This window comes from Enhydra lutris, unplaced genomic scaffold (assembly GCF_002288905.1).
Source record: "Enhydra lutris kenyoni isolate GAN:26980312 unplaced genomic scaffold, ASM228890v2 scaffoldscaffold11, whole genome shotgun sequence".
In the NCBI taxonomy this organism is placed as follows: Eukaryota; Metazoa; Chordata; class Mammalia; order Carnivora; family Mustelidae; genus Enhydra; species Enhydra lutris.
Window position 1 is genome coordinate 36,284,770 of NW_019154095.1, and position 288,358 is coordinate 36,573,127.

The 288,358-nt window shown below is 34.1% G+C and overlaps 3 protein-coding genes across 3 annotated transcripts in view; 2 read left to right on the forward strand and 1 right to left on the reverse strand.

The window, feature by feature from the left end:
• LOC111144594 (disintegrin and metalloproteinase domain-containing protein 18-like) overlaps positions 1-68,052 on the forward strand; it is a 99,338-nt gene extending 31,286 nt beyond the window's left edge. Inside the window, exons 7-20 of the mRNA XM_022498970.1 lie at positions 10,258-10,323; positions 22,223-22,294; positions 22,525-22,691; positions 23,759-23,840; positions 25,854-25,990; positions 36,278-36,467; positions 49,399-49,497; positions 51,119-51,314; positions 51,776-51,866; positions 52,146-52,335; positions 57,363-57,449; positions 59,365-59,479; positions 64,500-64,662; positions 68,004-68,052. Coding sequence (XP_022354678.1) covers positions 10,258-10,323; positions 22,223-22,294; positions 22,525-22,691; positions 23,759-23,840; positions 25,854-25,990; positions 36,278-36,467; positions 49,399-49,497; positions 51,119-51,314; positions 51,776-51,866; positions 52,146-52,335; positions 57,363-57,449; positions 59,365-59,479; positions 64,500-64,662; positions 68,004-68,052 — 1,704 coding nt within the window. The remainder of the gene's footprint in view (positions 1-10,257; positions 10,324-22,222; positions 22,295-22,524; positions 22,692-23,758; positions 23,841-25,853; positions 25,991-36,277; positions 36,468-49,398; positions 49,498-51,118; positions 51,315-51,775; positions 51,867-52,145; positions 52,336-57,362; positions 57,450-59,364; positions 59,480-64,499; positions 64,663-68,003) is intronic.
• A 20,485-nt stretch (positions 68,053-88,537) lies between these two features.
• LOC111144611 (ADAM metallopeptidase domain 2) lies at positions 88,538-235,684 on the forward strand. Its single transcript, XM_022498995.1, has 21 exons — positions 88,538-88,589; positions 89,087-89,163; positions 93,962-94,017; positions 104,336-104,414; positions 113,349-113,425; positions 113,844-114,012; positions 118,578-118,634; positions 140,030-140,101; positions 140,582-140,748; positions 141,782-141,863; positions 160,617-160,753; positions 181,123-181,303; positions 185,288-185,386; positions 185,500-185,695; positions 197,627-197,732; positions 204,516-204,699; positions 226,545-226,622; positions 226,878-227,013; positions 233,572-233,724; positions 235,121-235,182; positions 235,589-235,684. Exons 1-21 carry the CDS (start codon positions 88,538-88,540, stop codon positions 235,682-235,684), a joined length of 2,316 nt encoding a protein of 771 aa, XP_022354703.1.
• A 29,590-nt stretch (positions 235,685-265,274) lies between these two features.
• The window catches only part of LOC111144480 (disintegrin and metalloproteinase domain-containing protein 18-like), a 150,709-nt gene continuing 127,625 nt past the window's right edge, over positions 265,275-288,358 (reverse strand). The window contains exons 19-20 of the mRNA XM_022498782.1: positions 272,839-272,953; positions 265,275-265,438 (exon numbers count right to left, since the gene is read on the reverse strand). Coding sequence (XP_022354490.1) covers positions 265,275-265,438; positions 272,839-272,953 — 279 coding nt within the window. The remainder of the gene's footprint in view (positions 265,439-272,838; positions 272,954-288,358) is intronic.

The following is a 288,358-nucleotide window of genomic DNA, read 5'->3' on the forward strand; positions in this document are numbered from 1 at the left end:
CTTCACTTGTGTTATCTTCAATAAATTTATTCACATTGGAATTGTTACATTTGGAAAACAAATTTAAATGATATTGATTATATTAAAAACTTCTGTTACAATATATTTACTTTAAATATATTTATATGTTTAGTAATATGGTATATAGAAAATATAATAGATATAAACACATAATTAAAAAATAAAAATTCTCACATTTTCCTAATTGCAAATATGTTGATGCTCATAGACATATTTACACTGTTTTTTGAATTAACATTCTACTATTATAACATTACACAAGTTCTTGTGGCTAAAACTTGGGCTAGTACTATGTAACTTTTCTGTGTGTAATTTTCTTATTTCTAAAAAAATAAAAATAATACCTAATATACAGTTATTTCAAAGATTAACTACATTTATAAATGGAAATTACTTAGCATAGTATGAAGACAAATAAAAAAGTGATCAGTAAAAAACAGTTATCATTTGCTTACCATATCTTCTAATGTAGTGGAACAAAGTAATTGGAAGTCATTATGGAAAGTTTTGGGTACAAAACAAAATGTAATAATGAAGTAAATAGAAACAAAAACTTCAGAACCAGAGAGGAACACAGGGATGTCATTGCAGGAATGGAGATAAGTCAGTATTTGTCAATTTTATATCTTTCATGAAATAACTTGAAAATTGCTTTTCATCCTGAATTTGATAAGCTTAGATCTATAGGTTTAGTTAAGCATGTAATCACATACTTATCACGGGCATGAATAAAGGGAATGATTATCTTCAATATATCAGATTTTTAAAAAGAAGAGAAAAAAATAACAAAGACATATTTTAGGCATATTTTTACATTCATGAAATTAAACACAAAGAAACTTATAAACAAAGTGAACATTATATTCAGAGTTGAAAAGTAGAACAGAAACCAAACAAAATACAATAAAGGGCTTATCTACTGAAAGCAAATTAAACACATGCATTTATCCCTCTTGTCCTTTTAAAAACCCACTAAATGAAAGGGGATTTTTAAAATGACATAAACATACAAACAGAACAAGAGAGGAGAAAAACAATGGACATTAAATATCAGATAGCTGATTTAGCCCCCCAAAAGCAGAATCCTAAACTGATAATGTTAGGAGTTAGTTGGACAATTAGGTAGTCAGAGCCAGGGTCCCCAACAAGAAAACAGGGAGCCAGGACAGCTAAGGCAAAACTGGACTACCAACCTGTTTTATAGTTTAGACAAGTCTGCAATAGTATCCCTTTTTACACTTCTGTAAAAGTGACTTTTGCAAGACATCCTGAGATGCAAAAATTGACCATAAAACATTTGTCACTATCACAAGCTGAGGCAGTTAAGACATAAGTCTCCAGATGTCAGCCCAAAAAGACCATCAGCATATAAACATTAACCTGATAGGTAGACAGGTGCATGATAGAAACCCTGATTGTCATGACTTAGCAGCCAAAACTTACGGAGTTTTGGCTGCATAAGGGCGCACACTCTGTTTACCTAAAGTAGTTTTTCTGCAAGAGAGCTTATAAGAACCCCTTGATTTGAACACCAAAATGGCAACCCTTTTGGGTCCCCTCCCTCTTTGGGAGCTTTGTACTATCGCTCAATAAACTTTGCTTTGCTCTCTACCACTCTTTGGTCTACCTCTTCATTCTTTGAAGTGGTGTGACCAAGAATCCCAGGCACCAAAGGAAAAGAAATCATGAAATACTAATTGGAATAGGCTATGGGAAACTTGACATGTACTGCAGTAGTATTCAAGTGTTTCTAAATTGTAATAGGATGGGATTTGAAAGGTGGACTTAAGATAATTGGTTGAAATAAGTTGTGTATTTAGCAATCCTGTTTTCCTGTGCTAATGAATTGTTTCTGTTGTAGACTGAAGGTCATTGAAGGCTGTTTTCTTTGGGGAGACTGTGAAACGGGGACACCAGTAACAGATGTGCTGTTGTATTTCCCAATAGAAGGGGAATACCATATTGAAACTAGTGTGTTTAATTTAAACTTGGCACGTTGGATCCTGGGAACCAGCCTTATACATTCTAAGAAGTATATTGAAAGACCCCTCTTCCGGAAGGAATTAAACCAGCCGAAAGAATAAAAACTGTTCATGTTGACAGCCTTTTCCCAATCAACAACCCAGACACATTGTTTTCTCTGAAGATAATAGCCTGTAAATCCATATATGGTCATAGAGATGTTGAAATAAGCTGTTAAATATTCAGTTGCTGATATGAAGGGGCACTAGACATATGATGAAACAATTTAATATGGAAGATAGAGACATGAAAAAAATCAAGTTTTTAAAGTTTGAGGTGCCAAAGAATACAGAGGGTGAAGAAAACAAAATGGCAATATCCTCTGAGGAGTTAGAGAAAATATTTCATCCACAAATTTAACAATAAGGTGCTATTTAAAAAATAACACTCAACAGATAAGTAATAGTTCTAGAAATTTAAAAGTATGATAATAAAAATGAAAATAAAAAGAAAATAGGAAGTTCACAAGATAAAATTCCAGAAATCACACAAAAAGTAAAATACAATGACAAATGATGGAAGTTTGAGAGATAAGAAATTTAAATTAAATAAGAGTTTAGGTAATACAGTAGGGGTTCTCAGTATGAGTAAACAGGAAATTGAATTGAATAAATCACAAAATAATCCAAGAAAAATTCTCAGAATTATTTAAGGTGGGTTTCTGAATGGATATTTTAAAAATCTGGTTTCTTATATATGGTCAAGATGCAGAATAGCATGGAATTTCCCAACAGCAATACTGGAATTTGAAAGGGAATACCACAGTTACTTAAAGTAAGGCAAAGTAATTTCTAGTCTATAATTCTATACAAAGCCAGAACTACATAACTGAGATTTTTAAGTTTTTATAATCTCTTTATTTCCTAATGTAAAATGTTCTTGCTCCCAAATAAAAAAAAACAATTGAACAGGAAAAAAAAAGACTTTACTTTCATCCTGATTGAAGATAGTATCCAGATGCAATCACAACCAGATTCCCAAACAATAGTTGCTTGACCAACAAAATCTGGTGAACTTTCAACCAAATGAAAAGATGGAAGAACTGTATAAGCAGCTGTCCTCAATCTGTATTTTTCATGAGAATCTCTATTAGGTCAAATCCCATCAGATGTTGAAGCAAACAATTTCAACTGTCAGTGACTTAACAGGTTTATGTCTTGCTCATGAAAATACCAAAGTGGATGAAACTCTCCTGGTTGATTCCCTTTGTGGATCTGACTTGGGGACTGTAAGAGTCCCCTACTAGATTATTTGAATTTAGTTAGAATAAGAGGAAAAAGTTGTGTGCATCCCCCTCTCGATACAGTTGAGCCTGGATAGGTGTCTCACCGACATCTCTTGTCTTGAAGAAGGGTAAAAACATTCTTAGATAATTGACCATTTCTTACAGTAAAACAGAAGTGTAATAAAACTCACTAATCCCCCTCCATTGTTCAAGAATGGTTTGACTTGAAAGAACTATATATATTCTAAAATAATAGTAATTAGGAAAAAATAAATATGGAGTATATGAAATACAAATGTAAAATGTAAGAAGATCACAAAATCCAAAGTGAATGAAAAACTTGTATATATTCACGTACTACCTCATAGTTGCCTTATATTGTAAACAGAGCTTTACATATATCCTATCTTTCCAGTTTTTTTTTTTTAATAATTCTAAAAGTTAGTATGTTTGTTTCCCTTTTCAGATTAGGAAACAGATTTAGGGAATTTAAATTATCCTGGGGTACCTGGGTGGCTCAGTTGGTAAGGTGTCTGCCTTCAGCTTGGGTCATGATCCCAAGGTCCAGGGATTGAGCCCCACATTGGGCTTCCTGCTCATTGGGGAGCCTGCTTCTTCCTCTCCCTCTGCCTGCTGGTCTTCCTGCTGTGCTGCCTCTTTTCTCTCTCTCTCTCCGTGTGTTAAATGAATGGATAAAATCTTTAAAACAAACAAAGAAATAAATATCTTGGGAAATTCTCTGTTAAGATATAACATTAAAACTCATGCCCAAGGGGCACCTGGGAGGTTCAGTGGGTTAAGCCTCTGCCTTCAGCTCAGGTCATTATCTCAGGGTTGGGATCGAGCCCCCTGTTGGGCTCTCAGCTCAGCAGGGAGCCTGTTTCCCCTCTCTCTTCCTGCTTGTGATTTCTCTCTGTCAAATAAGTAGACAAAATCTTAAAAACAACAAACAACAAACTAAAGCCCAGGTAATATGATCCCAGGAGATATGTTCTGTAGCAGTCCAATGGTCTACCTTTATGTGGTCTGATAAAAGATCCTTGGAAGAGCTCAGGAAATAAATGTAGGGGAAAAAATGAAACCATTTTAAAAATAAAAGCCATTGATAAGATGCCTAATGAATAATAGAATAGACACTGTTGTAAAACCCCAATATGTGATATTATAGTCAGATTTGAGAATAGAGAGCGATTATATAAGAAAACAGTGGTAGAGAAAAACCCAAGAATGTGTGATGGTGAATTTTATGTGTCAGCTTGACTGGGACATATTGCTTAGATGATCAAATTTTGTGGGTGTTTCTGTGAGGCTGTCTTTGAACAAGATTAACATCTAAATCAATGGACTTTGAATAAAACAGAAATGTTATCCAATCAGTTGATGTCCTAAATAGGATGAAAGGATGGACCTTCCCACAGAGTTGTCCAGCCAACAGCCTTCAGATTGGAAGTGCAGCATAAGCTCTCTCTGGGTTTCCAGCCTACTGGCCCACTCTGCAGGTTTTGGACTTGCCAGCCTCTATAATTATGTGAGCCAATTCCTTATAATAAATCTAATTATAACAAATTATAATAAATGTTCTGTTTTTCTGGGGAATTCTGACTAATGGAGTATGAAAAGATTGCTAAGAGAAATTTAAGATAATTAAAATTGCCATTCATGAACAAAATAGCACCCAAAATATTCCAGGTTATTAAAGAACAAAACTTTTGAAGAAAAGTGTCCTGAATTTGAAAATTTTCTCAAGAAACCTTGGTAAAAACTGGCAACACCAAAAAAAAAAAAAATAAAAACCAAAAAACAAAACAAAACAAAAAAACTGGCAACACCAAGATATAATGTGGTTAATATGCTGGATTTCATAACTAATGAATAATTCTATAGGAATCTTGGCATCATGTAAAGTCAACCTCAAAAGTGGAAAAACTCAGACTGGCTTTAGTCTTTGCCAAAATGAAGTGCTTAAAAGATAGTCAAGAATGTCTGTCTAGAGGATGTTGAAAATGGCTTCTTTAGGGGGTATATAATACTGTTACATTTTTTTTTTTTTTTCCTAGTCCAGTTGCCATTATGGTATAAAAACATTCTTTCCTTTTTAAGAATTCTGACTATGGGATTTTGAGACATTATTACTTAAATCAGTACAAGAAAAGAGGAATTAAATAAAATAGCTCAACATGTTTATGTAGAAAACCATAAAACCTAATCAGTAGTACCAGAAATTTCATTTGACAAAATTCAATACCCAATTGTGATAAAAACTAGGAATAAGAAACTTCTTTGATCTAATTAAGAACATCTATGAGTATCTGCAACTAACATAATGAATATAAATGACTGAATGTTTTGCCCTTGTTATGGACTGAATGCTGTGTTCCCTAAATTCATATGTTAAAACTCTAACCTCCAGTAGAATTGCATAGGGGGAGGTCTTTGAAAAAATAATTAGGGTTAAATTAGGTCATTTGTGAACATAGGGCCCTCATGATGGAATTAATGCTTTTACTAAAAGGAAAAGACACAGATCTCTCTCTCTGCTTTGTTGTGTGAGCATACCAAAGGAAGATAGCCATTTGCAAACTAGGAAGAGTGCTCTCACCAGACGCCACATCTGCTGATGCCTTCATCTTGAACTTCCCAGCCTCCAGAACTATGAGAAATAAGTGTTCGTTATTTCAACCACTTAGTCTCTGGTATATTTGTTATAGCCTGAACTGACTAAAACAGACCCTAAATTAGGAATGATTCAAGGCTCTCTGCCCTCACTATTTCCAGTCAATGTTTTACTAGAGTCTATGGATAATACAATAGGAAAAAGAATAATAATAAATGGCATACATTTTTTTTAAAGTTTTGCTTTCTTTTTTTTTTTTTTTAAGATTTTATTTATTTATTTGACAGACAGAGATCACAAGTAGGCAGAGAGGCAGGCAGAGAGAGAGGAGGAAGCAGGCTCCCCGCTGAGCAGAGAGCCTGATGCGGGGCTCAATCTCAGGACCCTGGGATGACCTGAGCCGAAGGCAGAGGCTTTAAACCATTGAGCCACCCAGGCACCCCTGGCATACATTTTAAGGAAAATATAACCTTATGTTTTTAGTAACCCAAATCTGTGTGTAGATCATAAGGAAGATCTTCCAAAGCTATCAGGACTTTAAGAGTGTCTAGACAAGTCACAGGAAACAAAGATATTGACATTGCTAAGATGTTCATTTCCCCCAGTTAATCTGTAGATTTAGTGTAATCCCCACTTTGATAATTCCAGGAAACATGTTCATAGATACTGGTTCTCAAATTCATAAGGAAATGTAAAGATCTTAGAATAGTCAAACAGTTTTAAAAAGAACAAAATGGAGAACTTACATTACTTTTTTTTTTTTTAAAGGTCAGATAGTATATATTTCAGGCTTGAGAGGTAAATGATCTGTTAAAGCTACTTCACTCTAGCTTTGTAGCATGAAAGCAGCATTAACAATATATAAACAAATGGGTGTGGTTTTATTCCAGTAAGATACTATTTACAAAACAGGTGGCCATATCGTGGGTCATTGTTTGCTCACCTCTGCTCTAGATATATGTATTGTGTTATTGGTAAGTATAGACATATTGGTCTAAGTATAGACATATAGATCATATATTGGTCTAAGTATAGACATATAGATCAGTGGAACAGAATAGATCAGAAGTAGACCCACATGCTATCAGTTGATTGATTTTCCATAAAGGTGCTAGGGACTTTAAAAGGTTAAAGGATGATCTCTTCAGTAAATGTTGCTGGAAGACTGGACATCTGTAGGGAATAAAATGAATCTTGACCCTTATTCACAAAACTGTATTAGAGTGTAGACTTAAATGTCAAAGCTAAACATAAAATTTCTAGTAGGGAACTTAGGAGAAACAAAAATAATGAACATGTAAAAGCTGTTCCACATTAATCATCAGGGAATTTCAAATTAAAACCTCAGTAAGATATCAGCATAGACCAACAAGAATGGAAACAATGGAAAAGATAATACCAAATATAGGCAAAAATGCAGAGCAGTTGGCACTCATTAATTCTTGGTAACAATGCAGAACAATCAAACTATTTTAGAAAACAGTCTGGTACTTTTGTATTACTTTATACACCCACAATTATATGATTCAGGTATTCTAAATATTTCCCAGGAACAATGAATCTTAACTCCAAAAAGATCTGTACATGGATACTCATAGCAGCTTTGTTTATGATAGCTAAGATGTCTAAATAATCCAAAATATCATTGTCAACAGAAAAAAAGCTGAAATAAAACAAAAGCATTTATTGGGATCTCAGAATTACAATTCAGTGAGCACAGATTTCCGTAGCAACCCAACTGTATCCCACTAGGGAACAAAAGTGAGGGTTTTATTTTAAAGACAAAAGGGGATGCTTGCATTTTTTTTTTTTACAAAGATTTTGATAGTTGTTGGCAGAAAAGTAAACTAAGCTAAACATAATTGATTCGTAAGGCTGTCATTAAAACAAAAATTTGTTACTATAGCAAGTCACAGATAAGTTTGCACAGAGTCCTAGGAATATTAAAGTTGGGCCCTATTCACAAGTTCATGATTCTACCCAGTGATGATGTGCATATGGCCTAACTCTTTAATGGCCTCCCAGATCCATTTTAAAACCCTTTGACAAAAGTGTCCCCATTTTATTCCACCTTTCGCATCATTGACAGCTAAATGCATAAACAAAATTTGGTATATTTCTAAAATGGCATGCTACTTAGCAGTAAAAACTAATAAATTACTAATAATCACAACAACATGGGGGAATGACAAGTACAAAATGTCAGGTATAAAAGAGTATGCCCTATATGATTCCAGTTATATAAAACTCTGGAATAGATTATTCTAAGCTATGTTGAGAAAAAGCAGATCCTGCGTTGCTTTCAGCCAAGTAGGCAATGGACTTGGAAAAGCAAGATAGAAATTATCTCTCTTACTTTAGGAAATTGTCACATGGGTATTCACATTAGTACCAATTCATGTAACTGCATTTTTTAATTGTGTTATATTAGTCACCGTACAATACATCATTAGTTTTTTATATAGTGTTCCATGATCCATTGTTTGCGTATAACACCCTGTGCTCCATGCAATCCATGCCCTCCTTATGACACTTGCAAATGACAGGCTCACCCATCCCCTCACCACCCTCCCTTCTAAAACCCTCCCATTTGTTTCCAAGAGTCCATAGTCTCTCATGGTTCATCTCCCACTCCCAATTTCTCCCCTTCATTTTTCCCTTCTCCTAATGTCCTCCATTCTATTCTTTATGTTCCACAAATAAGTGAAACCATATGATAATTGACTTTCTCTATTTGACTTATTTCACTTAACATAATCTTCTCCAATCCCATCCATGTTGATGCAAAAGTTGGGTATTCATCCTTTCTGATGGCTGAGTAATATTCCATTGTGCATATGGAACACATCTTTTTTATCCATTCATCTGTTGAAGGGCATCTTGGCTCTTTCCACAGTTTGGCTATTGTGAACATTGCTGCTATGAACATTGGGGTGCATATGGCCCTTCTTTTCACTACATCTTTATCTTTGGGGTAAATACCCAGTAGTCCAATTGCAGGGTCATAGAGTAGATCTATTTTTAACTTTTTGAAGAAACTTCACACTGTTTTCCATAGTGCCTATACCAACTTACATTCCCACCAACAGTGTAAGAGAGTTCCCCTCTCTCCCCAACCTCTCCAACATTTGTTTCTTGCCTTGTCAATTTTTGCCTTTCAAACTGGTGTAAGGTTATATCTCAGTGTGGTTTTTGATTTGAATTTCCCTGATCGTTAATGATGATGAACATTTTTTCATGTGTCTGTTAGTCATTTGTATGTCTTCTTTGGATAAATGTCTGCTCATGTCTTCTGCCCATTTTTTGACTAGATTATCTGTGTTTTGGGTGTTGAGTTTGAGAAGTTCTTTATAGATCTTAGAGATCAGCCCTTTGTCTGTAGTGTCATTTGCAAATATCTTCTCCCATTCTGTGGGTTGCCTTTTTGTTTTGTTGACTGTTCCCTTTGCTATGCAGAAGTTTTTTATCTTGATGAAGTCCCAAAAGTTCATTTTTGCTTTTGTTTCCCTTGCCTTTGGGCATGTGTCTTGAAAGAATTTGCTGTGCTGATGTCAAAGAGGTTACTGCCTATGTTCTCCTCTAGGATTTTGATGGGTTCTGGTCTCACATTGAGGTCTTTCATCCATTTAGAGTTTATCTTTGTGTATGGTGTAAAAGAATTGTCAGGTTTCATTCTTCTGTGTATAGCTGTCCAACGTTCGCAGCACCAGTTATTGAATATATGTAATATTGAGGAGACTATCTTCAGGATCTTCATTGGATATCTCCATTGGATATTTTTTCCTGCTTTGTTAAAGATTAGTTGACCATAGAGTTGAGAGTCCATATCTGGGCTCTCTACTCTGTTCCATTGGTCTATGGATCTGTTTTTGTGCCAGTATCATGCTGTCTTGGTGATCACAGCTTTGTAACATATAACTGTATTTTTTAAATGGATGCATTCCATTTGGTGTAAGCCACAAGTTAATACAGACTTAAAATAATGAGAAAAAAGAGGCAACATTTGGAGGACAGTTGATGAGAGTTTATTTAGGTTGGGGGAGGGTCTTGGAAGAAGGTTTTGAGAGGAAAGAAACATGGGTTCTCCTTCTAGTAACTTTTGAGGATTCTAATTATTAGGAATATAAGTAAAATCTTCTGATTTTTTCCCCTAAAACTTGTATTTGGAATCTGCTTATTTATTCAGTGTGCATTTATTCTCTTATTATTATCTATATCTTGATGAATCTGTGTCTGTTTCTCTATGTATCTATACTTTTCTTTGGGTATGCATGTATATATGTATGTATACATATATATGTATATAATCTTGATTATTACAAACATGTAAGAATTTAAAAAATGTTTTATTTAATTCATGCTCTCTCTTTCACAGGAAAAGTCAGATGCTGCACTATTGAAAAGAGTTCTGAAAATACAAATTGTTATGGATAAAGCCTTGGTATGTATTATTGGTATATGTCATCATATATTTCTCTTGTGTTTAAGTTCAAAGGGAATATGAAAAAGAAACTTGTCTTGTTTGCACTGTAGGTATTTCACACTGTTCATAATATGTATCTCAGGATAGCAAGACAGAAGAAAAATGTCGGTTGCTTTTACATTGAAGTGCAGGGGCCAATATTTATGGTATTGATTTCCAAATCAGTATAGAATTCTAGCAATAATGTATAACTCTGTATGTATGAAAGGATCTACTACACTATGATCTATTGGATTACAATTAGCTATAGATATTTCTGATTCACTCCATATCATGGTGAACTCTTTTCCTTAAACTGATTTCCATTTTAAAACAAGCTATTTTGTTTATTACTCAATTAGAGATCCTTGTTGTTAAATATTATCTTTTATGAGATTATCTTATGCTATATAATTGCTTGAGTTCTCTAGTGGAAGTTCTATATTTCAAAAATGAGATTTATTCATGGGAATATCCATTTAGTTATGGAAATTCTTGTTTATATAGTTAGTGAGCAGTCATATGAGCAGCAAGTTAAAAAATCAGATTTGTCTATTATCACTGATATTTTTATATAAAGTGTCTCAATGAGTGCTATAATGTCATGATTTTGTTCATAAAAGGAAATGTTTTAAAAAAAAAGGGAAATACTTAGATCTTTAAATAACTAAAAAAATCAGTAACAGTAAAGAATAGGCAGACAAAAATAATAAAGAAAAAACGCACATAGTTTTATAATCGGGATAGATTTTATGCAGACATGTCCTGTTTTTAATGTATACATGTATATATTAATATACCTTTGTTTTATATATGCCATTTTGTAAATTATCTTATAATGTTTTCCCACATATTAATGGAATATATTATTTCAATTTAATTTTGAAGTTCACATAGTGTCCAATTAATATATTTAATATAATTTAATTTACTAACTAATTTACTAGCTATCTGTGTGCCTTTCTAGTCTTTGTTGCTCTTGGTCTCCCTCTCTCCCCTGAAAGAGTCCCCCTTAGTATCTCTTGCAGGGCTAGTTTAGTGGTCACGAACTCCTTTAGTTTTTATGTGACTGGGAAACTATCTTTCCTTTTCTGAATGACAGTCTTGCTGGATAAAGTATACTTGACTACATATTCTTCCCGTTAAGCACATTGAATATATCCTGCCATTCATATCTGGCCTGCCAAATGGACAAATCCGCTGTGAACCTGAGCTGTCTTCCCTTGTAGATTAAAGGACTTTTTTTCCCCCTCCTTGCTTCTTTCAGGATTCTTTCTCCATCCCTTCACTTTCAAACTGCAGGTTTCTTTAGGTTTAAAATAAGTCTCCTCTAGGCAGCATAGAAATGGGTATTGTTTTTTAGCCATTCTGACACTCTGTGTCTTTTGATTGGAGCATTTATTCCATTTACACTCAGAGTGATTATTAAATAGATATGAATTTAATGCCATTGTATTACCTGTTAAGTCATTGTTTCTGGAGATTTTCTCTGTTCCTTTCTAGTCTTTGTCACTTTTGGTCTTTTCTTTCCACTCTTAGAGTCAGCTTTAATGTTTCTTTTAGGGTGGTTTCATGGTCTTTTAGTTTTTGGTTGTCTGGGAAACTCTATTTCTTTTTCTACTCTGAATGATAGTTTTCTTCCCTGCATATTTTTCCCATTCATCACACTGAATATATTCTACCACTGTCCTCTGACTTGCTACGTTTCTGTAATAGATAGATCTATCCTTACTGGTCGTCTCCTGCAAGTTAGGAATTTATTTTTCCTTACTGTTTTTAGGATTTTTTCCCCTATCTGTATATATTTTCCCCTATCTCCATACTATAGTATTTCTTGGTGTTGGCCTGCTTTTGTTGATTTTGATAGGAGTTCTTTGTACCTCTTGGATTTGGAAATCTGTTTCCTTCCCTAATTAGGGATGTTTAGTTATTATTTCTTCAAATAAACTTTCTGCCTTTTCCCCTCTCTTCTTCTGGTACTTATATGATGTGAATGTTATTATACTTTATGAAGTCACTGAGTTCCCTACGTCTACATTCATGATCTAATATTTTTCTTACCCTCTTCTTTTTTATTTTAATTTTACTTTATTTACATCATAGATACAACCTTTATTTTTAATTCGTTCCCACTATTCTCATTCTTTTCAAATTTTTTTTAACAATCATTTTTTTTTCAGCATAACAGTATTCCTTGTTTTTGCACCACACCCAGTGCTCCATGCAATCCGTGCCCTCTCTAATACCCACCACCTGGTTCCCCCAACCTCCCACCCCCCACCACTTCAAACCCCTCAGATTGTTTTTCAGAGTCCATAGTCTCTCATGGTTCACCTCCCCTTCCAATTTCCCCCAACTCCCTTCTCCTCTCTAACTCCCCTTGTTCTCCATGCTATTTGTTATGCTCCACAAATAAGTGAAACCATATGATAATTGACTCTCTCTGCCTGACTTATTTCACTCAGCAACATTCTTAAGCAAGGTGGTCTTTAGCTTCCAGGTGTTTGAGTTCCTTCTGAACTTTTCCTTGTGATTGAGCTCCAGTTTCAAAGCATTGTGATCTGAGAATATGCAGGGAATAATCTCAATCTTTTGGTATCGGTTGAGTCCTGATTTGTGACCCAGTATGTGGTCTATTCTTGAGAAGGTTCCATGTGCACTTGAGAAGAATGACTATTCTGTTGTTTTAGGGTGGAATGTTCTTATATATCTATGAGGTCCATCTGGTCCAATGTGTCATTCAATGCTCTTGTTTCTTTATTGATTTTCTGCATCAATGATCTGTCTATTTCTGAGAGAGGTGTGTTAAGATCTCCTACTATTAATGTATTCATATCAATATGACTCTTTATCTTGATTAACAGTTTTCTTATGTAATTGGCTGCTCCCATATTGGGGGCATAGATATTTACAATTGTTAGATCATCTTGGTGGATAGTCCCTTTAAGAATTATGTAGTGTCCTAGGGGCGCCTGGGTGGCTCAGTGGGTTAAGCCTCTGCCTTTGGCTCAGGTCATGATCCCAGGGTCCTGGGATTGAGCCCTGCATCAGGCTCTCTGATCAGCAGGAAGCCTGCTTCCTCCTCTCTCTCTGCCTGCTTCTCTGCCTACTTGTGATCTCTGTCAAATAAATAAATAAAATCTTTAAAAAAAAAGAATTATGTAGTATCCTTCTGTATCTCTGACTACAGTCTTTAGTTTAAAATCTAATTTATCTGATATGAGAATTGCTACCCCGGCCTTCTTTTGAGGCCCATTGGCATGAAAGATGCTTTTCCAACCCTTCACTTTCAGTCTGGGTGTATCTTTAGGTTCAAAATGGGTCTCTTGTAGACAACATATGGATAGGTCCTATCGTTTTATCCAATCTGCAACCCTGTGCCATTTTATGGGTGCATTTAGGCCATTCACATTGAGAGTGATTATTGATAGATATGTTTTTATTGACATCGTGTTACCTTTGAAGTCTTTCTTTCTGTAGATTGTCTCTATATTTCTGTTCAATGCTATTCTTAGGATTTTTCCTCTTTTATAGAACCCCCCTTAATATTTCCTGCAGTGTTGGCTTGGTGGTTGCATAGTCTTTTAAGCCTTGCCGGTCTTGGAAACTCTTTACCTCTCCATCCATTTTGAATGTCAGTCTTGCTGGATAAAGTATTCTTGGCTGCATGTTCTTCTCATTTAGTGCCCTGAATATATCTTGCCAGCCCTTTCTGGCTTGCCAGGTCTTGGTGGACAGGTCTGACGTTATTCTGATGGGCTTTCCTCTGTAAATAAGGAGCCTCTTTGTCCTAGCGGCTTTCAAGAGATGATATCTACAATTATGATTCCTCAATTTGACTATCAGGTGCCTTGATTTTTTTCGGAATCTATAATCTTGGGTGGAGACCGTTCGGCCTCTAGTACATGAACGCTGGTTCCATTTGCGAGATTGGGAAAATTTTCATGAAGAACTTGTTCCGCTATATCTTCTAGACTTCTTTCCTTCCCCTCCCCTTCAGGGATTCCAATAAGTTTGACGTTGGAACGTTTCATGGCGTCATTTATTTCCCTGATTCTGTTTTCGTGGCTTCTAAGCTGTTTGTTCCAGGCTTCCTCCTGATCCTTTATCTCTATCTGCTTGTCCTCCAGATCACTACTTCTGTCTTCTGTCTCAGTTACCCTAGCTTTGAGGGAATTTAGATTAGATTGGAACTCATTGAGAGCATTGTGAACCTCATCCCTGGTAGCTTTTAGCTCTGCCCTAACATTGTGAACATCATCTCTGGTCGCTTTCAGTTCAGCCCTAATCAATTCCATTTGGTCATCCATGGCTTTCTCCAACCTAGCTATTGCCTGGATAATTGTTAGCCTGAATTCTCTTTCTGACATATTGTCTATGTTGATAGCCATTAGCTCTGTTGCAGAAGGTCCATCCTCTGTGTTTTCCTTCTGTTGGGCATTCCTCCTCCTAGTCATTTTGGTGAGAGATGACTGAACAGATGTAGCTGGATGTATCGACCATGGTGCAGTCAAGGTGCACCCTGGAACGCTTCTGAGCAATCAGGATTCCCCACCCAAATGAGAGAAAAAAGAAAAGAAAAAGAAAAAAAAGAGAGAGAGAGACAGGAAAGAAAGGGAAGATAAAAGAGAAGGTTCAGCCCAAATGGGCCCCAAGGTAAGATTTATGAAGTATACAAACAAAAACAGACAAACAAAAAGACTGATAAAAGTATATGACAAGAGAAAATATATATATATATGTATATATATATATATATATATATACACACATATATATATATATACACACACATATATATATATATACATATATATATATATATATATATATATATAAGCAAATAAAGGAAGAACCTTGTCAAAAAGAACCCCAAGTGTAAGATTTATATACTATCAGGACAAACACAAAAACACAGAAACACTGGTGGAAGAAAAAGATGGGAGAGTGGTTATAAATTCTCAGTGCGGGCGAGGTAGGTTGTTTTGATTCTTCCTGGATGTATCTTGATATCTTTGTTAAAGGACTCAACTTTCCTAAGATAAAGGGGGATTAAAAATTGGTTTATCTACAGGGGTCGTATTGATTGGGGAAAGGGGATTACTTTGAAGTTTAACTCTATATGAATATTAGAAAATAAAAATAAAAAAAGGAATAATCTAGACTAAACTAAACTAAAATTAAAAAAAAAGAAATTTAAAAAATAGAAATGCAAAAGAAAAACACAGGTGCATGTATCAAAAAGTTCAGGTTAGAAGGTTATTATGGAATTTGATGTACTGGACAGCTCACTGTGATGGTAAATAGGTTAAAAAATTTATCTATATAAAAAAAGAGCCAAAATAGTGGGAACAAATTAAAAATAAAAGTTGTCCTATGAAGTAGTGGTGGTTGCTCTCTTGTAGTCTTTTTTTTTTTTTTTTTTTTTTTTTTTTGTGTTTGTTTTTTTGGGGGGGGGGCCCGCCCGGGGGGTTTTTAGTCAATTATGTTCCCTGAGTTAAGTCCTCCCGCCCCCCTCAAGGGGGTGGGCTCTGAGGAAACCGGTTTTTTCAGGCTTTTGTTCTCTGGAGGTTTTTATGTTTGTTCACCTTTTTTTTTCTCTCGCCTTGACCGCTTTTGATGGTTTTTGTAGGTTTAGAGGAAAGCAAACTTTCCTCTAAAAGCACCAAAAAGCACTTTCCAAAAGCACCCTGACCTCCCTCTCAGAGAGAAGCCTCAGTCTGGCTGCAAACCCATATAAATTTCCCCTTGGCCGCTGGCAGAGCAGGTTCTGAGTCGTGGTCCCTGGGGACGCAGGATCTTCTGCTTGTACCGAAAACCACGGCAGCGGCGGCTGTCTGGGCAGCTCCAGACCACCAGAGAGGTTCCAAGCAGTGATCGCACACTGAGATTTTCCTGCTGGCCCAGGCTGGGAGTGCCTGGTCTTTCTGGGTCTAAGAGTGCCCGGCTTGCGCGCACCTCTCTCAGGGGAGGCTGTGGTTCGCGTGTGCGTCTCAGGCTCTGAGAGCGGGGTGCAGGTCCTAAAGCACCAGGCTGGGCCTTCGCGCACCTCTCTCAGGGGAGAGTTTGGGGCGCGCGTCTCAGGCTCTGAAACAATGGCACGGGTCTAAGAGCACCGGGAGGGCCTTTGTACACCTCTCTCAGGGGAGGGTGAGGGGCGCGCGTGTCTTAGGCTCTGTAGCAGGGCTCGGCATTCTGCTGTCTGGCGTGGCTCCCATCCCCTCACAGGAGCCAGACACCCCCCCCCCACCCCCGCAATCTCGGGCACGCTGGAGGCTCAGGGATCAAGACCCTGTTTCTCCGCCGCACTCTCTCTGGCTCAGTGCCAGGGGAGACTGTCCTGGGTCCGGGGACTTAAGCCCCTGTCCCTAGCCGCCCCAATTCCCACAATTCCCCCCCCCCCCGTGATCCTTTGCTCTTTTGGAGTGCTTTCAACCAGTCTCCAAGTTAATGCTGGTCCCCAGACGCAGGGCACTCTCATATTAGGGGTATTACTTTCCAATCAGTCGCCTCTGGTGGCTCCCTCCCCCTTTTGTTTATCTTCCGATATCAGTCCGATGTTCCCACTCCGCTTTACCTACCCACTGGCATCTTCTGCCCCTGTAGAGATCCAGACATGTATAATTCTGATCTCAGGCTGATTTCATGGCTGATTGGAGTTCTTTAGTAGGTAATCAGCTCACTTTAGGGTACCAGTTGAAAAGGCGCCTCCTCCTACTTCCCCGCCATCTTGTCTCCCCCTCTTTCCCTCTTCTTTTCAACTTCATAATTTTCCATTATTCTATCCTCTATATAACTTATTCATTCTTCTGATTCTTCCATCCTTGTGGTCATTACGTCCAGTTGGGTTTGCATTTAGGTTATAGCATTTTTTATTTTGGCCTGACTAGTTTTAAGATCTTTTTTCTCTGTGGAAAGGTACTCCCTGATGTCTTCTATGCTTTCCTCAAGCTCAGCTATTATCCTTATGATTGTTGCTTTAAATTCTGGGCCAGGCATATTTCTTATATCTGTTTTGATTAGATCGCACAACCTTTCCTTTTTTTTTTTCTTTTGGGATGAAATCCTCCATCTTGGTATTTTATCTAGGTTTCTGTCATTTTCTGTGTGTTAGAAAAGCCTGTTGTGCTTCCTGCTCATAGGAGTGGTGGTTTTATTAGGAAGAGGTCATATGCTGTTACTGGCCTGGTGCTTTAGGAAGTGTCTCTGGTATATGCTGTGTGCACTCTGCTGCTGTGTTTTGACTGCTCTTTCCCTCAGATTAGTCCTCTGCAGTTTCTTCTTGCCTATAAGTGGGGAATGTTTGGACCTTCTCCAGAGTGTGGCCAGTTTTAACTAGGTGTACTCTGGTCTTTCTGTTAAAAGAGACCTGATATTTCCACTAGAGCTGAAGCTGTACAGCACTATGGTCAGCAGACTTGGTGCATATGGAGGTTTTTGCTGGGGTAGGGGACAACTGTTCTCAGGCACACTTGCCCTAGTTAAGAAGCACCTACAGAATGTATGCAGGCATGGCTTGTTGTAATTGGCTCAGGCCTCCATTGTTGATGGGCTATGCTTCTCACCGAAGTCATTCTGATAGGTTTGGAAGAAAAGCAGCACTGGCCTTGTTCCTTGTCTCCAAGATGTGAGTTCACACCACTGCTGTCTAAGAAGCCCTCACAGAAGAGCAAACTCTCCTCCCATGTCAGAGGCATCCCTCAGATCCCTGCCTTCTCCCTGTCTGTATCTGGTCTGGGTTGTCTGCCTGCCAGGCAGTGCAGTGCATCTGTGTTTTATCTCAGACACACTGGATGAATTTCAGAATTCCAAACTTTAGGAACCTTTTGTGGTGTGGACCTCTGCTGGTCCTCTGGGATTGGGACTTGCTGGGCTGGGGCTTGTGTTGGTTTGTCCCAAAGGGGGAGTCACACCAATGCACAGGAGCTGGAAGTTTAGAGTAATATACAGCAAAAATCCCGAGTCCAGGTTAGCCACCCTTGGCAGGTGTCTGTGCTCCTATACTTAAGGGGCAGAGGGGAACACATGGCACCAACCAGCTCTTTTGTCTCTGACAGGCAAAGCCACCTCTCCCAGATACACTCCAAAAATGGGGAACATTTCTCCCAGTGCATCCCTGGAGATCTTCAGATCTTCAGATCACACCATCAGCCCCTGGCATCTACCTTCCTTCTCCAGAAGAGCACTGCAGCACCCACTGGGCTCCCTACCACCCACAATACAGAACTATGAAACTCCAGTCTTTGAGATTCACTGGTTGTAAACACTTAAGATAATCAGCCTCTCTTGTTTTCCCAGTCAGTGACTTTGGGGAATAGTTTTCTGTCTGTGATCCTCTGTGCACTGCTCTCTCTCCTTCTCTTTCTGTATCTCTATCTCTCTGTTTCTTCCCTCCCCTTTCCTCATGGTCAGGACTCCTTTCCCTTTTCCCATGATTCTTTTCTCCCCTAAATCATGTCCCCACACCTCTGACCTTCCATGATGTGACCTGTTCTTCCCACCCCGCCCAGTTGTGCAGTTTGTTTTGTCAGTCCTCAGATCCATTTCTTGGGTGTTTAGAACAATCCAATATTTATTTAGCTGTGTTCCAGGAATGAGGCAAACATAGGGTCCTCCTATTACTCTGCCATCTTAACTGACCCCATGGGCATTTAGATTTCGATATTTATTGTTACATGGGGAATAATACTATTTGGCCTAAAACTAAGATCACAAGTAGTGGAATTATGCTTTGCCATAGCCACTCCCATGAGGTTCCTAACATTAAATCTAGATAGCCTATTTTCCTCTCTCCACTTAGCTGGATACTTTCAAGAAACCCAAAACAATGACTAAAAACTTCAAGAGTTCCTTAAAATATGCTATGATTAGTATTTCTTCTTTTATGTTTAGTTTATCTGTCTTCACTTTTAAAGTATGGTTCTGTAAACAGAATACTATAGGTCTTTTTTCCTCTCTATTTAGTCAGATAATCTCTGCCTTTTCATTAGAACATTCAGTTGAATTATATATACACCAAAATTACTGATAACTATGGATGTAGGTTAAGTGCTGCTTTCTTGTTAGTGCTCTATTTATCCCATCAATGATTTCCTCCTCTGTTCCTCCTTTGTTTCCCTTAGATTTGTGGGCTATTTTCAGCATTTGTTTTTATACTGGTTTTTTTTTTCTGCTATACCTCTTTATCCCCCACCTCTTATCCCAGTGGTTTCTCTGGTGGTTCCAGTGAGCATTCCTAACGTTTTACAATCTAGAATTAATGTTATACCACTTCACATACAACATAAGAACCTTAAACTGTAAAGTTCCATAGAACCCCTTTGTGATGGTAGTGTAATATATTATTATTTCTTCATATGTTATAAACCATAAGATGAATTTTTAAAAATTATTCAAGTGTTTAAAGAAATTAAGGAAAGGAAAAAGCATTCATTTTTTCCCTATGTTTTAACATTTCCAAGATAAAATTTTTCATTCCATCTTGTATGTCTATGTTTCTGATATTTTTATTAGCCTGTTGATGAAATCTCTTCAGTTTTTGTTTATATGAAATTATCTTTGTTTTATATTCATTAAAAAAATATTTTATTTATTTGAGAGAGAGAGTGCACAAGCAGGGGGAGGCTCAAAGGGAGAGGTAGAAACCGACTCCCCTGCTGAGCAGGGAAGCCCGATGCTTGATCTCAGGACCCTGAGATCATGACTTGAGCTAAAGGTAGATGCTTAACCGACTGAACAACGCAGGTATTCCTTATCTTCATTTTTTTAAACAGCTTACTTAGAAATATTTTCAAGCTTTCATAAAAGTTGTAAGAATGACAATAATGAAAGCACTTTATTCTCTTTACTTGTATTTATTGTTTAACATTCTATCCCAGTATCACTTGTGCTCTCTGTATTTGAAAGTAAGTTGTAAATTGCATCATGGAACTTTTATAGTTACCCATGCAAGTAAAAATAACATCATTAAAATACTTTTCATCAAGTATTACTATAAGTATTTTTTATCAAATAACACTAAGTATTACTGTACTTGAATTGCATCATGGTTGGACAATGTGATCTGTATGATATGTTTTATAGTCAACTGTTTTATGGCCTTAATATAAGTCAATTTATGTAAAACCTCCATGTATATTTGAAAAAAAACTCATTGTTTTATGTAAGCTTTACATATACATATTATATCTAAATTTTGTTTTAACCTGAACACTCATATTTATTGTTAATTTGCTTGATCGATTAATGATTGAGAGAACTATTTAAAAATCCCTCACTATAACAGTTAATTTCTACTTATAATTTTGTTAAATTTTGTTTAAGACATTTTGTTGCTAAGCTGTTAGTTATAGTGAAGTTTAGAATGCTTCCATCTTTCTTAATAATTGAATATTTTATTAATGCACTGTGATATTATTTTTGCTTTTAAGCTTTTTTTCACATTAATGTAATTATAATGTAGTATATATTTTGTCTGTTATTTTCCTGATGTATATTTTCATGCTTTGACTCAATAACTCTATGTACTCATAATTTAGAGGTTTTTATTTTAATTTGCATATAGTGGATTTTTAAAAAAGTTTCTGTCATTAACTAGTATTTGGTCTGTTGATAATTTGTGATTATTGACATGCAAGGATTTATTTCCATAGTCATGTTTTTATATTCTTTTGTCTTGCTTTTCATGTGTTTAGTTTTGCAAAGGATCACCTTCATTCATCTCACACATGCTGCATTGTGTTGGGAAAGGTTACATACAGAGAAATAGCAAAGTATGAATAGTCTCTAAGGACTTAGGAGGATAACATCTTTTTTTGTCCAAATCAGAGAACAGTATCCATTACATTTTATTTTATGTTAGTAGTTTTCAGCAGACTTGTTGAAGATTACTGATGATACAAAGTTGTTGCTTTTTATGTTTTCTGCTAACACTTAGAAATGTGTACATACACATAATTAGAAATATTTAGAGAAAATATTATGATTTCTATTCCTTTGAATTAAGACATATTCTTGACATTACTGGCTATAATGGTCCTCAGAGCTCTGTGTTTAGAAAGTGCACTATTTATCCGGGATATATAGTCATCTTTTAGTGGGATGAAGACATATGATGGCAGCATACTATAGAAAAAAAAAAAGACTTAGGTTTTTTTTTTTTTCTTTAAAGATTTTATTTATTTATTTGATAGAGAGATCACAAGTAGGCAGAGAAGCAGGCAGAGAGAGAGGGGGAAGCAGACTCCTTGCTGAGCAGAGAGTCTGCTGTGGGGCTCGATCCCAGGACTCTGAGATTGTGACATGAGCTGAAGGAAGAGGCTTAACCCACTGAGCCACCCAGGCGCCCCAAGACTTAGTAGTTTAGTTAGTTGGGAACTTGAGGTCTTTTTTTTTTTTTAAGATTTTATTTATTTATTTGACAGACAGAGATCACAAGTAGGCAGAGAGGCAGGCAGAGAGAGAGAGAGGGCAGGGAGCAGGCTCCCTGTTGAGCAGAGAGCCCGATGCAGGGCTCTATCCCAGGACCCTGGGATCATGACCTGAGCCAAAGGCAGAGGCTTTAACCCACTGAGCCACCCAGGCACCCCATTGAGGTTCTTATCCTCAATAGTTCTGTGATCTTGTAAACTTAAATTTTGGCTTTTACTTTCTGTGTGTGTGTGTGAAGAGGAAGTTAATGACAACCTTCTTATTTTAAGATTATTGATTAATATATAGAGTCTCTAGGTTTATACCTAAAACTTACTAAGTACTTGGTAAATCTTAATTTATTTTTCTTTCACTTGAGCGCTGCATTATTTTAACATTTTATATCCATTTAAAATGTGATAATTCAGTAATTTTCACCAGTGATTAAGAAACAAAATTTGTCTTTCAGTACGATTATATGGGCTCTGAAGTGGCAGTTGCAGCTGAGAAAGTTGTCCATATCTTTGGTGTAATCAACACTGTAAGTATTTATGTTTTATTTAAGTAAGAAACATTCCTATTAATGCAATAATATTGTTGTATTAATAGCATATCCAGTTTGTAAAAACTGCAATCCTACCAACTGCTTTCATCCATCAATGAATACATTTCATCTCTAAAAAAGAGTAAATTGAATATATTTACATTATGTATAGAATGTTATATTTATGATTACCTAAAAACTATATATTATGTAACTTCTGTTTTTAGATGTTTTCCCAGCTCAACATAACTATTATACTAACTTCTTTGGAACTCTGGTCAGATCAAAATAAGATTTCACTTAGTGGGGATGCTAATGAAGTACTACAAAGATTTGTGTTATGGAAAGAACAATTTTTATTTCAAAGATCCCATGATATGGCATACTTATTAATGTAAGTGCCTTATTTGTATTGACATAAGGTTTGTCAAATTATATGTTAGCTATCAAGATTATATATATGTGTTATATGTAATGACAAGACACTTCAAAAAAGGATTATATGCACATTATGTTGACAAATTGCAAAATACAAAATTCTGAAAACAATGTAAGACACTAAGTCATAGTAAGTCGTTATTCTCCACTAGGCTTTTTTATCTATGGAAATATAAGAAACTTGAAAACTTGGAAAGCCTCGAGATAAAGAGGAGGCCTCAATGATTTAAAGATTTTCTCAGAGATAAATAATTGAAGCTATCATTTGAACTTTAAGTATAATATAAATTAGTTAACAGAATGCAATAATTGTATATAATGCTAGTTAAAATATGTCAAATTAATAATATGGTTACCATCTTGTATAGCTATACTGACCCAACTAACTTGCACTATTTTTTTCAAGAGTCTTTTTATATAGGTTTCTGTTAACACTTTGATTGTTGAGATGGAAATAATAAAAATTCTGAAGATCTGAATAATATGCAATAGATTTATAAATCTATTGGTGTTTCCTGTGGAATTTAGGGTCAGGTTTGGAGGCTCAGGAGCTACAATAACTAAGGATTGAAATGTATGAGGACATTTGCTATACTGTAGATCTTCTTTTCTTGATGAGTCTACTGAGTATTCTGTCTCTTTGTCTCCCTGCCCTCCAATCCAACATTTTTTACATGCTTTAGGGGTTCACTATGTGCAAATCATGGCAGTAAGCTATCCTGACTTGTACATTTTCAAATTATATCTATCCAGTGCCAGCAACAGTGGTGGTTAATACTTTGGGAGGATTAGGAACCACTGGGTTTTGGGTTGTGTATCATAAAATGTTAAAGTAGACTTTAGAACTTTGTAGGAACTGTGGGAGATTACCCAAATACAAAATGATTGAAAGCATGAGATGTGACATGTAATATTTTGTATTTAAAAAAAAATAGCTTTACTGAGAAATCCAATTTGTAAAATGTCATTAAGTTAGTAATAATTTAAGATGAATTTATTCAAAAGAAAAATTTTATTATTTAGTTATAGGGACCATCTTGATTATGTGGGAGCAACATATCATGGAATGGCATGCAATCCAAATTTTGCTGCAGGAATTGCTCTGGTATGCATTTTATTTCCATCTATTCAGTAAATTCTATATGTTTTAAAACATCTACTTCAAGGAACAAAATATGTATAGTATATTTGTCATGATGTTTTGACAAATTTTTCTTAGTATCCTTTTTTCTTTTAGATTTTGAAACTCAAATGTTATGATTTTAAAAGTTTTTTGCTATTGTGATAAAATGCAAATAACATAAAATTTACCATTTTTACTAGCTTTAAGTGTATAATTCAGTAGTCCCAAGTATGTTCACATTGTTGTGAAACAGATCTCCAGAAGTTTTTATCTTGCATAAATGAATATTTGTATTTATTTTTTTTTTACCAATTTGCCCCATTTTCCACACAATCTAGCCTCTGGAATCCACCATTTTATTCTGTTTCTGTGAGTATGACATTTTTAAATTCTGCATATAAGAGAGATCATATAACATTTATCTTTTTATGTCCAGCTTGTTTCACTTAACATAATTTCCACGTTCATCCATGTTGTTGCAAACGGCAGGATTTTATTCTTTTTATGGCTGAATAATGTTCATATATATGTGAATTTAATATATATGTGAATATTCATATGTGTATATATATACACACATATATGACTTTTTAATCCATTTATCTGTCAGTTCTATTTTTAATATTATGAGGAACCATCATACTTCTCAGAGTGCTTGCTCCATTTTATAATTCTACCAGCAGTTTACATTTTATATTCATCATATCTTTACTGTTATTTTCTGTTATTGTTTTTTTTAAGATTTTATTTATTTATTTGACAGACAGAGATCACAAGTAGGCAGAGAGGCAGGCAGAGAGAGAGAGAGGAGGAAGCAGACTCCCTGCAGAGCAGAGAGCCCTATGCAAGCCTTGATCCCAGGACCCTGGGATCATGACCCAAGCTGAAGGCAGAGGCTTTAACCCACTGAGCCACCCAGGTGCCCCTTATTGTTGTTTTTTTAATAGCAACTATCCTAAGTAGTATGAGGTGATATTTCATCGTGGTTTCAATGTGCACTTCTATAATTACTAGTGCTACTGAACATCTTTTCATACGCTTTTTGCTTTTTGTGTATTATCTCTGGAAAAAGTATCTATTCAAGTTCTTAGGTTTTATTTTTTCTTTAAGTATATAATCAGATAGTTGTCCTCTTCAGCATTTCCCAAATGAGTTGAATACTTATATTCACACAAAAGCCTGCATGAATGTTTATAGGAGCTATTCATAATTTACAAAGATTGGGAGCAACCAAGATGTTCTTTAACAGATGAATGGGTAAACAAACTGGAGTAAATTGATATAAAAGAATACTATCCAATGATTTTTTTTTTTAAAGTGAGGCATCAAGCCATGAAAACACATGGAAAAAACTTACGTGCATAGTGATTAGTGAGAAAAGCCAATCTGAAAAGGCTACATACTGTATGAGTGCAACTATATGACCTGAAAAAAAGGAAAACTGTGGGGATAGCAAAAAGATTATACTTCACCAGGGATTTGTGTCTTGCTGCCCTTATTACTTCCCATTTTTTTTTAATACAAAAATGCTACTTACAAAGTGTTAGTATTCTGCCTTTAAAAAAAAATTAATTTGGCTCTTTCCCTAAACTATTTCTGAAGTAAAAACTGATTGCAAATTCAACCCTTTAGAATCTTTATATTTTTTTCTAAGTGTTTCTTAAAAAATAATATAATTACTGTAACAGTGCATATTCCTCCCAAAAAACTTTTAAAGCTTATTGGAATTTAATACATAATAAAAGCATATGTTAACATTAATCTTATTTTGGTTTATGTCAGTCCCATTTGGATTAAAAATACAATAACTCAAAAATAAAAACAAAATTTACCTATTTTTTCCTTATTTTCCATATCCCTAAGAAAATAATGAGCATAGTAGTTTCTTAAATTTGTGTTTGCACTTAGGTAATATGGCCAAAAAGAAAAGATCAAAGAGGCGAAATAATTTAGGCAATAATTCTGTTTTTTTTTGTTTTGTTTTTTTGCATTTAGTATCCACAGATGATAACCTTAGATGCATTTTCAGTTGTTATGGTACAGTTGCTTGCAATTAATCTGGGATTAACATACGATGATATCTACAATTGTTACTGTCCAGGAACTACATGCATAATGAATTCTGAAGCAATGTAAGATTTTATTTTTATCAAATCTGTGTCTTCTTTTGAGAAATGTTTGTAGCAGTCACTTGTATAATATCTTGCAATACAACTTGAGTTGGAATATTTTTACTAAATAGATAATGTACTTGTTTATTTATTTTAATTTTTATTTAAATTCAATTTAGTTAACATATGCTGTGTTATTAGTTTCAAGGGTAGAATTTAGTGATTCATCAGTTGCATATAACACCCATCCTCGTTACATCAGGTGCCTGCCTTAGTGCCTCATTCCCCAACCCAGCTCCTCTCCAGCAACCCTCAGTTTGTTTCCTAGACTTAAGAGTCTGTGGTTTGCTTCCCTTTCTGTTTTTGTCTTATTTAAAGAGGAGTATTTGATATCACAGAAAATGTGCTTAATATTTCTACATTCATTGTTACAGAGAAAGTGAATGTTGATGATGACTTTCTGGGGGTTAACTAGAGTTTTCAGGTGAATTTAATTCATTCTAAAAACATGTAATAAGCATCTACTGCTTTGCAGGATTGTGTTAGTCTTATAAATGGCTAGCAAGATAGATATGTCATAAATATCTTAACCTATCAGGGTCTGAAAATTTAAAAGTAGACCTAAGAACAAAGTATAAACAGTGTATGATAGGTGCCAAGAAGGAAATAAATAGGGAATACACGGGGAGAAGAATTTTTTTTTTTAAGATTTTATTTACTTATTTGACAGATAGAAAGAGAGCACAAGTAGGCACAGCAGCAGGCAAAGGAGAGGGAGAAGCAGGCTTCCCGCTAAGCAGAGAGCCTGATGCAGGGCTCAATCCCAGGACTCTGGGACCGTGACCTGAGTTAAGGGCAGCTGCTTAACCAACTAAGCCACCTAGGTGTCCCAAGAAGAAACTTTCTGATAAAGGAAAGTTTTCTGAGGAAATAGTTATGAGAGATGTGAATTTGCTCATGTAAAGGGCTTGTTGAAAACTTGTCAAGCCAGCAAATGAAGTGATGCTTAAATAAGAAGTTTGAAAAGCTCAACAGACTAGACTAAGAATATCGAGAGAAGGATAAAAATGAAAAAAAAAATCTGGGACTATAAGGAAGAATGTTTGGACATAAGGTAAAGAAAGTAAAATGCAGTGAGGCTAAAGCATAAGTCAGGGGAAGAAGGCCAGATGATTCAGGAATGTGTATGAAAGAGTCTAATTGTGCAGTCATGAGGCAAGAGTTGGACTTTTGTGATAAATGTTAACCAAGTACATTTTAAGTTGATTCATGCAGTATGGATAGTAAAAATTATCTTAAAATGAATGTAAAATATATCAGAGGGAATAGTAAGATAGTTAATATTTTGGAGATGATTCTCATAATAATCTATAACAGTTTATTAAGATTGAGATAAAAAGGAGATGTGAAGAAGTATTTGTAGGCTTTTTGATATCATAATTATTAAAAAAGGCAAATATTTTAGGAAAGCAGAAAATTGAGGAGAAGCCTTGGGGGTAGTTTATATTAATTTGGGGATTCTGAGTCATGCATTAGAATTAAGTGCACAGTTATATAGGTCCTGACCTGAGGACAAGGAATTTAAAATGTGTGAGTTTTTATTAGTGGAAGTTAAAACCATGAACAGGTCATTTAGAAAGAAGTTGAGAGTGCTAAGTGTACTTCTCATATTTATGGGATGAATAATTGAGGAGAAACCAGTGACATACCAGGAGAAGAAACAAAAGGAAGAAAATATTAGAAACATGGACCAAGATAGTATGGAGTCTTACCTAGGGAGGTATATATTTTAAGAATAAGAGAGAGGGTGGAAATCAAATGGTAAAAGTATGAGTATTGTATTCTAGCTTCCCCTAATTCTCCCACAAAATACAGAACGAAACTAGGAAAGCAAACAAAAAAGCAAAAGCATATTTCTCAAGTTTCCCAAACTGAAATGCACCAAAAATACCAGTAGATGGGACCAATCCACTAACAAAAACCTAAGTAGCATGAAGTAAGTAGCTGTGTAGCAGGAACTAAAATAGGAGGACACTAAGAACTTTAAAATCTTACTGACCTTAGAAATAATTGGCTAAGCCATACCCTGGGAAGATGTCCCTACTGAGACTGAAATCTCAGTAAGCTGCAGGAGCCAGAACTGGGGAGGATATAGCAAACTGTAGATAAGAGCAAAGGAGCTGTGAACATTAATTAAGATGCTAGCATTGCCTTGATCTCAGCTCTTAAAAAAAATATCTAGTAACAATAGCACATATATCACCCAGATCATGTTTTAAAAATACTGTTCCTCACTAAAAAGACCTGGGGCACTTTGGAGGAATGATTGATTCCAGTTCTAAACCGAAGAAAATAAAAATGAGCTTGGAACATGTTGTATGAGAAAATTAGGAAGTATTTAAAGAATTATGGAGACTTAGCAAAGGGACACAAAAGCCAGGTCCCAATAGTCAAATATGTGGGAATCTGAATCTTATAAATCATAGTGATAGTAATGGATTATAATCCATTTAGCATGATAGGAAAACATGATTCCATATTCATATAAATATATGAATAATTAGTTGAAAACATAATAAAGGAATGGGATATTAACATAAAAGCAAAGTATTTCTCTCCAGATAATTATTAACTAATAAGAAGAGAAAATTAATTTTAGAGTGAAGACTAGCACCTTAATCAACTAATCAAAATGACTATCATCAGTAATATAACAAATTGAAATCCTGTGCTATTTGTTTGAATGTAATGAAACAGACTCAGCAACACTGCTGTGATAATGTTGCCAAGATACATAACCTCAGTTTAATTATGAGGAAACATTTTATAATCCTAAACTGAGAGACATTCTACCAAATAATCAGTCTATAATACAAAACTTTCCATGACTATGTAACCCAACAACAACAACAACAACAACAACAAAATTGTAGGTAACTAAACTTAGGAGACATGAGAATTAAATGCAATGTTTGAGGAGGAGCTAAAATGGCAGCATACCAGGAAGACCCTAGGCTTGTCAAGTAGCTGGAACACAACTAGGTAACTATCAAATCACTGTGAACACCCAAGAAGTCAACCTGACAACTGACAGAACAAACTGCACAACTGCAGGGAGAGAAGAGGCCACATGGAGGATGGTAGGAGAGACATGGATTGGGGAAGAAATGGATTCCAGGTGCTGCAGAGAGGGAGTCATGGTAGCAGATAAAGGAGGGGTAGGGAATGTGCAGGGAAACAAACAGAAAGAACACTTCCCCAAATCCACTGGCTGAAAAAACAAGAGGGGCTGATTTTTGTAAGCTTTTGCAACCAGCGGGGCTCAAAGACTGAAATTTAAAAGGATGGCCACTGTAGCTGGGATAAAGCCCTGAGGGCCTACCCTGCTTGTGGGGAAAAGGCAAGCCAGCACTCTGGCGGCAGATAGCAAATGATCAGGAGGATCATCTAAAGGTGCACATGGGAAAGATTGCTTACTCTTCCCGGAGCTCTTCTGTGAGAGGTGGTAGTCACAGAGATGACCCTCTGGGGGCAAAAGAGCTGGGAGGCACCATTTCCTGCACCAACCCCTACTCCACCTCCCCATGCTTCCATCTCCCCACCCCTGCATAGGCACAGAGACACCTCCTGGGGGAGGCTAACCCGGATGGACTCTGACTATTTAGCCTGCTTGTTCCAAATCCCATGTCCCTGAACTCTGGTGTGACTGCCCTTCTCAGTCAAAACTGCATCCATCCCAGCAGGGTCAGAGCCTCCCCCAAAAGATCAGCACAAGCCCTCACCATAGCATATCCCAAAAGTTTGGAGTTTTAAAAGTCAGTAGGCTTTACTGGGACAGAACCCAAAGGGCACTGTGCTGCTTGAGGCAGGCAAACAACCCAGAGACAGTGTGAAAATAGCAATCTGAAAAACACCTGGCATTTGAAAGGGGAGATGATTTGCTCTTCTGGGATTGCTTCCCTGAGAGCAAGCATGAAGACCCCTCTCTGGGGACAAAGGAGCTGGCTGGTGCCATTTCCCTTCCCTGCCTTACAGCATAAACCAGCTTCAATAAATAGCACAGCAATGACACTGACTGCCTAAGCTGCTTACACCAAGTCCCATCCACCTGTGTTCTGCTTTACTCAGGCAAGTGTGCCCAGTGGGCCCTTCCCCAGAAAACCAGCAGAAACCCCTGCACGCACCAAGTCTCCTGAACAGAGTTCTGCAGGGTTTTGGTCCTAGTGGAAGTAGCATCAGGTCTTAGTTAACAAGCAGACCAGAGCACACCTTGTTAAAACTCACCACACTCTGGACAAGGTTCAAACACTTCCCACTCCCACCAAGGACAGCCTCTGCAAATGAATTCCTAAAGGATAGAGCAGCCAAAACACAGAAGCAGAGTACATGCAGCCCACACCAGAGACACTCTTTGAAGCACCAGGTTCTGGACACTATATGACCTCTTCTTCATAAGGTCATTACTCTCAGGAGCAGGAAACATAACAGGCTTTCGTAATGCACAGAAGAAGAAAAGAGACTTAGACAAAATGCCAAGACAGAGGAATTCTTCTCAAAAGAGAATAAGAAAAGGTCACAACCAGATATCTAAGTGAAACAGTTGTAAGTAAAATGCCTGATGGAGAATTTAAAGAACAATTGTAAGGATACTTGCTGGCTTGAGAAAAGAATGGAAGACTTCAGGGAGGTCCTTACCACAGAGATAAAAGCATTAAAAAACAATCAGAAATGAAAAATGCCATAACCAAGACTCAAAACAAACTGGATGTAATGACCAGAAAGATGGAAGAAGCAGAGGAACGAATAAGTGATAAGGAAGAGAGAAAAATGGGGAAAAATAAAGCTGAACAAAAAGAGAGAAAGAATAATTATGGATTATGAGATAGACCTAGGGAAATCAATGACTCCACCAAGTATAGTAACATTCATATCATAGGAGTCCCAGAGAAAGAATAGACAGAAAAGGGGCCAGAAAGTTTATTTGAGGAAATAATAGCTGAAAACTTCCCTAACCTGGAATCCAAATCCAGGAGGCACAGATAACTCCCATTAAAATCAACAAAAGCAAGGCAATACTAAGACATACTGTAGTTAAATTTGCAAAATATGGTGATAAAAAATCCTAAAGCAGCAAGACAAAAGAACGCCCTAACTTACAAGGGAAGACCTTTAGGGCTAGCTGCAGATCTTTCCACAGGAATGTGGTAGAAGGAAGTGCCACAATATATTCAACAAGCTGAGTGGAAAAAATTTGCAGCCACAAATATTCTATTCAACAAGGCTATAATTCAGAATAGAAGAAGAGGAGAGTTTTCCAGAGAAACAAAAACTGAAGGAGTTCTTGACCACTAACTAGTCCTGCAAGTAGTATTAAAGGGGACTTTTTGAGTGGGAAGGAAAGACCAAAGGTGACAAAGACTAGAAAGGAACAGAGAAAATCTCCAAAAGCAATGACAAAAACAAATAATAAAATGGCACTAAATACATATCTATCAACAATACTTTGTAAATGGATTGAACACTGCAATCAAAAGGCAGGGTGTTAGAATGGATAAAAAACAAGATGCATCTATATGCTACCTACAAGAGATTCATTTTTAACCTAAAAACATCTGCAGATTGTGAGGGGATGGCAAACCATTTATCATGCCAACAGATGTTAAAAGAAATCCAGAGTAGTAAGACTTCTATCAGAAAAAAATAGTTTTTAAACTGAATCTATAACAAGAGATGAAGAAGGACAATGTATCCTAAGAAAGGGGACTATCCAACAAGAAGATCTAACAAAGGTAGATCTATATTTCTCCAACATGGGGGCGCATGAATAAGTAAAACAATAACAAACATGAAAGAAACTCATTAATAATAATACAATAACAATAGGGGACTCCAACATCCCCACCTACACCAATGAACAGATCTAAACAGAAAATCAACAAGGAAACAATGGCTTTGAATGAGACACTGGATCAGATGGACTTCAAAACATTTCATCCTAAAGCAGCAGAATACACATTCTTTTTGAGTGCGCATGAGACAGTCTCCAGGATAGATCACATACTGGGTCAGCCTTCAGCAAGCACAAAAAGATTGAGATCATACCATGCATATGTTCTGACCACAGCTCTATGAAATTTGAAGTCTACCACAAGAAAAAATTGGAAAAGACCACAAATACATGGAGGTTAAAAAACATGCTACTAAAGAATGAATAAGTTAACCAGGAAATTAAAGAAGAAATAAGAAAATGCATGAAAATGAAAGCACGATGGTCCAGAACCTTTGGGATGCAGCAAAAGTGGTCATGAGAGGGAAATATATAGCAATACAGGCCTACCTCAAGAAGCAAGAAAAATCTCAAGCAAGCAACTTAATCTTACACATACAGGAGCTGGAAAAAGAACAGCAAATGAAGCTTAAAGCTGATGGAAGAAGGGAGATTATTAAAAATTAGAGCAGAAAAAATGATATAGAAATTTAAAAAATAAACAAATGAAACTAAGAGGTATTTCCTTGAAAAGATTAATGAAATTAATAACCCCCTAGCAAGACTTACCAAGAAAAAAAGAGAAAGGACACAAATTAAAAAAAAAAATCACAAATGAAAGAGAAGAAATAACCAATACCACAACTATCCAAACAATTATAAGAGAATATTATGAAAAAGTATATGCCAATGAATTGAACAATCTGCAAAAAAATGGATAAATTCCTAGAAACATACAAACTACCCAAACTGAAACATGAAGAAATAGAAAGCTAAAACAACTAAAAGCAAGCAAAGAAATTGAACCAGTAATCAAAAATCTCCCAACAAACAAAAGTCCAGGGCCAGTTGGCTTCAAAGGTGAATTCTACCAAACATTTAAGGAAGAATTAAAACCTATTCTTTTCAAACTATACCAAAAAATAGAAATGAAACAAAAACATTCACATTTATTATATGAGGCCAGCATTACCCCGATTCCAAAACCAGACAAAGATTACACTGAAAAGGAGAACTATAGGCCAATATTCCCGATGAACATGGATGCCAAAATTCTCAACAAGATACTAGCTAATCAGATTTAACAGTGCATTAAAAGAATTATTCACCATCACCATGTGGGACCTGGGCTGCCGGGGTAGTTTGACAAGACAAAGCAATCAGTGTGACACACCACACTGATAAAAGAAAGGAGAAGAACAATATGATCCTCTCAGTAGATGCAGAAGAATCATTTGACAAAGTACAACATCCATTCTTGATAGAGAGAACATTCCTCAAAATCATAATGGCCATATACAAAAAGCCCACCACTAATTTCACCCTCAATGGGGAAAAATTAAGAGCTTTTCTTTTATGATCAAGAACACGACAGGAATGTCCTCTCTCAACAAAAAGAAATAAAAAGCATCCAAATAATAAAGGAAGAAGTCTTAACTTCCACTATTTGCAAACAGCATTATACCTCTATAAGAAAAACCAAGACCCCACCAAAAAATTGCCAGAACTGATACATATATTTAATAAAGTGGCAGGATACAAATTAATATATGGAAATCTGTTGCATTTCTATACACCAATAATGAAGCAGCAGAAAGAGAGATCAAGGAACCAATTTCATTTATAATTTCACCAGAAACCATAAGATACCTAGGAATAGACCTAACCAAAGAAGGAAAATATCTGTATTCTGAAAACTCTAAAACACTGATGAAAGAAATTGAAGATGACAAAGAATTGGAAGAACAGTCCATGCTCATGGACTGGTGTAACAAAATGCTAAAATGTCTATAACAAATGACAATTGTTCAAATGTCTATACTCTCCAAAGCAATCTACATATTTAATGTAATCCCTATGAAACACCAACAGCCTTTTTCACAAAAATAGAACAAACAGTCCTGAAATTTGTATGGAACCACAAAAGACCCTGAATAGCCAAAGCAATCCTGAAAAAGAAAAGTAAACCTGGAGGTATCTCAATTCTCAATAAACTATATTACAAAGCTGTAATCATCAGGATAGTATGGTATTGGCACAAAAACAGATAGAGAGATCAATGGAACAGAATAGAAAACCCAGAAATGGACCCACAACTATATGGTCAACTAATCTTTGACAAAGCAGGAAAGAATATTGAATGGAAAGAATTTCTTCAACAAATGGTGCTGGGAAAACTGGACAGTAATATGCAGAAGTTTGACACTGGACCACTTTGTTATACCATACACAAAAGTAAATTCAAAATGAATGAAAGACCTAAATGTGAGACCAGAAACCATCAAAATACTAGAGAACACAGGCAGAAACTTCTTTGACCTCAGCCATAGCAACTTCTTACTAGACACCTTGCCGGAGGCAAGGGAAATAAAAGCAAAAATGAACTGGGATTTCATCAAGATAAAACCTTCTGCACAGTGAAGGAAACAATCAACAAAACTAAAAGTCAGACTTCAGAATGGGCAAAGATGTTTGCAAAAGGCATATCTGATAAAAGGTTAGTGTTCAAAAATATAAAGTACCTATCAGTGAACTCAACACACAAAAAACAATCTAGTCAACGAATGGACAGAAGACATGAACAGACAATTTTCCAAAGATGACGTCCAGATGGCTAATGGACACATGAAAATATGCTCAACATCACTCATCACCAGGGAACTATAAATCAAAACAACAATTAGATATCACCTCACACCTGTCAGAATAGCTAAAATTGACAACACAAGAAAACAGGTGTTGGCAAAGATGCAGAGAATGGGGAACCCTCTTACACTGTTGATGGGAATGCAAACTGCTGCAGCCAATCTGGAGAACAGTATGGAGTTTCCTCAAAAAGTTAAAAATAAAACTACCCTTTGATCCAGCAACTGCATAATGAGTATTTACCCAAAGGATACAAAAATATTGATTTAATGGGATACATGCACTTCGAGGTTTAAATAGCAGCATTATCCACAGTGGCCAAATTATGGAGAGAGACCAATGGCCACTGACTGATGAATGGATAAAGAAGATGTGGTATATATACACAATGGGATATTACTCAGCCATTAAAAGAATGAAATATTGCCATTTGCAATGGTGTAGATGGATCTAGAGAGTATTATTCTATACCAAATAAGTCGGTCAGAAAAAGACAAATGCCATATGATTTCCTTCGCATGTAGAATTTAAGAAATAAAACAGTGAACTTAGGGGGGAAAACAGGCAAACCATAAAAGAGACTCTTAACTGTAGAAAATAAACTGAGGTTTGCTGGAGGGGAGGTTTGGGGGGGTGATGGGTTAAATGGGTGTTGAATATCAAGGAGGGCATTGTTGTGATGACCACTGGGTGTTTCATGTAAGAGATGAATCATTAAATTCTGTGCCAGAAAGCAATGTTACACTGCATGTTAACTACCTGAAATTTAAATAAAAATTTGGAGGAAAAATTTGAAAAAAAAAAAAATACAATGGTTGACTCTCAATTGGATCTTTTTGCTGTAAAGTGCCAATATTGTGATGATGGTGAAATCTGGATAACATCTGAAGATTAGATATTTGTACTGTACAAATGTTTCCCAATTTTGAAGGGTCTTTTTTGGAATTAATGTCTATGCAGTAATTATATGTTAAAATATTTAGAGTTATTAGAATCATGTTTGACAACTTATTCTTCGTTGTTTTGGGAAAAATTTATTCTTTGGTCTATTTTCATGCCATTTCTCTAAGTTTTAGATTGTTACAAAATTAAATAAAAATTCATTAAATAGTACATGTAGAAGTACAGAAATATTTCAAAAGGTAACAAAATAAAAGGAACCCTAGTTTTATATGTTTTATATAATCAATATTGAGATATTTTAATTAATTTTGTTATCAAAATGCGAACAATTCTGGTTTTTCTTGTGACACTATCAACCATTGTTATTTCTTCAGTTGGCCACATAAATTTTCTAGTGTGTTTCATTTTCTTATAATTAGTGCTTATAATAATACTTATAATTGTGATGTTGGCAATCATAATGAAAATAATTATAGGACATATTTAAAGAGAGGTATTTTTTGTGTGGCGATCATTATATGTGTTTTAATATATTTTAGCTCATGTCACCTTAACTCCCTCTACTTACTAGATGTCTTGTATTGAATTACAATAGAAATAGACCTATTGTTTTTATTTACAACTTGTATTAAAGATAAAAATCCTCTCCCTTCCTTCTTGGCTCCTCTGTAAGTGCAGTATTACAGAATTTTTGATACTTGTCAGTACTTCACAGAATGTTGCTTTAATAGTGATTTTATTCCATTTATCTGAGGAATATAATTTATTTTTAGACATTCCCATGGTGTTAAGTTTTTTAGCAGTTGCAACATGGATGAATTTAAACGTATGGCTTCACAGCCTGAATTTGAGTGTCTTCAGAATAAAACAGTTTCAGAAGTGGTTTACCAAGGCAGAGTTGTGGCAGCTTGTGGCAATGGAATTTTGGAACCTCCTGAACAATGTGATTGTGGCCTTGCAGAGGTTAGTGACAAACATTTCTAACTCATCTAAAGATTTGTTTTTCTGTTTCTCATGTAGTCTTCTCAATAGAGATGTAATACAGGAGGACTGTTGTTGAAATGCGGCTACCATTTAATTAAACATCTAAGATACAGGGATATGGGGCATGTGATAACTGTCTCATCCTGAATTTGAAGCCTTTGAAAAGTTTAAGTAAAGTGTAACTGTAGCATGGATTACAGAGGCAGATTTTCTTTACGGTGTAACCATTAATACTAATACCCACCTTCCTGTATCATAAACATTGGTAACATTAATCCTGTAATTATCACCTCAAGCATGTGAATTCCTTGAAGTGCCTGCCCTGGTTCACTATGTTATTACATGTATGTTGTTGTATACCTGCTCATCTCCTAATTTCCATCCTTGCATCTGAGGGAATGTCATTTATTTTAACTTGACTTCCCAGAATTATATTAGTAATAATCCTTGGTTTGTTATTGTTATATTTAGCTTTTTGCTGTTACTCCTTTTTTAGTTGTGCTTGGTAAGATGGCTAATCACCACATTTTTGTTGTGCTTGTTTTCATACACTTAAGCATGATATTGGGAATGTTCCATGTTCACTTGAGAAAATGCAAACTCTTGTTAGAAACAAAATTTTATACAACTTGATTACATGATAATTTTTCAGTGAATGCCTCAAATCTTCTGTATTTTTATGAATTTTATTTGCCTGAACTCTTAGTACCTGAGAGATAATATTGATACCCACAGCCATGCTGTTGGATTTGCCTAATTCTCACTATACATTATTCAGTTTTTTGCTTTGTTTTTTGAAGCTGTTTTATACAGTGGAGACTTAAAATATGATTGTTATATCTTACTAGAAATTTAACTTTAATTTTCAAATACTGCGTCTCCTTACCTCTAATGTTGCTTTCTGTTTTAAAGTCTATTTGGAAAAAAAAATAAGGTCTATTTGGTTTGACATATCTGTATATCTATGCACATACTAGCTTATCTTCATCAGTATTTCCCTGATATTTCTTCCTTCTCATTTAGTTTTTCTGTACTAGTAACTTCATGATCTACATTTACTATTCAATCTATCTTTGATTTATCAGATTATCCTCTTAAACATTATTGTGAGTAATATTTTTGCATATTTTTATTTAACCGAAGTCCATAATTTATTCAGATTTATTTTCTTTTCACCAAACAGTTTCTTTCTGTACTAGGATCTTCTCTAGGATACCTCATTACATTTAACAGTTATGACTCCTTATAGTCCTCTACATTGCATATGTTTTTAAGTTTAGTTGTCTCACAATTTTCTTATTTTCTATGTTCATTTTGCCACATTTGTTTTTTAATTGGATTTTTGTTCACTTCTTTTTGAATCTGCATGCTTTTTCTTTCTTCCACCATTTATTGCATCAATTATTGGATCTGTACTTTTTATTTTCCTGTAGTGATTATTCTTATATTCTTAGCATACATATTTAAGTTATAACCATATCTAGGCCACCTCTAAAATAATGGGATTTAACTTACATAAAATTCTTATAAATATTGCATTTCTGTCACCTCTGTGCTTTACATTAGAAAATACCCTAAAGATTTTATTCTGAAAATACTTTATTTATTTTACCTGTTCCTTTTGGTCATTAGTATTTCTTTGCATGTCACAGTACCATTCTGAAAGAATTACATTTAAATTATATTCTCTTTCTTAAAATATACTTTAGTATATTTTAGTTCTCTTGAAAGGAAGTTCTCTGCCCACTTGAACAATAAATATTTATGTCATACTTATCATTTCATTGTGATATAAAATACACAGGAAGTATATGCGTGAAAGACGAATTAAGTCTGTATGGATAGATACTTAACAAGCACCCGAATAATTTGCACTCAGGCCTCATCAAATAAGTTTGAATATGATCCCTCCTCTTCAGTTTTTAGGAAGAGTTTAGGAAAGTAAGTATTAAACCTTTTGTGAATGTTTGGAAGAATTCACCAGTGAAGTCATCTGGTCTTGGTCTTATGATTCTTGGGAGGGTTTTGATTGCTGGCAATCTATTCATATTTTCATTTCCTCATGATTCAGTTTGGGTATATTTATTTCTAGGAATTTATCCATTTCTACTAAGTTTTTCAATTGATGGTCATATAATTGTTCATAGTAATCTCTTATGAACACTTGTTTTCTTGGTATCAGTTGTAACCTCTCATTTTCCATTTCTGATTTTATTTATGAAAACTCTCATTTTCTTAGTGAGTCTAGCTGAAAGTTGGTTATATTTTTAATCTTTTGAAAGAATTGGCTTAGTTTCATTGATCTTTTCTATTGGGTTTTCAGTCTCCATTTAATTTATTTCCATTTGATTTTTAAATTTTTCTCTACTAACTCTGGTCTTCTTTTTCTACCTCCTTTGTAACTATAAAGTCAGATTGGTTTGAGATATTTTTTGTTTCTTGAGATAAGCTATAGTGCTATATATGTCCCACTTGGAATAGATTTTGCTATATCACAGACATTTTTCTGTGTTGCATTTAAATTTTCATTTCTCTCAAGGTATATTTTGATTTTTTAAAAAATTTCTTCATTGATCCATTGGTTATTCACTAACATATTGTTTTACCACCACATATTTGTAATTTTTCCAGATTTCTTCTTGCAATTGATTTCTTCTTTCATACCTTTGTCAGAAAAGATATTTGACAAGATTTTAGACTTCTTAAAACTACTGAGTCTTTTTTTGTGGACAACACATGATCTAAAATGGAAAATGTTTCATGTGCACTTGAAAAATATGTATTTTTCTGCTTTTGAAAGGAATGTTGATCTATTAAGTTCATCTGGTCAAATGTGTGTTTTTATTTTCTATTCTTAGAAAATTAAAATAGTTCCAAAATTCCAAAGTCTACATTAATATTTTGTTAAAACTGTGTGAAATTGTTTTTATTTTTTTCCTCTCCAAATTGTCCTATAAATTTCAGTTAGTTAACAGGCATTATAATATTAGTTTCAGTAGTAGAATTTAGTGATTCATCACTTACGTATAACACCCAGTGCTCATCACAAGTGCCCTCCTTAATACCTATCACCCATTTAAACCATCCCCTTCCCACCTCACCTCCATAAACCCTGTTTGTTTTCTATAGTTAAAGAGTCTCTTTTATGGTTTGCCTCTCTGTTTTTCCCCTGAGTTCACTGTTTTATTTCTTAAATTCTACATGTGAGGGAAATCATATGGTATTGTCTTTCTCTGACTGACTTCTTATAGCTTTAATACTATCTAGATCCATCCACATCATTGCAAATGGCAAGATTTATCTTTTTACATCTTTATCCATTCATCAGTCAGTGGATCCTTGGGCTCTCTCCATAATTTAGCTACTATTAATAATACTGCTATAAACCTTGGGGTGCAATGTATCCCATCAAATGAGTATTTTTGTATCCTTGGGTTATTACCCAGTATGTTACTGCTGGATCATAGGGTAGTTCTTTTTTTTAACTATTTGTCCCATTGTCACTGAAGACATCAGTGCCCAATTCTGCTTCTGCCTGCCATACCTAGCCAAATGATCTGTAGAAATCTGTGTTGTATTGACACAAAGGCATTATGACCTTATCTTTGGTTTTCAACAAAAAAGACTTATGATTATCTAGGTGGTCTTCATTATATTTATATAATGAAGTGTTTATTCATGAAGTTATTGATGAACATTTAGGTTATTTTCATTTGTAGCTATTATGAAAAATATTTCCAAAGAGTATTCATGTTCAAATCTTTGTTGACTTATGTTTTCATTTCTGTTGGGTAAATATCTAGGAGTGAGATTGATGAGTCATAATGTTAATTTACTATTAAATCTATAATAAAATGTCAAACTGCTTTCCCAAATATTGTATTATTTTACATTCCAAACATCTTGTGTATGAGTGGTAGCTATTCCTTATCCTCATCAACATTTATTATTGCCAGTCTTTTTCATTTTAGTCATTTGCATGTGTGCATTGTGGTTTTAATTTGTATTTCCTTGATGACTAATTATATTGGGCAGTGTTCCATATGATTATGGGACATTCATATTTCTCCTTTTTAAAGTGTCTGTTCAAACATTTTGCACATATTTATAGGGTTGTTTGTTTTTCTAAAATGTAGTTATAGAAATTCTTAATATAAACTATATACAAGTCTTTTGTAAAATTTTCTCCCAGTATGTGGCTTGGCTTTGTATTTTCTTGATGATATCTTTTAAAAAGTCAAAGCTTTTAATTGGGTCAAGTTCAGTTTATCATTTTTTTTTGTTTTATGCATTATGCTATTTGTGCCTTATGTATCCCAAGATTTTAAAGATTTCTCATAAGTGTTCTTCAAGAAGTTTATTGATTTTAGCTTTTATGTGTATATCTATGATCCATTTTAAGTAATATTTGTAAGTTAATTATCAGGGCATCTTTTTTCTGTATGTATTTCCAACTGTTCTAGACCCATTTGTTGAAAAATCATCTTTTTCTTGGTATCTATATTGAAAAACAGTATATCACATACTTTTTGTTCCATTATTCCATATATCTATCCTTGTACCAACACCAGATTTCCTTACCCTAATTCATAAAATCAGGTAAAATGCATCTTTATATTTTGTATTTCTTTATCAATACAGGTTTTGTGATTTTAGGTTTTTACATTTCTATGTAAAATTTAGAATCAACTTGTCTATTTCTACTTACACCCCCTAAAGAAAAAAATAATCCTCCTGAAAGTTTGATTGGGATCTTAAAAAATATAGAATTTGTGGAGAATGGACATATTCATAATTTTATGATTTTCAAACTATAAATATGACATATTGTTCCATTTATTTAGGTATCTTTAACTCTTAAAGTTAACCCTTTCATGTTTTTGAATGTTACTGTAAAGTGACTACTTGTAAAAATTTTAATTCCCAGTATCCTTTGCAGGCATATAGAGATAAAATTAAATCATGAAATTTGTTCACTCCTCCTATTAATGTTATTTTGAATGACTGATTTATATTTTGAAAAATAGTTACAAAATAGCTGAATCAGAATTATCAATAGAAATGAGTATATGAAAAACAATATGCTTCTGGAGTTTATTCCAAAAATAGAGGAACATTTCAGTATTTTTCAACATATACTATTACATTTATAAAGAGAGAAAAATTGTAAAATACTGCATATTGAAGAGAATTTGATAATGTCTTGGACAACCAGGAGAAAAGAAAATGTCCTTTTCATTCTCAGATTTCTCAATGATGAACCTTGGCTACCTAGTTTATAAAGTTTTGGCTTCCAGTCTCATGATGGAATTTTATTCCTAAAGCACAAGTGTCCTTACAAGTCAACTTCTAAGTCAGGCATTTAGTCTAGATTTATACTATTCATTGAGTATTGTGAAAACTTACTCTCTACTATAGGCTCTTCTTTGATACTAGCCTTGGAATTCCCTGTGATGTCATTGATTTTTGCTCCCCCCACATTAATATTTAGTGTGTATTTGATCCCCTATCTTCCCTAAATACTCCTGATAATTTTTCTTTAAAATATTTATATTGTGAAGCATAACATACTTTTGTTAATATTGAAATATAAAAATGAAAAAAAGAATATCATCTGACTCCTATAAATTTAAAACATGTTATATAGTAATAAAGATTTGCTATAAATTTAAAACATGTTATATAGTAATAAAGATTTGCTAATACACTTTGTATTAATGTATTGAAGACACAGTATCTAATTTTATATAAAATATTACATGATAAACCAGGTATTACAAAAGATCAGGAATATATTGTTGTTTTATAAAGGTACCTGATAAATTTATCTACTATTTTGGATGAAAGATCTCTCATTATAGCTTCTCTTACAACATACCACTCAAAACAATTCTATGTATTATAGTTTTCAGAGTACAGATTTATTCTTAGGTTTTGTTTTTCTTTTTCTTTTTCTTTTTTGGTGCAGTTATAAATGGTGTTTTTAAATTTTTCTTTCTGCTAGTTTGTTATTAGCATATAGAAACACTACTGATTTCTTGGTATTAATTTTGTATCCTGCAACTTTATTGCATTCATTTATTACTTCTAGTAGTTATTTGGTGGAATTTTTAGGATTTGGTGGTATTATGTTATCTGCAAATAGAGACAGGTGGTATGCAAATATTATGTTATCTGCTCTACTTATTTACCAATATGGATGCCTCTTATTTCTTGTCTGATTGCTGTGGCTAGAACTTCTAGCACTATATTGAATAAAATTGGTAAGAGTAGACATCCTTATCTTGTGTTTGATCTCAGAAGAAAATCTGTCAGTTTTTCCACATTGAGTATGATATTAGATGTACTGGAAGATCTATATTCTGAAAACTGAAACAACATTGATGAAAGAAATTGAAGATTACACAAACAAATGGGAAGATATTCCATGATCATAGATTGGAAAAATTCATATTGTGAAAGTTTTCATATTACCCAAAGCAATCCACAGATTTTCAGCACAATTCCTATCAAAATACAAACAACATTTTTCACAGAACTAACACAAATGACACTAAAATTTATATGGAATCACAGAAGACCCTGAATATGAGTCAATACACCAGAGAGTGATCTTAAGACTGGCAGAAAAAGCTCCACAAATAAATGTAGGGGAGAAGCCAAATCTGGGAGGTTAGAAAAGGCAGGAACAGTGGTGGGGACCTGCCTGCAGGAGGGAGTTGCAGGCATGGAAAGTGGAAAGCACCAGTAAGCATCATGGAGAAAAAGAGTCCCTGTAATGTCCGGCCTTGAAAACCAGAGGGACTGAACTCTCTGTTTGCATAACCAGGACGACTTGGAGCATAGAGCTTTGAAAGTCAGCCTGGAGGGCAAGTGAAGCTGAGTCCCCACCCTTAAAAAGACAACAGCTTGCAGAGAGGCAATATAGAATGGACAGTTTGTACAACACCTGGGACAAATGAGAGAGATATCCCTGTATAAGGATTGTAGAGCATGTTGGGGTCTTTTCTAGGAACAAAGGAGCTGGCATCTGCCATTTTCCTCCTCAACCCCTAGCATAAACACAGAGCAGAGCCACCTGTGAAGGTGGTGCTACATATACGCTTGCTACCTGATCTGCTAACACTGTGCCCCACGCACTGATGACTGGCGCAGTCCAAGATTTCTAACCTCAGAAATGGACTTTGCGTGAATTATTTTAATGCTGCACACCCTGCCTAACAGCTGCCTCCAGGCACTGCATCCCCCATGGGGTGGCCATCGCTTAGGGGACCCAGTTTAGGACTAATGGCTCAGCTCAAATTTTGCTAACTGCTTTGTGTGCCCCACCCACCTACCACAGAGCCTCAACTTCTTCCACAATTCACACCCAGCTACCGGGGACACAGACATCACATGTCCCAGGTTGTCACTACTGCAGCATGCCACCTGTAGAGGTTACTTTTAGGTAGTCTCGAGCAATGGAATATAGAAAGGGCCCACAGTGACCACCTGGCTGAAAACACAGTCCCATCAGGCGACCCACCTCAAAATATCCATAGACCCTAACTAACCAATGGGCTACTTAAAACTAGGCACAGTTACCAAAATACTACCTCACCTTTTCACTTTAAATATGGCCCCTAACCACTGCCTCATTGCAGACAGCCTCTCCTTTGCTGTGAATTCCCCCCTTCCCCATTCCCTTGCAGTGTATTCAATAAACTTCTGACTCCTTTGTTGGGTGAATCCTTTTACTGCCTGATCATTGGCTTTCACCCAATCATTGCCCCACACTTTGGAGGTCTCCATCTGATTGAGAGACATAACACACTGCATCCCCCTATCTGCTGCTGCTAACATGCACTGTGCCTCTGACTACTACCCTGCTTTGGGGGACCCAAACTAAGACTACTGATTCAGCACAAATTTCTCCAATGCTGTTAGTGCTTTATCCAGCCACCACCTTGCTCCATGCCAAGCCCCTGTGCTCACAGATGCCTCACACTGTGGCCAGCCACCGCATGATCCTGGTCACCTTGGCAGCCACACACACTGCACCCTGGCTGCTGCCACTTACATGTGCCATGCCCCTGGCCACTGCTGCACTTTGGGGGATCCAGGCTACTAGCAGCTTGCTGCAAATTTTGCTAAGATCACCACCTACTGTGAGCCTTCCTGAAGTTTTGTCCCCTGAGAGCTAGCCTACCTGGGTTTCATTAATACCACAAAGGGCACACAACAGCCCATAACAGGCGGAGGTTTAGCACAGAAGTCTAGACTGAAAGGAAAAGATACTCAGAAATAATAGCAGGACGGAAACAACACACAGGAGACTCCTCTAAAGAGCCCAGGTTCTGGTGAACAGATTTTAGTATAGTGCACTGCAGGGCACTATAGGACCTCTTCTTCATAAAGCCACTACTTTCAAAAACAAAGGATGTAGATGACTTTCCTAACACACAGAAACAGAGGTAGACAAAATGAGGTAGAGGAAGTTGTTGCAAATGAAAGAACATGGCAAAATCATAGCAGGAAATCCAAGTGAAACAGAAATAAGTAATATGCCTGGTAGAGAATTTAATGATTATAAAGATACTCACTGGACTTTAGAAGAAAGTGGAAGACATCAATAAGACCCTAGATGAAAAAATAAAATATAACATATCAGAGATGAAGAACTCAATAAATGAAATTAAAATACAATGGATGGGTTAAATAGTAGGTTACAGGGAGCAGAGGAATATATCAGTGACCTAGAGATAGAATGGAAAACAATCAAGCTGAACAAGGGAGAGATGAACAAAAGTTGAATAGTAAGAATACACCCAGAGAACTCAGTGACTCAATCAAGCATAATCATATTCACATTTTAGAGATCCCAGAAGGGGAAGAGAGGAAAAAGGGGGCTGAAAATGTACTTGAAGAAATAATAGCTGAGAACTTACCAAATCTGGGGCGGGAGACAGACATCCAGTTTCAGGAGGCACAGAGAGCCCTTGACAAATTCAACCTAAAGAGGTCTACACCAAGACACATAGAAATTAAAATGGCAAAAAATCGTGATAAAGAATTTTAAAGGTTATAAGAGAATTAAAGATAGACACATACAAAGGAAACCCCATAAGGCTATAAGGTTATTTTCCAGAAAGGAGTGGCATGAACTATCCAAAGTGTTGAGGGAAAAATCTGTATCCAAGAATACTCTATCCAGTAAGGCTATTATTCAGAATAGAAGGAGAGGTAGTATCTCAAACAATCAAAAACTAAAAGATTTAATAACCACTGAACTAGCTCTATAAGAAATATTAAAAGGGTTCCTTTCAATGGAAAGGAAAGACCATAAGTGAGAATATGAAAAATAGAAAACACAAAAGCAGTAAAAATACGTGTTTCTGTAAAAGTCAATCAAGACATTCATAAAATAAGAGGATATAAAATATACCAAATATCTAAAATGTAAAGGGGAGAGGAGTAAAGAATGAGTTCAAAATGAAGTGACCAGCAGTTTAATATAGACTGCTATATGCAGAAGATGTTATATATAAATCTAATAGTAACTGCAAATAAAAAAAAATAGGAACAGATATGCAAAAAATAGAATAAGGTATTCAAGTATATCACTAAAGAAAACCAACAAGCCATGGAAGAGATAAAGAGAATAAAAGATCAGAGAAAAGCTGCAAAAACAACCACAACTAACAAAATGGCAATAAATATGAACCTATCGATAATTATTTTGAATATAGGTGGACTAAACACTCCAAGAAACAGAGGGTGTCACAGTGGATTAAAAAAGACTCATCCACATGCTGCTTACAAGGGACTAATTTCAGACCTAAAGATACTTGTAGATTGAAAGTGAGGGGATAGAGAAACACTAACCATGCAAATGGAATGCAGAAGAAACCCAGAGTAGCAACACCTGCATCAGACAAAATGACTTTTTAAAAAAATTTAAATTCCAGTCAATACATAGTGTAATATTATTTTCAGTTGTACAAAACAATGATTCAACAATTCTATACATCACCCAGCGCTCATCAAAATAAGCATAGTCCTTAACTCCACCACATACTTAACACATCACCTTACCCACCTTCCTTCTGGTAACTGTCAGTTTATTCTCTGTAGTTAAGAGCCTGTTTCTTGGTTTGCCTCTCTCTCCCCCGCCCCCTTCCTCATTTGTTTTGTTTCTTAAATTCCACATATAAGCAAAATCTTTTATTTTTCTTTCTCTGACTGACTTGTTTCACTTAGCATAATACTCTAGATCTGTCTATATCATGAAATTGGCAAGATTAATACTTTTTTATGACTTAGCAATATTCCGTCATAAATATATGCCACACATCTTTATCTATTCATACATCAATGGACACTTGGGCTGCTTCCATAATTTGGCTATTGTAGATAACACTGCTATGAACATTGGGTGCATGAATCCCTTGGAATTAGTATTTTTGTATTGTTTGGGTAAATACCTCATAATATAATTGCCAGGTTATATATATTTATTATATATATATAATTGCTAGTTCTATTTTTAACATTTTGAAGAACCTCCATACTATTTTCCAGAGTGGCTGCACCAGTTTGCATTTTGCTTTTATCCACATCCTTGTAAACCAAGAAATAGACTCTTAACTATATAGAAAAAACACATGTTTACCAGAGGGGAGGTAGGTGGGGCATAAGTTAAATAGGTGATGGGCATTAAGGAATGCATCTGTCATGATGTGTACTGCGTGATGTATGGAATCTGAAATAATAAAACACTGTATGTTAACTACACTGGAATTAAAATAAAATAAAGAAAAAAGATTAAAAGGCAACCTATTCAATGGGACAAGATATTTGCAAATGGTATATCTGAAAATGGGTTAATATCCAAAATATATATAGAATTTATATAAACACCAAAAAAAATCTGATTTAAAGTTGAATAGACATTTTCCCAAAGAACACATCCATATGGCAAATGGACAATTAAAAAGATGCTCAACATCATTAATCATTAGGGAAATGCAAATCAAAGTTACAATGACACATTATGCCAGAAAGAATGGGTAACAATCAAAAGGACAAGAAATAACAAGTATTAGTGAGGATGTGGAGAAAAAGGTACACTTGTACGCTGTTGGTGGAAATTTAAATTGGTGCAGCCATTGTGAAATACACTGTGGAGTTTCCTCAAAAAATTGAAAATAAAAATTCATATGATCCAATAATTCCACTACTGTTATTTATCTAAACAAAACAAAAAGACTAATTCAAAAAGATACATGCACCCCTACATTTATTGCAACATTATTTACAATAGCCAATATATGGAAGCTATTTAAGTGTCCATCAATGCATGAACGGATAAGGGAAAATGGTGTACACACACACACACACACACACACACACACACAATGGGATATTATGCAGCTGTAGAAAAGGTTGAGATTCTTCCATTTGAGGCAACATGGATACACCTAGACGGTATTTTTCTAAGTGAAATCAGTCAGACTGAGAAAGACAAATGCCTTTGACTACACTCATAAGTGGAATAAAAAAATGCCAAATGTATAAACAAACAAAAAGCAAAATCAGATCTATAAATACAGAGAACAAACTGATGGTTCCCAGAGGGGTGGATGGTGAGTGGTTGGACAAAATGGGTGAAGGGGAGAGAAAGATACAGATTTCCAGTTATGGAATGAATAAGTTACAGGAATAAAAGGTATAGCATAAGGAATATAGTCAATGATTTTTTAGAATGATGTGTGAGGACTGATGGTAGCTATACTTATTTACCTAGCATAATATATAAACTTGTCAAAGCACAAAATTGTAAACCTGAAACCTGTGTAACATTCTGTGAACTATATGCAAGTAAAAAAGTTCACCGTAAAATGAAAATAAATGCATACATATATATAACACTAACATTTTACACACATACTATAAATTCACACATTTAATGGGGTTAGGTGGAGTAAAGCTTTATCCATAAACTTAAAGAACAAACCAGATAAAAAAGATTATGGTTCTCAGATTTTATGAGTTTGCAATTTCACAATATCATAATATCAAGAAGCTACCAGGAAAAACAAATTAAAAGTAAATTATCATGACAAATTTTAAAATGTAGTGATAATATGTCATTGGCTAGGAGTTAATGTTATTAATATAATGCTTATAAATAAAGAAAATATGTGTCCTACTTAATACCCACCACCAGTCTCACCTAACTCCCCATGCTTTTCCCCTCCCAGACCCTCAGTTTGTTTCTCAGAGCACTGAGTGTGGTGCATAAACAATGAATCTTGGAACACTGAAAAAATAAAATAAATTTTTTAAAAAAGAAAAAATTGTAAATAAATAAATAAAGGAAATAAATAGAAATTCATCAACAGAAATATAGACACAAAAATACAAAATAAACATAATGTGCAGATATGTAAAATTTTTAGCACATGGGTAATAAAAATAATAATATTGAAGTAAATATAAACAGTTATTTGTGCCTATCCACTTTACTAATTTTTAAATATTACTATCAGTCTTGTGAAACATCTCTCTTACTATGTAGAAAGAAGAAAGTAGTATATTAGGAGGAGTCATTACTATTTTTGTGCTCTACTATCTAATAATTTATAGAATTAATGTTTAATATAGGGGCTAAGAGTTAAAAAGATATTGACAAACTTTTTTCTTTGAAACATTATTTAGTATAATAAAATGTTATAATTTAGCATCTCTATTCTGTCATATCCATAAATTGTTATATATTCCCAAGATGATATCTTGAGGAGGTTTGGTAAAATAGAAAAGTATTACTCAAATAATTAACTTGGTGAAATATTTTGTATATTTTGACAATAAATACAATTATTTATTTGATTGAAAATTCCTATTATTTAACTCTTATATTCGTTTGTAGGAATGCAGTCATAAAAAATGTTGTAATCCTTTAGATTGTACTCTGATTGGATATGCAGAGTGTGGCAATGGACCATGCTGTGATAGAAAAACATGTCAGGTAAGCTTTCAAAATACTACATGATTTCCTTCCATAATTTTTTGTGTTCTTGTGCATTCATTTTTATAGTATTTTTTAAACTGTTTATTTTACACAACTTTCAAATATGTAACTTTATATACCTGATTCATACACTGTTGATTTCCACATTCTGAGGATGTCTTTTGACTTTTTTCAACCTCCTTAACTGTGCCTCTCACTGCACTGTTTTTAATCTACCCAGGCCCCATCCAGTTATTATTTAATATTAATTCCATATTATTTGGACAGTATGAACTCCTCTTGGTCATACCTGAATTTAGCTCTTCATGATCACACAACTTATGACAAAATTACAAATAAGCCACCCAAAACATGGTTGACATACAATGTTTGAATAAACGAACAATAATAGTAATCTCATTTTGAGAATAGCAGAAAAGAAGTTCATGTAAAATAGTTAGCAACATGTAGCATGTCTAATATCTAATACTGAAGTTTAATTTTGCAAGGACTTCTGGTCCCAGAAGTAGATTGAATCTTTGACTTCCCTTGGGAAGTTGTCCATTCAATTTTCCTTTGTAGCCACACCTGAAAGGAGACTGAGTAAGATTCGTTTTGGGGATCACTTCATTGTAGTGTCTTGTCTTTTCTGTGCCAATTTCAGGAGTCAATGACAATTATAGAAGCTGATTAATTAGAGATCTTGATTGCCAGATTTCAGATTAGCCAGGTTCTCTGTCAATGAAAGCTCTTCTAATATCATCCTACTTTGTTCTATGTGTGTTCTTTTTCATTCTATGTGCTTCTTTCACTCTGTAATTAAAGCCAATGGTCACTTGTCTTCAAGGAGTATAAATATAGAGGCAAGCCTCGAGTTTCTACCACTTAGCAATAAATCTTGTCACTCTTCCCATCACCTGAGCGCTCATCTTGGCCTTTGTCTCCAAATCAGCAGGATTGAGCAATAAGGCTTTTCTACACAGTCTCTTGCCTTTCTTTTGCACATGGAGCTGATTGCTACATTTGGTAGAGCCTTTAAAAACATTAAGGTGAAAAGGACGTTCCATAACATTTGCCACTTACAGGCGAACAATTTAGTGGCATTTACTACATTTACAATATTGTGCAACTGCCACTTCTATCTAGTTCCAAAACATGTTCCTTACTCAATCAGGAGACTCATAGACCTTGAAGCCCTTGTTCTCCTTTCTCTCTCCCCCTCAGTCCCTAGCCTCCACCAATTTGTGTTCTGTCTGGAGTAACCTATTCTGGATATTTCATAAAAGTAGAAGCATAGAATGTATGACCTTTTGTGGTGGCTTTCTTTACTTAAGATAGTGTGGAAGTTTCATCCACCTTGTAGCATATATATCAGTGCTCCTTTATATGACTGAAAATATTCCATTGTATGAATATACCATGATATGTTAATATACTCACCCATTGATGGACATTTGGGTTTTTTCCAATCTATTTTACTTAAGAGTAAATTGATAGTTTATAATTTGACCTTAAGTACTGAAAAATGTAATAATGGAAGTGACAGAAATACACTGCTCTTGTTAAAGTTTTTTTTTTTTTTTTTTACATTTTTGGTTTACTACTTTAAAAAAAAGGCTGATTTTTCTTTGTCTCACAGATAGCCGAAAGAGGACGCTTATGTAGGAAAATGACAGATCCATGTGATTTTCCAGAATATTGCAATGGATCATCTATATTTTGTGTACCTGATGTGAAATCTGCTGATTTAGAACTATGCAATAATAAGACTGCTTATTGCTTTAAAGGAGTCTGCCAAGATCCAGATATGCAATGTGAAAAATTATTTGGCAAATGTAATAGATGTATCTTTTTTTCTGGGGTTCATTTTCAAACTGTGTTTTTCTAAAGACAGTAATCTATCCAATAGCCTTCATAAGAGGTACTGTTTGTATAAATTCAAATTTGAAAATAAAATTGTGAATCAGTGTGACTTTGAACTATGTAAAGAGGTAAAATAGACCTAATAAGTATAGGAAAAAAACAAAACAAAAAGGTATTAATTAAGTTTCAGATGATTGGTGCAAAGAAGAGTAGAATATTAGGATTGTAGATAAGAGAGCAAATGACTGCTTTCTTAGTCATTTCTGCCTATCAAAATTTTCCTATTCTCAAGTGGGTAATTTTTAGTGTTTCTCCTTTTGTTTCCAGGAGATGACACTAAATATTTATAGTAGATGACACTGAAGGGCATGGCTATTGTCTAGATATCTCTATATTAATTTTTTAAAGAGTAATTTAAACTTTATATTTTCAGTCGCTAAAGTTTCTACTTATCTATGTACACAAGAAGTGAATTTTCAAGCAGATAATTTTGGAAATTGTGGAAAATCAAGTTGTAATTTTGGGTGTGTATTCAGATAACTATAATTTTTCAAATGTATGTGTGTGTGTGTGTGTGTGTGTGCATGCACGCGCAAAAATAAGTTAATGCCAATGAGAGATGGACCTAGTATATACAGATGAATTTATTTGTTATACTTCATAAGATGATATATGTTCTGAATAACTTTGATGTTATGATCTGAGAAACATTTTGAATTATTTTCATGTTTTGAACTGCTAATTACTTAATACAGGGTGTCTCTAAGTGACATATGAGCTTTTTTTCTGCCTTCTGTTGACAGGCATATCCTTTGTGGAAAGATAGTTTGTCACTGGACACATTCAGAAATAGTACCAATAAAAGCTTATGATGTACAATATACTTACCTTGGAGGCCATATCTGTTTGTCGGCATATTTAAGAAATGAAACACAAACTTCAGGTCATGATATTACTCTAATGAACAGTGGCACTATGTGTGGAGTAAATAAGGTAAATAAAAATTTTACTCAATTTCCATATATGTGTGCATCTGAGTGTCTGTGTATGTAAATATTTGTTCATGAGAGAGATAGAGAAAAAAGAGACGATAAGGTTCAAGATGTCAGTCTGGAAAAATCCTGAACTCACTTCCTCCCTGGACATACTGAATCTACATACCACTGAGATATAGAACTGTTCCTCCTGGAGAGAGAAAGAGAGAGAGACTTAAAGATTTTTTCATTTATAAATAATGTTATAAATTTTGGTTACTGTATCATGATCTTAAGATTCAAATCTCAGAATTTCTATTAGTCAAAGGAACACTTGCTAGTGGACTATCATTGTTTTATTATAAATTTTGCTATAGATATTTAAACTTGTTTTCTCACACTTGAGAATCTAAAACTCTTTGTTAGGCTAGGATCTGAACTTCAAAAAATTTGTGTAAACAAAGAACAAAAAAGAACAGATAATACACCAAAAAAGTAGGTCAGAACAACCTAATAACAACAAAAAAAAAGCAAAAAAAAGCCAAGAATTTAATCTTTCTAAAATTGACAAGGAGAATTACTTTCATTATAGTGAAACTAAAACATTTATTTGCTCATAGACCAACTTGCCTAATTCTTCCTCCAAAATCACAACATATATATGTTAAAAATTTAGCCTTTCTACAAGACACAATAATAAAAGAGTTTAAGCTTTGTTTATTTTTATCAAGTTCAATTTCTAGCCACACCACTTTTCCTACTTAGAGGTCTGTGACTGGGGCTAAAAGTTCCAACTCCTTAATCATTTGGTCTTTTTAATGACCAGCCCCACCCAAAAGCAATCTAGAAGCTCCACCCTAAGTCACCCCATAAACATAAACTCAGGTTTGGTTGGAAGCAGACTAATAACAGAAAACATTCTTATCACATGGGAAGTTCCAAGGGGATTTAGATGCTCTGTGCCAGAAACCAGGGACAAAGACCAAAGTATTTTTATGTGTTATACCACATACACACACACACACACATTGACACACACTCAAACACTATTTTGTGTATATTAATGAGTGATTAAATAAGTTAGTAAATTTATGTATTTACTCCATCATATTTACAGTAAATATTTTTCAGTTTAAATTATTTTTTAAAGGGTGACATATTAGTTTATAATGTAGTCAGTACTAGTATGTTCCTTTGCAACTTCATCATTGTTTTTATGTCAGAATAAAATTATCTCGAGTTTACTTCCATTTTTCTCTTAATTTTCATTTCTTAAAATATGATATCTTAATGATGAATCTGATACCATCAAGAATCAAACTCTCAGCAGGTTTTTACTTTTTATTTTTTTTATTTTTTTTTTTTTTGGTAGGGGTGGGATGTCCTGCTGGTGGAGATTGAAAAACTGACTTAAAGGTTTATATAAAAATGCAAAGGACAGAAGACATACAAATGGCTAACAGACACATGAAAAATGTTCATCATCTTTAGCCATCAGGGAGATTCAAATCAAAACCACATTGAGATACCAACTTACACCAGTTAGAATGGCCAAAATTAACAAGACAGTAAACAAGTGTTGGAGAGGATGTGGAGAAAGGGGAAACCTCATACACTGTTGGTGGGATTGCAAGTTGGGGCAACCACTTTGGAAAACAGTATAAAGATTCCTTAAGAAATGAAAAATAGAGTTACCCTATGACCCTGCAATTGCACTACTGGGTATTTGCCCCAAAGATACAGATGTAGTGAAAAGAGGGGCCATCTGTACCCCAATGTTTATAGCAGCAATGGCCCCAGTCATCAAACTGTGGAAAGAAGCAAGATGCCCTTCGGTGGATGAATGGATAAAGAAGATATGGTCCAGGGACACCTCGGTGGCTCAGTGGGTTAAGCCTTTGCCTTCGGCTCAGGTCATGATCTCAGAGTCCTGGGATCGAGCCCCGCATCGGGCTCTCTGCTCGGCAGGGAGCCTGCTTCCTCCCTCCTCTCTGCCTGCCTCTCTGCCTACTTGTGATCTCTGCCAAATAAATAAATAAAATCCTTAAAAAAAAAAAAAGAAGATATGGTCCATATACACTATGGAGTATTATGCCTCCATCAGAAAGGATGAATACCCAACTTATGTATCAACATAGACGGGACTGGAAGAGATTATGCTAAGTGAAATAAGACAAGGAGTGACAGAGGAAGTTAAGGGAAGGAGAGGAAAAGGGCAGGGAAAGAAAGAGAAAGGAAGGAAGGGACTGAAATATGGAGGGAGGGAGACTGGCTTTTCCTACTCAGTTCAGTAGGAGCTATAAATTGGCATGATGTTTTACTCCCACATTATTTTTAATTAAAAAAAAAAACACAAAACTGGCAGCCTTTTCCATGTGACAAGGATTTGTCAAATGACAGTCTCATTTGGGAACCAGCCATTTAGGTCGTGGTACTTCCAAAACTTTAAATGGATAGCGATTCTCCTAAAGGACAGACCACTTGCAAAGTCCAAAATCTATAGTCACCATTAATTCAATTGCTTTAGGAAACAAAATACCTTCCTTAATTTTCTTCTTTGGGATAAAATTGTTTTGCGGAATGCATTTTGTAATTGAGAGAATGGAGAGGTGAGTAGTGAATATGAGAGCTAACTGCTTCTGTGGTTTTGTGGACACTTCTTTGGATAATTCCACATTTTGGCCCTCCTGTCCAAACTGCATTTTTGGCTCTTCTTCCTTTGCTTTTCCTTATTACTCTGAGGCTGCAGATCCTCCAAGCATTGTAGGCTGGTCAACCAAGGCTCTCTCCTTGACCATTGTATGTGATGTGGTTGCTTCCTCACTTCATTTTACCCATTGGTGGCCTTCATCTTATTTTGAAATCCCAGGAAGTTCTTAAATCTCTCATCTTCTAATTGCCTTGTTCTGATTGTCCTTTACTCACATTAATTAGGAAAAGGGGAGTAATTGTGAGTGCCATGTCTGTGAATTTGAATTGAAATTATTCTGTGGTTATTTAAAAAATTCATCAAGATATACTTCATTTTCATTTGTTACTCCACGTTGTTCAGTTGATTTCAGAGTGGTTGGAAAGACTTCTTTATCTTATTATTATTAATGTGGTCCTTTATAAAAATTATCTTAACAGAAAAGAACAGAAAGAAGGAAAGAGGGGAGACCTTATATCTTATGTACAACACGATGAAAAGTATGTCTCTTATGAATCGTAATAAAATTTTAAATAAAACACATATATTTATACTGCATGGAGATAGGCATTATTCCAATAATGCAAGTTTGCCTAATACTGGATGTGACAGAAAGCTTTTTTGATTTCTTTTTTATTTATAAGACTTAGAACAGAATAGTTTATTGAAGTAATTTCTAGCTCAGGTCGGGTAGGGAAGATAACACCTCTCAGCACATTCATTTTTAACCTGAAGATGGGTATGTTTAGGACATATTTAATTGTCCAAAATTAGATAAGTTAATCACTGAATAGATAAGTAAAATTAACTGCCTTTTTCTTACTCACACCTGGGACTGTAAGAAAATATGCTTACAGAATCCAGGCATTTCTCTTTCAAGAAATATGCATTTACATATATATATATTTTTTTCCTTTGATACATGATGTAACTGCTTCTGAAACATTATTTGTGTCTCTTATTCAAAGACGGAAGTCTTGTAGATTAGTTTATATTCAAAAAATCACCCCAACCATTGCCCAGGGCTAAGTACTTTTATAATGTCTCTTGCTTTTGCTGTCATTACAAAGGAGCCAGCTACAAACTGATCTGTTTACTTGAAAATTGTATCCGAAGCATAGGTCTTAACTTTTTCTGGATTATTTTTCCCCTAAAGACAACCCAGTGAAATATGACTCATCTATTATTGCCTCATGACAATGTTTTAAAGAGAACTAGAATGAAGATGGTTTAGTGGATAGGTGCTGTTGGTTTGTCCAACATTTTGTTATTCTTGCTGGCTTCATCAGAGCACTTTCAGTTAATGAACAAGCTGATATTCTTTCCTTTATGATGATAATTGATTATGGTGATAGGAAATAATGATTTTTAAGACTATTCATCATATAGTGTATATTCTATCAGATAACCTGAGAAAAGTCAGCAGATAATCTTAGAAAATATCCCAAAGATATTCAGATTAAAATAAAATTTGGATATAGGAATAAGCACTTAAAATCTACATGAAAATGAGGTAAATAAACAATAAAATAGTATCTTGTATTAGTGAGCATTTACTATGTGCCAACATTACTTTTACTCCTTTATGTCTAACAAATTGCTTCATCCTTATACCTACATTTTTTAATAACCTATAGTTTAAAAAATTTTGGATATCAATTGCTATTCCAAATTCAAAAATGGACAAACTGAAGCATGGGAATATTAAATAATTTGTACTAAGGTCACATTGCTAATGTGAAAGATAAAAGATATTGTCATTAATATTGGAAATAAACATAAAAATGACAGATACTTAGCATTGGTCAATAAATATGTGGCTCTGTGACTAAAGTAGTTCTTGCACTGAATGTTGGGTCTGTCAGTAACTCATGCATGAACTTAAAAGAGTGCATTTATTTTTAGCAAATACAAAATGAGAATAAAAACATCTTCCTCACAAAGTCAATCTGAGTATATATTATAAAATTGTATAGAAAATAGAAAGACACATCCTAGCTCATTACAAATGATCAGTATAAGTTATCTATATTTGTTCTTACACCAGTTAGTATCAATAAACTCACAGCTGTGCTCCCTCATAAGGAAAAAATAGTATCTCGTTCTCAGAATTTTATATGTAGTAGTGTAATAACATGCCATTTAGACTCCCAACTTGTTTTTATTAAAAGGAATAAATGTCATGAAATCAACTTATCTGGTGTGTGTGTGTGTGTGTGTGTGTGTGTGTGTGTGTGTGTATGGGGGGTGTGTGTATGTGTATCTATCTTGTGCATCTAATTTTTATACCAAGTACAATTGCTCAACTCTTGAGTTTACATTTAAAATTTTTGTTGTTGGTTGTTTTAACATTTTAGTATTGCTTTCGTGGAATCTGCCAAGAAGCCAGTGACTACCCAAATAGACCAAATTGTCGGTCAGAAGTAAATTGCAGTGGACATGGAGTATGTATTATTTCCTCTATTTTTACATATAGTATTTAAAATCCATGTCAGTAACTTTTTCCAGGATAGTAATAAGGTTCAGAATTATTTGATGTGGAAATTTCTTTTAGAAATTACTGTTAAATAAGGAAAATGATTCTATTATGTATACATATACATAAGATTTATGTGTTTAGATTATTATTGGCCTCATGAACTGATAAACTTTGAACTTTGTACAAAAGTGCAGTATGCAACATATTCCAGTATGAAATTTTGGAAATGGGTTTATTGAAGATTAAGAACATAAGTTTATACATGCTTATATAAATTTTGCTTGTAATTGAATGTATGTGTACTGATATGTTTAAACACATACACTTAATATACTTATATTACACATATGACTTATAATCTAATGTTTTTATGAGAGCAGAATTTCTTATTCTTTCAGATCTCTTTTGTCCTTTAATATCTTCAATTTATTTCTATGTATGTCTCTTCTATACTATATTTGAAAACTCATTTGCCGATGGACTTTTAGATTATGTCAAATTTTTACTTAGCTAATGTAAATAATGGTATAATGGACATTGTTGTACATTCACCTTTGGACAATTACCCGATTTCTTAAATTGTTAGCAATGAAATCTGATGGGTCAAATTTATGCACCATTTAAATTTTCATAAATATTATGTTTTTTAGAAATATACCAGATTTGCTCTCACCTATCATGAACGAAAATGTGCATTTTCTCAAATTCTAGCCAGACTAGCTTCTTAGTTTTTAAAATCTCTTCTCACGGGCGCCTGGGTGGCTCAGTGGGTTGAAGCCTCTGCCTTCGGCTCAGGTCATGATCTCAGGGTCCTGGGATTGAGCCCCACATCGGGCTCTCTGCTCAGCGGGAACCTGCTTCCTCATCTCTCTCTGCCTGCCTCTCTACTTGTAATCTCTATCAATTAAATAAATAAAATCTTAAAAAAATTAAAAAATAAAATAAAATAAAATAAAATCTCTTCTCACAGCTAAATATATTGTTAATTTGCATTTAGTTAAGAAATAAAGACACAGTTCTTAAGCATGTATGTATCCTCATATTGTCATTTACATTTCTATTTGTCCATTTACATTCTATTTGTATATTGTGAAATTAGCTGCTAGGGTGTAGAAATTTTGTAAATTTTTCCAAGAGTGCATTTGGCCTTAACTTTGTGGCTAGTGTCTGCTGCCATATTGATGTTTCATATTTTAAATAATAATCCAGGAAAAAACTGACCTTCCTGCATGTTTTTGTATCAAAATTCTCTCCCAAATTGCTAACATGTCCTATCATTAGCAGTTTCTTTTCTGTTTCTTTCCTTTCTTGTTTAGTTTAAATTTAATTTCTGCATGAATCTACTTCTAGATCCTCTCTTCTGCTTCTGACCCTTTTGATTCATCCACCAGATCAGATTTATAGGTGTTTTCTAGCCTTCCTATTTCTAGCAAAATACATTTTGGTATCTATCTCTGGATAAGCAAGCTTTTTCCTTTACAATTTCCCCCCCATTTTTTGTAAAAGTTGGCTCTTATCACAGACATTTTTAAAAAATCTAGCACAATTCATAATATAAATCAGCTCTCTTAATTTCATAATTTTGAGCTTCATAATTTCTATGCCTTTTTAGAATAAGGTATTTTCATTGTATCAGTGTGTTATCTATTGTTATTTAAAAAGACAAAAGACAAATAAGAAGTATCTATGACATTGAAAAGATACTGCAAAAACATTTATTATATTTTATTGTAAAAATTATTTTCCACATTAAAATAAAAAATTAATGTATGAAGCGATCATATTTTAATAACATATATTGACTAACAGTCACAAATAAGGCATTTAATTTTTGCATTATACCTAAAATGTTCTAATTTTTTGTTTGGTTTTTGTTTTAGGTTTGTAATAATAATCTTCATTGTCACTGTGATGTTGGGTATTCTCCTCCAAATTGTGAACCAGCACCAGCATCACCAGGAGGAAGTTATGATGATGGGTTTTGGTTTGCCCATAGTTAGTATCAGTGTGCTTCAGTAGAGCTTTCTGTACTTATAGAAATGGTCTCCACTGACCATGTGGCTATCGAGCACCTGACATGTCGATAGTGCAACTAAAGGGTTAAAATTTCCTTTTTATTTTACTTTGTTTAATTTAAATTCCAGTAGCCATTTGTGGCCAGTGACAACTATATTAAACAGTACAGCTCCAGATCATACTGTCAATCAAAACTTTGCATATGCTTTTAGTTCCAATCAAGAGATGAATATGCTAATAGACCTCCCTTTAATTTTAACCATGGTTCCCAAAACATTTCTGTTTATACAGCAGAGTTTTTTAGATAAGTATGATTAAATTACAGAATAGGGGAAAGTTTTATTATATACTCTGTATATTCCGAGGATGTTAATGATTTTAACATGCTAGTCACATCTTTCAAATGACCATACTATTTAAAGGTAAAAGTAACAAAATCTATACTCAGAGCATATGGATAGTAGATGGTATGAAACACTGGTGAACATTCACGAATATTTGTTCATTTTCTTCATAGTGTATTCATTTTTTCTAAATATTACAATGTAAAAATCTCATAAGAATATAATTCCATTAATGTCTTTCCATCATTTAGGTTTCTGTAATTATGCATACATATTTATATAAACCTGATAGTACACCATTATATTTGCTTTAAACAGCCAATGGAAAGTTAAAGATTTTTTAATATAAATATTTCCATTTACCTATCAATTTACTATTTTAATATAAATATTTCCATTTACCTATCAATTTACTGTTTTCAAGGGCTTTTCGGTTCTTCCAGCACATTAAATTTCCATGTGTGTCGTTTTCTTTCTCACTGACAAACTTCCTTTACATATATCTATATCTGTATCTATCTATCTACCTACCTTGTGGTGACCAATTATTCTCAGCTTTTGTCTTTAAAATGTTTTATAAAAATGTCTCAAATTGTGAAGTGTATTTTAACTGGAAGTAGAATTCTGCATTGAGAATTTTACTTTCAGCAGTTCAAAGGTATAATTCAATTGTATCCTTAGTCTCATTTTAGGTCTTTATCTATTTTGAATTTGTTTTTGTGTATGTTCTCTGAAAGTGGTCCATATCATTCCTCTGCATGTTGCTGTCCAGTACTCCCAACACCATTTGTTGAGGAGACTGTCTTTCTTCCATTGGATATCCTTTCCTGTGTTGTTGAAGATTAGTTGACCATAGAGTTGTGGGTTCATTTCTGGGTTCTCTATTCTTTTCCACTGATGTATGTTAGTGTCTGTTTTTGTGCCAGTACCATACTTTCTTTGTACAGCTTTGTAATGTAGCTTGAAGTCTGGAATTGTGATACCTCCAGGGTTGCTTTTCTTTTCCAAGATTGCTTTGGTTGTTTGGGGTCTTTTGTGGCTCCATACAAATTTTATGGTTGGTTGTTCTAGCTCTGTGAAAAATCCTGTTGGTATTTTGATAGGGATTGCATTAAATGTATAGATTGCTTTGGGTAGTATAGAGATTTTAACAATACTTGTTATTCCAATCCATGAGTCTGGAATGGTTTTTCCCTTTGTATCCTTTTCAATTTCTTTCATCAGTGTTCTATAGTTTTCAGAGTATACAGGTCTTTCACATTTTTGTTTAGGTTTATTGCTAGGTATCTTATTGTTTTTGATGTAATTGTAAATGGGTCAGTTCCTTGATCTCTATCTGATTCTTCATTATTTTTTATAGGAATGCAATAGATTTCTGTATGTTGATTTTATATACTGCAATTTTGCTGAATTCCTGTATCAGTTCCAGGAACTTTAGGGTGGAATCTTTGGGTTTTCTTCATAGAGTATCATGTTGTCTGTAAATAGTGAAAGTATGACTTCTTCCTGGGTGATTTGGATGACTTTTGTTTCTTTTTGTTTTGTGATTTCAGAGTCTAAGACTTCTTGTACTATATTAAATAAAAATGCTAAGAGTGGACATAATTGTCTTGTTCCATTGAGAATAATATTAGCTGTATATCTGTAGTCTTTGGCCTTTATGATGTTGAGATATATTCCATCTCTGTCCATTTTGCTGAGGGTTTTTAATCAAGAATGTATGCTGTACTTTGTCAAATGCTTTTCTGAATCTATTGAGAGGATCATATGGTTCTTATCCTTTCTTTTATTAATGTGGTATCTCATGTTCATTGATTTGCAAATAATGAACCACCCCTGTAGCTCAGAAATAAATCCCACTTTATTGTGGTGAAATATTCATTTAATGTCTTGTTGAATTCGATTTGCTGGTACCTTCTTGAGAATTTTTGCCTCCATGTTCATCAGGGATATTGGCCTGTAATGTTCCCTTTTAGTGGAGTCTTTGGTTTTGAAATCAAGGTAATGTTGGCCTTATAGAGTGAATTTGAAAACTTTCCTTCCCTTTCTACTTTTTGGAATGGTTTGAGAAGTATAGGTATTAATTCTTCTTTAAATATCTGGTAGAATTCCCCTGGAAGCCATTTGGCCTTGGACTTTTGTTTGTTGGAAGATTTTTGATTACAGATTCAGTTTTTTTGCTTGCTAAGGGTGTGTTCAAATTTTCTGTTCTTTCTAGTTTTAGTTTTAGCAGTTTGTATGTTTCTAGGAATTTATCCATTATTTTTTCCAGATTGCCGTTTCTTGGCATATAACTATTTATAATATTCTCTTATAATTTTTTACATTCCTGTGGTGGTCATTATGATCTCTCTTCTCTCATTTGTGATTTATTTATTTGAGTCCTTTCTCTTTTCTTTTTGATGTGTCTGGTGAGAGGTTTATCAATTTTATTAATTATTTCAAAGAAGCAACTCTTAATTTTCATCAATCTGTTCTACTTTTTTTGTTTGTTTCTCCCTCATTTATTTTTGTTCCAATATTTATTATTTTCTTTTTACTTCTGACTTTAGGTTTCATTTGTCGTTCTTACCTGGCTCATTTAGGTGTAAGGTTAGGTTGTATATTTGAGATTTTTCTTGCTTCTTGAGGTAGGCCTGTATTGCTATATACTTCCCTCTTAGGCTACCTTTGTTGCATCCCAAAGTTTCTGGACTATGTTGTTTTCATTTTCATTTGCTTTGATGTGATTTTTAATTCTTTAATTTCCTGGTTGATCCATTGATTCTTTAGTAAGATGCTCTTTAGTCCCCACCTAGTTGAGTTCTTTCCAAATCTCCTCTTGTGATTGAGTTCAAGTTTCAAAAAATTGTGCTCTGAAAATTTTCAAGGAATAATCCTAATCTTTGGTGCCACTCAAGACCTGATTTGTGACACAGTTTGTGACCTATTCTGGAAAAAGTTCCATGTGCACTTGAGAAGAATGCGTATTCTGTAGCTTTAGGATGGAATGTGCTGAATATATATGTGAAGTCCATCTAGTCCATTATGTAATTCAATGCCCTTGTTTTCTTGTTAATCTCTGCTTAGATGGTCTGTCCTTTGCTGTGACTGGTATGTTAAAGTCCTCTACTATTATTGTATTATTATCAATGTATTTCTTTAATTTTGTTATTAATTGGTTTAAATAATTGGCTGCTCCCAACTTAAGAGTATAAATATTTACAATTGTTAGATCTTCCTGTTGGATAAACTCTTTATGTATGATATAGTGTCCCTCTTCATCTCTTGTTTCAATCTTTGTTTTAAAGTCTAATTTGCCTGATATAAGGATTGCCACCCAGATTTCTTTTGATGTCCATTAGTGTGATAAATGATTCTCCAACTCTCACTTTCAATCTGGAGGTGTCTTTGGGTCTAAAATGAATCTCTTATAGACAGCATATTGATAGGTCTTGCTATTTTTATCCAATCTGATTCCCTGTGTCTTTTGATTGGAGCATTTAGCCCATTTACATTCAGAGTAAAGTTGAAAGATAGGAATTTGGTGCCATTGTATTACATGTAAAGTTTCCGTTTCTGTATATTGTCTCTCTTTCTTTCTGTTCTATATTACTTTTGGGATCTCTTTGCTTAAAGGATCCATGCCACCTGAGTCTCCAAACCCTCCAGATTCCTGTGACACAGAGAGGGTCTCTCCATGGTTCTGCTACTTGCTGGGTCCCTGCTTGGAGAGCAGTCGCCTGATCATTCTGCAGTTCAAGGTTAATGGCAACACTGAGGTGAAAGCCCACTCATGGGCTTGCCGATTACAGCCAGCTTTCAGCTTTGATGCAGGGAACTCTGCTGCACTCAGACACCCTCATTCTCTCTGTGAACCCAGAGATCCTGAGACCATACTGTCCCACCTAAGATTGTGCCCTGCTTTGCTACCTGAGCCCCTTTCAGGCAGGATGTCCCTCACTGGTGCAGACTTCTAAAAGTTCTGATTTTGCACTCTGCTGCTATATCCCTTTCCAGCAGCCAGCTGATGGAGGCTTACCCCCACCCCCACAGTTTATCTCCCAATATATTGTCTGGGGTTCGCTTCTCTGGACCCCCTACATTGCAGAAAGTGGTCCCTTTTTCTATTTGTAGAATTACAACAATTCTTTTCTTAGAATCTCCAGATGATTCACAGGTGTTCAGAATGATTTGAAAGCTAACTAGCTGGATTCCAGGGACCAGATGAAACTAGGATCCCCTACTCCTCTGTCATCTTCCTCCCACTCTAGAGTCCCTCTTTTATACCTACTCTATTTTTAAATGAAAAATTTATTAACGAATAATATCAGTTTAATATATTTTAAGTAGAAGTTTATAAAAGGGAATATAATAAAAAATAGAACATAACACAAAGATTAAATATACATATAATGATTAAATATAAATTTATATTAATTATATATTGAATTGACAAATATATAATGCTCTTTGGGGGCATAGTCACAGAATATTGGAAAACATTTTTAATTTTTTTACATTTTTAAAAAATTTTGTTTATTTTTTGAAAATATCTTAAAACATAAATTTATTCTATCACCATATTATTTGAATCACAAGTTTTTATATTTCAACTTACTTACAAGCTTTGTATATAATTTTTGATAAGTTAAAATGTACTTTCATATTTTCAGAGGAAAGGAAAAGCTTACTTAGAAAACAATATGCTGCTCCTCAAAAAAATGGCCTCTTGATCAGTTTCTACATTTTTCTACCCATCCTTATTTTAACTGCCATCATCGCTTTTAAATGGAATAAAATAAGATTTTGGAACAGAGAGGGAACAGTAAGTGAAGAGTAAGTAAATTTATTATTTTTAAAATTAATATTAAAATTCAATTGAGGAAGAATTAAAATTTAGAATATTGCAAGAAGGTTTTAAAGTGCTGAGTTTGGATCTTGGATGAATTGGATTAATATTTAGAAATATTGAGCCTTGGCATATAGCAGTTCTTTTTTCAGATTTCATGGGGAAGTTATTTTTCTTTTTCTTATAGGTTCAGAAATAACTGAAGCTACTTAGTAAATTCACAGTGCCTTTCAAATTAAAAGCCATATTGACTACAGTTGCTTTAGTAGACTCTGTCTACCACCTAAGCAACCTCAATTTTTTTGCATTGACATTCAGTTGTATCAAGGAGATTAATAGAGATAAGGAAGTAACTTTTGTGAATAGAATATGTAGAAGGTGAGAAAAATGTAAAATATATATATATATATATATGATAGCAAAGGGTGGATACAGATAGGACAATGCCCAATTTACACTTAATATTACTCATATGTTTCATATGTTTCTAAAGCTACTTGAAATGGGGACCACAAAAAGTCTAGTTAACATCTGTCTTCATACCTAGTTACAAAATTTTATTTTCTTGTGATGAGGACTTTTAAGATCTCAAACATGCCATACTTTATTGTTAATTATAATCACCATGCTATACATTATATACACATTACTTAATTGTTTTATAACCAGAAGTTTGTACTTTTGACCTTCATTCATTCATTTCACTCACCCCATACCCCGACCTCTGGTAACCATCAGCCTATTCTCTGTATTTATGAGCTTATTTTTTGTTTTAAAAAAATTTAGAGGGATGGTTCAGTCAGTTGAGGTTCTGCCTTTGGCTCTGGTCAGGATCCCAGGGCCTTGGGATTGAGCCCCACATTGAGCTCCCTGCTTGGCAGGATGTCTGCTTCTCCCTCTGCCTGCTGCTCCACCTGCTTGTACTCTCCCTCTCTGTCAAATGAATAAATATAATCTTTAAAAAAATTTAGATCCCACACATAAGTGAGATGATATGCTAGTCATCTTTCTTCATCCAACTTACTTCACTTACATACAGCTTTTTTTTTTTTAAACCATAACACCATACAAGTCCCATTTTTGCTCAGTCAGTGGATATTTAGGGAAAAAAGAATGTGGAAGTAAGGATAAATAAGTGGGTCTCTTTTATATCCTACAGGAAAATGTTTCTTTTCTCACTCGTGCAAATAAAAATAACATAATGATACAAAACTTCCATCAAAATAAACTCGCAAGAAAATGGACTTATGAGAAACATACCTTAGCATAAAAAAGACCACATATGAAAAACCCACAGCTAACATCATATTCAAAGATGAAACTTTGAAAACTTTTCCTCTAAGATCAGGAACAAGACAAGGACGTCTGTTCTTGCCACTCTTTTCGACATAGTACTGGAAGTCCTAGGCATAGCAATTAGACAACAGAAAGAAATAAAAAGTATCCAGGTTGGTAAGGAAGAAGTAAAGCTGCCACTATTTGCAGATGACAGGATACTCTACATAGAAAAACCTAAAGACTCAACCAAAACAAATGTTTGAACTAATAAATGAATTTAGCAATGTTGACATATACAATATTAACACACAGAAATCAGTTGTCGTTCTATACACTAATAATGAAGTGTCAGAAAAAAATTAAGAAAATAATTCCATATACAATTGGAACAAAAAGAATAAAATGTCTAGGAATAAACTTAACCAGGGAAGTGAAAGACCTTTACTCTGAAAACTATACGACATTGATGAAAGAAACTGAAGAGGACACAAATGGAAAGATACTTCATGCCCATGGCTTGGAAGAATTACTATTGTTAAAATATCCATACTACCCAAAGCTGTCTACAGATTAAATACAATCTCCCTCAAACTACAAGTGGCATTTTCACAAAACTAGAACAAATAATCCTAGTTTTTATAGAACCACAAAAGACCCCAAAGAGTCAAAGCAATCCTGAAAAGGAAGAACAAAGCTAGAGGTATGATCCCAGATTTCAAGATACAACTGCAAAGCCGTATAATCAAAACTGTATGACTCTGGCACAAAAATGGACACATCAGTCAATGGATTAGACCCAGAAATGGACCCAAAACTATATGGCCAATTAATCTGTGACAAAGGAGGCAAGAATATGCAATGAGAAAACAGTCTTTTCAACAAATGGTGCTGGGGAAACTGGACACCTACACACAAAGAAAAGAATAAAACCACTTCTTTACACCATACACAAAAATAAACTCAAAATGGATGAAAGACCTAAATGTGAGACCTGAAACTGTAAAAATCCTGCAAGAAAACACAGGCAGTAATTTCTTTGACATTGGTAGTAGAAACATTAATTTCTAAGTATGTCTCCCCAGATAAAAGAGATAAAAGCAAAAATAAAATATTATGACTACACCAAAATAAGCTTATGCACAGTGAAAAAAACCATCAAGAAAACAGAAAGGAAACCTACTGAGTGTGAGAAGGGATTTGTAAATGATATATTAGATAACGGGTTAATAACTAAAGTATATAAAGAATTCATACAATTCAACACTAAAAAAGCCTCCACAAATAATCTGATTTAAATATGGGCAAACAACCTGAATAGACATTTTTCCAAAGAAGACATACAAATAGCAAACAGACACATTAAAAGATGTTTAGGGAAATGGAACTCAAAACCACAATGAGATATGATCTTATACCTGTCATAATGGTAGAATCCAAAAAAACCAAAAAAACAAAAAAACAAAAAAAAAACAAGAAATAATAAGTATTGGCAAGGATGTAGAGGAAAACAAAACAAAAATCTTGTGCACTGTTGGTGGGAATGTAAATTGGATGCAGCTATTGTGGAAACAGTATGGAGGTTTCTCAAAAATTAAAAAAAAATACCTGGAGACTTATTATGTTAAATGAAATAAGTCGGACTGAGAAAGACAAATACCACATGATACCACATAAATGGAAAAAAAATATTGAATAAACAGAAAGCAGAATTAGATATGAAAAAACAGAGAACAAATTGTTGGTTGTCAGAAGGGAGTGAGGTGGAGGGTTTGCTAAAATGGGTGAAAGGAAGAGGAAGATGTGGGCTTCTAGTAATGGAATTAAGATGAGGCAATAAAAGGCACAGCATAGAGAATACAGTGTAATGCTATAATTGGACAGATGGTAGCTATGCATGTGGTGAATATAGCATAATGCATAAACTTGTCAAATCACTAAGCAGTACACCTGAAACTAATGTCACATTTTGTGTCAACTATAGTCCAAAAAGACAGGAAAAAAAATTACAAGGTTTTCTAACCCTAAAGTAATGTCATTTCTTTTTTTACAGATCTGTATCAGGAGACAGCAGTAACAACAGCAACCAGTCATCAAGTTAAAGGTAATTTGAGGGATCAAATTAGTAAAATTGATAAAATTCATAAACTACTTTAAAAATTTTAACAATACTTGGTGTAAAAAAGCTATTATTCCATGTTCGAGCATCTTGATTTCTACTTATCAATATCACATACTAAGACAAAGACTAAAACAAAGCATTTGATAATTTTGTTTTACATTAATTTACAAATAGTTAATGTTAGTTAATATTAGCCAGAGGTTTATTTTATTTTAAAGATTTTATTTATTTATTTGACAGAGAGAGCGATCACAAGTAGGCAGAGAGGCAGGTAGAGAGAGAGAGAGGAGGAAGCAGGCTCCCTGCTGAGCAGAGAGCCCGATGTGGGACTCGATCCCAGGACCCTGGGATCATGACCTGAGCCTAAGGCAGAGGCTTAACCCACTGAGCCGCCCAGGCGCCCCTAGCCAAAGATTTATTAACCAACATATTTATGATAAGAAATGACTTTAAAGAGATTTTAAATATGCTCCTAAAATATTAATGAACCATCATGCATCCTGCTTCCACAGGTAAGTTTCTAATTTGGTAGATTTAGACAGATTGACTTACAACATTTATATTTCTTCCTCACTAAAGCTCCATGGTTCTTGTTATCCTTATTTTAGAAATGAGGAAAGAGACATAAAAAAACTTAAATAATTATGTGTATAAAATTTTAGTAAATTTTGGAGCTGAAATTTCATTTAAGACCACCAGACTCCAGGGTTTAACTCTTAAGAATTCACAATTTGACACATATAACCTGATATATGTCTGGTGATGGAAAATGGAATTGACATTTATTGAAGATCTATTAGGTGCAAGGCAAAGTGATAAATGCATTGTCCTCCAGGTTAGAAAGACAATTCTTTATTGTAAAATGGGATAAAGTTGGCGTTTGTATATATTCAACATACATATCCATAAATTGTTGGTATAAGTACATATATACGTTTGTGTACCTATATATTCAAATTTATAAGCCATATACATAAAGAAATGCTAGTTTTGACATAATGGACCTATCACTGGGAGTAAATGGAAAAATTAAAAATTCAGCTGTTAGTGAAATCAAGAGTTCATCCAATTACCTCTTTGCCATTCCTCCATATTTTACTTTGATGGAGAGTTAGGTCAATGGATCTCTGTTTCCCATCTGCTACCAGAGAAGACATTTACAAATACTACCCTACATGTAAAATGGTCTTATTTCTCAGTAAGGGTAAATGGTAGAGTTGGTGGTGAGGAAGGAGCTGGATAGAGGTTTTGAATATGATTGAAAGAGTGAGCCCTATTCAGCAAGGGATTTGTAAGCAGAGAGTTGGAGGAGGTGCAACTATTTACCCAGTTTAGATATCTGAAAGTAGGTACTTGACTTTCCAGGGTCAACTCACAGGAGGCTTTTATTTAAATGTAAAGGGTACAGTGCAGCTAAGAGAAGGCAAGTAAGCAAGCGACACCACAGAGACACCTCATGCACAAGGCCTCAGGTTTCCTTATTTTAAATTGTAAACAGCCCATTACAAATCCCACTGCCATTGTCTTGGCAAAAAGTGACACCAGGCATCCAGGCTTTCCCAGAGAGAAAGACAGAGTTTTTCCATTCCAGCTGTAAATCAACTCTTTCTGATACAGGTGTAGAGCTGGCAGAGGTATGCATGCATACATCTGGGCAGGAGCTTTCCAAGCACGTGAATGATCCAATGAAAAAATAAGTCAGGAATATTTGATGAATAAAAGTGATGTTAGTTTAGCTGGAGTAGAGTTAGCAAGCGGCTTGTGGTAACAAGTCAGACAGTAAAACTCCTGTAGACTGTGGGAAGTCTTGGTGGCCACCTGTGTTTTATTCTCAGTGAAAGGGGGAAATCACTGGAGAATGAAAGTTTCAAGCCTATGACTTCCACATTTAAAGGCTGGTTTGTAAAGGATGAATAAAATAAAAGTCTGGTTTGTTGAAAATAGTCTGTATAATGACAAGAGTAGAAGTAGAGAAACCAGTTAGTGGTGAAACTACTGCCATGATCCAGGAGGGAAGGGGCGGTACCTCTGACGAGGGATAGTAAAGATGGTTTTAGGAATAAATTTTGAAGGTGACCAACAGAATGACAGTTTGAATATAAAGTAAAAAGAAAAGTGCTTAAATAATGTTTATTGATAAAGCAACAAGATCATTGTAGTTAAATGCAAATGCAGACTTGTTTTAAAATGTGTGCTTTTAATACATTTAAAAATTTACATTAAAATTTATGAACATTATGAAAGAAACTCTGCAAAGGTAATGGTGAGCCAAGACAAGTGTCTGGTACCCCTAACAAGTAGTTTGTTTTCTCATCTGTGAGAAAGTATTTTTCCTATAAAGTGTTTTTGAAGTGGTAAGGGAATGATTCAGCACAACATGGTTTGCTTTTTACAAACATTACTGGGATAAAGTAGGGAAAAAGTCAGTCAGACTCAGTAAGAACCAGAGGCTAGTGAAACAGCTTTGAGACTAATGAAATGCAGGAGGATGCAGGATCAGGTAAGAGGAAAAGAACAGGAAAGTTTGGGGAGATATAACAGAGGTAGACTCAATTGAAGGGGTGACTGGATGGATATATTTTGGTAAAAATACAAGAGAACTGCAAAGACTTAAACATATCTGACACAATGGATGACAACACCTTTTAGTCATGACATATTGTGTAGCTAGGTCAGCACCAGTTTGTGTTGGAGTGATGACGTGGAGGTGGTGAACAATGAGTTGGTTTTGAACATGTGTATGTATGTGAGACACCTGTTAGAAATGCACAGAGGACTTCTGGAAGTACTCTTCCTCTGAAGATAAAAATAAACTAATAGTTATTATTTACTCCTTCACATATTTTTATTCTTCTTTTCCTCTGTTTCTTTGCTCATGATATCCTTTTATTCACGTGCATTGTTGAAACTGTGTAAATGAAATGCATGTGACTACCGCTTTATTGTATTTCCCTTTACTGGAGCACAAGCATAGACTGTGACACTATAAGCAGTGCTCTATATGTTAATTACTTGCCACACCTGTAGTTGCATCATAAAATTAGATAGCTTTTATTAACAACTAAAATTTAGTATTTCTTTTTTTCTATACTTGTTTCACAGCAGTGACTAAATGATGTCAAAAAGCCAAAGGTTGGAGAAAGAATGTTATCAAGATGTTCATTGTTAACAGCTTTGCTCTGAGTGTGAAAAAAAATCTGCTCTTCTCTCCTTTTGTTATGGCTTAAAGCTTTCAATTTCACAAACAAAAATAAATCCTGAGAGTGAAAATAAGTAGGCTTGTGTCTGTTGATTCTTCTACCTGCTGTGATCTTCTAGGAAAAAATAAGCAACATTGCCTCTCTTGAACCAGGGAAGCTTATACATCCCAAGCTGTAAGCATTCCATTGTTCACTGCTGCTGCCCACCCTCAGATGCCCAGGGCCATGCTCGCTGCTCCCTTCTCAGAAGACACCCACAGTCCACACCTTTCCAATAACTCATGGTTCCCTGCCTTATCCATTCCAGGCTTTGGGATATTGAGAGGAAATGATGCTAGGTAAGGCTAGCCCCAGAACCCTCGGATAGTCACTAACATCATTCTGTCTTCAGGGAATTATTTGAACTGAGTTCCTGGTCACAGATAACTGTTGTGTTTCCAGGTGATACTTCCTTGGCCTCAGATAAATTGAGATCTAGGATATATCTTTGTCCTTTGGGGGAGCCCAGACTTATTACTCATTTTTCACTAAGCTGAGCTTTTCTGGGTAGGATTTTCTTGCTTCAGTGCCCTCTGCCCCATCTTCCTCTTACTAGATGAGTGTACTTCTGCATACCTCAAGACATTGATGGGTAAGGGAACCATCACATTAGCTGTAGTCTAATGAGAACCTACAGAGTTTCCATTAATAAATAAAGATTCTTTTCTCCTGATTCGGGGTGGGGGTACCTCACCACAGAGACCAAGAGATTCCTTTTCCAAATGTCCATTAACTGATAAATGGATAAACATTGTATGAATAGTGATCTATGCATACAATGAATACTACTCAGTCATAAAAAGGAATGAAACCCTCACACCTCTATAAATTGGGTGAACCTTTGAAATCATTATGCTAAGTGAATAAAGCCAGTCACAAAACCCATATGTTATTCGTTGCTATGAAATACCCAGAATGGGGACATCTATAGAAACAAAGTTTAATGATTGTGTAGGGCTGGGGTTGTTTAGGAGGGAGTTAAAGACTTGGGGTGAGGGTTGGTGATAGCACACATCTGTGACTATATGAAAAATCCTAAAATTATTCAATTGTACACAGTGGGTGAATTGTGTGGGAAAAAGTACATATCAGGATGATTCTATCATAACTTTCCTTCATCTTCATTGCCAATAATTTATTTTAGGTCATTATGATCAGTAACCTGCCTTATTTTAATAAGAATTTCTGAGGATCCCAGGTATACTACCAACAGGTCCAAGTTTTAATCCTGACAGGAATTTGATGTTCCAACTGTTCACACAATTCATCCTTGCAAAAGGCTGTACCGGGATAAAAGAAGGTATAGATGAGAGGTGCATAGAAGTTGAGTTAGGTTTTGGGTATGTATGTTTTAAGATTTCTCTTAGAACATACAAAGACATTATCTTGTCCACTGGGGACATATTTCCTATTTGCCTCACTGCCCTTCCCACCTCTATAGCTTCCCTGCTAGTGCTTAGAGTAACTGTTAACAAAACACTTAGGTTTCCTTTCCCTTTCTTCAACTAATTACCATCTAATATGTAAGAATAAGCACACAGTTAAAGAAAAGTGCTTTTTGATTGTCTTACCCAAGATCAAGTTTAATATTCTTGATTTTTTCCTTATTTGCAAAGATAGTAAACTGTGGACTCCAAGAAACCAACTGAGGGTTTTAGAGGGGAAGGGGGTGGGTGATGGGTTGGCCCAGTGATGGGTATTAAGGAGGACACATATTACATAAAACAGTGGGTGTTATATGTAAACAATGAAACGTGGAACACTACATCAAAAACTAATGACTGTATGGTGACTAACATAACATAATAAAAATAATAATAAAAATTTATTGTACAAATTGTTAACATTTCTATTGTCTTCTCTCTCCTCCACCACAGCCAATAAAGCATCCAGAATACTATGACATAGAGAATCAAAATTACTAAGAACTTCACCAGAAAAGCAAATCATGCTCATTTGCCCCTATGTCACTATTGAAGGGTTTAATCAATGTACCCTTAGCCAGAACAAATCAGTTGTATGCAAAGGCATAAGCTTATTTCTGGTACTTTCTCTTCCTCAACCTGTGGCAGCCAGCTGGGGGCCCTAAGAGTGAGCCAGTATGAGCTGAAACAAATGCAGTCCTACTCACAGGGCTGAAGACAGTGTGGTAGAGTACCTCTACCTTCAAATCTCAGAGCTTTCCAATGGCCTTTAGCCCTGCCATGCTGGTTGTGCTCTAGCCTAGCCTAGTTCCTTCTCTTTGCACTGGTCTCTGAACTTGAAAGACAACACACTCACCTGGCAAGACTACTGGTCTCTCAACCACCTCTTTTTCTCTCCAAGCAGGCCCAGGCTCTACCTGGAGAGAAATTTCCTGTAGCTGATTCCTACCTCTCCCTTTCTAAGTCCTCTGCTGGTTCCTTCCTCTCTGTCTCCATAACCCCCAGGTCAGGACTGAGGAAGTTAGTCAAGGTATCCACTCTCTGAATCAAGGGTCAAGAGTGAAGATTGCTGGGACGATGGTGAGTGAGATGACTCCAGCCTCACCTCAGCCCACAGATACAACTAGATGGAACTAACATCAGTGTAACTCAGAAAACAACCCAAAGACTAATAGAGCAAGCTTCACAACTAAATGAAGAGAAGAGACCACGTGAAAGAGTATGTGAATTGTGTAGATGTAGTGGGAGAGCTAAGTGGCCCCAAGGGACTCTCAGTGGGAAAGGCATGGAGAAAAAGACTATCCCACTGGGGTGTCCTGATGGGCAAGACAAATCTCCAGAACATTTGGCTTTGAAACCAGAGGGGTTGAATTTCATGATTTCTTACAACTGACAGAACTTAAAACCTAGAGTTTTAAAAATCAGACTCAGCTCTGGGAGAGCCAGGAGGCAAGGGGAAACTGAACCCTTCACCTTAAACAGATAGCACAATAAATAGCCCTGCGGAGATAATAGCATAGAAGAAGCAGTGTGAAAAACACATGGGAATTACAGGAGGGAGAGTTGTTTGCTAATCTTATAGCATATCTTGAAGGAATAGAGGCATTTGGGAGACTCTTCTAGGAACAAAGGGCTGGCAAGTGCCATTTCCTGCCCTTGTCCCCCAGCATAAATACAGGGCCACCAACTAAAACCAGTGCAACTCCAACACTAATTAGCAAACTTGCTAACACTGCATGTCTTGCCCCTCTGCAATTTAGTGGATCCACCCCATAAAATATACTTTTTGCCAGAGCTCATCCAAAGTAGTATCACAAGCCTGGCAGTGGGCAGCCTGGACAGGGCCAACATTACTCCAAAGTGAACCCTTCCCCAGAATGAGGGAAAAATAACCACACACACCAGTCAGACTGCATCCTCAGCAGTGGGCCAATGGCAGACAGCTGGTCTGAATGCAGGCTCCACCCACCAGTGAAAGCTTTTCAAGAGACAATACAGAGAAAGTACCCTGAGGTTTGCTGCTGAAGCCCAAGTCAGTCCAAAATTGGCCCACTAACACCACAGAGACCAAACACTGCCCACAACTGGCAAAGAGAGCCACTACAGATGACTGGACTGAAGGAAAATGTAGCTTAGCCACAACAGCAGGGTGCATGTAACACACATAGGAGACACCCCTGAAACACCTGGTTCTAGTGAATAGTGGACATTGCACTACAGGGCATTTTATAAGACCATTGCGTTTAAGAGCAGAAAATGTAATAGACTCCTAATACAGAGAAGCAGACACAGAGAGAAAAAATAAGGAGACAGGAATATGTCCAAAATGAAAAAAAAAAAAAAAAGATAGGACAAAATCATAGCAAGAGCCCTAAGCAAAACAGAAATAATTAATATGTCTGATAGAGAATTTAAAGTGATGATCATAAAGATACTCACTGGACTTGAGAAAAGAGTGGAAGACAATAGACCCTTAAAAAAGAGATTAAAAAGAAGAACCAATCAGAGATGAAAAACACAATAGATGTGATTAAAAATATACAACATAAATAGTAGACTAGATGAAACAGGAAAACAAATCAGCAACGTGGAGGACAGAGTAATGGGAAGCGATCAATTGATAAGATGAGAGAAAAAATTATGCAAAAAGGACTCAGCAACCCCATCAAGCATAATAACATTCACATTATAGGGATCCCAGAAGAAGAAGAAAGAGAACAGGAGACAAAATATGTATTTGAAGAAATAATAACAAAACTGTCTGAATTTGAGGAAGGAAACAGAAATTCAGATCGAAAAGTCATGGAGATAACTGAACAAAATCAACCCGAAACATAGTAATATAAAAGTAGTGATGGGATGCCTGGGTGGCTCAATCAATTAAGCATCAACTCTTGATTTCAGCTTAGGTCATGATCTCAGAGTCCTGGTATCAAGCCCTGTGTTAGTCTCCAAGCTCAGCTGGGAGTCTGCTTGTGGATTCTCTCCCCCTCATTTAAAAAAAATATTACATTTATTTGAGAGAGAAAGAGATAGAGAGAGCATGTATGTGTGGGAGGGGCAAAGGGACAAGCACACTCCCTGCTGAATAGCAAACCTGATGCAGGGCCCAATCCCAGGACCCTGAGATCATGACTTGAGCTGAGGTCAGGTGCTTAACTGGCTGAGCCACCCAGGAACCCTGGTTTCTCTCTTTCTCCCTCTTCCTCTGCCCTTCCCCCAACTTATGCACACACATGCTCTCTCTCTGTAAAATAAATAAATAAAAATAAATTAAGAAGTAGAGATAAAGAGAGAATTTTTAAAGCAGCAATAGAAAAGAAGACAGTTACATACAAGGGGAAGCCCCCCACCCCACCCTATAAGGTTATTAACTGATTTTTTTCAGCAGAAACTTTGCAGGCTAAAAAAAAAGTGGCATGATACACTCAAAGTGCTGAAAAGAAAAAAATCTGGAGCCAGGAATACTTTATCTAGCCAGACTATCATCCAAATAGATGGAGAGATAAAGAGTTTCTCAGACCTGGGGTGCCTGGGTGGCTCAGTGGGTTAAAACCTCTGCCTTCAGCTCAGGTCATGATCTCAGGGTCCTGGGATTGAGCCCTGCATTGGATTCTCTGCTCAGCGGGGAGCCTGCTTCTCTTCCTCCCTGCCTCTCTGCCTACTTGTGATCTCTGTCTATCAAATAAATAAATAAAATCTTTATTAAAAAAAGAGTTTTTTGACATGTATATATATATACACACATGCACATATACATATACATATACATATATATATATACACACACACATACATACATATATAAGTAAAGAAAGTAGAAAGCATAAAAGCAGTGAAAATATGTATATCTGTGAAAATCAGTCAAGGGACTCACAAAATAAGAAGATGTAAATTGTGACAACATATACTTAAAATGTGGGGGACGAGGAGGAAAGAATTCGTTTAAATTTAAATGACAATCAACTTAACATATGTAGAAGATGCTATATAGAAACCTAATGGTAACCACAAATAAAAAACCAGTAATGAATGTAATTCAATTACAATTAAGCTACCTCTGGTGGAAAAAATTCTTTGCATAAAAGTTTATTTTCTTTTATTTATTTTTTCTGATTTGCTTCTGTTTATACATTGCCATTGGATGATCACTTTAAACTTCAAATTCTTTACATCAGATTGCTTGTCAAAAAGTATACGGCAACTATACATGACATGAAACAGTTTCATATGAAGTATTCAGAACCTGTCTACATTTTTTATATTTTATATATGGAATTACTGAAGCCGTTTTATTCTGTGATAGAGTATGTTAATGTTCTTTTTATTTCTTAGAGTTGACTGCCTTTATCTCTCTTTGTTCCTTTAATCCCTTAAATCCCATTTTGGTTTTTTTAGACATATAAAAGATTCTTTTTTCATGAACTTCCATTTTGTCATGATAACCATATATTCTAACACATATGCACACTCATACAAGCTTGATGGGATTTTTATTGAGAATGGCTCTGGATTCCTAGATGAGTTTTGTGATGCTGTGTTAAGGAAACCTAAGTAAATTGATGTGAAGATAGCCTGGAGGCAGGATTCTCATGCATGTACCATTCATCACAGCTTGTACTACCCTGCAGAAAGAAAGAATATTTCCTCTCTGTCTGACAAAAGTAGGCTGCCTTTGCCTTCAGCCAACAAGAAGCCACCACCACTTCAATGGGCTACAGCTGAATTGGTTAACTTTCTTTTTTCAAATGACATTTCAGGGTGTCAGAAGTGGGATGCAAATAAGCTGAAGCTTGGAGGAGCTAATGTACACATTTGAGTCCATTTGTGCTCTCCACTTCCATGAGTAGTCTTCTTCCTTTTGGTTTGGAAAGTATCATCTTGGATTTGAGATCCCTCTTTTTGCTTAAGCTTCCTAGTGTTATTCAGGATTTGTTTTTCTGAAAGTATTGTCCTTTTGGTAATCAATTAACTGCTTTCTGAAGTCTTGGTCATGAAGTATCAGATCCCAATCTTCTAAATTCTCTCAGGAGTGTCCTTCTAGTGAGATGTCAGCCAGTTTTATGTTAAAAAACTGTGGTCTAGAGGAGGGTGATGGCAGCAGAGTAGGAGGACCATAGGTTCTCTTCCCAGGAACACATAATTATTAAATCTTACATAATTATTAAATCTTCCTAAATATCCCAGAAAGTGACCTGAAGATTAACAGAACAAATTCCACAACCAAAGGGAGAGAAGAGGCCACATTGAAGAGGGTAGGAAGTACAGAGACATAGTTTAGGGGAGAAATGGATTATGAGTGCTGTGTAATGGGGGAGGCTATGGTTGCAGAGAAAGATGAGAGAGAAAGAGAGAAGAAGAGAGAGAGAGAAAGAAGAGCACAAGGGAGAGCAGAAAAGGAGAATGTTTCCCCAAAGCCATTGGCTTGGAATATGAGAGGGGCTTAATTTTGTGAGTTCTTATAACAGCAGTGATTAGAAACTGGAGTTTTAAAGATCAGTGAGTGTGGCTGGGATGGAGCCCAGAGTGGGCTTTCCTGCTCTTGGAGAAAAGGCAGGCAAACAGCCTGGGGGCAGAAAGCATGGAAACAGGGACTTGAAGAATGCCTGGGGCACACAGTGGGGAAGAAAACTCACTCTTCTTGGAGTGCTTTCCTGAGAGACAACATTTACAGAGATGCCTCTCTGGGGACAGAGGAACTTGTTGGTAACATATCTCTACTCCTCCACCCCTCAGCATAAACACATCTCTGGGAAGCAGCACTGTGCCAACACTGGCTGCTTAACTTGCTAACATCAAGACCCACACCCTGCGCTCTGGTGGGATTGCCTTTCTCAGTCAAACTTGCCTCAGTCCCACTGTGGCAGGACCCCCCCACCCAACCCCTGAAGACCTGCACAAACCAATGCTTCTCCCATGTCTCCCAACCAAGGAGTTCTGCAGAGCTTCAGTTTTGGTAGAGGTGGTGTCATGTCTCATTTCCCAAGTAGATGAAGGCATATCTAGTTAAAACTTATTACATTCAGACCAGGGACCAAATACTGACCATAGCAGGCAAGGAAAGCCTCTGTATATGACTGGTCTAAAGGATAGAACAGACAAAATACAACAGCAGAGTTAATGCAGCACACACCTGAGTCACTCCCTGAAGTGCCAGGTTGTAGGCCCTACATGACCTTTTTTTAAATAAGGAGCAGGAGCAGGAGACATAACTGACTTTTCTAACATAGAGAAGGCAGAGACTTAGACAAAATGCAAAAATGGAGGGATTTATCCCAAATGAAAAAACAAACAACAAGATAAGGTCATGGATAAGGTCAAGATAAGGCCAAAGATCTAAACAAAACAGATATAAGTAGCATGAATGATAGAGAATTTAAAACAACAATCATAAGGATACTCACTGGGATTGAGAAAAGAATAGAAGACATTAGTGAGACGCTTATCACTGAGAAAAAAATAATTAAAAAAAAATAAATCAGAGATGAAGAGTGAAATAAATGAGATTGGAAGCACCTAAAATGCAACAAACCATGGGCTGGAGGAAGCACACAAATGATTAGTGACCTGGAAAACAAAGTAATGGGAAATAATGAAAATGAACAAAAAAGAAGAAATATGAAACATGAGAACGGACTTAAGGAATACAGTGACTCCATCAAGCACAATACCTTCATATTATGTGAACCCCAGAGGAGAGAGAGAAAATAGAGTAGAAAATTTATTTGAAGAAATAATAGAAGAAAACTTCTTTAATCTGGTGGAAAGAAACAGACATCCAGATCCAGGAGGCACAGAAAACTCCCATCAATATCAACAAAAGCAAGCCACCATCGAGACATAATATACTTAAATTAGCAAATTATAGTAATAAAGAAAAACTCTTAAAAGCAGCAAGACAAAAGAAGTTTTTAACTTACTAGGGAAAACTTATAAGGCTACCTAGGTATTTCTCTACAGAAATTTGGCAAGCTAGAAGAAAGTGACATGATATATTCAAAGTGCTAAATGGGGAGTGCCTGGGTGGCTCAGTCAGTTAAGCATCAGCCTTTGGCTCAGGTCAAGTTCTCAGGGTCCTGGGATAGAGCCCCATATCAAGCTCCGTATTCAACAGGGAGTCTGATTCTCCCTCTCCCTTTGTCTCTCCCCAAGCTTATGCTCTCTCTCTCTCTCTCTCAAATAAATGAATGAATGAATAAATAAATAAAATCTTTTGATAGAAGTGCTAAATGGGAAAACATGCAACCAAAACCACTCTATCCAGCAAAGCTATCATTCAGAATAAAAGGGGAAATAATGAGTTTCCCAGAAAAACAAAAACTAAAGGAGTTTGTAACCACTCAACCAACCCTGAAAAAAATATTAAAGGGGACTCTTTGAGTGGAAAAACGAAACCAAAAGTGACAAAGACAAGAAAGTTCAGAGAAAACAAGTAATAAAATTGCAGTAAATACATATCTACTGATAATTAATTTGAATGTAAATGGACTATATGCTGCAGTCACAAGACATAGCGTGTCAGAATGGATAAAAAACAAGACAGTTCTATGTGCTGCTTACAAGAGATTCACTTCAAACCTAAAGAAATATGCAGATTGAAAGTGAGAAATGGAGAAACATTAAACACGCACATAGATATCAAAAGAAAGCCTGAATATCATCACTTATATCAGAAAAATTAGACTTTAGAACAAAAACTGTAACAAAAGAAAAAGGATACTATATTATAATAAAGAGAACAATCCAACAAGAAGATATAATAATTGTAAATATTTATGCACCCAACAATTACTAACAAACATATCTCATTGATAATAATACAAAATAGTAGGGGACTTTAACACCATACTTATATCAATGGACAGATAATCCAAACAGAAAACAAACAAACAAAACCAATGGCTTTAAATGACACACTGGAATATATAGATTTAACAGATATATTCAGAACATTCCATCTTAAAACAGTAGAATACACACTCTTTACAAATGCATATGGAAGAATCTCTAGGACAGGTCATGTATTAGGTCACAAATAGGCCTCAACAAATATAAACAAGATTGAAATCGGACCACACCTTCTCTGACCACAACATCATGAAGCTAGAAGTCAACCACAAGAAAAAACTTGGAAATAACCACAAGTAAATGGAAGTTAAACAACATGCTAGTAAACAATGAATGTGTCAACTAGGAATTCAAAGAAGAAAATTTTAAAAATACACAGAAACAAATGAAAATGCAATAGTCCAAAATCTATAGGATGCAGCAAAAGCAGTTCTAAATGGGAAGTAGATAGCAATATCAGCCTGCCCTAAGAAGCAAGAACAATTTCAAGTAAACAACTTATTCTTATACTTAAAGGAGCTAGAAAAAGAACAACAAATGAAGCCTAAATCCAGCAGAAGGAAGAAAATAGTAAAGATTAAAGTAGAAATGAATGATACAGTAACTACAAAATCAGTAGAACAGATCAATGAAACCAGGAGCTGGTTCTCTGAAAAAAAAAATAATGAAATTGATAAACAGCTAGCTAGGTTCATCAAAAAGAAAAGAGAAAGCAATCAAATAAATGCAATTACAAATGAGAGAGGAAAAATAACAAAGCCATATAGAAATAGAAACAATTATAAGGGAATATCATGAAAAACTATACACCAACAAATTGGACAACTTGAAAGAAATGGATAAATTCCTAGAAAAATATTAACTACCAAATTGAAACAGGAATTAGAAAACTTAAACATACCAATAACCAGCAAAGAAATTGAATTAGTATTCAAAAAGCTCAACAAACAAAAGCCCAGGACCACCATTTTGCTTCATAAGCAAATTCTACCAAACACTGAAGGAAGAGTTAATAAATATTCTTCTCAAACAATCCTAGAAAAATAGAAAATGAAAGAAATATTCCAAATTCATTCTATGAAACCAGAACTACCATGATACCAAAACCAGATAAAGATACAACTAAAAAGGAGAACTACATGCCAAAATTGCTGAAAGAATATGGATGCAATAATTCTCCATAAAATACTAGCAAGTTGAATCCAATAATACGTTAAAAAAAATTCACCATGATCCAGTGAGATTTATTGCTAGGTTCCAAGCATGGTTCAGTATTTGCAAATCAATCAACATGATATACCACATTAATAAAAGAAAGGATAAGAATCATTTTATGATTTCAGTAGATGCAGAGAAGGCATCTGACAAAGTACAACAAAAATTTGTAATAAAACTGTCAACAGAGTAGGTTTAGAGGGAATATACCTCAGCATAATCAGGCCATTTATGGAAAACCCACAGCTAATATCATCCTCAATGGGGAAAAACTGAGAACTTTTCCTCTATAATCAGGAATAAGACAAGGATATCCATTCTCACCATTGTTATTTACATAGTAGTGCAAGTCTTGGCCTCAGCAGTCATAGAACAAAAAGAAATGAGAGGCATCCAAAATGGCAAGGAAGGAGTGAAACTTCAATATTTGCAGATGATATGATAGTCTATATAGAAAACCCAAAAGACGCCAACAAAAAACTGCTAGAACAATAAACAAATTCAGTAAAGTCATGGAATACAATATCAACATACAAAAATCTACTGCATTCCTATGCACCAATAATGAAGCAGAAGAAATAGAAATTAAGGAATCAATCCCATTTACAATTGCACCAAAACTATAAGATACCTAGGAATATACCTAACCAAAAATGTGAAAGACTTGTACTCTGAAAACTGCAAGACACTGATGAAAGAGACTGAAGATGACACAAAGAAATGAAAAGATATTCTATGTTTCTGAATTGGAAAAACAAATATTGTTAAAATGTCTATACTACTCAAAGCAATCTACATTTTCAATGCAATACCTATCAAAACATCAACAGCATTTTTCACAGACATAGAACAAACAATCTTAAAATTTGTATGGAACCACAAAAGACCCCAAGCAGCCAAAGCAATCTTGAAAAAGAAAAGCAAAGCTGTTGGCATCACAATTCTGGAATTCAGGTTGTATTACAAAGCTATAGTAATCAGAACATTATGGTACTGTCACAAAAACAGACACATTGAACCATGGAACAGAATAGAAAACCCAGAAATGAACCCACAACTATATGGTCAACTAATATTTGACAAAGCAGGATAAAATATCTAATGTGAAAAAGATACTCTCTTCACCAAATAGTACCAAACAGCAAAGAAAACAATCAACAAAAGTAGAAGGCAACCTATGGAACGGGAGAAGATATTTTCAAATGGCATATCTGACAAAGGCTTAATATCCAAAATCTCATAAAACTCAACACGCCAAAAATGAAGAATCCAATTAAAAAATGGGCAGAAGACATGAATAGTATTCTTCCAAGGAAGACATACAGATGGATAATAGACATGAAAATATTCTCAATATCCTTATTGTATTCAGGAAAATACAAATCAAAAGTGCTATGGGATACCAGCTCACACTTGTGAGAATGGCTAAAATCAACAACACAAGAAATAACAGGTATCGGCTAGGATATGGCAAAAGGGGAACTTGGTGCCCTGTTGGTGGGAATGCAAACTGGTGCAGCCACTCTGGAAAATAGCATGGAATTTCCTCAAAAAATTAAAAATAGAAACTACCTGATGACTCAGATTGTACTCTTATTTACTCCAAAAGTATGAAAATATTAATTCAGAAGGACACACACACCCTCGGTATTTATAGCTGCATAATTTGCAATAGGCAAATCATGGATGTAGCCCAAGTGTCCATTGATAAATGGATAAAGAAGAGATTGTACATATACAATATAGAATATTACTGAGCCATAAAGAATAATGAAATCTTGCCATTTACAATGATGTGGGTGGAGCTGGAATGTGTTATGCTAAGAGAAATAAGTCAGTCAGAGAAACACAAATACTTTATATTTCACTCATATATGGAATCGAAGAAACAAAACAAAAGGAGCAAAGGCAGGGGGAAAGAAAGAGAGAATCTAACCAAGAAACAAACTCTAAACTATAGAGAGGAAACTGATGGTTACCGGAGGGGAGGTGACAGTGATTTTATTTTATTTTTTTAATTCTTATTTCAATTTCAGTTAGTTAACCTGCAGTGTAATATTTGTTTCAGGTATACAGTATAATGATTAAACACTTCCATACAACAACTAGTGCTCATCACAGCAACTTTTCAAAAAGGTAAACAATTTAAAGACAAGGGGCATCTGGGTGCCTCAGTCAGTTAAGCATCTGACTCTTGATTTCATGCATGCAGGGTCATGGGATCAAGCCCCACATCAGGCTCTGCACTCAGCAGGGAGTCTGCTTGAATTCTCTCTCCCTCTTTCTCTGCCCCTCCTACAACAAATAAATAAATCTTAAAAAAAAAAAAAAGAAAGAAAAGACAAAAAACAGGAAAAAATAGAAAAATTCTAGCAAGATGAGAGAAGTAAACTTAACATGTCGGTATGAACAGTAAATGAAATAGACATATTGCTTCCATTAAAGCTAAATATTGTCAATCTAGAGTTAAAAGAAAGCTATATGCTGCTTACAAATACACATATATACTTTATTTTTTAAAAAAATATTTATTTATTTATTTGACAGAGAAAGAGATCACAAGTAGGCATAGAGGCAGGCAGAGAGAGAGGGGGAAGCAGGCTCCCCGCTGAGCAGAGAGCCCAATGCGGGGCTCGATCCCAGGACCCTGGGATCATGACCTGAGCTGAAGGCAGAGGCTTTAACCCACTGAGCCACCCAGGTGCCCCGACACATATATACTTTAAAAATAAAGATACACTTTTATTACTTTTAATGTAAAATAAAACACAGATGCAGAAAACCAACATATGAATGCATTTTATGAGATGCCATCCCTGTAACCACCATCCAGATGAAAAACAGAAGTATCCCAGCCACCCAGCAGCTCCTCCCTGTGCTCCCCTCAGTCACACCCACCTCCCCCACCAAAGTGACATCCAGCAGATTTCATAACAATTATATCTATATGTCTTTATTGTTCTGTCACCCAAAAGCATCCCTGGGCATTATGATTTAATCTTGTCCTTTGTGTTTTCTACAGTTCATAATACACTAAGTTTCTTTTAAATTGCAGGTTACCCCTTCATCCCCTCTTTCCCTTATAACATTTTTTTCTTTAAAGATTTTATTTATTTATTTGACAGAGATCACAAGTACGCAGAGAGGCAGGCAGAGAGAGAGAGAAGGAATCAGGTTCCCCACTGAGCAGAGAGACCGATGTGGGGCTCAACCCCAGTACCCTGGAATCATGACCTGGATCGAAGCAGACATTTAACTGACTGAGGCACCCAGGCACCCCTCCCTTATAAATTTTTAAAAAATTTTATAATTAGAAATTTGAACCTCTTAATCCCTTTCACTTATTTTACTCCCCTTATAATTTATTTCTTCAAGACCCCAAGTGTTTGAATTGTAGTTTCTTGTAATTTCTCCTGGTCTGAATATTGCTATTTGTGTATTCACAGTGCTGTTTACCCTTCTCTGTAAATATAAGGACACACTTATAAAGTAAAAGAATTTTTAAAAATATTCTGTATAAATTCTAATCCTGAATAAACAAACCTGGGTATAGAAGTATGAGACAAAATAGAAAATGACAAGGAGTATTACAAAAGGCAAAAAGTGATATTCATAATGATAAAAGTCATTCATCAAGAAGACAAATCATCCTTAAATGGGCATATATAAAATAACATGTCTTGGAAATATAAGAACACAAGGGACTAATAGAAATATCTACTATCTTAATTGAGTATATTTAAAGAACAAGCAAGCAAAAGAATTATCAAAGTGGTAAAATATTTGAAACTCTATTATCTAACTTGACCTAATTGATATTTATAGAATAATAGAGCTCACAGATAAAAAATCCACACTCTTCTGAAGTTTACATGGAACTGTCTATCCATAATGAACCATCTAATGAACAATGAATCTTCTCTCAGTGAATTACAATGGCTTAAAATGATTCAGAGTATGATCTGTGACCACAATTGAATTAAATTAGATAATAATAAGAAAAATGTAAGTGGAACATCCTCAAACTTATGGAATTTAAATGGCACATGGGGTAAAGTGGAAACCATGATGTGAATTAGAAAATATTTTGAAGTGACTATTAATGGAAATAAAGCCCATCAACATATATTGAATATAATGCATATAAATTTGGTGATAAATTTAAAGTGACAGTGGATGAACATTTATAGTTTAAAATATACATTTTTAATTTCAATTTTAATTTTTTTTAGATTTTTATTTATTTATTTGACCGACAGAGATCATAAGTAAGCAGAGAGGCAGGCAGAGAGAGAGTGGGGAGACAGGCTCACTGCTAAGCAGAGACCCTGATGCTGGGCTTGATCTCAGGACCCTGGGATCATGACCTGAGCCGAAGGCAGAGGCTTAACCCACTGAGCCACCTGGGTGTCCCTAAATGTATATTTTAGAAAGAAGAATGGTTTAATATGAATAAGACAAACTTCCATTCTTAAAAGCTGGAAAAAGAACAAATTACACCCAAAGTAGAAAAAGGAACACAAGAGCAAAAATCAGTAAGACAGGAAACAAAAAAATAATAGGAAAAAAAAAACCAGACTTGGTTATTTTAAAAGTTAATTAAATAATAGACTCAAAGAATGAATGAAGAATGTAGAGAAAAATCACAAAATTATCAATACTGAGAATGAAAAAAAGGGTTTTGTAGAGATTCTTTACAGTTCAAAGGAGGATAAGGGAGATGTATTGTGAACAACTTTGGCCAATATATCTAACAACTCAGAAGAAATGGATAAAATTCATCAGAAACAACTTTTCTAACACAAAGAGAAAGAGAATATCCGAATATATATATATATATATATATATGTATATATATATATATATTTTAAAAATCTGATTTCATAATTTAAAAAGAAAGTCTCTCACAAATAAAATTCTAAGTCTAAATCACTCCATTTCTAAATTCCAAGAAACATGAGAAGAAGAAATGTTCACAGCATTACACTAACTCTTTCAAAGACTAGAGGAAGGAATAACATTTCCCAGTTTCTTTTATAAGGCCAGCATAAATCTGGTACAAAACCTGACAAGCTTCTTACAATGAAAGAGAATTACAGACATATATTTCTAACGACTATGGATACAAAAATGTGAAACAAAATGCTGGCAAATCAATCTAGTAAAACGTAAAAAGATAGTACATCAAATAATATGTACCCCAGCATACAATTTATTTCAACACTAGAATGTCAATAATTTTAATTCACTAAATTAACAGAAAATGAAGAAAGCTATATGATCACCTCAATTTACATAACAAGAGCTTTTTTGAAAATAGAAAGAGTTGGAGATAGCAAGGGGGGTGTAAGGGAGGGGGGATGGGGGGAAGAGTAGAAGGAAAGAGAGAGAGAATCCTAAGTAGGCTCCACACTCAGTGTGGAGTCCATCGTGAGGCTTAATATCATGACCCTGGGATCATGACCCAGATGAAAGTGAGAGTTGGGCACTCAATTGACCGAACCACCCAGGTGCCCCTATAACAAAAACTTTAGATAAAATTCACATTTGCAGTAAGACACATATGAAAATCCCAGCAAACTTGGGGGAGTAAATTTCTGAATAGGAATGTGTATGTACAAAAATCCACTGAATGTAAGCCCTAGTATAGAAGATACTTGTAAACCATGAAATCCAACAACAACAAAAATAATATCTGGAATGTGTTAATAGGTTCAACATATAATAAGAAAGGGACAAGGCCACACAATTGAAAAATAGACCAACATCTTAAACAAGCATTTACCAATAAAGACCAATAAATATATACAATTTTACTAAAGTTTATTAATAACTGTGAAAATGCAAATTAATGAATATAATGGAATAAAAAAAACCCAAACAACCCCCCCATACACTTCCGATGAAAACATAAATTAGTACAACAATCTTGGAAAACTTGGAGGTATCTATAAAACATACCCTGTGATTCAGCAACTTCACTCTAAAAATATACGTGAAGGAAATCACTACATACATTCACTAAAGAAATAAAATAGCCAAATACGATTTTTAATAGCCACCACCATAAACAAACATTAATCAACAATAAAATGTAAAAACGGTTGGCATTATATTCATTTAATGGGCGATAAACACCTATGAGGAAAAACTAAAGTTATCACTCTTCACAATATGGATGGACGGATGTAAAAGAGTACATGGTGATCGGTTCCATTTATGTAAAGTTCAAAAACAAACAAAACTATGATGGTAGCGATAATGATCGTCATGGGGCACTCTGTGGGTTTTGGTGGTTCTATGTTTTATTTCTTGATCTGAATCTAGATGTTAATTACGCTGGTTTGTTTACTTGAATATTAATTGAATAGTTAGCCTATGGTTTGTAGAATATATCTATAAAGATATATAGATATCTTCAATGAAAAGTTCTGTAAGAAGTGCGTATGAATCTTCCTGCTCATTAACTGTTTCTTCAGCCCTGTGTTATGGGAGTGCCTTTGCTCTTCTGTTAGTCCCAAAAACGGCGTCAAACTGATTCGAAGTCTTCTGCACAGACTTAGGGGCCAAGACAGCCTATGTTCAACAGTGCACAGCACCCACTCTTTCGACCCACCTCTGCTCTCACAGCCGACTGACTCTTGCTGGGTCCGTGGCCAGGAGGGCTCTCCTCGCGCTCCCAACTGCCCTCTAGGAAAGCCAACTGCCATTATTCGGGCGGGCATCTGTACATGAAGCCATGTTGTGTTTACTACTTCTCATCGGGCTCATCGGGGTCCAGACAGACAATAGTAAGTACAAAAACCTGTCTTCTGACATTTTGGGAATGTCAGTTCTCCTCTCCATTTTTTTCTGAGATGCCAGGTATCCCTGGGAAACTGCTTTCTTGTAGGGGCTCCGACTCTGTAAGCCAGACCCCACCACGACATGACCTCCCCCAAACAAAATCCACATTGGATGTGAGGGGGCTTTCCCACTCGTCTTGGTACCATATGAAATATGAGATGTGCCATGGTTTAAGTGAATGTATCAAGGTTAGAATTTCATTTATTGCTCTGCATTCTTGACCAGTAGACTCTGTAGTTGGAAAAGTCCCAAAGACCTGACTTTTTTGTACTGAATTTCTCTTTAAAGTCTTGTAATTCTAGGAAGAAGTGTGAATTGAGTGTATTTGAAAAGATAGTTTAAAAAAAGGTAGCAGGTGAAAGATTACAGATTTAGATAAGGAAATAATGGAGGAAGCTATGGAGTGATGGTGTTACTCTAATAAAACATTTGTACCTTGCAGATTCTGAAAGACTACGTGTGCAAATTACAATACCAGAGAAAATACTGTCAATATTAAGTGGAGGAGTTGAATCACATGTAATTAAGCACTAGCATTTTTCACATTCTAAAATGATGCGGATTTTTTTTTTTTGTAAGAAGTAAACTTGGCATTTTCATCCATGCAAACTTGGTGAATTTTATATTTATACCTGGTTTTCCTTAAGTGGAAAAGCTCTTTTAGAAATGAACCAAGATAAACCATGCTTCATAGAAATGTGGTATAGTGATGCTTATTATCAAAGCCCCAAGTCCCATCGTTTAAATCTGTTTTCCTCTTGAGTGTCTTTGAATAATCATTGACCTGATCCATCTAGACATTCTCTTCTTACTCACTAGGCTGTCTTTGAGGGTTTTTGTCTTTGTTAAGTAAGCCCATGGCTTCCTATATGATCATTTCATTTAATGAAGTTTATATGATCAGTTTTTCCATCTTGATTGCAAATGTGTTAGTTATTAAGACTTTTTTCATGCCATCTTAGTTCATCTTGGTTCAGGGTATTAGGTTTTGTTTTCTTTGAATTAGAAAATATCTTTTTTTTTCTTTTTACTAATTTCTGGAATCAATCCAAGAGGTGAAATGTGTTTTTTCAAATATCACACCTTAATTTTCTTTTTGGTTGAGTAGTAAATGTTCTGGTAATTTGAGTGCAAATATTTCCTTACCAACTACCCACTTGTCACCTTAACTTACAAGCTTAAATTTTTCAATATATCATTTTAAAAGGAATGCATATTTATGAAAACTTAGATTTAACCATTTAAATAGAAAAAAAGGTGAGGCATTTAACAGTATTTTGAGAGAGTTTTATTTTTCAATGCAAAAATAATATGGAATTGCTTGTTCTTATTAGAAAATATATACAGAATCAGCTTAGAAGGAAATATCTTCAACCAGGCATCACCACCTTCTATGATAGTAATTCTCATATGAGAAGTACTAAAAAATCACCTGTCCTCAACTTTCAAATTTACGAGGGAAAATGTTTGACTATTTTGTTAATGTCTCTATCCCCCATGTCTAGAATAGTGCTGAATACATAGTATTTTTTGAATTAGTGAGGCTATATTGTACTTATGGGTTTAACAGTTGCTATAAACATAACATAGTGTATGTTAATAACTTGTAATTAATAAATAAATGATATAATTTATAAGAAGATACTCTTCACTAGAAGTTCTAAAAAAACTGAACGACCTGTCTAGATGTGAAAAGTATAATGAAAGTGGGAAAAAAAAAATCAAGAATTAACAGTAGACCAGAATCAGCTAAAGAGATCAGAAAATGCAACATATGAATGACTATGGGAGAAGGAAGATAGAATTGGATGCTTAAGTATATAATAACTGATATTCCTGAAAGAGGGAGAAGAAACCTGGAGAAGAGGCTATATTAAACATATAATAACTGAGAAATTATAGAAAAAGGGAATCTTTAGATGCAAATATGACAACACAGAATAAATAGAAATCAGTACAGACAACACCCTGACACAGCGAAATCAGAATACCAGACATCTACTTGGATATTATAAAAAGGAGTAAAACAAGAACAAAGAATAAGACTCAAATATTAAAAATAAGTAGAAATGTAGAACAAAAAAAAATAAGGGAAAATACACACACACACACACACACACATATATATTTAATAATAATTTTATTGGTAAATAACATATCTTTGATGAAGGTGTGTATTGTACATGTATGTGTTTATATACATATACATATATATATATATATATATACATATACATATATATATATATGGTAAATACTTTTTAGGATATAGTCAACCTTTATTGAAAGACATTAGATTCTTTCTCTCTCCCTCTGCCCCTCTTGCTTGCCCCCTCTTTCTTTCTCTTTTTCTAACATAAATAAATAAATCTTTAAAAAAATTATACAACCACTAATAAAAGTGGAAAAATAAAAAATAAATCATGTTGGCAGTCAAGAATATGCAGTATTTTCTTGGGCTAATTTTCACCAAATCTATATAGATTGACTGCTGTTCTAATAAGAAATTTTGTGGAAATTGGCAGATTGACTCTAAAATATGTATGGAAAGGTTAAAACTAAAAAAATTATTAACTTTGAAGAACAAAACAGTGATTCACTTTGGTTTAATTTCAAAACATATTTTAAAGTTTAATTAATATAATGTGATAATTCTAAGGGACAAATAAATTAAAAAAGAGTGCCTCCTAAAGACCCACACACATACAAACTTATCAGTTCAGTGGTGGCAATGAAATCATTGGTTAAAAAATGTACTAGTTAATAAATGGTGAAGGCACAGTTGATTAATGATATGGAATAATGATAAAGTATATATCAATGCTACATTATACACCAAAATTGCTTCAAGATCATTTAAATGCATACATCTGAGAGTAAAGTACTAAAAATCTGGAAGACAAGATAAAAGACTATTTCTAGGAGCTTATAATAGAGAAGAATTATACCAGAAAGAAAAAGGAATACAAATACTTAAATGAAGGATTAAGGAATATCTAGATTCGAAGATAAAAATAAATAGATACCATAAATAAAGTGAAAAATATTCCAGACTCACAGAAGATATTTGAAATCCATATAACACAGAAAAGGTATCCAGAATATATCAAGAATTCATACAAGTCATGGGGCGCCTGCGTGGCTCAGTGGGTTAAAGCCTTTTCTTTCATCTCAGGTCATGATCCCAGGGTCCTGGGATCGAGCCCCACATTGGGTTCTTTGCTCAGCAGGGAGCACTGCTTCCCCCCTCTCTCTGCCTGCCTCTCTGCCTACTTGTGATATCTGTCTGTCAAATAAATAAATAAAATCTTCTAAAAAAAAGAATTAATACGAGTCAATAAGATAAAAAACAAAAAAAAATAGAAACGTACAAAGTTATAAATGACAAGGGTTGAACTTGAGAGGGTAATAATTATCAAACATATATACAAATCAGGATATTTATAAGGAATTGCCAAGTAAACACAATAAGTTACTATTTCACATCAGCAATGGCAAACATTAACTCTTAACAAAACAAAATGCAATTAGAGGAGATGGATAGAAAGATAATATTACTTTTTGTGAATGTCTACATTGGTACAACAAATTTGCAGATTAATTTTAAGCTTGAAGTGAAGTTGCAAAAGTACTTTTCAATAAAAGAAGTTCACTCATAGGTTTAGTTTAACATATCTAACAAAAATGCACAAAGATATATGTCTAAGATTATTTATTGGGTCATTGCTTAAAATAGTGATGAAACAAAACTAAACATCCATTGACAGCATAGATGAATAAACTGTGTTATATTCATATGGCATGCTATACCATCAATGGCATACTATACCATCAAAAAAATAAATTAGAAAGCTATATGTATTGGTGATGATGATGATAGCAATGTTTGCATAGTGCTTATTGTATGAGATAGTGTTTCAAGCAGAGATGTAATCCAGCAATGAAATACATAATTTGTAGGATTACAACTATGAAGAACAAAAATTTATGCAAAAAATTAAACATCCATAATTAGTATAAATATAAAAATATGAATGGGAATGATAAACATGAAATTCAGGATGTTGGTTAGCTGGAGTGTAAGAAAGGGAATTGATCATGGGATGAGAGAGTAGTTAAAATTGCTTTCAAATACTTGCAATGCTATTAATTTTTAACATAGACATCGGTGACAGGCATTTTATATGATTTTCTGTAATGTTTATATGTCCAAATATATAATAATTAAAAATAATAATTAATTGTGGCTTATAGAGATCAAATGCCTTTGAAAAAAAATCATGCATAAAGTTGAAATATTGAAAGGTTTTTCTCCTGAGATCAGGAAAAGGATAAGGATGTCCACTATTACCTTTTCTATTTATCCTTGCTTGGAAATATTAGCCACTGCAATAAGGAAAAAAATAACAAAAATTAAAAATAAGCATAAAAATTAGAAAATATAATGCTATCATTATTTACAGATTAAATGATTCTCTACAAAATAAAATCCAAAATAATCTAGAGAAAATTAGAAATAGCATAATAATTTACTAAATTCTTTAGAAACAAGATCAGAACACAACAAAATAAAAAGAAACAATATCAAAACAAAAATCAATTGCATTTCTATTCTGCAGAAGAAAAATATAAAATGAAACTTTTAAAAAGAAAATTTTACACTACATAAAAATAAAAATCAAAATCTAACAAAAATAAGCAAAGCCTCCTCTCTGAAGACAATAAAACAAGATGAGAAAAATTAAAGGCTTGAATAAATAGAGTATATCCCATGTTATTGGATTGGAAGGCTCAATAATGTAAAGATGTCAAAGCTACCCAAATTGATCTACAAAGACTGAATTGCCCATTTGTGAGACATCATTTCTTAATCTTACTATTAATAAAATAAATCAATGAGTTTTGGTCCAAACTTGGAATGAATTTTATAAAATCTGCAAATATGTGCTGTTAAATCTTTGTTCTACTATATAAATTTTGTGTTGAATAGTTTATACTCTTTAATTTTAAGCATAAGTTTTGCAGTGACCTCATTAAACTAATTTAATTATTGGATAAAAACCAATTTTTCAGATTCAAATGTTTTATTAGCTACATTTGAAAATTAACAAATAAGAAATAACAAATCATATTCTTCCATCATATTTATTATGAAAGCCAATATTTAAATATCAAGTTTCATTGGAATAAATTAACATTAAATTTTCCTCTTTTTACTGTATTCATGTGCTTTGAATGTAGTTAGCATTGATATAAAATGTTCCTTTCTAACATTCTTCTCACTTTTCTTTGCCTTTTTAATATACTCTTCTTCTAGGTGTCCTACAACATTATGATTGAAGGAAAAACATACACGGTGAACCTAATGCAAAAGTAGGTGTTCTATATTATTTTGTCATTTCTATTTGTTCTAATTATTATTTATAATTAATCCAGAGTCTAATTATTTTGCATTTCTAGATGTTCCTAGTTACTGGCTATTCATTTGAAAACATCTTGAATTTTAGGGTGGAAAGAATAGTGGTAACTAAAAGAAAATTACTTAACACATGATGTCAGAATGTATTTAGGACTTAGAATATAATTGTAATTAGCCAAACTCAATCCCATGCCAGCTGATGAATTAGGAAAAATAAGCACATCATACTAAGGAATAAATAAAATTCAGAATTGTAATGGACTTTTTAAATGGTAAAAATAGGAATTTCAGAACTCTAATGTGTTTTTAAAACTGTGTGAAATTGTTTTTTTTTTCTCTCCAAATTTTTATTTAAAATCCGGTTAGTTAATACATAATGTAATATTAGTTTCAGGAGTAGAATTTAGTGATTCATCACTTACATATATAACAACTAGTGGTTATCACAAGTGCCCTCCTTAATCCCTATCACCTATTTTGCACATCCCTCACTCACTTCACCTCTGGTAATCCTCAATTTGTTCTCTATAGATAAATCTCATTCTCTCTCTCTCTCTCTTTTTAAAGATTTTCTTTATTTATTTGACAGACATAGATCACAAGTAGGCAGAGAGGCAGGCAGAGAGAGAGGAGGAAGCAGACCCCCTGCTGAGAGAGAGCCCGATGGATGCGGGGCTTGATCCCAAGACCCTGGGATCATGACCAGAGCCAAAGGCAGAGGCTTTAACCCACTGAGCCACCCAGGTGCCCCTTTACAGCTAAGTCTCTTTTATGGGTTTGTCTTTCTCTCTTTTTCCCCCTATGTTAATCTGTTTGTTTCTTGAATTCCGCATATGAGGGAAATCATATAGTATTTATTTGTCTTTCTCTGACTGACTGATCTTGCTGAGCTTAATACATGCTAGCTCCATCCATGTCATTGCAAATGGCAAGATTTCATTCTTTTTTATGGATAAGTGAAATTCCATTATATAGATATACAATCTTTTCTTTATCCATTTATCAATTGATGGACATTTGGGTTGTTTCCATAATTTAGCTATAGTAGACAATGCTACTATAAATACTGGGATGCATGTGTCCCTTTGAATTTTTTGTATTCTTTGGGTAAATAGTTAGTAGTGCTATTGCTGGATTGTAGGGTAGTTCTATTTTTACCTTTTTGAGGAACCTCCATACTGCTTTCCAGAGCAGCTGCATCAATTTGCATTCCCATCAACACTGGGAGAGGGTTCCCTTTTGTCTGCATCATTGCCAACGTCTTTGTTTCCTGTGTTGTTATTTTAGCCATTCTGACAGGTGTGAGGTAATATCTCATTGTGGTTTTGATTTGTATTTCCCCGATAATGAGTAATGTTGATCATTTCATGTGTCTGCTATTTCATGTGTCTGTTAGCCATCTGTGTCATCATTAGTTGTATCGTATATTCTATATTTTTTCCTAATATTAAAAAAGTTGGCTTCTGAACAGCAGTATATTTCTTAAGCTCTGTCTTTTTTTATATTAGGAAAAAAGAGTATAGAATATACAATACAGCTGATGATGATATAATTGATGAATTGAGTATTACACACCCTACAATTAATGCTTTCCTCATGCATACAAGCAAAATACACTTAAGGAAAAACCATCACAAAGTCTTTTAAGAGTAACCATATTCTCAATGACTAGCATGAGAAAATTAGAACATAATTACAAATGTTTAATCAAAGAGGAACCAACTTTTTGGAAATTAAGTAAGAGTTACCTAGTAAGTCTTGGCTTAAAAAATTTCAAAATATTGTTGCAAAATGTCAAAAAAGTAGTCACAAATAGAACTCAACTTTTTAGATCTGATCAAAACTATACAAAGTAAAATGTAAAACTTTCTTCTCCTTTTTTTTTTTCCATTTTATATGCAACAGATGAGAATATAGTGAATAAGACTGTGGTGAAGAGGAGACAGAATAATGTGTGTCCAGGGAATCCCTGCTGGTGGAGTCACAAAGCCTTCAGTGACCACTGTCCCAGGGACTCAGGGTGTCTTGGCAGGTAGTTGGCTTCAGGCTTAGTCAACAGTTTATATACAAACAGTGATGTCACTTGCACTCTGAACAGCCTATGAAGCTTTTGGCTGTGTGCTAGCAGCAATCTGTATCTTGTCACAGAAACTTCACAATCCCCTACAGCCTTCAAACACACAAAATTAGAACACCAGTTTTATCACATTGCTCAAAGGTGTTCCTGCTAAACTCAGGAATGGTTCTAGATTAAAATATTGAGGGTAATACTACAGGCAAACCTCATCTTATTGTTCACATACTATATGTTTTACATATTAAAGGTTTTTGTGGCAACCCTATGCCAAGCAGTGGCTTCATTCCATTTAGTGGATCCATTTAGCTGGCTCCAATGTTTATATAATTCATCACCTAAGAATTTCGGCAATGATGGGGCTATTTGTAATCCATTCCACATCTGCATGAGATGTAGTTTAGGGTTTTCATTTTTGCATGTGATGCTCCTTTTGCCATTGTCAGGATTGGATAGCTTCATTTTCTCCATTGTCTATAGACAGCAGGTATTGATTTTTTTCTCCTTCTGCTTAAAAATTGTGAGGATATTTCTAGCTTTATGCCCTTTACTGGAAATCCCACAGTGTTTTCTCATGCTAGAGACCAGAGGCCATTTAACCCTCCATCCATAAGGCCACAATTCTGGTCCAGATTCTGTCCTTGTTTGCACTGTCACCTGCTCACTCTTTCAGCTGCAGCACTAGTCTTTACTTTTATTTCTTTGATCATTCTGTTTACTTTTAAAAAGATTTTATTTATTTACTTGACAGACAGAGATCACAAGTAGGCAGAGAGGCAGGTGGTGGGGGAGGGGGGAGCAGGCTCCCTGCTGAGCAGAGAGCCTGATGTGGGGCTCGATCCCAGAACCCTGGGATCATGACCTGAGCTGAAGGCAGAGGCTTTAACCCACTGAGCCACCCAGGTGCCCCATTTGATCATTCTGTTTAAAGCAAGAATCAGTACTCCTTTGGCACAGGGCAAACATTTTAGAATGGGCTCCATATGGTCTCTCTTGCAACCACTCAGTTCTGCTATTGTGAAAGCTGTCATAGGGAATATGCAGATAGATGGATATAGCTATATTCTAATTTCACTTTATATTAAAAAAAGTGGTGGGTTGGGTTTGGCCTATAGACCATACTTTGTCAACATACTTTATTGTCTAAAATGTAGTACCATATTTAAAAATGGTTAATGGTTAATTGGTTATTTCTGAATGATGAAAGTGGAAATGGAAATAGGGGATTGGATCTTCTTTCTTTCATAAAAATCACTACCAATTACCTTTATTTAATTGTTGTTTTAATATTTATTGTACAATATATTAAGTACAAGTTAAAATATATGAAATATATTTATGCAGTTAAATGAATAACTATGAAATAAACATTCCTGTACCCCCTGACATTGACTGCCCTCCAAAAGCCATACAGATAACATTTTCCATCCCTATTATTTGTAACTACTTTCTTGATCATTGTGATAACCATTTCCTTGATTTTATTTAATTATCCTAAGTAACATATTTCTATTTGTTTGCTTTGAATTCTAAATGAATCATAGCTTATTCTCCTACAACTTGTTACAGTCACTCAAAATAATATCTGTGAGATTTATCAATGTTGTTAAAAGTAATTTTGATGCTTGTTCCTTTCACCAAATTAGGGAAATTCTCTGTTATAATTTGCTCCAAAATACCTTCTGCCCCTCTCTCTTCTTCCTCTTCTTCTGGCATCCCAATTATTCTAATATTGTTTCATCTTATGGTATCACTTATCTCTTGAATTCTCCCTTCGTGGTCCAGTAGTTGTTTATCTCTCTTTTTCTCAGCTTCTTTATTATCCATCATTTGGTCTTCTATATCACTTATTCTCTCTTCTGCCTCATTTATCCTAGCAGTTAGAACCTCCATTTTTTATTGCATTTCACTGATTACAACTTGGTTAGATTTTAGTTCTTTTATTTCTCCATAAAGGGATTCTCTAGTATGTTCCATGTTCTTTTCAAGCCCAGCTAGCACCTTGATAATTGTCATTCTGAACTCTACTTCTGACATCTTACTAATGTTTGTATTAATTGGGTCCCCAGCTGTCGGTACTGCCCCTTGTTCTTTTTTTTTGAGGTGAGTTTTTCCACTTTATCATTTTATCCAGATAAGAATAGATGAATGAGAGAACAAAATATTAAAAGAGTAGCAATGCCCCCGGAAAAATATACACTAACCAAATCAGAAGAGACCTGAAACCAGCAGAGAAGAAAGGAGAAAGAAAAAGAAAAAAAAAAAAAATATATATATATATATATGATTAAACTGGTGAATAGAACAGAGCCACACACTTGATTTGGGTTTATTTTGGTCTGTTAGAAGAAACTGCCTCCAAAAAATTTAAAGAAAGAAAAACTTATATATATACAAAAATAAGGGTAAACATGATGAAGGGATGGAATGTGGCTATAAAGATGGAAATTAAAGAAGATTCTAAAAAAGGAATTGATAAGAAGTTGGTTGGAAAAAGAAAAAAAAAACAAGGAAAAGAATGTGATCAGGCTGGAGACTAGAACAAAGCTATGTGCTGATTTAGAGTATATTTTGATCTGTTAGAAGAAACTGTATCCCAGAATTTTAAAGAAAGAAAAACCTGTATGTATACAAAAAATAAGGTTAAATACCATGAAGGAATAGAATATGACTATAACAATGAAAAAGTAAGATTTTTAGAAAGGTATTGATAAGATAAAATCATTAAAAAGTTTAAAATAGGAAAGAGGAAAAATCAAAAGAATAAGAAAAGAAAATTTAAAAAAAATTTAACTTTGAAAGACTAAAGAATCATGGGGAAAAAAGCCATGAATTCCATGTTCTGTGTTCCCCTAACTTTGGAATTCCGCCGTTCTCATTGACTAGTGAACCTGATCTTGGTTGGATGTTCTTGCTGAGGGGATGTTCTTGGGGAGGGGCCTGTTGCAGTGATTCTCAAATGTCTTTGCCTGAGGCAGAATTGCACCACCCTTGCCAGGGACCAGGCTAAATAATCTGCTTGGTTTTGCTTTTGGGAGCTTTTGTTCCCTGAGTGCTTTCTGTACAGCTTTGGAGGATGGGAATGAAAATGGCGGCCTCCCAATCTCTGGCCCTGTAGTTGCTGAGAGCTCGGGGCCCCACTCCTCAGTGTGCCTTCAGAGAAAAGCAGTCAACCCCTCCTGTCTTCCTGGTCTCCAGCCAGGCTCCCTGTTTGCCCAGCCTGTGACCAAGCATTTCTATCTCTGGTGCATGGCCCAGTTTGGAGTCTCCAAACCCAGCAGATTCCTGCAACGTGTTCCTATGCCACTCCTCCCAGTGAAGGAAGGAGGTGGGTCTTCCCGGATCTGCCACTTGAGGGGTCCCTGCTCGAAGAGTGGTGGTCTGACTGTGCTTCATATCACGGTTTAAGGTAATCCCAAGTTGAGAGTCCACTGCTTGGTTCCATTTTTGCATCTGGCTTCCCTCCTCTGACACCTAGGAGCTCTGCCACACTCATGTACCCCCGGTCTTCCTGTGACCCCTTGGGTCTTGAGACCACACTGTTTTCATGAGGGCTTTACCCCCTGCTTAGCTTCTGGAGAGGCATCTCTCAATGGAGCAGACTTCTAAAAGTACTGATTTTATGCTCTGCTGCTCTACGGCTTGCCGGGAACTGGCCCCTCCCCCCTCCCAGGTCTACCTTCCCATATTTCACCTCGAATTCACTTCTCTGCACATCCTACCTTCCAGAAAGTGGTCGCTTTCCTGTTCCTAGAATTGCTGCTCCTCTTCTCTTTGATCTCCTGTTGAGTGTGTTGGTGTTCTGCATGGTTTGATAGCTGTCTAGCTGAACTCCCAGGACCTGAGAATATTTAAATCTCCCACTCCTCCACCATTGTGCTCCTAAGACATTTATACTTCCTAAAAAAGACATGTCTAATCTGACCTTTTCTTTCCTATTTTAAGGAATTCTTTTAACGTTTTGCCTAAAAGCCTAATTCATGATGTGTTTTTCAAACAACTTCTATTTTATGCCTTCTGTTTTCATATTTATGGTATTTTAGTAAAGAGAATTTTTCCTTTGTGAAAAATTTTAGTTTTATCTAGTATAAAAAATGCCCCTTTACTCCAGGTGTCCTCTACATTATATGAATTTTGTATTATTGTTTTGCTTTTAATATTTTTGTGTTTATTTTGAACTTTGTTTATAACTTCCTTAAAAGAATTCTAAGTTGATTACTCATCACCATTTTTATTTTCCAGTTTAAAGATTTAAAGCTAACTTTTTTCTCCAAATACTGCTTAGCTGTCCCTTACATCTTTGGTGTATAGAATTTTCTCTAGTTTGCCATTAGCAAACATTTTAAACTTTATATTACATTTCCTCTTTGGCCCATGAATTATTTCACTGTATCGCTAAACACCAATACATGTGGCACTTTTCTAAGAATTATTTCTAGTAATTTTTAATCACAGAATATTCTTTGATTTCAATCCTTTAAAAGTTGAGGCTAACTTTGTGATGTGATATATATTCAGTTTTTGTAAATATTCTATATGTACTAGAAAATAGCATGTTTATAATTATTTACTATAATGTTCTTTTAAAATCATATCATGGAATTCTTCCATATTCAAAAATGATTTTTCTATTTAGTAATATATGTGTTAAAATCTTCCACAGTGACTTTCAAATTGATTAATTTTTGAATTCCTTATTTTGAGATTATAAATAATTAAGTAAAATTTTTAAATATTTACCTTTTTGGTGAATGAAATGTTAACATTATGAAGTGGTTAGTAATTATTTTACATTTTATCTGATGTTTGTATAGTTACACAAACTTTCTTTTGTTTAGTATTTGTAAACTACATTTTTCCTACCATTGTCTTTCAATTTTATCCAGTCTGGATTTTTCTTTTATTGAGTGTGACATTCTTTCTTTAAATGCAGTACAAAAGATCATTTTTTACTTTGTAGTTATTATTCTTTTTGTAATTTTTAAAGAAATGATTGTCTACATACAGATATCCGTCAAAGCTATTTTCTTTTAATGTTTTTATTGTTTTCACTTTCACAGTTAGCTCTAAAATTTATCCAGAATTGATATTTATGTGTTTTGTGAGCATAAGAGTGAAGATTTAATTATTTTTTCATATTAGCATTGTATGGATTCAGCAAAAGCCATTTAGAAGAAAACACAACCTTCCTTCACTGCATTGTAATGTAATCGATGTCATAAATTGAATGACTCTGGACCCTTTTTTCTCTTCTGCTAGTTTATATATTTATTCTTGCATCTTATTGATCTATAAAATACCATACTATACTAATTACAGTGAATTTATTATAGTTCTTGATGCCCAGCCTTGTTCAACAGTTTTAAGATGTCCTTGCTTTTCTTGACTCTTTGATTTTCCATATAATTTTTGAAGTCATTTTATTATTTTTCTTTTGTGCCTTTTATTTTATATTCTTTATTATCCTCATTTTAATGAATCTGTCATTTTATATTGTATCATTTCCAATCAATTAAATTCTTTATTATATGTTCTTTTATTATTCTTTTAGTAGTTTATTTAGATTAACATGTTAATCTCTGAGTTATTGACCCTAATATGCATTATTACTTTTATCAGTTACCCTGTATTGTCAAATTATTAAATCTTTTAATTCCATTTGCCTTCTTTTATGTGTTTATTATTTTTTCAACCATTATAATCCTGATACTTTTAAACCTCAATGAGATTATTTTTATACAGCCAACATTCTTTTATATTCAACCATAAATTTACTTATTCTGGTGCTTTTTGTTTCCTTCCCCATTTCTGTTTCTATATGCAGTTAATTTATATATTTCTCTGGAATTATCCATATTTCTGTTGTGAGTCTGCTTTTCTTAAAATTATATTGGTTTGTATTCATTGTTAAATTTTTGCCTAACCTTCCTCTTAAACATTTTTTTGCTGAAATAAATTCTAGGATGACATTTTAAAAAATGATTTTAACTTTTTAAACTTGTCATTCTATTGTCTTCTAACTTTCTTCATTTTTATAGACAAAGTAGTTGTCAGTCTTATTGCTGATTCTTTGAAGGTAACATCTTTGTGTTTCCTCTTAATAATTTGAAGATTGTATTTTGGTTTTCATTAATCTTTTAAACAAATCAAATGTAACTTTGCTTTTATCATGGTTGAATCACATAGAGCTTCTTGATTCTGTATTATCAGTTTTTAAAAAAAAGTATTTGCTCTTGTTTTCAGAGAATTTAAGTTTAGCTCCTTGGCCACTCTGCACATTTTCCAACACTGGCAAAAGATTTTACAGGGAGAGAATCTATGTATTTGATGTACCTCAAACATTTATTACTTTCTCTCTAGGGGTACAGGACACCAGTGATTCAGCCTGTTTCTAGACATCCCAGCAGTTTTCTTGCCCAAACACAGACATTTGGCTTTTTCTTTCTTTTCCAAAAAACCGGTGCCTGCATATGACCAGCTAAATCTCTTTATAGGACCTTCTACTGAGAATCTGTGTTTCCTGGAGCCCCTCCCCAACTGTGGGTCATATTATTTTTTTGGTATGACAAAAATGCAAAAAAAATCTTGCTCTGTTTATCAATGTTTGGCTCTTTGACCTTTTGCTTCCAACAAATCCAGAATGCCATGATAGTCACAAATTTTTATATTATGCTTACTAGAGAAATGAAATGGGATATCTACATTTACCCTTTCTTTTTATAAAGCCATTTCAGCATATCCTTCCCATATTTACAAATAATATACTATCATGTGAATTCTCCATCTAATCTGTTGAATTCTTGTCACATTAGTTCAATATTTACTGACCATTTGCTATTTTATCAGTATTCTTCTAAGTACTTGAGATGCACTAGTAAACAAAATGGACAAGAATCTCTGTTCATATTGTTATCAAATGAAACTAATAATGATATTAATGTGGGAAACAAAGGCAAAGGAAAAATTAAATTTCCTTACCTGCCTATAGCCCAATGACAAGTCCTTGAAATAGGCAGAGTGACATTTCTCTAGAAACTCTGCTGCCTTGATGTTAAAACTTTGTTAAGGGTGAAAGGCAATCTTAGCCCAACCCCCAGGATTGTGTAAGTCTACTTTAACATATAAAAATTCCTTCAGAAACTTCCTTTATCTCTATCCCCAAAGATGTATGTCGGTAGTCATCCCACAAGCATATGACCCACTGATATACATCTGAGGGGGTCATATGTCTAAGGTTTTATTAGACAGTCATAAGTGAACTTTTCCTAACAACAGCTAGCCCCTCAAGGTCCTGGAAACCTTGCTTCTAACATTTCTTAGAGACTTACACTATCCCTAATCCCCTCCAAACTTGAAAGTATATAATTGGTGACTCCTCATGATCCCAGTTCCGCTCTCTCTGTCCACAGGTCCTCTCCTTGTGCTTTGATAAAACCACTTTTTTGTACCAAAATGTCTCAAGAATTCTTTCTTCTCTGGCTGTCAGCTTTGAATCCCAATCTCTTTCCTACACAAATATCGTAAATGAGTGGATTAGGAAGAATTTTAGAAGGTGATAAATGCTTAAGCAAAAATAAAGAGCAAAGTTAGAAGTATTGTTTGAAAATCCTATGTTTTGATAATTAGGAAAGTTGCATTTTAAAAATAAACTTACCCAGATCAGCCTCACTGAGAAGGTGATATAGAGAGTTGAAGTAAATGAGACAATGAACTATGCTAAAGAACATTCCAGGAAGGGGCAGCAACTGGTACAAATACTCTGAGGCAAACTTGTCTTTTTCTTTTCTTTTTTTTTTTTTTTAAGATTTTATTTATTTGAGGGAGAGAGTGTGGAAGAGCACAAGCACAGGGAGAGACAGAGGGAGAAGCAGACTGCTTGCTGAGCAGGGAGCCCAATTCAGGTTCAATCCCAGGACTTTGGGATCATGACCAACTGAGCCACGCAGGCACCCCTTGGTGATTATATTTTTAAAAACAGCCTAGAGGACAGTGTGATGGTAAAGTAAACGAGGAGAGGTCTAGACACCAGGATTTTTGAGTAAAATTAGAATGAAGTCCATGTTTTCAGGACTTTCTATTTCTCCCCTAACCCTGTCTTTCTACCTATCTATAATAAGTAGGATAAAATAAACACCTTTTCAAGATAGGAGCTTAGAAAACAAATTCCCCATTAAATACATTTTATCTTTATTTTACAGAGCTTTTTTACCTCATAATTTTAGAGTTTATGGTTATAATGGCACAGAAAGTATGAAGCCTCTTGAACAACAGCTTCAGGTATGACTTTTACTGTCTATTTTATCTTTATTATGTGTTTCTGTGTTCACCTTAATTAGGGTTGGCCTGTTAGAACACAAAGGGTTGGAGTTATGTTTTGTTTTAAAATGAAGTTAACCATTTACTTTTGATGATGCTGTAACTGAACTAGCATGAGTTAGCTCCTTGGTGAATTACAGATAGAGACTACACCAGGTGGTTGTCATATAAAGGAAAATTTTTACAACAAATAAGATCATAGGGCATAGCTCCAAAGCCTGAGCAAGAAGGAGCAGGTTCTTTTTATTTAGTGCTTAGGATGAAGATTCAGAAAGGAGAGCTTTGTCATCGCATATAAAGGTAGGCATGAAGTTGTGCAGGTGTCCTTAGAAAACATGCCTATACACACATTTTATGCTTGTTAATGAAGCTTGTACTCCTCATAGGGTGGAGATTTTAGCATTACAATGAAACAGAGGTAAGTGTTGGAGGGTTATGGGGATACTCAGAGAGTGTAAACTAGAGAGGATCTTGGACTCTTATCTTGAGTAAAGAATGCAGAGTCTTGCTTATTTTACTACAGATTTACTGTTTCTGATATGGTTAAGCTAGTTCCTGGCCTGATTGAGACTTAGTTTTTGTATTCCCTTTGTTCCGTTAAAATCCTTAACTACTGAGGTTTTTGCATTTCTTTGTAATTCTTTTTTTTTTAAATTTCTTCTCAACATAACAGAATTCATTGTTTTTGCCCCACACCCAGTGCTCCACGCAATACATGCCCTCTTTAATACCATTTCTTTGTAATTCTGATACCTCCTCGGAAGCTCTGCAAAAACTGTCCTTGGGCAAATAGTGTTTGTAGGGCATAGATCACAGAAAAGAGCTGGGAACCTAAAATGACTTCTCTTGTATCACAAAAGCTAGATCTCATCTTTCTTTTTCTGGGGACCCCGAGCTTTCTGCTTAAAATGTGTCTCAAGTTAGCCTTATTAAACAGATGGTTAACCAAACCAAAAACAATTGTGGTCTTTAAGCTATTATTTCACAGTGATGTACATGTATGTGCCTAAGTACATGTAGCAATAGGATTGAAAATACCATCAATTACTTAAAGCAAAAAAAAATACGATTTAAATCAGGAAAGGTAAATCTGGGAAGAAAAGGAAAATCCAAAGGCTTGTCTAACATACGTTCAAGGACCAAATAAATACAGAATTTCATGTGCATTTAAGAATATATTAAACTTTCATGTATTTGGAATGCTTGGAGCTTCATTTAATAATGTCTATAACTGGGCTTCTGGATGGCTCAGTTGGTTAAGTGACTGCCTTTGGCTCAGGTCATGATCCCAGGGTCCTGGGATCAAGTCCTGTGGTGGGTTCCCTGCTCAGCCGGGAGCCTGCTTCTCCCTCTTCCTCTGCCCCTCCCCCTGCTTGTACTCTCCCTCTCTCTCAAATAAATTTAAAAAAACTTTAAAAAATAATATCTATAATTTGTTGTAAAAATAATCGAGAAGTATGCATAGAATTGCAGGAATTGCTCTTGTCTGAAATGCTGTTCTTCTTTTGTGAGAGAGAGAGAGACAGAGTTAGCACCAGTGAGACAAAGAGATACACAGGGCTATAATATCCCATACCTGAATTTTATGTAATTCTGCCATAGTTAACACCTAACTCTGCTTCCTACTTCCCAGGAGGTATCCATGAGAGAGAAATGTATAATTTAAAAAACAAAGCAATGAATGTTTTATTGATAACCTGAATGAAGTGAGTCATTAGTGTCAGCTTCAAATGCAATCCATATATGGTGCTGTATAGATAACTTAAATTTGCTAAAGCTGCAAGCCTATTTCCAGTGCAGGAAAAATCAGGATATTTTATTAAATTAGATTAAAAGTAGGTAAATTTATTTTTAATGAAGTCTACAAATGATTTTTATCTTTCAACCTCATATTATCTTGGTAAATACACTTATTTTAGAACAAATCAGCCCGTTACACAGAAAGAATTTGTTACCAGTGCCTAGGGCTTAGAAGTATAAGCCATTCATCATTGTCATGGTCTTTACAATCTCTATAGAACAAATAAATATTCATCATGATTAAAAGGTAAAATCACCAGAACAGCATAACAACTCAAAATGTGTTTGCATATAAAAACAAACCTCAAATTGCATCAGGCAGAAATTGACAGAAATGAAAGGAGAAATAGATAAATTATTAAGATAACTGAAGATTTAAATATTCTTTTCTCAGTAATTGAAAAGAAAGAAACTCAACAAATCTTTTGGATTTTGAGTGGAACTATCAATCAACTTCATCTAATCAACAATTATAGGAGCTAACACACAGTAGCAACAGTATACACATTCTTTTCAGTGCAAAGAGAACACTGAACAAGATATAACAGAGGAAAACAGTGCAAGAAATGACAATGATTAGAACAGGAAAAACCAAAGAAAGAAATAGATTAATAATAATAGTAATAATGAGCTTTTTGACTCCTCCATGAAAATTTTCTCTTAATGCTTACTTAAAAATGATTTTTTACTTATTGATTTATAACTTTTCTAATTATTTATAATGCTGATATAACTGATTATTCCAAAGAATTAGAAATGTTATCAATCTGAGCAATAGAAACCACATTTAGAAGGAAGTAGACTAACCTGGTGGGAAGGTCCAGGTATTTTATCTTGATCTTAAAAAGTATGATTCATACAACTGAAAAGCTGCATGGGTCCCCAATAAAAAAAAATACAAAGAAATCCATTATGATGGTATGCTAATGAAATATTAAAAAAAAGACACTTTTAGTTTATGTTTAGTTAATGTAAAGAAATCATATAGTAACTTTAACAGGGAAGGTGTAATATAAAGAGTTATTAACTGTAACAGAGACTAGAATAAAAAATAAGAAGTAAAGAGAACTTTAAAAAACATAGGAATACCAGGTACAAGAAACAGCCAGCAGCCCTAGGACTGGAATGAAGAAGACAATGTTGTTATCCCAGCATTGAGGATCCAAACCTTGTTAGAAGGGACACAGCTGTGGATCTCTGAATAGTAGGAAATCACAATGGTGCTGTACCAGTAGGTATTGCCATAGAATTTCTCTTTGGAACTTCCCAGAAACCTTTTAAGGTAGTCAGGAAAGCTATTCACAAAGAGGTATCTCACAAAGTTACTCTGCTGTGAAAGGAGAGAGACTTGAATTATGGGAGGAACCTAGAGGCGGTTGGGTGCTAGTGCACATGATACACTGAAGGGTCTGTGTACTGGAGAATCACCAAGCACTGAGGGATCCTGGCGGTTCAATGAGCAGGACTCTTACAGATTTCCAAACTTGGCACACTGGAACCAGGAGACATACTCTCCTACACCCTCTACTGGCAAAACTTCAGAGCCACTTGGCAAAGGAGAAAATAATTTAGGGGCCCAGATTCATTTTCACAAAACAGGTAAAAGATTTGTTAGAGGCTGAGTGCCAAGACATCAATAATTGATAAAGTCTACAACTTTGACTTCAGCTTTGAAATGAAGTCAGCTTAAATAAAATTAGCTAAATGAAAATTCAGCTTTCATTTGCACACATTTGAACTCTGGTAAAACAGCATAATTATCTCATATTTCTATTTAACAAGATTCAGCTACCCTTTTTACAAGTGAAGAAATTCCCACCCTTCCCCTCAACTGAGGAGACACACAATCACAAGAGTCATCTTATGCATTAATTAATACTATGTTAACTAGAGACTAAATTGTGAAGTTAACTTCCAACAGCTTGTAGGAAGAAAAAAAAAGAAAAAGGTTAGCATATTAGGTATAATGGTGACAGGAGACATTCCCACTTCAACACTAAATCCTGAACCTATGTATTCTGGCTATCAGGAAACTATCATATACTGATCAGCCATAACCCCAGCCTTTCAGAGTACTAACTGGCATGGTAAATGACTATTTAGTAACCTAGTATATCTTCCAACTAGGTTAGCTGCTTTCTACTGATAGAGTTATATGGTAAAGCATATGCTAATTTCAAACACATAAACCCAATGATGTACTTTATTTTCTGAGAGATAAGTTTCTGTATCAAACACAGACTGTTATAAAGATTTGTCATTTTTGTTTATCTTTTTAAAGAGTCACATTTTGGTTTTATTGATTTATTTTTTATCCTTATTTATTTTATTTCACTCTAATCTTTGTTTCTTTTTCTGCTTGATTTTGATTTACTATCTTTTTTTTCCTGTGTCCTAGGTGGATGTTTAGATTATTAATTTAAGATTTTCTTACATATAAATTTATCTCTAATTTAGCTATCTACCATACTTTTTAGTATGGTGTGTCTTCATTTTAGTTTATTTTAAAGTATTTTTTGGGTTCATGGTTATTTCTCCTTTGACCCATATAGGTTATTTAGGATGTGATCTTTAATTTCCACATATTTTTTAGTTTTTCCAGATCTTTGTGTAAATGATTTCTAAGTTCATGCTATTGTTATCAGAAAACATACTTTTATTATTTGTATACTTTTAAATTAATTGAGGCTTCTTTTATGGCCTAGCATATGGTCTGTCCTAGAAAATATTCCATGTGTTCATAAGAAGGTATATTCTGTTGTTGTTCAGTTGAATGTTTTATAGATGTCTGTTAGGTTTCATTGGTTTATGGTATTTTCAAGCTTTATACTTTCTTGTTGATCTTCTGCCTAGTTGTTCTATCCCTTACTGAAAGTAAGATAGAAAAAGAAATCTCCAACCATAATTGTTGAATTGTCTATTTCTCCTTATATTTTTATCTTTTGTTTTGTTTTGTGCAATTTGGTGTTCTGTCATTTGGTGCATATATATTTACAAATGTTAAATCTTCCTTGTGGGTTGAAACTTTTATTATTATAAAATGTTGCTCTTTTTTTCTAGTAATAAGTTTTTGTTTTAAAGTCTATTTTGTCTGATATTAGAAATAGTCACTCTGATTTGCTTATGGTTGCTATTTGCATGATACATCTTTTCTCATTCTTTTTATTCCCCACCTATTTGCATCTTTGAATTTAAAGCATGGTACCCATTGATAGACTATAGTTGTGTCTTGTGTTTTACCTCTTCTGACAATCTCTACCTTATATTGATAGACTATTTGATATATTGTTAACATACATCTATTTTTTACATCATGGTTTACTTCAGTAATTCTTTGAATATAATTATAATGTCTGCTTGAAGTTTTTTCTGTTAAATCCAATATCTGGTCACTTTCACAAGTAGTTTCTAATGCTTGCTTTTTTCACACTAATGATATTGGGAAATAAACAAATGAAAACCAAACAAATGAGAATAAGCAAGGACTACTTACTCAGAGCTTGCCATGGTAAGAGAGTCAGCCACCATCACTTGAATTTTGCAGGCACTTAAAGGCAGGAAAAGAGTGGGAAATGTTTATATTGTAGAAAAAAGGGAAAGCCTCCGGAATGCCCTGATGGGAAGTCATTTGCATGAGAAATCTGTAGGTAGGCTAACTAGAAGTGGTGAAGCATTTTATGTTTAGGACTACATATATGATTTTCTCTGCTTGCTTCTAAGTTGGAAGGAGAGACAAAATCTAGGTAAGCTGACAGGTTTTAATCAAGTCTTGATTATTTGAGAGTGACTGTTATATAAGTTATTGTTTAGTTTTCTGGATTGTTACTAGAGATAGCGATATGACTTCCTATAGAGTCTGACATGTAGTAGGCTGGCTTTCTAGGTTATTTATGATCACAAACAGGATTGGTTTCCTGGATAGGTTACTGAAGGTTGTCTGACACACTTTTTATATTTGGTCTGGCCTTTGTCCATTTGTATATTCAGTCTTTCAATCTATAATTGTAGTTTTTCACTAAATTTAGGGCAACTTTGGCCATTATCTTTTCAACTATTTTTCTACCCATTTTTTTCTTTCCATTTATCTGAAACTCCAATTAAACCTATATTAGATAATATTGTCTCACTGATTGCTGCAACTACATTTAATTTTTAAAGCCTGCTTTTTCCCTCAACTTTCTTTCAGACGTTCTAATATCCATAGGCTCATACTCTAGGTATTTTTTAAAAACTTTCCTCTTACCTTCTCCACTGTGCAGGTAAGACCTACCCAGTATATTTAATTTAATTTTATTTTAATTTTTTTTAAAGATCTTATTTATTTATGTACGTAGGAGAGAGAGACAGACAGAGCGAGCATACAAGCAGGAGGAACAGCAGGCAGAGGGAGAAGCGGGCTCCCTGCTGAGCAAGGAACCCAATGGAGAACTTGATCCCAGGACCCTGGGATCATGACCTGAGCTGAAGGCTGACACTTATCTGACTGAGCCACTGAGGTGTCACACTATATTTCATTTTAAATACATTTTTTGTTCTAAAACTTAGAGTTGACTTTTTAAAAAGATTTTATTTATTTATTTGCCAGAGAGAGAGCACAAGCAGGGGGAGTGGCAGGCAGAGCAGGCTTTCTGCTGAGCAAGGAGCCCTATGTGGTACTTGATCCCAGGACCCTGGGGATCATGACCTGAGCTGATGGCAGATGCTTAACTGACTGAGCCACCCGGACACACCTAGAGTTGACATTTTTTATAACCTTTATTTCTCTGCTGAATTTCCTTATTGTGCTCAAATTTTCCGTTATATTCTTGATCACATTTTTAATATCTATTTTCATGCCTTTTTTTTTCTTTACTAATTCCAAAATCCTGAGTTATTTCCTGCTCAGTTCTCTTTTGGATTTTTCTCTTGACTATGGGCCATATTTTTCTTTTATTCATATATACAATATTTTAAAATCATATACTGGCCATATTCAATGACACATTGGACCATGTGACTGTTTTTATTCCCACTATTGCAGACAATTAACTTGATTGGAACCAGTTTCTAAATTCTACTCTCTTGTGTTTGGAGATAGCCAAAAATCTCTCCTTAGTTCTTCCAGTTTTTCTGGTCTTAGTTTCTGCTAAGCTAATTGAGATTTCTTTCATGTAGTCTCAGTTTAGATGTAAGAAAAGAACCTACACCTATGTTAATAGCACCCATATTTAAGCCCTAACTTTATGCCTCCTCCTTTCCTGAATATTGCATCTCAGTTTCTAGATACTCGGTAATTTTTGTTGTTGTGCTTGTTGTTTGAACATTAGCTGCTTTATGCTGCCCTGCCTTGTGGAGTGCCCTCAGTTGAAAGTCATTACAAATGCAAATCTAAGAAAATGCAGTTTTCTTCTTCCTAGTTTGGATTCCCTGACCCCTCCTTTACTTTTCATCCTTTGTAGTGATCGTTTAAAAATTATTTTTCCAGAATTTATATTTATTATCAGTGAGAGAATTGATGCATGCTACTCTGGCATTACACTCAAGTAATTCTGAAAAGAAAAAATTCTCCTTTGGATTCATTTTTTTAAACTCCAATCTTGTTTTTTAAATTTAATTTTATTTTTTCAGTGTTCTAAGATTCATTGTTTATGCACCACACCCAGTGCTCCATGCAATACATGCCTTCCTTAATATCCACCAACAGGCTCAGCTATACCCCGCCCCCCTCCCTTCCCAAACCCTCAGTTTGTTTCTCAGTGTCCACAGTCTTTCATGGTTCGCCTCCCACTCCAATTTCCCCCAATTCACTTTTTCTTTCCTTCTCCTAATGTCCTTCATGTTTTTCATTATGCTCCACAATTAAGCGAAACCATAGGATAATTGACTCTCTCTGCTTGACTTATTTCACTCAGCATAATCTCCTTCAGTCCAGTCCATGTTGATACAAAAGTTGAGTTCATCCTTTCTGATGGAGGCATAATATCCCATTGCATATATGGACCATATCTTTATCCATTTGTCTGTTGAAGGGCATCTTGGCTCTTTGCATAGTTTGGCTGTTGTCGACATTGCTGCTATGAACACTGGGGTACAGATGGCCCTTCTTTTCATTACATCTGTATCTTTGGGGGTAAATACCCAGTAGTGCAATTGCAGGGTCAAAGGGTAGCTCTATTTTTAATTTCTTAAGGAATCTCCACACTGTTTTCCAAAGTGGCTGCACCAACTTGCATTCCCCCCAGCAGTGTAAGAGGGTTCCTCTTTCTCCACATCCTCTCCAACACTTGTTATTTCTTGTCTTGTTGATTTTGGCCATTCTAACTGGTATAAGGTGGTATCTCAGTGTGGTTTTGATTTGAATCTCCCTGATGGCTAATGATGATGAACATTTTTTCATGTGTCTGTAAGCCATTTGTATATCTTCTTTGGAGAACTGTCTGTTCATGTCTTCTGCCCATTTTTTGATGTGATTATCTGTTTTTTGAGTGTTGAGTTTGAGGAGTTCTTTATAGATCTTGGATATCAGCCCTTTGTTTGTAGTGTCATTTGCGAATATCTTCTCCCATTCCATGGGTTGCCTCTTTGTTTTGTTGACTGTTTCTTTTGCTGTGCAGAAGCTTTTTATCTCAATGAAGTCCCAAAACCTCAAGCTTGCAAAATTAAGTGAAGAGAGTGGAGAAAAAAGTTTTTAATGATTTTTCTTTGATCCCAATGACTGCAAATGTCATGTTAAATTTTTAACAGGAAAAATATGAAAAGTAATTCTCTTTTTTCCTTTTTAATACTTAAAGGTTTTAATTCTCTGAATACCGAGAGGTAATATTTTATGATTGCCCTTTGAAAACAGTGTAGTTGGGAGCAATTCTGAAGTTTTCAAAATCAGTACAAACTTATTTTTGACCCTGCAGGGAAATTTTTGAAGAATTGAACCAAATCTTCATTTAATAATCTTAGAAATCTATTTTGGAAACAATGAGTATTTGACACATACACACAAATAAAATATATGTTTTAAATATTTGAAAGTAGCTCCTTTAACATGAATTATTTTAATGAATTATTGTAATAGAGGTGCATGTATTTTATCTTTATCTTTTTGTATTTTATGTTTTTCAGAATTTTTGCTACTACCAAGGGTATATTGAAGGTTATCCAAATTCTATGGTGATTGTTAGCACATGTACTGGACTCAGGTTATGTTATATCATTTTATGATTATGAAGTAGAATAGTGTTTTAGAAATTTTTAAATTTTTAAAATTACATTCAGGGGTTCTAAAGTGAGGCATGACTTATTGTGGGAAACTAAGGGGAAAAGCAGAATATGCAAATTCCTACAATGTCTCCTACCCAATCTTGAATTAAGATTTTTGATATATTTGTAGACCATAAAATATTAATTGCTAAGTGAATACCAATAATGTTACTATTCTGTGCTACTCAATAAGTATTTGGATATTCAGTAACCTTTTCCTATATTACCATCTAAGACTAAGACTCAAAATAATCTACATACTATTAAAAAACTCATTCAGTGTCATTTTTGTATTTATTGGGTTGAATTTAAAAATGCATTATCTTATTTATTTACTTATCTTTTTGAAATCTGTAGGGGCTTACTACAATTTGAAAATGTAAGTTATGGTATTGAGCCCTTGGAACCTTCAATTGGTTTTGAACACGTGATTTATCAAGTAGAACATAAGAATAAAGGTGTTTCTTTATATGCTGAGAAGGATATTGAGTCAAGAGAAATGTCTTATAAAATACAAAGTGTAGAGGTAGGTGATTGAGTAAAATATACGATTATTGATATGCAACAATATAAACAATGTATTTTTCTAATGTACAAATTATTTACATTAATATAGATTATAGATGATAGATAGATAGATAGATAGATAGATGGATGGATGGATGGATGATAGATAGATGCACCAGAAACATCATGACTTCCATTGTAAGCCTTACAACTAGTCATTCCATTTTTTAGAACTCCAAGCTGGCATTTTCTACTGTTAGTTGCATTTTTTACTTGTGATATCTAGATCTTTATTGTCTGGAGATACACTCCTTTCTCCATATTTATTATGTCAAATAATTAACACAAATTCAATTCACATAAATCTTGAAGATACATATCTAGAGTCCTGAGGAGAATCACCAGCATCTTTTAAAGCAACTGCCTCAAGACAGGTCATTACATTATCTTAAAGAAAGACAGGGTTGATCTTCACACTCAGAGATGGAGAGGTTACTTCTACTGGCAAAGAAGATTCATCAGAATTCAGTGGTTCAGTGAATCTCAGCTTTACCAGAATCTTCCCATATGTCCTTATTCAAGTTTTCAGGATCTCATTTCCTCCTAATCAATGTCCATAATTTAACAGTAGACACATGTAACATTAGAAGTTCAGCTTATGTTATAATTCGTCCATTCATACAAATGAGATTCTGAGCTTGGTTTTCAACAATCTCAGCTCAACAAATACAGTAGTTAAAGGTATCTTTCAGGGCAGAAATTTCTCCAGAGAACATAACCAAGATGCATATATATGTGTATGTATGATTGGATGAGGTTCAACTATTTTGAAGGAGATAATCTTCTTTAATCAAAGTCCCCCAATATAAATGTTTATCTGATCTAAAATCACCTTCACAGAAAAATCCAGAATAATGTTTAACTACAATTCAGAGCATTGTGGTCCAAGGAAGTTGACAGCTAAAATTAACTATCACACCAGAATTAGAAAACTCATTACTGTATTTCTTCTAAAACTTTTATTGTTTAATCTCTTTCATTTTAATATATGATCCAATTTAAGTCAATTTTTGTAAAGAGTGAGGTAGACTTCTAAATTCATCATTTTTTATTTGAAACCTGGTTTTCCCAACACCTTTTTATTGAAAAAACTATACTTTGTTCCACTGAATTTTCATAGCTTTTTTTTAACCCAAAGATCCATTATTTCTGTACTTGCAATTATGTTTCATTGATCCTTGTGTCTATTTTTATGCCAGAACCTCACTTTTTTTTTCTTAACTACTATACCTTTGAAGTATGTTTTGGAATTAGCAAGTGTAAACTCTTCAGGGATGTCCTATTATGAGACTGTTTGGATATTTGGGGTAGTATTCATTTCTAAACAAATTTTAAATTTTATTTATTTAAGTTCGCTTAAAAAGACAGATAGGATTATGTTGATTTTGTAGATTGCTTTGGGAAATTTAACATTTAACAATATTAACTCTTTATATCCATGAACATCGAATAGCCTTTTACTTTTAGGTTTTCTTTAATTTCATTTTGTAATGTTTTATATAGTTCAGTCTTCAAATTGTTGTCAAAACTTCTTTTGTGAAATTTATTTCTATATTTTTTATTTAAATATTAAGGTACATTTGGGGTGCCTGGGTGGCTCAGTGGGTTAAAGCCTCTGCCTTTGGCTCAGGTCATAATCCCAGGGTCCTGGGATCGAGCCCCTCATTGGGCTCTCTGCTCAGTGTGGAGCCTGATTCCCCCCCACCCCCTCTGCCTGCCTCTCTGCCTACTTGTGATCTCTGTCTGTCAAATAAATAAATAAAATCTTTGAAAAAAATATTAAGGTACATTTAATTTTTATTTCAAAGTTGTGTTTCTATTAGTGTTCGAAAATTATTGGTTTATATGTACAGATTTTCTTTCTTTTTTTTTTAAGATGTACTTACAGTGTATTTATTTATTTATTATGCCTTTGTTTTTTTAATTTTTATTTATTTTTTAATTTCTTTTCAGTTCCAGAATTAATTGTACTGATTTTCTATCTTGCAAGCTTGTTTAAATTATTTATTAGTTTCTTATTGAACTTTTTGTAGTTTTCTATGTATAAGATAATGTCATCTTCAATAAAGGTAGTTTATTTCTTCTTTTACAATTAAGATAACTTTCACTTATTTTTCATTGCTGAATTGCCCTGATTATCACCTCAAGTACAATGTTGAATAGGTAAGAAGAGATATCTTTGTCTTTTTCCAGTCTTAGGTGGAAAGGATTCAGTCTACTGTCATTAAGTATGTTATTGGTGAAATAAAATAAAAACCCCCTGGAATTTTTGACTCACTTTACTCTCTGATAAAACTCTCCTGTTTTTCATTCCATCCTACTTTTTCTGACTTTTTCTTACACAATCACATTCTAGACACTGATATTTCCTATTTTATGTCTCAGATTTTCATTTGTTTGTCATATATTTTTTCACGGATTTATCTACTGTGATTTACAGATCTCCCACGCTTTCTAAATTTTTTCCCGAGTTATCCCATGTTAAAATAAACAAATACATATTATCTATCTACCTATATCTGTTTATCATCTATTTGTACATGTATCTGTGTATCTATCATCTGTATATCTGAGTATCTCCTATATAATAGGTAGATATCATCTATCTATCATCATCTATCATCTATCTATGATCTATCTATATCTGTATCCTGTATCTATCATCTATCATCTATCTATCTTCTATCATGTCTACTTATCAATTATCTTTATGTCCCTTCTCACTCCCTAAATATTCCTACCCATGACTTCTACATTTTTTGAACTTTAATCTATATATGTTGCAATTGGATCATCTGATAGCATTACATGATCTTCTTGCTTGGATTCAATTCTTTAGTATTTACTTGACTAAAGCAAATTTGCCTGCAATTGGAGTCATCTTTACATAACAGATATATAAATAACTTGTCTCTGTATATAGTTACTTTCTCTTACTAAATAAAATAGTTTTAGAGGTCTTTTGAAATCAAATATCTTCTCACTTTTCCAACACACACAATTTCTCAAATTATTTTATGCACCTTTGTCTTAAGCTTTTATTTGGCTAGAATGGACTGTGTATTTTTTTCTACATAGAAGCATACTGTTCATTAAATGAATAAATAAATTGTTATTAACTAAATATTAACCAATCGTCATCTGGAAGGTCAAGAATTACTTCAGGGAATGTTCGACAACACTTATGTTCATTAAAACAGAGAAATAAATTTGAATCCCTCAGTCCACTAATATATTATTTCTCTCAATTAATTTAAATGTTTATTTTTATTGTCTAGTAAGGTAGTGTCACTTACTTGTTTAGGGACTTTAATTAAAAGATAGAGTACTATAGACAATACTATTTTGTAACTTTTGGTACTTAACTTTGGAAGAAATTATAAGAAACCAATTAGACCATAAGGGGATTTCATCAGCATTTTTATTTTTTTTATTTTTAAAATTTTTTTTAAAGATTTTATTTATTTATTTGACAGAGATCACAAGTAGGCAGAGAAGCAGGCAGAGAGAGAGGAGGAAGCGGGGTCCCCGCTGAGCAGAGAGTCCGACGTGGGACTCAATCCCAGGACCCTGGGATCATGACCTGAGCTGAAGGCAGAGGCTTTAACCCACTGAGCCACCCAGGCGCCCCTCTGCTTCCAAATATTTTCCAGTAATGTAGATGTATGCTATTTTAGTAACAAAATATTTGAAGTTTTCCCACACGTATATTGTTTAAGTGCTTACAAAGACTGTCTTATATGTTTTCTCCAGTGTCTTCCTCCTTCACCAAAAAATAATGATGAATAGAAGTAATTTTATTAATAGTATCTAACAATTATTACTTTATCCTAATTTTTTGGAAACACTCTAAGTCACATAAATGATAAGCCAGATTTCAAATAACCATTAGGCTTCACATTTGTGCCTAATTTAACCACTATAATAAGGTGGATCACATGAAATCCAGAATATACATCTTGAGATACCTATGATATGATTTAACAAAGTTTGTCATTTTGATTCTCTGTTGGATAGTGTTTTCTTTTTTCAAAAAAATTTAATTTGCTGACATTTTTCTGAGACAAATTATACAAATATTAACTTTATCTTTCAAATGAAATCCCACTCTTCTAGACACAGAGCTGTGTCTTCACTATTTTGGGGTATAGAAAAAACTATTAGGACCACATACTACAGTTCAATAGAATTTTTAAGCTAATTAAACATCATCTTGTAATGGAAAGTCAATGGAAAAATTTCCTTAGAGAAAATAATACAAATAGCCCAATACCAAAGAGAATATGGACAATGGAAGTAAAAGAAAGTTTTTTTTTTAATAAATTAAATATTTGATCAAGTGCAAAAGAAGTGACAAATGCAAAATTTCTGAAAATGATTCAGTGATGGCAAGTTTTGGTTAAGTTATCTAATTCTTTTTTATATATAAAATTGTATTTTGCAACATTGAATTCATGAAACAGTGATATATATTAAAACAAGTAATACTTCAATTTTGATATAAAATTTGTGGATTTTTTTCAGCTGCTTTCAGAGCTCTCTCAGTATATAGAAATGCATGTTGTAGTTGAAAAAAATTTGGTAAGTATATTTTCATTTGTTTATTTTATGTCCATTTATATTAACAATGAAGGGTTATAAAAAAGTTGGAATAAATTTTTAACAAATGACAATAAGTGACTATTTTTGCTTTAATGTATTTTAAATTTAAATTTAAATCAGTAGTAAATTGGAAATCAAATCTCTATAAATTTATTCTTAGCCTTATATAAATAATGTAGATTAAAACAACTGCTACGTTTAGAATGGTTTCCTAGTAAATTTTATCCTTCCCATCCTCCTAATGCTCGGGAATACTTGAACTTTTTACTGTCTCCATAGTTTTGTCTTTTTCAGAATGTCATGTAATTGAAATATACAGTATGTAGCTATTACAAACAGTTTTATTTACCTTAGTAATATGTTTTTAACTTTATTCCATGCCTTTTCATGGCTTAATAGCTCATTTCTTTTCAGCACTGAGTGAAATTACATTATCTGTATATACTACAATTTATTTATACATTTAACTACTGAAGCATATCGTGGTTGCTTCCAAGTTTGGAAAATTGTGAACCAAACTGCTAAAAACATCCATATGCAGGTTTTTGCTTGGATTTAAGTTCTGACACCTTTGGGGAGATATCAAGGAGTATTATTGCTAGATCATAATGTAAGAGTTCTTTTCATTTCATAAGAAACTTCTAGAATTTCTTCTAAAGTGACTGCATCATTCTGCATTTAGCACTTTAAATATATCATCCCATTGTCTTCTGGCCTCAGAGGTTTCTCTTTTTCTTTTTTCAATTTTTTTTTTTTTGAAATAAAGAATGGGGAAAGGGCAAATAATCTGAAGCAGACTCCACATTCAACAGAGAGTCTGATGTGGGACTCCATCTCACAATCCTGAGACCATGACCTGAGCAGAAATCAAGAGTCAGATGTTTAATTGACTGAGCCAGGTGTCCCTGAACTCTGAGGTTTCTGGTGAAAAATTGACTGATTATCTTATCATTACTTCTCTCTTGCTGCTTTCAATATTCTATATTTGTATTTAGCTTTGATAGTTTGATTATAATGCCTTTGATTTTAATGTGTCTTGGTATGGTTCTCTTTGATTTATGCTTCTTAGTGTTGTTGAGCTTCCAGGATTTATAGGTTCATGTGTTTCATCAAATTTGGGAAGGTTTTGGCCATTGTTTCTTAAAAATTCTCTCTTTATCAGGGACTTCCATAATTAATATATTTTTACACACAATAGTGTCTCATAATTCTTTTTTTTCTCTCCTCTCTCTCTGGTCCTTAGACTAAGTAATTATTTTTATTACTTTATTTTTATTTTATTTATTTATGCATTCATTCATTTAGGTATTTACTTATTTATTTATTTATTTAGTTTAGTTAGCCACTGCATAGTACATAATTAGTCCTTGATGCAGTGTTCGGGGATTCATTAGTTAAGTATAACAACCAGTGCTTATCACGGCACATGCTCTCCCCAATATCCATCACCCTATTACCCCCTACCCACCTCCCTCCTCCCCTCTGAAACCCCCAGATTGTTTCTTGGGGTCTATAGTTTTACATGGTTCATACTCAGTAATTTCAATTATTCTACCTGCTGTTTCTTTCCTATGTCTCTTCAAATCTACTGTTGAACACTTCTAATGAATTTTCAATTGACTTATTGTATAATTCCACTCCAGAATTTGTTTCATTTCTTTTTATAATTTATATGTCTGTTATTATTCTCATTTTGTTCATGTATCATATTCCTTTTCCTTAGTTCTTTCTTTTCTCTTAGCTGTTAACATATTTTATGTTATCTTTTTATGAAGCTTTTAATTAAATTCCAGTTAGTTAACAAACAGTATATTAGTTTCAGATGTAAAATATAGTGATTCAGCACTTCCATACAACACCTGGTCCTCATAACAAGTACCTTTCTTAATCCTCATCACCTATTTCACCTAACTTTCCATCTACCTCTCCTCTGGTACCATCAGTTTGTAGTTTGTTCTATAGTCTATAGTCAAGAACTTGTCTGTTTTTTAACCTTCCCCCCACCTTTGCTCATTTATTTTGTAAATTCCACACATAAGTGGCATCATATGGTATTAGCATAATGCCCTTAGCTCCATCCGTGTCACTGCAAAGGGCAAGATTTCATTCTTTTTTATGGCTAAGTAATATTCCATTTTGTATATATACCATTTCTTCTTTATCCATTCATTAGTCAATGGATATAGCTGTTTCCATATTTCAGCTATTGTAGATAATGCTGCTATGAACATTGGAGTTTATGCATCCCTTAGAATTAGTATTTTTGTGTACTTTGGGTAAATACCTACTGGTGCAGCTGCTGGTTGTAGCGTATTTTCATTTTTAACTTTTTGAGGAAACTCCATGCTGTTTTCCAGAATGATGAACTACTTTGCATTTCCACCAACAGTGCAAGAAAGTTCTCTTGTGTCCAAATCCTCACCAATAGCTATCGTTTTAGTGTTGTTGATTTTAGCCATTTTGATAGGTGTGAGGTTATATCTCATTGCAGTTTTGATTTGTATTCCCCTGATCATGAGTGATGTTGAGCATCCATGTGTGTTGACCATCTGTGCATCTTCTTGGGAAAATGTTTATGTCTTTCTCCCCTTTTTAAATTAGATTATTCATTTTTTTTGGTGTTCAGTTTTATACATTCTTTTTGTGTACTAATCTTTTCAGATATGTCATTTGCTAATATCTTTTCCTATTCTGTAGTCTGCCTTTTAGTTCTTCTAATTTTTTCCTGTGCTGTGCAGAAGCTTTTTATCTTGATGAAGTCTCAATAGTTTATTTTTCTTACCTCAGCATATTATATCTAGAAAGAAGTTGCTGTGGCCAATAGAGAGGTTACTGCCCAAAGTATTTTTATGTCTTCAGGTCTCACATTAAGATTTTTCATCCACTTTGAATTTATCTTTGTACATAGTGTGAGAAAGTGATCCAGTTTTGTTATTTGCATGTTGCTATCCTGTCTTCCCAATACGATTTGTTGAAGAGAAAATCTTTTTTCCAATTGGATATTCTTTCCTGCTTTGTCAAAGATTAATTGACCATGTAGTTGTGAGTTCATTTCTGAGTTTCCTATTCTGTTCTACTGGCCTATATGTCTATTTTTGTGCCAGTACTATACTGTTTTGATCATTACAGCTTTGTAACACAACTTGAAGTTATGATTATGATGTCTTCAGCTTTGATCTTTTTCACAATTGTTTTGGCTATTAAAGATGTATTGTGGTTCCATACAAATTTTAGGATTGTTTGTTCTATTTCTGTGAAAAATGTTATTGGCATTTTGACAGAGATTACATTACATGTGTAAATTACTTTGGGTACTATGGACATTTTAACAATATTTGTTCTTTCAATCCATGAGCATGGAACACCTTTCCATTTCTATTCAGTTTCTTTTATTAGTTATTTTAGTTATTTTATAGTTTTCAGAGTACAGGTCTTTCAACTTTTTGGTTAGGTTTATTCTTAGGTATCTTATGATTGTTGGTGCAATTGTAAATGGCACTGATTTATTAATTTCTCCTTTTTCTGTGTCATTATTGGTGTATAGGAATGCAACAAGTTTCTTTATGTTAATTTTGTATCCTGTGACTTTACTAAATTCATGGATCAGTTTTTAGCAATTTTTTGGTGGAATCTTCTAGGGTTTTCCATATAGTGTCATGTCATATGCAAATAGTGGAAGTTTGACTTCTTCCTTGCCAATATAATGAATTTTATTTCTTTTTGTTGTCTGATTGCTGTAGTTAGGACTTCTAGTACTATCTTAAATAACAGTGGACATCCCTGTTTTGTTCCTGACCATAAAGGAAAAGCTCTCAGTTTTTTCCACTGAAGATGATGTTAGCTGAGAGTTTTTCATAAATTCTCTTGATTATGATGAGGTATGTTCCTCTAAACCTACTATGTCGAGGGTTTTTATCATGAATTGATGTACTTTTCAGATACTTTTTCTGCATCTATTGAAATAATTGTATGGTTTTTATCCTTTCCTTTATTAATGTGGTATATCACATTGATTTGTCCATATTGGAGCACCCTTGCAACCCAGGAATAAATATCACTTGATTGGTGAGTGATTTTTTTTAATGTATTGTTGGATTCAGTTAGCTACAATTTTATTAAGAATTTTTGGATCCATGTTCTTCAGTGATATTGGCCTGTAGTTCTCTTTTTTTAGTGGAGCCTTTATCTGGCTTTTGTATTGGGGTAATGCTGGCCTCAGAATGACTTTGAGAGTTTGCCTTCTTCTTATATTTTTTGGAGTATTATGAGAAAAATAGGTATCAATTTTTCTTAATTTTTTATTTTTAAAATATTTTATTTATTTATTTTACACAGAGAGAGAGAGAGAGAGATCACAAGTAGGCAGAGAGAAAGGGGGAAGCAGGCTCTCTGAGTAGAGAGCCTGCTGTGCGGCTTGATCCCAGGACCCTGAGATCATGACCTGACCTGAAGGCAGAGGCTTAATCGACTGAGCCATCCAGGAGCCCCTTAACTCTTCTTTAAATGTTTGGTGGAATTCACCTGTGAAAGCTATCTGGTCCTAGACTTTTGTTTTTTTTGGGGGGGGGATATTTTGGATTACTGATTCAATTTCTTTACTGGTTATTGGCCTTTCCAAGTTTTCTATTTCTCCTGTTTCTCTTTTCATAATCTGTATGTTTCTAGGAGTTTATTCATTTCTTTCAGGTTTTCCAGTTTGTTGGCATATACTTTTTTTGGCATATACTTTTTCATAATATCTCTTATAATTGTATTTCTGTAGTGATTGTTGTTTTTCTTCTCATTTGTGAATTTATTTATTTAATTTCTCTCTCTTCCTCTCTCTCTTTTAATAAACCTGGCTAGAGGTTTATCAATTTTATTTATTTTTTCAAAGAACCAATTCCTGGTCTCATTGATCTATTCTATTGTGTTTTTGTTTTGTTTTGGTTTTGTTTTGTTTTGGGGTTTGGGTTTTTTTTTTTGTTTTTATATTTTTTATTTCTGTTCTAACCTTTACTATTTTCTTCCTTCTGGTGGATTAGTCTTCATTTGTTATACTCTCTAGCTCCTTTGAATGTAATAAGTCAGGTTTTTTATTTGAGGTTTTTCTTGTTTCTTGGAATAGGCCTGTATTTCTATATACTTCCCGCTTAGAAATGCTTTTGCTGCATCCCAAAGGTTTGGACTGTTTTGTTTTCATGTATTTTTAAAAATTTCTTATTTGATTTCTTCATTAAACCAGTCATTGTTTTAGTAGCATGGTGTTTAACCTTCATGTGCTTATGATCTTTCCAAATTTTATATTTTGATCAACTCCAAATTTCATAGCATTGTGGGCAGAAAATGTAGTATGGTATGATTTCAGTCTTGTTGTATTTTTTGAGGACTGATTTGAGATCTAATATACGATCTATTCTTGAGATTGTTCCATATGCACTTGAAAAGGATTTATATTTGGGGCACCTGGGTGGCTCAGTGGGTTAAAGCCTCTGCCTTCGGCTCAGGCCATGATCCCAGGCTCCTGGGATCGAGCCCCGCGTCGGGCTCTCTGCTCAGCAGGGAGCCTGCTTCCTCCTCTCTCTCTCTGCCTGTCTCTCAGCCTACTTGTGATCCCTGTCTATCAAATAAATGAATAAAATCTTAAAAAAAAAGGTTTTATATTCTGTTTTAGAATTAAATGTTCTGAATGTATCTGTTAAGTCTATCTGTTCCAATGTGCCATTCAAAGCCATTGTTTCTTTATTTTCTGTTTAGATGATCTGTCTATAGATATAAGTGATGTGTTAAAGTCCCATACTATTATTATTATCATTGAGTACCTTTATGTTTGTTTTTAATTCTTATGTATTTGAGTGCTCCCATGTTGGAGGCATAAATATTGTTGGATTGTCCCCTTTATAATTATATAGTATCCTTTATCTCTTGTTGCAGTCTTTGTTTTAATGTCTAGTTTGTCTTATATAAACATTACTGCTCTGGCTTTGAAAGTGTGGATTGTTTTAGGTAATATAGACATTTTAACAATATTTGTTTTTCCAATCCACGAGCATGGAATGTTTTTCCATTTCTTTTTGTCTTCTTCAACTACTTTCATAAGTGTTGTAGAGTTTTCAAAGTAATTTTACCTCTTTGGTTTAGCTTTATTCCTAGATATCTTATGGTTTTGGTGCAGTTGTGAATGGGACCAATTCTTTGATTTCTCTTTCTTCTGCCTCATTCTTAGTGTATAGAAATGCAACCGATTTTTGTGCATTGATTTTATATTTTGCCACTTCGCTGAATTCCTATGTGAGTTCCAGCAATTTTGGGATGGAGTCTTACAAGTTGTCAACACAGAGTATAATGCAAAGGGTGAAAGTTTGACTTCTTTGTTGATTTGGATGATTTTATTTCTTTTGTTCTTTGATCACTGAAGCTAGAACTTCTAGTACTATGTTGAACAAGAGTGGAGAGAGTAAATATCCCTGTTATGTTCCTGAGTTTAGGGGAGAAACTCTCAGCTTTTTCCCCATTGAGGGTGATACTTGCTGTGGGTTTTTCATATATGGCTTTTATGATATAGTTATGTTCCCTCTATCCCTACACTGCAGAGAGTTTTTATCAGAAAATGATGCTCTATTTTGTCAAATGTTCTTTCTGCATCTATTGAGATGGGGTTTATCTAGCTTATTATTTCAATGAACAAGCTCCTTGTTTTGATCTATTCTACTGTTTTTTTTTTTAAATTCTATATCATTGATTTCTGCTCTAATCTTTATTATTTCTCTTCTCCTGCTGGATGTAGGCTTTATTTGCTCTTCTTTTTTCCAGCCCCTTTAGGTGAAAGATTAGATTGTGTATTTGAGACTTTTCTTATTTCTTATAGCCTCTATTGCTATATACTTTTTTATTAGGACTGCCTTTGCTGCATCCTAAATGTTCTGAAACTTTGGGGTTTCATTTTCATTTGTTTCTATGTATTTTTTAAATTCTTCAGTTATCTGGTTAATCCACTCATTCTTTAATAGGATGGTCTTTAACCTCCATGTATTTGTTTTCCTTCCAAATTTTCTTTTGTGATTGAGTTTAAGCTTTTTAAAAAATTTTATTCATTTCCTTGACATAGAGAGAGACAGCAAGAGAGGGAACACAAGCAGGAGGAGTGGGAAAGGGAGAAGCAGACTTTCTGCCAAGCAGGGACCCCAGTGTGGGGCTTGATAGAGTACCCTGGGATCATGACCTGATCTGAAGGCAGACACTGAACGACTTAGCCATCTAGGTGCCCCTGAGTTTAAAGCATTGTAGTCTGAAAATATTCATGGAGTAATCTCACGCTTTTGGTACCAGTTGAGCCCTGATTTGTGGCCCAGTATGTGGTGCATTCTGGAGACTGTTCCATGTTTTGTCTAGAAGAATGTATATTCTGTTGCTTTAGGATGAAATCCTCTGAATATATCTGTGAAGTCCATTTGGTCCAGTGTGTTATTCAAAGCCTTTGTTTCCTTCTTGCTCTTCTGCTTAGATGATCTGTCCATTGCTGTGAGTGGGATGTTAAAATTCCCTGGTATTATTGTAGTGTTTCAAATGAATTTCTTTAAGTTTTTGTTATTAATTGCTTTATATAATTGACTGCTTCCCAGTTAGGCACATAAATATTTGCAACTGTTAGATCTTCATGTTGGCTAAACCTCTTTATTATAATATGGTGTCCTTCTTATCTCTTATTACAGTCTTTGATTTAAAATCTAGTTTGTATGATGTAAGGATTGCTACCCCAGCTTTCTTTTGATGTCTATTAACATGATAAATGGTTCTCCAACCCCTCACTTTCAATCTGGAGGTGTCTTTGGGTCCAAAATGAGTCTCTTGTAGACAGCATATCACTGGGTCTTGTTTTTTAGTCCAATATGATACTCTCTGTCTTTTGATTGGAGCATTTAGTCCATTTACATTCAGAGTAATTATTTAAAGATATGACTTTAGTGCTTTTGTATTACCTGTAAAGTCACTGTTTCTGTAGATTGTCTTTTCTCTTCTTGTCTTTGTTACTTTGCTCAAAGGATCCATTTGAATATTTCTTGGAGGGCTGGTATAGGGATCACAAATTCTTTTAGTTTCTGTGTGTCCTGAAAACTCTTTATCTCTCCTTTCATTCTGAATGACAGCCTTGCTGGATAAGGTATTCTTGGCTGCATATTTTTCCCATTTAGCACATTGAATATGTCATGCCAGTCCTTTCTGGCTGCCGGCCTTGTTTCTGCCTTGTAGGTTATGGCATTTTGTCCCAAGCTGCTTTCAGGATTTCCTCTTTGTCTCTGAACTTTGCAAGCTCTGCTATGATATGTTGAGATGCTGACCTATTTTTATTGACTTTGAGGGCATTCTCTATGCTTCCTGGACTTAAGTGCCTGCTTATGTCCACAGATCAACGATATTCTCAGCTCTAATTTGTTCAAATAAACCTCTGCCCCTTTATCTTTCTCCTCCTCTTCTGGGACCCCTATTATTCAAGTATTATTTTGTGTTATGTATCACTGATTTCTCAAAATCTACCTTCATGATCCAGTAGTTTTCTCTCTTTTTTTTCTCAGTTTCCTTATTCTCCATTATTTTGTTTTCTATATCATTGACTATCTCTTCTGCTTTCTTTATTCTAGCAGGTAGAACCTCCATTTTTTATTGCATCTCAGTAATACCATTTTGAATTTGACCTGATTAGATTTTATTTCTTCTATTTCTATAGTAGGGGATTCTTTACTGTCATCTGTGTTTTTTTTTTTTTTCCCCAAGCCCAGCTAGTATCTTTATACTCATTGTTTTGAATACTAATTCTGACATATTCATGCTGGTTAAATCCCTGGCAGTGAGGGCTGTCTCCTATTCTTTCTTTTCAGGTGAGTTTCTCGGTTTCATCATTGTGTCTAGAAAGAATAAGTGAAAGTGAGAGAAAAGACAAAAATAGCAACAACAACTCCAGAAAAATACAAACAAACCAAACTGGAAGAAAACAAAAACAAACAAAGGAAGAAAAAATAAAATCAAACAATAAGTAAAACAGGACAAAACAATAAACTAGATCCTGGGTGTATTTTGGTCTATTTGTCAAAGGAAACTATATCTTAAAATAGAAAGAAAAACATTTATATATAAAAATGCTTTTAATATATATATTATAATTATATATATAATATATAAATATATATTAATATATATAAATATATAAAATAGAAAGGAAAACATTTATATATATAAATGTTTTCCTTTCTATTTCTATTTCTATTCTATTTCTATTTCTATTTCTATTATATATAATATACACACACAAAATTAAAATAAAATACAATGGAAGAAAATCAAATATATAAATATTTATATATATAAATTAAATTAAAAATGTATACATAAAGATTTAAAAGGAATTTAAAAAAAGAATTGAAAAAATAAGAAAACACCTGGGAAAAAACCCTGAAAGACTTAAGAATAATAATAAAGGACAATAAAAATACCACAAATGCTATATAGTGTTTTCTCCAAGAGCTAAAGTTTTGTAGCTCTGTATGATTGGTTTACTTGGTGTTAGTCTGTTTTTCTTGCTGGTCTTCTGTAGGAGGGGCACTAATTTTCAGGTATCCTTGCATGGTTGGGATTGTGCCTCCCTTGCCAGGGGCTGGGCTCAGTGTAAGTGGCTCCAGATTGCACTACTTGGTGGTGTTTTGCTTCCTGAAGACTTTCAGCACCAATGGAAGGGATGAAAATGACAGCACTCCTATCTCTAGCCCTAGAGCTGAAAGTTCATGCCCCCACCTCTTTAATGAGCCCTCACAGAAAAGCAATCACTCTTGTCTCCCTGGTTTCCATCCTAATTCTGTGTTCACTTGGCCTGTGACTGAGTGTTTATATTTTAAGTACATGACCCAGTTTCCAGTCTCCAAACTTTTGGGCTCCTCCAGTGTGGCCTGGAGCCATTCCTCCTGGGGAAGGGAGTGTTCTCATCAAGTTTCTGCCTTTTTCTGGGCCCCTGCCCAGAGAAGGGTCACCCCATCATAAAGTGGTACTTGGTTTATGGCAACACTGAGCAGAAAGGTGGAACCTAGACTTGCTGCTTTCAGCTGGCTTCCTTTCTCTGATGCTTGGGAACTCTGCCACACTCAGGCACCGCCATTCTTTTTGTGACTGTGAGGATCTCAAGACCATGCTGTCCACCTGGCCCCACTTCACAACCTGAGCACCTTTGAGCCAGGGATGTTCCCAAGTTGGCAGACTTCTTAATGCTCCCATTTTGCACTCTTATGCTTATATGCTTTTAATACTTTCTGGTAGCCTGCTTAAGTGCTTCCTCCCCTCCTTGGCCCCATATTCACATCTCCTCTACACCTTCTACCTTGCAAAAAGTGTATCATATCACTTTTCTATTTGTAGAACTGCAGCAATTCTTTTCTCAGATCTCCCATTTTCTCAGATCTTCTCTCAGATCCCCACTGGAGAGCTAGTTGCACTCCAGGGACCAGATGGAATTAGGGACCCCTACTCCTCTATCATCTTAACTCCTTCCCCAGACTCTGTTTTTAGATGTGTATGTATTTATAATTTTATATCTTCTTCATGGACATGTCAGTTTTCTTCTTGTTGTTTGCATATTATTCTCTTTCAGTACTTTTATTTTCAAGTTATTTGTATCTTTGAAAATAAAATGTGTCTTCTGTAAACAATATATATTTAGTTCTTCTCTTCTTTTCCCTTTATCAAGTCTGGCAGCTTCTGATATCTTCTTGGATTATTTAATTTTTTAAAAGATTTTATTTATTTGTCAGAGAGAAAAAGAGCAAGAGAGAGTACAAGCAGAGAGAGGGGCAGGCAGAGGGAGAAGCAGGCTCTCTGCTAAGCAAGGAGCCCAATGTGGGACTCAATTCCAGCACTCTGGGATAATGAACTGAGCTTAAGGCAGCTCCTAGACTGATGAGCCATGCAAGGATCTTGGATTATTTTAATTTTTAAATATTTTTTTGTGTACGGGAGGTTATTCAAGTCAACTGAGTATTTAACTCATTCTTTTTGAGGTCTGAATAGTACTTCATGGTATGCATGTGCTGTAATGGATTCATTTACTCCCTTTTTGGTGAGTATTCACTCTATTTCCAGTTTTCTTTTTTTTTCTTTTCCTTTTCTTTTCTCTTTCTTTGTTTTGCTTTACGCCATAAATAATGCTTATGAATTATCCTTATTCATGAGCACTTCCATCTTGGGCATTTAACTCCTATGAGAAAGGTCACCAGGAATAGGGATGATGGCTCAAAAGATTTATGTTGTTTAATTTTAATGGATATCATCCATTGCTTCATAAAGATTGTAACTTTTTTCACATATCCAAGTTAAAACTGAAAATACAATGTTCCTTTCATACCTAGTAATCATCGATTTTATATTTCTCTTTAATTTTTGTTATTCAGTGCACATTAAATTTTAATCTAAATGTGATTTTAATTTCTATTTCCTTGAGAATTAATTTAAACATCAGTTAATATGTAGTGGTCACTGGTATTAACTTTTCTCTGAATTGATAATTTATGCCTTTTCTCATGTTTTATTTGTTTGCCTTGTTATAAGAAATCTTTGAATATTAAAAATATTCACATTTTTATTGTCTGAAATAAAATATTATCAAAATGCTGACTTTGGTAATTAACTTCATTTGTGGATTTTTTTGTATCACAAAACTTCGATTTTCATGTATTCAAATATGTCTTCCTATTCCTACACAATTTTCAGCTTTGCAGTTTTATTTAGGAGGTATCAATAATGTCTATACTTTTTATGTATAAATTCTAGATTTGTCTGCATTTAACTATTTAATTCACTTGAGAAATATTTTTATATATGGTATAGGATAAACTACGACCCGAGATGGTGGTCTACTTTTGTTTTCTTTCAGATGAATAGCTGGTTCTGCAAGCACTATTTCTTAAATATGAAAGTCTCACATGTGATTGGGATACATTTTGATTTCTCTATTTTGTGTCACATTAATATTTTTCCACTCATAAACTAAGATCATAGTGACAATTACAGCAGCTTTATGGTATCATAATATCTAGCAAGGCAGATCTCATCCTGTTTTTTTCGTACTTTAACATATTTTCTCTCTTGGTTCTTTTTCTTATGTATAAACCTTAAGATCATTTTCTTAATCCTCACTCCCAAAATGGAGAACTCTAATTGGGATGGCATTAAAATTTAATACTAACTTAGAGTGATTAACAAACTTAGGATAGAAAGTCTCCTTATCCAAAAATAATGTGTACTCTTGTGATTAGACTGATTTTATGCCTTTTAATAAGATTACTGTAGTTTTCTTCATATAGATATTGTCTTTTTAAAATTTATTCTTAAGTAAAATTATTTAATTTTTCAGTATTGCAAGTGAATTTTTTATATAAAATAAGAAAAATCATTAATTTTATAGATATCTCCTATATCTAGCAATCTTAACCATATTCTTATAATTGTAGTAATTTTACTGGAGTCTCATGTGTTTTCTAGTATAAAATGTATCATAAACTCAAAGATGGAGTTTTATTTCTTCTATCCAAATGTGTGCCATAGTTATTTTATTTTCCTGTGCTTTTGCATTCACAAAAATTTCCCTGACCATGTTAAATAATGAAGAGAATAATAGATAAGCTCCTCATTTTAATTGAAATAGTTTTTCCACTTAGAATGATACTTATTATTATTTTTGTTGTTGATTTTTGCCATTGTTGCTGTGTTTAGTCTTTATAACATCTGAGTGCTTTCACTTGATTCCAATGTTTTGACTTGTTATTAGGAATTGCTGGTGAATTTTACCGAATTCTTTCTCAGAATTTATTATATCAACCATGCAGGTTTTATTTGTTAGTTTGTTGATGTAATGCAATAATACATATTTTATTGATGTTGAGCATGAGTTTACAGGAAATAAACTACCTCATCTTCACATATTATTCTTATGATACATTGCTGGAATCTACTGACTAACATTTATAAAATCTGCATTCATATTAATGAGTACAGATGTTTTATATTTTATAGTTTTATTAAATAGATCAATTACCACAGAAGAAACCTGAAAGTTGATTAAAAATTCAGGAATTTATGATCTCATATCTGCATTTTATCTAAGCTTAAATAATTGATAATCACATTATAATCTAGTCATTTTCAAACTTTGGTATGAATAAGAATCACTAAGGAAACTTGGTGATAAAATCACACACCCAGATCCCGTTGTACTTCAATAAATCTAGGTCTTTGTATTCTTTACCCGTTTTCCAGGTGATTCTGACCTGCCAAAATCTGAGAGTTACTTTCTAAACTGTTTTAAAAGCTCCTAGTTCCCTAATTTCTCTTTCTGTGTCTTACATTTTTAGTATATAGGAAAGCAACTGATTCCTGTGCATTGATTTTGTATCATACCACATTACTGAATTGCTGTATGAGTTCTAGTAGTTTGGGGATGGAGTCTTTTGGGTTTTCCACATAAAGTGTCATGTCCTCTGTGAAGAGAGACAGTTTGGCTTCTTCTTTGCCAATCTGAATACCTTTCATTTCTTTGTGTTTTCTGATTGTTGTTGCTAGGACTTCTAGTACTATGTTGAACAATAGTGGTGAGAATGGACATCCTTGTGTTCCCGCTCTTAAGGGGAAGGCTCTCAGCTTTTCCCCAGTGAGAATGATATTCACTGTGAGCTTTTCATAGCTGGATTTTATGAAATTGAAGAATGTTCCCTCTATCCCTATGCTCTGAAGAGTTTTAATCAGAAAAGGGTGCTGTATTTTGTCAAATGCTTTTTCTGCACCAATTGAGAGGTCCATATGGTTCTCGTCACTTCTCTTAGCAATGTGTTTTATCACACTGATTGATTCATGAATGTTGAACCACTTTTTGTATCCCAGGGATAAATCCTACCTGGTCATGATGGATAATCCTTTTAATGTACTGTTGGATCCTATTAGCTAAGAGCTTATTAAGAGTTTTGGTCACCATAATCATCAGGAATATTGTCTGAAAAAATTCTCCTTTTTGATGGGGTCTTTGCCTGGTTTTGGGATCAAGGTAATGTTGGCTTCATAGAATGAGTTTGGTAGTTTTCCTTATGTTTTTATTTTATGAAACAGCTTCAGGAGAATAGGTATTATTTCTTCTTTGAATGTTTGGTAGAATTTTGCAGGGAATCCATCAGGCCCTGGACTCATTTTGGGGGAGGTTTTTGATCACTGCTTTAATCTCATTACTGGTTATTGGTCTATTCATGTTATCAGTTTCTTCTTGTTTCAGTCATGGTAGTTTATAGATTTCCAGGAAGGCATCCATTTCTTCCAGGTTTCTTAATTTATTGGCATATAGTTGTTGATTATAATCTTTAATAATTGTTTCTATTTCCTTGGTGTTAGTTGTGGTCTCTCCCCTTTCATTCATAATTTTGTTAATTTGGGTCCTTTCTCTTTTCTTAAGGATGTGTCTGGTTAGTAGTTTATTAATATTATTCTTTCAAAAAAACAGCTTCCAGTTTCATTGATCTGCTCTACTGTATTTCTGGTTTCTAATTCATTGATCTCTGCTCTAATCTTAATTATTTCTCTTCTTGTGCATGGTTTAGGATTAATTTGAATTGATTCCATTTACAATAGCACCAAAACCCACAAGATACCTTGGAATAAACCTAACCAAAGAAGTAAAAGATCTATACTCTAGAAACTACAGAACACTTCTGAAAGAAATTGAAGAAGACACAAAATGATGGAAAAATTCTATACTCATGGATCAGAAGAATAAACATTGTTAAAATGTCTATGCTGCCTACAGCAATCTACACTTTCAACACCATCCCAATAAAAATACCAGTGGTATTTTTCAAAGTTCTGGAACAAACAATCCTAAAATTTGTAAGGAACCAGAAAAGACTCTGAGTTGCCAAGTAAATGTTGAAAAAGAAAAACAAACCTGGGGACATCATATTGGCTGATTTCAAGCTATATTACAAATCTGTGATCACCAAGACAGTGAGGTACTAGCACAAAAACAGACACATAGATCAATTGAACAGAATAGAGACCCCAGAAATGGACCCTCAACTCTATGGTCAACTAATCTTTGACAAAGCAGGGAAGAATATCACATGGAAAAAGATAGTCTCTTCAATAAATGATGCTGGGAAAATTGGACAGCCACATGCAAAAGAATGAAACTCAACCATTCTCTTATACCATACACAAAGATAAACTCTAAATGCATGAAAGACCTCAATGTGAGAGAGGAATCCATCAGAATCCTAGAGGAGAACATAAGCAGTAACCTCTTTGACATCAGCCACAGCAACTTCTTCCATGACCCATCTCCAAAGGCAAGGGAAAGAAAAGTGAAAATGAACTTTTGGGACTTCATCAAGATAAAAAACTTCTGAACAACAAAGGAAACAGTCAATAAAAAGAGGCAACCCTCAGAATGGGAAAAGATATTTGCAAGTGACACTACAGATATAGGGCTGGTATCCAAGATATATAAAGATCTTCTCAAACTCAACATCCAAAAAACAATCAAGTTAAAAAATGGGCAGAAGAGATGAACAGACAGCTCTCCAAAGAAGACATACAAATGGCTAACAGACACATGAAAAAATGTTTAACATCATTAACTATCAAGGATGTTCAAATCAAAACCACATTGAGATACCACCTTATACCCATTTGATTGGCAAAAAATTGACAAGGCAAGAAACAACAAATGTTGGAGAGGTTGTGGAAAAAGGTAACACTCTTATACTGTTGGTGGGAATGCAAGCTGGTGCAGCCATTTTGGAAAACAGTGTGGAGGTTCCTCAAAAAGTTAAAAAAGAGCTACCCTATGACCCAGCTTTTGCACTACTAGGTATTTACCACAAAGATACAGATGTAGTGAAAAGAAGGGCCACATGTACCCCAGTGTTCATAGCAGCAATGTCCACAATAGCCAAACTGTGGAAGGAGCCAAGATGCCCTTCACCAGACGAATGGATAAAGAAGATGTGGTCCATTTATACAATGGAATATTATTCTGCCATCAGAAAGGATGAATACCCAACATTTGCATCAACATGGATGGAACTGGAGGAGATTACTAAGTGCTAAGTAAAATAAATCAAGAAGAGAAAGACAATTATCATATGGTTTCACTTATTTGTGGAACATAAGTAATAGCTTTGGGGACATTGGGAGAGGCAAGAGAAAAATGAAGGGAGGAAAAATCAGAGGGATAGATGAATCTGATGATTCTGATGATTTTAGAGGGGAATGAGGTTGGCGGGATAGGTTAGTCCAATGATGGGTATTAAGGAGGGCACATATTGAATGGAGCACTGGATGTTCTGTGCAAACAATGAATCATGGAACACTACATCAAAAACTAATGATGTGCGTGCTGTATGGTGACTAACATAATTTAAAAAGGCTCCTAATTCATTTTATATAGACAAAACCTTTAATACCCCAAATCTCATGAGGCTAGGGCCTTTTACCTTTTTAAAACATAAATCAAATTGTATCTATCCCCTGCTTAAGACTTTTGAATAGTTTTCTTTTTTTCTTTCTTTATTCATTGAGGTATGATTGACATATTATATTAGTTACAGGTGTACAACATAATGATTCAGTATTTGTATATATTGCAAAATGATCACCACCATAAGTCTAGTTAATATCCACAGCACACATAGTCACAGAATCTTATTTCCTCTGATGAGAACTTTTAAGATTTACTTTATTAGCAACTTTCAGATACTCAGTACAGTGTTGTTAGGTAGTTGCCATGCTATATATTACATCCCCATACCTTGTTTATTTTATAACTGGAAGTTTGTACCTTTTAGTTCTCTTGACTCATTTTGCCCATTCCCTTCTTCTGGCAATTTCCAATTTTTTCTTTGTGTCTATGTGCTTTTTTTTTTTTTTAAACTCCACATGTAAATGAGATCATAGATATTTGTCTTTTTCTGTTTGACTTAATTCACTTATTAATTCACTTAGCATAATGCCCTCATGCACCCCAACGTTCATAGCAAGGTCCATCCATATCACAAATGGAAAATTTTCATTTTTTATGGCCAAATAATACTCCATTGTGGGGTATATGTGTGTGTGTGTGTGTGTGTGTGTGTGTGTGTGTGTGTGTGCATGCACACGCATACACATCTCACAAGCTCTTCATTCATCCATTGATGGGCCCTTAAATTTTTACCATCTCCTAACCAGAATTTCTTATATCTTTTTGTTTTGATTGCAAGCATTCTAACAGGCGTGAGGTACTATCTCATTGTAGTTTTAATTTCTTAATAGTTTAAGTGATTTTTTCATCCATTTTTTAATGTCATTATTTATGTGTCTATATGTATGTCTGCCATTTTAATTTTTTTCTCTATTCTATAGCTATTTGTTTCTCCCCTACTATCTCCTTTTGTCATAAGCACATGTTTTCTAGTTTTTTAAAATTATCTTTTTATTAGAAATAGTCATTTACTCATATGCATTTATAAGAATATTTAAAGATTATTTTGTGTGATAAATCCATTGGCCCCAAACAAAAACTTTTATTCTGAATTTTTTACTCTTGAGTATCTCAAACCACCTTGTTCTTTCATTTAATCCTGAAAAATCTATGATATTTACCCTATCCTAGGTTTAATGCACTTTTAAATAAGTACTCAATTTCTCTGATGAACTTTCTGCCCTATCTGCCTTCCAAAAATTATGTTCTTGGTCTTCTTTATTACTTACAGATGGGTGTTATCTCAAATATTGGCATAGAGTGCTTACATTATTACATTATTGACTAATCACCTTAATTTATATCTATGTGTTTGTGGATTTGTGTGGTTTGTGTGTACACATTGTCAGTAGTGTCATTTTTTCATTTCATTTTTACTGAATAAAACGTGAATAAAATATATCAAAATAAAAGGGATATATAGAGATCCTATGTATCCTTTTTTTTCAATTTGTAACAACTTAAAATATCATAATACAGTATTACATCTAGGATATTAACAATCATAGTCAAAATGCAGAATAACTTCAAATGAGGATCTGTTGTTTGGCCTTTTCACAGCCACACCCAGTTCTCCTTCATTACCCTTTCCCTGATATCTGAAGACAACTAATCTTTTCTCCATGTCTATACTTTTTAATTTCCAAAACTTTATCTAAATGGAATCATTCAATGTATAATATCCTTGGATTGCCTTTTCTCACACAGCCATTCTGGATGTTCTCCCTGCCTTAACTGCTCTTTAACTGCTCCTTAAACAAATTTTAAAGTCAATCTGCCTGCTCTTAGTGCCAATTTCTCATACTTGAAGAAAAGCGGATAGAACCAATCTGAGTATTTTAGGGTTTTTGAGGTGGATTATATTGCTGCACTGGTCTATCATTTAAATATCTTAAATCTGCTTTATCTTTTATCACTTATCTGTTCTTCAGTTTTCAAATTTTGTGTTTGTTTTTGCTTTTATTTGTGCTCTTGAAACTTTATTTTTCTATTAACAATGTTTAATAATTTAATATTTTTAACTTTTTAAATAATATTTCACTAAGGCATGGTTTTGAAAGCATATATTCAATACATAATCTTTATTCACATTTAAATCCTACAGTTTAAACTAACATTTTCTTTCAACAATTATTATTTGATAGTAAAACTATAACTTATTTGTAGTGTCTGATTTCAAATTGAGATAAAATTTCCATGTGACATTATATTAGTTTCAAGGGTACAATATAAGGATTCAGTATTTGCAAAATATGTACTGAAAAATGATCACACATAGCTATAATTTTTTATAATGAAAATTTTTATGCTCTATTCTTTTAGCAACTTTCAAATATACAATACAGTAGTATTAATTATAGTCATGATGCTGTACATTAATTCCCAGGAATTAATTATTTTATAACTGGATCACCTCACCCATTTCTTCTATTCCCTACACCCCACCTCTGGAAACCACCAATCTTTTCTCTGTATCTATGAGTTTGGTTTTTTGTTTTGTTTTTAGATTCCAGATATAAATGAGATAATTCAGTATTTATCTTCCTCTGACTCATTTCCCTGGGAATAATGCTTTCAAGCTGCATCCATGTTGTCACAAATGGCAAGACTTTCTTCTTTTTTTGGCATAAGTCTTTTTGAATTAATGTTTTTATTTCCTCTGGACAAATACCCAGAAGTGGAATTGGTGGATCATATGGCAGCTCTATTTTTAATTTCCTGAGGAACCTCCATACTCTTTTCCAGAGTGGCTGCACCAGGTTACATTCCTACCAACAGCACTTGAGGGTTCCTTTTTCTACACATCATCACCAATACTTGCTATTTCTTTCTTTTTTTTTTTTAATAACAGCTATTCTAACAGGTGTGAGATGATCTCATTGTAGTTTTGATTAGTAGTTCCCTGTGATTAGTAATTTTGAGTGCCTTTTCATGTACCTCTTGGTCATCTGTATATTTTCTCAGAAAAATTGTCGATTCAAATCCTCTGCCCATTTTTTAATTGGATTGTTTGCTTTTTTTTTTTTTTTTTTGCTATTGAGTCATATGAGTTCTTTACATATTTTGATATTAACACATTATTGGATATATGATTTACAAATATCTTCTCCTGTTTGGTAGATTGCCTTTTCATTTTGTTCCTGTTATCTTTTGCGGTGCATAAGGTTTTTAGAGTGATATAGTCTCACTTAATTTTACTTTTGTTGCCTTTGCTTTAGGTGTCAAGTCAAAAAAGTCATTGCCACCTGATGTGAAAAAGTTTACTGTATGTTGTCCTTGAGGAGTTTTATGGTTTCAGATCTTACATTCAAGTTTTTAATTCATTATGAGTTACGTTTTGTGTAGAGTGTAAGATAGTGGTATGGTTTCATTCTTTTGTATGTTTGTTCAATTTTCTTAATACCATTTCTTGAAGAGATTATTTTTCCCTGTTGTGTATTGTTGACTCCTTTGTTACAAATTAATTGACCATAAGGTATGCATGGATTTATATCTGAGCTTTCTGTTCTAGTCCATTGTTCTATGTGTTTGTTTTTATGGCAACATCATACTGTTTTGATTACTATAGTTTTGTAATATATTTTGAAAGCAGAGAGCATGATGTCTCTAGATTTGTTCTTTTTCAAAATTTTTTGGCTATTCAGGGTCTTTTGTGGTTCCACTCAAATTTCAAGGCTCTTTGTTTTATTTCTGTGGAAAATGTCCCTGAAAATTTAATAAGCATTACCTTGAATCTATATATTACTTTAGGTAGTATGGACATTTTAACAATGCTAATTATTCTGATCCTTGGATACAGTATATATTTCTATTTTTGTGTGTTTTTAATTTCTTTTATCATTGTCTTATAGTTTTCACTGTACATATCTTTAATCTCCTTATTTAAACTTATTTCTAAGTGTTTTATTCTTTTTGATGTAAATACAAATGGAATTGTTTTAGTTTTTCTTCCTAATTGTTTGTTATAGTATACAGAAATGCAACAGATTTTTGCATATTGATTTTTTATCCTGCAACTTTAGTGAATTTTAAAAATTTGTTCTAAGTGTGTGTGTGTGTGTGTGTGTGTGTGTGTGTGTGTATCTGTAGGGTTTTCTATGTATAATATCATGTGATCTGCAAAGAGTAATAATTTACTTCTTCCTTTCCAATTTGTATAATTTCTTACCTAGTTGCTCTGGGTAGAATTTTTGATACTATATTAAATAAAAGTAGTGAGAGTGGGCATCTTTGTCTCATTCCTGATCTTAAACTAAAAGCTTTCAGGTTTTCTCAGTTGAGTATAATGTTAGTTATAGGCTTGTTATATATGGCTTTTATTATGTTGATGTACCTTCTCTCCATACCCACTTTGGTGAGAGTTTTCATTTTGAAAGGATGTTGAAGTTCATTAAAATGTTTTTTTTTCTGCATCTTCTGATGATTCTTCATCATCTGAATATGTAATTTGTATCCTTCATTTTGTTGATGTAGTGTAGCATATTGACTGATTTGCAGATGTTGAACCATTCTTACATTACTAGGAAAAAATCCCTACTGATCATAGCATATAATCCTTTTAATATGCTATTGAATTTAATTTGCCTATACTTTGTTGAGGAATTTTTGCATCTGTGTTCATTAGGAATATTGGTTTGTATTTTACTTTTGCAGTGTTTGATTTTGGTGTTAGGGTAATGGTGGCATCATAAAATGAGTTTGGAAATCTTCCCTCCTCTTATATTTGGAAGAATTTGTAGTGTCTTTTGTATTTTTAAAAATGTTTTCTTGTTTTACACTGAGTATAATATTAATTCTATAATAATAATGTTTAAAAACTAATAAATTGGTAAGTTAAACAATTTCTTACCTTTTTCAGTATAATCATATGGGTTCTGATACAATTGTTGTCACTCAAAAGATCTTCCAGTTGATTGGACTGACCAATGCTGTAAGTATTTGCTTTTTAATTCTTTTTGCATTTGCTTGTGTTACCTAAGAATTCCCATACTTTATTTATGGCACTGTCTGAATGCACATGATGTATAAAATAGGCCAAATTATGTAACTGCTTTAAGTTTCAGTTTTCTGAATAGGAATAATAATAGAACTAATAATTATTATATATTCCTAATTTTGTATACTATAATTATGTATACTATAATAATCTATACCTAATTATGCTAATTATAAAATTGATAAAGCACTTCACATAGGGCTTGCTGAAGTACAAGCATTTCAAACTTAATTATTACTTGTTTTATAAGTCATACTTATTACTTATTCATATACTTTCTAAGATCCAATCCAGACTTAGCAATTCTGTTGTTTAATATTTGTCATCAGTGTAGTGTTTATTTTTATAGATAAATCTCCAGATCTATTTAAACCTTTATATCTAAACATATTTTCTTCATGTTTTCTATTTTAGATTTTTACATCATTTAATGTTACAATAATTCTCTCTTCATTGGAACTTTGGATAGATGAAAATAAAATCTCAGTAACCGGAGATGCTAATGAATTATTATACAGATTTTTAAAATGGAAAAGATCTTATCTTGTTTTGCGTCCACATGATATAGCATTTTTACTTGTGTAAGCATATTTTGGTTTTACTAAGTCTTATACAAAGGAAACATCCATATTTGGCCTAATTTCTGAGAGTTGACAGACTGTTAGGGAACATATGCCATTTTTTTTCTACATACAACATCATGTGAATATTATTTTTCAAAACAGTTTTTATAGCAGAATTATTGGTGTCAATCATTCTATTTACTTGTTTGTAGTTAAAACTCGCCCTTTCAATATTGTTATTATATGCTCCATTACCTTAGAATGTGTACCATATCATTAAATGTCCCTAACAATACTTAAAATAATACTATCTATCTGAAGAAACACACATGATGAATGTAGTCGTTAGGACTTCTTTTTATGTTTTATTTTCATGAGATAACCAAAAAACCCCCAAGGATATGGCGACACTACTGTAAATTTAAATATCTCTAACATATTATATTTACATTGTGTTGCATTTTAAAAAATATAAGGCTTCTCTTCTATTTAATAAGTTCTTTGTTTTTCTCTTATTAATATTTAGGATCTATATATAATATATTACTATATTATATAAAATATATTTATAAAATTATAATATTTTAAATTATTTTCTGTTCCACAAGCATGCCATATATTCTCATGATCCTGGTTGTCTAATTCTATCCAATTATATAAGAAACTTCAGCCCATGAGGTGACTCTGCCCATTTTATTTATCAATTGTATTTCTTTAGCTTTCTAACTTTAAGGAATTTTATTTATTTTTATTATTTTGATATTTTAGGAATTACCTAATTTTAAAAAATACTACATAATAAAGAATGTTGTTTTCTAAAAATTCAGTACGAATATAAACTTTCTATTATTTGTTTTTTAAAAGTATTTCATTGTTTTCAAGACAAGCAGGCATATTTAGTCACTTCCAAGCTTCATTACCCTAATGTTAAGTGGAAATATTTATTAATTTATTATATAAATATGCAAATAAAATGTTATTAGGAAAATTTAATAGTAATTGTGCTTAATTTTACAAAATTATATGACTATGATCCTTTTTTAAACTTAAGTTACAGAGAAAAATCAAATTATGTTGGTGCAACCTTTCAAGGGAAGATGTGTGATAGCCATTATGGAGGAGCTGTTGCTCTGGTATGATATGTTTTAATTTATTTGGCTAAGATGTATAAATAGAATGCTATTTAGATTAATATACAGTTAAGCATTTCTTTATTTTATTATTTTTATGTACATTAAAATTTGCAAAATGATTCTGAGGATCTTTGTCCTTGCTACAGATTGGAAATGTTGGGACTTTAAAAAGATCTTATTGAACTTCATAAATATAAAATTTGTATCCTTTGGATAAATAATTAGTAATGCAACTGCTGGATCATAGGATAGTTCTATTTTTAACTTTTTGAAGAAACTTCTGTACTGTTTTCTGGAGTGGTTTCACCACTTTGCATTTTCACAAACAGTGCAAAAATTTTCCCCTTTCTCTATATCCTTGCCAACACGTATTATTTCCTGTGTTGTTAACCTTAGCCATTCTTACAGGTATGGGGTGATATATCATTGTGGTTTTGATTCCTATTTCCCTGATGATCTGTCTGTTGGCCGTTTATGTGTCTTATTTGGAAAAATGTCTGTTCATGTTTTCTTTCTGCCAATTTCTTAATTGGATTATTTGTATTTTGTTGTTGAGTTTAATAAGTTCTTTATAGATTTTGGATACTAACCGTTTATCAGATAAGTCATTGGCACATATCTTCTCCCATTCTGAAGGTTGCCTTATAGTTGACTGTTTCACTGAGCAGAAGTTCTTATCTTGATGAAGCCCTAATAGTTCATTTTTGCTTTTGCTTCCCTTGCCTCCCTTGCCATCCTTGCCTCTGGAGAAGCTGCTATGGCTGAGGTCAAAGAGGTTACTGCCTGTGTTCTCCTCAAGGATTTTGATGGTTTTCTGTTTTGCATTTAGGTCTTTCATCCATTTTGAGTTTATTTTTGTGTATGGGGTAAGAAAGTGGTCCAGTTTCGTTCTTTTGCATGTTGCTTTCCAGTTTTCCCAAGAGCATTTGTTGAAGAGACTGTCTCTTTTCCATTGGATATTCTTTCCTGCTTTGTCAAAGATTAGTTGATCATACAGTTGTGGGTCCATTTCTGGATTTTCTCTTCTGTTCCATTGATCTCTGTGCCTCTTTTGTGTCAGTATCATATTGTCTTGATGGCTACAGCTTTGTAATATAACTTGAAGTCTGGAATTGTGATGCCTCCAGATTTGCTTTTCATTTTCAGATTGCTTTGGCTAGTTGGGGTCTTTTGTGGTTCCATACAAATTTTAGGATTGTTTGTTCTAACTTAAAAACTGCTGGTGGTATTTTGATAGGGACTGCATTAAATGTGTAGGTTGCTTTGGATATTATAGACATTTTAACAATATTTTTTCTTCCAATCCATGAGCATGGAATGTTTTTCCTTTCTTTGTGTCCTCTTCCAATTTCTCTCATCAGTGTTCTTCTATAGTTTTCATAGTACAGGTCTTTTCCATCTTTAGGTTTATACCTAAGGATATTATTTTTGGTGCAAGGGCAAATAGGATCAATTTCTTGATTTCTCTGGGGTAATTTTAATGTAATGTAGAGTATTAAATGTGAAATATTAAATTCTTAGAATGAATTTGGATATTTTCCTTCCTTTTTGAAATTTTGTAATAATTTAAGAAGAATAGGAATTAACTCTTTGCCTGTGAAGCCATTGGCCCTAGACTGTTTTTTTTTTTTTTTTTTTTTTGGAGGGGGAGATTTTTGATTAATGACTTAATTTCTTTGCTGGTTATGGGGCTGTTCAAATTTTGTATTCCTTCCTGTTTCAGTTTTGGTAGATTATATGTTTCTAGGAATTTACCCATTTCTTCCAGATTGACCAGTTTGTTGGCATATACTTTTTTATTGTATTCTCTTATAATTGCTTATATTTCTGTGGTGTTGGTTCTGATCTCTCCTTTTTTTGTTATTTTATTTACTTGGGTCCTTTCTCTCTTCTTTTTGATAAGTCTGGCTAGGGGTTATTAATGTTATTAATTCTGACGAAGAACCATGTCTAGTTTCATTGATCTATTCTACTGTTCTTTTGTTGTTTGTTCCTATATCATTTATTTCTGCTGTAGTCATTATTATTTCTCTTCTCCTGGCTTTAGGCTTTATTAGGTTTTACTTTTCTAGCTCCTTTAGGTGGAAGGTTAGGTTGTGGATTTGAGACATTTCTTGCTTCTTAAGGTGGCCTGTATTACTATGTATTTCCCTCTTAGTGCTGCCTTTGCTGCATCCCAAAGGTACTGGACTGTCATATTTTCATTTTCATTTGTTTCCATATATATTTTTATTTTTTCTTTAAAGTATTGTTTAACCCAAAATAAATAAAATCTTAAAAAAAAGTATTGTTTAACCCATTCATTCTTTAGTGGGATGCTCTTTAACCTCCATATATTTGTGATCTATCCAAATTTTTCTTGTGGTCGACTTCAAGTTTCATAGCTTTGTGGTCTGAAAATATGCATAGTATGATCTCAACCTTTGTGTACTTGTTGAGGTCTGATTTGCAACCCAGTATATGATCTATTCTGTAGAATGTTCTGTGTGCAGTCAAAAAGAACGTGTATCCTGCTGCTTTAGGATGAAATGTTTTGTATATATCTGTTAAGTCCATCTGGTCCAGTGTGTCATTTAAAGCCATTGTTTCCAAGTGGATTTTCTGTTTAGATGTTGCGGTGGGATGTTGAAGTCCCCTACTATTATTGTACTATTACCAATCATTTTATTTTTGTTATTAATTGATTTATATATTTAGTTGCTCCCAAGTTGGATGCATAAATATTTACAATTGTTAGAATTTCTTGTTAGATAGACCCTTTTATTATGACATAGTGCCCTTCTTCATCTTTTATTACAGTCTGATATAAGTATGGCTACTTAGGATTTCTTTTGATATATTAGTGTGATAGATGGTTCTCCATCTCCTCAATTTAAATCTGCAGGTGACTTTTGATCTAGAGTGACTCTCTTGCAGGTAACATATAGATGGGTCATTTTTTGTTTTGTTTTTGTTTTGTTTTATCCATTTTGATATCCTATGTCTTTTGATTGGAACATTTAGTCCATTTACATTCAGAGTGATTACTGATAGATATAAATTTAGTGTCATTGTGTTATCTGTAGAGTTGGTGTTCTTGGTGATGTTTTCTGTTCCTTTCTAGTCTTCGTTGCTTTTGGTCTCCCCCCCCGCCCCATTCAGTGTTGCAGGGATGGTTTAGTGGTCATGAACTCCTTTGGTTTTTGTGTGTCTGGGAAACTCTATGTCTCTCCTTTTATGAAGGGCAGCCTTGCTGGATAATGTATTGTTGGCTCCATATTTTCTCCATTAAGCACACTGAATATATATACTACTCTCTTCAGACCTGATAAGTTTCTGTGGAGAGATCTTCTGCAAATCTGATTTGCCTTCTTTTGTAGGTTAAGGACTTTTTTCCTGCTTTCTGGACTCTTTCCTTGTCTGTGTTTTGTGAATTTGACTAAAATACGTGTTGGACAGCTTTTCCTGATTTTGATGGGAGTTCAGTATCTATTTCCTTTCCTAGATTAAGGAAGTTTTCAGCTGTAATTTTCTCAAATAAACCTACTGCCCACTTTTCCCCCTTCTATTATTCTTCTGGGACTTCTATGATATGAATGTTATTATGCTTTCTGGAGTTGCTGATTTCCTTAAATCTACATTTGTGATCCAGTATTTTTTTCTCTTCATTTCTTCATAATTTTTTCTTCTATATTACTTATTCATTCTTCTGCTTCTTTCATCCTGTGGCCATTACCTTCCCTTGTTTTCACATCTTAGTTATAGCATTTTTTATTTCAGCCTGACTAGTTTTTAGGTCTTTCATATCTGTGTTTCAGGGACTCCTGATGTCTCCTATGCTTTTCTCAAGCCCACCTAGTATCCTTAATGATTGTTGTTTAATCCTGAATCAGGCATATCTGTCTGTCTGTTTCAATTAGATCCTATATCTGTTTTGATTCGATCCCTGGCCATGACATTTTCTTGTTCTTTCTTTGGGATGGATTCCTCATCTTGGCATTTTGGCTAGGTCCCTGTCTTCTTCTTTGTGTTAGAAAAGCCTGTTATATTTCCTGCTCCTGTAAGTAATGCTTTATTAAGAAGAGGTTGTATACTGTGCAGGTCCTGTCATGTTAGGATGTGTCTCTGGTGTAAGTTGTGTACACTCTGCTGTTACATTTTGGCTGCTGTTTTCTTCCAGTCAGTCCTCTGCAGAGTTTCTCCTTGCCTGCAGTGGGGAGTGTTTGGACCTTGGCCAGAGTATGGTGAATTTTAACTAGGTGTGCTCTGGTCTGCTTGTTAAAAGAGACCTGATACTATTTCTTTTTTTTTTTTTTAATGGGGTAATTTTTTTTTTTTTTATTTGACAGAGAGAGATCACAAGTAGACAGAGAGGCAGGCAGAGAGAGAGAGAGAGAGAGAGAGGGAAGCAGGCTCCTTGCGGAGCAGAGAGCCCAATGCGGGACTCGATCCCAGGACCCTGAGATCATGACCTGAGCCAAAGGCAGCAGCTTAACCCACTGAGCCACCCAGGTGCCCCCTGATACTATTTCTACTAGCACTGAAGCTTTATAGAACTTTATGATCAGTAGATATGGTACATGCAGAGTTTGTGCTACTTATCTGGTATAGGGGTCCAATGATCTTGTTCTCTGGCACAATTGCTCTAGAAAGGCTGCATATGCAGAGTATGGGAGGGTAAGGCTTCGTGTAAGCAGTTTAGGCTGCCACTGTTGGTGCTGTGCTTACTGAAGTTAGTTTATGCTGAAGGGAAGAGGAGAAAAATGATGCAAGCCCCTTCCATCATCCTGAAGAAAAGAGAGTTTTTGCTTGCCATTGTCTGGGAAATTCTCCCAGAAGAAGGAACAATCTCCCATCACATGTTCCAGGCAGGGCTCAGTCTTTGCCTTCACACTGACTAACTGCACCCTGGAAGTACTGTGCCACCTGCATTCTATCCCAGGGAGGCTGGCTAAGTTTTTAAACTCCAAACTTTATGGACCTGGCATGGCATGAACCCATTGGTTCTCTGGTGGAGGATCTTGCCATGCTGGTGTTGATGTGGGTTTGCCCAGAAGGACAGACACACCAAGCACAGGGGGATTGATTATGGAATAAAGTGCAGGAAAAAGCCAGTGTCCAGGTGAGCAGCCCTCAGCAGTTGTCTGTGTACCTATGTTGAAGGGTGGGGAAGGGAATGGCGCCCACCAGCTCTTCTATCCTTGGAGAAACAATGCCATCTCTCCCAGATGCTCTTTATGAAGGGAAACTATCTCCCAGTGTACATCAAGAGATCCTCAGATCTCTTGGTCCGCTACTTGGCTGTTTGCTCTCCTCCACAGAAACAATGTAGCACCCACCAGGATCCACACTGATCACAATGTAGATATCTAAAACTCCAATCTTTGAGTCCCACTGGTTGTTAAAGTTCATGAAAATCAGCCCTTCTCATTTTACCATTCAGTGTCTTTGGGGAAGTGTTTTTCTTGTCTGATCTCTTTTGGGGTCCTCTCTCTCTCTCTCTCTCTCTCCCTTCCTCCCTTTTGTCTCTCTCCCTGACCTAGGTTCCCTCATTGGGATCCTTTTCTTCCCCAAATCACCTCTCCACACCTCCTACCTTCCATAATGTGGCCTCTTATTTCTCTCTCTAGTTACACAGTTTGTTGTGTTGGTCCTCAGATCAATTTCTTGGATATCCAGAATGACTTCATAGTTATCTGTCTGTGTTTGAAGGAAAAGGCAAGCCTAGGGTCCTCCTACTCCATCTTAGGTCCTCTCTGTACTCTTAAACACCCATAACCCTCCCTAGTCTACCAGATCTGTGGAATAAAATCTAAGATCTATATCCCTTCATTGCTACTTCTTAAAAGTTTATAGATAAACCACAACCCAGGTGATTTTGGATGAGTAGAAACATGTAGGAATAATTAGCAGAAGATATTTGATGTCTTGCAACTCTTTTTCCTGGGACTCATCTACTCTCTTGTTAGTCACTAATTTACTCTTTCATGAGGACTGACACAAGCTAGTTCTTGGTCTCAAGATTTTTATGCCATTACAAATTACTGGACACATTATCTCTTGACCTCAGTTCATGGAGTGTATAGATCCTGAATATTAAATGTCCTCAGAAGAAAACACAGTACACATTACATACTACTTAAAGCAGAACTATCAGTAGTTATAGAAACTTCAAATAAAATAAAGTGTAAGGAATTATAGAAAAGGACTAGTTGGAAGTATTAGGTACAAAAAAATATAATAAATTGCACACAGGCTGTTAGATTAAATTAGAATCAGAACCTCTCCCAGGAGATATCAGAAAAGTTATAGGAACAGTAAAAAAAAAAATAATAAGTTTAAGAGAAATGGATTACTAAAATAGAAATGCCAATATCTAGATATTAAAAGTAAAAGAGATTGGAGCACCTGGGTGGTTCAGTTGCTAAGATTCTGACTCTTGATTTCAGCTCATGTCATGACCTCAGGGGTGTGAGATTGAGCCACTGTGGGGCTCTGTGCTCAGCATGGAGTTTGCTTGAGGTTCTCTTCCTCTGCCCCTTGTCCCACTTGAGTGTGCTCTCTTTTTTTCTCTGTCTCCCTCAAATAAATATATAAAATCTTTTTTAAAAAGAGTAATGGAGATAATAACTAAAAAAAACTATAAGAAAACTTTTGAAGGAGAAATGAAAATAAATTTCAGCAAATTATAGCCATTATGTGATCAAAAAATCCTTATGCCAGGAAATCCCTTTTGGAGTCTCCACATAATCCCTTATCCTGAGTCATCTAGTAGGAGGGGAGAAAACTGAGTTGTCAGATGAAAAGGGCACATAAAATTTCAAAACAGAATAAAGAAAATGCACACTGACAATGAAATGAAAATATCAAATACAAAGAAATTTCTTTATCTCTTGAAAAAAGAAAATCATAATAAAAAAGAAGTTCTATAGTGGGAAAGATCACATTGAAATAAAAAAAGATAGTATTCTTAAAATAATAACATAAAAGTACTTTAAAAGCACAATTAATATCTTAAAAAAATCATTCAATATAAGACACAATAAAAACAGTCTCAGGTATATAAGTCCTCAAAAGATTTGCCAAATGAATGACTAACATTCAGAATACATTTGTAGAAATTACTTATAATATGAAAAACTACAAGGATCAGGAAACTAAAAGTGAATAAATATTGCTAAATTTTATTATTGTCTTAAAATGAAAAGAGCTGGAACTGAGCTCTGTGGAGAATGACAGGTATTTTATCAATATTAAACCAGAGCACATTCTATGATGGTGTGGTTAAGAGAGTAATAGAATTGACATGAAAGCATGTTATAGGACTTGTTTTCTTAAGAGAAAGGTATAGATAATGGTAAATTTTAGGAAGAAGTAGGGCATATGAGATGAATATTGGTCCTAAGAACAGATAGTAAGAACAAAACTTTACTATGTAATAACCTAATGAAAGAAATGAAAATACAGCCAAGAAAGAAGAAGCACAAGAACAATAATGCAAAATAGAATAGAATAGAAAATGAATAGAAAATATAAAATAAAATGGTTTAATATATTTTAATATAACAACAATTATGTGAATATAAATAGGTTAAACTCACCAACTAAGTGATAAAATCTTTGATAGATTTAAAAATTATTTAAAGGTCAAATATTTCTTTGTAAGAGATACTAGGACTAAGTGAAGGTGAATATAAAAAGATAAAATATATTCAAGTTAAATAAGAAGCAAGTAAATATGAGAGGACAGAATTTATAGAAAATATAGATAACAAATAGGCATAAATTTCATGGTACATTTTCATGTAGATATTTTGCATATATTAAATACCATATATATAGGTATTTGACCTTCTTGGCAATATTGGTGAATATTATATTTTAAATATAATATGTGTTTCTGTTATGTTGAAAAACAACATTATACACTGATTTGTATATTTCTATATTTATTTGTAGTTTTAGATTTAAATTTTCTGTATCTAATTTTGTCTTATGTGAGTAAGGAAAATTACATTCTTTTTTCCTTTCTAATACATACATCTTTTAAGGTATTTCCTCCTATTGAATTGGCTAGGATCTCAAGAATAATATTCAATTGAAATAGTTGAATTGAACAGTATTTATTTATTTATTTAAGATTTGATTTATTTATTTGACAAAGAGAGAGACTGCGAGAGAGATAACACAAGCGGGGGAAGGAGGGAAGTGGGGTGGGAGAGGGAGAAGCAGGCTTGACCCCAGGACCCTGGGACATTGACTTGTGCTGAAGGCAGATGTTTAACAACTGAGCCACCCAGGAACCCCAAATTGAACAATGTTTAATTGAATCAATTGTATTCATTCTTGTATCATTCTTGATTTCAAGGGAAAAACTCAATATTTCACTACTAGGTATTATGTTTGCTCTAGATTATTACAGATACTTTGTAACATAATAAAGATGCTCAGTTTTATTTCTAATTTTCTAAGCTTTTTAAAATGTATTGTATTTTTTTAATCCTATCTTTGTTTCTTATAAAAATTTTGTTGATATATCCTTATCATATAAAATTAAATTGTCTTTCCAATTTTATAGAAATAATGATGCAGTCCTAAGCAAAATCTCAGCAGGCTTTTTTCTTTTTTTTTGGTAAATACTGGCAAGCTGATAAAAAATTTCATATACAAATATTAAAAAGAAAATAGATAAAGCAAGTTTAGAAATTGAAGGAAAAGTAGAAGATAAAAACTTCTGAAAAACTATAGTAATTAAGATACTGTAGTGTAAATAAACGGATCAATGTAACAATATAGGAAATCTAAAAATAGACCCAGACATATATAATCAATGATTTTTGACAAGTTACCAAGGCAATTCCAGTTTTACAATAAACAAAAATGAATAATAAAACTAGAATCTACATATTCATAATAAACTTTAAATAAAAAACATTGTTGATGCTAAAATAATTGATGGTGAAACTTTAGGAGTGAAGGAGTAAAGAACAATTAAGGAAATTAGTATCTAATGAATTTTGGAGAAAATATAGCTAAAAACCAGTGAGCAAATGTGAAGAGATGGAAACAAAGTAACATTTAAGACATATAGAAGGCAGAAAATAATGAAGATAAAAGCAGAAACCAATGTAAGACAGACGAATTAGAATAGAATTATTTAAAAAAGAATATTAGGTCTCAAAAATACTAAAAACAAGCATATAGCTCACAAAATTAATTTTATAAAATAGGATAGAAATACACTAATACAATTATAAAAATAAAGAGGAAATACTATAGATGTAGATAATATTAAGATAATAGCGAGTTATAATAAATTTGCAAATGTGGACAAATAGTAATAGGTTATTGTTAATAGGAATTGTTAATAGGAATTATTAGGAATTGTTAATTGGAATTGGAATTAATAATAAGAATTGTTAATAGGAATTGTTAATAGGAATCCATCATTTACTAAAACTTACAGAAGAAGAACTAGAAATTCAGAATCATCAAATTATTAAAAGAATTATTTTTAAAATCTCATAAGGTAAATAAAACAATGCTTTTAGGCACTCTTCACAATTTTGAGGGAACTGATTATTTCAATCTCGTACATCTATAGAGAATAGAAGAAGAGAAAATACAAATTTGGAAACCAAAATTACCATAATAATATTAATACCAAAGGAGAATGTTACACAAAATGAAATTAGAGGCTAATTTTTCCACAAACATAGAAGAGAGGTAGAAACACTCATTAAAAATACCAACCAACTGAGCCTAGCAGTTTATAAGATAATAGACCATGACCAAGAAGATGATTTTATCCAAAGAACGTAGGATCATTTAACCTTAGAAAATCTATTGACATCTTTTAACTAAAAGAAATGTTGTAATATTTCAGTTCATGGCATTTGATAATAAGAACGAAAGTAGGATAATATAGTTAAAATAATGGGATGAGGAAGAGACTATTTTAGCTAGGATGATAAAAGAAAAACCTTAAGGAGAAAATATTTAGGAGGATGCATGAAGGATGAGACAGAGACATTTATGGCAAGGTCTAACAAGTCAGAGTGGATAAGAAAGATCATTAAATACAAAGGCCTTCAGATGGAAATGAATGTCATTAACAAGATGGCTAAAAAATATTAAGTCAGCCAGAGTCTAATTATATAGGGCCTTATAGATCTTGGTAAATAGTTTTGAATTTTATTCTCTTTGCAATGAAAAGGCACTGGAAGTTTTTTGGTCAGTGCAAAAATATTTTTCCAGTAGCCTTACATAAAAGAAATTATTCAGTGGTAAGGATTTAAAACAAGGAGATCGGATAGGAGATAATTGCAGATGAATGGTATAAACTGGTGTTTTATTCTTGGATGTGTGAGTAGATTTTGTTCAGTATATATTATGAAAATAGAACATAAAGGGCTTACCAACTAATTGAATACATAACCAATAGGATGGAAAAATAAATGATTATGCCTCAGATTTGTCTTGAAAAGCTAGGCAGAGGGACATGGGCCAGGAGGCATAAGGGAAGGAGAAGGGTAGAAGAGGAGTTTAATTTGGAACCTAAACTTGAAAGGGTAGAGTGATGCTTGTGATGATTAATTTGTATGTTGACTTGGAGAGTTTTTGATGAGATTAATATTTAAATTGGTGAAATCTGGGTGCCTAGGTGGCTCAGAAGGTTAAGCATCTGTCTTTGGCTTGGGTCATGATTTCAGGGTCCTGGGATTGAGCCCCGAATTGGGCTCCCTACTCAGCAGGGAGCCTGATTCCCCCTCTGTTGGCCTGCCTCTCTGTCTCCTTGTGAACTCTCTCCCTGTCAAACAAATAAATAAAATCTTTTAAAAAATTGGTGAAATTTGAGTAAAATATATTGCCCTCCATAATGTGGGTGGCCTCATCCAATCTGTTGAGAGCTTGAATAGAACAAAATGATCATCCTTCCCAAGCAGGAGAGAATTCTTCAGCAGAACTGCCTTCAGATTTCATGTGTACCATCATCATCTTTGAGTGTTCAGCCTTCTGGTCTTCAAACTGGAATGTAATCATTGGTTCTACTGGGTCTCTAGGCTACTGGCCCACTCTGCAGGTTTTGTACTTGCCAGCTTCCATAATCATGTGAGCCAATTCCTTATAATATATCTTTTTCTCTCTGATTCTCTCTCCCTATGCTATTGGTTCTCTGGAGAGCCCAGATTAATACAATGGCTAATACTTAAATATAAAAAATATATACTTAAATATTAAAGGATAGATTCATGATAGAGATGATCATGATGGATGTAGATGGATAGATGATAGATAGATAGATAGATAGATAGATAGATAGATAGAATATAGCTTTGTGGGACTGATTTCCTTAATTCACAGCTCTCTGTCTCCCTGGTACATTTCAGTTATTTGTGGCTACTTTTTTTAGTATTTTGTCCAGAATCTTCCCATTTCTGTGATTGTATCACCTCTGGAGACCAAATACTGGAGAAGAGAATATAACAGAACTATCTTATTTGATTCCAAACTCATGAACATAAAACTCTATGAAAGGAAAGGAAAAATGCTCCTCCTTTGGAATGTTGGTTCTGTAATTTCCCCCTTTTGGCCTCTTTAGTGCTGCTAAAGCTGCTGAAGAATCATCTGATGGATGGAGCATGAAAGAACAGAAGGAAAAAGAAAAAAGAAATAAATAGGATATACCCACTTTCCCTGAGATTTAAAAGTTTCCTTTTCCACTCTTCAATTCAGAACTACAGAACTTCTCCTGGTTCTCTGTGTGCACTACAGTGCTTGCTTGCAAATTCAGACTATAAGGCTTTTAGGCTGGGAGAGACCAATTCACTGGTACTTTGAATTTGGGTGTTCTTCCCCTTTTGAATGCTGATACTTTCAGGCATGTAAAATCAAATAGTTGTGTCTCTGTTCTGTCTTGGTATTATAGCTGAGTTCAGTGGGAGAGATAGACTGACATTTGTTTGTTCCATCTTTCTGGAAATGGAGTCTATACACTGAAATTTAAACAATGAAAATTTATACAATGTAAATACTAAACAAAAGCAATTTGTTTTGGGTATATTAATAGCAAACAAAATAGTTGTTTTGATTAGGTTGGGCTGCCGTAACCAAATAACATAGAGTGGGTAGATCAAACCACACAAATTTATTTTCTTCTAATTTTAGAGGCTGGAAGTTTGAGATGAGGGTGACAGCAAGGTCAGGTTCTGGTGAGAGCTCTGTCTTGCTTGCTTGCAGGTATCTACCTTCTCTTGTGTTCTCAAATAGTGGGGAGAAGTGGGGAAAGAGAGAAAGAGAAAGAGAGATCTTTTTTTAAGGCCACAGTTTTATCAGATGCCCCTATTTAACCTTAATTATTCCTAAATACCCTATCTCCAAATACAGTCACATTGGTCACACTGGGGGCTGAGGTTTCAGCATAGGATGTTGCAAAGGACACAATTCGATCTATAGCAGTAGACTTTAAGGAAAGATGTGTTATGAGAAATTAACAAACTGAGGGTTTTGAAGGGGAGGGGGTTGGGGAGTTGGGCAAGCTTGGTGGTGTGGTGGGTGTTAAGGAGGGCACAGATTGCGTGGAGCATTGGGTGTGGTGCATAAACAAGGAATCTTGGAACACTGGAAAATAAAATAAAGTTTAAATTAAAAACAAAACAAAACAAAGCAAAACAAAAGCAATAAAGAGGACTATCAAATGATAATCAAAGGAATTGAAAAGAAAGACATAGCAATCATAATGTTGTATATACCTAATTACATTGCTTCAAAATATATATAGCAAATGTGAAAGAATAAAAGAAAAAAGATGTACACAATGATAATTTGAGAATGAGGAGAAATTTAACTCAGCAATGCCCTATTTTCCATTTTGTTGAAATATATTTAAAAGCCTTATACCAAAGAGCAGCAGAATATTATTTTAACTCCATTAAAGTATATTTAATATAAAAATTTATACATATTTAATGTATACACTTTGATGATTTTATCATATGCATGAATCTGTAATACCATCACTTCAAACAAAGGAATAAATACATCCATCACCTACAAAAGATTTCTTCTGTTCCTCTGTTTTTATAAAATTTACTGAAATAAATAAAATAGTGGTAAATAAAACAATATTAATATAAGATGATAGAAATCTTACAGAGAATATTTACTGACCACTATGGATTAAAATTAAAACTAAATAATAGAAAGATCACTTAAAACATCTAAAGGGTGCAAATAAAACATGAGAAATTAGAACTCATTTTGAACTAAATGACACTAAGAATATCCGAATAAACTCCTGGGCTATCAGAAAAAAACAGAACTGAGAACATTGTAGGTTTTTTAAAATAATTTTTTTATTATGTTATGTTAGTTACCATACAGTACGTTATTAGTTTTTGATGTAGTATTACATGATTTATTTGTGTATAAAATCCAGTGCTCCATGCAATATGTGTCCTTTAATTAAACAAAATAAAGATGGCTTGAATGTAGATGATGTAAATCCAATTTAAAAAAACAAGTTAACAGTTACAAGTTAAACTGAAAGACTCTAGAAAGGAGAAAGTAATAAAAAATAATATTGATTATCAGTGAAAAATATAAAATATGTATATCATGGAGAAAATCTCAAATCCAAAAGTAATTTGTTTAAAAATATAAATGAAATTGATAAACCTCAAACAAAACTAGTATCCTATTTCTAAAAGAGCAAATAAATTATCAAAACCTCATTGAGAAAAACAAAAAACAAAAAACAAACAAAAAAAAACCTCATTGAGAATAAAGGTACACAATCACCACAGATCCTACACATATTAAAAATAAAACAAGGCAGATTCTCAACTAATGTATGGCAAGAAATTTGGATAAAGTTAACAAATTTCATGAATAATAAAATCTATCAAATGAATAGGAAAGAAAACCTGAATGAACATTGACCTATTGAGTAACTGAGTCTTAAATAAGACTTGAAAATGAACACACAGAAACAGTATGTTCCGAGGGCCTCCTTGAAGAAGTCCCAAAAGTTTTAGTACCAATGTAAAACAAATTCTTCTAGAGAATATAAAAGGAGGGGCTGTTTCTTTGCTTGTGTTATGAATTGAGATTTATGCCAACTATATGTTAGCAAAAGAATTCTGCAATTTATCAGAAGAGTAACACAACATGACCCAAGTAGGAATTATTCCAGGAATGCAAAGTCAATTTTATATTTGAAAATCAATCATAATCTACCATACCAAAAGAAATAATAGGTGCAGAAAAAAACAGTTGGTAAAGTTAGAACCCGTTTATGACAAAAATAGAGATAAAACTGTCAACAAACTAGTTACAAAAATTAACACCTTTAAGAAATTTTTGTTCACTCAAAGGTCTTAAAGCTAATCACTTATGTTTTCTTTCTTTTTTTTAAAAGATTTTATTTATTTATTTGACAGACAGAGATCACAAGTAGGCAGAGAAGCAGGCAGAGAGAGAGGGGGAAGCAGGCTCCCTGCTGAGTAGAGAGCCCAATGCGGGCCTTGATCCCAGGACCCTGAGATCATGACCTGAGCTGAAGGCAGAGGCTTTAACCCACTGAGCCATCCAGGTGCCCCTCACTTATATTTTCTAATACAAACTTGTTTTTACCTTTCAATTATAGGTCTATATAAACCACACTAAAATAACTCATTTGGTGTGAGTTAGGGGTCAGGATTATTTATTCACATTAGGTAAGTAGCCACTAAATGACACTTAGTAAACAGGCCATTTTTCTTTTACAGAATTAAAGTGGTGCCTTTGTTATATATCAATCTGATCATCATATTCCTGGTCTCTCTCTTGATTCTTTTATGATCATTGATCTTTCTATCTTTCCACCAACACCATTATCTTAATAACTATAGTTTTATATTTATTATCAACAATGGTAGTATAAACCCTCCTACTAATTCTTCAGACTAATTTGGTGTTTTTTTTTGTTTTTTTTTTTTTTTATTTTTTTTATTTGACAGAGAGATCACAAGTAGGCAGAGAGGCAGGAAGAGAGAGAGAGAGGAGGAAGCAGGCTCCTTGCTGAGCAGAGAGCCTGATGCGGGGCTTGATCCCAGGATCCCGGGATCATGGCCTGAGCCGAAGGCAGATGCTTTAACCCACTGAGCCACCCAGGCGCCCCTATCTTTTTTTTTTTTTTTTAAGATTTTATTTATTTATTTGACAGAGAGAGATCATAAGTAGGCAGAGAGGCAGGCAGAGAGAGAGGGGGAAGCAGGCTCCCTGCTGAGCCGAGAGCCCAATGTGGAGCTCGATCCCAGGACCCTGAGATCATGACTTGAGCCGAAAGCAGAGGCTTAACCCACTGAGCCACCCAGGCACCCCTAATTTGGGTATCTTAAGTTCTCTGCATTTCTGTTTTAGAATCAGTTTGTCAATTTCAACAAAAAAATTTGGATTTTGATTGGTTTTTTAATTGAATCCTTAGGTCACTTTGAGGAAGATTGACATTTTAACAATACTGAGTCCTCTTATCCATGAACTGGATAAACGTGTGGTATAGTCATATGATGCAAGCAAAAAAAAAGAACTATTGGTACACTGAATAATTGATGGATCTCAAAAACTGTAGGTTGAGCAAAAGAAGGGCATGATGCCATTTTTCAAAAATGAAGCTAAAGTGTTGCTAAAGATAAGCTATATTGTTAAAAGTCAGAATTAGAAGTTACATTTAGTGGAGAGGTAATGCCTGGAAACTTGCTGGAGAAAGCTTCCTGAGTAGTAAAAACATTCTGTATCTTCTACAGTGTGGTACTTAAGCAGGTTTGTGACACATACACACACATCATAAATATGTATGTATATATTTATACATATGATATGTATAAATTATATATGAATGTATATATATGTGTAAATAAATATTCTATATATATGTATGTGTATATTTTCATAAAATTGCATCAAGGCACTTAAGATTTGTACACTCAGCATGAAAACATCACACAAAATAAAATGTTATCAATAATTTTGAAAAGGCAATACCCAAAAGTGGTTAAAAATATTTTAATTTCAACTATAAAAAAATAAAAAAATCAGGTTTTTTCTCTTTTATGTTTTAAATCAATCTACCTATCTAATGCCAGAAATTTTAACCCTAGCGAGTATAAAAATACAGAATATGGTGCCAAAGGAAAACTAATGTATCAGTATTAGTATAAAGCAGCAAAATGTTCTTCAGGTAAAATGATATGAATTTTAAGTGATTCATTATTTAGGATGAAACAAAATTTTACCTGCCTTATATATTAAACCTGAAATCATATGTATCCAACTAAATACCTTCAAAATACACAAAGCAAACACTGAAAACTACTAGCCCAAATAAATCATCCTTGGATAATTAATTTTTCAGACTAAAATTTAGAAGATTTGAACAATATTAGCAGGCTTTATCTGAAAGACATATATAGAATCTTGATTTCTAAAATTGGAGATCACAAGTTTTTATGAGCATAAGTGTCAGGCATATTTGTAGAATAATCACATGTTGCACAGTAAAGGAAGTCTCAATCAATACTCCCTTGTCTACCAACTTTTTTGTCTGGTGATTGGTGCTTAAGAAGCTTTAATAAATGTCAGTTACTATTAATATTTTACAACTATTGTCCTAAGTAGGTATTATTTACAAAAAGAAATGTCTACTTAGTCGTAACATTTTTCCTAAAATATTTTTAAAAAATCTAATGTTAAATATAACTTATTTTTTCCCATTATTTTGTTTTCAAAACAGAAGTAATCATAACAATATCCTATAGGAAATTCTCATATTCTAGTCCATATCGTTTTCAAATTTTTCGTACTGGTCTGTTATGGACTAAATCATGTCCTCCTAAAATCCATATATTGAACCCCAAAGCCCCATATGACTCTATTTGGAGATTTAACCTTTATGGAGATACTTAAGAGATCATAAAAGTGGATTCCTAATTCAATAGAACTGGCTTTCATAAAGAAAGAGAAAGAGACAGCAGAGATACCTATCTGTACATACACAGTAGAAAAACCAAGTGAGAAAAGAAGGTAGCCATGGAAGAAGGACCCCACCAGAAACGAATGATGCTGGTACTTTGATCTTGGACTTCTGATCTCCAGAACTGTGAAAAAATAATTTTGTTGTTTAAACCATCCCAATCTGTAGTATTTTGTAATGTCACCCTGAGCTGATTAGTAGAAGTAAAGAGTATAAAGAAAGCTCATCTCAAAAACTAAACCATGTATCTGATCCTATCATACAATGAAAGGAAAAGTCAAAATACATGCGGTAGTAAGAAGATAGAAAATAGAGAAGCAGATGCATGGGGTGGGGAGGAGAATACTTTCACACAAATAACTAAAACAGAATTTTTGAATATTGGTTTTTTCATCTTACTAAGCTGTAAAAGATAACAGGGAATGGGACAGATACAGAATAAGAAACAAATGCAAAGATACATTGAATAATGCTAGACCTTTTCTACTTATCCTGCAAAAAGGAAAATTTGTAACTGCAGCAAAATGTAATATACTATTATTATTTATAATATCCAATTATTTAAATTCTTGAAATTTAGAATCTTCAGAATTCAATTTCTTTTCCACTCTTTTTCCCTCTCCCCTTCTCTCTCTGAAAATTAAACTGTGGTAATCTGATAAAGGGACCATTTATCAATGTGTATGCAAGATATAGGAATTTTGCTGTACTTTAGGGCTAGCAATAAAAAAATTTAATTGTCACTCAGGCTTGAAAGAAAGGACAATGTCATTTTCCTACAGTCACAGACAGAAGGTAGAGGCTTCCACTCAAAGATTCAGACAGTTATAGGCACCCTGGCAGTGATGGTATTAAATGTCCTGCTCTTTTCTTAGCTTGTAAATCTCTTTAGAGTAAATCTAGGTTAAAGCAGAGGGTAAAGGAACGCTTTAACATAATCTATTGGTTTCACTTTCTGGGCTAAACAGCAGTGTGGAAAATGCTGCAGGGTTGAGAGGCAAACAGAAGATACCAAAATGTATTCCTAGAAACCAATCTTGAAGTATATTTAATAAAATACTATTAGATCTATATGAACAGATAGTGTGATTTTTGTATTTTTCTTAAACTGCCTATGTTTTAGTATGGTTAAAATGTGCTATAATAAGTATCCTATATTTGCAAAAAGAAAAATTATAAAGTTACTTTAGTTTTAAAAATAAAGTTTAAACTACTGTGGAAAGTCAGCATTTTTAATTTCAGTCATTATTTAGCTTAATTTAGTGGGTTAATTTATGATTTTTTAAATGTATGGAAAATTTACATAAAATATTGCCCCCAAATAATTAAATTGTAAATGATCATAACCTGTTAATTTGACACACATATAGTTTGTGTATATGTGTGTATCTAAAGATTTTCTTTTGTGAATGCAAATATGACTATAATAATTCTCATATATAATTAACAAGTTATTGGGACAATATTTTTCTTGCCCTGATGCCACCCAGTGAACCATGCATTTACATCTTGGTAAAATTTCAGATCTCCCTTTTTATATTTTTCTTATATTGGTAATGGTACCTGTAACATGTTAGACCAATATGGTTGGCACACCTGTGGTTAACATATTAGATGCCTCTGTTCAATTTTATTGAGTGACTATCTTTAATAATTACATTATTTTCCAGGTAAATGAAGTATCTTCTAAAATTTGAGTGTGGGGTTTTTTGTTTGTTTGTTTGTTTTTTGTACGTGTGTGTGTGTGTGCTTTTTTTTTCCAGCACCCCAGAACCATAAGTCTGGAATCGCTTGCAGTTGTTATAGCTCAATTACTAAGCCTTAGTATGGGAATAGCTTATGATGATATTAGCAAATGCCAGTGCTCAGGAACTGTCTGCCTAATGAATCCAGAAGCAATGTAAGATGCTTTACTTTTATATTCTTTATATACATAGTTTATGTAAAAATAACTTTGGTGTATTTAGTTTTAAAAAGTCTAGGCTGCTAAAATAATACAGGCTGTGTCCCAACAATGCCCAATGCTGCATGTCTACCTCCCTGTCACTTGTAATCTGATACCACACTTGTTTTGTCATATGTGACCTAACTCTACAGTTATCACTAAATCACTTGCCAGATTTTATAATCTAATGCATGATTTCATAAGCTAAATACAGGCTTGTGATCACTCTACAAGAATGATTTTTGTCTGCATGAATCTCGTCCATTTTGCCCTCTCAACCTGAAGTATTGGCATTGTCTGAATTGGAAGGTGCTGTTTTTCAGCTTTTTCTGATACTAGAGAAGGCTTTTTTTGCAATATCCTCACCCTGCCTCAAAGACCTAGTGAATCTGGTGGAGTATACAATGGTGAGATTTCATAGAATTAGGATCAAATAGAAGATTTAGGGAAACCATCATTAGATGATTAGAGCCAGCCTCTTGTGCTTCCAAAGGACGTTTCTCACAGCCACTTTTTGCTTCTCATATGTCTTAGAAAATCAAGACCCATTTCCTACAGCAACAAAGTTGATAACATCACATTCTCTCCATTCCTTCACTTCTGCTTCTGGAATCGTTTCTTAAGAATACTTGCACTCGGGACACCTGGGTGGCTCAGTGGGTTAAAGCCCCTCCCTTCGGCTCAGGTCATGATTCCAGGGTCCTGGGATCAAGCCCCACATCAGGCTCTCTGCTCAGCGGGGAGCCTGCTTCCTCCTCTCTCTCTCTGCCTGCCTCTCTGTCTGCTTGTAATCTCTATCAAATAAATAAATAAAATCTTTAAAAAAAATACTTGCACTCAAATCTTTATCTCAGGCTCTGATTTGACAGCGACTTATATGGAAATAGTTATCTCAGAAGGGGCTATAGAACAGCATTATCAACAATAGCCAAATTATGGATAGAACCCAAATGTCCATCAATGGTGAATTGATAAAGAAGAGGATATGTATGCCTGCGTGTGTGCATTTATGTATATATATACAAAGGAATATTACTCAGTCATCAAAAAGAATGAAATTTTGCCATTTACAATAACATGAATGGAGCTAGAGTATATTATGCTAAAAGAAATAAGTCAGAGAAAGATAAAAACCATATGATTTGACTCATATGTGAAATTTAAGAGCTAAAACAGATGAACATGGGGGAAAAAGGAAGCAAAGCATAAAACGTACTCAACTAGAGAGAACAAACTGAGGGTTGCTGGACAGGAGGTTGATGGGAGGATGGGCTAAATGGGTAATGGGTATTAAGGAGGGCACTTATTGTGTTGAGCACAGGACATTATATGTAAGTGGTGAGTCACTAAATTTTACTCTTGAAATCAATACACTAGAATTTGAATATTACTGACTAGAATTTGAGTATAAATTTGAAACAACAGAAAAAGAAGGGGCTATAGAAAGCAAGCCCTTTTTAAATAATTGTGGACCTAGAACCAATTCATGATTTGGTGACAACAGAGATGCCTTTAGCAGGAGATGTAGTAGAGAGAGGGCACTGCAGGTGCATGCTGTGATGCAAAATGCTCGTACTTTGGCACTTATGATCACTATGATACAATATAAGTAAAGATATTCCTCATAGATTAGGTTACATGTGGAATTTCTGACAAATATAAGAAATTTGTAGTGCAGGCCCCTAGAGTTCTTTGAAGCTCTTGGTGGGCTATTGTACACTGATAGAGTTGAACATGCATCCAGGAAATAGTGACTGTGTTACTAAAATTGATTATTTTCATCATAATTTGAGTATTTTCATATCTCTAGAATTATAAGATCAAATGGACCTATTAATCTACCAAATGACCAAAATGACATATATGGTAGCTAACTAAAATATCCAGTGTAAGTAAATAACAGGGATAACAGAGCTCCATGTCACCTATATCTTTTGCACCAATATTTCTCAATCACTTCACATCAGTGGTCACATGGGAGTTCCCTAAAACTGGCTGCACAGAAAAAAAAAAAAAAAAAAAAAAACTTAGTTCAATAAAGCTCCTTTCAATATTTTAGGTGGAATCTTTTTGGAAAAAAAATCACTATTTCATACTATTCTCCAATTAGATTAAGACCATCCCAATGAACATATTTACACAGAATACATTTAACTCTCCATCTTGTATGAGAGAAGTACCACAGGTTGGATCTACATAGCCTCGGCAATGACAAATGAGTTAGGTATTTGGTCAAGGATCTGGATACTGCAAGCTTGTACATTTAGAGACAAGGAAGCATGGGGAAGAAGCATGTGAGTTGATTTAGAGAGGGCACAAAGTATACAGATCTTTATATCTATCTTAAGTTCAAGTCCCACAAGAAGTACTCAATGACCAGGTCCACATTTTAAAATTCATGAAGGTCAATCAGCTTCTTCCCTAGGCAAAATATGTAAAAGAGGTCTTTAAAATAAAGGTAATCACCTATTTGCAGGGGAAGCCTTCAAACACTTTATTGGAACACCAGCTTCCTAACCATCTAAGGACAATTACATTAAATATTTTTTTTTAAATTTTTAATTAACATATAATGTATTATTTGTTTCAGGGATACAGGTCTGTGAATCATCACTTTTACACAATTCACAGCACCCACCATAACACATACCCTCCCCAATGTCCATAACCCAGCCACCCTATCCCTCCCCCTTGCACCCCTCCCTGCCAGCAACCCTCAGTTTGTTTTCTGAGATTAAGAGTCTCTTACGGTTTGCCTCCCTCCTTGTTTCATTTTTCCCTCCCTTCCCCCCATGACCCTCCCGCCGTCCCTCTCAAATTCCTTATACCAGAGAGATCATATGATAATTGTCTTTCTCTGATTGACTTATTTCGCTTAACATAATACTCTCTACTTCCATCTACGTTGTGGCAAATGGCAAAATTTGGTTTTTGTTTTGAAGGATGCATACTATTCCATCGTATATAAATACTCCACATCTTCTTTATCCATTCATCTGTTGATAGAGATCTAGGTTCTTTCTATAGTTTTTCTATTGTGGACATTGTTGCTATAAACATTCAGGTGCATGTGTCCCTTTGGATCACTACATTTGTATCTTTAGGGTAAATACCCAGTAGTGCAACAGAGCTATCCTACAATCCATTAAATATTCTCTACTTCTCTGTGGTCCCAGCAGAATGGAGTGACAATTGTCATCTCAATAAAAAACACTTATGCTGACTTTTCCTCATTCTCTCTTTCTGCATTCCTACTTCTTTAATCCTATTTCCTAGCATCATGTCCCAAATATATGTCCTACAATCATGTTCATTACTTTTGCTTTTGTTTTTAATCTAAGTAAAGATGGTTGATGGTATATGTACCTCATATTAATAATGTTGAACACTGCCTATTAAATATTGATTTATCTTTGAACTATAGTTTTTACAATAATGATATGTTACCTTTAATACTGATTGCAATGATTATAAGGGTTATGATGGTGAGGAAATGACAGAACTAGAAGATCTGAATATTAATAGCTCTATGGACCCTCCACCTCCTCCTCAATATTGTCAAAGTATTCTTTGCTCAATTTGAAAAGAGTTTATTTTGTTGAGATGCCTAAATTATTCTCATCATGGTTAGAAATTTTCAGAGTGCTGTGTTTCCACAATTTTTTTTCTTTGGGGAAATTATTAGATTAGGTGTAAATAGATTAGCATATACTATTCTTTCTAATTGCACCTCTTTATATATAAGACTATAAAATTTCCAGTTGTTTGTAGCAAGTATATAGAAAATTTCATGGAACTTGTTTCCTACAGTTTTGCTAAACTTAGTTCTGGAATTTAAGTTTAGCTTTATTAGAACTTTATACATATATATTATATATACAGTTTTACATTTTTTTCAATCTTCATATTCTTTCAAGTCTTATTTTTGCCTTACGATGGTGGTTAGGACCTTTAATGCAATGTTAGATGATATGGAATGTGTGGCTATTTTTTTTGCTTTTAATTTAAGAGCAAAATCTTTAATCCTTCACCATTAAATATATTAGCTGAAAGATTTTCATAGAGGCTTTCACTCAGATTGAGGAAGTGATTTTTTTATTCTTTGTCCAAATTTCCATCATGAATAGATTTCCTTACATATAAAAAAGTTTGTGTGTTGTTATTGTTGTTTTTACTTTTTTCAGTTGATATGTTGAAATTGTTAAATAACTTGTTTTCCTGGGATAAACCACATTTGGACATGATGAATAGTCTTTTTTGTGTATTGCCTTACTTGTTGCTGTTTTTTTTTCCCCTAATATTTGCCTCTCTGTATATTTATGAAGGACATTGGTCTTTAGTTGTTTACTCTTTTAATAATTTTGACTGGTTTTATTATCAGGCATCTAAAATTTCCTAAAAGTGATCTAGAAAATTGATATTAATTCTTCACAAATTATTTGATAGTAATTCATCAGTGAAGCCATATGGACTTAGACTTCTCTTTCTGGAAAGGTGTTTAATAATTAATTTTAAGATATGAGGATATTTGTTTGGGATTTTAAAACTATTTCTTTGAAATTAATTTGTCATAAAGTTTCTATAATCTTCATTTATTTTTAAATTTAACGTAATTTTGAATGCAGTATAGCTAACATACAACATTATATTGTTTCAGGTGTATAATACAGTGATTCAACAATTCCATGTATTACTCAATGCCCATCACAACAAATGCACCCTCAATCCCCACCACCTTTTTCACCCATCCCTCCAATCCACCTCCTCTCTGGTAACCATCAGTTTGTTCTCTGTAGTTAAGAGTTTATTTCTTAGTTTGTCTCTGTCTCTCTCTTTCTCTCTTTTTTTAACCTTTGCTCATTTGTTTTGTTTCTTAAATTCCACATGTAAGTGAATCATATGGTATTTGTCTTTTTCTGACTGACTTATTTTGCTTAGCATAATATTCTCTAGTTCCATCCATGTTATTGCAAATGGCAAGATTTTGTTCTTTTTAAGGCTAAATATTATTTAGCCTATTACAATAAATATTATTGTATATATACTACATCATCTTTATCTATCAATTGATAAGACACTTGGCCTGCTTCCATGACTTTTATATTGTAAATAATCCTGCTATAAACATAGGGATGCATGTTTCCCTTTGAGTTAGAGGTTTTGTATTTTTTGGGTAAATACCCAGTAGTGCAATTAATGGATCATAGGTTAGCTTTATTTTAAACTTTTTTTTTCCTTTTCTTTTTTTTTTTAATTTTATTTTTTATAAACATATAATATATTTTTATCCCCAGGGTTACAGGTCTGTGAATCGCCAGGTTTACACACTTCACAGCACTCACCATAGCACATACCCTCCCCAATGTCCATAACCCACACCCCCCAACCCCCCTCCCCATCAACCCTCAGTTTGTTTTGTGAGATTAAGAGTCACTTATAGTTTGTCTCCCTCCCAATCCCATCTTGTTTCATTTACTCTTCTCCTACCCCCTTAACCCCCCATGTTGCATCTCCTCTCCCTCATATCAGGGAGATCATATGATAGTTGTCTTTCTCCGATTGACTTATTTCGCTAAGCATGATACCCTCTAGTTCCATCCACGTCGTTGCAAATGGCAAGATTTCATTTCTTTTGATGGCTGCATAGTATTCCATTGTGTATATATACCACTTCTTCTTTATCCATTCGTCTGTTGATGGACATCTAGGTTCTTTCCATAGTTTGGCTATTGTAGACATTGCTGCTATAAACATTCGGGTGCACGTGCCCCTTTGGATCACTACATTTGTATCTTTAGGGTAAATACCCAGCAGTGCAATTGCTGGGTCATAGGGTAGTTCTATTATAACATTTTGAGGAACCTCCATGCTGTTTTCCAGAGTGGTTGCACCAGCTTGCATTCCCACCAACAGTGTAGGAGGGTTCCCCTTTCTCCGCATCCTCGCCAGCATCTGTCATTTCCTGACTTGCTAATTTTAGCCATTCTGACTGGTGTGAGGTGGTATCTCATTGTGGTTTTGATTTGTATTTCCCTGATGCTGAGTGATGTGGAGCACTTTTTCATGTGTCTGTTGGCCATCTGGATGTCTTCTTTGCAGAAATGTCTGTGCATGTCCTCTGCCCATTTCTTGATTGGATTATTTGTTCTTTGGGTGTTGAGTTTGCTAAGTTCTTTATAGATTTTGGACACTAGCCCTTTATCTGATATGTCATTTGCAAATATCTTCTCCCATTCTGTCAGTTGTCTTTTGGTTTTGTTAACTGTTTCCTTTGCTGTGCAAAAGCTTTTGATCTTGATAAAATCCCAATAGTTCATTTTTGCCCTTGCGTCCCTTGCCTTTGGCAATGTTCCTAGGAAGATGTTGCTGCGGCTGAGGTCAAAGAGGTTGCTGCCTGTGTTCTCCTCAAGGATTTTGATGGATTCCTTTCTCACATTGAGATCCTTCATCCATTTTGAGTCTATTTTCGTGTGTGGTGTAAGGAAATGATCCAATTTCATTTTTCTGCATGTGGCTGTCCAATTTTCCCAACACCATTTGTTGAAGAGGCTGTCTTTTTTCCATTGGATATTCTTTCCTGCTTTGTCGAAGATTAGTTGACCATAGAGTTGAGGGTCTATTTCTGGGCTCTCTATTCTGTTCCATTGATCTATGTGTCTGTTTTTGTGCCAGTACCATGCTGTCTTGATGATGACAGCTTTGTAATAGAGCTTGAAGTCCGGAATTGTGATGCCACCAACTTTGGCTTTCTTTTTCAATATTGCTTTGGCTATTCGAGGTCTTTTCTGGTTCCATATAAATTTTAGGATTATTTGTTCCATTTCTTTGAAAAAAATGGATGGTACTTTGATAGGAATTGCATTAAATGTGTAGATTGCTTTAGGTAGCATAGACATTTTCACAATATTTATTCTTCCAATCCAGGAGCATGGAACATTTTTCCATTTCTTTGTGTCTTCCTCAATTTCTTTCATGAGTACTTTATAGTTTTCTGTGTATAGATTCTTAGTCTCTTTGGTTAGGTTTATTCCTAGGTATCTTATAGTTTTGGGTGCAATTGTAAATGGGATGGACTCCTTAATTTCTCTTTCTTCTGTCTTGTTGTTGGTGTAGAGAAATGCAACTGATTTCTGGGCATTGATTTTATATCCTGACACTTTACTGAATTCCTGTACAAGTTCTAGCAGTTTTGGAGTGGAGTCTTTTGGGTTTTCCACATATAGTATGATATCATCTGCAAAGAGTGATAGTTTGACTTCTTCTTTGCCGATTTGGATGCCTTTAATTTCCTTTTGTTGTCTGATTGCTGAGGCTAGGACTTCTAGTACTATGTTGAATAGCAGTGGTGATAACGGACATCCCTGCCGTGTTCCTGACCTTAGCGGAAAAGCTTTCAGTTTTTCTCCATTGAGAATGATATTTGCCATGGGTTTTTCATAGATGGCTTTGATAATATTGAGGTATGTGCCCTCTATCCCTACACTTTGAAGAGTTTTGATCAGGAAGGGATGCTGTACTTTGTCAAATGCTTTTTCAGCATCTATGGAGAGTATCATATGGTTCTTGTTCTTTCTTTTATTAATGTGTTGTATCACATTGATTGTTTTGCGAATGTTGAACCAACCTTGCAGCCCTGGAATAAATCCCACTTGGTCGTGGTGAATAATCCTTTTAATGTACCGTTGAATCCTATTGGCTAGTATTTTGGCGAGAATTTTTGCATCTGTGTTCATCAAGGATATTGGTCTATAGTTCTCTTTTTTGATGGGATCCTTGTCTGGTTTTGGGATCAAGGTGATGCTGGCCTCATAAAATGAGTTTGGAAGTTTTCCTTCCATTTCTATTTTTTGGAACAGTTTCAGGAGAATAGGAATTAGTTCTTCTTTAAATGTTTGGTAGAATTCCCCTGGGAAGCCGTCTGGCCCTGGGCTTTTGTTTGGAGATTTTTGATGACTGTTTTAATCTCCTTACTGGTTATGGGTCTGTTCAGGCTTTCTCTTTCTTCCTGGTTCAGTTGTGGTAGTTTATATGTCTCTAGGAATGCATCCATTTCTTCCAGATTGTCAAATTTGTTGGCGTAGAGTTACTCATAGTATGTTCTTATAATTGTCTGTATTTCTTTGGTGTTGGTTGTGATCTCTCCTCTTTCATTCATGATTTTATTTATTTGGGTCCTTTCTCTTTTCTTTTTGATAAGTCTGGCCAGGGGTTTATCGATCTTATTAATTCTTTCAAAGAACCAGCTCCTAGTTTCATTGATTTGTTCTATTGTTTTTTTGGTTTCTATTTCATTGATTTCTGCTCCGATCTTTATGATTTCTCTTCTCCTGCTGGGTTTAGGGTTTCTTTCTTGTTCTTTCTCTAGCTCTTTTAGGTGTAGGGTTAGGTTGTGTACTTGAGACCTTTCTTGTTTCTTGAGAAAGGCTTGTACTGCTATATATTTTCCTCTCAGGACTGCCTTTGTTGTGTCCCATAGATTTTGAACCGTTGTGTTTTCATTATCATTGTTTCCATGAATTTTTTCAACTCTTCTTTAATTTCCTGGTTGACCCATTCATTCTTTAGAAGGATGCTGTTTAGTCTCCATGTATTTGGGTTCTTTCCAAATTTCCTCTTGTGATTGAGTTCTAGCTTCAGAGCATTGTGGTCTGAAAATATGCAGGGAATGATTCCAATCTTTTGATAATGGTTGAGACCTGATTTAGGACCGAGAATGTGATCTATTCTGGAGAATGTTCCATGTGCACTAGAGAAGAATGTGTATTCTGTTGCTTTGGGATTAAATGTTCTGAATATGTCTTTGATGTCCATCTGGTCCAGTGTGTCATTTAAGGCCTTTATTTCCTTGTTGATCTTTTGCTTGGATGATCTGTCCATTTCAGTGAGGGGAGTGTTAAAGTCCCCTACTATTCTTGTATTATTTTCGATGTGTTTCTTTGATTTTGTTATTAATTGGTTTATATAGTTGGCTGCTCCCATGTTAGGGGCATAGATATTTAAAATTGTTAGATCTTCTTGTTGGACAGTTCCTTTGAGTATGATATAGTGTCCTTCCTCATCTCTTATTATAGTCTTTGGCTTAAAATCCAATTGATCTGATATAAGGATTGCCACTCCTGCTTTTTTCTGATGTCCATTAGCATGGTAAATTCTTTTCCACCCCCTCACTTTAAATCTGGAGGTGTCTTCAGGTTTAAGATGAATTTCTTGTAGGCAACATATAGATGGGTTTTGTTTTTTTATCCATTCTGATACCCTGTGTCTTTTGATTGGGGCATTTAGCCCATTAACATTCAGGGTAAGTATTGAGAGATATGAATTTTGTGCCATTGTATTGCCTGTAAGGTGACTGTTATTGTATATTGTCTCTATTTCTTTCTGATCTACTACTTTTAGGGTCTCTCTTTGCTTAGAGGACCCTTTCAATATTTCCTGTAGAGCTGGTTTGGTATTTGCAAATTCTTTCAGTTTTTGTTTGTCCTTGAAGCTTTTAATCTCTCCTTCTATTTTCAATGATAGCCTAGCTGGATATAGTATTCTTGGCTGCATGTTTTTCTCGTTTAGTACTCTGAATATATCATGCCAGCTCTTTCTGGCCTGCCAGGTCTCTGTGGATAAGTCTGCTGCCAATCTAATATTTTTACCATTGTATGTTACAGACTTCTTTTCCCGGGCTGCTTTCAGGATCTTCTCTTTGTCACTAAGACTTGTAAATTTTACTATTAGGTGACGGGGTGTGGACCTATTCTTATTGATTTTGAGGGGAGTTCTCTGAACCTCCTGGATTTTGATGCTTGTTCCCTTTGCCATATTGGGGAAATTCTCTCCAATAATTCTCTCCAATATACCTTCTGCTCCCCTCTCTGTTTCCTCTTCTTCTGGAATCCCAATTATTCTAATGTTGTTTCGTCTTATGGTGTCACTTATCTCTCGAATTCTCGCCTCGTGGTCCAGTAGCTGTTTGTCCCTCTTTTGCTCAGCTTCTTTATTCTCTGTCATTTGGTCTTCTATATCGCTAATTCTTTCTTCTGCCTCATTTATCCTAGCAGTGAGAGCCTCCATTTTTGATTGCACCTCATTAATAGCTTTTTTGATTTCAACTTGGTTAGATTTTAGTTCTCTTATTTCTCCAGAAAGTGCTTTTATATCTCCTGAGAGGGTTTCTCTAATATCTTCCATGGCTTTTTCGAGCCAGCTAGAACCTTGAGAATCGTCATTCTGAACTCTAGATCTGACATATTACCAATGTCTGTATTGATTAGGTCCCTAGCCTTTGGTACTGCATCTTGTTCTTTTTTTTTGTGGTGAATTTTTCTGCCTTGTCATTTTTCCAGATAAGAGTAGATGAAGGAGCAGGTAAAATACTAAAAGGGTGGCAACAACCCCAGGAAAATATGCTTTAGCCAAATCAAAAGAGATCCCAAATCGTGAGGGGGGACAAAGGGGATAAAAAGAGGTTCAGAAAGAAAAAAAAAAAAAGAAAGAAACAATTAAAAAAAGAAAACCAATAAAGAAAAAATATAAAAAGGGAAAAAATATATATATATTATACTAGTTAAAAAGCATTAAAAAAGAAAAGGGTAAAAGTTAAAAAAAATTTAGCAGAAGAAGAAAAATAAATTGAAAAAGAAAAAAAAATTAAATTAACTGCAAGGCTAAAGAATCATGGGGAAAAAGCCATGAGTTCCTTGCTTTGCTTTCTTCTCCTTTGGAATTCCGCTGCTCTCCTTGGTATTGAAACTGCACTCCTTGGTAGGTGAACTTGGTCCTGGCTGGGCTTCTTGTTGATCTTCTGGGGGAGGGGCCTGTTGTAGTGATTCTCAAGTGTCTTTGCCCCGGGCGGAGTTGAACCGCCCTTACCAGGGACCTGGCTGAGTAATCCGCTCGGGTTTGCTTTCGGGAGCTTTTGTTCCCTGAGCGCTTTCCGTAGAGTTCCGGAGGGCGGGAATGAAGATGGCAGCCTCCCGGTCTCCTCCCGGAGGAGCGGAGAGCCCGGGGCCCCACTCCTCAGTGCGCCCTCAGAGAACAGCGCCGATTTACTCCCGTCACCCTGCCTCCGGCCGCGCTCCGAGCTGACCGAGCCTGCGACCGGTTCAAGGTAACCCCGAGCTTAGAGCTCACTCCTCGGCTCTGTCTCTGTAGCCGGCTTCCCCGTTCTAATACCTGTAAGCTCTGCGACACTCAGACACCCCCGATCCTTCTGTGACCCTGCGGGACCTGAGGCCACGCTGACCCTGCGTGGGCTTCACCCTGGTTAAGCATCTGGAGCGATGTCCCTCAGCGGAACAGACTTTTAAAAGTCCTGATTTTGTGCTCCGTTGCTCCGCCGCTTGCCGGGAGCCGGCCCCTCCCCCCGCAGTCTATCTTCCCGTCGCTTTGGATTCACTTCTCTGCCAGTCCTACCTTTCAGAAAGTGGTTGATTTTCTGTTTCTAGAGTTGCTGTTCTTCTTCTCTTCGATCTCCCGTTGGATTTGTAGGTGTTTGCAATCTTTAGATAAGCTATCTAGCTGATCTCCCGCTACCTGAAGTAGTCTCAGCCTGCTACTTCTCCGCCATCTTGACTCCTCCCCCTATTTTAAACTTTTTGAGGGAGCTTTATATTATTTTCCTCAGTGGTTGCAGCAGTTTGCATTCCCACCAGTAGTGCACAAGGATTCCTTTTCTCCACATTCCCACCAAAACTTGTTTCTTGTGTTTTTTATTTTAGCCATTCTGACAGATGTGAAGTGATATCTCCCTGTGGTTTTGATTTACATATCCTTGATAATGAGTGATGTATAATATCTTTTCATATATCTGTTGGCCATCTGGATGTTTTCTACAGAGAAATGTCTGTACATGTCTTCTGCCCATTTTTAAATTGGATTATTTGTTATTTGAGTTTTATAAGTTCTTTATATATTTTGGATATTAACCCTTTATCAAATATGTAATTAAAATTTTTTTATCCCTATCTTCTGTAGGTTGCCTTATAGTTTTGTTGATTATTTCCTTTGCTTTGCGGAAGCATTTTATTTTGAAATAGTCCCAGTAGTTTATTTTTGCTTTTATTTAGTTTGTCTCAGACATATCTAGAAAAATGTTGCTATGGCTGATATCAGAGACATTTCAGCCTTTGTTCTCTTTAGGGATTTTTATGGTCTCAGGTCTCAACATTCAAATCCTTAATTCATTTTGAGTTTATTTTGTATATGGTGTGAAAAAATGACTCAGGTTTGTTCTTTTGCATATTGCTCTCCCGTTTTCCCAACACCATTTGTTCAAGAGAATTTGTCCCATTGGATATTCTTTCCTGTTTTGTTGAAGATTAATTGGCCATAGAGTTGAGGGTTTATTTCTGAATTTCTGTTTTGTTCTCTTGCTCTATGTATCCATTTTTTTGCCAGTACCATATTGTTTTGATTGCTGCAGCTTAGTAATATAACTTGAAGTCTAGAATGGTGATGCCTTCAGCTTTCCTTTTCTTTTTCAAAATTGTTTGGCTAGTCAGGGTCTTTTGTGGTTCCATAAAAATTTTAGGATTTTTTCTTCTAGTTCTGTGAAAAGTGTTACTGGTATTTTTATAGGGACTGCATTAAATGTATAGATTGCCTTAGATAGTACATTTTAACAAAATTTATTCTTCAAATCTATGAGCGTGGAATGTCTCTTTTTTTGTGTCATCTTCACTTTCTTTCATCAGTGTTCTATAGTTTTTATAGTACAGGTCTTTCACCTCTGGTTATGTTTATTACTATCTAATTATTTAAGGTGCGGTTATAAATGGGATCAGTTCCTTAATTTCTCTTTCTGCTGCTTTCTTATTATAGAAATGCAACAGATTTCTGTACATTGATTTTAAATCCTATGACCTTACTGAATTCTTTTTTCAGTTTTAGTAGTTTTTGGTGGAGCCTTTCACATTTTCTATATGTAGTATTATGCCATCTGCAAAAAGTGAGTTTTCTACTTTTCCAATTTGGATGCCTTTTATTTATTTTTATTGTTGATTGCTGAAGCTAGGACTCCCAGTACTATGTTGAATAAAGGTGGTGAGAATGGACATCCTTGTTTTGTCCTTCACTTTAAAGGGAAAGGTCTCAGTTTTCCCCAATTGAGTATAATATTCACTGTGGGTTTTTCTTATATGACCTTTATCATATTGAGATATATTCCCTCTATCCCTACTTTGTTGAGGGTTTTTTTAAATCATAAATGAAAGTTGTACTTTATCAAATGCTTTTTTGTGTGTATACTGAAATGATTAAAAGGTTTTTATCCTTTCCCTTACTGATGTGAGATATCGTGTTGCTTGGTTTGTCAATATTGGATCACCCTTGCAAACCAAGAAAAATCCCAGTTGATTGTAGTGAATGACTTTTTAAATATACTGTTAGATTTAATTTGCTAGTATTTTATTGAGAATTTCTCCCATCCATTTTCTTCTGTGATATTGGCATGTATTTCTCTTTTTTTAGTGGAGTCTTTATCTGATTTTGGTATCAGGGTAATGCTGGCCTCATAGAATGAATTTGGAAGTTTTCTTTCATTTTCTATTTTTCAGGAATAGTTTGAGAAGAATATTAACTCTTCTTCCAGTGTTTGGTAGAATTTGCCTGTGAAGCCATACAGCTCAGGCTTTTGTTTGTTGAAGGTTTTTTGATTACTAATTTGATCTTCCTGGTTATTGCTCTGTTCGAGTTTTCTACTTCTTTCTATTTCAGTTTTGGTAGTTTATACTTTTCTAGGAATTTATCCATGCTTCTGTGTTGTTTAATGTTTCGGTATATATAGTTTTTTATAATATTCTCTTATGATTGTATTGCTTTTCAGGGGTGCCTAGGTGGCTCAGATGGTTAAGCATCTGCCTTTAGCTCAGGTCATGATCCCAGGGTCCTAGGATCTTGTCCCACATGACAGTGGAGAGCCTGCTTCTTATCCCTCTCCCTTTGCTGGTCTCCCTGCTTGTGCTCTCTTGCTCTCTCTGTCAAATAAATGAATAAAATCTTGAAAAAAACCCAGTTGTATTGTTTTTCATAATATTGTCCTATAATTGTATTTCTCTGGTATTGGTTGTTATTTCTCCCATTATTTGTGATTTTGTCTATATGAATCTTTTTTTTTTTTTCATAAGTCTGACTAGAGGTTTATAAATTTTGTGGATCTTTCCAAAGAATCAGCTCCTGGTTTCATTGATATCCTTCTCCTCTTCCTCCTTCTCCTCCTCCTCCACCTTCTTCATTTTTATTTTTTTAAGTTTCTGTATCACTTATTCCTGTTCTAATCTTAATTATTTCCTTTCTTCTGCTGGTTTTATTTGTTCTCCTTTTTACAGTTTCATTAAGTTTAAGGTTAGGTTGTTTATTTGAGATTTTTCTTGTTTCTTGAAGTAGGCCTGTATTGCTATATACTTCCCCCTTACAACTGCTTTTGCTGTATTCTAAGGTTTTGGATCATTGTGTTTTCATTTTCATTCTTTCCCATGTAGTTTTGATTTCTTCTTTGATTTCTTGATTGACTCATTCAGTGTTTAATATTATGTTATTTAACTTGCATGTTGCTGGATGATAGGGTAGTTCTATTTTTAACTTTTTGAGGATCCTGTTTTCCAGAGTGACTGTACCTATTTGCCTTCCCACCAACAGTGCAGGAGGGCTCCCCTTTCTCCACATCCTGGACAACAGCTGTTATTTAAACATCTCCTGACTTTTAAACTACAGGTGTCTTTAGTTCTGAAATGAGTCTCTTGTAAGTAGCATATAGAAGGGTATTTTTTTTAATACACTCTCACTTTATGTCTTTTGATTGGAGCAGCATTTAGTTCATTTACATTCAAAATAATTATTGATATATATATATATTTATTACCACTTTGTTAGTTGTTTTCTCATTGTTTTTGTAGTTTTTCTCTGATTCTTTGTTCTCTTTCTCTTGGTCAGGTTTTGCTGGTTTTCTTTAGTGATGAATACAAGTGAAGAAAACCGTTTTTTTAAATCTATTACTTTTTTTTTTAATTTTTGGAGAAAGACTACTATTCTTTCTATTCTTCTATTCTATTCTACTATTCAATTTTTACAGAACATCCTCTCCATATAGCAGTCTATATTAAGCTAATAGTCACTTAATTTTGATCTCATTCTTACTCCTCTCACCTCCATGTTTATGTATTTGGGTATCATATTTTACATCTTTTTAGTTTTTGCTTCTCTTGACTGATTTCTACAGGTATAATTCATTTTTTTGGCTTTTGTTCTTCCTATTTTCTTACTTTTACTTATGGTTTTTGTTTTCCACTCACAGAGTCTCCTGTACCATTTCTTGTAGGGCTGGTTTAGTGGTCATCAATTCTTTTAACTTTTGTTTGTCTGGGAATTGCTTTATCTTTCCTATTCTGAATGATAATCTTGCTGGATACGGTATTCTGGGCCGCTGATTTTTCCCTCTCAGCATGTTGAATATATTGTGCCATTCTCTTCCCACCTGCAAAGTTTCTGCTGAAAAATAAGCTGATAGCCTTATGAAGTGTCCTTTGTATGTACCCATCCTCTTTTCTCTTGCAACCTTTACAATTATTTATCCCTATTTTTTTCTTTTTTCTTAAACCATTTTAATTAATAGGTGTCTTGGTGTGGACCTCTTTTGGTTGAATTTGTTGAGGGAAACTTTGCTTTCTGAATCTGGATCTGTTTCCTACCCCAGACTTGTGAAGCTTTCAACTATTACTTCTTCAAATACATTTTATCCTTTACCCTTCTCCTTCTGGGATCCCTATAGTATAAATGTTATTATGCTTAATGGAGTCATTGAGTTCTCTGAGTCTATTCTCATTATGCAGTATTTGTTTGTCTCCCACCTGTTCAGCTTGCTTGCTTTCCATTACTCTATCTTCCAGGTCGCTAATATATTCCTCTACTTCCTGTAGTCTACTGTTTATTCCATCGATTTTGTTTTTAACTTATTAAGCTCTTCATCTCTGATATATTATTTTGTATCTGTTGGTCAAGGTTCTCACAGGTATCCTCCACATTTTCTGAAGTCTGGAGTTTAGTATCCTTGTATGATCATTATTTTAAATTCTCTATCAGACATATAACTTATTTCTGTTTCACTTAGATCTCCTGCTATGATTTTGTTATGTTTTTCATTTGGGACATATCTCTCTGTCTCATTTTGTGTACTTCTCTGTGTCTATTTCCCTGTGTTAGGAAAGACAGTTACATCTTCTGCTCTTGAAAGTAGTGCCTGTATGAAGAAGAGGTCCTATAGTGTCCTGCAGTACAGTGTTTCCTGTTCACCAGAATCTCGCACTGCAAGGGAGTCTTCTATGTGTGTTGCCTGCATCGTGCTGTTGTGTTTGAGTTGCTTTATCTTTCAGTACAGTTGTCTACACTGGCTCTCTACCTGTTGTGGCCTGTGTTTGCTCTCTGTGGTGTTAGTGAGACCCAGGCAGGCTGGCTCTGAGGGGATGTGACTGCAAGAGTACTCAAGGGTGGGGCAATGATTTTAGCAAAATTTGCACTGAGCTGCTAGTCATAGGCCAGATCCCTCATAGTGTAGTGGACACCCAATATGGCATGTGTTTTTGTGGCTACTATTCTTGAGGCAACTGGAGAGGACATGTGTGGAGTTAACAAAACTTGCATTGAGCCCAGGGCTGAGGCTGGCAGCCTTGGACTGTGTTGTTCCTCCAGAGAACTCATGGACAGGGAACACTGCTAGCAAGTTAGGTAGCAAGTGTCAGTGCAGTATCATCTCCCATAGTGGCTCTATGTTTATGCTAGATTGCAAGAGAAGAGAATGGTGCCTGCCAGGTCTTTTGTTGCTGGAGAAGTCCCTCATCACACTCATCACATAATTAGTATAAACTAATTTCCCTCTCATTTGCTTCTTTGTTGTGCAAATTGTCACTTCTATGTTGTCTCTCTGAGAGCTTCTGTTTAAGGGTGAGGATCCATTTATTACTCACTCTCTGGCTCACCCAAACTTCTGAAGTTCCAGGTTCCAAGTTCTGGTTATACAAGGTCATGATATTCAGCCTCTCTGATTTTCAAGGCAGATGTTATGGGGATTCACTCCCCACTACCCTCCATGTGGCCCCCTGGTACTTTCCCTTCTCAGAGCCTGCAGCTCCCCTTTTCTTATGGACAACTCCTGACCACCATTTCTGCTCTTTTTAACCTCTCTGATGTAGCTCCTTCTCTACATTTAGTCATGGAGTTTATTTGGCCAGTCTTTGGATCACTCTCTGATTTATTAATGGAATGAGAGTGATGTCTAGTTGTAAAATGGGATGAAATAAGCTTAGGGTCCTCCTACTCTGCATCTTCCCAAGCCTGAATTCCATTTATTTTTCTTTAAAAGTCACTGGAATCTCTACTAGTATTACTTCTTTTTTCTCTGGTACAATTTGTGTTTTCTTTTCTTTTTCTTTCTTTTTTTTTTTCTTAATCATTCCAACTTGGGTTTTATCAAATCAATTGATTTTTTAAAAAAAACTTTATTTTAATTTTACTAACTTTTGTCACTTGTCCAGTTTATTTTCTTAATTCTATGCATAGAATTAAAACTAGTAAACTAGTTTTTCCCCCTAGATTTTTAATGTGAAAATGCAAATATTTAATTTTAAACCTTCTTTCTTTTTGTGTAAGCCCTTTAAAGATGTATGTTTCCCTCTAACTGCAGTATCAGTTGAGTACCATACATTTTGATATCTTATATTTCTTTTTTATTTGGTTAAAATATTTTCATTTTCTTTATGATTCTTTTTTTTTTTTTTTTTTTTTTTTTTTTTTGTCTAGTAGGTTGGTTTAGCAACTGGGGACACCTGGGTTGCTCAGTGGTTAAGTGTCTGTCTTCAGCTCAGATCTCGATCCCATGACCCTGGGATCAAGCCCCGCATCGAGCCCTGCATTGAGCCCCACATGGGGCTCTGTGCTCCACAGAGACTTGCTTCTCCCTTTCCCACTCCCACTGCTTGTGTTCCCTCTCTCGCTGTCTCTCTCTCTGTCAAATAAATAAATAAAATCTTTTTAAAAAATAGAAGTATGTCCATTGATTTTCAAATATTTGTGGATCATCTAGGTGCCTTTTTGTTATTAATTTCTTATTTAATATTTATTATTTTAGATGTACATATTTTGAAATTCATTGTGACTTATTTAATAATAGTAATCATTTTATCCTTTTGTTTCCCATTTTTGCTTGATTATCTCCATGCTTTACAAACTTTACAGAGAGAGTATGTGTTGAAGTGTATTTCTTTTTCAGTTAGTAATCAAAATGCTCTAATAACTTCTCCAGAGTTATATTTGAATATAGGGTTTTATTCATTTTATTTCTAATGAGTATTGCTTCTTCTAAAAAATGCAGATATTGGACACATGTTTTGCTTATGGATTAAGCAAAAGATGGTCTATTCTAGCATTCTCTACCTCACTGTAATGAGAATCCTGCACCTTGCTGTCAATACTTTGCAATTTTGTGGTGAGTGGTGAGAAAATGAGTGTTTGGAATGTGATTAAAACAGCAATGCCCTGATTGAGATCTGTATTTTTTGGGAAGGAATTTGTATTTAGATTTGAGTGTAAGTTACAGAAATCCCAAAGTAATAATGGCATAAATCAAAAAGAAGTTTATTTTATTTTTGGGAATTAGCATTGTATTAATTGCACAGCATTTCACTATTAATTTCACATTAATTTATACACAGTGGCTTTCTTATCCAAGATCATCTCATAGTTCATGATGGAAGCTTTAACTATAACAACAAAAATTGTAGTCATCAATAGAATGAAAGCATGGTTGTCAACATTACTTTCTAGAATTTAAACATATGGTGTTTAAACATACGCTGATTATCTCATATTTATAGACGTATACTCCTAACTTTATGAAAGGCTAAGAAATTTAGGGATTGTACAAGGAAGTCCTATATTCAATTGAAAATCAGAAGATCTATTATCAAGGAAAACAGAGAATGGAGAATTGGAATGTCCAACAAATGTTTGCAAAGATTCAAGCTGCAAATAAATTCTCTAGCTGGATATAATTTTGATTGATATTTTCCTTCAATGACATTGATTTTACTACTAGGAAGTATATTCCCTATAAACCAGTTACACAAAATAAACATATGTTACATTGCCTTGTTTTAAGTAATATAATGCTGTATCACTTTTTTTTTCTTTTGCTTTTTGGTATTTAGATAGAAATCATCTGAATTATTTGCAATAAATCCATTATTTGTGCTTATTATAACTGAACAGTATGTTCAACCAGGATGTGACCTCTAAAAAATAATTGGTAATCCATTAAAAATCCCTGATTTGTTCATGAGCCTCATGTAAATAACATTTCCCTGTCCTAACCCAAAGGACTATGATTTGAGTCTATTGCCCTAAAAATCCAGTAACTTCACATTGGCTGTATCTGTCATCAAATTATAAACCTTTCTGAATATAATCTTTTCATGTGTTAATACTATTCAGAATAATAAAGTCATAATGTAACAGCAACCAAAGAATGTACTATTTACAATGGATGGTTTCCACCATAGACTTATTTATTTTTTAAAAAGTCATTAAAATCTGTACTCTGTGTTAGAGAACAAAGGGATTGGAATGCCTTTTCTCCTGGAGCTAAAAAACTAGTAGGAGAAGATAATGGGCAAATCAATAATATTTTCATTGTTAATAAAGATTTTAAAGAAAAATAAATGTCACTAAAAGAATAAAGAGTAGTAATTTAAAATAAATAATAAAATAAATAATAAAGAGTAGCAAATTTAAAAGAGTAGTATTTTAGATGTGTGCTTAGAAATGTTATCTTGTTATTAAATGTTATTGAATAAAGAATCAGACACTGGGCTCAAGTTTAGGCAATTTATTTAAGTCAGAGAAACAATTATTTGAGCTGTCAGGTATAGGTGTTATTCAAAATGCAGTGCTGAATAATATCACCTATAAATAAATATAGACAAAAGAAGCAAAAAGTCCAATCCCTTTGTGAACACAGGCTATTATAATATTTATGAATCATGAAAACAAAAAGAAACAACAAATGAAATAGATGGAGTACTTTCTGAGGTAGGAGCTATAAGAGGAAATAATTTCATGAGTGAGTGTAATATAAGAAACAATAAAATTTTATTATTTCATTGTAACTAAAGATATGTAATATAAGTTCTTGCACAATTGACTTCCTTTGTACAGAAAGTAAAAGTTTGACACTAACAAAATTGAGAATTTTGACTCTTATGGAATGTGATAAAATAGATTTATTCCTAGTCTAGGCACAATGTATGAAGCAATACTTAATAAAAATTTGATGTTTGATGTATGTTTAGTCATTCCAGGGGTGTGAAGAGCTTTAGTAACTGCAGCATGGAGGATTTTGCGCATTTTATTTCAAAGCCGAAGTCCCAATGTCTTCAAAATCAGCCACACTTAGATCCATCATACAAAGCTGCAGTTTGTGGCAATGGAGAAGTGGAACAAGGGGAACAATGTGACTGTGGAAGTGCAGAGGTTAGTACTCATTTGGAAGAATATATAGCAGAGTTACTTGAAAAATTATAAATTTTTATAGTATTATGTGGTCATTTTCCCTAATACGTCAAACTCACTTTTATATTGTAATAAGCTGATAAGTGCAATTATATATCAGTATATGGATTCAGTGGTTTGTAGATTATCCATACAGGTGATTTTCAAGGTCATTTTCAAGGTCATTAATTCTCTGAGTTGACCTAGGTTTTACTTTCCTTCTTGAGTGTGTTCTTCCTGAATATAGGCATACCTCAGAGATATTGTGGGTTTGATTCCAGGCCACCCTGATAAAGTGAATATCACAATAAATTTTGTTCTCCTGGTACATATAAAAGTTCTATGTTTATACTATCCTATAGTCAATTAAGTGTGAAATAGAATTATGCCTAAAAAACAAGGTTCATATCTTAATTAAAAATACTTTTTTTTTTTTTTTGCTAAATACATTTGCTGGTACTTTTTTTTTTTTTTCTCCTAAAAAAGTGCTAACTATCATCTGAAGTTTCAGCAAGTTACAATCATGCCTTAATGCAGATGTCTGCTGACTGATCAGGCTTGTGCTTATTGAAGATTGGGTGGCTGTGGCAGTTTCTAAAATAAGACAACAATGAAGATTCTTGCATTGATTGATTCTTTCATAAACAGTTTGTAAGTCTGCAATGGTGTTTGATGATATTTTACTCCAAATAGAACTTTCAAATTGGAGTCAATCCTCTCAAACCCTGTTGCTATTTAATCAACAAATATATGTAATATTCTAAATCTTTTGTTGTCATTTCAACAATCTTCACATCATCTTCAGTGGGAGTAGTTTCCATCTCAAGAAACCACTTTCTTTGCTAATCTGTTGGAAGCAACTCCTTGTCTGTTGAAGTTTTATCATGAGATTTTAGTGATTCAGTCACATCTTCAGACTTTACTTGTTTTCTTGATATTTCCACTTCTATAATTACTTCCTGCACTAAAGACTTGACCCCCTTAAAGTTATTCATGAGGGTTGGAATCAACTTGTTCCAAACTTCTGTTAATGCTTTCTGAATACTTTTCATGGTACCTAGTATGGTAAGTCCTTTCCACAAAGTTTTCAACTTTGCTCAGGTCCATTAGAGAAAACCTCTGTATTGCAATTATAACCTTATGAAGTGTAAGTTGAAGTTACTCCTTGATCGATGGACTGCAGAATGGATGTTGTGTTAGCAATCATAAAAACAACATTAATCTCCTTGTACATCATCTCCACCAGAACTCTTGGGTGACCAGGTGCATTGTCAATAATTTGACAATTTTAATTGTCAGTAATATTTTGAAAAGATCTTTTATTCTGAGCAGTGTGTCTCAACAGTGTCTTAAAATATTCACTAAACCTTGGTGTAAACAGACGTGCTGTCATCCAGACTCTGCATTTATAAGGCACAGGCAGAGTAGATCTATGATAATTTTTAAGGGCCCTAGAAATTTTGAAATGGTAAATTAGTATTAACTTCAACTAGAAATCATAGGTGCATTAACCCCCAACAAGAGACTTAGCCTGTCCTTTGAGCCTTGAAACCAGGCATTACCTTCTCCACCCTGCTTATTAAAGTCCTAGGTGACATCTTTCAATGGAAGGCTGTTTTATCTACATGGAAAACCTGTTGTTTAGTGTAGCCACCTTTATTACTCCTCTTAGTCAATCTTTGAGATAACTTGTTACAGTTTCTACTTTGTTACTTAACTTTGCACTCTTATGTGATGGATATAGCTTCTTTCCTTAAACCTCATGAACCAACCTCTGCCAGCTTCAGGGTCTTCTGTGGCCTCCTCACCTCTCTCAGCCTCCATACAATTGCAAAGAATTAGGTCTTTTCTCTGGATGAGGCTTTGGCTTAAGAGAATGCATGGTTGGTTTGATCTTTTATCCAGATCACTAAAACTTTCTCCACATCAGCAATTAAGTCCATTTTGATTCCTTGTGAAGCAATATTTTTAATTTCCTTCAAGAACTTTTCCTTTGCATTCAAAACTTGGCTAACTTTTTAGCGTAAGACTCCTGGCTTTTGGCCTATCTCAGCTTTCAACATGCCTTCCACACAAAGCTTAATAATTTCTAGCTTTTCACTTAAAGTGAGAAACATGAGACTCTTCCTTTAACTTGAACACTTAGAGGTCATTGCAGGGTTATTAATTGGCCATATTTCAATGTTGTTATGTCTCAGGGAATAGGGAGGCCTGAGAAGAGGGAGAAAGAGAAGCAGCTCACCAGTGGAACAGTCAGAGCATACACAATTAAGTTTATTGTCTTAAATGGGCATGGTTCATGACACTCCCCAAAATTGTAATAGTAACATCAAAAACCACTCAAAGCAGGTCACCATAACAAATATAATAATAAATAAAAAGTTTGAAATACTTCAAGAATTATCAAAATGTGACACAGATACTGTTGGAAAAATGATGCTGATAGACTTGATGTAGGGTTACCCCTTCAGTTTGTACAAAATGTAATCTCTGCAAAGTGCAATGAAGTGAAGCACAATAAACTAAGGTATGCCCATATTTCTTCCAAACCTAAGATCTGCTGGCATTCAGGCAAATAGATAGATACAGTTTTCACAAATCAACAAGAAAATGAGGCACACTTGTGGCTTTGAATATTTTAATACAGGTCAATATTTAAGTAAGAAATATTTGGACCATACATAACCAATAAAGGCATGTTTTCTAACACTAAAGTCTTAGATAAAGCTGCTGAATTGGCGGGAAGTGGAAGAGTTGAGATAAAAGGAATGCAGTAAGGGAGAGAGATCCTGAGACTCATCATGGGCATATGGATGGGAAAAAATCAAGACACGAAAGAAGTTTACTGTTCCCTATAGCAGTAGCTAAAGTCATACATGTGTACATTCCACAATATGAAAGTGAGCTTTTAGATTCCTAGTTGGATGATGTGTTTTTAAGAAATTATTTCCCAATACCTACTTGTCTTTTCTTGTTTGGGTCTGAATGGAAATTGAAAATTTCTAGTAAAAATTCACAGTTGTATATCTTAGCTCTATTAACTGTCATATAATTGAGCTAGTCCCTGTGATATAACTTCATTCTCTAGAATCTCATATAAATAGCAATAACAATGACATTGTTCTGGAAAGAACAAAATAGTTCTGGAAAATACTGCAAATTTAGTTTACCCTAGTAAGTATTATGCTATAATAGTGAAATGCATGATTAATTTTTGTTATTTGTTATTTTCTTATTGATACTTTTGTCCAATTAACTTATTCCAAATCCTGAGGAATTCAAAAAGTGTGTGTGTGTGTGTGTGTGTGTGTGTGTGTGTGTGTGTAAGCATTGTTTCTCTAGCATCTTTTCTTATCTGTTGTTTTTATTAAGCATAATAATTGAATTTTTAAAAACAAAATCACTAGTCATGGATGAATCATAACATTAACCAAGGCATAATAAGATATAGATAAGTGATGAAAAGGTGATAATTTCAATCATGTTTAGAAATATCATTTATAGCTCTTTGTCTTTAGAGGATTAAAAGTAAAGTAAACTTTGGACATCCCATAAAAGTTACAGAATTATTAAAATACAATAGATTCATAAGAGTTGATTAGGAACTAGTCACTATAATGAAATTGATATATCATAGCTTCTGTTTATCTTATGTCTTGTATTTAATTGTCTCTTTGTCTACAAGCACTAGAGAGCTTGATGTTTTGCTTTTTGTGGACCCCAGGGTTTCAGAAAGTCCTACTACCAATATGGTCAAACCTACTTTAGGGATACACAGTATAGCACTGAGTAGTAACTAATAAATATCTGTTACATAAATCAATAAGTGGCTTTATTTTTTATGTTTGCCAACATGGGATTTAGGCATCTATCTGTATATTATATAATACACTGTTACCATTAAAATATCTATCTAATGCAAGTAAAAATTGGAAGATAGTTCAGAGCATTTGGTTTGCCTTTCAGGATTGTGAAGCTCAGGCAAACACATGCTGTAATCCTGCCACATGTACACTGAAAGCTGGCTCAGTTTGTGATACTGGTAAATGCTGTACAAATTGCCAAGTAAGAGCCTTTTTTAAATTTTCTAACTGCCTATGTGAACAAAGTCATCTTCTTAATAATATTTATATGTTCACATTCTGCTTTATTCAATGTCATTTACTTCGCCCCATCAGTATTCGGCAATAGGAAAAATATGTAGGCCTCCCACTGATGAATGCGATCTCCCCGAATACTGCAATGGATCATCTGCGATGTGCCAAGACAACTTTTTTGCTCAGAATGGGCATCCATGTGGAGAGAACCAATGGCTCTGTCTGAATGGAACTTGTATAAGTAGGATAAAACAATGTACAGCTGTATTTGGTGAAGGTATTTATTATAATTTGATTTCCCATATATGTGTTTTTCTGGACACCAAAAAAAAAATAGAAATTGATACATAATTGTGATTTTAAAAAATAATGTGATTTTTTAGTATAAATATTTTAAAGGATTACAGAAAGAAGAAATACTGTAAGAAAAAAATCAGACAAGTTGCCTTGAGTTAGGGCTATGAATTGTTTCCACAAAATAATAAAGGGAAACATTCAAAATCCATGGGATCTTCATTTGAGAAGGAAGAAAGCAGACTGGACATAAATTACATTTTCCTCTCTCACTCCATATCCACAGTTTTTTTAGTAAACATAAAATAAACACATATGGCTATGGACATTAAAGGCCATAAATGTAAGTTGGCATATGAGTGCAATTTAAAATCATACATGCAGATACACACAACCAGATACACACATTTGAACCTGGGAACTGCAAGAAACGTTTATGAAGATCCCAAAAAGGGGTCATGAAGATCCATTGAAATCATTGAAAGATGATGTGCACCAAGGTTGAAAGCAAAAAGGAAAACCATGGTACAAAATATACACGGAATCATTTTCTGAAGTAGATGGAGACAGCAGCAATGGCAGCAGCATGTTCTGTCTCTATCAGGAGAAGCAAGAGCAATTGACAGAGGAAAATATTCAGGATACTCATAAAAATAGCTGGGTGGGTCAAACTTTTCTTAATGGTTACAGGTAAATGCCTACTCTAATTTCTGTGTAAAAAGGAGTTGCAAAGTGCTTATCAACTCCCAAAATAAACATACAGTAACATAGAATGACCATTGGTTTGAAGAAAGGCAACACAAAGATACAAGAAGTGTTCTCCCAAGGAACTGGGTGATTTGAACCACAGAGAAAATTTTGAAGAAAGATATCTCTATCTCTCCATCTCTCCCTTTATTATCTATCTGTCATCTATCATTTATCTATTATCTATCTATCTAATCTGTCATCTAATATATCATCTATCATTTATCTATCTCTCTATCATCTAGCTCTACCTATCTCTTATCTATCTCTATCATCTCTATCTTTTCTTTTCTTTTTTCTTTTCTTTTCTTTTCTTTTCTAAGATTTCTATTTATTTATTTGACAGACAGAGATCACAAGTAGGCAGAGAAGCAGGCAGAGAGAGAGGATGAAGCAGGCTCCTTGCTGAGCAAAGAGCCCAATGCAGGGCTTGATCCCAGGACCCTGGGATCATGACCTGAGCCAAAGGCTGAGGCTTTAACCCACTGAGCCACCCATGCGCCCCCATCTCTATCTTTTCATCTATATCATCTAGCTATATCTACCTATACATACATATAGATAAATAAAAAAAGAAAGAAAGAGAAAGGAAAAGAAAATCCTGATTTGAAAGGTATACTTGTTAAATTGTAAAAATAAGCATATTGGTTAGATCATTGAAAAGGTAGAACTTAAGCTGGCAGGTAGAATTGCAAATTTCACCCAATGTTAAATAGGTAGATACTCAAAAAATTAAAAAAAAAAAAAAAATATGAAAGCACACATTTGAACACCTGTAATTTGCTTTCCAAATTTATTTCTGTAGAAACTGGTTGTGAATCATGTCTAAAAAAAGGGATTCTAAGCCAGGAGATAGAAGAATTAAACAAGAAGAAATAATCATCATAGAAATTAGCAAAATTCATTTTTTGACTAATGTACATATCTCTTAAAATATATATATTTTAAAATATAAAGAATAGTATGAAATGGAGATATTAATATGTCAAAAATGTTAAACTCTAGAAGAATAATAGAAAAAAATAGTTTCACCAAGGAAAAAAAAAACCTGAAACAAAACTCAATTATTCCAATAAAATGTAGCACAAAGTGGAATTAAAAATTGGCATAAGTCAAGTATTAATTTTATAATTTAAGACAGCTGTAATAATAAGGTGAAACTACAAGCTCATAAAGGAGAAAAACGAAAACAATAAAAATACTTGATTAATTCCAAAGACGATAAGAACAGAGTTTAAAAAAGGACATAAGACAATACATTCTAAGACAGCTAATTTACATTTAAATATTTAGCTATTACATTAAATTTAAAACCTGTATTAAATAATGAATTTAGGGAAAGTTTTTGGCAAGTAGTAACAGATGTAACTGTGAGAAGATAACTAGAAAAATTAAGATATATTTTATTGGCCTATTATAAAAAGCATTAGGCTATAATGAAACCAAAGCCAGCTAATTGTTTAAATTATAACAGGAGAGAAATTTTGCACATTTTATTTATGTTAGACAGTTGTTTTTCCTAGAGACATTTGGAGATTTTGAAAGTTGAAGATCAGGCTTGGATTAGGCAGAGATCTTCTAATAGAAAGAAAAAAAGAAAAATTTTAGCAGTTAAATTTAATGGGACTGTCAAAACCATAGAAAATTTTTTCTGTGAGACATTTTTGGAGCTCTGAAGCTGCTCAACAATTTGGTCAACCAGGTTAAGAACATTAAAAAAGCATTATGAATTTCCCTGCAGTCACAAGATAATCAAAGACCAAATGGTGGAAGAAGCTTGCTCCAGAAAACCTTCGTCTTCTGAAAGATTTCACTACAGTTTGAAGTTGCCTATGTCAGTAGGCTAGAAAGCTATTCTGAGATTCTCTAAATGGTAAGAATTTATCTTAGGCAGACTTACAGTGAAAACAAAATTTTGATAAGGCTTTCTATCAGTAGCTTACATGGGTCACCCCAAAGACAATGAGGCAGATCCAGAAAAAAACTGTACATCAGCCCTGGCCCATTTAATTGCCTGATTAGATTTCAGTGATCATTACCTCACCAGATATGCCTAACTCAGTAAAGTGTCATTAAAAAGATAAAATAGAGAATAGAAAGTAGCAATATTTAAAGAGATAAAACCAATAATTTTCAAAATGAAAGTTAATCCCACAAATTCAAGATGTTCTATGAATCTTAAGAAGAATGTCTTTAAAGAAAAAACAAATACATCATAGCAAAACTACTACAAAAAATGAAAAGATGAAAACAAAACATCTAGAGTGGGAGAAAAAGACACAATAACTTTTAAAAAGCAAGTGTGAATCAGATTTCTTATCAACAATTACAGAAGCCAGATGACAAAGACACTTCTAAAGGACTAAAAGAAAATATTTGCCCACCCAGAATTCTGTAATGAGCAAAAATACAAAATCTTTTCAATAAATGTGCTTGAACAAGTGCACGTTCACAGGCAAAAGAATGAATTTGAACCCTTACCTCATACCAAACAGAAGAATTAACTTAAAATGTATTGTAGACCTAAATGTAAGAGCTAAAGCTATAAAACTTTTAGAAAAAAAATATGCATAAATCTTAGTGATCTTGGGTTAGGCAATGTTTTCTTAGATAAGGTACCCAGAACACAAGTGATAAAAGAAAAAGGAATCATTTGGACTTCAGAAATTTAAAGAACTTTTGTTCTTCAAAGAAAATCTCCAAGAAAATGTAAAAACAGCTCAAGGAATGGGAGGATATATTTGGAAACAATATTTTTAATATAGACACATATAGAATAAATAAACATTCAATTCAACAATAAAAAAGACAATGTAGTTTAACAAATAAGGAAAAAAATTGAATAGACATTACTGGAAAAAAAAGATAGTCACCTAGAATATGCTATAATTAAAAGACAATAGCAATTTTTGTGAGGTTATGGCAAGATCTGAACTCATGCATTGCTAGATAGAAAATGGTACAGTTGCTTTAGAAAGCAATTTGGGAGTTCCTCAAAATGTTGAACATAACCATTTAATCCTTGGTGTATGTACCCAAGAGAACTGAAAATATGTCCTCACAAAACCTTAAGTACAAATGCTCATCATACCATTATTCATAGTAGCCAAAATGTAGAAACAATCCAAATGTCCATCAACTGATGAATGAGTGAACAAAATGCAGAATTTTACTTAGTTAATAAAAATAAAGTGATGATATTTGCCAAATATGAATAAATATTGAAAACCTATGTTAAGCTAAGAGAGCAGGTCACAAAAGACCACAGATTCTGATTCCAACTATATTTAAGTTACAGAATAGGCAAATATATAAAGACAGAAAGCAAATTAATTGTTGCCTGAGGCTAAGGGAGGGAAGGAGAGGATATATGTAATTGTGTGTGTGTTGTTTGACATATATCCAGTTTAATACTACAGCCTATTGATGATCAATCACCTTTACTACACCAACTTAATACTCTTGAATGCACAGCTGTGCAGTATCTACTAAAAATTGTCTGTTTGGCTGATTGGTTGGTTGTTTTTAAACCCAAAAGTGTCAATGTTTCTCGTGCCTTTAGTCAATTTTTCTCTATCTTGCCAATCTTATGCTATTTTAATTTATCTCCCTTTATAATTATTTTAATATCTCAAAAATGAGTCATCTTAGCTTTTGTATCTTCTTCATACATGTTGACATGACTTTCCTTAAGAACAGATTAATGAATTTAAGAACCAGATTAACATGTTAACTCATGCATTAAGTTTAGTTGAATTGATATCCATGTTATTCCATGGATGATGTAATGAGTGTGAAGTGGTATCTTGTGGTATTGATTTGCATTTACCTGAAGACTAATGATGAACATTTTTTCATGTACTTATTGACCATTTGTATCTTGTTTGGAGAAATATCTATTTATATCTTTCAGCCATTTATTTTAATTAGTTTTTTTTATTATTGAGTTATAATAGTTCTTTATATAATTTGTATTCAGTTTATTGTTAAATTCATGTTTTGCAAATCTTGTATTTCGTTGTATATATTATGTCATCATTTTCCTGAGAGCCACCTTTGAAATGCAAAGTTTTAATTCTGGTGGGGTTCAAATTATCTATTTTTTTGTGTGTGTCTGCTTGTGATTTTGGTGTTATAAACAAGAAAGCATTGATTAATCCAAGATCCTAACTTATTCCCTCACCCCTCTTTTTCCCCTGGGGTTTTTATATGTTTTCCTCTTAAATTTAATTTCCTCTTAAATCCATTTTGCTAACTTGTATATGGTATGAAAAATGGTTCCTACCTAATTCTTTAGCATGCGGATATCCAATTGTTTCAGCATCACTGTTGAAAAGATGATTATTCCCCCATTTAATTGACTTGGTATCTCTGCTGAAAAATCACTTGATTGAAAAAATAAGGGTTTATTTCTGGGCAATCAAGTCCACTCTATTGATCTACACATGTATATGCTTATGTCAGTAGCACACTGTCTGGATTACTCTAGGTTTGTAGTTTAGAAATCAAGGATGTGAGCACTCCAACTATTTTTTTTTCTTTTTAAGATTGTCTTGGATATCTTAGGTCTTCCACATTTCTTGAATTTTGAAATCAACTGTCAATTTCTGCAAAAAAAAGTCTGCTGTGGAATTTTGATAGTAATTTTGTGTTGAATTTGTACATCAATTTGAGGTATAATGTTACATCAACTATATTAAGGTTTCTAATCCATAAACGTGAAATGTCTTTATAATATTTGTATCTTATTTAGTTAATTGCAACTAAATGTTTTATAGTTTTATAATTATCAGTATACAAGCTCTATACTTCTTCTGTTAAATATATTTCTTGATATTCTTTTGATGCTATTATAAATAGGATTTTTAAAAATTTCATTGTTTATTACTAGTATATAGATATCAATTGATTTTGAATATTGAACCTTTATCCTGCAACATTGCTAAAGATCTTTGTAGTTCTAGTAAGTATTTTTAGCAGATTCCTAGAATTTCTATATATCAGAAAATGTTGTAGGAAACGGATATATTTTAATTTCTTAATTTACAATCTATATGCCTTCTGATTTTTCTTCTTGGATATTTTTCCTGATTAGTACTTGCAGTACAATATTGAGTGGAAGTACTCAGGGTATATATTCTGACTTGTTCCCTATATTACAGGTTGAGCATTGAGTTTTTCATTATTAAGGATGATGTTAACTACGATTTTTCATAATCCTCTTTATTAGGTTAAGGAAGTTCCACTTCTGTTATCCACTTTGTTAAGTTTTTTTTTTTTAATCAATAATTAAATGTTAGGTTTTCCTGTTCTTTTCTGTGTTTATTGAAATGATCATTTTTTTTCATCTTCTAGTTTATTGATACAGTACATTACACTATTTAATTTCCGGCCTTGCATTTCTGGAAAAAAATACCACTTGGTCATGGCATACTACCTTTTTATATTTATATATGGATTGTTGGTTTATACTTGAATGTTTTTCTTATTGTGAAAAAAATATATAACATAAAAGCACTTTTACCATTTTTAAGTGTACAGTTCAGTGTCATTAATGTATTCATGTTACTTTACAAACATCACCATCATCCATCCTCAGAAATTTTTCAATTTTCCAAACTGAAACTCCATATTCATTAAAGTTGACTTCACTGTTGATTTTCATGTAAAAATCTTTTTAAAATTTTGATCTATATTTTGTTTTGTTGCCTGTGCTTTTGGCACCATATCCAAGAATCACCAAATCCAATGTCAAAAAACATTTCCTCTATATTTTCTTCTAAGAATTGTATAGTTTTTAGTATAATGCCTAGAGAAGTTGAATCATTATGTTGTATAGCTGCAACTAATTTAACATTGTGTGTCAACTATACACACAAAAAATATTTTAAAGTTTTTATTTAAATTCTAGTTACTTAACATACAGTGTAATATTAGTTTCAGGTGTACAATTAGTGATTCAACACTTACATATAACACCCAGTGCTTATCTAAACAGGTGTACTCCTTAATCTCCATCATTTTTAAAGAAATTTTATAATTGTAGCTCTTACATTTGTATCTAATCCATTTTTGTTAATTTTAGAATATCATGTAGGTAAGCATTTCACTTCATTCTTTTGCATGTATATATACAGCTTTCTTAACACCAATTGTTGAAAAGACTGTCTTTTCCAATTGAATGGTTTGGGTGCCCATCTCAAAAATTATTAGCATATATGGAAGGATTTACTTCTGTAAATTACTTAGTGTAATTTACTTCAGTAAATCATTTAGTGTATATATATCTGTCTTTGTGTTAGTATGCAAATATACCTTGTTTTGAATACTGTAGCTTTTGTGGTAAGGTTTGAAATCAGGAAGTATAAGACCTCTAAGTTTGTTATCCATTTTCAAGATTGTTTTTTGTATTTGAGGCACTTGAGATTCCATACAGATTTTAGGATGGACTTTTCTATTTCTGCAGAGACATGTTGGTATTTTGATAAGGTTTGCTTTGGAGCTGTAGATCAGTTTGGGTAATATTGCCATCTTAAATAGTTTATCTTCCAAACCATAAACATGGGATAACCTTCCACTTGTTGGTGTGTTTCCTTTAATTTTCTTTGGCAACATCTTGTGGGTTTCATTTTACAATTCTTTTCTGGTTAATTTTATTTGTAAGTATTTTTTCTTTTGATACATTGATAAATCAAATATTTTACTTAATTTCCTTTTGGGACTTTCCATTGCTGATGTATAAAAATACAAATGATTTTCGTGTGTTAATTTTTTATCCTGAAACTTTGCCGAATTTATTAGTTGTGTGTGTGTGTGTGTGTGTGTGTGTGTGTGTATGTGTATATGTGTAAAATCCTTAGGGTTTTCTATCTGTATGAAATCATGGGAACTGTGAAGGGAGATAATTTTACTTTTTCTGTTCCAATTTATGTGTTTGTTATTTCTTTTACTTGCTCTTGCTCTAGAATAGGACTTCTACTACATTAAATAGGTAACAAAATCTTACATCCTTGTGTTGCTCCTTGTTAGAAGAAAGGTTTCAATTTTTCACCATTGAGTATTGTGTTAAATGTGTTTTTCATAGATGGTCTTTATTATATTGAAGGACTTTCCTCCTACTTCTAGTTAAGTGTTTTTTATCATTAAAATGTATTGAATTTTTTATATATTTTTTTGCATCAATTGACATGATCTTGTGTTTCCCCCCCCCCCCCCCCCCACTTATCCTGCTATTTTGGTGTATAACATTGACTTTTTTGGTATATTGAATCATCCTTGTATTACAGGAAAATATCTCATTTGGTAAATGAAGTATAATGCTTTTATCTTTTATTTTCTAAAAAAATTTTAAAAGATTTTATTTATTTTAGAGAGAGAGCACAAGCAGGGGGAGTTGGCAGAGGGCGAGGGAGAAGCAGGCTTTCTGACATAGGGCTCGGTCCCAGGACACTAGTATCATGACCTGAGCCAAAGACAGATGCTTAACTGACTGAGCCACCCAGGCACCCTGAAGTATAATGCTTTTAATATGCTTTAAAATTCAGTTTACTAGCATTTTGTTGAGGTTTTTTAAGTCACTCTCCATAAAGGGCATTAATCTTTGGGTTTTTAAAAAACATTTTTATTTAAATTTCAGTTAACACACAGTATAATATATTAGTTTCAGGTGTACAATATAGTGACTCAACATTTCCATGCAACAACCAGTGCTCATCACAAATGTGCTCCCTAATCCCCATCACCTATTTAACCTGTCCACCTCCCCACCTCTCCTCTGGTAGCCATCAGTTTGTTTTCTATAGTTAAGAGTCTGCCTTTTTGTTTTCCTCTTTTCCCCCACACCCACCATGTTCACTTGTTTTGTTTCTTAAATTCCATAGATTTTTTGAAGTTTTTATGTCTATATTTGTGAGAGATATTGTTTTAATCTTTTTTTTTTCTTTTTTGAAATGGCTTGAGTTGTTTAAATAAGTCATAGTGAATGATGCAATTCATTATTCATATTTTGGGAAAGAATCTGTAATGTATTAGTTGTCTGAAAATTTTGTAGTATTTACCAATGAAGTCATCTGCACTCAGCCTTTTCATTGCAGGAAATTTCCTAATTAATAATTCAAATTCATCAGCTTTGTTGATTTTCTCAAAGAAAAAAATTTTGGTTTCATTGATTTTCTCTGTCATTTGTCTGTTTTTTATGTTATTGTTTTCTGCTATAATTCCCATTATTTCTTTCCTTCTGTTTAGAATTCTTTGTTTAGTATCTTAAGATGGAATTCTAGGTTATTAATTTGAAATATTCTTTCCTATTTTCAACATCTACTGATATCAATTTCTAAATGCTGCTTTCAATGTTTCTCATAAATTTTTGTATGTCATGTTTTTATTCCTATTCATTTTGAAGTATTTTCTAATTTCCCATGAGATTTGTTTCTTTGGTGCTATGGTTATTTAGGAGTGTGTTTTTAAATTCTCATGTTTGTACATTCCCTAATGTACTTTTATTATTGATTTTTAACTGAATTCCATGATATTCAGAGAACATAATTCATATGATTTCAGTCCTTTTCAATTTCTTTAACTGCCTTGGCCTCAGATATGCATGGAGAAGAATATGTATCTTGCTATTGTTGGATAGAATGTTTTACAGATTATGTTAGGTCTAGTTCATTTTTAGTGTTCTAATTTTGTATTTCCTTACTGATCTATTTGTTCTGTCCGTTACTGAAAGTTGACAGAAATCTGGCTTTATTTTTGTTTATTCCTTCTGCCAGTTTTTATTTTGTAGATTTTGGAGCTTTTTTCTTAGGGAAAACATTTATAACTGTAATATTTTCTTCACAGATTGATTCTTTTATCATTGTAAAAATTCTTTGGTTGTCTTTAGTAATTTTTTTTTTTAGTGCATTTTTATGGTGTTGGGATAGGCACTCCAGCTTTCTTTGTGTTATTGCTCTGGGTTTTATATTTCTTAGTGATTGTGGATCACTATGCCAGGGGTGACATCTGTGCCTCAGCCTCTCCTACCAAATTCTAAGAGGGTTTTTTTTCTCCTTTGCCCAGTGTGTACAAGTTGCTCAGTTAGTTTTTAGTGTTTTTGAGATGAAATTTTTCCATGTAGAGCCGAAGATCTGGTGTGCCCATGGAAGAGGTTGAGTTCAGAATCTTTCTATGTTGCCATCTTGAATTAGAAACTTTATCTCCATTAGCATTTTAAAGATGTTCCTCTATTGTCATATGGTTTCCACATTTTCTAAAGAAAATCTGTCAAATTGTGTCTCTTTTTTCTGAACCATCAGGATTTTCCCTGTGGGTTTTTTTTTTTTTTTTTTAACCAGTCTTCATACTATGTTTGGATGTGTGTGCTTAATTCTTCTTAATGTTTTGTGAGTTTCTTAGAACTCTGGTGTAAATACTATATTATTATATAGATTTTCTTAAAATTTCAATTTGTATTTAATTATCTCTCCATAAAATTAATTCAATATATTTATTTTTGATACTTGTGCATATTTATCTTTGTAATTAATTTTCATATATATGTATCATTGTTCTCTTTCTCAATTATTTTAATGTAGGTAGATATCTTTATCTTATTTTTTTCTTGAATGATAAAGACACATTTCTAGTTAAATTTTTTTCATTTTTTTCAATTTTTGCCTTTTTGAATGCCTGCTTTCATTCTAAAATGCTTTTTGCATGGATACTATTATTATCCATCTTTTTCTTTTGTTAAGTGTATGAAATGAGAGACTAATCACTTTAATTAAATCAGAAACTGATATGTATTAAGCTTTCGTTAGAGTTTAAATAAAGTTCAGTCTATCTAGTTCACTGTTGTTTCTACAGCATGACTCTTCAGGGTTTTCAACTGAGAGTTGTTACATTTACTGAGACTCTTTCCCTTAGCAGATACGTAACCACAACACAGAAATGGCAGAAAAATCCACACTGCTTTATGGAAGTCATCTCCTTATATTTTATTTTGTTATTTTTTAACATTTTTATTTAAAATCAATTAATTAACATATAGTGTATTAGCAGTTTCAGAGGTAGAGTTTAGTGATTCATCAGTTGCATGTAACACCCAGTGCTCATTTTATCAAGTGCCTTCCTTAGTCCCCATCACCCACTTACCCCATTCCCCCATTTCGCCATTGATCTCCCCTCCAGGAAGCCTCAGTTTGTTTCCTATAGTTAAGAATCTCTTATGGCTTAATCTCCTGTTCTTCACATGTTTAGAAGCAGGAAAAAGCTTTGAGGGGATAATAAACTATATGTTGAGACTCCTTGGATCTTCAATTTTATTACTATAGCTATAAAGATCTTTCAACTTCAGCCTATTTTTATGTCTACCATCAATGGCCTGGTTCATTAGCTAAACATATAATTTTGACTTCTCATCCATAACCAGGTTTGCAAATGACCTCCGGGATAAAATAAAGTGCTTATTTTCAGTTCAATAGAGACTGTAGGAGTTTCAGCTGAGATCCTGATGTGTCCATTGTGATCCTCTTAGGTGTGCTGTTTTTCTTCAGCACCACAATGCAGTGGTTAAATCTTTCTATCAGAGATTTTTGGGCTAATCTTTCAACTACAATAGAACTAATGGAAGTTATAATAAATAAACTGCTCTTTAAGTAGGTTAGCTTTTCTGAGAATTGAATACATCATGTACATGGATTGGATAGTGAATGTAAAAATTATGACTCCCAAGACTTTTTGGTCTGAGGAAAATATGATGAAAAATAAGATATTAATTTCATAGTTTGACTTGAAAAGACATTTATGCAAAATAGGTTCTTGATCAATAAATCAATTTTAAGTTTCTTATACATTTATAGATATCTAGACTTACTAAAAATTAGCAAAATAAACTGCATACCATGGTTAAATTTAAGATATCTTTTTGGATAGTAGACAAGAGTGCTTTCAATTTTTATGAGACTGATGAGTTACCTACTGTACTAATGAGGCACCTTGCTTTCAATTTTTAAATATTTAATTGAAATGATTTTGTGTAATCTTAAATCTAATTTTGTTTTCAACATATTATGGTCATATTTTCTATAATAAATTATGAACAATTTCAGAATTTCAAATATACTAATAAACTATTTTAAATTAATATAAGCTCAATATGGCTAACCACACATTTTTTTTTTTTCAGATTCAGAATTTGCTCCTGAAGAGTGTTATACTCATCTTAATTCTAAGGCTGATATATCTGGGAACTGTGGTTCAACTCCTTCAGGATACATACAGTGTAAAACTAAGTATGCTTTAAGAAATTTAACTGAGAAATTCTATTTATTGCTTTAAATTAGAAAATAGCACAAGATAATTAAGCTTATGAGTAGTCAGAATATTACTTGATCAAAAAGTGAGACCACAAATTATAAATGTCTTTAATATAGAATATTTATACTGCTCTTTCTCATATATTCACTTATCCCTTGTACCTTCCCACTTAGTGTTTAATTTATATTGGTACATTGAAAACATTGGTTAAGTGGACTTAACCAATTAAAACTTAAAATTCTTATTTTGCATACTGTCATTTTAATTTTACAAAAGATGAGCATCCTTACAGTGATGAAATGAAAATGCATGAATTTTTACTATCCAGTAAGTAAAGCGCTATGTTTAAAACATGGGCTCTGTAGCCATACATCTTTGTTTCAAATACTAATCCCACTGCTTACCTACTTGTGTGATAATGTGCATCATTTTTCTGATATGTAAAATATGAATATTAATTCCACTAACACAATTGGGCTAATGCCAGTGTGGAATTTAGATACTCTATTGAAAATATTTAGAGTGGGACTGACACACAGTATGCACTGTAGGAGAGTTAATTATTAAATCTTATAATTAATATATATATATTAGATCTAGAATGTTACTGTTATTATAATATTTTATTTTGATATGATTTCAAAATTGGTTTGATAGTAAAAGTTCTGTAAAACACTTCCAGTTTGCATGAATAGTACAGATTCCCCATATATCTTTATCCAGGTTTACCAATTGTTTACATTTTCTCCATTAGTTTTATTTATCCTTCTTTTTTTTTCCAACTTTCCTCTCATGTCATCAAAATGATTTTCCTAAACCATTTGAAAGAATATTGAAAACTATCCTTCCTTACCTCTAAATAAATCATGTGTCTTTCCTGAGAATAAAGATATTTTCTTACATAACTGTATTGTAGCTATAAAACATGGTTCGTATTAAAACTTCTTTAATTGTCTCAGTGAAATATTTAGACTTATTTTGCCTTTTTCAGGAACTAATCCAGTCATATATTTGCATTTAGTTATAATGTATTCTTTAAGCTTTAGTCTAGAATTTTTTTTGTTTTACTTTTTTTTCTTTTCCATGGGTCTTTTTTTTTTTTTTTTTTTTAATGCTATGGAGTAATTGTTTTAAAGATTTCCCTCAATTTGGTTTTGATGGATATTCTTCATAATTAGACTCAAATTAAGCATTTTGGCATTCTTACTACTGAAGTGATGTATGTCTTGGTGCAATTTTTAAAGGGTACATGACATTTTTTCTCAATCTTGGATATTTTAGATTAAATTATATTGAGACCATGGACATACTTTGTTCCCTTACAAACTTAGACTCACTAGGTTTAAAATCCATTGATGATTTCTAACTCCATTATTGACTCTGCTTTTAAATTAGAAATGTACTGTAGGAACTATTCCCTTCACTATATTTATTTATTTGTTTATGTATTTATTTATGTCAGTTCAGACTCAGCAATTCTTATTTTATTCAATAGTGTAGAATACATTACTGTTATTACTTATGTCGATTCTTTTTCAAATGTATCAGTTTGGCTACTGAGAGTCTCTTATTTGGCCACAGTGTTCTCATTTTCAAAAGTGTATATGACTCTTCAAGAACTTCCAAATTTTTCTAGCACAAAGTGTTCTAGGCTCCTGTTTTACCCCTACTCTGGATTCAGCTATTTATCCAAGTAGCCCATATACCTTTGAGTAGAGAATAATATTTAAAAAATAAATATTTGGACACCAGTGTGCTTATTTCCACTGTCTTTCATTACCTCTAAGCCTTCTTAGTCAACAGAGCTAGAACATACATGTAATATATGCACATACATTTATCACACAATTACATATATGTTCATGTATCTCTGTATTTAAAACATGAACTTAAAGAAATAATTTTATTTTTGATTAAACACCACAAAGTACTTATAATCTTATATACGAATAAGGAAGACTGGAGAGAAGTTAAAGTTGTAACTGATAATGAGCAACAGTCACTCATATTAGCTAGATGAGAGGGATGTTTGGTAGTTTTGTTGTTTGGGCAACATTTATATCTTGTATTTCCATATTCAAGACATAATTTATGGAACAGGTTTGTCTTTTTCTTGATCATTTATGGTCACAGAGTGACGTGGCTTAAAGTTGATATTCCCAAAACTGTTTATAATCAACAGTTGTGCATGATGATCTAGCTATAAGTGCAAGTCAGTCTATAACAGCTCTCATGTCTTGCTGTTAATACTTACACCTGAATGTCAAGAGCTGTTTTCTCTTTTCCATTTTCCTTTTTTGCCCAAAAGCAGAAAAGTTCAGGCCATAGGAAATTGCTCTAAGATATCTCTATTTTCATCATTGCTAAGATTTTGCTGATTAGGATGTTATTTTTAGAACATGTTGTATATATTTTGTTTGGTCTTTGTCTCCCTTCCCACTTTTGGTGCAGGACAATTTGTTGAATCCTCTGATATATCAGTGGGTGTGTGGCATTTGAGACCTCCAAAACTATTCATAAGCCAAATAAAAATTTTATGGTATAACATCTACTATAAACAGATGTTCACATTATCCACCGGACACAATTTTCAGGATATCCATTTCGTTAAAATACTGCATATACCTTAAAAAACATAAATAGTGATAACTCTACAAGATATAATTCATTTACTTTTGTTAATCTAACTTAAGCTCTTAAAATCTTAATTTTTTAAGTTTTTATTTAAACTCTAGTAAACATAAGTATATTAGTTTTAGGTATACAATTTAGTGATTCAACCATATATACAATACCTGATGCTCATCACAAGAGCATTCCTTAATCCCCATCACCTATTTAACCCATCTCCCTCCACCCACCTCTCCTCCGGTAACCATAGTTTGTTCTCTATAATTAAGAGTCTGTTTCTTGGTTTCTCTCTCTCTCTCTCTCTCTCTCTCCTTTCCCCTATACTCATATGCTTTGTTTCTTAATTTGCATATATGTGTGAAATCATATGGTCTTTGTCTTTTGCTGATTGACTTCTTTCACCTAGCCCAATACTCTAGCTTGATCCACATCATTGCAAATGGCAATATTTCATTCTTTCTTATGGCTTAGTAATATTTTCCATTATATACAGATATCACTTATTCTTTACCCATTCATTAGTCAGTGGATCTTGTACCATTTCCATGGTTTGGCTACTGTAGGTAATGCTGTTGACAACATAGGGGTGCAAGCATCCCTTCAAATCAGTATTTTTGTATCCTTTGGGTAAATACAAAATAGTGCAGTTGCTGGATCATAACTTAACTTTTTGAGGAACTTCCACACTGTTTTCCAGAGGCTTGTACCAGTTTGCATTCCCACCAACAGTGCAAGAGGTTCCCCTTTCTACATATCCTCACCAAAACCCATTATTTCTTGTGTAATTGACTTTAGCCATTCTGACAGATATGAGGTGACATCTCACTGTATTTCCTTGATGATCAGTGATGTGGAGCATCTTTTCACATGTTTGTTAGCCATCTATATGTCCTCTTTGGGAAAATGTTTATTCATGTCTTCTGTCCATTTCTTAACTGGTTTATTTGTTTTTTGAGTGTTGAGTTATATCAGTCCTTTATATATTTTGGATACTAACCCTTTATGGATATGTTATTTGCAAATATTTTTTTCCATTCTGCAGGTTCCCTTTTAGTTTTGTTGGTGGTTTCCTTCACTAGGCAGAAGCCTTCATAGTTTGTTTTTTGTTTTTGTTTTTGTTTTGTTTTGATTTTGTTCCCCTTGCCTCAGGAGACATATGTAGTTAGAAGTTGCTGTAGTCAGTGTCAAAGAGGTTATCGCCTATTTTCTTCTCAGGATTTTGATATTCCTGTCTCACATTTAGGTTTTTCAACCACTTTGTATTTTTGTGTATCATGTAAGAAAATGGTCCACTTTCATTTTTCTGCATATTGCTGTCCAGTTTTCCCAACACCATTCCTTAACAAAACTGTCTTTTTCCCATTGGATATTCCTTCCTGCTTTGTTGAAGATTAATTGACCATGTAGTTGTGGGTTCATTTCTGGGTTTTCTATTCTGTTTTATTGATTTATGTATGTATTTTTGTGCCAGCACCATACTGTTTTGATTACTACAGCTTCATAATATAATTTGAAGTCCATAATTGTGATGCCTCCTGCTTTTCTCTTTCAAGTTTGCTTAGGCTCTTTGGGGTCTTTTGTGATTCCATACAGATTTTAGGATTGTTTGTTCTAGTTCTGTGAAAAATGCTGATGGTATTTTGATAGAGATTGCATTGAATGTGTAGATTGCTTTGAGTAATATGGACATTTTAACAATATTTGTTCTTCCAATCCATGAGCATGGAATGACTTTCTTTGTGTCATCTTTAATTTCTTTCATCAGTGTTTATATTATAGCTTTAGAGTACAGACCTTTTGCCTCTTTGTTTAGGATTATTCCTAGGTTTATTATTATTAGGTTTATTCCTGTTATTGTTTTTGGTGCAATTTTATATGGGATTGATTCCTTAATTTCTTAATTTCTCTTTCTGCTGCTTCATTATTTTTGTATAGAAATGTGACAGATTTCTGTACCTTGATTTTGTATCATGTGATTTTACTGAATTTGTGTATTGGAACTATCAGTTTTTTGGAGTCTCAGGTCTTTTCTATACATTATCATGTCATCTGCAAATAGTTAAAATTTTATTTCTTCCTTGCTGATTTAGATGTCTTTTCTTTGTTTCTCTTTCTCTCTCTCTCTCTTTCATTTCTTTTCTGCTTCTCCTTCTTCTATGCTCTGATTGCTGTGGCTAGGCTTCCAGTACTACATGAAATAACTGTGTTGAGAGTGGACATGCCTGTTTTGTTCCCTGACTGTAGAGATGAAAAGGTCTTAGTTTTTCCCCATTGAGGATGGTATTAACTGTAGGTTTTTCATAAATGACCTTGATTATATTGAGGTATGTTCCCTCTATCCCTATTTTGTTGTGGGTTTTTATCATGAATGGATGTTGTAGTTTGTTGAATTTTTTTTTCTGCATCTATTGAAATGAGCATATGGTTCTTTTCCTTTCTTTTATTAATGTGGTGGTTTACATTGATTTTTTCACTTTCTGTAAATATTTGTGCAGAATTATGTTTTCTTTGTTCATTTCCTAGAATTTATCACTAAAGCCATGTTGCTTTGGGCTTTTCTTTGTAATTGGGGAGCACATTTACATTTTAGGCAAATTTAAAGTTCCCACTGGTGTTACTTCTCATCAGTACTTCTCAGGTCCCTCTGGCATATGAAATGCAGCCTCCCTGTCAGCTAGGGATGTGATATGAGGAGAGTTTATCACCACCCTTTATGGAACTATTATTTCCAGGATCATGCCTTTAATTTCTGTCTGATCTGTCATTAACCCTAATTGGGACCTCAATCTTGGGCTCATGGTGCTACTGATTTTACATTCTTTTCTGACCTTATTGGCTACTTTTATTCAAAGTGTTGATAGGTGGGGTTTTTTTTTTGTTTGTTTTTTGTTTTTTGTTCTCTTCACCAAATCTAGAACCACTCCTCTGACATTTAATTTAAAGGTTTTCATGGCCACCCGTGCCCTGGTAAATAACAGCATCAACTGGGAGAGGACATAGGAGCAGACTCAGCAAAAAAGATCATACCTCCCACTATTCTTGATTTTATGGCAGCTTTTCATAAATGATTTCCACTTTTTTTTTTGTTTTGATCAAATTTTATAGCCCTGAAGTGGTTGTTTTGACTAATTTGGCCAGTTTTATATTTGTTTTTGGGGTAGATGATTTAAATATATCTTCTCCCTTTCTCTTATAGCCCTCTCATGTACATTTATCAGCACAATGTTCTTGGTTTTGTGTCTAACTTATCACAAAATCTAGCACTGACCTATGATAAATACTGTCATCTAACTAGGAATAAAAAGATACTTCCTCAATCTGATAAAATTATATACATTTTGTACTTCTGCAAAATTTCCACTTAGAGTAAGTTTCTTTCAGTGTGAAGAACTTGGTTTATATTTTCTTTAGTTCAGGACTGCTGGTGATAAATTTTCTTAATTATTGTCTGAAAATGCCATGTTTCATTTTGAAAGATATTTTCTCTGCGTATAGAGTGGGAAGACAATTTGTTTCTTTTATGAATCTCCCATTCAGTAATCTTTTGGTCATTATTTTTCTTGGAAAGTCTTTCTTAAATTTTATTATTGCTCTTTTGCTTTTAATACTTTTTTATATTCTCATTACAATATCACTTTTTCTGTGTTTTATAGCATTATTTTTATGATATATCTTTCATGGTTTTATTTTAGTATTTATTATATAATGCTTTTTGAATGTGGATCTCAATGTCTTGTCTATTTGGAACCCATAATTCTGAGAGTAGGTTTTATGTTTGAACAGGGAAAAGAAAATTCAATGAGCTGGTAATTAGATTAACTCTCCCAATTTTTAAAAATGGAGTAAGTTTGGAATTGCTTATCTTTAAAAATTGAAAAAAAAAAGGAGTGATGGAATTGTTACCAAGAAAGTGATCAGGCTAACTGTGAAGTAGTTAAAAATTATTAAAATATTGTTATTTTTAACAATGCAGGCAAGGTCTTTATACTTTTTCTGTTATTTTATAATTAATTGCATGCATCTTTTTGCATGCCTTAAATGCTTTACCTAAATCTTTTTGCTTTATAAATGATATTATAATATCTTTTTGTTAAAGTCTAATGATTTCAATTATTCATAAATTTTAGGGATCTGCTGTGTGGAAAATTAATATGTCAACATAAAAATGAAGAAATAATAAAAATTCCAAATGCCACTACTATTTATGCCAATATAAATGGACACCTCTGTGTTGCTTTGGATTTTCCAGAAGGTGTTAGTGATGGTGAAAGGATGTGGGTAAAAGAAGGAACTGTTTGTGGTGCTAATAAGGTATGTGGCCTTTGTTACCAAATAAATTCCTAATATTTACTTTATTTTATTCCTAACATTTTAAACTCTATTTTCAAATATATGTTTAAAATTTTTCTCATAATTTAATTGCACATTTGATTTCAAAAATAAAAAAGAAACTTTAAAAATAAGAAAAAAATTTAAATCTTCATTCACACACAGATTATTTTTCTATAAATATTTTATTGGCTATTTCATATATTTTTTATGGAAATTATGTATATTTGTTGAATATATTGCCTGTGAAATCCTTGTTTCTATAGATTGTCTCTATAAATTTCTGTTCTATGTTCTATGTTACTCTTGGGTTCTGTCTTCTTTTATAGAGCTCCCGCTTAATATTTCTGGTAGTGCCGGAGTGGTGGTCACAAACTCTTTTAAACTTAGCCAGTCTTGGAAGATCTTTATGTCTATATCCATTTTGAATGTCAGCCTTGCTGGATAAAGTATTTTTGGCTGCATGTTCTTCTCATTTATTGCCCTGAATATGTCTTGCCAGCCCTTTCTGGCTTGCCAGGTTTCTATGGACAGGTCTGACATTATTCTGATGGACCTTCCACTGTATGTAAGGAATCTCTTCCCCCTGGCTGCCCTTAGGACTTCTTGTCTAAAATTATTCATGAATTTCACAATCACGTGTCTGGAGGTCTTTCTAGAGTCATTGATCTTGGGGGTTTCCTTTTGCCTCTAGGACACAAACACTTGTTCCATTCCCCAGACTGGGGAAATTTTTATCCAGAATTTGTTCAACTATATCTTCTAGTCTTCTTTCTTTCTCCACCCCCTCAGGGATCCCAATAATTTTGACACTGGAACGTTTCATGGCATCATTTATTTCCCTAATTCTGTTTTTGTGGCTTCTAAGCTGTTTGTTCCAGGCCTCCTCCTGATCCTTCTTATCTATCCACTGGTCTTCTAGATCACTAATTCTATCTTCTGCCTCGTTTACCCTAGCTGTTAGAGTATTTAGATTAGATTGGATCTCATTGATAGCATTTTTAACTTCTTCCACGTCAGCCCTCACTTCTACCCTTAGAGATTCTTTGTTGTCACTAATGTTTTTTCCCAATCTAGCCATTGCCTGGATAACTGTTACCTTGAATTCCCTTTCTGACATATTGTTTATGTCCATATCCAGTAGTTCTGTGGCAGAGGGCACAGTCTCTGAATTTTTCCTCTGTTGGATATTCCTTCTTCTAGTCATTTTGGTGAGAGGTGGTCAAGGGGATGTATAGCTGAATATATCAAGCACAATCCAGGCAAGGTGCACCCTGGAAATTTTCAGAGCAATTAGAAGTCACCACCAAAAAGAAAGAAAAGTGAAAAAAAGAGAGAAAGAGAAAAAGCAAAGAGAGAAAACCCAGTCAAAATGAGCTCCCAAAGTAAGATTTATATTGGATTTATTATGGAATATGTTGTATTAAAGCTCTAGTTGTAATTGCAAGTAGGCTAAAAAAATTAAGAGAACAAGAATTGTGAGAATGAATTAAAAAAAAGTTGTATCTATGAAATATACAATACTGGGAGCTTAATATATTGTTTTTCCATGATGTTGGGGTTTTATAGTTTTATGGGGACCCTGTGGTTGCTGTCCTCTCATTCTTTTGGCTTGTCTTCTGTGGGAGGGGCCTGCGGTGTTGTTCTCCCATCAATCTTGCTTGGGTTGAGTCATCCTGCAGGTTATCGAGGGACTGGGCTCTGTGGAAACTGATTTTTCAGGCTTTTGTTCTGTGGGGTTTTTTGTTTTTTGGTGGCTTTTTGTGGCTTTTCAGAGGGTCAGAGCAAAGAAAGAATTTGTCTGTACCCAGATCTCCACCTCGAAGAGAAGTCTCAGACTGTTCCTCACTTGGTGATCCAGAACACACAGACCCCCCCTCTGCAAACTCCTCTGAACAACGCAAACTCCCACAGGTGGTGCACACCCCCAGCCACCGTCCAGTGGGTCTGGGGAGCCTGCTTCTGGTGGCTGCTTTTGCGGGGACTGTTGTTTGGAGTCCAGGCCACGCCAGGTACTCCCAGCCCAGTGGTCATGCAGGTCACAGAAGGCTGTCACAGTGGGATCCCAACCAGAGATCATGCAGGGTTCTTTCTGGCACAGGCTGGGAGTGTTCAGACCCTGCGGCTGGTCATGCAAGGCTGTAATCCTAGAGACCGCAGGCTGGCGCCCACACCATGCTCTCTAAGGTGGGGGCAGGAGTCCGCCCAGCCTGAGCAGTGGTGCAAGCAGCGGGAAACCCCTGGCTCAGGGACCACAGACTTGAGGTTCTGCATGGGTGGTTCTCTCTGGCATGAGTGGTCACTGGCAGTGACCATCCTGGGAACGTGGTCTTAGGTCCCTGCCTGTGACCACCCAGTTCCACCAGTTGCCCCTTAAGATCTTTTGTTCTTTTTGAGTGCTTTTAGCCAGACTCTGGCTAATTAATGAAAGTTAATTCTGGTCCCCAATCACAGGGCACTTTTGTATTGGTGTATTACTTTCCAATGGGTCACTTCTGGTGGCTCCCTCCCCCTTCTGTTTATCCTCCAATATCAGTCCGAGTGTTCCCACTCCAATTTACCTCTCCACTGAGGTCTTTTGTCCCCACAGAGATCCAGAAGTGTATAATCTTACATCAGGCTGATTTCATGGGTGTTCAGTGTTCTGGTAGATATTCAGCTCACTTTAGGCGACCAGTTGAAATAAGGTCTCCTACTTTTCCACCATCTTGCCCCTCCTCCCCAAATTGCTTTTTTATTATAATAAATGAATTTCAATTTCTGTCTAGATTAATTTGACTTATCTTGCATTTTATTTACATTTAATCACATTATAGTGTGTATTACATAAATATTCTGCTTTCCCACCACCCTTTCAACCATGGAAAATAATTCAATTTGTTTAGACTGTATATTCCCCATATATTAACAAACAGTATATTGTCTTTTAGGATGCCCTTGTTTGCTATAAATACCAGTATATACTGTTCTCACAATATGAGTTTAGTGACTGTATTTCCTATCTTAGTTTTTAAAACACCAAGTAAAAAATACATACTACTTTTTGTGGTAGAACATGCATAGCATAAAATTTACCCCCTTAATCATTTTCAAGTGTGCAGTTCAGAAGCACAAGTCCATTCACATTGTTGTGCAACCACCATTACTATCCATCTCCAGAAAATTTTCATCATTATAAACTGAAACTCTGTAAACATTAAACTATAACTCTTCAATGAGCCCTCCCACAGCCCTGATAATCACTATTCTACTTTCTGTCTTTATAAATTTGCATATTCTAGGTACCTAATCCAAGTAGAATCATACAGTATTTATCCTTTTGAGTCTGATTTATTTCACCTGACATAATGTTTTCAAAATCATCCATTTTGTTGCTTTATCAAAATTTCATTCCTTTTTAAGTCTGAATAATATTCCATTGCATGTTTAGAGCATATATTGCTTATCCTCTTATATGTAAATGGATATTTGGTTTGTTTCATTTTTGACTGTTGTAAATAAGATTTCTACCTCTATTGGTGTACAAATCTCTGTTCAGATTTTGATTGTTTTGTTTATATTGTTTTGTTTTGATATAGACCTAAAGGAATTTCTGGATCATATGACAATTCTGTTTAATTTTTGAGGAACTCCCAAACCATTTTCCACTACTTTACATTTCTGCCACCAATGCACAAGGATTGCAATGACTACATCCTCACCAACATTTGTTCTTTTCATTTTTTTATAATAGCCATTTTAATAAGTATGAAGTAGTACTTCGTTATCATTTTTATTCTTTAATGGTTAGTGATGTTGAGCATCTCTCTATATGTATATTGGATATTTGCATATCTTCTTAGAAAAATGTTTATTCCCAATCTTTTCTCATTAAAAAAAAATTGAATTTTGAGAGTTTTAGTAGCTCTTTTTATATTCTAAATATTAATCTTAATCAAACATATGATTTGAAAATATTTTCTCCCAATCCATGGGATTCTTTTAATAGTTGATAGTGTCCTTTGATGCACAAAAGTTTTTTATTTAGATGAAATCCAATTTATCTATTTTTTTTTTCTTTTTGCCTGTGCTTTTTGTGCCATATTCAAGATATCATTGAATATCATGAAACTTTTCTCCAGTATTTTTTGAGGAGTTTTATAGTTTTAGTACTTATGTTTGGGCCTAGAATACATTTATAGTTAGTTTTATTTATGGTGTAGGGTAAAGGTCCTTGTTCATTTATTTTTTATGTGGATATCCAGTTTTTCCAGCATAACTTATTAAATAGACTTTTTTTTTTTTGCCCCATTGAATTTCTGTGGCAGCCTTACTGAAAGTCATTTGACCATATATCCAAGACTTTATGTCTGGACTCTTTATTCCTTTCCATTGGTCAATATGGCTGTCTTTGTCAGTACTACATTTTATTGATTACACAACTTTTTATTAAATTTGAATGATCTTTTTAGATATTTGTGGTCCTTTGATGCTATAATAATTTTTAGAATGAGTTTTCCTATTTCTGCAAAACATAAACAAAAACCCAAGGGATTTTATAAGGATTGCATTGAATCTGCATTTCACTTTAAGTAAGTAGTATTGACACCCTAACCATACAAGTCTTCCAATCATTGAATATGGAATACATTTCCACTTGTGTCTTCTTTAATAATTTTCATCAGAGTTTTGTAGTTTTCAGTGTATAAGTCTTCTATATCCTTGATTAAGTTTATTCCTAAGTATTTTATTCTTGTTGATATTATAAATGGAACTGATAATTTCATTCCCTTTTCAGAAAGTTTACCCTTTGTGTGTAGAAATGCATCCAATTTTTATGTCTTGATTTTGTATCCAGCAACTTTGCTGTATTTCTTTATTCGTTCTAATATTGTGTGTCTCTCTGTGTGTAGTATTTATGGTTTTCTACAAATATGATAATGTTATTTGGAAAAAGATGATTATGCTCTTTTCTTCACAACTGGGATACTTTTATTTCTTTTTATTGTTCTAGATAGAATTTCCAGTCCCAAGTTGAACAGAAGTCATGAAAACAGTCATCTTTGTTTTGTTCCAGATCTTAAAGAAAAAATTTTAACTCATCATTGAGTGTTATGTTAGCTCTCTCTCTGTCTCTCTGTCTCTCACTGTGTGTGTGTGTGTGTGTGTGTGTGTGTGTTATTCACCAATTTCATCCATCCACCTCTGGTAACCATCAGTCTGTTCTCTATAGTTGAGTCTATTTTTTCGGTTTGCCTCTTTTTTTGTTGTTGTTTCTTAAATTCCACTTATGGTGAAACCATATGGTATTGTCTTTCTCTGACTGACTTATATACTCAGCATTATACTCTCTAATCCATGTTTTTGCAAATGGCATGATTTTGTTCTTTTTATGACTAATATTCTAGTATATAAATATACCACATATTCATTATCCATTCATCCATTGATGGACATTTGGGCTCTTTCCAATATTTGGCTATTGTAAATAATGCTGCAATAAACATAGGGGACGTACATCTTTTCAAATTAGTGCTTTTGTATTCTTTGAGTAAATATCCAGTAGTGCAATTGCTGGATAATATGGTAGTTCTAGTTTTAATTTTTTGAGGAAACTCCATACTGTTTTCCATGGTGGCTCTGTTAGTTTGCATTCCCGCCACCAGTGCACAACATTCCTTTTTCTCCACATCCTCATAGATACTTGTTTCTTGAGTTTTTAAAAAAGATTTTATTTATTATTTGACAGAGAGAGAGATCACAAGTAGGCAGGGAGGCAGGTAGAGAGAGAGGGGGAAGCAGTCTACCTGCTGAGCAGAAAGCCTGATGTGGTGCTCGAGCCCATGACCCTGAGATCATGACCTGAGCCAAAGGCAGAGGCTTAACCCACTGAGTCACTCAGGTGCCCCTGTTTTTTGTGTTTTTGATTTTAGCCATTCTGACACATAGGAGGTGATATCTCATTGTGGTTTTGATTTGCATTTCTCTGATGATGCGTGATGTTGAAAATCTTTTTGTGTGCCTCTTGACCACCTGGATGTCTTCTTTGAATAAATGTTCATGTCTTCTGCAAATTCTCTAATAGGATTATTTGTTTTTGTGGTATTGAATTATATAAGTTCTTTGTATATTTCTGTACTAATCTTTTATGGATGCCATTTTTTTTCTTTTTGCATGCAGCTGTTCAGTTCTAACAGCAGTTGTTGAATATACTTTTTTCCCCATTGCATATTCTTGCATCCTTTGTTGAAGATTAATTGACCATATAATCATGGGTTTATTTCTGGGCTCTCTGTTCCATTGATCTCTGTGTCTATTTTTTTGCCAGTACCATTCTCTTTTGATCACTACAGCTTTGTGATATATTTTGAAATCTGGGATTGTGAGAGCTCCAGTTTTATTCTTGTTTTACTTCTTTTTAATGGACTGTACAGAGAATATTTAATATGAGCATTTTTTCTTTATTTACCTAGACTGTAGGAGTTAAACAGAGCATCTTTCAGATGTATTTTTTAAAAGATTTTATTTATCTATTTGAGTGCATGAGAGAGAGAGAGAGAGAGAGAGAGAGAGGAAGACCAGGAGCAGGATGGAGAAGTAGAGAGAGAAGCAGACTCCCTCTGAGAAGGGAGCCCAATGCAGGACTCAATCCCAGTATCCTGGGATCGTGACCTGAGCAGAAGGCAGATACTTAACCAACTGAGATACCAGGTACCTCTCAGATGTATTTTAAGCATCTACATTTTGTTTTGAGATATGGATTCCCATTTTTATTAAACCTGAATTACTATTAAATCACCAGTACTATTGAAGCAAACTTCTAATTTTTCCCCAGAATTAATTCTTGCATTCACACTATTGCCAGGTCAATTTGAAGTACCCTTTTAAGATGATTAAAGTACATGACTCCATCCCACTCACTCACCCTATAACTCAATTCTAGCATATTCCACTTATGTGATTTCTTTTCTTAAAAAAAAAAAAAAGGCTCTTAACTTACTTGATGATATAGCTTTTTAAAACTCTATACCCAATGTGGGCTTGAACTCAGGACCCCCAAGGTCTAGAGTCACATGATTTACCCACAGAGCCAGCCAGTGCCCCTTGATATAACTTACTGCCTTTAGTATAAAATCTCTTCTCCACCTAGAGGGCAAAGAATAAGTCTTCATCATTAGCCATATATGCTCAAAAATATTCTAATTATTGTTAAATAGAACATAATTATAATAGATAGTGTTTGTTGCATATTTATTATGGGCCCACTGTATATATAAGCTATTTCCTTTAACTCTCTCAACAATTCTAAGAGGTAAATACTGATATTAGGGGAAGCTAAAACTTAAGGAGGCTATTTATGTGCTCCAAAACACACAGCTGGCAATTAAATGAAATGTGACTAGAACCAAGGTCCATCTGCTTCCAAAGCCCTGCTGTTAACTACCACACCAATATTTCCCAAACTTGCTTGATCCTTAAGAATCACCTGAAGCTCCACTCACAAAAACAAATTCCCAGGCACCATCTCAGACCTAAGGAATCAAAATCTCCAGAGGTTATAGTTTTGCTTTTCAAGATTTCTTTGGATATTTGGGGTCTTTTATGGTTCCATACAAATTTTAGTATTATTCTAGTTCTGTGAAAAATGCTGTTGGTATTTTTCTTTAGAGAGAGAGAGAGAGAGATAGAGAATGAGCAGGGAGGAATAAAGGAAGAAGGAAAGAGAACTCTTAAGCAGGCTCCACACTCAGTGCAGAGCCTGACCTCGGGGCTCAATCTCATGACCAGAGATCATAACCTGAGCCAAAAATCAAGAGTTGGTTGCTTAGCCAGCTGAGTCACACAGGCAACCCACATTCTGTTGGTATTTTGATAGGGATTGCATTAATCTGTAGACTGCTTCAGATAGTATGGACATTTTAACTATATTTGTTTTTCCAGTTCATGACCTATAATATCTTTCTATTTGTGTAATCTTCAATTTCTTTCATCAATGTTTTATAGTTTTCAGAATACAAATCTTTAATCTTCTTGGTTAAGTTTATTCCAAGGTATTCTATTATTTCTGATGTAATTGTAAATGTATTATTTTCTTAATTTCCCTTCCTGTCACTTCATTATTTGTGTGTAGGAATGCAATGGATTTCTGTATATTAATTTTGTATCCTGTGACCTTACTGAATTCATTTATCAGTTCTGCTAGTTTTTTGGTGAATTCTTTATAGCTTTCTATATATAATATTATGTCATCTGAAGATAATAAAAGTTTTACCTCTTCCTAACTAATTTTATTTCTTTTTGTTGTCTGATTTCTGTGGCTAGGACTTCCGGTACTATGTTGAATAAAAGTAGTGAGATTGGATATTTTTGTTTTTGCTTAAGTCTTGGGGGAAAAGCTGCTAGTTTTTCCCTGTTGAGGATGATATTCGCTGAGTGTTTTTCATATATAGACTTTGTTATGTTGAGGCATGTTTCTCTAAACCTACTTTGCTGGGTTTTTTATTATGAATGGATTTTGTACTATGTCAAATGCTTTTCTACATCTATTGAAATGATCATGCGATTTTTATACTTTCTTTTATATTGACTTACATTACATTTTCACATTGACTGAGTTGTGAATATTGAGCAATTCTTGCTTCCTGGGAATAAATCCCACTTGACTGTGGTGAATGCTCTTTTCAAATATATTGTCAGATTCAGTTTGCTAACATTTTGTTGAGGAATTTTTTTGTTTGTTTGTTTATTGAAGATTTTTGCAGCTATGTTCATCAGAGATATTGACCTCTAGTTTCATTCTTTCTTCTCTCTCTCTCTTTTGTAGTGTCTTTATCTGGTTTGGTTATCAGGGTAATGCTGACCTCACAGAATGAATTTGAAAGTTTTCCTTCCTCTTCTATGCTTTTTTTTTTTTTTTTTGGAATAGTTTGAGGAGAATAAGTATTAACTTTTCTTTAAATGTTTGGTAGATGACTTCCTCTGTGAAGTCATCTAGTCCTGAACATTTTTTTTTAAGATTTTATTTATTTGACAGACAGAGATCACGAGTAGGCAGAGAGGCAGGCAGAGAGAGAGAGGGGGAAGCAGGCTCCCCACTGAGCAGAGAGCCCGATGCAGGGCTCGATCCCAGGACCCTGGGATCATGACCTGAGCTGAAGGCAGAGGCTTTAACCCACTGAGCCACCCAGGCGCCCCAGTCCTGAACATTTTTAAAAAGTTTTATTTACTTATTTGAGAGAGAGAGAAAAAAAAAAAAAAAACAAGTGGGATAGGGGCAGATGGAAAGGAAGAAGCAGACTCTCTGCTGAGCAGGGAGCCCGAAGTAGGACTCAATCCCAGGACCCTAAGATCATGACCTGAGCCAAAGGTAGGCACTTACCCAAAGGAGTAACCCAGGTGTCCCTGGTCCTGAACTTTTGTTTGTTGGAAGGGTTGTTTTTTTTTTTTTTTTTAATTACTGATTCAATTTCATTGGTTATCCATCTGTTCAAATTTTCTGTTTTTTCCTGATTCAGTTTTGGGAAATTATATGTTTCTGGGAATTTATCTATTTCTTTTATGTCATCCAATTTTTTGGCAATAATTTTTCACACTATTCTCATAAATAGTTATCTTTCCATGATGTCAGTTTTTACTTCTCTTCTTTAATTTCTGATTTCCTTTATTTGAGTCCTCATTTTTTTTTTCTGAGTCTGGATAAAATTTTATCAATTTTGTTGATATTTCCAAAGAATCAGCTCCTGGTTTCACTGATCTGTTCTATTGTTCTTTTAGTTCCCATTTCATTTTGTTTTTTCTTCTGCTCTAATCTTTGTTTTCTTCTTTCTACTGGTTTGGAGTTTTTTTGTTTTTTTTTTTTTTCTTTTTCTCTTTCTTTCTTTAGCTCTCTTAGGTGTAAGGTTAGGTTGTTCATTTGATATTTTTCTTGCTTCTACAGAAGTAGGCCTGTATTGTTACAGACTTTCCTCTTAGAGGAGCTTATCCTGCATCCCAAAGTTTTTGGACCATTGTGTTTTCATTTGTCTCTATGTGTTTTTTAATTTCCTTTTTGGTTTCTTAGTTGACCCATTCATTGTTAAGTAGCATGTTATTTAATCTCCATTTATTTGTGTTCTTTGCAGATTTTTCTTGTTGTTGATTTCTGGTTTCCTAACATTATAGTCAGAGAGATGAAAGACGAATGACATGACTTCAATCTTTTTGAATTTGTTGAGATTTTCTTTGTTCTAATACATAATATATGCTGGACAATGTTCTAATTGCACTTGAAAGGAATGTGTGTCTGCTGTTTCAGGATGGAATGTTCTGAATATATTTGTTAGATCCATCTGGTCCAATGTGCCATTGAAAGCCACTGTTTATTTTTTGATTTTCTGTTTGGATGATCTATCCATTGATTTAAGTGAAGTGTTATAGTCTCCTACTATTAGTATATTACTCTTGATTATTTCCTTGTGTTTGTTTTTAGCTGATTTATGAATTTGAATTCTTCCATGTTGGTAGCATACATACTTAGAATTGTTATATGTTCTTGTTGGATTATTCCCTTTATGATTATATTGAGTCCTTCTTTGTGTCTTATTACACCCTTTGTTTTAAAATTTTATTTTCTCTTATGTAAGTATTGTTATTATTTCTTTTCACTTCCATTGTCATAATTATTGCTTTTCTGTCTTTTCACTTTCAATCTCATGTGTTTTTGGTCTGAAATTAGTCTCTTATAGGTAGCATATAGAAAGGTCTTGCTTTCTTTTCCATCCTTTCACTCTATCTTTTAAAAAAATTATTTGTTTACTTGAGAGAGCAGACAGAGTGTTAATGAGGGAGGAGGAGAGGAAGAGAATGCTCAAGCAGACTCCTTGCTCAGAAAAGAGCCTGACATGGGGCCCTATCCCAAACCCAAGACCATGACCTGAGGCAAAATTGAGTTGGATACTCAACTTACTGAGCCACTCATCCCTGTATCTTTTGATTGGAACATTTAGTCCATTTACATTCAAAATAATTATTCATAGTTATGTACTTACTACCATTTTGTTACTTGTTTAATGGTTGTTTTTGTCATTCTCTGTTCCTTTCTTTTTGGTCTCTTCTTTCATGATTTGTTGGCTTTCTTTAGTGATATATTTTATTTTGTACACCTTTATTACTGGTTTTTGATTCATGGTTATCACATTTATATATAGCATAACCTGTATATACCAGTCTATATTAAGTTGATGATTGCTTAAGATTGAACCCATTATTTAACTCTTTTTAAATTTTAGGTATGTAGTACCATCCTTTACATCCTTTTATTTTGTGAATCCCTTGACTCATTTTAAAAATTATATTTTTAAATTTAAGTTCAATTAATTAATACATAATGCATTATTAGTTTCAGAGATAGAGGTAATTCATTAATCTTATATAATATCCAATGCTCATTACATCATGTGCCCTCCTACTTGACTCATTTTTATAGATATACTTATTTTCACTGCTTTTGTGCTTCCAACTTTTCTTATTCCTACTTGTGGTTTTTCCTTTCCACTCAAAGAGTCCCCTTTAACATTTCTTATAGAACTGGTTTAATGGCCATGAATTCCTTTAACTTTTGTTTATCTGGGAAACTCTTTATCTCTTTCTATTCTGAATGAGAGGCTTGCTAGATAGAGTGTGGTCACAGCTTTTTTTTTTTTTTTTCTTTCTTTCTTTTTTTCTTTCAGTATTTTGAATATATCATGCCACTCTCTTCTGGCCTGCAAAGTTTCTGCTGAATAATCAACTGATAGCTTTATGGAGTTTCTCTTATATATAATTGTATTCTTTTCTCTTGTTTCTTTTAAAATTCTCTTCATTACTTTTTTTCCCCCTCATTTTAATCACCATGTCTCTTGGTGTAGACCTTCTCAGATTGATTTTGTTGGGGACTTCTTGTACCTCTTGAGTATGGATTTTTGTTTTCTTCCCTAGATTCAAGAAGTTTTCTACCATTATTTCTTCAAATACATTTTCTGCCAAGTTATCTCTTTCTGGGATCCCATAATGCAAATGTGATTTCACTTTTAGGTGTTGCTGTGTTCCCTAAGTCCATTTTAATTTGTTATTATTATTTTTTCTCTTATTCACTTGATCACTTACATTACTCTTTTCTTGAGGTTGCTGATACATTCTTCTTCCTATAGTCTATTATTTATCCCATCTAATGTATTTTTAAAAATTATTTATTTATTTGAAAAGGGAGAGAAAAAGAGAGCAGAAGAGTTGAGAGGGGGGAGAGGCAGAGGTAGAGAGAGAAATAAGCTTCCCACTGAGCAGTGAGCTGGATGTGGGACTTGATACCAGGACTTTGGGAGCATGACCTGAGCTGAAGGCAGACACTTAACCAACTGAGCCACCCAGGTGCCCTCTTTAGCCCATTTTTAATTTCAGTTATTGAGTTCTTCATCTCTGATTGGTTCTTTTTTATGTTTTCTGTTTCTTTGTCAAGGGTCTCACTGATGTCCTCCACTCTTTTCAAGTCTAATAATAAGTATCTTTATGACCATTAACTTAAAATCTCTTTCAAACATATTCTCTCAATTTCATTTAGGTGTCTTGCTGTGATTTTGTCCTTTCCTTTCATTCAGGACATATTCTTCTGCCTCTGCATTTTGTCCACCTCTTTGTGTCTGTTTCTATGTTAGGAAAGGAAGTTATGTGTCCTGCTTTAGAAAACAGAGGCCTTATGAAGAAGAGGTCCTATAGTGCCCTGAAGGTGCAATGTCCCCGTTTATCAGAAACTGGTGTATCAAGGGTATCTCCTATGTTCATTGTATACACCCTACTATTATAGCTGAGCTGCTTTTGCCTTCAGTGCAGTCACCTGCCTTAGTTCTTTTTGCTTGTTACAGGCAGGGCTTGGTCCCTGTGCAGTTAGGGGGTAAATCCAGTGAGTTGGGTCAGATCAGGAGCTTCTTAGAGATGTGTTAACACCAAACTGCAGGACACTTTTCCCTGTGTTCTTCCCTGAGTAGTTTTGTGGGCAGGGCCTGCAGTCAGATGACAGACCAGATGACTATCCCTAGCACACTGCTGGGGCTGCAATGGGACTGGTATATGTGGTTATCTTCCTCTCTCCCCAGAGGAGGAAGGAGTAGGAGTCACTTTGGTGAGGCACTGGCCCCTGTTGGGATAACTTGCATACTGACATGTTTGTGGTACTACTTTGAATAGGCACTGGTCAAGGGCATACTGGAGGGGGCAAGTTTGAGGGGGATTTTAGGGGATGGTGTGAGCAAGCTTTGTGTGGGGCTGTTATGGAAGGAAACATGAGAAAAGGCCTGGCTGGAAAGAGCATGTCTACAGGAGAATGAAAGGGCAGGGTGACCTGTTAGCAAACTAGCAAACTAGTGTTGATGCTGCACTGTTTCCCACAGGTGTCTGTTTGTATAGGCTGTGGAACAGAGGCAGGAAATGGTGCCTGACAGTTCTGTTGTTCCTGGAGAAGTCTCTAAAAGATCCCCCTCCAGCTCATGCTCTGAGATTAGTAAATAAATCTCCCTATTGTATACCTCAGGTATTTTAAAAACTGCTTTCTATGCTCCATCTTCATAAGGCTGTTTGTTGTGCTATCTCTTTAAGGGCAGGGACTTAAATTTCCTCTCACCTTCCTGGTTCTCCCAGAGCCAACTCCAGTGATATTTAAACTTCCAAGTGTTAAGCCCCACTGATTATAAACCCTTGTGAAATTACGCCCTGTTTTTCAAAGCCAAATATTGTGGGGATTTCTCTTTCCCGTGTGAGTTCCCCTTGCCTGAGCTTTCTGATGTGAGTCTGTATCTCTCCTCTCTCCACACCTGAAATGTCTCTCCCTTTTGTGGTCAGTCTCATAGGTCTATTTCTCTGGATCTAATCTCTGTCCATCATATCCTCTCTAAGATGGTCTCTTCTCTACAGTTAGATGTGAAGAATCTGTTCTGCTAGTCTTTGGGCCATTTTGGGGGTTATTTACACAGATGTGGGTGTTATCTAGTTGTATCCATGGGATGTGGTAGACTTAGAATTCTCCTACTCTGCCATTTTCCCTGGAAGTATAGTTGTGTATTTTTTACAGGTAGTCCTTACTTTATTGAAGGAGTTTTCTTCTACTCCTAATTTGTTATATATTTTATTAATAATGAAAAGGTATTCAATTTTGTCAAATTTTCTGTTTCAGTGGAGATGGTTGTGTGTTTTTTTCCCTATTATTCCTTTAATGTGGTGTAATCAATGTAATACATTGATTTTTATATGTTGAATCATTTTCATATTTCATGAATTATTCCCATGTAGTCATGATATACAATTTTAAAAAATATCTGTTGAATTCTGTTTACTTGTGTTTGGTTGAGGACATATATTAATATTCATAATTAATATTTGTTTATAACTTTCCATTATTATGGGGTCCTTAGTTCATGTTTTAGGGTAATTCTGGCCTCAGAGAATGCATCTTGGTGTGGGGCGCCTTGTTATATTTACTGGAAGAGTTTGAGAAAGATTGACTTACGTCTTCTGTAAATATTTGGTAAAATTCACCAGTGAAAGTATCTGGTCTAGGAATTTTCTTTGTTTCAAGGATTGTGATTACTGATTTAATCTCTTTATGATTTCTAGATTTAGTCAGACATTTTACTTTTTTTGTGATTCAGTGTTGGTAGATGGGGTATTCCTAAAAATTTGTTCATTTTATTAGTTTTTCTAAATATTAGTTTTTCTAAACTCTCAGTTTCAGTTTTTCATCTTACACAGCTTGTTATTTCTGTAAAATTGATAGCTGTGTTCCCAGTTTCATTTGTAATTTAATTTAATTATTTGAATATTCTTTCTTTATTTTAGTCATTCTAAGTAAATTTTTTTTTTCAATTTTGTTGGTCTTCAATTTTTTATTCTCTGTTTTTTTTTCTATTCTTTCTTTGGTTTCTGTTCTAATCTTTACTATTTTCTTCCTTCTGCTACCTTTGGGTTTATTAATTAATTTATTTATTGATGGTGTAAGTTTAAGTTGTTGATTTTAAATGTTTCATTTTAGATGTTGATTTATAGTTAAAAATGACTGTTAGCACCATTTTCCTACATCTCATAAATCTGCTGTATTGTGTTTTTGTTTTCATTTGTTTGGGAATATTTTTTAATTTCCCTTGTCTTTTGTTAACCAATTTTTTTTATTTAAAATGTGATAGTTTCCACATATTTGTCATTTTTCCAGTGTTCCTTCTGCTTTTAATTTGTAGTTTCACTTTAATCAGAAAAAAAACCTTTGTATTATCTCAAACTTCTAAATTTATTAAGACTTTTTTATGACTAAAATGTGGGCTAATATATGCAATGATGTCTATGTGCAGTTGAGACAGATGTGTATTTTGCTGTTTCAAGGAGCATTCTATGCGTCTTATTGTGTCCAATTGGTATAGTGTTGTTGTTTAAATCTTTATTTTCTTACTGATCTTCTGCCTTATTCTTTTCAAAGGTGGGGTATGAAGGCTATTATTGTAGACCTGTTTCTCACAGTAAATCTGTCTGTGTCATATATTTTGGAGTTTTGATGTTTGGTACATACAGTTTATAATCTGTATGTTTTCTGGTGAGTGGATCACTTAATCTAGAATATACTTTTATGTTTCTTGTAATGGTAGTTTAAGATTTACTTTAACAGCTATTTCCATTCCCTTTTGTTACTATTTACATGGAATATATTTTTCCATCCTTTCAGTTTCAACATATTTGGGTCATTTATCAAGTGTGTTTCCTTCAGAAAGAGTCTCTTTTAGCATATAGTTGTGCAATGTTATCCATTCTGCCAATCTATGGTATTTGATTGGGAAATTACATTAACATTAATGTAATTAGTGATAGAGAAGGACTTAGTTTGTCATTTTATTATTTGTTTTTTTTTTAAATTTCTTATAGCTTTTTTCTACCTCATATACCCTATACCACTTTCAGTTTGTTTAGTTCATGTTTTGTAGTGACACATTTTGATTCTCTTATTTTCTTTTGTGCATATTCTATAGATATTTTCTTTGTTGCTACCATGGGATTACATACAACATCCTAAAGTTATAACAATCTAATTTGAATTGATACCAAATTAACTTCAAGTACACACAAACCTCCACTCTTATACAGCCTTGCCTTCCACACTTGTATCAAAAATTATATTTTGTATCCTGTGTATCCATTAATATAAATTTATTATTATTTAATTTTATGCATTTATATTTTGAATCTCACAGAAGTTTTCAAAATTGAGTTATAAATGAAAATTAAAATAATACCAATTTTTATAATTTCACCATTTATTTTTTACCATAGATCTTTATTTCTCTATATAAATTCTAGTTACAGACCAGCAAACTTTTATTTACCCTGAAGTATTCTCTTTAGTATTTTTTTTGACAAGGTCTTAATGGTATTAAATACCTCAACTTTTAAAAATTTGTTTCTTTTTAATCTGAGAATGTATTAGTTTCCCTATCAAATTCAGGACAGTTTTGTTGGATATAGAATTCTCAGTTATTAGGGCTTTTTTTTTTTTTTTTCCATTTAGCAATTCCAACCTATCAGCAGAAGGTTTTTACTGAAGAATCTGCTGTAATCTTGTTAAGGATTCCTTGTACATGGTGATTCATTTTCACTTGCTGTTTTTAAGATTCTCTTTTTTTCACTGTCATTTGAGTTTTATTGTAATGTGTTTTGGTGTGAGTCTGTATTCATTTGTCTTATTGGAATTCAGTGGTTTCCTAAAACTTGTAGATCCATGTTATTCTTCAAACATGGGGAATTTTAAGCCATCGTTTCTTCAAATAATCTCCCTGCCCCTTTTTTTTTCTCATCTACTTCAGGGACTCCCATAATATGTATTTTGATTTGCCTGATGGTATTTCATAAGTCCTTTTGGCTTTGTTCATTTTTTCCTTGTCCTTTTTTCCTTTCTGCATCTAATACTCCAAAATTTAAAATACCCTCTCTTCAAATCACTGATTCTTCTGTCAACCAAAATTTGTTGTTGACCTGTATAGTGAATTTTTAAATTTAGTTGTTATATGTTTCAGCATCATAATTTTTGGGTTGCTATTTATAATTGCTATCTCTGTTGATATTCTTATTTTGTTCATATACAATTTTTCTGACTGACCTTCTTTCATTCTTAATCCAAATTTTTATTTAGCATTGCAGCATATTTAGTTTGATTATTTTATTTTAATTTTTTTAGAGACAGAGAGCACAAGTGGTGGGGAGGGGCAGAGGGAGAGGGAGAGAGAGAATTTTAAGCAAGCTCCACTCTGAGCTTGGAGCCCAGAGCTTTATGCAGTGCATGATGCAGAGCTTGATCTCAGAACCATGAAATTATGATCTGAACCTAAATCAAGAGTCAGATGCTTAACCAACTCAGCCGCCCAAGGACCCCTTTAATGTGGTTATTTAAAAATAACTTTCTATCACTTCATTTTCTTCCTTTGATTGGGGCATGTTTTCCTGTTTCTTTTTCTACCTTTTGATATTTGTTGAAATTGGACATTTGAAAAAACAGACACTTCTAGTGTTTACAGACTGGCTCTGTGCTGGGGCAGTTGGGTGTGCTCTGAGCCTGGGATCACTCTGAGGAGAAAGTTTGTGTTCTTCTCAGAACTTTTGTGGTTATGCATTTTTCCTAAGCCTCCCTGTGGCTTTTTCAAATTCTCATATACATGGATGCTTTCAAATGTCTATTTTTCCAAATAGTCTCATGCCAGCCTCTCCTTGGGGCTTTAGATGGTCTATTATGTGTCTTTACCCATAATGTTTTGCTCCAGGTGTCTGTCTGAAAGTCTTAGCCCCCTTGCAGCTTTCCTGAGCAGTGTTCATTGTTTCTCCCTATCTGAGATTTAAGTTAGGTGGAACAGAGACCAGTCCTTCAGGCATCTCCCAGGCAAATAATAATATTGAAAGTAAGGTTTCCTCTGATCCCTTCAATTCAAAGGAAATTATTGTGAACTCAGCAGTTTCGTCCTCCAGACCAAGACTGTGTCATGCTGGGGAAGGAGTGGGGCAAATGTGATAAAAAAATACCACACATTTTTCTACCATTTTGAATGTGTTTATTTCTTGATTGGACATTTTCTTGGTTGCTGTAGACCATTGTTTTTCTAGAGTTCCCATTGGTTATCTTAGCCAGCTTTTTTTCTTCTTCTAAAAAATATCTCCAAGGGAGAATAAGAACTTGGGACTTCTCAGTGCACCATTTTATTGATGCCACTCCCCAGATTATTTTTCAATATTTGGTAAAATCTTGTCATTTTGTCACTGGTGTAGGGTAAACATGATCATTTAAAGCCTATGTGATTAAAAAAAAATAATAAATCTTATGTGATTGGTCACTGATGACCAGTGGAGGAATACTGGCTTCAATTTTGGTTAGTTTCATAGAATCACATTGTCTCATATTTTGTGAACCTAAAAATAATTTTTACTTTGTCTCTGGTACAGCCATATTTTTTTAAAGAACATGTGTACATAATTTCTTAAAGAACATGTGTACATAATTTTTTAAAGAGCATGTATACCAGAAAATGCCTTATTTTAAGTTCTCTATACATGAAGACTTCTACAGAATCTTATTCTACCATAGTGAGAGGTATAAGAAGCTGCATCATTTTTTATCTCCAGCCAAATTTTTAAAAATCTGTTTCAATAGACTTTGGTGAAGAGCCATTGTTTTCTTTATATTATTATTATATGGAGATAAATAACTTCTGTGGTTTTGTAGCTAGCTCCCCACTTTGGAAAATGTCTTTCCCTAGCCTTTCTGCATGGTACAACTGAAGTTAAACATGTTCAAACAGATGAAAAAAACTCCATTGCATAACAGAATACTCATAATACCAACAATTTCTTCTCAACTTTTTTCTCACTGGCTCATAGAATTTATTTAATGGTTCTGAGAGTTAAGTGTACCTTCTTCTGGACAACAGCTCTACTAATTATATCTTTAACTTCTTTGTCCAAGTGCTAGTTAGATGTTAAGGCATCATTTTAACAGAACACATGTATTTTTAACTATAGCAACACTAGTCTGTATTCAGAACAGAACTTTTATACTATTACCACAACCCTTCAGAATAACCCGGCCATGTATTTATCATCGGTATATTTCCAAGTCTTAAACAGAGGTATGGGTTGCCAAAATCATCAAACACCTTTAATGATATATATTTCCATGTTTAGTAATGTTTAGCAAAATCTATTTGAGCAGATTCATTCTCTGGCTTTAACAATTAGTATATTATGGCAGTGCCTGGGTGGCTCAGTCAGTTAAACATCTGACTCTTGGTTTTGGCTCAGGACATGATCTCAGTATCATGAGATTGAACCCCACATTGGGCTCTGCACTGAGCATGGAGGTCCCTATTTTCTCCCTCTGCCCTTTCCCCCATCTATAAAATAAGCGAATAAATAAAACCTTAAAAAATTTTATAGGATGATCATATATTTTCAAGAGGAAAGCATACCAAAGAAATATTGACAATATTATTAGAAAACATTTTTACAAAAACAATATAATCAACTACATGTTCTATGGTTTACCATGTCACTCAGAGCCCTTCCATGAAGGCAACAAATTTTTAGTTTTTTTTTTTTTTTAAATATGAAGCATAGTTGAAAGAAGTGGAAAGAAATTTCGAAAAATAATTGCTATACTTTCAAGCTTTCTGCTTAGCTTTCCCTACCTCATTTGCTTGTACCACCACCAAGAGTGTTAGATAAACCAGAAATCTTGGTGTCATTGAGCTGTCTTTCTTCTCATCCTTCACATAAAATCCATAATTATAATTCAGTGTATTAAATTTCTAAACTATATCTCAAATACAACCACAGATTTTCCTTTCACCACATCCACTCAGTTTCACTCTATGATTATCGTTTTCCTGGACTACTATACCACTATAATGGTATCTTAATTTGTCTCTACATTTTCTCTTGTCCTTTCCATCCTTGTTTCCAAAACCTACTTTATCAGCTTTCCATCTTCCAATAAAATCTCTAAATACAACCAATTGTTTATAAGTTATAGGCTGACTCTCTGCTTAAGAATGTAGGGTCTCCGTTCTGTCATAACAATTTTTATCACATCACATTTGACCTTTTTGTGTATTTTATATCTTTTGTTGCGATATAAATATGATATTTTTTTGTTTACTGGTGTGTTTTCAGGGCAGGCATTTTTAGGACTCAATTATATAGTGAATTAATGATTGAATGGCTAGTCTTTGTGTAGCAGCTACACTGTTGTTAATATTTCTCAAATTTCTACACTATATTTCAATGTAGAGTAATTTTAAATATTATTTCTTTTCCTATAAGTACTTTGTCTTTCCCTCCTATTCTTTTTTTAAAAGATATTATTTGTTTATTTAGTGGGGAGGGGCAGAGAGAAAGACAGAGAGAAACTTAAGCAGACTCCATGCTGAGTGTGAAGCCTGATGCAGGGCTTGATCTCATAACTCTGAGAACAGACCTGAGCTGAAACCAAGAGTCAGACCCTTAACAAACTGTGCTAGTCAGTTTCTATTTCTATTCTTGATTTTATTTCTATTTCTTGATTTGTCATTTCTATTTCTATTCTTGATTAAGTCATGTTCAACATCCAGACTTGATGAGGAGGTTAAAACTGTTCTCACATATAAGATAAATTACCTTTATTTTTTTTAAATTTTCTTTATTTTTTCATTAAAGCATTTTTTAAAAAATTTTTAATCAGTTTTTTAATTTATTTTCAGCATAACAGTATTCATTGTTTTTGTACCACACCCAGTGCTCCATGCAATCCGTACCCTCTCTAATACCCACGACCTGGTTCCCCCAACCTCCCACCCCCCCACCTCTTCAAACCCTTCAGATTGTTTTTCAGAGTCCATAGTCTCTCATTGTTCACCTCCCCTTCCAATTTCATCCAACTCCCTTCTCCTAACTCCCCATGTCCTCCATGCTATTTGTTATGCTCCACAAATTAAGTGAAACCATATGACAATTGACTCTCTCTGCTTGACTTATTTCACTCAGCATAATCTCTTCCAGCCCCGTCCATGTTGCTACAAAAGTTGGGTATTCATCCTTTCTGATGGAGGCATAATACTCCATAGTGTATATGGACCACAACTTCCTTATCCATTCGTCCGTTGAAGGGCATCTTCGTTCTTTCCACAGTTTGGCGACCATGGCCATTGCTGCTATAAACATTGGGGTACAGATGGCCCTTCTTTTCACTACATCTGTATCTTTGGGGTAAATACCCAGTAGTGCAATTGCAGGGTCATAGGGAAGTTCTATTTTTAATTTCTTGAGGAATCTCCACACTGTTCTCCAAAGTGGCTGCACCAAGTTGCATTCCCACCAACAGTGTAAGAGGGTTCCCCTTTCTCCAGATCCCCTCCAACACATGTTGTTTCCTGTCTTGCTAATTTTGGCGATTCTAACTGGTGTAAGGTGATATCTCAATGTGGTTTTAATTTGAATCTCCCTGATGGCTAGTGATGATGAACATTTTTTCATGTGTCTGATAGCCATTAAAGCATTTTTATTACAGTATTTGTGACATATTTATCTTCACTTTTATTTATTTCATGTCCATACATTTTATCCCAGTATAAGAAGGGAGGATACTTTTGTTTTCTTTACTATCAGATAATCAGAGTCTCATCTAGTGCTGGAAACATAGTAGCACTATAAAATAATCACTTAGTGTATTAACACTTATTGCTAAATGGATGTCTCTTATGTCAGAATAATATAGAATTCTTTTAGTGAAATGACAAATACAGATATTATTTCATATGTTAATCTATTTTGGGTTATTTTCATTTTAGGTTTGTAGGAATAAAGAATGTGTAGACGCTGCATACTTGAATTATGACTGTACTCCACAAAAATGCAATGAACAAGGAGTAAGTACCAGTAATATGATGTGAGCATATAAATCATTGAGAATAATACTAGAATGTAAACACATAATAGCACATACGCACACGCGTGTGCGCGGGTACACACACACACACACACACACACACACACATTTATATACTCATAAACCACATAACAAGATTGGCCTTATTTTACCTAAGTATTATTTTTAAAATTCTACTGGAACACAAATAATTATAGCAACCTATCTCATAAGGTGATATTTCTCCTGGTTTCAGATATGCAATAATAAAAAGAACTGTCATTGTAACCCCAAATATTTACCTCCTAATTGCCAAACTACTTCTGAAAAATGGATTGGTGGGAGTATTGACAGTGGCAATTTTCAAGGTGTACTTGGTGGTCTCTCTTCTGGTAAGTATTAATAGCAAACTGAAAATATAACTAAAACTATTTTATTAAATTTAATAAAATAACATTTTATTTATTTGTCTGCCAAACTATATTTAAATTATGTATGGACATCAAATAATAAGACATATTAGCTAACTTAAGTTTTACTGTAGAGAGTAATATAACATATGTAACATACATTATAAATAAGATATATCAGTAAAGGCCCAGCCAGTAAAATAGAAATGACTTTAGTCCTTCACACAGAAGGAATTCAATATAAGGCATTAGCTAACACATAATGGCAGAGTTGAAAGCCCGTCAGAGAATCTTGAGGCAACACAGGAATCCACTACTACTTCTTAGGTCTAGAAGAAAAATGGGAAGAGGTGGTATTACTAGAACCAGAATCTGAGGCACCTTCATGACATGTAACTATGGTCAAGGATACATACTAGGATCTAAATCATAGGGAGAGGTACTGTCCAGCATGAGGTAGAGGTATAGAGTACATGCAGCCACTATGGGAGATGCTGTGGAGGCAGGAGGATAAATATCATGAATATTTCATTATTCTGACTTTCCAAATGTTATCCAGTTATTCTTATTGGCCAAATATAACTAAAGTCTGAAGTAGTTTCCTACATTTTTTTTTTTAGGTCCAAAGAGAATTGGGTTTTAGAGTAACCCAGCATATCCAACAATGCTTAGGGCCAGACTATATATGAAAACTTAAATTTAGGATAATTAAAACATATTTTGAGCACACACATATCATTTCAGTTTGACCTTAGTGATGTTATTGATCCACAAAAAGTACAGAAGTGAGATTCTGACTGGGTCTTTTAGAATACCAATTCTTGTAACTCTCATTATTGGAACACTCATCTGTTGAAAATCATCTTCCCAATTTGAAATTGGATTACACTAAGATACAAAATGCAAATTCCCCAAATTCATGACACACAAAATTAACAAAATGAACAAAACTAAATGATCATTTTAAAGTACTATATTTGGGGATGCCTGGGTGTTTCAGTTTGTTAAGTGTCTGCCTTTGACTCAGGTCATGATTGAGTACCCCATGGGTTTCCTTGCTCAGTGGGAGCCCTCTTCTCCCTCTGCCTGCTTCTCCCTCTGCTTGCCACTCCCCTTGCTTGTGCTCTCTCTCTGACAAATAAATAAATAAAATCTTAAAAATATAAATTACTACATTACTAAGAAGTTTCCTGCATGTCTTACATCTTTCTCTCTGTGTATTTTATATATATGAAAACATCTTTGTGTGTGTGCGTGCGTGCGTGTGTGTGTGTGTGTGTGTGTAATAGAAAACAATTTGATAATCAGATGGTTTTTTTATTTATATAAAAAGAATCTAAGACATTAAGGTATTAGCTTTGGAACTGAATGTTGCACAGAAGGTAGACCTCTAGGAAACTGTTGAAGACTTTTAGTATATTGTTGAAATTGTCTTGAGAAGACTGTTGGTGAGCAATCCAAAGACAGCTTAAAAACATGTTATTAGATGTTGGAGAAATAGAGACCTTTAGTATGAAGTGGTAAATTGTTTGTCATCACTGCTGCCTGTGGTAATGTGGAAAGTAGAATTCACTGGTTCTGGTCAGCAAGATTTCCAGGGAGATTGTAAAGATTTCCAGAATGTGATTTAAGTAACTTATGATAAAACATTAGAAGACAGTAATAATTGATGAAAAATACTTCAATTTTCAAGTACAATGTAGATCAAACACAAAGACATGATTTGGGGGTTTTTTTGGTTTCATTTGGATTTAGTTTGAAAATGGAACATTCTTATCCCTGGACTCTGTTCCAACAAAACATTCTTATTGTAAGAAATGGCTAAAAACTAAATTTGAGATATTGAAAAATAAAATTTGACCTCAAAAATTAAATCAAGCACGTGACTGTAAGACCCTTTTAAAAATTATTTATTTTTTCTATTTATTAATATTTATATATTTTTAAAAATTTTTATTTATTTGTCAGAGAGAGAGAAAGAAAACACAATCAGGGGGAGCTGCAGGCAGAGAGAGAAGCAGGCTTCCTGCTGAGCAAGGAGCCTGATGTGGGACTAAATCCCAGTACCCTGGGATCATAAACTGAGCTGAAGGCAGATACTTGACTGACTGAGAGACCCAGGTGTCCCTATAAGACGTCTCCCCCCACTTTTTTTTAAACCTCAGGAAGGTAGTAATGCATTTTATACATCTTAATCTATGCAAAGGGTCTTCCAAGTGATGTAGTAGAATGCTTCTAAAAACTGTCAAAGAATAAGACTATGAAGAATCTTAAATCAGTTATCCCATAGCAGTCTCACCAAGGTTCTATGCAGAAAAAGGCTTATCTCAAAAGGATTTGTGGACATGGCCTTTGGTTAATGGGGTATATTTTTTATTTGACATACAAGAAACCCACACATTTTAAAGGATTTATATCAACTCAAAAAGTGATCAAAATTGTATATAAGCTATTTGAGTATCAATTAGGTATGGGCAAGAAACAAGGCTGATAAAGCCATTCAGTTGTTAAAAAATGGCTATTCCTTTTGGAAAAGGAATTATAAATCAAAGGATATAACTAAGACACCAGAATTAAAACTTCTTTGATCTGTGGGCTTATAATTTTTAAATGTAACTACCAACAGAATTAAACACTCCTCTCCCTCCACACATTGGTATAGATGGTTTCACAGGTCAAATCCAGCAAATTTTTGCAAGGAAGAAATATCATTTTAAAAATTGGTAGGGGGTCAACTGGGTGGCTCAGTTGGTTAAGCTTCTGCCTTTGACTCAGGTTGTGGTCTCAGAGTCCTAGGATCACTTGCATAGGGCTCCCTGCTCAATGGAAAGTCTGCTTCTCTCTCTCCCTCTGCTCCCCTCCCACCCACTTATTCTCTCTCTCTCTCTCTCTCTCTCAAGTAATTAAAGTCTTTAAAAAATAAGAAAAAAATAAAAAAACAAGTAAAGGGACTTCTTCACCTAATTGTATGAGGAAAATATAACCCAGTATCAAATCCATACAAGGAAGTTAACACAGAGAAATTACAGAACAATATCTTTCATAAACATAGATGTAAACATTCCTAACAAAATATTAGCTCATCTTCTATACCTATCTATATTAAAAGAATAGTAATCCAAATTAGTTGGACTTTTTCTAAGATAAAGAAATGCAAGTCTCCTTAATCATTAGAAAGTCAATCAGTGCAACCAAATCAACAAAATTATTTTTAAAAAGTACATGACTTTCTCACTTGTTACATAAAAATCATTTAACAAAAAATTCAACACCTGTTTATGAATTTTTTAAAGCAAAAAACAGAAGTAAACTTGATTACTCTGGTAAAAAATTAAAAGGAAACATAGTGGGGTGCCTGGGTGGCTCAGTGGGTTAAGCCTCTGCCTTCGGCTCAGGTCATGGTCTCAGGGTCCTGGGATCAAGCCCCGCATCAGGCTCTCTGCTTGGCGGGGAGTCTGCTTCCTCCCTCTCTCTGCCTGTCTCTCTGCCTACTTGTGATCTCTGTCTGTCAAATGAATAAAATCTTAAAAAAAAATAAAAATAAAAGGAAACATAGCTAATATAGCTTGTGATGAAATACACTGTTTTTTCAAAAAAAAAAAGTTGAAGATGAGGAAACAAATTATGTTCTCCCTATGCCTATTCAACATTTTCCCATAAATCCTAGCCAGTGCAATAACAAAAAAGAAGAAATCAGGAGCATAAAGAGTATTAGAAAGGATGAAATGAGACTAAGATGTTTTAAAGTACATAGAAAATCCCAAGGAATCTGCAAAACACTTTTAGAAATAATATCTTTTGAAAGGTCAAAGGAAATTTTCAGTCAATAATATCCAAGATATATAAAGAACTTATCAAACTCAACACACAAATGCCAAATAATCCAGTTCAGAAATAGGCAGAAGACACAAATAGACATTTTTTCCAAAGAAGACATACAGTTGGCCAACAGACATATGAAAATATGCTCCATATCACTTATCATCAGGGAAATACAAATCAAATTACAATGAGATATCACATCACACCTGTCAGAATGTCTAAAAGTGGCAACACAGGAAACAACAGATGGTGAGAATGTGGAGAAAGGGAAACCCTTTTACACTGTTGGTGGGGTTGCAAATTGGTGCAGCCACTCTGGAAAACAGTATGGAGTTTCCTCAAAAATTGCAAATTAGAACTACCCTATGACCCAGAATTGCACTACTAGGTATTTACCCAAAGGTCACAAACAGTGATTTGAAGAGACACATGGATCCTGATATTTATAGCAGTATTATCTACAAAAATATTTATAATTATCTACAAAAATTATGGAAAGAACCCTAGTGTCCATCAATTGATAAATGAGTAAAGAAGATGTGAGATTAGATAGATAGATGATAGATAGATAAGATAGATGATAGATGATAGAAGATAGATATAGATAGAAGATGTGAGATTAGGTAGATAGATAGATGATAGCTAGCTAGCTAGATATAGATGATAGATATAGATAGATAAATAATGAAATATTACTCAGTCTTAAAAAAGAATGAAATTTGCCATTTGCAATGATGTGGATGGAGGATGGAACTAGAGTGTGAAAAGCTAAGTGAAATAAATTAGAGAAAGACAAATACCATATGATTTTACTCATATGTGGAATTTAAGAAACAAAACAGATGAATACAGGGGAAAGGGGGGAAATAAAAGGAAAACCCTAAGAGACTTTTTAAAAGAGATTCTTAATTATAGAGAATAAAAATGAAGGTTACTAGAGGGAAGGTGGGCAGAGGATGGTTTAAATGGGTTATGGGTACTAAGGATGGCACTTGTGTTGAGCACTGGGTATTATATATAATTGACAAATCACTAAATTCTACTTCTGAAGCCACTATTATGCTATATGTTAACTAATTAGACTTTATTTTTTAAAGACTTTAAAAAAATATTTTATTTATTTATTTGACAGAGAGAGAGAGAGACCACAAGCAAACAGAGGCAGGCAGAGGGAGAGGGGGAAGCAGGCTCCCTGCTGAGCAGAGAGCCCGATATGGGGCTCCATCCCAGGACCCTGAGTTCATGACCTGAGCTTAAGGCAGAGGCTTAACCCACTGAGCCACCTAGGCACACCAACTAACAAGACTTTATTTTTTTTTTTTTAAAGATTTTATTTATTTATTTGTCAGAGAGAGAGAGGGAGAGAGAGCGAGCACAGGCAGACAGAATGGCAGGCAGAGGCAGAGGGAGAAGCAGGCTCCCTGATGAGCAAGGAGCCCGATGTGGGACTCGATCCCAGGACGCTGGGATCATGACCTGAGCCGAAGGCAGCTGCTTAACCAACTGAGCCACCCAGGCGTCCCAACTAACAAGACTTTAAATAAAAACTTGAAACAAAGAAAAACAAAAGTCAGTAGTATTACTATATAATAGCAGCAGTAAATGGAAATCAACTTAAAATTAGTACCATTTACAATACTATTAAAATATAAATTTTAGGGATAAATTTAACAAAGGATGTCTAATACCTTTACACTGAAACTAAAACAGAAATGCAAACATGTTAAATGAAACAAAATAAGTGGAGAAATATGTCATGTTTATCTATTGGAAGATTTACTATTGCTAAGATGTCAATTCTAATAAAATTTATAGATTAAAAAACCCAATCATAAAACCATGCAACTTTTTATATATTAACAACTTGATTCTAAAATATTTGCAAAAAGTGTCAGAATAGCAAAAAAAAAAAAAAAAAAAATCCCAGAAAAAGAACAAGAGGGACATCTTTGTCCATTTGGCTTATATTGCATTTACTTTATTATATAGTATGTATGTATATAGATTATATATAGATTATATATATAAATTGTATATTATAGATTATATTTAGTGTGACATTGATAATTATATCTATTGCTTTATGGTTAATCAGTTTTTCAAGGAAAATATAGGTAGTTCAATGAAGGAGGAAATCAGTTCAAAACATTGTACTTTAAGAATTAAATCTCCAAATAAGATCGAATGACACTTAAAATTTCAACTTACTTAACAGTTTCTAAGAAGTAATCATAAATCTGAACATATAAATGAAAACTATATATCTTCTTGAAAGAAGCAGAGAAATGTCCATATGACCTTAGAATAAGCAATAATTTCTTAGATAAGACATGAAAATACATATCAATACAAGAAATGAAAGGCAATTTGGACCTCATGAAAATGTTATAACATGTACAGTATTTACTAAAAATAGGGTATTGAGAAAAAGTGTTCTTTACACAGGTCACACTTTCTTTTCATCTATATTATCAAACTGTTCTGAAAAGAAACTGAAATAAAAAGTTCTTAATAATGAAGCAAAGGAATATTATGGAAGTTAGAAATATTTTGGAGGGCAATTATGCTGTCAACTTATCTACTTTATTTAAAAACATGTTAATTATAAAATTATAAAAGAGTTAAAATTTCGTATGTTAATAGTCATATTAAAATAAAGAAATGTCTTTATTATATTCCTAGTAATTGCTTTTAAATCACTGATGTTTTCTCTCCTAGAAAGAAGCTACATTGAGGATATTTACCATCCCAAACCTACCAGATGGCCATTTTTCTTACTTATTCCCTTTTTCATTATTCTCTGTGTACTGATTATCACACTGCTAAAAGTTTATTTCCAAAGGAAAAAATGGAAGACTGAGGAGTATACAAGTGATGAGTATATTGATTTCATATTTCATATGATTTCATATTTATTACTTTTATAATTTGTTGGCATATATATGACTTATTAATAAATAACATCATCATGATGTAATTAATAACTCAAAATTAAAGAGAAAAATTTAAATTTGTATTTATATGAAAATATAATAATATATTAATAATTAGTACAATGGATGACAAACAGAATTTTTCCAAAAGTCGGCAATTTTAATCTTATAACTAATTCTGTTTGGGTAAAATTAAGTGGAAATGATTTTTAGTTAATGTTTACCTCCATTTACTTTTGATCTTAACTATTAAATATATATATAAGCATTATTACTTTATTCTTTAATATTTATATATTTCAAAGTATTTTATGAATATATTTTTTTAAATTTGTATTTGTTTATTTGACAGAGAGAGAGAGAACAAGTAGGCAGAGAGGCAGGCAGAAAGAGAGGAGGAAGCAGGCTCCCTGCTGAGCAGATGACCCAGGACCCTGAGATCATGACCTGAGCCGAAGGCAGAGGCTTTAACCCACTGAGCTATCCAGGCACCCCTCTTATGAATATCTTATTAAAAGAAAGCAGAAATCTTAAAAAATAGTCTTTCAGGAAGTTAAGTAGATTGAGAGGCAACTAGAGATAGAAAAATTTAAAAATCAATAAATAATAGATTGAAAAATCTAGTTTGTAGTCAAAGCTAACCTTCTGAAAAAATAGAACAAATAGTTTTTCATTAGTTTTCGTTAAAAGAACTTAGAAATATCTGAAAATTTGCTTCAAAATAAAAATAATATTAAAATCAGCTTACCTCAGGGAAATTGCTACAAAATAATTTTTGTCTTTGAATTTTATATCTGTGCTATTCATTTTATTTAATATAAGTAAATTTTATTAAAATATTAAAGTTGATAAGATAATACCAAAAGGGAATACATTTCATAGAAATGTTTTGATAAATTTATGTAAAATTGCTGAAATAATGTGTGTGAAATAGTTAACATAATTCAACATTAAAGGAATATTCATATGTTGGATGACTGTATTATGGAAAAACTGATAACATATCTTTGAGGGGAAAAGCTAGTAAAATTAGTAGTAATAAATATGGCAGAAGATGAATCATGAGAAAGCTTAAGGCTATTTAGCTACATTTTACAAATATTGAAATTATGAAATTATTTTTAGGTAAACTTGTATTACTGTTTTTTCTCATGTTAGGATTATTAGTTGAGAGGTGTTCTCAGTGGCAAGATATTCTCAAGTAGTAGCTGGTCTCAGAGTATCAGATCCTAAATAGGATTTCAAAGCTGTTTCAATATTGATGGTGTATACAGAGTTTTGTAGAACAAAGAAAATATAATTTTAAATGATCATATTTATTTTGAAACATATAGGCAACTTGAAAGTGAGAGTGAACCTAAAGAGTAACCAGGAAAACAGAATCCATCATATCACAGTGAGTATAAAATAGTTTAGGGGTTGAGACAGAAATAGAGAAAATTTAATGTATCAGATAAATGTAAATAATGTAAATATATATTAATGATGATAGTCATATAGCTACATATAATAAAATTGAATTGGAAAATATTTTTCAATATTGAAAACTAGATCATAGGCACAGTAAACTATAAATGACTTTTTAATTTGCCATTTAAAAACTTCTTTGCGCTATGATCTTTTAAATTTTTTCTAATAATATCTAATCTTTTAGCATTTGTGTGTTCAGAAGTTGGTTATGAATAAATCGCATGATAGAACTCTATCTTATAATTAGGGTAACCTCATGCTCTTTGTTGAATTGTCATTTTTAACTTAATTGGTTAAACAGGTAACTTTTCCCCTTTTATTTATTCTTCCAGAGTAATTATCTTCAATGGACAGGAAAAACGGAAAAACAAAAACAAAACTACATGCAAGCCCTGATTATCTGGGATTCAAAAACCTGCATATTATAGTTATGATAGACAAGAACATATAGATGTTTTTTAATATAAATATAATATACATTTATGTTTATATATAAAATTCCTCAAATGACTTATTTGTAAGAAATGCATACTTATGAGTTTTTATATTACATATTTCTTATTTTTAAAGTTATCTCATACTAATCATTAGTATGCACTAACTCTGTTATTAGTAGGAATGTGATACAGTTGATAACATAATAAATCTAATACCATGACTAAAGCTCACTGTTATATTTTAAATTGCAGTGCTATGTAGTTATGTTATAGTCAGGTCTGTTACCAATCAAAAAACAATGATCCTACAAATTGGAAAAAATTCTCAATTTTATGCTGCCTGAAAAAGACACAACTCAGTTATATAAAGGTTCAAGGTAAAGTATGGGAAGATATATACCACGAAACTTTACACAAAAGGAAGCCTGGTAGACTTTAACACTGAAAACATTCATAGAGATAAAAAATATATCATAACACAAAGGGATATTCTTCTTTTTTAAAAGATTTTATTTCTTTATTTGAGAGAGAAAGATAGAGCATGGAGGGGAGGGCAGAAGAAGAGGGAGAAGCAGACCCCCTGCTAAGCATGGAACCTGACATGGAACTCAGTTCCAGGACCATGGGATCATGACCCAAGCCAAAGGCAGATGCTTAACTGACTGAACAACCTAGATACCCACAAAGGGTTATTCTTAAAAGGAAATTACAATAATACAAATGCATTGGTCAGGGTACTCCAGAGAAGCAGAACCAAAAGGATATCAGTGCTTGAGAGATGATAGAGGTGATATAGGTGATAGATGATAGATAGATGATGATTGATAGGTAGATGATAGATGATAACAGGTAGATAAATAGATAAATAAAGAAGATTTGTTATAGAAATTGGTTCATATGTTTATGGGGGCCAAGAAGTCCCATGATCTGCCATATGGATGCTAGAGAACCAGGAAAGCTGGTGGTATAACTTAGTATGGATCTAAAACCCTGAGACATGGAAAGCCAATGGTGTAAGTTAAGGTCTGAGTTCAAAACCTGAGAACCAGGAGTGCCAATGGGTGTCCAAGGGCAGAAGAAGGTGGATGTCTTAGCTCAAGCAAAGAGCAGCTTCACCTTTATTCCAACTTTTTTTTTCTTTCTTTCTCTCTCTCTCTCTCTTTCTTTTTTCTTTTTTTTTTTTTTTTCCCTATTCTGGTCCTCAACAGGTGGTAATGCCTATTTCCATTGGTTTTCCTTCCATTTCTATTTTTTGGAATAGTTTGAGAAGAATTGGTATTGATTCTTCCTTAAATATTTGGTAGAGATCCCCTGAGGAGCTGCCTGGCCTTGGAATTTTGTTTGTTGGGAGATTTTGAATATTAATTCAATTTCATTGCTCGTTATCCATCTGTTCAAGTTTTCTTCTTGTTTGAGTTTTGATAGTTTGTATATTTCTAGGAATTTATCCATTTCTTCCAAATCATCCAATTTTTTGGCATAAAATTTCTCATAATATTCTTAGAATTGTTTACATTTCTGTTGTGTTGGTTAATTTTCTTCTTTGTGACTTTATTTATTTAGGTCCTCTCTTTCTCTCTCTCTCTCTTTTGATAAGTCTGGTTAGGGGTTTATAAGTTTTATTAATTTTTTCAAAGAACCAGCTCCCAGTTTCACTGTTATCTTCTACTGGGTGTTTTGTTTTGTTTTGTTTTGCTTTGTTTCTATGTCATTTATTCCTGCTCTGATCCTTATTCTTTTCTTCTACTGGCTGTAGGCCCCATTTGTTGTTGTTCTCGGTCATCTAGGTGTAAAGTTTTGTTGCTTACTTGAAATTTTTCTTGCATCTTGATGTCGGCCTGTATTGCTATATACTTCCCTATGATGACTGCTTTTGCTGTATCACAGAGGTTGTGGACCATCATGCTTTCATTATCATTTATCTCCAAGATTTTTTAAAATTTATTCTTTAGTAGAATGTTCTTTAACCTCCATGTATTTGGGGTATTTCTAAATTTTTCTTGTGGTTGACTTGAAGTTGTATAGTGTTGTTGTTGGAAAATATGTATGGCATTATCTCAATCCTTTTATATTTATTAAGGACTGATTTGTGACCTAGTATGTAAGATCTGTACTGTGAAAACTATAAAACATTGATGAAAGAAATTGAAGATGACGCTAAGAAATTAAAAACTATTCTCTGCTCATGGATTGAAAAAACAAATATTGTTAAAATGTGTATATTACCCTAAGTAATCTATGCATTTAATGCCATCCCTATAAAAATACCAACAGCATTTTTCACAGAGCTAGATCAGACAATCTTTTTAAAAAATATTATATTTGTATATTTGAGAGAGAGAACATAAGAGAGAGCAGAGAACACAAGTAGACAGAACAGTAGGCAGTGGGAGAAAGAGAAGTAGACTCCCCACTTAGTAGGGGAGCCTGATGCAGGGCTCAATCCCAAGACCCTGAGATCATGACCTGAGTCAAAGGAAGCTGCTTAACCAGTTGAACCACCAGGCACACCTAGGTCAGACAATCTTAAAATTTGTATGTAATTACAAAAGACCCTGAATAGCCAAAGCAACATTGAAAATAAAAGTAATGCTTGGAGGCATCACAATTCCAGATTTCAAGTAATATTACAAAGTTATAGTGATCCAAACTGTATGGTGCTGGCATAAAAATGAACATATAAATCAATGGAACAGAATAGAAAATCCAGAAATGAACCCACACTATATACTAATATTTCACAATGAAGGAAGGAATATCCAGTGAGACAAAGAAAGTCTCTTCAACAAATTGTGTTAGGAAAATTGGACAGTGACATGCAAAAGAATGAAACTGGACCACTTTCTTACACCATTCACAAAAGTAAATTCAAAATGGGTGAACAACCTGTGATACATGAAACCATTAAATCTTAGAGGAGAACACAGGCGACAAGTTCTTTGACATACACTGTAACAACTTCTATGTATGTCCTGAAACAAGGGAAACATAAGAAAAATAAACTATTGGAACTTCACCAAAATAAAAAGCTGCTGTACAGTGAAGGAAATGATCAACAACACTATAAGTTAACCTACATAATTGAAGAAAATATTTGTAAATGACTTACTTATCTTATAAAGGGTTACATCTAAAAAATACAAAGAACTTATCAAACTCAACACCCAAAATGAATAATACAATGAAAAAATGGGCAAAGACATGAATATTTTTCCCAAGAAGATATACAGATGTCCAACAGACACATGAAGAGATGTTCAACATCACTGATCATCAGGGAAATACAAATCAAAATTACAATGGAAAATCAACTTACACTTGTCAGACTGGCTAACATTAATGACACAAGAAAGGACAGAGATGTTCGTGAGGATGCAGAGAAAGGGGGACCTTCTTACAATTGTTGTTGTTACAATTGTTGGTGGGAATGCCACTCTGGAAAACAGTATGGAGTTTCCTCAAAAAGTTAAAAATAGAGCTACCTTACAATCCAACAATTGCATTACTAGGTATTTACTAAAAGGGTGCAAAAATACTGATTCAAAGGGATATATACGTCCCAATGTTTGCAGTGGCATTATCAACAATAGCCAATAAATGGAAAGAGCCCAAATGTTCATCAAGTGATAAATGAATAAAGCGTTGTATATACATAACACTGGAATATTATTCAGCCATAAAACAATGCAATCTTGCCATTTGCAATGATGTGGATGGAGGTAGAGAGTATCATGTTAAGCAAAAAAGTCAGAGAAAGACAAATACCATATAATTTCCCTTATATGTAGAATTTAAGAAAGAAAACATATGAGCACAGAGGAAACAAAGAGAGGGGACACTTCAGTGGCTCAGTTAAGCATCCAAATTTTGATTTCAGCTCAGATCATGGTCTCTGGGTGGTGAAGTTGAGCCTCGTGTCAGACTTAATGCTGAGCATAGTGCCTGCTTAAGATTCTCTCCTCCTGCCTCTGTCCCTCTCCTCTCACTTGAGTGGTCTTTCTAGTTAACAAATAAATAAATATATATTTTTAAGAAAGGCCAATACAGACTCTTAACTATAGAGAACAAACTGATGGTAAATAGAGGAGAGGTGGGTGGGGGAATGAATTAAATGGGTGATGGGTACTAAGGGTTATACTTGTGAGGACACCTGGGTGTTCCATGTTAAGTGAAGAATCACTAAATTCTACACCTGAAACTAATACTAACAGTGTATGTGAGCCAACTGGAATTTAAATTAAAACTTACAAACATTATTGAAGAAAGCTTATTGACTCACAAACATTAAAACATTTTCTTCTTTTTTTTTTTTAAGATTTTTATTTACTTTTGTGAGAGAGAGTGAGCATGAATGGGGGATAGGAGCAGAGGGAGAAGCAGACTCCTCACTGAGCAGGGAGACCTATGTGGGACTTGATCTCAGGACCCTGGGATCATGCCCTTAGCCAAAGGCAGATGCTTAACTGACTAAGCTATCCAGTCACCTTAAAACTTTTTTCTAGTGTCACTCCTGTGTATCTCTAAACTAAACTAAACTAAACTAAACTAAAGCCATTACTCTCAGGAGAATACATAACTGGCCTTTCTAACATAGAAAAGAAGGACGAGACTTTGACAAAATGCCAAGACAGAGGAATTCTTTCAAAATGAAAGAATAAGATAAGTTTATGGCCAGATATCTAGGCACAACAGATAAGAGTAGTATGCCTGACAGAGAATGTAAAGCAACAATCATAAAGATATTCACTGGGCTTGAGAAAAGAATGGAAGACACCAGGGAGAATCTTACCACATAATTTAAAAAAAGTCAGAAATGAAGAATGCAATAATTGAGATTTAAAACAGGCTTGATGCAATGAACAATTGTCTGGAAAAAGCAGAGGAATGAATTAGTGATATAGAAGAGAAAATAATGGAAAATAAGCTGAACGAAAGGAAGAAGGAAGAAATGTGGAACACAAGAACAAACTTAGGGGAACTCTGTGACTCCATCAAACATAATATTCATATTATAAAAGTCCCAGAAGAAGAGGAGAGAAAAGGAGGCAGAAAATTTGAAGAAATAAGAGCTAAAAAAATTCCCTAATCCGGGGAAGGAAATAGACATCCAGACCCAAGAGGCACAAAGAACTATCAAAATCAACAAAAGCAGGCCAATATCAACACATACTGTAATTGCATTTGCAAAATACAATTATAAAGAAAAAAAATCATGAAAGTGGCAAAAGAAGTCCTTTACTTACAAGGGAAAACTCATGAAAGGCTAACTGTGGATTTCTCAACAGAAAGTTGGCTCAAGCCCAGTTACCATGTAAGACGATATATTGAAAGTGCTGAATGGGAAAAATGTGCATCCATGGATACTCTATTTAGCAAGGTTATCATTCAGAATAGAAAAAGAGATAGTTTCCCACACAAACAAAATTTATAGAGGTTCCTGAACAGTAAGCCAGCCACACAAGGGTCTAATTCCATTCATTTGTATATGGATATTGTTTTTCCGCACCATTTGTTGAAAAGATTGTCTTTTCTCCATTGAATAGTCTTGCCACCTTTCTCAATAATAATTTGACCATATATGTGAGGGTTTATATGTGAGGGTTTATATCTGGGCTCTATTTTCATCCATTGGTATACATGTCTGTCAATACCATTCTTCTTCTGTAGATTTTTAGTTAGTTTTGAAATCAAGAAGTGTGGGTCCTCCAATTTTTCTCATCTTTTTAAAGGTTGTTTTGGCTATTTGAATTTTAGGATATATTTTCCCATGTCTCAAAAAATGTCATGCCGATTTTGACGGAAGTTGCATGAATCTGTAGACTTCTGTGGGTAGTATTTGCATCTATTAAGTTGACTAATCCACGAACATGGGAGTCTATTTATATCTTCTTTAAACTTCTTTAAACAAAGTTTTCTAGTTTTAATTATAGTTTTTTCATCTTCTTGGTTGTTTATTCATGAGTATTTCATTCTTTTTGATATTATTGGAAATGGAATTGTTTTCTTTTTTGGACTTGTCATTGTTAAGTGTATGGAAATGTAATTGATATTTTGGTATTGATTTGTATCCTGTTTTGCTGAATTTATTAGGTCTAACAATTTTGGGGGACATCTTTAGGATTTTGTATGTATTAGATGGTATCATCTGTGAATAGAGATAATTTTTTTGCAATTTGGATCGCTAATTTAATTTTCTTGCCTAATTGCTTTGGCTAGAATTTCTAGGATTTTGTTGAAAAGAAGTGGCAAAATGGGCATCCTTGTCTTTTTCCTGATTTTAGGGGAAATGTTTTCAATCTCTTACCATTGAGCATAATGTTAGCTATAGGTTTTCATATACATCCTTTATTATTTTGAGGTAGTATCATTCTGTTCTTACCTTGTTGTTTTTGTCATGAATGGGTGTGCTTTTTGTCAAATGCTTTTTCCACATCATTGATGTGAACATGTGGTTCTTTATTAGTGTGGTGTGCTGCATTGATTCCATTTCTGCATATAAACAAAATATACAAACTATTTTATATTACTGAATTTTATAACTATATTTGCTACAAACTGTATATGAAACAAACCAATGAAATATTTTCGGTATCCTTCCTTTATTGCTTGAGAATAAAAATGTATAATTTGCCTTCCACATCCTGGATATCATGTAATAGTTTCTTCATGTACCATTCCTCAAAGCCCAAATCTGTTTCAACAACAAAATATATCTGTACCTTATTGGTTATAACAGAAATATAAAAAAATAAATTCTTTGCCTTTCAAAAGTCCCAGGTAGCAAAGCCCAGATATAAGGGCGGGTCAGGCCAGGTGGAAATTGCTAAGTAATCCATAAAATACTTTTTAAAGTCTCACAATACTTATATGCTAGGTTCTATTTTACCCATTTTATAATTAAGGGAATTAAAGATAGATGTTAAGTTTATTTTGACACATATCTAGTAAGTGATGGAGATCTGGAAGCATCAGTTCCTTTAACTCATTTCAGCTTTTTCACCAGTATTATATACACTTATCCATTTCAGTACCCAGATATCTTTTGCTAACCTTTCTAATTAATATTAAAAACTTATATGTAAAATCTCTCAAGCTTTCAACTAAACATATAACCTGCAAAAAAAAAAAAATCTGGTTTATATTTTACCTTTCATTGATTGATTTTTTTTTTAAAGATTAAAAAAAAATTTTTTGTTGTTAAGTAATTACTACACCCAAGGTGGGGCTCAAACTTGCAACCTCATGATTGAGAGTTGCATGCTCTTCTGACTGAGCCAATCAGGTGCCCCTATATTTCACCTTTTAAAACTTATCCACTTCAAATTTATATTAAACAATGTTACAGAATAGTTAATAATTACTCAAGTATTCTGTATTTGCAAATTTGCCTACTTGCTAGGATTTATTACCCCCAAATCAATATTCATAGATCTCACTTGGTCATTTGAATTAATGTCCAAGGTGAAAAAAAATTCAGTGACTCTAAGGTTCACATTCTCTGCTGAGGTTGAACAAATGATACTCTGCCTTGTTATTTCAGTTCTTATACAGAGAGTATAAAAAAGGTAGGGAGAAATGCACTGTATTGCAAGATCACATCGAGGGGCCATTGGAGAGTGTTTGAATCTCAACTCTGGCATCTATTAGTGGGGTGGCCCCATGCAAATCACTTTGCACTTCTGAACCTCCTTTGCTTCTTTGTAAATTAGAGAAAAATAAAATCTCCAAAGGATGGGTAGCTTTTAGAATTTCAGATTATATATATGATTATATACATGAGATATATACCTATGATTCAGCAGTGATTCAGTAGGAGCTAATTCAGTGTGGTGGGTGTTTATGAAACATAGCTACCACAATCATCAAATGTATTAGTATGATTGCACTTGTATAAGAATATTTAAATTCAGGGGCACCTGGGTGGCTCAGTGGGTTAAATCCTCTGCCTTTGGCTCAGGTCATGATCTCAGGGTCCTGGGATAGAGCCCCGCATTGGGCTCTCTGCTTAGCAGGGAGCCTGCTTCCCTTCCTCTCTGCCTGCCTCTCTGCCTACTTGTGATCCCTGTCAGTCAAATAAATAAATAAAAATCTTTAAAAAATATTTAAATTCATAATTTAATAGATAAAAGGCCAGTAAGTTGTATAGCCCTTTTGTGAGATAGAATTATGCTTATATATTACTTGAATAGTTTTTGAAAATTAAATATCAAAATATAAATGCTCTCATTCAAATATCAAAGCTCTTTAACAAAGTAAATATGAACATAATTTTATGAATGATTACGTATGAATTGATTTGTCCCATATAGTCCAAAGAATAGAAAGTACAGAAATACAAATAATGATTTCTTATTGCATGCATTTTTTTAGAAAGATTTTATTTATTTGACAGAGAGATCACAAGTAGGCAGAGAGGCAGGCAGAGAGAGACAGGAGGAGGAGACAGGCTCCCTGCTGAGCAGATAGCCCAATGCGATGCGGGATTCCATCCCAGGACCCTGAGATCATGATCTGAGCCAAAGGCAGAGGCTTTAACCCACTGAGCCACCCAGGCGCCCCATTATTGCATGCATTTAAGAAACTTTGCCATCATTGCTGTTTGTCTCAATCTTCTGTGGCACTGTAATTTGTAGAAGTTATGTTTCAGGATGTACAGTAAGGAAAAAGTGTGAGTGTAAGGGCTTACTTAGCCAGAGGAAGCCATTTTGTTGTTTATGCAGTAAACTTAGATTGACCCTGCCCCTCCCAGAGGAACTTAACTTAAAAGCAAGTCCGGGAAACCAGTCCCAGGTAGCAAAGCCCAGATACAAGGGCGGGTCAGGCCAGGTGGAGACATCCAATCAGTAGGGCACGCATACATCTACTAGGGTAAATTGAAATTCAATTGGCCACCCGTGTGTGACCTAGCATGACTGTGCAGTTTTCTCTGTGTGTTGCAATTTCATTGGCCACCTGTGTGTGGCCAGGCTCAACCACATGGCCTTTGCCCTATAAAAGTTAGTCTGTGAAGCTGGGAGGGGTCGCCTCTAAGAGCCGGCCCCAGCCTGTCAGTTTGATTCTCAATGCTTGGCACGAAATAAAGCTTTGCTTGACCTTTGCTTTGTATCAGTCTCGCTCCTTTGATTACGGACCTAACAGTGAGCATTCCCCAGATGCTTGGAAACATCCTTATTCTTCGAGTGTCCTGTCATATCCCATCACTTTTTGAACTTCCAAGCCCCAGCACATACACACACACACACACACACACACACACACACGCACGCACGCACTCACTCACCCGCCACAAAATCAGACTTTGTACATGACAGGAAGAGGCTACCTCCACCACCCATACACTTTGGGGCAGGACCCTGCCACCATCCAAAGACTTTGGGACTTGACCTCAGCCCCAGCAGGTGAAGAAGTGCTGCTTTTAAGGCCCCACTTCCCAGAAAATGCGCACCCTCTCCTCCACAGGGTCAGGCAAGTGAGGGGCAACTGTCCCAGTTCTGCTCCAAGCCCTCCAAGAAGCAGGCCCAGGAGGATGCGGACTCTAAGCTGGCTGTGACAAGACACCGGGCTCTCCCTAGCCAGAACTGGGGGTTCTGGAGCAAGGTTCTGGGGCCCCGCCATGCCCAGAGGCTCTGTGGCATGTGGCCCTCTATGGAGAAGTGTCCTTCGCTAAGATGGCCCACGAAGGTCAGCCTGCCCAGGCACGAGAGGATAGAGGATCAGCAGGAGAGACAGCACTGCGCAGCCTGCTGGTCTTAGCACGGTGATGGGTGTTGGCTGCTTAACGGTGGCCGCTCCCATGGGGCCCTGCGAACTCTGGCAGGTGGGGCAGAGGAGTGCACGGTCTGTGGGGAGGTGGAGGAGCGGGGGGAGGGGGCATGGCTGCTCCTCCCATCCCGCCCCTCTGCGGAGTTGCATGCACAGTCGCAGTCCCGGGAGCCCACCCACAGCCCGTTGCACACAGGAAGGTACACGCCAGACTGTCCTCTGCCCTCGTGGGCTTGGGCTTTATTTTTCAAACTGCGGACATTGGAAATGCGTTCAGGGATGACGTAAGGGTTATAAAATGCGTTTTCTTCTTTAGTAACGGCCATTTGCTGGTGAATGTTTGGCAATCTTAATAGTCCACGTTGTAGTTTTCTGGCACAATGACTGAATTACTGTGGTGAAGGAAAACAGAAAATGGAAATTCACAATATGTTTGGCAGCAGACAGTTGCCTGTTTTAACCATATCTACTACTGAATTTATAATTTTAAATCTCAGGTGATAACACACATAAAAAGAACACTAAAAATTCAAAAATCAATTCTGTTATAGATAAATTTGGTTCTTACAAAACTAAGGAGTCCAAATAAAACACGAAACAAATATAAATATGTGTATATTATGCTAGTATTGATTTATAATTTAAGCATGAGGTGAAGTAATTTTGGCTATGAAAGGACTGAAAAATAAAATCTGTTCATTCAATTCTGTACACTTATATTTCTTAGAAAAAAATCTATGTTTAGGAGACTAAGTGGTCCTTTGGCCATTTTTTAATCAGGTGCTTGTTTTTGTTGTTGAATCTCAGGAGTTCTCTATATAGTCTAGATTTTTTTTTTAAAGATTTTATTAATTTGACAGACAGAGATTAAGTAGGCAGAGAGGCAGGCAGAGAGAGAGGGGAAAGCAGGCTCCCTGTCGATCAAAGAACCCATGTGGGCCTCAATCCCAGAACTCTGGGATCATGACCTGAGCTGAAGTCAGAGGCTTTAACCCACTGAGCCACCCAGGTGCACCTATAGTCTAGATATTAATCCCTTATCAGATACATGCTTTCCAAATATTTTTTCCCATTTTGGGGGGGTTGCTTTTTACTCGTTATTCTGGGTATATATCCAAAATAACTGAAATCAGGGTCCAGAAGAGAGATTAGTATGCTAATGTTCACTGTGGTATTATTACAGTGACTAACAAGTGGAAGCAACCCAAGTCAATGACAGATGAAAACATAAGCAAAATGTGATATGTACATACAATGGAAAATTTCAGTTTTTTTTTAAAGGAAGGAAATTCTGCAATATGCTACAACATGGGTGAACCTTGAAGACATTACGCTAAATAAAATAGGCCAGTGATAAAAGACAAATACTGTATGACTCCACTTACATGAGGTACCTGGAGTAGCCAAATTCCTAGAGACAGAGAGCAGAATTGTTGTTGCCAGGGTTTGGAAGAGGGAGAAATGGGAACTTATTTAATGGATATAGAATTCTAGTTTTGCAAAATGAAGAATTCAGGTGATGCTTGGTGGTGATGTTTGCACACAATGTGAAGACACTCTATAGCAATGAACTATAAACATAAACATGGTTAAGATGGTAACTTTTTATGTTAGATGTAGTTTACCACAATAAAAAGTTAATTTTGAAAAAAATCTGAAATTAGGCAAGTAACCAACCTGTATACTAAACCATGAAATGATAGTTCTTTCCAAGTTAACTTTATTGCCTTTCAATGTGTGAACTGCATATAGATTCAGAAAAAATTTTCACTTATTTAAAACAGAATTACCTAATTTCAATTTTATAAGGACTATTTTTCAAGTTATTCTTAAAATTTCCTTCCATGAAAACTTGTGCTTATATATCTTAAAATAAATACCTATAGAGAAATTCAAGTATTGATTGCTCCTCCTGTTTGTAAATAGAAACACAAAAATAGTTTTTTTTTAGAAAATTTAATTTTCATACTTCTTTCTAAATATTTGTTTCAGTAGCAAATAATATAATATTTAATCCTAAGATATCTATGACTGTTTATTTTGCTTGAGTATTTACTTCTTGGTCACCTGTGTCACTCAGTTAGTTAAGCATCTGACTCTTGATGTCAGTTCAATTCATGATCTCAGAGTCATGAGATGGAGCCATGCCAGTTCCATGCAGAGGCTGGAGCCTGCTTAAGATTCTCTCTTTCCTCTCTCTGCCTCTCCTTGCCACTAGTACTCTCTCTCTCTCTCTCTTAAAAAAAGAAAAATTATCTATATACCAAACAGGTCAGAGACTGAAGGAAAGCAGATTTGCATAAGAGATGTCATAGTTAGCAATTATAAATTCATTGTTAGCATGATATACAAAATTCTTTGGAAATATAGTTAACTTGTTTTCTCTACATATATCAAATGTAGTTACAGAAAGGATGTAACATCTGAGTTTTGAACCATAATTGGATGAATAAATGACTTGTATAAAGTCAGTAATTTTCTCCTAAGAGTAATATTAAATCACCCAAAATCTTTAAGTGTAAATGAATGGTATTTCGTCTCAAAAAAATAAAAAAACCAACCAACCAACCAACCAACCAACCAAACAAACAAACAAACAAACCTTATCATGATCCTAGGGATGGTAAGCTAGGAATAATGAGGACTGGAAACAGTAAATCTAATTAGAAGAATTTTGCATAGTTTAGGCCAGAAATGTCAATATCCTCATGGCTAAACCATGAGTGGGGGGGAAATAGAAATATGAGAGGAATTTTGGAAAAGTAATTAAAAATAGTATCTCTATCAACCCACCCGAAATCCTCTTCACAAAGGTAGAAAGGAACAAAGCAGTTTTATTATTGAATAAGTGCTAAACCGAATAGGTGTGCTAGGGAGATTGCAAGGAGAGAAAGAAATCTTACCCTTTTATTTAACAGGACAGATACAGTCCATGTCATACATGTTAACTTTCTTTATCCAAAGTATAAAGAAAACTTCCAATTTCTTTAGGATAGCCAAGAAGTTACAGCTTGGAACCAGACAACAAGGTTAAATTCCCAAGGAGCCAGAGAGACAGGAAGCGATCTTCCTTAATATTTATATTTGAAATAGGTACCTGCCTACAAAGTCCTTAAGGAAAATATTCCTGGAATGTGAAATTGACAACTTTTATTTAATTTTCAAGAAGAATTACATACATCTCAAAGAGACAGAGAATGGATTAACAATTACAGTTGTCTAAGGAAATAAGAAAAGGAAGTGTGTGTGTGTGTGTGTGTGTGTGTGTGTGTGTGTTACTTTCCTTCAAGTGCGTTGCCTAGGAAAATTAATATTTTATTTCATAGGTTTGTATTTACACTTAGGACATATAGGGAACAAAATAGGTGTGTTGACTAATTTGATATAAAGCTTGATAAATTGTTAAGGCAACTAAGCAACTCAGATGATAATACCACCAATTTTAGGAGAGACAAATTTGTGCAAGAGTGGGGAGATAATCAATTGGGTTGAAGACTTGCTGAATTTGAGGCCCTTGTGAACCAGCAACAGGTCATTGGAGACAAATTTTGATCCTTACAATTTGAATTAAACACTTAAAAAGGTGATTTGAAGGAAAGAGAGTGAATTAGATAACTTAAGAAAAAATACACAGAAAGAAAAGTAGATGTCCAAAAGGAGTTTGTGGATCATACAGATGATTTCAGTGATTAAGGGAACAGCAGTCAAGAGAGAAAATGAAACATAGAGATTAAAAATTGAGGTAGGTTAGGAATTAGAATGTTGATATTGTGATTTTTTTCAAATTATTTTCTTGCATCTGTTGAGTTGATCTTTTAAAAATCCAGTCTAATATTGGCTGAATACGAAGGTAAACCAAATTTGTATTCCCCGGATAAATCACATTTGGTCATGATATATTATCCCTTTTTATATAACGTTGGATTCAGTTTGTTAAAATTTCCATCCACTTTCATGAGGGATACAAATTAATAGTATCTTTCTTATGTTGTTATTTATTTGTCTCCCTCATCCGTAGATAGGGGAGTTCATGCCCATCCCTATCTGGGAAGCCTTTCCAGAAGAGTGAACAATCTCCCCTCATATGTTCCAGGCATCCCTCAGATCTCTGCCTTCACCCTGTGTGTGTTCTGCCCACACCCTATGTGTGTGTCTTCTCTCCTGGTAGTGCAGTGCACCTGTGTTCTATCGCAGGCAGGCAGGCTGAGTTTTAAAATTCTCAACTCTAGGGGCTTGGTGTGGCACAAGCCCATGTTGGCCTTCTGGGGGAAGATCTCACTGCTTTGCTACTAACATAGGTTTGCCCTACAAGAGCAGTTGCACCAAACTGCAGTAGAGTGGAGTTTGGAATAAAGTGCAGCAAAGAGCCAGTGTACAAGTTAGCCACCCTCAGCAGGTCTCTCTGCACCTATGCTGAGTGGAAGGGGAAGGTAATGGATCTCACCAGCTCTTTGGTTCCTGGAGAGGAAATGCACCTCTCCCAGATGCACTCCAGCAAGGGAAAACCTTCTTTCCCTATATATCCCAAGGGATGCCCAGATGCCACTATTTGTTGCTGGGCTATCTTCCTTTCTTCTCCACAGGAGCACTGCAACACCCTCAGGGCTCCATACCAGCCTCACCATGGACCTCTAAAACTCCAGTCTGTGAGCCTTGCTGATTTAAAAAGAGCTCATGAAGATAAGCCCCCCTCTATATCCAGTCAATGGCTTTGGGGAAGTGTTTTCCTTGTGAGATCCCCTGTGTCCTTCTCTTTCTCTCTCTTGCCTCTCTTCATGACCAGAGTTTCCTCCCCTTGGCAGCATCTGCTACCTATTTCTCCCCCAAATCACATCTCCACACCCCCTTCCTTCCGTATTGTGGCTCCTTCTCTCCTAGTTGTGTAGTTTGCTCTGTTCATCCTCAGATTGATTTCTTGGATATTCAGAATGAGTTGATATCTATCTACTAAGGGTTCTATTAGTACTTCAACATCTTAACTCCTCCCCATTTCTTTTTGAATAAGCTTTGATAGTTTTAGTGTTTTAGGAATTTGTCTATTTCATTTAAGTTGTCAGATTTATTAGTATTAACACTTTTATAATATTTCCTCAGTATTCAAATTGGCAAAGGAGAAGTCAAACTCTCTCTCTTTGCAGATGACCTAATACTTTATATGGAAACACAAAAGACTCCACCTCAAACTACTAGAACTCATACAGCAATTCAGTAATGTGGCAGGATACAAAAATCAATGCACAGAAATCAGTTGCTTTCTTATACACTAACAATGAAAAAATAGAAATGGAAATTAGAGAATCGATTCCACTTACTCTAGCACCAAGAACCATAAGATACCTGGGAATAAACCTAACCAAAGAGGTAAAGGATTTGTACTCAAGGACTACAGAGCACTCATGAAAGAAATTGAAGACACAAGAAGATGGAAAAGAATTCCATGCTCTTGGATCAGAAGAATAAACATTGTTAAAATGTCTATACTGCCAAGAGCAATCTGTACTTGCAATGTCATCCTGATCAAAATTCCACTGACATTTTTCAAAGTGCTGGAACAATCCTAAAATTTACATGGAACCAGAAAAGACCCTGAATTGCTAAGGAAATGTTGAAAAAGAAAAACAAAGCTGGGAGCATCATGTTGCCTGGTTTCAAGCTTTACTACAAAGTGTGATCACCAAGACATCATGGTACTGGCACAAAACAGACACATAGACCAGTGGAACAGAGTAGAGAGTCCAGATATGGACCCACAACTCTATGGTCAACTAATCTTTGACAAAGCAGGAATAAATATCCAGTGGGAAAAAAAGACAGTCTCTTCAATAAATGGTGCTGGGAAAATTAGACAGTTATGTATAGAAGAATGAAATTCGACCATTCTCTTACACCATATACAAAGATAAACTTGAAACAGATAAAAGACCTCAACATGAGGCAGGAATCTATCAAAATCCTAGAGAACACAGGCAGTAAGCCACAGCAGCTTTCTTTTAAGATATGTCTCCAAAGGAAAAGGAAACAAAAGCAAAAATGAAGTTTTGGGACTTCATCAAGATTAAAATTTTCTGCACAGCAAAGGAAACAGTCAACAAAACAAGGAGGCAAACCCACGGAATGGGAGAAGATATTCGCAAATGACACTACAGACAAAGGGCTGATATCCAAGATCTATAAAGAACTCTTTAAACTCAACACACACAAAACAGATAATCACATCAAAAAATGGGAGGAGATATGAATAGACACCTCTCCAAAGAAGACATACAAATGGCTAACAGACACATGAAAATATGTTCATCATCATTAGCCATCAGGGAGATTCAAATCAAAACCACATTGAGATACCACCTCACACCAGTTAGAATGGAAAAAATTAACAGGACAGGAAACAACACGTGTTGGAGAGGATGTGGAGAAAGGGGAACCCTCTTACACTGTTGGGGAGAATGCAAGTTGGTGCAGCCACTTTGGAAAACAGTGTGGAGATTCCTTAAGAAATTAAAAATAGAGTTACCCTATGACCCATCAGGCAATTGCAATACTGGGTATTTACCCCAAAGATACAGATGTAGTGAAAAGAAGGGCCATATGTACCCCAGTGTTCATAGAAGCAATGGCCACAATTGCCAAACCGTGGAAAGAGCCAAGATGCCCTTCAACAGACAAATGGATAAAGAAGATATGGTCCATATATACAATGGAGTATTGCACAGCCATCAGAAAGGATCACTGCCCAACTTTGTTGGGTCCATGTCGATACATGGACGGGACTGGGGTAGACTATGCTGAGTGAATTAAGTCAAGCAGAGAGAATCAATTATCCTATGATTTCACTTACTTGTGGAACATAAGGAATAACATGGAGGACATTAGGAAAAGAAAAGGAAAAGTGAATTGGGGGAAATCGGAGGGGAGATAAACCATGAGAGATTGTGGAGTCTGAGAAACAAACTGAGGGTTTTGGAGGGGAGGGGAGTAGGGGGTTAGATGAGCCTGGTGGTGGGTATTAAGGAGGGGCACATATTGCATGAAGTACTGGGTGTGGTGTATAAGCAATGAATGAATCTTGGAACACTGAAAAAATAAAAATTAAAAAAACCAAAGCAATGGGTAAAATCTTGTCATTACTAATAAAAAATATATATGAAAGTAAAAAAAAAAATTCCTCAGTATTTTTTCATTATCTATAAGATCAGTAATGAGGGATCTCTCATTCTAGATATTTGTAATTGTTATCTATTCTTTCTCATTCCTTCCGATGTGGCTACACAGTTAGTACTTTTTTGATGTTACCCAAAAAACAATTTTTGTTTCACTGGTTTCATATTTTTTTTCGTGTTTTCCATTTTGTTATTGCTATTTCCTAAACTTCATAATTTCATTTCTTTTTTACATGGGGTTGAATTTGCTCTTCCTTCTCTAGTTTCTTTGTTTGGAAGCTTCTGTAATTGATTTAAAATTTCTTACTTTCTGATATAAATTATAAAGAGTGTAACTTTTCCCTTAAAGTACTGTTTTATATATATCTGACAAATTTTATCATATTTTTTTCAATTAGTGTTCAAATATGTTCAATTTCCTTGGTGATTTTTTTCTTTGATTGGTGAATTACTTAAAAACATGTGTGCTTTAAAAAAATGTGCGCTTTCCAAACTTTTTAAAGATTTTTTACTGTTATTGACAAGTATAATTCTATTTGTTCAGGCTACATATTTTTTATGATATGAATTTGTTTGAATTTATTCTTACTTTTTCATGGCACACATTTGACCTAATTTGTGAAATGTTTCAGGTGTATTTGAAACAAATGTGATTTCTGCTGTTGTAGTGAGGTCTTCTGAAAGATCATGTGGCTAATTAGTATTTTTCATTTCTATTTTATTCTTACTGTTTTTAAATCTATTTGTATTGAGAGAGAGATGTTGAAACTTCTAATGATATTTGTGGCTTTTTCTCTTATGCAGCTAATAACAGAGCTTCAAATACATAGAGCAAAGGCTGTCAGAACTGAAAGATTTTATGTGCTCTTAAAGAGTTGATCCTTTTATTATAATTATAATGATCAAATTATGCTTTTGGCATAAAATAATATTTCTTCTTCAGGCTACTTTGATAGAGATATAGTCACTTTAGCTTTCTTTGGGTTGGTGTTAGCATGGTACATCTTTTAACCCATTTGTTTCTTTAGATTGAAAGTGGATTTCTTGTTGATAGTATATGTTTCTCTTGATTTTTATCCAATTTTACATTTTCTGCTTTTTTAAAAAATTGAAGTACTTAGACTACTTAAGTTTATTGACTCGATAAGATTAGGTTTCAATTTAGTACCTTGGTATATATTATTATTGTCATTTTCTTTATCCTCTTTTCTAGATTCTTGGGAATCATTTAATAGGCTTTTTGGGAGCCAAAGTTAATTTTACTTAATTTTTTGAAATAATTCTACATCTATAGGAAGTTTAAAAATTTTTACTGGGAGTGTTCATGTGTATACCCTTCACTTGGTTTTTGCTCATGGTTAACACTTGCATGATTAATTACATTGTCAAAATCAGGAAATCAACATTGGTATAATCTGCAGAGTTAATTTGGATTTCATCATTGTTCACATGAACTGACATGTTTATATGTGTATAAGTGTATCCTATCTTATTACACATATAGATTAGTGTTCAACACCAAAATCAAAATACAGAATTGTTCCACAACTACAAAAACAAACAAAGAAACAAACAAACAGTAACAACAATAATAAGCATACAACCCCTATATAGTACACCTATCTGCCTTACTCCCATTTCCTAATCCCTAGTAACTACTAATTGGTCTTTATTTCTATAATTGTAATGCAAGTACTTTATATAAATGACATCATATAGTAGCTCTTGAGTTTTGTTTTTTTTCTCTCATGTAATTCCCTTGAGATTCACCAAAATCGTGCCATGTATTAATAATTTCTTGCTATTCCTGAGTAGTACCCATGGTATAAGTGTTCCATAGTTTGTTAAATGAGTCATCCATCAAAAGATTATTTGGATAATTTTTAGTTTTTAGCTATTAAAAATAACATTGTTATGGATGTTCATTTACAGTTTTTTTTGCATAAATGTAAAAGTTCTCTCTAGGATAAATACCCAAGAGTAAAATTGTCAGGTTTTATAATAAGGCTGATAAATTATATGTCATAGTAGCTATATGTTTTGTATTTCTTCTAGCAATATATGAGTGATCTAATTTTCTTCATCTTCATTAGTACTTACTATTATTTTTTTTTTAAATCTTAGTCAATCTGTTGGGAAAAGTGTGATATCTCATTGTGGTTTTAATTTGCATTACTCCAATGACTAATTATGTCAAGCATCACTTAATGTGCTTGTGTGCCATCTCTATACATTCTTTGGTCAAATCTCGGTTCATGTCTTTGCCCTTTGCTAACCAAATTTCTTTTCAATTTTCAATTCTGAACTTTTAAAATATATTACAGATAAATTTTTGTTGGATATATGGTCTATACATTTGGATATATGGTAATATATATTATATAAATATATTCCACCAGACTGAAGCTTGTCTTTTTACCTTAACAAGGTATTTTTTAGATCAGATATCTCTAATTTTGACCACATACAAATTTTCCTTGTGGATCATTATTTGTTTCCCTCCTCCTCCTCCTCCTCCTTCTATTTTTTAAAATTTATTAACTTGAGAGAGATAGAATGAGTGAGAGAGAGAGAGAGAGAAAGCATCAGCAGGGAGGGTAGGGGGATAGGGAAAAGGAGAAGCAGACTCCCAGCTGAGCATGGAGTCAATGGGATCAAGATCCAAGCAAAAGGCAGATGCTTAACCCCTGAGAAACTCAGGTGCCCCTCATGATTTGTTCTCATGTGAAATAACTCTTGGTATAGTCCTAGATCCACAGAGTTTTTTTTGTGTTTTCTTCAGAAATTGCGTAATTCAACTTATTAAATTCATACCCATGATCCAATTTTTTAAACTTTTATTTTTAAGTAAATTTATATTCATAGAAAATTGCAAAGGCATGTACAGAAAGGTTTCATGTACTTTTTATCCAGTTCTCCCATATTAACATGTTGCCTAACTATAATATGAAAGCAAGATAACTGACATTAATACAATCCACAGAATATGCTCAGAGTGTACCATTTACACATGTATTTGTGTGTATGTAGTTTTATGCAACCTGATCACATGTGTAGCTTCATGTAACTATAATCACATCAAGATACAGAACTATACCATCAAAAAAAGTTCTTGTTGTTTCTCTTTTATAGACATACTCACCCACTCTTCTCATTATCCCTAACTCCTGGCAACTACTACTGTATTCTCCAAACCTGTAATTTTTAATGTGGCAAGAACTTTATATAATTGGAATCATAGTGTATATAAACTTTTGAAAAGGGCTTTGTTTCACTTAGCCTAGTTCCCTTTGTGCCCTCAAAATTGTTTCTATCAATACTTTGTTTTCTTTTATTATTGTGTAGTATGTGGTAATATGGATTTACCATAAGTTGTGTAATGATTTATGCATTGAATGACCTTGATTTACAGATTAGGATATTGTGTATTAAGGTATTATGAACATATGTTCTCAAGTTTCTGTGAAAGCATGATTTTCATTTCTCAAAGATAAATGTCCAAGAGTGAAATTGTTGGATCTGTAGCTTTCTGAAGGAAAATGATTTATTGGGAACAGGAGCAGTTCAAACCTAAAGACACTGTCATACACTATGAAGATTATGTTGGGTACACAAGGCTTGTAGTTCATGAGAAAAAGCTAAACTAAAGACCATCTAAAATTTTAACAGAGAGAACCAGAAAAAAAGAGACAGCTAAGAAAAGTCTTTTGGGGTCAGAGAGAGACAATCCTCAAAGGCTACTCTTGCAAAGGCAATTGGATATATTGGATCAGATAGTAGGGCAATTTGTGATATCTGAGGAGCAATATGGAGGCATCATATTATAGGGAAAATTCATTTTGATGAAGTATTCCAGTTAAGTCATTTAACAAAAAATTAAACAAGAACAAGGAGCCTTGTGTGGGTGTGTAGTGGGTGGGCATAAGTATCCAGAATTGCTACCATATTAATGTATTATCTAAAATTTCCAGTTTCTAATAAAAATGTTATAAACTGCAAAGAAAGAGGAAATTGTGACCTACACCCAGGGAAAGAAGAGGAAACAAATTGCCTGAGAAATCATAGTTGTCAGATTTAGAAGAAAAAACTTTAAAACAGCTGTCATAAATAAAGCAGCCGTTCCATGAATTAAAGGAAACCATAAAAAAAGGAAAAGAAAGTATTGTAATAATGTCTTATCCAATATAGAATAACAATACAACAAAAGAAAGCTGGGATATACAAAAGAGACCTTAAAACAAAGACTGTAATAGAGACAAAGAAGGCATAATGATAAAGGGGTCAGTCCAAAGAGAATATAACAACTGTAATGCACCTAAATATATAAAGCAAATATTAACAGACCTACCAGGATATAGAGCAATACAATAGTAGTAGGAGACTTTAATACCCCACTTAAATCAAAGGAAAGATCACCTAGACAGAAAAACCATTAAGGAAATCTTTGCCTTAAATGATGTATTAGACCAGATGAGCTTAACAGATACATACAAAACATTCCATCCAAGAGAAATTGAATACATATTTTTCTCAGGCATATATGGAACCTTAGTGTAGACCTAGGTTACAGCATAAATTAAGCTATAGATATCTGGAAAAGATAGATCTAGTCCTACCTCTCTAGGAGAGACGATATATTAAGCTACAAAAAGGTCCTAATACATTTGAAGAATGAAATAATGTCAAGCATCTTTTCTGATCACAATGGCATAAAACTAGAAAACAATTACAAAAAGAAAACTGGAAAGTTCACAAATATGTGGAGAGTAAATAATATACTGCTGAACAACCAATGGGTCAAAGAAAAAGTCAAAAGAGAATTAAAATAATACCTGAGCATATAAAAATGGAAATACGACTTACCAATTTTATGGGATGCAACAAAAGCACTTCTAAGTGGGAATTTCATAGCAATATATGCCTACCTCAAGAAACAAGAAAAATCCCAAGTAAACAGCATAGCTTTACACCTGAAGGAACTAAAAAAGAATGAACAAATCCAAAGTTAGTAGAAACAATGAGACAAAAAAAGATAGCAATAAAATAAATGAATTGGAGACTAAAAAGACAATAGAAAAAAATCAATAAAACTTAAAGCTGGTTCTCTAAAAAGAAACACAACTAACAAAGATTGCTACACTCACTGAGGAAAAAAGAGAGAGGAGTTTAAAAAAATTGGAAATGAAATAGAAGGTATAACTGATGTCAGAAATGCAAAAAATTGGCATGCCTGGGTGGCTTTGTTGGTTAAGTGGCTAACTCTTGATTTCAGCTCAGGTCATGAACTCAGGGTTGTGGGATCAAGCCCCTCATCAGGCTGCACACTCAGCAGGGAATCTGCTTGAGATTCTTTCTCTCCCTCTTCCTCTACCCCTTCCCCTTCTCTCTCTCTCCCCTCTCTTCTCTCTCTCTTTAAGATAAATACATTTTAAAAAAAAAGAAACACAAAGAATCATAAAACTACCACGAATAATTATATGACAAAAATTTTACAACCTAGAAGAAATGAATAAATTCTAAGAAACAAGCTACCAAGACTGATTCTTAAGAAATAGAAAATCTGACTAGAAAAATTGCTAGTAAGGAAATTGAAAGAGTAACTAAAAACCACTCAACAAATGGAATTCTAGGACCAGTTGGCTTCACTGGTGATTTCTTCCAAACATTCAAAGATTTAAAACCAGTCCTTACCAAACTCAACCAAATCAAACCAAACCAAACCAAACCAAACCAAACCAAACAGAAGGAAACATCCAAACTCATTTTATGAGGCCAGCATTTCCCTGATACTCAAACTAGACAAGGATGCCACAATAGAAGGATATTGTAGGTCAATGTTCCTGATGAACGTAGATGCAAAAAATTCTCAACAAAATATTAGCATACTGAATTCAACAATACATTAAAAGGATCATATACCATAATCAAAATAGTATTTATTTCTGTGATGCAAAAATGGTTCAACAATTGCAAACCAACCAACATGACACATTACATTAACAAAAACGAATGCTAAAAATTATATCATCTTTCTAGATGCAGAAACATGACAAAAGTTAATACAAATTTATGAAAAAAACTCTCAACAAAACAGGTATAGAGGGAATATACCTCAACATATTGAAGTCCAAATATGATAAACACACAGCTAACACCATGCTGAACAGTGAAAAAGCTGAGCTGTCCTCTAAGATCAGAAATAAGACAAGGATGACCACTCTCATCACTGTTATTCAACATAGGATTAAAATCCTAGTCAGAGCAATTATTCGAGAAAAGATACAAATGTATCTAATTGGAAAGGATGAAGCAAAGCTGTCACTTTGCAGATGACATATTATATATGGTAAACCCTAAATACTCCACCAAAAAATTGTTAGAACTAATAAACAAATTAAATAAGTTGCAGGATGAAAAATCAATTTACAAAATCTTCTGCATTTTTTACATTAATAATTACCTATCAGAAAGAAAACAATGCCATTTAAATTACATCAAAAATAATAACATATCTAGAAAATAAATTCAGCTGTGGAAGTAAAAGACTTGTACATGGAAACTATCAAACATTGATGATAGAAATTAAAGAAAAATATAAAGATAATCTATTATCATGGATTGGAAAATTTATTATTAATATTTTATATAACCCCAAATGATCCACAGATCCAATGTAATCCCTACCAAAATTTCAATGGCATTTTTCATAGAAATACATCAAAGCATTCTACAATAGGATATAGAACAACAGAAGACCCATATAGTCAAAACAATCAGGAGAAAGAAGAAGAAAACTGAAAGCATTATGGTCTCTGACTTCAAAATGTATTACAAAAGTGTAGTAATTAAAACATTATAGTTGTGGCATAAAAACAAACACATTGATCAATGAAAAAGAATAGAAGCTCCCAAAATAAGCCCATGCATAAACAGTCAATTAATTTATGACAAGAGAGGTAAGAATATTCAATGGAGAAAAGAAAATCTTTTCCGATAAATGGTGTTGGAAAATTGGTCAGCCATATGCAAAAGAATGAAACCGGACCACCATCTTATACAATACACTTAAATTAACTCAAAATGGATTAAAGACTTTAATGTAAACCAGAAATTGTAAGACTCCAGAAGAAAACAGAGGCAGTTAAATTTCTTGACATTGATTTTGTTGATGATTTTTTTAATCTGACCCCAAGAAGAAAAGCAATAAAAATAAACCACTGGTGGGGTGCCTGGGTGGCTCAGTGGGTTAAGCCTCTGCCTTCGGCTCAGGTCACGATTCCAGAGTTCTGGGATCGAGCCCCGCATTGGGCTCTCTGCTCAGTGGGGAGCCTGCTTCCCCCTCTCTCTCTTGTGATCTCCCTCTGTCAAATAAAAATAAAATCTTTAAAAAAATAAATAAACTGGCATTTTATCCAACTAAAAACTTCTAAACAGCCAGAAAACCATCAACAACTTGAAAAGGCAACCTACTGAATGGGATAAAATATTTGCAATTCATAAATCAGTAAGGGGCTAAGATTCTGAATATAAAAATAACTAATATGATTCAAGAGTGAAAAAAAACAATTTAATTGAAAAACATGCACAAAATCTGAATAGAATTTTTCCAAATAAGTTTTATAAATGGCCAACAGATATCTGAAAAGATACTCAACATCATTAATCAGGAGTGTGCAAATCAAAACTATAATGAAACTTTAGAATTGATATTTTCAAAAGGAAGACAAAAAACGAGTGTTGGCAAGGATGTGGAACAAAGGAAATCATTACATATTATTAGTGGGAAGGTAAATTGGTGCTACCTTTATGGAAAATAGCATGTCTTTTCCTCAAAAAATTAAAAATTGAACTGCCATATGATCTAACAATCTCACTTCTGAGTATTTATCTGAAGGAAACTAAAAAACAGTAACTGAGAAAGATATATGCACCATGTGTTCATTGCAGCATTTTTATACCAGCCAACATATAGAAACAACCTAAGAGTTTATCAATGGATGGACATATCAAGAAAATTATATATATATATATATATGAATTCAACCATAAAAAGGAGTGAAACACATATGGACATTGAATTCACTATAGTAAGTGAAATAAGTCAGGCAGAGAAATACAAATACTGTATGCTCTCACTTGCTTATATGTGGAATCTAAGTAAAATAAATGACAACAACAAAAAGAAACCAGCTCATAGAAACAAAGAAAATTTTGCCATTGCCAGGTGTTGAGGTTGGGGACTGGGTAACATAGGAGAAGGTAGTGAAAAGGTTCAAACTTCCAGTTATAAATAAATACATCATGGAGATGTAATGTACAACATAGTGACTGTAGTTAATAATACTGTATGGCATATTTTAAAGCTCCAAAAAATCCAGGTCTTATAAGTTCTTGTCACAAAAAAAAAAAAAAAAAAAAAAATTAGTCCTATGTGTCTGTATGAGGCATATTAACTTGACTTACTGTGGCAATCATTTTGCAATGTTTATAGATATAAAATCATTTTGTTGTACATCTAAAACTAATATAATGCTGTATATCAATCATACCTCAATTTAAAAAAGGTTAACAAAAAGTTGAAATTATAAAAAACAAACAAATGGAAATTATGAAATTGAAAATACAATAACTAAAATTAAAAAGTCAAAAGAAAGACTCAGCAGTAGATGTGAGTTTGTAGATGATTTAGCTAACTTGAACACAGATCCATACTGATAAATATCTAGAAGAAAAGAGGAAAATTTTTTTAAAAAGTCAGAAGAGCTTCACATATATATAGACACCATATATATATAGACACATATATATAGACACCATGGCATATAACTAATGGATTCTAAAAAGAACAGAGAGACATGGGAGAAAAAAGTACATTTCTGAAGATAAGTGGCTGGTAATTTCCCCAATATGATGAAATGCATTAAATACCACAGAAATTCAATGAATTCCAAGTAGGATAAACACAGAGATTCATACTTAGACACATGATAGTTAAAATTTGAAAGACATGGACATAAAAATAATCTGGAAAGTAGTAAGAATAAAGAACTTATCACCTACAAAGGGATTTTATTAAGAATAGCATCTTCTCATCAGAAACAGTGGGAGCGGGAAGACAATTTGATGGTATATGAAATTACTGAATGAAATAAATCTGTCAACTAAGAATCCTATATCTAGCAAGACTGTGTTTCCATGATAATAGTCACATAAAGATATTCCTAGATTTACAAAATTCTAGCAAAGGTATTTTCTCTTTTTAGGAAAATTTGTTACTAGTAGACATCCCTTACAAGAAATAACAAAAGCCGTTCTTCAGACTGAAGCAAATTACACAGGGTAGTAATTCTAATCCATATAATGAGGCAAAGAGCATGAGTTAAGGACAGCTTTGTAGGTGACTATAAAAAACAGTATATACAAACTTTCAGTTTTTATTTTGGCATGTAATAAATCTGTCACTTAATCATCCCAAATAACTACAAGTAAAAGGCAGAACAAACTGAAAATTAACAACTGAGGGAAACTGTTGCTAGTAGACCTGCTTTGCAATTAAGAAAAGAATTTCAGGAAAGCAGAGAATGGTCAACAGAGTGAAATATTTTGACAAAACAAGCAAAATATTAAAGAAAATGCTGGTCAGGGGACGCCTGGGTGGCTCAGTGGGTTAAGCCTCTGCCTTCAGCTCAGATCATGATCTCAGGGTCCTGGGATTCAGCCCAGCTTCAGGTTCTCTGCTCAGCAGGGAGCCTGCTTCCCCCCACCCCCACCTCCCTCTCTGCCTACTTGTGATCTCTCTTTCTGTGTCAAATAAATAAATAAAATATTTTTTAAAAATTCTGGTCAGTTTTGACAACTAAGAGTTTTGGTAATTCCATCAAAAACAGTGCAGAGGCAGTGGTGAGTGTAAAAATTAAGAAAGCTTTAACTAGATTTAAGAAGAAAAAAAGAGGTTAGACACAAAATCAAATATGAAATACAAGAATTTACTACTGTCCTACAGAAATTAAAATAATGTCAAGAAAATATAATATGAACAACTTTATGTAGCAAAATATTATATTTTGATAAAATAATATTCCTAGGAGACGCAAATTTCCAAAGTTGACTCAAGAAAGAACATGAAATATGAATAGATTACAACAAATAAAGGCATCAAAATAATATTAAAACTCTTCCTATAAAGAGACCCCAGAACTGGATATTGTTACTGGTGATATCTTACATTTGAAATTGTTGGAGGAGATAGGAGTGTCCACATTGATGTTTTTAAAATTGCGCATACTGTGTTGTGTGCTTCTTGTAGGTTTTCAACAGCTCGCACACATATTCAATGTATCAATGCAAATCAACAATTATGCCTTTATGTGATGAGAAATCATTTGATATTTTTGAACTTATTCTCGTTTTACACGCTCCAGAATAAACATAAACAATACTTAAAGTTAGTTTCTCTAAATACTTTATAAATTCAATAAGAATCCGGGGGAATATTCATGTATGAATAAAAAAGCATTAGTAGGGGCACCTGGGTGGCTCAGTCAGTTAAGCTCCAGCTCAGGTCATGATCCCAGAGTCCCAGGATGGAGCCTGCTTCTCTCTCTGCCCCTCACCCTACTTGTGCTCTCTCTCTCTCTCAAATAAATAAAATCTTTGAAAAAGCATGAGTAGGGGCACCTGGGTGGCTCAGTGGGTTAAGTCTCTGCCTTCGGCTCAGGTCATGATCCCAGGGTCCTGGGATCAAGCCCCGCATGAGGCTCTCTGCTCCACAGGGAACCTGCCTCCACCTCTCTCTCTGTCTGCCTCTCTGCCTACTTGTGATCTCTGTCAAATAAATAAATAAAATCTTTAAAAAAAAAAAGCATGAGTAAACTATATGTGTGTATATGTGTGTATACAACTTCTGTAAAGATAAAATATAAACAAATGGGGGCAAGAGGTCAAATGATATGAAAAGTAATTTCTGTGTACAGAAAAACAGTATGGCCCAGAAGAAAATAAAGACTGGCAGTCTCACTAGTAATTAAAATATGTATAGAAGAGACACTATCATCATTCCTATCTCACATAGAGTAAAATTGAATCCCTTCTTGTTGTGAAATCTTGGTCTTAGATTTGGTTTTGAATTGGCTTCCCAGCACAGTTTGCATGCCATCCCTCATTCCCAGTTGTTTAAGCCCCCAGAAATACTATGGCTATTCCAAGTATTCTTCCTTAACTTTGCCAGTCTTGCTGGAGCTTTCTTCATATTTTGATAACCACTATGTCTTCTAGTTTTTTTCCAGGGTTTAACTTAATAGAACATTTTAGTAGTATGTTATTTTATTAATTTCAGTGACTATTTTTATGAAGACAAGTGATCCAGATTACCATATGTTGTTAGAAGATCCAATATTTTACCTATTAATTTTGCATAAGTTCACTCAAGTGAAAGACTGAGTGTGTCATGGGGAGCAAGGACTGAAAGGACATTCTTGCAGAGGCCATCCAAAATATAACAAAAAGATGGATAAAAAGTTCCTTTGGAAAACTAATGAAGAAATAAGAAAGAAAAACCAGGTAATTAAACTCTCTTACATACATTGTTTACTCAAGGTTGAGGTGATTATATTCCAGAGTCAATATTTTCTTACCTATAGCATAAGATATCAATAAATTGATTAAGGCAACTCTGAAAACAAGACTCTCTAAGGATCAAGCTTGGGTTGCCATCCTAAGGGAATACCTGATGATGCCAGGATAGATGGTTCTATGCTAGATATTCCAAACTTAGTTGAAATTCAAAGTCTTTTATAAAATTAATTAAGAAGGTAATACATAACAGAAATGAATATTTATTTATAAGATGAAATAATTTTATTTCTAGCTGGTTAAAATACTGTTTTCAATGGTTCCAAGTGTATATTACTTATAGAATACACAAGATGAAAGACCAAAAGATATATATCCCAGACCTTCTAAAACTGTTTATAAAGGGATATTTATTGAGTCTGGGGCAGTAGAAATTTTTGGATTGTGGAGATGCATTGAGCATGCACATTACTCAGATCCCCTCAATATCATTACCTGTGAGGCCTTTCATTGATTTCTTTCTTTTTTTCTCTGCAGAGAATTATGATAGGTCAATTAAGTCACTTTCTCTTTCAGTGTGTATGATCCATCACTTCCCTGAACAATATTACAAACAAGGTGTGTATAGATAAAAAACCTTCATAAAATAGACCAGTAATATAGCCTTCAAAAAAAACCCATTACTACTTTGAAGCTGAAATTTTCATTTGTGATGTTACATTTAAGGATTTAAATGAGGAATCTCCACACTGTTCTCCAAAGTGGCTGCACCAACTTGCATTCCCACCAACAGTGGAAGGGGGTTTCTTACTTTCAATGAGTCAACAGTTTGGTCACCAGAAGAGAAGAATGACAAATGTAAGAATAGCAACATCTAAACACTGTAAATACTTATGAGGAAAACAATTCTAGAATAGCCACAATTCTGACTTTCTGCAATATGCTAGCAATAATCTATTGGAAAATAAAATTATAAAAATAGTGCATACTTAAGAATGAATATCACTAAGCATTATAGAACTCTGAATGTATTTCACTGGTCAATGAGCAGTAAAATTTAAGATAATAAATTATTTGCATAGTCATATTTACCCTTCATATTCTGCATTCTCTCTGTTGCATGATTTTCTCATTTCATTTCGTTTCATGATCATAATGGTGAATATTATGATAAAGGGCAGAACAATGTAGAAACTCAGAATAAGCCAGTTGTTCTGCTGTGCACTGGAGTCTTCTTTAATAAAAATTATATCTAGAAATGAAATATAGTGGATATTCACTTCACCAAATATCCACCATAGTGGATATTCACTTCACCAAATATTTAAATAAACATATTTTTACTTTAATCTTTTAATATAAATATTTGTATAAATAATTGAAATTTTAATACATTGCCAACTCTTAAAGAGGAAAACAAAAGGACATTTAAACTCATAGCCCCTAACAACAATGATACTTTTATCACATTTCATATTTATCCTTTAAGGATATTAGTTTAATTATTATGGTAACTGTATAAATGTTTTGAGTACTGCTTTCTATATTCAGCATATTTATGACATCAATGTTTTTAAAAAGTAACACATTAATAGGATTTAAGTTAAAAAATTTAGAAAGGAATATTCTATGAAAACCCTCTTCCCTCATCCTTGACTAGTCAGTTTCTCTTCTTGGAGAAAATCATCTTTAAAGGACTCATGTTTTATGCATCTAGATAAAATCTGTTAACATACAGTGTAGATAAATGGATAAAGAAGATGTACACCTTGGGAAAAATTGGATGGCTATGTGTAGAATGAAACTCGACCATTCTCTTACACCATACACAAAGATAAACTTGAAATGGATAAAAGACTTCAACTCGAGGCAGGAATCTATCAAAATGCTAGAGAACATAGGCAGTAACCTCTTTGACCTCAGCCACAGCAACTTCTTTAAAGATATGTCTTCAAAGGCAAAGGAAGCAAAAGGTAAAATGAACTTTGTGGACTTCATCAAGATCAAAAGCTTCTGCACAGCAAAGGAAACAGTCAACAAAACAAAGAGGCAACCCACGGAATGGGAGAAGATATTCACAAATGACACTACAGACAAAGGGCTGATATCCAAGATCTATAAAGAACTCTTCAAACTCAACACACACAAAACAGATAATTGCATCAAAATATGGGCAGAAGACATGAACAGACACTTCTCCAAAGAAGACATATACAAATGGCTAACAGACACATGAAAATATGTTCATCATCATTAGCCATCAGGGAGATTCAAATCAAAACCACATTGAGATACCACCTTATACCAGTTAGAATGGAAAAAATTAACAGGACAGGAAACAACACGTGTTGGAGAGGATGTGGAGAAAGGGGAACCCTCTTACACTGTTGGGGAGAATGCAAGTTGGTGCAGCCACTTTGGAAAACAGTATGGAGATTCCATAAGAAATTAAAAATAGAGTTACCCTATGACCCATCAGGCAATTGCACTACTGGGTATTTACCCCAAAGATACAGATGTAGTGAAAAGAAGGGCTGCTTGTACCTCAATGTTCATAGCAGCAATGGTCACAGTCACCCAAATGTGGAAAGAGCCAAGACTCCCTTCAACAGACGAATGGATAAAGAAGATATGGTCCATATTTACAATGGAGTATTATGTCTCCATCAAAAAGGATGAATAGCCAACTTTTGTATCAATATGGGTGGGACTGGAAGAGATTATGCTGAGTGAAATAAGTCAAGCAGAGAAATCCAATTATCATATGGTTTCACCTACTTGTGGAGCATAAGGAATAACATGGGAGACATCGGGAGATGGAGAAGAGAAATGAGGAGGGGGAGATAAAGCATGAGAGACTGTGGACTCTGAGAAACAAACTGAGTTTTGGAGAGGAGGGGGTAGGTGAACCTGGTGGTGAGTATTAAGAAGGGCATGTATTGCATGGAGCACTGGGTTTGGTGCATAAACAGTGAATTTTGGAACACCGTAAAAAACAATTAAATTAAATTAAAAAATATATATATAGAAAAAAAATGATGTGCACCTGAACCTAATATTACACTGCATGTTAACTAACTGGAACTCAAATAAAAAACTTGATAAATTAAAAAAAAAAGATGTCATATTTGTGTATATATATATATATATATATATATATATATATTTGCAATGGAGTATTATTCAGCCATAAAAAAATGGAATCTTGCCATTTGCAATGACATGGATGGAACTAGAACAATGCTAAATGAAATAAGTCAGTCAAAGAAAGACAAACATCTGTAATTTCTTATACTTAGAAATTAAAGTGTTACATGATTCAGAAATGTATACAATATATAAATATATTAGCAATGAATTAGCAAAAATTATTCAGATCTCAAAACAGATCCTGCCAGAAGCCAAGAGAATCCTCAGGACATTTTTAATCATCATTTCTTTCCAAAGTTTATAAATATCTTGATTTCTTCTATTATTATTATAATAATAATTCACTTTAGTGAATTTATTCAATTTAGTGAATTTTTGCTGAAGTATAACATGTAAACAGAAATGGATGTATGTCATAATTACACAGCTTAAAGAATTTTCTAAATTAAACACATTCATGTAACCAACACCAAATCCAGGAAGCATAATATTACCAGTATCTCAGAACTCCCAACCTGACTCCTTCCAGTCATTATTCTTCCTAAAGATAATTACTACTTTGGTCTCTAAGAGCATGAATCAATTTTTTACAGATTTTAAACCTTATGTAAATAGAATTATATTGTATACACTTTTTTCCTTTTTTTGGTCATTATTACCTAACTTGGGAATTCACTCACTTTGTTGTTTATAGTTGCAAAATGTTCATTCACACCATTGTATGCTATATCTTTGCATAGAAATACCAACCATTAATGTATTCTATTCCTTATGAATATTTGTGTAACTTGCATTTATGAGTATAATGAATAGTGCTTTATGAGTATTCTACTACATGTCTTTTAGTCAACATATGTACACTACACATACTTCTTAATAGATATATGCCCTTTGAGTAGCAATGCTTATTCATAGCATATGCTTATTTTAAACATTAGAAAATTTTCCAATGATTTTCCTAAATGAACAATTATATTCCCATTAGCAGTGGATGGGAGTCTTGGATATTTCATATATATGATATTTCTTTTTTTATCATAGTTATTCTTTATATACAATAAAATGCAAATATTTCAACTGTACATATGGATAAGATTTGATAAATATATACCCCAATTAGGCAAACATTTAAAGATTGTTTTGTTTGACATTTGTGGCTTTCCTCCATTTAGCGTAAAATTCTTAAAATTTTTTATTTGGTAAGTAATAAAATAGTTTTAGCTAGTATCTGAGATTGGACAACAAAATAGTGTGAATATCCTCATTTATTTAAATATTGTTACTTTAACATCTTGGAGGTATTTCTGATGTATAATAAATACATATATTTAAAATTTATGATTGATAGGTTTTGTTATATGTATACATCCATAAAATCACCTCAATCAAAAAAATGAATATATCCATTATCCACAAAACTTTCCTCTTGCTCCTTTATAATCTCACTATGCTACCACTCCCCCACATAGGCAGCCTGCATTCTCTCACTATAAATTAGTTTACATGTTTTTACAATTTAATATAACATTAGACAGTATTCTTTTTAATCTTTCCTTTTCACATAGGGTAATGTTGAAATTCATCCACATTGGTACATGTAACTATATAGCTCATTTTTTTTGTTGTTGTTCAATAGTAAGCTATTATTTAAATATACAGTATTTTGTTTATTAATCACTGTTGATTTATATTGCGGTTATTTCCAAATTTTATCTACTACAAATAAAACTGTTATAAACATTTATATACAAAGATTTGTACTTGCATAAGCATTCTATTTCTTGGGTAAATCATGAAATGAGTGGATTATATGGTAAGTGAATGCTTACCTTCTTAAGAAGCTGTGAAATTGCAATTTTACATTACAATGACAGTATATGGGACACTATCTTCACACCATGGTTAGTTTTTAAAATTTAACCAATTTTTATAGAGATTTAATGGTATTAATTTTGAATATAATTTGTATTTTCCCAATGAAAAATTAAGTTGGACATTTTTACATGTGCTTATTTGTCATCTCTCCTTTGATGAAATTTCAATTCAAATATTTTGTCCATTTTTTGTAGGGTTGTCTGCTTTTTATTGTTTCAAGGTTCTTTATGTATCCTTAATATAATTTTTTGTATATTCTAAATACAAATACTTCAACAGTGCACCTGAAGATAACCCCTCCAGCTGTGCGTCTCTATGCCTCTTAGCCAAAGGCCCATTACTGCCTCCACTGAAGTATGCACACCTGGAGATAGATTGTGAAACCATGAGAGCAAACAAACCCAGAGCCGCTGCAGCTTCCCATGACCCATAGCTGGCACTGGCCCTTGCTTCTTACCCTGGCCCTGATCACACGTGTGTCTCCAACTGATCTCTGCCATTACATAGGCACTTGCAGCTGGGCTCTACAGTTAAATGTGTGCACACCATTTGGTCTAGCCACCAACACTGCTTAAACTTGCTGCTAACTGTTGGTCCTGGAAGTGCCACTTAGGATCCAAACAACACTTGCAGCAACTATAGACCCCATAAGGTGTTTCCCAAGGATGATACAAGCATTGATAAGGTAGACCCCAGTAACCTGAGCCAAAAAGACATTACACTCCCTGGACCCTGTGTCACTGGGTGCCACAGGACTTAGTACTCTGCATCACTAGACCCAGAATCACAGCTTGATCAAGTGTGCTCCATTCACAGGTGAAAGCTTCCCTTTTTCAAAACTGGTCCATAAAGTCTGGAAGAGGTGACCACATCTTCAAATGTATAGACATCCATGCAAGGCTACTGAGATCCTGAAGAATCAGGAAATATCTCCAGCAAAATAATATAGGAAATCTCCAATAACTGTCCCAAAGAAATGGTGATCAAATAATTGCTCAACAAAGAATTCAAAGTAACTGCTCTACAGACACTCAGAAAGCTACAGGAGAATATAGATAAACAATTTAATCATACCAGGAATAAAAATGAGAAGCTCAACAAAGAGAAGAAAAAAAAAGGAAAAAAAAAACAAAACAAAACTAGAACTCTCATAGCTGAAGTATATAATGACTGAGTAAAGATTCAATAGAGAACTTCAACAGCAAACCTGAATAAGCTGAAGAGAGAGTGATCTAGAAGAAAGATCAGTTGAAATTATTTAATCAGAAGTGCAAAACAAAAAAACAAAAAAAACAAAAAAAAAAAGGAAGAAGAATCAAGAAAGCCTGTGGAAATTATGGAACACCATGAAAAGATATAATGTACACACTGGATTCCTGGAAGAAGAAGAGGGGGAGAAAGGAATGGGAAGCTTATTTAAGAGAGAATGATGGAGAAATTCCCAAGACTGGGGAGAGATTTGGACATGAAAGTTCATAAAGCAAATATTTCAATAAAGCAAAATTTCAACAAATCAGCAAAGAAGAAGTCAAACTCTCACTCCTTGCAGATGATATGATACTTTATGTGGAAAACCCAAAAGATTCCACCCCAAAACTGCTAGAACTCATAAAGGAATTCAGTAAAGGGTCAGGATATAAAATCAATGCACAGAAACCAGTTGCATTTCTATACACCAACAGCAAGACAGAAGAAAGAGAAATTAAGGAGTTGATTCCATTTACAATGCACCCAAAACAAAGGCAAAGAATCTGTACTCAGAAAACTTTAAAGTACTCATGAAAGAAATTGAGGAAGACACAAAGAAATGGAAAAATGTTCCATGCTCGTGGATTGGAAGAACAAATATTGTGAGAGTGTCTATGCTACCTAGAACAATCTACATATTTAATGGAATCCCTATCAAAATACCATTAATGTTTTTCAAAGAAATTGAACAAATTATCCTAAAATTTATAAGGAACCAGAAAAGACCCCAAATAGCTAAAGGAATGTTGAAAAAGAAAACCAAAGTTGGTGGCATCACAATTCCAGACTTCAAGCTCTGTTACAAAGCTATAATCATCCAGACAGTATGGTACTGGCACAAAAACAGACCCAAAGATCAATGGAACAGACTAGAGAGCCCAGAAATGGACCCTCAACCCTCAACTCTATGGTCAACTAATCTTCGACAAAACAGGAAAGAATGTCCAGTGGAAAAAAGACAGTCTCTTCAACAAACAGTGTTGGGAAAATTGGAAAGCCACATGCAGAAGAATGAAACTGGACCATTTCCTTAAACCACACACAAAAATAGACTCAAAATGGATGAAAGACCTTGAAGTGAGACAGGAATCCATTAAAATCCTTGAGGAGAACACATGCAGCTACCTCTTTGACTTCAGCCACAGCAACTTCTCCTTAGAAACATCTCCAAAGGCAAGAATGAACTATTGGGACTTCATCAAGATCAAAAGCTTTTGCACAGCAAAGGAAACAATCAAAAAAACTGAAAGACAACTAAAAGAATGGGAGGATATATTTGCAAATGCCATATTAGATAAAAGGGTTAGTATCCAAAATCTATAAAGAAGTTATCAAACTCAACACCGAAAGAACAAATAATCTAATGAAGAAATGCACAGAAGACAGGAACAGACATTTTGGCAAAGAAGATATCCGAATGGACAACAGACACAAGAAAATGTGTTTAATGTCACTTGGCATCAAGGAAATACAAATCCAAACCACAGAGAGATACCACCCCACACCAGTCAGAATGGCTAAAATTTACCAGTCAGGAAATGACAGGTGTGGGTGAGTATGTGGAGAAGGGGAAACCCTCCTACACTGTTCTTGGGAATGCAAACTGGTGTAGCCACTCTGGAAAACAGTACGGGAGTTCCTCAAAAAGTTGAAAATAAAGCCCTATGACATAGCAATCATACTGCTGGGTATTTACACTAAAGATACAAATGCAGTGATCCGAAGGGGCATGTACACCCCAATGTTTATAGCAGCTATGTCCACAATAGCCAAACTATGGAAACAGCCTAGATGTCCATCAACTGATAAATGGATAAGGATATTATACACACACACACACACACATACACACACACACACACACACACATATACATGTGATGGAATACTATTCAACCATTAAAAAGGAAATCTTGCCATTTGCAACAATGTGGATGAAACTAGAGGATATTATGTTGAGCGAAATACATCAGAGAAGGACAATTATCATATGATCTCCTTGGTATAAGGAATTTGAGGAACAAGACAGAGGATCGTAGGGGAGGGAAGGGAAAAACAAAACAAGATGAAACCAGAGCGGCAGACAAACCATAAAAACTCTTAATCTCAGGAAACAAACCGAGGGTTGCTGGAGGGGAAGAGGGTGGGAGGGATGGAGTGGCGGGGTGATGGACATTGGGGAGGGCATGTGCTATGGTGAATGCTCTGAATTGTGTAAAACTGATGAATCACAGACCTGTACTCTGAAACAAATAATACATTCTATGTTAATAAAAAATGTTACTCAGGTGATCATGAAAGATTTGACTCAGCATTATAGTTCTTTAAGTATTTCATAAATGAGCATATATTTTGTTTTAAAAGTTTAATTTCTACTCACCAGATTTCTGAACATTTCCATCATCAATACTCCCCCCTGGTGATCCAAACTGGAATTCACAATGTGGAGGCCTATAGCCAGGAAAGCAATGACAATTACCCAAATTATTACATATCTGAAACAAACAAACAAAAAAGTCATATAATTACTATAAATTATATTAATTTTTATATCTTATGTATATATTCAAAAGAATAAAATCACTATTTTTCTGTTTAATACTGTATGAGAAATGCTAGAAAAAGTAGTGAAAGTTTTGACAACATAATAGTCAATGACAAAATTACTACCTACATGATCCTGCATGATAGTATATTTATGACCTCTCTATATTGACAGTTTTTGATAAGTACCTTGCCTTGCCCTAATCATTTTTAATAAATGGATACAATAGGATACAATAGGATAGGATACAAATAGGATACAATAGGATACAAATAGGATACAATAAATTATGGCCATTTTATTCAGAGAAAGGTACATTTTGTGAAGTTTGAATTTCTCAAAAATATCTCATTTAGTTATTTTGTAAACATTTGTTATCACCACTTCTTCTACACCTACACTTTAATTTCTATACAAAATATTATAATAAAATTATCATTGATTGACCTGGCCACTTCAATTTTTCATCTTAATCCCCTTTTCCAAATTTTACTTTAGTGACCAATCATTTGTATTTCATTTTTAACTAAACGCATTTTCCAAAATAAAATAAAATAGATGCAAAAATTATTTAAAATGAACAATAAAATAAAAATTTATAATAAACTTGCAATTCTAGAGGTTAACATCTATGGAGTTTACATGTTATTGTGCTTTTACATTTAATAGTTTAGTATTAATTTTCATTTTAAAGTAAAACAAGTAAATAAAATTTTAAAATTCAAACAATTAAAATGCATAAAACTAGGAGTTCTCACTAAGTTCTACTCTCCACCACTAAAAATTTTCCTTCCTATTGCTGTATCATTGTCTATTTCCCCTTTCAGTTTTGTTAACATTTCTTTTATATATTCAGATGTTTAAAATTCAGGCATGTGTCTATTACAATCTTTATATCCTCTTGATGAATTGACTCTTTAATCATTATATAGTGACCTTCTTGTCTTTTTTGACAATTTTTGCTTAAAGTGTATTTTCTCTGATATAAATATAGCCACATTACTGTCTTTTGGTTACGATTTGCATGGAAAATCTCTTCCATTCATCCACATTCAGCCTATGTGCATTCTTTTTTTTTTAAATTGTATTTATTTACTTGACAGAGAGTATCACAAGTAGGCAGAGAGGCAGGTAGAGAGAGAGAGGAGGAAGCAGACTCCCTGCTGAGCAGAGAGCCTGATGAGGGGCTTGATCCCAGGACTCTGGGATCATGACCTGAGACAAAAGCAGAGGCTTTAACCCCTGAGCCACCCAGGCACCCCAAGCCTACATGTGTTCTTAAAAGTAAAGAAAATCACTGTAGGCAGTATATAATTTCCTGGTTTTTTTTTTTTTTTTTAAAGATTTTACCTATTTATTTGACAGACAGAGATCACAAGTAGGCAGAGAGGCAGGCAGAAAGAGAGAGGAAGGGAAGCAGGCACCCTGGTGAGCAGAGAGCCTGATGCAGGGCCGGATCCCAGGACCCTGAGATCATGCCCTGAGACGAAAGCAGAGGCTTTAACCCATTGAGACACCCAGGCGCCCTATAATTTCCTGTTGTTTTTAAACAAAAATTTAATTAATTTATATTTAAAGTAATTATGGATTAGAAAGGATTTACTATTGCCTTTGTGTTCATTATATTCTGGTGGTTTCTTTGTTCTGTTTTTCTTCTCTTGCTGTCCTCCTTTATGATTTAATTTTTTAAAAAATACGTTAAATGCTTTGATTACTTTCTCTTTCTCTTTAGGGTGTTTACTACAGGTGTTTTTATTTGTGGTTATTATGAAGCTTACATAAAATATTTTATAGATAGAACAGTCTACTTTAAGCTGATAACAACCTAACTTTGACTTATACAAATATTCTACACTTTAATTTCAGCTTCTCCCACATTTTGTGTAATTGATGCTAAAATTTCCATCATAGTATATGGTGTATTCATTAACATATTTTTGTATCTAGTTAATTTTAATATTTTTCTTTTAAAGATTTTTTTTTTTTGAGAGAGAGAGTGAGAGCATGAGCAGAGAGAAGGGGCAGAGAGACAGGGAAAGCAAGCTACCTGCTGATCCCAGGACCCTGAGATCATGACCTGAGCCAAAGGCAGACACTAAATGGAGCCACCCAGGTGCCCTAATTTTAAACTTGTGTCTCTTAACTTTTACATCAGAGTTTACATGCTAACATTACAATATAAGAATATTCTGAATTTGAATTTATTTTATTTTTTACTGTGACTTTTAATGCTTTTACATGTTTTCATGTTGTTAGTGTCTATTTTTAAACTTGAAGAACTTTCTTTTCCATTTCAGAAGAGAGAATATATGAAGAAATAATAACTGAAAACTTCCCAAATTCAATGAATAACATGAAAACAAACATCTGGAAACTCATAAACTTCAAGTAAGATGAACTTAAAATGGCTCACACTGGTACATATTATAACGAAATTTTAAAAGCCAAAAGCAGAGAGAGAATTTAGTACCAGCAAGAGAAGTAACTTGTCACATACAAGAGATCCTAAGTAAGATTATCCATAGCTTTCTTGTGAGAAACTTGGGAAGCCAGCAGGCAGATGGCTGTTATATTCAAAGTTATATTCAAAGTGCTAATAGAAAAAGAAGAAAGAAAGAGAGAGAGAGAGAGAAGGATGGACAGACAGACAAAAACAAAACCAAAAATGCCTATATTTGGCAAAAGAGTTCTTCAAATGTAAGGGAGAAATTAATGCCCAAATAAACAAGAATTAAGAGAATTAACTATTACTATAATAGTCCTGCAAGAAATGGTCAAAGGAGTCTGGCAGGGTGATTTGAAAGGGCAGTATATTATAACTTTATTTAACTCTAAGTTTAAATGAAAAAATGAAGATTTCAATAAAGGTAAATACATGTGGATTTCCAAAAACTAAAATTATTGTAACAACTGTAACTCTACTTTTTATTTTCTACATGACAAGAAACTAATAGATTAAAGAACAATTATTACTCTAAAAGCTAATATTATTGTAATCTTTATAACTTCACATTTTGTTTTTACGTAACTTAAGAGAGCAATATCTGATGTTAAGTTGCAAGGACCATAACTCTGTATAATATTCTAGTAAGCAAGGAATGCTGTCCCTTGAAAAAAATAAATGGACCATTTCTGTAGGGTTACAAGCCATACTAAAAGAGAAAAAGCACAATTTGAAGAAATAGAACAAGGTGAAGGTCAGATTGATAGAGCAGATATGTTGGAGTTAACAGATTAGAGGTCTAAACAACCATGGCTAATGTACTAGGGGAAAGTAGACAATATAAAAGAACAGATAGGTAATACAAGCAGAGAGATAGAAAATTCCAAAACTGAAATGTAAAGAGCAAAAAATAGTAAAAAAGACATCACAGAATATCTAAGAAGTGTGGGATAATTAAAAAAGATATAACATGCATATCATGGGAATACCAGAAGGAGAATAAAGAAAGGGACAGAAAAATATTTGAAGCAGAATTTCCCAAATTTAATGATAGACACAAAACCTTATATACAGGAACTTCAGAGAATACCAAGCAAGGTAAATATTTCAAAACTACATGTAGAAATAGCATATTCAAACTGCGAAGAATAAAAAAAAATGAAGAGGAAAAACTTGAAAGAAGGTAGGGAAAAAAAAACCAAACCCTTATCTATAGAAGAGCATGGAAGGCAATTACGTTGGACTTCTCTTCAGAAATCGTGAAAGCAAGAAAAAAACGGAGTGAGATATTTAAAATGGTGAAAAAAATAAATCCCCACCTTAAATGTGTATCCATTAAAATTATTTTCAAAAGAGAAGAAAAAAAATAAAAACTTTCTCAAACAAACGTTCAGAAAATTTTCACGAGTATACCTGCTTTCCAAGAAAAGCTACAGAAAGGACTGATATAGATTAGAAACTCAGACATACAAAAAGAAAAAAAAAGTAAAAGAGAAGGAATAAAGGATGGTAAAATAATATCTTTTCTTTTTCTTATTCTTAATTGACTTAAGAAATAACAATTTGATCAAAATAATGGCAACATTGCATTTGGTGATTATAGTTTATAGGTAAGAGAAATTAATTACAGAAATGTAAGGCATAAGAGGGAGGTACTGGGAATACTTTGTTACAAGTATTTATATTACTTATAAAATTTTCTTTTTTTTCCATTGCTGGCTTTATTTTTTTTTAATTTAAATTTATTTTTTTCAGTGTTCCAAGATTCATCATTTATGCACCACATCCAGTGCTCCATGCAATACATGTCCTCCTTAATACCCACCACCAGGCTCTCCTAACCCCCCATGCCCCTCCCCTCCCAAACCTTCAGTTTATTTCTCATAATCCACAGTCTTTCATGGTTTGTCTCTCCCTCCGATTTCCCCCAACTCACTTTCCCTTTCCTTCTCCTAATGTCCTCCATGTTATTCCTTATGCTCTACAAGTAAGTGAAACCATATGATAACTGACTGTCTCTGCTTGACTTGTTTCACTCAGCATAATCTACTCCAGTCCTGTCCATGTTGATACAAAAGTTGGGTATTCAACCTTTCTGATAAAAATTTCTAAATATAGTTGATTTACTGAGAGAAAAGTAAAAATTGAATTCTCTAATATGCTGAATTCAAAACAGAAAAGACAGAAAAAGAGTGGAAGACAAAAGAAAAACCAGGGCAACAAATAGAAAACTGTAACACAGAAGTACATATTAATCTAATTACCTCAATATTTACTTTGAAAACCAATAGTCTAAATACACCATTATTAAAAGAGATTTTTCAGAGTGGGTAAACAAGAATGTTGTCTACCAAAAACCCACTTTTAATATAAAGTCACAGCTAGACTAAAAGAGAATGGAGAAAAGATTTACTACAGTAACACTAATCAAAAGAAAGAAAATTTTCAGAGCTAAAAAGGGCATTACAAAATGAAAAAAAAAATATAACAATCCTTAATGTGTATGCAACTAAGAATAAGTTGTCAAGTTCATGAGGCAAAACCTGATAGAACTGTAAGGAGTAAAAGATATATTCATTATTTTAGTTGGAGACTTTAATACATCTCTATCTATAATTGACATCCTGCAGGCAGAAAATCAGTAAGTATATAATTGGCTGGACCAGTATCTAACTGACATTTAGAGAATAGTCTACCCAAACAAGAAAATATACATTATTCTTGAGCTCGCAGAGACAATTCACCAAGATAAACTGAATGCTTGGCTATAAAACCCACCTAAAATTTTTAAAAGAATAGCTATCATACAAAGTATCCTTCATGCCAAGAAGGAATGATGGAATTAAACTAGAAACCAATATGAGAAATATTACTGGAAACCCCAAAATATGTTGTGACTAAGCAACACCTTCTAAATAATATATTAGTCAAAGAAGTTTCAAAAGAAATTTAAAAAAGCTAAATCAAAATGTAAATACAACTTATGAATATCTAGTGGGACACAGTGAAACCACAGCTTAGTGGGAAATTTATAGCATTTAATGCATGCATTAGAAAAGATCTAAAATCAATAATCTATTCTGTGCTTTGGAAACGAGAAAAAAGGAGAGAAAAGTAAATCTAATAAAGATTATTGTGGAAATGATTGAAAATTAAAAATTAATAGAGGAAATTAAAATCAAAGCTCACTCATTAAAAAAATAAATGAATTGATTAGTCTCTAACCAGGTAAATTCAAGAAAAAAGAGAAAAAATCCGAATTATTGATATCATAAAGTACCACCATTATTGATCCATGGACATTGAAAAGATAAGGTAGGGGGAGGAGTTAAGGTGGTGGAGAAGTAGGGGACCCTAATTTTGTCTGATCTCTGGAATGCAGCTAGATAGTTATCAAATCATTCTGAACATCAGCAAAATCAAGATATGAGAAAATAATTGCTGCAATTCTACAGGTAGAAAATTGATAATTTTGGGGAAGGTAGGGATTGTGGAGATGTGAATCTGGGGCAATATATTGGAAGATAAAGGTCAGAGGGGAGGGAACTTGCATAAAAAGGCAGCAGAGTGCAAAAAAGGAATCTTTAGAAGTCTGCTAGAGTTGGGGATGGCCCTGGCTTGAAGGTGCTCAGGTGGTGAAGTGGAACAGAATCCCAGGTGGGACAGTGTAATCTCAGGATCCCTGGGGTCACAAAAAGAGTGAGGGTGTCTGAGTGTGGCAGAGTTCCCAAACATCAGAGAGGGGGAGCTGGCTGAAAACAGTGAGTCTAGGCACTGGCTTCCTACTTGGTGTTGCCATAAACCTCCTCTGCTGCAAGTTCCCATGACCACTCTCTGGGCAGGGGACCAGCAAAAAGCAGAAGTCTGACAAGACCCCCCTCCATCCCCCAGGAGGAACAGCACGAGTTCACACCACAGAAGCCTGTGAAGTTTGGAGACTTGAAAAGTGGTAGCATGCCTGACATAAAAATGCTTAGTCACAGGCTGAGTGAACACAGAGTTCTGGTGGAAACCAGGGATATAAGAGTGATTGACTCCTTTTCTGTGAGGGCTCACTAAAAAGTGGGGAACATGAACTTTCATCTCCAGGGCTAGAGATTGGAGTGCCACCATTTTCATCTCCCCATTGATGCTGAAAGCCTTCAGAGAGCAAAACAGTGCCACATAGGACGATCTGGAGCCATTACAAGTAGCCTGGGCCCTGACAATTCCACCAGGGTAAAGCACCTGAGAATCAATCTAATAGGTCCCTGCTACCAAGGACCAGCAGGAACATCCAGCTAACACTAAGTTTACTGATCATACAGAATTGCAAATGTCAGCTCTTGGAGAAAAGAGTATACAGCATTCATGGTTTTTTGTTTTGCTTCGTTTTGTTTTTCATGATTCTTTAGTCTTTCAGGGTTTTTTTTAGCTATTTTAAAAAAATTTTTTCAATTCTATTTTTATTTCTTAATCCTTATTTATATATATAATGGTTTCTTTTTATTGTATTTTATTTTATTTTTGTATATATATAAAATCCTATTTTAGGATCTAGTTTCTTTTAACAGACCAAAATACATCCAGGATCTAGTTTATTGTTTTGTTCTGTTTTAATACTTTTTCAGTTTTTCTCTCATTTTGTATTATTTATTTTTTCTTCAGGTTTATTTTGCCTGTATTTTTCTGGTTTGTTACTATTTTTATCTTACTTCTCTCTTTTATCTTTTATCTTCTGGACAGAATGATAAGACAGACAAATTCACCCCAAAAGAAAGAACAGGAGGCAGTACTCACTGCCAGGGGTTTAATCAATATGGATATAAGCAAGATATAAGAACTAGAATTTAAAATACACTTATAAAGATACCAGCTGTTCTTGAAAAAAGCATAGAGGACAGTAGAGAATCCCTTATTATAGACATAAAAGAAGTAAAATTAATCAGTCCAAAATTAAGAATGCTATTACTGAGATGTAGTCAATGATGGAGGCTCTACTGCTAAGATAAACAAGACAGAAGAGAAAGCCAGTGATATAGATGACAAAATGATGGACAATAAGGAAGCTACAAATAGAGAGAAAAACAACTACTGGGTCATGAAGGGAGACTTCAAGAAATCAACAATACCATAACACAAAATAGTATTCAAATAATAGGGGTCTTAGAAGAGGAAGAGAGAGACAGAAGGGCAGAAGGTTTATTTGAACAAATTATAGCTGAGAATTTCATTATTCTGGGGAAGGAAACGGGCATTCATATCTAGGAGTCACAGAAAACACCCCTTCAGAATCATTAAAAATAGGTCAACACACTGACACATAATAGTGAAACTTGCAAATATCAGAAATAAAGAGAAAATCCCAAAAGCACACAGGACGATAGGTCCTTAACCCACAAGAAACACAAGACTGGCAGCAGACATGTACACAGAGACCTGGCAGGCCAAAAAGGACTAGAATAATATATTCAATATGCTAAATGGGAAAAAAATATGCAACCAAGAATACTTTATTCAGCAAGGCTGTCATTCAGAATAGAAAGAGAGATAGAATATCCAGGACAAACAAAAACTAAAGGAATCTGCAAACACTAAACCAACCCAGTAAGAAATATTAAAGGGAATACTTTGAGCAAAGAGAGAGCCCCAAAGTAACAAAGGCCAGAAAGAAACAGAGACAATCTAAAGAAACAGCATCTTTACAAGTAATACAATACCACTGAATTCATATATTTCAATAATTACTCTGAATGTAAATGGTCCAAGTGTTCCAATCAAAAGACATGGGGTATCAGATTGGATTTAAAAAAAAAAAAAGAGAGAGAGAGAGACCAATCTATATTCTGTCTACAAGAGATTCATTGAAGATCCAAAGACACCTCCAGATTGAAAGTGAAGGGGTAGAGAACCATTTATCATTCTAATGGACATCAAAAGAATGCTGAAGTGGGAATCCTTACATCAGACAGACTAGATTTTAAACCAAAGACTATAATAAGAGATGAAGAGGGACACTTTATCATAATTAAAATGTCTATCCAACAAGAAGATCTAACAATTATAAATATTTATGTCTCTAGCTTGGGAGCAACCAATCATATAAAGCAATTAATAACAAAATTAAGGAAACACATTGATAACAACATTATAGTAGAAGACTTTGAAGTGCCTGGGTGGCTCAGTGGGTTAAGCCTCTGCCTTTAGGTCAGGTCATGATGTCTGGGTCCTGGGATCGAGCCCTGCATCAGGCTCTCTGCTCAGCAGGGAGCCTGCTTCCCCCTCTCTTTCTGCCTGCCTCTCTGCCTACTTGTGATCTCTCTGTCAAATAAATAAATAAAAATCTTTAAAAAAATAGTAGAGGAATTGAACACCTGACTCACAGCCATGGACAGATCATCTAAGCAAAAGATCAACAAGACTCTGAATGACACACTGGGTCAGATAGACGTAACAGATATTTTTGAGCATTTCATCCTAAAGCAACAGAATGCACATTGAACATTCTCCAGAATGGATCACATACTGGGTCACATATCAGCCCTCAATTGGTATCAAAAGATAGAGATTATTCCATGCATATTTTAGGGCCACATTGCTTTAAAATTTGAACTCAGTCAAAGAGAAAATTTGGAAGGAACACAAATGCATGTAGGTTACAGAGCATCCTACTAAAGAATGAATGGGTCAACCACTAAATTAAGGAATAATGTTTTAAAAAGCACATGGAAACAAATGAAAAGAAAATATAAATGTTCAAAACCATTGGGATGCAGTGAAGACGATACTAAGAGGGAAGTATATAAGGGAAGTATATAAGAGGGAAGCAATATAAGCCTTTCTCAAGAAACAAGAAAGGTCTCAAGTACACAACCTAATCCTACACCTAAAGGAGCTAGAGAAAGTACTGAAAATAAAGCCTAAACCCAGCAGGAAAAGAGAATTAATAAATATTGAGCAGAAATCAATAAAATAGAAACCAAAAAAACAATAGAACAGATCAATGAAACTAGGAGCTAGTACTTTAAAAGAATTAATAAGCTACATAAACCTCTGGTCAGAATTATCAAAAAGAAAAGAGAAAGGACTCAAATAAATAAAATCATAAGCAAAAGAGAGATCACAAGCAACACCAAAGAAATAAAAACAATTATAAGAGAATATTATGACAATTATATCTGGAAAGAATGGATACATCCCTAAAAACCTATAAACTACCTAAACTAAAACAGTAAGAAATAATAAACCTGAACAGATGCATGACCAGCATAGAAAGTTGAAGCAAAAAGCTCCCCAACCACATCCAGGACCAAATGGCCCCCAGTAGAATTCTACCAAATATTTAAAGATTTAATACTTATTCTTCTGAAGCTATTTCAAAAAAAAAAAAAAAAAAATGGAAGGAAAACTTCCAAACTCATTCTATGACACCAGCATTTTCTTGATCTTAAAACCAAAGACTCCACCAAAAAGGAAAATTGCAGACCAATATCCCTGATGAATATGGATACAAAAATTCTCACCAAGATTCCAGCTAATAGGATTCCACAATACATTAAAAGGATTGTTCACCATAACCAAGTGGGATTTCTTCCAGGGCTGCAAGAGTGGTTCAACATCCATAAATCAATCAATGTGATACACCACATTAATAAAAGAAAGGACAAAAACCATATGATCCTCTCATTTGTTGCAGAAAATGCATTTGATGAAATACAGAATCCTTTCTTGATAAGAACTCTCTGCCATGTAGGGATAGAGGGAACATACCTCAATATCATAAAAGCCATATATGAAAAATCCACAGTGAATATTATCTTCAACAGAGAAAAACGGAGCTTTTCCCCTAAGGTCAGAAACATAACTGGGATCTTCAATCTCAGCACTGCTCTTCAACATAGTGCTGAAAGTTCTAGCTTCAACAATCAGAGAACAAAAAGAAATAGAAGGCATCCAAATTGACAAAGTCATGTCAAAATTTCACTCTTTGCAGACAACATTATATTCTATATAGGAAACCCAAAAGCCCTACCCAAAATTTTTAGAACTCATACAGGAATTCAGCAAAGTGGCAGGATATAAAATCAATGGCACAGAAGTCAGCTGCACTAACAATGAGACGGAAGAAAAGAAATTAAGGAGTTAATCCCATTTACAATTGTACCCCAAACCGTAAGATATCTAGAAATAAACCTAACCAAAGAGATAAAGGTCCTATACCCTAAAAACTATAGAGCTTTTATGAAAGAAATTGAGGAAAATACAAAGAAATTGAAACACGTTCTATGCTAGTGAATTGGAAGACTAAATATTGCTCAAATGTCAATGCTACCCAATGCAATCTATACATCCAAAGCAATCCCTATCAAAATACCATCAACATGTTTTCACAGAGCTGGAACAAACAATTCTAAAATTTGTATGGAATCAAAAAAGACCCCGAATAGCCAGAAACATGTTGGAAAAAAAAAAAAAAAGAAAACAAAGCTGGTGAGATGAAAATTTTGGACTTCAAACTACATTACGAAGCTGTAATCAACAAGACAGCTGGCGTAAAACCAACACATAGAGCAATGGAAGAGAATAGAGAACTCAGAAATGGACCCTCATCTCTATGAACAACTAATCTTTGACAAAGCAGGAAAGAATAAGTAATAGAAAACAGGACTGTCCCTTCAACAAATGGAGTTGGGAAAATTGGACAGCCACATGTAGAAGAATGAAATTGGACCATTTCCTTACACTATACACAAAAATAAATTCAAAATGGATGAAAGCTCTAAATGTGAGACAGGAATCCATCAAAATCCATCAAAACACAAGCAGCAACCTCTTTGAGCTTGGCCACAGCAACTGGATGCTAGATGTGTCTCAAAGGAAGAGAAACAAAAGCAAAAATGAACTATTTGTACCTCATTAAGACAAAAAAAAAAAAAAAAAGCTTTTGCACATCAAAGGAAACAGTTGACAAAACTAGAAGACAATCTACAGAATGGGAGAAGATATTTGTAAATGTCTTATCAGATAAAAGGCTAATATCCAAAATCTATAAAGAACTTCTCAAACTCAGCACCCAAAGAACAAAATAATCGGGTCAAGAAATGGGCAGAAGACATGAACAGATATTTCTCCAAGGAAGACATACAAATGGCCAAGAGACACATGAAAAATGCTCAGCAGCACTCAGCATCTGGGAAATACAAATCAAAACCACAAAGACATACCACCTCACACCAGTCAGAATGGCTAAAATTAACAAGTCACAAACGACAGATTTTGGCAAGGATACAGAGAAAGGGAAATTCTCTACACTACAGTGGGAATGCAAACTGGTATAACCATTCTAGAAGATAGTATAGAGGCTCCTCAAAAGTTAAAAATAGAGCTACCCTGCAACCCAGAAATAATTGCATTACTAGATATTTATCCCAAAGATACAAATGTATTGATCTGAAGGGGCATTTACATCCCAATGTTTGTAGCAGCAATGTCCACAATAGCCAAAATAAGGAAAGAGGCCAGATGGATTAAGAAGATGTGTGTATGTGTGTGTGTGTGTGTGTGTGTGTGTGTGTGTGTGTATTTTGAATATTACTCAGCCATCAGAAAGAAAAAATGAAAACTTACCATTTGCCAATGATGTGGATGGAACTAGTGTTTTATGCTAGGGAAAACAAGTCAGTCAGAGAAAGTCAAATACCATATGATTTCACTCATGTGTGGAATTTAAGAAAACAGATGAACATAGGGGAAGGGAAGGAAAAATAAAATAAGATGAAATTAAAGAGTGAGACAAACCATACGAGACTCTTAACTATTGGAATCAAACTGAGGGTTACTGGAGGGAAGGTAGGTGAGAGTATGTGTAACAGGGTGATGGTCATTAAGGAGATACTTGGTGTCATGAACACTTAGTGTTATATGCAACTGATGAATCACTAAATTCTACCTCTGAAACTAATAATACACTATATGTTAATTAAATTGATTTTAAATAAAAATACAAAATGATAGTAAAGTAATATCCTAAAAATTCTATGTGTATAAATTGATAACATAGGTGAAATGAACCAATTCATTGAAAGACACAATTTATAAAAGGTCACACAGGAAGAAGTAGTTTGTATAGGTCTGTATCTATTAAATAAATTAAATCTATATCTAATAATCTTCCAAAACAGCACATAACTCAGATGTGTTCTCTGGTAAATTTGATCAAACATTTAAGAAAGGGATTATGTCAATTCTTTACAACCTCTCTCAGAAAATAGAGGCAGAAAGATCACTTCTAAATTCACTGTGAGGTCAGCATTTTCCCAATACCAAACCAGAAAAGCCATTACAAGAAAGAACTATAAACAATATCACTTATAGGAGCATAAATCCTCAATAATATTAGTAAATCAAATTAATTAACATATAAGAGAATGTTTCAGAATAAAATGGCTTTATTCCTGATATACAAGTTGAGATTATCATTTGAAGATCAATTGCTGTAATCTAGCACATCAATAGGCTAAAGAAGAAAAGTCATACGATTGCATCAATAGATTCAGAAAAAAGGACTTGACCAACACACCACATTTATGATTAAAAATTCTCATCAATCCAGGCATAGAGGGGGAAGTTCCTCAATATGAGGAACATCTACAAAAAAATGTACAACTAACATCATAATAATAAGAAGTGGAAAACATACAGATAACCAATAAGTGCATAAAAAGATGCTCAGCATCACCGATCATCAAGGAAATGCAATTCAAAACCACAATTATATACTACTCCACACATGGTAGAATGACTATTATCAAAAAGATACGAAATAATTAGGGGTGCCTGGGTGGCTCAGAGGGTTAAAGCCTCTGCCTTCGGCTCTGGTCATGATCCCAGAGTCTTGGGATCTAGCCCCGCATCGGGGTCTCTGCTCAACAGGGAGCCTGCTTCCTCCTCTATCTCTCTCTCTGCTTGCCTCTCTGCCTGCTTGTGATCTCTGTCTGTCAAATAAATAAATAAATAAATAATCTTTAAAAAAAGATATGAAATAACAAGTGTTGGTCAGGATGAGAAGAAAAGGGAACCATTGTGCACTGTTGGTGGGGATGTAAACTGGTGCAGCCACTGTGTAAAACAGCATGTCTTTTCCTAAAAAAAATTTAAAAATAGAACTACCATACAATCCAGTACTTCCAATTCTGGGTATCCATCCAAAAAAACCAAATTACTAACTTAAAAAGATATTTACTGTAACATTTTTTGTAATGGTCAAGATACAGAAACAATGTAAGTGTTATCTAGAATAAATGGATAAAAAAAGCTGTGGCATGTATACACACACACACACACACACACACACACACAAAATGGAATATTATTCAGCTATTAGAAACAATGAAATCTTGTCACTAGTGGCAACATGGATGGATCTTGAGGGCATTATGCTAACTAAAATAAGTAAGACAGAGAAAGTTGAATATCATCTGATCCCTTCTATAGATAGAATTTTTTAAAAACAAGCATGTAAGTACAGAGAACAGATTAGTAGGTGCCAAAGGTGAAGGGTGGGGAAGGAATGATGGGTGAAACGGGTGAAGGTCTTCAAAGATAAAAGCTTCCAGTCATAAAATAAATAAATAATAAGGATGTAATATAAGTATGGTGAATATAGTTAATGATATGTTATTGAATATTCAAAAGTTGCCAAGAGAGTAGTAGATCTTAAAGTTCCTCAGCACAAGAAAAAACAGTTATAACTATGTATAATGATGGATGTTAACTAGAATTGTTGTGGTGATCACTTTGCAACGCATAGAAATATTAAAGCATTATATTGTACATCTTGAACAAATGTATATTTGTCAATTATACTTCAATAAAAAAAGAAAAAGGTAGAGAACAATTGGAGCTAAGAATACATAAGAGAATCAGGGGAAACCTAGGGAAAAAATAGAAAGTAAATGAAAGTAAAAAAATAGACAAGTTGAGGGAGAAAAGAAAAAATTGGAAAGGAGAGAGTAAGCCATGGGGTTTGGAGACAAAGGTAAGTTATTTTGTGAGCTTTCACTTGGGTGTTGGTCATGGAAGGTCACAGGTGGAGAGGATGGAGGAATGTAAGATGTGTGCCCTGGGTTGATGAATACATCCCCTTTGTTGTTTTCAGGAAGTAAATGTCTTTATTATTTTTTTAATTTAGACATGTTTATTTGAATATGACTCTTTGTAAAGTTTGAAACTATTTTTAAATCTACAGATAAAAAATTGCTCTACCTTATTTAGAATTTCACAAATTAATATGGTCTACTACATTGAAAGAATATAAGAAAAATCGTGAGAAGCTAGAAGCTTTCCTGCTAAGATCAGGAGCAAGGCCATGATGTTTACTCTTAATATTTTTTCTCTTTTCAACATTATACCAGGAGTTCTAGCTAATGCAATAAGAACAGGAAATAAAAGATATAAGATTCAGAAAGAAAGAAATAAAATATTTTGTTCTCAGATGACATGATTGTGTAAATAATCCCAAACAACCAACAAAAGAGTTATAAGAACCAGTAAGTGATTATGTAAAGTAGCCTAATGAAAAGCTAATATATAAGTTAATTGCTTATTTATATATAACAATAAACAATTGAATTTGAAATTAAAAACAGTATCATTTACATTAACACCAAAAAATAATAATTGGTTATAAATTTAAAAGACCTGTATTAGGAAAACTGCAAAAGTCTAATGTAACAAACTCAAAGATCTATATAAATGGAAAGATAGTCCATGTATAAGGATATGAAGATTCAATACTGTCAAGATGTTAGTTCTTCCCCCCCTTGATCTATTCAATATGATCTCAGCCAAAATTCAATTTGGTTATTTTGTGGATCTGACAAACTGATTTGGCAAACTTATGTTTATTATAGAAAGGCAAAAGACACAGAATAA

Bases quoted from the DNA above. Each gene is read 5' to 3' on its own strand.
- LOC111144611 (XM_022498995.1), top strand. From the start codon at position 88,538: ATGTTGTGTTTACTACTTCTCATCGGGCTCATCGGGGTCCAGACAGAC. The intron at 104,415-113,348 runs GTATGACTTTTA...TATGTTTTTCAG, and splicing joins CTCTTGAACAACAGCTTCAG to AATTTTTGCTACTACCAAGG. The intron at 114,013-118,577 runs GTAGGTGATTGA...GATTTTTTTCAG, and splicing joins ATAAAATACAAAGTGTAGAG to CTGCTTTCAGAGCTCTCTCA.